The sequence below is a fragment of the Lissotriton vulgaris genome, chromosome 5 (genome assembly GCF_964263255.1).
Source record: "Lissotriton vulgaris chromosome 5, aLisVul1.2, whole genome shotgun sequence".
Taxonomy (NCBI): Eukaryota; Metazoa; Chordata; class Amphibia; order Caudata; family Salamandridae; genus Lissotriton; species Lissotriton vulgaris.
The window spans coordinates 77,501,722-77,790,079 of record NC_141693.1 but is presented as its reverse complement, the minus strand read 5'-3'; the positions used below and the strand labels follow the sequence as shown (position 1 = coordinate 77,790,079).

General features: G+C 47.3%; 1 protein-coding gene across 1 annotated transcript; it reads left to right on the top strand.

Annotated features, from left to right (window-relative positions):
* Positions 1 to 120,862: 120,862 nt before the first annotated feature.
* On the top strand, positions 120,863 to 285,771 carry LOC147710239 (E3 ubiquitin-protein ligase TRIM39-like). Its single transcript, XM_086920911.1, has 6 exons — positions 120,863 to 121,344; positions 140,055 to 140,150; positions 150,698 to 150,928; positions 214,703 to 214,725; positions 241,479 to 241,528; positions 284,733 to 285,771. The coding sequence occupies exons 1-6, from the start codon at positions 120,928 to 120,930 to the stop codon at positions 285,242 to 285,244; spliced, it is 1,329 nt and encodes a 442-aa protein (XP_086777037.1). The 5' UTR covers positions 120,863 to 120,927; the 3' UTR covers positions 285,245 to 285,771.
* Positions 285,772 to 288,358: the final 2,587 nt, after the last annotated feature.

Sequence of the window (288,358 nt, the reverse complement as noted above, 5' to 3'; positions counted from 1 at the left end):
GCTTCTGATCAGTGCGTCAGCTGGAGAGTTGGCTTACTTCGGCACTTGCTGTAGCGAGCTGCGTCGGGCAAGGAGGTAGTCAAACTGCACCGAACCATACCGTGCTTTGCCATAGCAAGTGACGGTATATTTATACCTTGAAGGTGTTTAGGAATGCTAGCATTGGCGTAAAGTCGGGCATATGAACATCATGAATGAACCCCTAAGGAATAGATATTCATGCATAATAAATGAGTTCTTGGAGAAATCAATATTCAAGCAAGGGGAAGTCCCTAACGGCTTAAGAGTCTGGTTTTCCAAGAAATCCTTGTGAGGTAGATGAACGGATGGAAGTAGCCATGCCTGTATTTGGGCAGCATGGGTTATGCCTAAATAAGGGCTGGATATCTATGTCTATATAAGGGCACCAGGAATTGTACCTATATAAGGGCATGAATTGGGAAATTCCTTCGGAATCTAAAATCGAACACAACAAGCCATTGCATTGCTCACCTTCACCTAACAGGTAGGTCGCCATCATCACAAGGAGGGCTGTTTGGGGCTGGGAGGCCTGCACTACAACTCCCACCAGCACCCCCGTCCCACCCCTGAGCAGGATGGAAGCCTTCATCCCACACACACAGAGATGTGTCACAAATCCAACATAAATGTGAAAACAGAACAGGTAAGTAGCCAGTACATGCACCCAGCTATTCCTCTCAAAAACCATGGTGCCATTTCACAGTACCAGACCTCTCATTACACAAAAATACACACAGATCCTATTGCCAATCACAGTGTGCAGACAGCTAAGCAAATGTAACAGTCACAGCAACCAAAGTGTGACACACCAATTCACATGTAGAAGAAAGTCTGTGCACAATCATGCACAGCACTGAATGCCATGTGTAAGTGCCATGTGGCCAGAGCATCAAGGTCCACCTGAAAGCAAAGAAAGCATGGATGGTGGTACAAATTTAGATTTGCACATGACAAAGGTATGCATGATATGACAATGGCCAGTCCAGGCTCAGAAGTAACGTCTGCCAGGCACAGTAATCAAATTCTTTGTTGCGCTAGTCGCTACATAGCAACATGTCCCTGTAATCATAAAATATGCATGTGGCACATGGTATGTTTCAACACGTCACACCATGGACAAGTAATGCATGTTCCTCAACATAATGTCAGGAGGCACAGTAGTGTGCATACAAACAATGTGATGATTAGTCAACTGTGTGGTGTACAAACAGTGAATATTACACATCTAACACAATGCTTGCGGGGTGCACTACAATGACTTGTTCCACAGGTGACCAAGAACTGACTGCAGAGGGCAACACCAGCAACCTGCAGAGCCAGTCCTCCCCCACCCCCCGGAACCTGGACTCTCTGATGTTGCCTCCCGGGATTCGGAGGGCGAGGAGGTTGAAGCTGGCCCATCTGGTGTGCCAGGGTGCAACAGTTCCCAAATCACTGTTAGCATGAGCTGAAGCCATTTTGGTTTTGGCAGCCATTTTAGTTAGCCACATGCTTGCCATGGGCTTCTCCCATCTTCACTGTTGCCTGCCCTTGTATTTTGTCATCAACATAGTTAACTCCTTCAGTACTGAGCCAGAGCCTTGCGCATGCTCAGAAAGGCTTGTAGCTGTTAGAATGCACCTGTCTTAAGTGTAACTGTCAGATTATTTAAACTGATGCAAGCAGTTTTGTTACTCCTCCCACTCTGTTGGCTAAGTATTTTCTACTTGTCCTTATTTGTGAATAACTATTCTTGTGTATACTTGTACCGCTTCTTTTTGAGTCTCCATGCTTACTCTGCAGTAAAAGGTGTACATAAGCACCTTGGTTTCTGTAGTCCATGTACTGCTTCATACATTGCCTGAGGGTTCTGTATCGATGTAGTCCCCACTCATGAGTGTTGATAAATAAAATATTTGTTTAATATTACAGCTTCTGTGCCAATCTCTATTTTGCTAGTCCAAGGACTTGAGGACAAAGAAGGGAGAACCCCTGCCCTGGTGGGCCCCTGAAAAGGCTCGCTCCCACACCATCATCCCCCCCACCACATCTGCAGCAACACCAAGCTATCGGCAGACCCCTGCTGTTACGGCCTGTGCGTCCTCTAACACCACCACCAGTGCTGCCTGCAACACTCCATGTCCCAGAGGATGACCAGCCCACTCCACCAACTGAGGAGGGCAGGGAGAGGATGCAGGGGCCCTCAGTGGTGAGGCAACAGGTCTGCGGCAGCAGGGTAGGTGGGAGGGCAAGGGACAGTCACAAACAACCAGACCCTGGGACTGAAGCCCTGGACGACATCAACTGAGTCCTTGGGGCCTATGAACGGGTCCAGGTATAAATGGGCCGGTCAGAAGAAGATTCTCATGAGCTCCTACTGCTGATGAGGTTATGGACACCTGCATGGGGCAAATTGTGGACCTCTTGGGCCAACTAGTGGTGGTATTGAGGGGCAGGCCTGCGCCACAACCAACACCTCCACCTCCCTCTGGTAGGCCACAGGATGACAGTGACACATGCTCCCCTGCGGCCACAGAGAGGGGGATGTCCTCAGACCCCACTGGCCCCACAGCTGAGCCCCCCACTGCCAAGTGACGAAGGGGCCGTCCCAAGAAATCCCTGGGAGTATCCCGTGGCAAAGCACCCGCCAAACATCAGTCGCGGAGCCAGCCATGAAGGCAACCCTCTTCACTACTTCATTGACATTTTGGACTGTCATTACCCACAATGCCTTGTGAATGGTATCTGTCTCTTGGACTGGGTCACCACATCAATATGGTGACTACTAGATTCTCTCATTTACCATACCTGTCAACTCACTGCTTCACTATTCACCTCATTGTGAATGATCACCCCGTCACATGTCACCATTGTAAATAAATACTCCTTACACACATGTCGTTGTTTCTGCTCCCTGTTTATTCCAGAATGTGCAGTCTTCACCATGATTACAATGTACCATGAGTATGGAATGTATGTAGGCAAGGAGAAGCTGAAGGGACCTAGGAAAACACAACAGAACAAGAATCACTAGTCAGGGTTTGGCATCACAGACATCACACAACACTTACCATCAAGCTTCTCTATCCTGCACACATCACAATGAGCAAAAGTGCCAACATGCACATCCTGTAGATGTGACAAAATACCCTGTTCCAGCAACATTGTTAGCCACCAGAGTCAACAACCGGCTGCTGTCACAAAGCTCACATACGCCTTGCCAACACCAGCAACGTCCTCGGACAATGGGCCCGTTGTACTCATCACTCACCTTCAAGTGAAGTAGTGGTTGATGAGCTGTTGACGCAGGTCGACACCTTCCTCCTTCCACTATCCTCATCACTGGGCACGGGTTGGTTTGCAGGCGGGGGCCTTGGCTGCTCATCAGCATTCAGGAGCAGGGGGGTCTCCTTGCGAATGGCCAGGTTGTGGAGCATGCAGCATGCAACTACAACCTGACACACCTTCCTGGGCGAACACCTCAGATCTTGTCCAGGCAGCGAAATCATGGCTTTAGGAGACCAAAAGTACACTCCACCCCACATTGTGTCCTCCCTTGGGCATCATTGTAGCAGACTTCACCCGGGGTCCCGGGATTCCGCAGTAGGCTCAGCAACCAAGGTCGGTTGGGTTATGCAGAGTCACCTAGGTATGAGAAACAGAGAAACCTTGTAATGTTACTGTGGCAAAGGGCAGCATGTCACACACAGCACGCAAAGTGACTGCATACTCACCCACAATCCATGCACGATCAGGTAGCAGATTAGCCATCAGCTGTGGTACAATGCTGTTACGCATGATGTATGAGTCATGGGCCGAGCCTGGAAATTTGGCACACATGTGCGAGATGATCATATCCGCCTGGCACACCACTTGCACATTTAAGGAGTGGAGATGTTTATGGTTCCTGTAGATGTGCTCACATGCATGTGGTGGAACCAGCCCAACATGTGTGCAATCAATGGCACCAACAACATGGGGGTGAGTCCAAGGGCATAAAAATCACCCTAAACACCCGCCAATTCACGCCCCCTGGGGAAATGGATATATCTGTCCTTGTAGATCATCATAGCGGACAGGAAATCAAGCAGCATCATGCTGAACATAGGTTGCGACATCCCATCTGCACTGGACACCCTGTACTGGAAAGATACAGAAGCAAACAAATGTTGGGCCGCCAATACCTTAGACGTTGGTGTGAAAGCACCCGGATATATCCTGTGAGGTTGCAGGTGGGGCTCCAACATAGCACATAGGTCTTTCAGGGTGTCTCTATCTAGACAGAATTTCCGTATGACATTCTCATCCTCCATGTCTGCCAGCACTGTGAAGGGACAATACATATTCGGGCTCCTCCTAGGTGAGATGAGAGAGGACACATGTCAATGCAAACCAACAGGAGATGTGTCTGACATCTTAAGTTTTGACTGACACAACAGCAACATTGACTAGCTTCACAGTTGAGCTCACAGCACACCTTACATGTAGGGACACCTTCAGCTACACTAGTTGTACATTTGTCCACCTTACACACAGTAAGCACCAACAAACAAAATCTGACTATGAAAATGCCCAAAGGGATATGGGCACATCTTGCATGAGCAGCCCTGGGAGTATCTCACACAGCATATGTGTGAAACAGCAACACAACTGTCTCAAACCTAGCTGCAGTACCTGTCACACCCTCAAGCATAAGTCAAACAGGGCACACATCAACAGCACAATGAGCACAGTCTGTGCGAGAAAAACAGGTATGTGCACGAGCCTGGAAAAGTAGACCCTCAAAGCAGCACATTTGTCAGTAAGACAAACATCAGTGTGAGTTGCTCAGCACTCACACACATTGCCATGTTTATCCATTGGAGGGTCCATCACAACACGGTTCTGGGGGCATGCCCAGAAATATCATAAGGGACATGTGAGGAAGTACATGCCAATGTCCCTGAGCATAAACAGAAACATGGCATGTGTAGTCAACAGTGAAGTAAATGTGACATTGGCATTGTGTGCACAATCATGTGCCATTTATCATGTGGCCACTGTGCACTGTTGAGAACTGCACATTGGCCTTTCACACGTGTCCATAGGTGCTGTCAAAGTGCTCCGCCACCCAAATCACGGTCATTCATGGCAATGTATGGCACCCATATTGTGGTAGCTACCGCCTGGCACTAGCGATGTGTCACCTCCAATGCCCAAGACACACTTGCGGTAGTGAGATGCATATACACATGGTCAAATGGCGGTTAGCATGCTCCGCCACCTAAATCACGGTCATTCATGGCAATGTATGTATCTTTTTACCTGATGGCCGACTGGTCGTGCGCTGTATCCAGGACCTCCGGGGCTAGGGATAGCAATTATTGCATTAATCCCAATTTAGCCTTGTGAAAGGAAGAAAAATCAAAGGAAAACAAAGCAGGGGTGACACGCTTACCGGCCGGAGCAGTTAGAGTCCATAGCGAGCACTGAGAGCGATTTGTAGTGAATTGCACAACGGAGGGCAGGAGATTACCATCTGACTCGAAGCGGGCAGAGAGTGGCTTTGTATCAGTAATCCAGTCCCCGAAGCTCTCAGCAGCGGCTGTGCACTGCTTCGTATAATAAGCGCCCTTGGTCTGGAACTAGGGAAACGGACTTGCCTTCACTGCCGCAACACCCCTGTCCCGTCTGAGGTCCGTGTTGTGGATCTGAATCTGTCTGGCGCCCCTGCAGTGAGGAGCTTTGGTCCGCGTGTGCACATAGAGCTGCCTGCCTCCAGACCTGCAGCTGTTCTAGATCTACGGGTGCAGCTTTGGTCCGCCTGTGCACATAGAGCTGCCTGCCTCTGGACCTGCAGCTGCTCTAGATCTACGGGTGCAGCTGAAAGGTGCTCGACGACCTGCTCCCTGACCCTGGATGCCTGCTTCCTGGATCCGGCCGAGACTGCCCCGGTCTGCTGTCTTCATGCCTGACTACTGATCGGTCGCCCCGATCAGCTATCTGCCCAGCTGCCATTGGGGGTGCCCGAGGATCCCTGGAGGAGCGCCGGCATGCAGGAGAAATTCCCCGGTGGTAGGGATATGACCTCAGCGTCTATAACAGCCAGCAGACACATGGGTCACCACGGCATGGACTCAGCCATACACAGGTACCGCCCCGCCCTTGACCAGCTGCTTAAGCCAAATCCTTCAATGCAAGCAGCAGGTCACGTTACTGCTCTGGATCAGCCCTGAGCTCCGCTTTATTTTTGGGGCTACTTTTTGCGAAGACTCGACTTAACCCGCAATGCATAGTTTGTAGCTCTCCCCACCTCCACCAGACCCTCGCTACCTCCTGCTTTTCCAGCCATGGCCTGAGAGTCCCTCCGTGTTTCACCCAGTGCTTGTGTAACTGACACCATTGTCTGCCGGTGTGCAGCGCGAAGCCTCCTATTTGTGTCCCTGCTTGAAAACTGCACAACATCCCCAAAATGGCTGGCACTGTTGAATACAGCACAACATCCCCCAAAATTGCTGACACATATAATCAAATAGATAAAGGACTACCTACCCCTAACCAACTATCAAGAGACAAGGCCTAGGATTCCACCCACATCCTCGGACAGCAACATAGGACTACACCCAGAGAGGTATGAGCATAGAAAGAGCAATAGGACTACTCCCTTGAGACAAAACACTACAACCTAAATCTATGGACAGTGACAAAGGACTACAACCGGAGAGATATGAATCATGGAAAGAGTAATAGAACTACTCCCTGGAATCATACTATCGCTGGATAAGCTAGCAGCCATCTTGGAATGGCTTTTTTCCCAGCTTTTTACAACATAACCCGCGCCTGACTTCATCCTACGATTATATAATCCACAAAGGCATTCGTAATAGCGCTACAAAACTGATTAACCCTATCCTATGTCCGTAAAGATATTTTTTTTCTGATGTTTATTTAGCTAATCCTAAGCTTCCGCTCACCTTATGGTCAATGGATTCTGGACCTCGTCACTAGAGGACCCGCTAATACAAACGGGGAGAATATCCACTGATCACTGGATAGCCAAATTCTATTCTGATTCATCATAATGGATGGTCTAATTTTATTCTGATTTAACTCCAATTTGCAACTATATATCTGCGGACCATTTAAGATGTGACACGTCACCATGGTGCCTTAACACATCCTCTGAGTGACCTATCGCATAGGACAGACGTATTGGGGTCTCTACCCTTTTATCTCACCAGCCTTAACAGACCTCCTGGACGGGGGTTCTCACCACTCCATCTATCATGGCAGGGCCCAGCCTGACCCCCACGGGGGACAACTACTACACCGTTGACTATCCTCCTAAGCTCTCCAAAACCGCCAAGAAATCTTTCAAACACTCAATCCTAAAATGTCACCCCGAGACCATGGTCTCCGACCTGCATTTCAGCGCGGACAAGGGCACAGTCATCAATGACCTCATCTTCTACTCCAGAAAAACGTACCTTTGGTGTAACACCTTCTCGAACCTCCTTAAGGTACATGAAGCCAGAAGCATTCCATACGGCAACAAACTCATGATCATTCCATCCGCAAACCTGCATGTTGACCTCACCATCACCCTCTACAAAAACGGCATCAAACTTATACAAGCTCCTCCCAGAGACCTCACTAAATTGGCAGACTTCTTCACCTGCCTTAAAAAATATGTGCACGACCCTCCTCTGCCCATGCCCCCCTGCAACACCCCTCGCCCAATTAGCCAGGGGTGCCTAGCCTTTCTCCAACCTCCCATGCAGGAGATCGCAACACGGGTCGACCTAGCCCCACTACCATGCAACCAGCGCATACTAACAACTGTGTGCCTATACCACTGTTCTCGGGCCTGCTAGCTCCCACCTCTCCTTTGGCTACTATAACGCCCCCTATGGCTCACGCCTCTAGCAGTCTTAACCCCACTACCATGCTACCAGTACATGCCAACAGAAACGTTCCCAACCCCATAACCTCCTGCCCGCAAAATTTTCCCCCCATTTGATTATTGAAACTCCTGCTAGGGATCACAACGCTGGTCGTCTTAGTCCCACCACTAGGCTACCAGCTCACCCCGTCAGAATCACTCCCATCCCATTAGCACCCTGCCCACATGTGCTTCCCTCTTAGAGGTATGTTGATACTCTGCAGCGCAGAGCCACCAAGCTAAGCCTGAGCATCCGCAAAGCCATTCTGGATCTAAAGAACCTTCTGCACCTCACCAAACTCTCTTGCTCGAATCTCAAGCTCTCGCAGAGCTCTATCCTCCCCCTTACTCCAATCCCCTCCTTCACCCAGTACCGCTATCCCTGAGACACCTGCGCCCCCGCAAGCAGCCCTGCCACCTATCGGAGGCCAAAGTTCTGTCCCTCCTCCTTTCCTACAATCCTATCCCTATCACGACAAGCCCTCTAGTCCTCACAGAGGATGAAGTTGCAGCCCTCATCTCTAGCTACGAATCTGCCCTGACTACCCCTTGTTCCTTAGACCTGAATGACAAACAACCTATCCGCACAGTTGCAGCCAACCCCAACAGACCCTCTAGCTAAGGCATCAGAGGAGTGGTCAATAGTAACCTAACGATAGTACCCATCTCTGCCCCTACCCACGACACACACTCTGACTCCCATCTATCCGGGTTCCTAATTAACTGCCATTATGCTGTAAAGCACACCTCGGATGTCGCTGTCTCATCCTGAGCCTTAAATCGGACTAAGCGATTTTGACTGAATCTTGGCTCACCAAATCCTCATCGCCCTGCCTAGACCTCTTAGTCCCATCCAATTACAACATTGCAAGACTAGACAGGCAATCAAAAAAAAGGATTTGGCATTGCCTGCATCTATCGCTCTTCCCTCCTTGTTACAGAACTTCTGGGTGATCCTACCGACTCCTTTGAATACCTTGCACTCTCCATATGCAACAACAATACCCAACTGTGCAGACTACATATCTTTTACCACCCCCCAGGCAAAAATGAAACCTTCACTGACCACCGTATGGAAATCCTCACTACCAAGGCTTCCCCTAACTCTAATGACATTTTCCTTGGTGATTTCAACTTGCACTGGACGACCCCAAAGACCCGCAGGTCAATGCAATCAGAGACTTCCAGGCCGACCAAGCCCTTACCCAAACCTGCACACTCCCTACTCACATGAAAGGCGCCACTCTAGACTGGATCATCGCCAAGGAATCAGCAGTCAAACTTATCTTTATAGACCCATGTGACTGCCCTCCCAGACATCACCCAGAAATCATGCCCATTGGTCCAGCTTCAAAGTCTATAGCGACCACTCTGTCTCGAAAATTCTTTCCTCCCTAAACCCGAACACTTCAATGATCCTCTCCCCTCTAACTGCCTAGCCGCTGCCTCTCAGGCTATCAGCCCCTCCTGGACTGCAATAATCATCGACTCCCCCTACAAGGATCGATGCCTGACTCTCTCAAAGCTGGCCAAGACGCCCCCATTTAAAAAAAACCTACGCTGGATCCTTCCTCCCTTGACAACTATAGACCTATATCCAACATCCCACTCCTAGCCAAAGTTCTGGAAAAATGTGTGCAACAGCAGCTGAGCCTACACATCACTAACTTCCACTTACTGGACTACTTCCAATCCGGGTTCAGACCTTGACACAGCACCGAAACCACCCTCCTCTACATTGTGGGTGATGCTCTTCAAGCCCTGGACCAACGCAATACCTGTCTCCTTATCCTCCTTTTTCTATTTCGGCCTTCGATACGGTCAACCACGAAACACTCCTTTAACGCCTCAAGCTCAGGATGGGTTTGGATGGCACAGTTCTTGAATGGTTTAGGTCCTTCCTCCAGAATTGCTCACAGAGAATCCTAATTAACGGCAACCTATCCACTCCCTCCCCGATCACGGTGGGAGTCCTTCAAGGCTCAACCCTCTCCCCTACCCTTTTCAATCTTTACCTGGAACCAGTCGCAGAGGTGCTACGCACCGCCAATATAGCCTACCACATGTATGCTGACGACACACAGATCTACATAAAAATCTCTTCTCCTAAGGACATTCTCTCCCTGAATGAGGCTTTGAAGCTGACTGTCCACTGAATCACCTCTAACCAGCAAAAACTTAACGCAAAAAAAACGAGTTTCTTCTTATCTCCCCACCCAAAACTAATCCAGACATCCAAGAATGGATCAAGGCCATCACAGCGCTAAACTGCTCTCCTACCATTGTGGACTCTGCTAAATCCCTGGGAATAACTCTAGACGGCAGCTTGAACATGCGTGGCCATATCAATTCAATGGCCAAAGCTGCCAGATTTCACCTGAGTTACCTAAGAACCTTGAAACCCTTCCTCGACCCTCCCGACCTAAAAATGGCAACCCAGGCACTAGTCATCTCTAGACAGAATACAGTTGCTCTACTCATGCAGGTCTACCTAAGAACTCTCCGGCCCCACTAAAAGCCTGCCTCAACGCCGCAGCCAGACTCCTAACGGCTTCAAGGAAATTCGACCACATCTGTCCCCACCTGAAAGCACTGAATTGGCTTCCTCTCGAGGCCAGAATCCAACTCAAGATGGCCTGCATTACTCACAAGTCTCTATACTCTAATTCCCCTGCATTCCTTGCCCAGAAACTTGAGATATCTGTAGGGGCCAGAAGCTCCCGGTCTGCCAGAGACCTTCTGCTCCAACCAGCTCGTTTCCGGAAAAAGAAAACCTACAATCGGGCCTTCTCTGGGGTGGCTCCAAGAATATGGAACTCTCTCCCGCCCACCATTAGAACACTGTCATCTTTTGCACGATTCAAAAAGGAGACCAACATTTTCCTTAGGGGCAAATTCCTTGCCTAACGACGGCATTACAATCTCCTTATCGACCTTGCACCACCCTCCATGACGGCTTTATCCTTGACTTTCCCGGATGATACCTCCCGGCCCTCTGGGCTTCCCACCCGGAAGCGGAGACTACCTACTCACTTGTATAATAACTCTACCTGTTTTTATCCCAAAATGTATACGGAACTTGAGACTGCCTGTTTTTCCTACATAATGTACATAACCCTTGTATCCCTTTGATATCCTCCCCTCCTATGCCCTATGTATACCACCCCCTCAATCCTGTAAAGCGCTCTGATACCCTCACGGGTCTGGTTCACGCTCTATAAAACCTTAAAATAATTAAATAAATAAATGTATGGCACCCATATTGCGGTATCTACCACCTGGCACCAGTTGTGTCACCGTAAACGCCCAAGACACACTTGCGGTACTGATAAGCATATACACATGGTCAAATGGTGGATGGCATGCTCCGCCACCCAAATCACTGTCATTCATGGCAATGTATGGCACCCATATCGCGGTAGCTACCGCCTGGCACCAGCGGTGGGTGTCAATGCAAATGCCCAAGACACACTTGCGGTAGTGATAGGCATATACACATGATCAAATGGCGATTGGCATGCTCCGCCACCCAAATCACTGTCATTCATGGCAATGGATGGCACCCAAATTGCGGTAGCTACCGCCTAGCAACAGCGGTGTGTCACCTCCATGGAACATCAATCAATCAATCAATCAATCAATCAAACATGCCCTTACAGCCAATGGGAACTGCAATCACGGTAGACTAATGCAATTTTGAAAGTCGCGGTAGGCGTGCCCCACCACCGCGGAGCCGGTCATTGGATGCATTTGAAAAAGGCTGACCTGGAACACCAATTGCAGCAGCTTCGAACCACTGAAACAACCACAGGGGGCTATATATGTGTGGTAAAGAGCCCCACATTTCCACATCTCACAGATCCTGCTGCCTGAAGACCCCTCACCACCACCTGCTGCTGCTTCTGCTCCTGTCTACAGAGCCTGCTGCCTGAAACCCCTCACCACCACCTGCTGCTGCTGCTGCACCTGTCTCCAGAGCCTGCTGCCTGAAGACCCCTCACCACCAACTGCTGCTGCTGCTGCTGTCTCCAGGGCCTGCTGCCTGACACCCCTCACCACTAACTGCTGCTTCTGCTGCTGTCTCCAGGGACTGTTGCCTGCCTTCCTCACCACCAACTGCTACTTCTGCTGCTGTCTCCAGGGCCTCCTGCCTGCCACCGCTCACCACCAACTGCTGCTGTCTCCAGGGCCTGCTGCCTGCCTTCCTCACCACCAACTGCTGCTGCTGCTGTCTCCTAGCCATAGTGATGTCGAGGACTGATAAAATCCATGCCCGTCCCTTCACCAGCGAGGAGCTGGAGGTGCTGGTGGACGAGGTGCTCACACAGTATCCGAGGCTATATGGTGCTCCAAAGGTCGTGGTAAGTCTTCCAGAGTGGGAGTGAGAGTGCAGTGAGGGGCACACATGAAGTTGATCTGCTGCAGTATGTGTCTGAGAGTGTGGGGTTGTGTCATGCAGTGCCTAGCATGCTGTGTCCTGGGGAAGGGGTATGTAGCCTATTTCACATGTCTTTCTCCCTGCACATCAAGATTGGAGGGACATGTATTGCCTTGTCAGCCATACAGTGACACAGCAATTTGGTAATGCAGGAGTCAGGGCAGTGCTTGCTTGTGTGTGGGTCCCTGATGTCCTTCACAGGCCCATCTGGGGCCTTAGCTGGGGTTTTCGTCCAGAGGGTAGTGATGGAATTGTGTAATGTAATTTAAAAATTACTTATAAAGTACGGCATTCACCGGACGGTTTCTTGGCGCTGTTCACTTTATTCGGTGAGAGGCAGAGGCGAGGAGAGGAAAGCTTATGTGTAAATGCTACGGAAGAGGTGAGTTTTTAGGAGAGACCTAAAGTGAAGATAGGAGGAAGAGAGTCTCAGTTCCAGCGGGAGAGAGTTCCAAAATGAGGGTGCCAAAAAGGAGAATCTGAGACCTCTGTGTTTTTTGCGCCCGAAACGAGGTGTCTGAAGGAGCGCAAGGTGAGAGGAACGGAGGTGCCTGGAGGGAGCATAAGGGTGCAGGAGAGAGGAGATAAAGGAGGGACCGATGCCGGCCAAAGATTTATGAGTCAGGCAGCCCAGTTTGAACTTGCAGCGCTCCGAAACGGGAAGCCAGTGAAGGGCCTTGAGGAGAGGACGGACGTGGTGATGTTTTGGTTGGTGGTAGATCAGGCGAGCTGCCTGATTCTGAATCAGCTGCAATCTGTTAATTTGGTATTGTGGGATGCCGGCGTACAGAGCGTTGGCGTAGTCGATCCGAGAGATGACTAATGCCAGCAGTGCCAAGGTGAGGGCTTCAGTGGTCAGAAAGTGGGCTATTTTCCGAATCTTCCGAAGCTGGAAAAAGCAGGAGGACACAGTAGCACTGACCTGGTGCTTCATTGAGAGGTCCTGGGAGATGTGTCTGGCTCCTAATTGTACATCATCTCCAGTTCAGCACTATGCTCAGGACTTCATTACCAGAGGGTGACATTATTGGTGGGCATTCACCTGTGACACAGCAGATTGCCATACTATTGTGCGCAGCACCCTCCATTTCCACCCGTATGTGTACTGACTGGCATGTGTTGGCACTGTTTCCACTCTCAATTTGTCCCTTCATGTGACATTTCTGATGCCTCACGTTGGACCTCAGTGTGAGCCCACCTGTCCTGCACAGTCACCGCCCAATCTGACAAGGACACATCACTGAATGTACAGAGTGTTACATGTGTGTATTTTGTGGGACTCTCCATCAATGAGCCATCTCAGCCCTGTAGACTGCACACGACAGGCCTTGTGAGAAGGGTGTGGGTTTGTAAGATCATGTCCCTCGAAGTGACATCCATGACACAGAGAGCCATTCACAGGGATAGGAAATTGAGAGCTGCGCAGTGTTGGACACAGTGAGTCAACCCCCAAACTTATATTGATATGTACTGTATGTCTTGCTCAACTAAAAAATGGATACTAGATGTGGGCAGCCTACACATAGCGATCTGTGCTGGCATTCTGCATGTTTATGAGATGGGCAGGTACTGTGTCCACCCTCATACCTGCATGCATTTATGTGTAATTCTCCCATGCTAATGCAATATGTGAGATGCTGTATTGTCTCTGTTAGACATATCTGTGAATTTGGGATGAGTTAGTATCATGCTCCTGTACTGAGAGATATTGGTACATAACACTGTGCCACTGAATTTTCCCCCCACTTGTCTCCCATGCCTGCAGCCGTGCCGTGTGGAGGGCCATTACATGCAAGGTGCGGGCTCTGGGTGTCTCCAACCGATGGCTCACCCACTGTCACAAGAGATGGGATGACATCTGTCAGCTGAGCAAGAATGTGGCGGAGATTATGCTGGGGCTGCTCCCTCGGACTGCAGGTTGGCGCGGCAGAGCGTGACACCACTAATGGCCCACATTTTGGCCGTGACACAGCCTGAGCTGGATGCACGTTTGAAGGAGCATCAGCAGCAAGCTGGGGGTGAGTATTCCTGGAAGGGTAAATTTGGCTGTGAGTGGCTGTCGCTCCTGAATATCGAATTCGATCTCTGGTACTGTAATAAGATACTGCCGCTGTAAGCGCATTGTGCATTTACCCCAATTGACTTTTAGGGATTTGTAATCGCCTTTGTATTTGTGGCTTTAATTCTCGCTCCACTTGCAGCCTGGTTTGCTCTCTCACCCGGAGGCCCAGAGGGGACGCGCTGTTGCTCCTTCAGCTGTGCTTGTATTTGTTTTGCATTGTGCTTCCCTAGGTTTCAATTTCACATCCACCCACCATCTTGTTGTCGTGTTGACCCCTGCCCCGCCTCCCCGCTACCGCCTCCCTGCTGACCCTCCCACACACGAATAGAGGGCTTTCCTCCTACCCAGCACCTCTGTGACCGCCTGGAACCCTTCCATACCGGTTGCTCCCTCAAGCTGCCTGGCGCCAGCCCGTGATTGCCCACAGCTGCTTCCAATCGCTCCTGAATATCGAATTCGATCTCTGGTACTGTAATAAGATACTGCCGCTGTAAGCGCATTGTGCATTTACCCCAATTGACTTTTAGGGATTTGTAATCGCCTTTGTATTTGTGGCTTTAATTCTCGCTCCACTTGCAGCCTGGTTTGCTCTCTCACCCGGAGGCTCAGAGGGGACGCGCTGTTGCTCCTTCAGCTGTGCTTGTATTTGTTTTGCATTGTGCTTCCCTAGGTTTCGATTTCACATCCACCCACCATCTTGTTGTCGTGTTGACCCCTGCCCCGCCTCCCCGCTACCGCCTCCCTGCTGACCCCCCCACGCTCCGCCCCCTCCACTCTCCATTTATGTCTGATGGTCCCACGCGCAGCGTCCACGCGCTACGGACACGCCGAAGGTGCGCCAAAGGTAAGCCCATCTACGCCCGTCCGCGCCTGGACCGCGCCCAGCGCCAGACCCCCTGCCCCTCGCGCTGCCCAGCCCTCCCGCATTACCTACGATGCCTCCACCCTCCTAGCCCTTAACCCCGGTCGCGCCCCCAACTGCGTCCAAGCCGCTCCCGGACACACCCATGGACCCTTCTCTTGCTACTCCTGCAAATTCATCGGCACCGACAACATCTCCGCTACGACCACAACACAGATTCCTGACCCCAACCACCTACAGTGCATCCTTCTCAACACTCGATCGGTCCACAGACACGCCATTGACCTATGGAATCTACTAGACACCATCTCTCCAGACGTCGCCTTCCTAACAGAAACTTGGATGAACGCTTCCTCCGCCCCAGACATCACCATTGCCATCCCTGAAGACTATAAGATCACACGCAAGGACCGTACCGGCCACACAGGAGGAGGAATCGCTATCGTCCATAAGAAATCAATCCGCATCTCAACCAGCTCTGACGCCAACCTCGCTAACTCCGAACACCTTCACTTCCAAATCCACATCGACCCCAAGACCACACTCAGAGGCACCCTCCTCTACAGACCACCAGGACCCCGCGCAAAATTCAGTGAAGACATCACGGACTTCATCACTCCTCACGCGCTCCCCTCCAAAGAGTACATCCTTCTGGGAGACCTCAACTTTCACCTTGAAAAGATCAACGACCGCAACACCACCACCCTCCTGGACAATCTCGCCAACCTCGAACTTAAACAACTGGTCACTTCCCCCACCCACATCGCAGGTCACACACTCGACCCCATCTTCACCTCCAGCAATCATGTCTCCTTCAGCCACACTACGGATCTCCTCTGGACTGACCACAGCTGCGTCCACTTCACCTACAACAAACCAAAACCCACCAACCACCTCCAACCAACTCTGCAAAGAAACTGGAACAAAATCACCACGGACCAGATCTCCGCATCGCTCCTTCTAAACACCCCAGCCCACTCTTCTAACGCAAACGAAGCCGCCGCCAACCTCACCCTATGGTTATCCAACACCGCCGACACCTTAGCACCACTGAAGAAACGTCAAAGCAAACCTGGCAGCAGAAAGGCCTCATGGTTCAACGATGATCTTAAGAAGTCCAAGAAACTCTGCCGCTCCCTTGAAAAGACCTGGAAAAAAGACCCAACCACTAGCACCAAGGACGCCTTCAAAAACGCCACCCGCACTCACCACCAACTAATCCGAAAGGCCAAGAAAACAGCATTCAAGGATCGACTTGACAACAACGCCCACAACAGCAAGGAACTTTTCAACATCGTCAAGGAATTTTCCAATCCCTCAGCCAACTCCAACGACATCACCCCCTCTCAAGCCCTCTGCGACTCCCTAGCCTCATTCTTCCACAACAAGATTGCAGACATCCACAACAGCTTCGACAACCAACCCGGAAACCAGCCCACCCTACCATTTGCTGAACATTCTCCCCCCACGAACACCCTTAACGACTGGAACCCAATCTCCACTGAGGACACAATCCGCCTGATAAATTCCATCCACTCAGGATCCTCCACAGACCCATGTCCTCACCACATCTTCAACAAAGCAGACTCCGTCATAGCACCGCACCTCCGAGAAGTCATCAACTGCTCCTTCAACTCCGCCACCTTCCCGGAAGACTGGAAACACGCTGAACTCACCGCCCTTCTGAAAAAACCCACAGCGGACCCCACCGAACTCAAAAATTACCGCCCCATCTCGCTCCTTCCATTCCCGGCCAAAGTCATCGAGAAAGCTGTCAACAACCAGCTCGCCGCCTTCCTCGAAGCCAACAAATCCCTCGACTCCTCACAATCTGGCTTCCGAGCAAAACACAGCACTGAGACCGCCCTCATCGCAGCAACAGACGACATTCGAACTCTACTGGACAATGGAGACACAGTCGCCCTCATCCTCCTCGACCTCTCTGCAGCATTCGATACAGTCTGCCACAGCACCCTTTTACAACGCCTCAATAACATCGGAATCCAAGGAAAAGCACTTGAATGGATCACCTCGTTCCTCACCGGAAGAACCCAGAGAGTCCGCCTCCCACCATTCAAGTCCGAGGCCACTGAAGTCATCTGTGGCGTACCACAAGGATCCTCTCTCAGCCCCACCCTGTTCAACGTATACATGAGCCCCCTCGCGGCCATCGCCCGCCAACACAACCTCAACATCATCTCTTACGCGGATGACACTCAACTAATCCTCTCTCTCACCAATGACCCCAGCACCGCCAAAACTAACCTACACGAAGGAATGAAAGAAGTTGCCGAATGGATGAAACAAAGCCGTCTGAAACTGAACTCAGACAAAACAGAAGTCCTCATCTTAGGTACATCCCCCTCTGCATGGGACGACTCCTGGTGGCCGGAAGCCCTCGGAAAAGCACCCATCCCGACAGACCACGCACGGAACCTAGGCGTCATCCTGGATTCTTCACTCTCAATGAACAGACAAGTCAGCGCCGTATCCTCTTCCTGCTTCAACATTCTTCGCATGCTCAGAAAAACATTTCGCTGGATCCCCACCGAAACAAGGAAAACAGTCACCCATGCTCTGGTCACGAGCCGACTGGACTACGGAAACACCCTCTACGCAGGCACTACCGCTAAACTCCAGAAGAAACTCCAACGAATCCAAAACGCTTCAGCCAGGATCATATTAGACATCCCACGCAACGAACACATCTCTGGTCACCTTAAAGACCTCCACTGGCTACCCGTCAATAAGAGGATCACTTTCCGACTGCTAATCCACGCACACAAATCACTCTACGACATCGGACCAGAATGCCTCAACTCACGACTGTCCTTCTACACCTCCTCCCGCCAACTACGTTCTTCCAGCCAAGCCCTCGCCACTGTACCTCGCATCAACAAGACCACCATGGGAGGCAGATCCTTCTCATACCTGGCTGCTAAAACATGGAACTCACTCCCCGCCTACCTTCGCCTTACCCAGAACCACCTAGCATTCAGAAAGCAACTTAAAACGTGGATATTTGACAAGTAATACTCCTCCCCTTTCTAAGCGCCTTGAGACCCTCTGGGTATGTAGTGCGCTATATAAATTCTCTGACTTGACTTGACTTGACGTATTGTGATGCAGGGTCTTGTAAGTGGCCTCTGTGTTGGGTGCAGCTGTCATGTGTTTGCCCTACCTGTACTCCTAATTTTATTTGAGTAATGGGCATTGACATTGCATTCATAGTCGTGGGCTTCAGGTATCGTCTGCACTGGGTTAGTCTGGGAAATCCCATGTAAGGGCACGGCAGTGTGCATAATCTGAGTGTGCTTTCATCAATGCTTGCATTGCCTAACTTCAGAATGGTGAGGCTTAGACATCTGACACCAATGTGCAACAGTAGTTGTGCCCCAAAGTACAACATGGTGGATGGCATAAGCTCATGTCCATTGTGGAATGTTATGTTGTAGTCTGTATCTGTTGTCCCCTTCTGCTCCATCCAGAAATGACAGCGTCAACATGTGGTGGGGTACATCTTTGCCCCCATCAGGGCCCTAGGTGTGCTCTGAGCTATTTGTACGTCTGATTGAACGCAGCCACCGGAAGGATATTGTGCTGTGTGGTCATCAGATGGCTGACCGTTAGCGGGTTAACAGGCAAAAATCAAGTTACAAATTGAGGTTGCACAATGTTATTGCACAGGGTGGTGTGCAAGCTGGAGATTTCATCATCTTTAGTGATGCTTTGCTTGATTATGTATGTAATGTTGATGCCAATGAACTGACCCTACATCTCTCTCGTGCAGCATCTCATCATCATCATCATCTTTATTTTGGCATCATGTGCCATAAAAGGTACAGATAACATTGAATATAAAACAGTAGATATTAAGATATATACAAGCATAAAAACATGTAAAAAGCATTAAACAAATATAGACATTCTCAGACTATCTGACTCAGGATTTTCCAATATAACAATTTTTCATAAGTCCCCGTTTAGAAGATGTCTCCTCTTATGCCAGACAGACCCCAAATATTTGGCTAAAGCAAATACAATATAACCAGATAGATCCGTCTTTAAAACCCTGTATGCTTGCAGGCAACGCGAAAAACCCAAGTTTTTACATAATGGGACAATCCATTTTCTCCGCGCCTGCACATACGCATTACAAAAAAACAATATGTGCAAATCAGTTTCTTGGTCGGATTTGCATCCGGGGCAATAGGACGGGGATGAGTCGGCCCATTTACTAGTGAGGGCGCGTAGCGGTAAACTACCATACCTCCATTGGAGATACAGTTTCCTGATTGATGTTGGAGCTATATTGTCTAGGACAATTTCAAAACTATATCTGTCCTTAATTAATCAAAAGGATGACGTTAGGGTGCCGGGGGAAGTTGTTTGCATATGGATAGCAAATTTACTTTCCTGGTACTGGGTAATAAGCTGCCTCTGTGTAACCCGGGACAAGATCTAAGCGGGTCAGACCATAGGGTAGGAATCCCCAATTTCATTAGTTCTTTCTTAATGAAGTTTAGCCATGGGATTTTCCCGATGTTTGTGAAAGTGAGAATTTCTTGCAGTTCCGCCCTATAGTTGGCTAGCTCAGGAACTGTCCAGATTCTACGCCAGAATAACAAGGGCCGCAGGCCCATGTCTTCGTCCAAAGGTCTCAGAGCCAGGTCAAGTCTAATAGGCAGCAAGGGTGTGCTAGAAGGAAGTGATAGGAGCTGTCTGATAAAATTGTTCTCGGTTACTACCAGATCACGGTTACACGTGTGGACCCACAGTTCACTACCATACATTGCCGCTCCACTGGCTTGTGCTCTGTAAATCTCGAGGGCGGGACCCACCGGCTTAAAAGTGGATTTATTCTTGGCGACTAATTTAGTAATTCCACCTGCTATTTGGGCCAACTTTAATTGCACTTTCTCCCGTTGGTGTGCCCAAGACATTATTTCGTTTAGGGTAATCCCTAAGTAATCAAAGGTTCGGACCCTCTCCAGCTAATTAGATCCAATACAAGGATTGGAGCGAACTCTAAATGGGGGATTGAAGACCATATATTTGGTCTTCAAAGCATTGATCTCCAGGCCATGATCTTTACAAAATGCCTCAAAGCCGTTGAGAACTCGCTGAATTCCCATTGGAGACTTGGAGAGCAGCAGGGTGTCATCCACAGACATGATTGCGGGCACCCTGCTCCCTCCGAGATTGGGAGCATCAGTATTCTCAACACCATTCAAGTGCGCTATTAACCCGTTGACAAGGAGGCAGAACAGGGTCGGTGCAAGCACACAGCCCTGCTTAACCCCCCTGTCAACGGGGAATTTGTTAGAGAGCGTCCCTTCCCAACCACATCTTACCTGGGCGTAATTATCAGTATGTAGTCTGACAATCATAGTTAATAGATATTGTGGGACCCCCAGACCAGAGAGCACGGACCAAAGTTTCATACGCGGTACTAGATCGAAGGCCGCTCTTAGGTCAACGAATACAGTGTAGAGGCTGCCACCCTCCAGCTGCACCGTTTTCCAAAATATCATGGAAAGTCGAAAGACTTGGTCTACAGTGGACACCTTATTCCTGAAACCCGCCTGGTATGGGCTCAGGACTGAGTGATCTTCGGCCCATTCTAGTAGACGGTCCAAGATCAGCCTAGCGAAGATCTTTTGGGGGACGTTTATTAGGCTAATAGGCCTGTAGTTGGCTGGGAGCAGAGAAGAGCCCTTCTTGAAGATGGGTACAATCTCTGCCCCCAGCCAAGTAACAGGGACCGGCATCCTCTCCAGGATTGCGTTAAATAGAACCTGAAGATATGGGGCCCAGATCGTGGATTCGCTTTTAAATAGGTCGCCAGGGAGTTTGTCCAACCGGGGGCTTTTTCAGTGGCAAGTCTAGCAATAGCTGCGCCTACCTCTGCCAGACTAATTCTATCCGTGTCCAGAAGTGGCGTAGTAGTCGAACCCGTCATCGGATTTACTTGAGCCTGATTAGGGTCCATGTCAGCCGCGGTGTATAGAGATCTGAAATGATCCTCTCACACACTGGCTGCGATGTTGGCCTCCACTGCCGGAGCGGGATCGGCCGAGCCGTTTTTGACAATCTGCCAAAATTTCCTGGCGTCTTGGTGTTTAAGCGCTTCGGTCAGGTCTGCCCAATTACCATAGTCCCATTCAGTCTTAGCATTGGCAATGAGGCATTTATACTCCCTTCTCTTAGTTCTTACCAGGGAGATATTGTGCTGCTGCTTCATCGCCGCTAATAGATCGGTTGTAGCCTTTCTACAGGCAGCATTAAACCATGGGGCACAAGTCCCCCTTCCTTTGCCTTTGCGTTGCTTCTGCTCCGGGTTCAGAACATCAGCTAAAGTGGTGCACATCTCTAAGTGGAGTACACCAAGTTCTTTATAAGTCTCCTCAGGCGAGAAAGGGTGGAACATAAGGTTATCAACTTTTTGCAAAACAGGAACAACCTTTGCGTATAGCCTCTGGATGTCCTGGGGATTTCCTGCAATTTTAGACCAGCGAACTCTACGCCGGTTTGTAGATAAGATCAATCTCGGGTCTGCACAATCACTACCACCCTGTTTTTGTGTGGTTACGCCGGGGTTAGAATTTTTAAAATCAGCGCATTGTGGTCGCTATCGGCTCGAGGTATTACATTAAAATCCACAATTCTGTCCCATTCCGAGATTTCCACAAATATATAATCCAATCTAGAGTTATGCCCCTGTTTGTTAAAAAGTTGGTTTAGGTGGAATATCGCCGCTCACCCGGCCATTGCAAGCCCTTAGAGAATTCGCTAGGGTTAAGCAGGTAATTTGCATTGCTAATGGCGACCAAGACTTCACAGATGGGCCAGCCAGTTTGGGGATCCCCCATCATCACATGGATGACCGTTAGCGGGTGAACAGGCAAAAATCAAGTTACAAATTGAGGTTGCACAATGTTATTGCACAGGGTGGTGTGCAAGCTGGAGATTTCATCATCTTTAGTGATGCTTTGCTTGATTATGAATGTAATGTTGATGCCAATGAACTGACCCTACATCTCTCTCTCTCGTGCAGCATCTCCCGTGGACACTGAAGGACAGGGGACGGACACCAGTGGTGAGGCATCAAGCACAACTGCTGCACACGAGCATGGTGACACATCTGACAATAGTGACCACACACCACAGACCTCAAGCGCAAGATACAGCACAAGCAGCACACTGCAGCAGCAGCCCAAGAGGTCCAGGGTGCAGACACCATCCCCACAGAAAACTAAAGCCACCCCAGAGCGCAAAGACAAAAGCCAGTCAGGCGACACCAAGGGCCACAAAGCCAAGAAGCAGGCCTCAGGCTCACATGCCTCAGAAGTATCCCCAGCCCGGGACTCTCTTTTGTCCCAAAAGCGTCTCGCAAAGACAAGCAGACAGTTTCCGTGCTCGCTGAGAAGGTGGTGCCTGCTAAGAGTACACATAAGAAGAGCTCCAAGGCAGACTCACCCACGACCTCAACTCCCATCCAAAGCCATGTGAAGCAGGGAAAGGAAGGCATTGTAAGGGGTACACCTTGTAAACAGGGGATGGAGGGGCAAAGGCAAGGCCTGGACAAGCATCCTGCTGGATCCAACATGTCCCCAGAGGGGGGGCCACCGTCTGCACCTGATGCAGCTTTGGTGGTGAGTGTGCCTGTTGTGTCCACACCACTTGCCATTGATCCCAAGACAGGGAAGCCATTTAGAGTGCCCAAGAACTGGAAAGGCACCCCCTCCACAATCTCCCACCCACACTGTTCCTCATGGCAGCATGACTCCACCTCCACGTGCCACTACACCACTTGGTCCAAGCAGCCCTCTGGCTTCCCAGGCCACTGATGCCTCTACCTCAGCTGGGACTCTCTCTCCCCGGTCCAGTCCTTCAACTGTCCCTGACACACAGCCACCTCTCAGTCAGACAGTCTGAGTGGAAGTCCCCCTCACACTCCTGTCTCGACCACAGTGGTGCCTGTACTGCCCATTGTTACCCCCTGACTGTGTTGCTGCACATGGCAGGGTACAGTCACACACATTTTCTGTGCAGCTTCTCATGTACTTACTCTGCACTTTGTGCTGCCCACTGGCCTTGTTATTCACTGCTGTTTGCCACTTGCCTGGGCAGGATTTCATGTAACTACTCTGCACCGTGTACTGGCCACTGGCCTTGTTGTTCACTGCTGTGTGCCCCTTGCCTGTGCAGGATCTGATGTACCTCAACTGCACTTTCTGCTGGCCACTGACTTTGTTGTTCCCTGCTGTTTGCCACTTGCCTGTGCAGGATCTCACGTTACTACTCTGCACATTGGACTGGCCACTGGCCTTGATGTGTGCCCCTTACCTGTGCAGCTTCTCATGGACATACTCTGCACTTTGTCCTGGCCACTGGCCTTGTTGTTCCCTCCTGTTTGTCACTTGCCTGTGCAGGATCTCACATAACTACTCTGCACATTGGACTGGCCACTGGCCTTGTTGTTCCCTGCTGTTTTGCACTTGCCTGTGCAGGATCTCATGTACCTCAACTGCACTTTGTCCTGGCCACTGGCCTTGTTGTTCCCTGCTGTTTGCCACTTGCCTGTGCTGGATCTTATGTACCATCTCTGCACTTTGTGCTGGCCACTGGCCTTGTTGTTCACTGCTGCTTGCCACTTGCCTGTGCAGGATCTCATGTAACTACTCAGAACATTGGACTGGCCACTGGCCTTTGCTGTTCACTGCTGTTTGCCACTTGCCTGTGCTGAATCTCATGTAACTACTATGCACTTTGTGCTGCCGGCTGGTCTTGTTGTTCCCTGCTGTTTGCCCCTCCCTTGTGCAGGATCTCATGTACCTCATCTGCCCTTTGCCCTGGCCACTGACCTTACTCTTGTCTACTTTTGGTGCCTATCTGGTAATATGTGAATAAAAACTGTTACTACTGCTGTCTGATTTGTCAGTGTCCTTGCTAAATAAAGCGTTTTCTGTGTGGGTATGGTTTACAGTGACACATGCTCTAAATATATGCCACTTCAACATTGCCAATGACTTGTTTCCTCTGATCATGTTTTATCCACTTTGGGGTCTCAGGCTTGTGCATCTGTGGGTTTTGGGTTAGCTGTATGTATGTTTGCTGAAGGACTGCTTAACTTCCTGGGTGTGGTATTGTCTGTGTGCTGTTTTGATTGTTGTTGTGTGTGTTCAAGGTGTGTCACTCATATTTGTGTGGAACTGTCCCATATTTGAGCTGTCTCTTGCCATTCTTGTGCATGTGCAGGCATGTGGTACACTATGACAACATGTTATGTGACTTGATGGGTGGTGTCGTATGTCTGTCTGTGTGCCATTGTATTCCCATTTCTCCCAGTTTTTGTCCATGATGGTTTTGTGATGATGCACTTTGTGTCTGTGTTGTGGTATGTTGCATTGTTCCTGACTGATGGGGTTATGTACTCCTGTTGTGTCTGTGTTCCCATTGCCTTTCCACAGTTTTGCTGCACGGGTCATGTCTGGTCTTGTTGTAGTTCTGTGGGTGTTTTTATTGCGTTATGTGTTTGGCTGTTGTTTTTGTGCAAACATTGGTTCAATCAATCAATCAATCAATCAATCATAACACTTGTATAGCGCGCTACTCGGATCTATGACAGAATTTTGACAGACAGAATTTCGACCTACACAAATATCGGCGTAATTATATCGATAGCAAAAATATCGACGCCCTATGTACAACATGGTAAGTACCAAAATATCGAAAAAATAATATCGATGTTAAAAATATCGTTGTCAAATATATCGATTTTTTTTAAATTTAAAATAACATAAAAAATACTGTAAATAATACTTATTAATTACTTAAACATATTTAAATATATGTAATAATGGTAAAAAAAATAATAATACATATTTAATTAAAAAAAAATAATTAAAAATCATATATAATATATACTTACTTAACAATAATTACTATTCCCACTCCAGTGGGTGCAACAGTAGGGAAAACTGACCCTGAACCCTAAAAATACCCCTTTACCCAAAAACCTAAAACTGACCCTGAACCCTAAAAATACCCCTTTACCCAAAAACTGAAAACTGACCCTGAACCCAAAAAATACCCCTTTACCCAAGAACTGAAAACTGACCCTGAACCCAAAAAATACCCCTTTACCCAAAAACTGAAAACGGACCCTGAACCCTAAAAATACCCCTTTACCCAAAAACTGAAAACTGACCCTGAACCCTAAAAATACCCCTTTACCCAAAAACTGAAAACTGACCCTGACCCCTATAAATACAGCTTTACCCAAAAACTGAAAACTGACCCTGAACCCTAAAAATACCCCTTTACCCAAAAACTAAAAACTGACCCTGAACCCTAAAAATACCCCTTTACCCAAAAACTGAAAACTGACCCTGAACCCAAAAAATACCCCTTCACCCAAAAACTGAAAACTGACCCTGAACCCTAAAAATACCCCTTTACCCAAAAACTGAAAACTGACCCTGAACCCTAAAAATACCCCTTTACCCAAAAACTGAAAACTGACCCTGAACCCTAAAAATACCCCTTTACCCAAAATTAATTAATATTACAATTAAATTACTTCCCACCCTATTCCCCTATAAACCCACAACCCGCTCCAGTAGTAAAACATATAATTTACTTAAAAATATACATAAATTATCAATTAATTAATCTATTAATCAATTAAAATAATTCATTGCCAATTAATATTTAATTGCAAAATAAATTAATCATTACAAAATAATTATTTAATTACAAATAAATTACTACCCACCCTATTCCCCTATAAACCCACAACCCGCTCCAGTAGTAAAACATATGATTTACTTAAAAATATACATAAATGATCAATTAATTAATCAATTAATGAATTAAAATAATTCATTGCCAATTAATATTTAATTGCAAAATAAATTAATCATTAAAAAATAATTATTTAATTACAAATAAATTACTTCCCACCCTATTCCCCTAAAAACCCACAACCCACTCTGGTAGTAAAACATAATATTTACTTTTATATATTTATTATTTATAAAAACATATTAAACACATATTATAACAATTAATTTAAATACTTAACTAAAATTTCTAACACATATTAGTAAATCGAAATTACTTACATCGATATATATGCTATCGATATAAGTAATTTCGATATTACTTACCTTAGGGTCGATATTCTGGCCATCGATATTCTGGACATCGATATTCTGTCCCATCGATATTAGCAACTCGATATTAGTGTAAGTTGAAATTAAAAATTCGATATTTTGACTGTTTACCGCGCTACTCACCCGGAAGGGTCCCAAGGCGCTTGGGGGAAGGGGGCCGCTACTGCTCGAACAGCCATGTCTTGAGTTGTCTCCTGAAGGCGAGGTGGTCCTGGGTCAGCCGAAGGTGGATGGGGAGGGAGTTCCATGTCTTGGCCGCCAGGTGGCTCTCCGGATGCGTGGTACGGCGGCGAGGGCGAGGCTAGCGGACCGTAGCTGGCGGGTGGGCGTGTGGAAGGTCAGGCGGTCGTTGAGGTACTTGGGGCCCAGGTTGCGGAGAGATTTGTGTGCGTGGGTGAGGAGCCTGAACGTGATCCTCTTGTTGATAGGGAGCCAGTGCAGGTTCCTCAGGTGGCCGGAGATGTGGCTACGTCGAGGGATGTCCAGGATGAGTCGGGCGGAGGCGTTCTGGATGCGTTGTAGTCTTTTCTGTAGCTTGGCTGTGGTTCCGGCGTAGAGGGTGTTTCCGTAGTCCAGCCGGCTGGTGACGAGGTCCTGGGTGACCGTCTTCCTGGTTTCGATCGGGATCCATCGGAAGATCTTGCGGAGCATGCAGAGGGTGTGAAAGCATGAAGAGGAGACGGCGTTGACTTGTCTGGTCATCGAGAGGGAGGAGTCCAGGATGAAGCCCAGGTTGCGTGCGTGGTCTGTCGGCTTGGGGGAGGTGCCCAGGGCAGGGGGCCACCAGGAGTCGTCCCAGGCGGAGGGTGATGGTCCAAGGATGAGGACTTCCGTCTTGTCTGAGTTCAGTTTCAAGTGGCTGTTCTTCATCCACTCTGCGACGTCTTTCATCCCTTCGTGGAGGCTGGTTCTGGCGGTGTTGGGGTCTCTGGTGAGGGAGAGGATCAGCTGGGTGTCGTCGGCGTAGGAGATGATGTTGAGGTTGTGTTGGCGTGCGATGGCTGCGAGAGGTCTCATGTAGACGTTGAAGAGGGTGGGGCTGAGTGATGATCCTTGTGGGACGCCGCAGATGACTTTGGTGGCCTTGGAACGAAACGGGGGAGGCGGACTCTCTGTGTTCTTCCAGTGAGGAACGAGATGATCCACTTCAATGCCTTCTCTTGGATGCCGGTGTTGCTGAGGCGTTGGACTAGGGTGCGGTGGCAGACAGTGTTGAACGTGGCGGAGAGGTCCAGGAGGATGAGTGCCGCTGTTTCCCCGTTGTCGAGAAGGGCTCGGATGTCGTCGGTGGCTGCGATGAGGGCGGTCTCGGTGCTGTGGTTGGCTCGGAAGCCGGACTGCGAGGGGTCGAGGGATCCATTCGTCTCGAGGAAGGCGGCAAGCTGTTTGTTGGCGATCTTCTCAATGACTTGGCAGGAAAAGGGAGGAGCAAGATGGGGCGGAAGTTTTTGAGGTCGGTGGGGTCCGCTGTTGGTTTCTTCAGTAGGGCGCTTAGCTCGGCATGCTTCCAGCTCTCCGGGAAGGTGGCGGTGTCGAATGTATGTATGTATGTAAATGTATTGCGATTTATATAGCGCACGTATCACCCGAAGGCATCAAGGCGCTTGCCTTGGGAACCCGTCCTGGTATTCACCTGTCAGATAACCCCAGCAGGGTATCCACAAGGTGAAAGCCAGGCATCCCGCCGCGAGGGGCCGTAGTGGAGATTAGGCAAGCTATTGCCCAGAGTCGCAGAGTGTGCACCCCTGAGTCGAGTAGGCACCGGAACGAGAATTATTGAGTCTGTGTAATTTTACAGCCCAAGACCCGCCGAGGCAGGGAATTGAACCCTGGTCCAGGACCGATCTCAGCTTCCGGGTCTGCCGCCTCTAACCCCTGAGCCACACTTCTCCACAGGAGGAGGAGGTGTTGATGACGTCTCGGAGTTGAGGTGCGATGGTGGAGTCGGCCTTGTTGAAGACGTGGTGGGGGCAGGGGTCAGTCGGAGATCCGGAGTGGATGGTGTTCATCGTGCGGGCTGTGTCTTCGGTGGGCACTGCGGTCCAGGCGTGGAGGGTGGCGGTGGGGTGCGTTGGTTCGGCGGTTGGGTGCGAGGAAGGTGCGCCGAAGCTGTTGTGGATGTCGGCAATCTTGCGGTGGAAGAATGAGGCGAGGGAGTCGCAGAGATCTTGTGACGGGGTGATGTTGTTGTTGCCGGTGCTGGGGCTGGAGAACTCCTTGACGATGCTGAAGAGTTCCTTGCTGTCGTGGGCGTTGTTGTCCAGTCGATCCTTCAGTGATTTCTTCTTGGTGGTGCGGATGAGCTGGTGGTGCTTGCGGGTCGCGTGTTTGAGGGCGGTCATGTTGTCAGTGGTCCGGTCGAAGAGCCAGGCTTTCTCGTGGGTGCGGCAGGTCTTCTTGGAGTCCTTGAGTTCGTCGGTGAACCAGGGGGCCTTCTTGCTTTCTTGCTCCTGGGTTTGCTGGGAGGGTTCTTCAGTGGTGCGAGGTCGTCGGCGCAGGCGGTCAGCCACTGCGTGAAGTTGCGGCTGCTTCGTTGGGGTCCGGTGTGCTGGCAGGTGGGTTCTGGCTGAGGGAGGTGGTGAGCTGGTCGGCGGGGATCTTGCTCCAGCTTCTGTGAGGAACCTGTTGCGGGTGGTGGAGGGTAGTGGTTTTTCTGAAGCTGAAGTGGACGCAGCTGTGGTTGGTCCAGTGAAGTCCGGTGGAGTGGCTGAAGGCGATGTGCTTGCTGGCTGAGAAGACGGGGTCAAGCGTGTGGCCGGCGTAGTGGGTGGGGGTGTTGACCAGTTGCTTGAGTCCGAGGTTGGCGAGGTTGTCCAGCAGGGTGACGGTGTTGCGGTCCTTGTTGTTCTCCAGGTGGAAGTTGAGGTCCCCTAGGAGGATGTAGTCGGCGGAGGGGAGGGCGTGTGGGCTGATGAAGTCCGTGATGTCTTCGCTAAATTGTGTGCGTGGTCCCGGGGGTCTGTAGATGAGGGTGCCTCTGAGGGTCGTCTTTGGGTTGGTGTGAATCTGGAAGTGGAGGTGTTCGGCGGCGGTGTAGGTGTCGTCGGCGTCGGTCGTGATGCGGATGGTGTTCTTGTGGACGATGGCGATGCCTACCCCAGTCTGGTTGACGCAGTCCCTCCTGATGAACTTGTAGCCATCCGGATGGCGATGGCCATGTCCATGTTATGTTATGTTATGTTATGTTTGGTTTTGTATAGCGCACTGATACTCAAAAAGAGTGTCCCAGCGCTTTTATTGAGACCTATAGCAAAATAACTCAACACAGTGATGTAAGAACAGATTAAAAGAAACAAAACAGAGGGGTGATGGCCTAAAGGGCAAAAAGCCAAGTTTTAGGGCCCTTCCTAAAGGCAAGCAAATTAGTGGCACCGCGTAGTGTCAGCGGCAGAGTGTTCCACAGCTGTGGCGCCAGAAACCCAAAGGAGCGGCCTCCAATACGGGCTCTTTTTACTCGCGGAACCACCGCAAGAAACAGAGATTCTGATCTTAGAGAGCGAGCCGGATGGTAAAAGGCAAGTCTCCTTTGGAGATACTTTGCTCCCACAGCATGAAGGGCTTTATAGGCCAAGGTCAAAGCCTTAAAGGCAATCCGCTTCCGGATAGGCAGCCAATGCAGCGACTGCAACAGGCCAGCAGCACTGGCTCGCCTATTTAGGCCATACATGGCCATCGCGGCAGCGTTCTGAACAACTTGCAGCCGCTGCAATAGATATTCTGACAAGCCCAGATAGAGGACGTTGGAATAATCCAGTCTTGAGCTGATCAGGGCCTGCACTGTTGTCTTCCTATACTCCTCTGAGAGAAGAGGCAAAAACTTCCGGAGCATCTTGAGGATACCAAAACATGTTCCCGTTAAACCAAGGATCTGGGATCTCAACGTCAGACCCTTGTCCCTCTTGACCCCCAGGTTCTTAGCGAGCTGGGACGAACAAGACGGGGGGAACATATTAATAGGCCACCATGCCTGCCAGTCCGGATCCGATGAACATCCGAAGAAGAGTACCTCAGACTTATCTGAGTTGCACTTGAGGCTGTTCAGCTGGAACCATTCAAAAACAGCCCCAAGGCAGTCCCGGATACTCTCTCCATCAAAGTCTCCTCCTTTCTTACATGAAAAGAGGAGCTGGGTGTCATCGGCATAGGATACGATCTGGACCCCGAAAGACTCTGCCAATGCCGCCAGAGGGGTCATAAAGATGTTAAAAAGAGTCGGGCTCAACACAGAGCCCTGCAGAACTCCGACTCCCAGAGGTGGCATCACTGCCGAGTTAGGAGAGGCCCAGACCGTTTGTCGACGGCCAGCTAAAAAAGATCTAAACCAGCTGAGCACCGTTCCCCTCAGACCGATCTCATAGAGTCTGGCGAGAAGACCCTCGTGGGGAACGGTGTCAAAGGCCGCCGACAGATCTAACATGACAAGCATGGCTTTGCCCCCGGAGTCAAGTTCCTCTTTAATGGCTTCAGACACCTCCAAAAGCGCCGTCTCGGTGCTTAAATTGGGGCGGAAGCCAGATTGAATGGCATGCAGTACATCATGAGTTTCCAAGAAATTAGAAAGCACCATATGTACATGCTTCTCTAAAATTTTCGTAAGAGCAGGGAGGAGAGAAATGGGCCTGTAGTTGGCCAGAACCTCCGAATCGAGGCCAGGCTTCTTCAGCAGAGGAATGACCATTGCCTGCTTCCAGGCCTGCGGAACCACTCCCTGGCTCAAAGAGAGATTCAAGAGTGGATTCGCCAGCGGATTAATAACTTCCGCCATTTTTGCCAAAAATTTGGCCGGGCAAGGGTCAAGAGGCGACCCAGATTTAAGATTGCCCATAAGTGCCAAAGAAGCAGGGGCTGAAATCGATGGAAAAGCGGCCAAAACTGAGCCCAAAGGGGCCAATAAAGCTGATCCGCCCTCGGGGCTGGCCGAAACAGCAGTCGCCACCAGAGGAAAAGAGTCTTGGATCAGTTTTATCTTGTTGGTGAAGAAATTTGAAAGATCGGAAGCCCAGGACTCCGAAGGGACAGCTTGGGTTGCGCTACATCGGGGGGCCGTGAATTCTCTGACAATAGTAAAAATCTCTTTACAGGAATTAGAAGCGGCATCTATCCTCCTCGCAAAATAGGCTTTTTTCTCTAGGCAGATGTCCCGATGATAGGCCTTAACCACTGTCCTATAGGCCAGCTTTGCCACAGGGTCATATTGTGAGCGCCAGGCTCTTTCAGCTACCTTACACTGCCGACGAGAGGCCGACAGCGCCTCAGTAAACCAGGGAGCAGCAACCCGCTTAGGTGTTTCAGTGAGGAACACGACGTCTGGTGATGTTGTGTCGAGCAGGTTCCAGAGTTCGACGGCGTGTCTGTGGACGGAGCGGGTGTTAAGCAGGATGCACTTGAGGTCGCTGCTGGGGTTTGGCTTGGCGGGCGCGGTGCATGTTCGGAGGCAGGTGAACTTGCAGGTTGTGCAGGTGAAGGGTCTGTGGAAGCGTTTCGGGGCGGCCCGGCCGCAGGCGGGGTTACGGCCGGAATTGAGTGCGTTGAGGGCGGCGGCGTCGTAGGTCTGTCGGGTCGTCTTGCGTCGGTGGGGGCCAGGGGTCCTGGCACTGGGCGCGGTCCAGGCGCGGAAGGGCGCAGACGGGCTTACCTTTGGTGCGCCTTCGGCGCACAATCGGCGCGCCCGCTGCGCGTGACCGCTGCGCATCCACGCGGTCGCCATTTATGGCGAAGTGGGAGGGAGGGAGGGGCAGCTGTGAGGCGGGAGCGGGGAGGGCACAGAAGGAAAAAGGGGGCATGGCCGCTGGCACGGCGGCGGGAAGCGGAGAGTGGGGCGGGCAGGCACAGGGGGCAGAGAGACAAGAATACAGCACAGGCAAAATCAAAATCACAGTTACAGCAAATGGGGAACAATTATAATGTACACAAGATGCGGGGAGACAAAAGGAATGAAATAAAAACGAACAGTGCACGCAAATACGGCGGGGGCGGTGAGGCAGGCTCAGCGAGGCTGCGGGCAGCAGCGGGGCGAGTCACGCACACAACAGCTGGTGGCCGTGCGGCGCGGGGGTGTCCTGGGAACAGGCATCGCTGTGTGTGTGATGTTTGTGGATACCCCCCAGGGTGTGTGATTGTTTGTCAGTGTATTGACTGGACATTATTGACACTCTTCTGTGTTTTTGACACTGGTGCTGTGTGCTGCAGGTGTGATGGAGGGTATGTGTGAAGGTTCATACTTGTGTTTGACAGTCATGGAGTGTCGCAATGGGCCCTGTGTGTTGTGTTGCTGACATACTCCTGTCATGTAGTTGGATGCAGATGTGTGGCTGATTACTGTTTGACTTCATACCCTTCCTTTCATCCTTGTGCCTATACGTGTGTTGCCTTGCTGTCTCCCTGAGTTGTTGCACTGAGGTGACTGTGGTTTGACTTCACTCACTGTGCCTGCCATGTGTGATTTGATGGGCTGAGGTTGTTGTCATATGTTCCTTCTCTTGCATGTGATGTACACATGCTTGGTGGTTAGCTCTCTGGCCTTCCATTTGTGAGCACGTCACTTTAGGTTTCCTATTTGTTGTCCTCGATTGCTGCTGGCATTTGGTCTGTGTATGTGGCTGTGTGTCAGTGTGGGGTATGTCTGTGTGACTTGACAGGCTGTGTGTCCAGTTGAGTGCTTGTTCATTATCTGTGGGTCGGTATATTTTGTGGTTGGACTCAGTTTCCTTGCCATGAGTTTGGTGGTGTTGTGGTGTGTGGGTTGCCCTGGCCCTGTGCTTCTGTGCTGGGTGTTCCTCTGCAGCCACACCTGCTGAGGTTGTCTCCATAGTTGTTTGGTGTGTGGTGCAGGGTGTGGGTTCACCTGGTTGGTTATAGTGCATAGGGGAGCACAGGATGGGCACATGGCATGTCCCTTCATGTTGGGTGGGTCTAGTGTGTGGAGTGTGGAGGTGTGGCCCAGTGAATTTTGTGCACTGCCCATGCCTGGCGCTGGCCCTACAACATTGTGTGCATGTTTTCACACGGCTTCACCGCTGGGATGACGTGACTGGGACATTACTTCAAGATCGCTGTAAATGGATGATCTGGATACGGAGGGGTGACTTGGTGGGAGGTAGGACATGTGTGGGTACACTTGTGGATGTGTTCCTTCTCCCCACCAGGGTGTCTGTTGTGCACAGCAATGCTGTATCTGTGCATGGCGTATGTGTTGTTGTTGTGTGCGGAGTAGTGTTATTGCTGGCACTTTTTTACTGCGGTTCGAGTCGCACCGTCGCGGACGGGAAATGGGCTATGTTTGACCATACTAATATGGCGGGCGTGAAGACCGCTGCTGGGGTGCAGAAAAAGCCATTTTCCGCCACCGCCAGCACTGCGGTGGTGCCTCCACCCGCCATCCTAATTGGCCCCTAAGACTTGTACTCAACGCTCCCCAAGTTCCTAAAGGATCTCAAGACCTGGCTCTTCGATGGAACTCAGTGAACCTCCAGCATCTGCGGAACATCCTTCCCTTCTCCCCTCTCCCTCAGCGCTTTGAGACCCGTTCCGGCTGAGTAGCCTTCACTATATAAACCCCTGATTGATTGATTTACTTAACGGCAGCCAGAAAATGGTAAGTAGCAGCGGGGATGAGAGGTAAGGGGGTGAAGAAAGCCTTGGCTATGTTGCTTTTGAAGATAGTTTAAAACAATTGTCTATTTTTTTTAAATTTCCATAAGTACTTTCACTAAAGAAGCGACATACTCTTTTCTTTAAAATTGTGTTATTGGGGAAAGGCAAAGGTGGCGTATTCCTCTTTTGTAGGTGAAAAGAGACTATTTTAAAGCCCCTTCTTTTTCATACTTTTAGCACACAGATTGCATTGTTTGCATGCACATTACATCAGTAACACAATGTAATATCTAGGGGTGTGTGGAATTTGCGTAGTCGCGCTACGCAAAGCTCCGTGAGTCCCGCGAACATGCGGAATTGCTTTTTAAATTTTTATTTTTAATTTTTCTATGTCCACATCAGCCTAGGTCCACAAAAGGAGTAAAGAAACGGAACTCCGAGGTCTCCCTGAACATAGCACCCTCCGGAGCCCTTTTGTGTTCAGACCTAAGATGGGTCACTCTATACCTTGCTTCTATTACTCCGACCATAGGAAGCCCATCAAACGACCAGACCCTCTCAAGGCCGCCACCGGGGTAGACAAGCAAACATGGTATAAAGGCCTAATCATAGGACAATAGTTGTTCACATATTACAAAAGGGTTATCCAATTTTCAAAGGGGAGCCAGAACTCATTAGGCCTGTGCGTTACCGCTCTGTCCATCTTAACTGTATACGTTACAGAAGCTAACCATTCTACTTTATTTGGGGACGTAGCTTTAATCCAATATTTACAGATTTCTCTGCAGGCAAGCAATATTAAGTAGAAAATTAATTTTCTTGTGTTTTGCAATATTGTTTTATAATTATCTGGAAGCCCAATAAAGACAAGAGAAATGCTTACCTGGATCAATTCTCCAAGTATTAAAAATATCGTGTTACTCACATCCTGCCAAAAAACTCGAGGTACCGGGCAATTCAAGAACATATGTTCATCGATACTTTTCTCTTCCCCACACTTAGGACATCTCGGCTTAGCGCCTTTTGCAAATTTTGCCAGCTTATATGGCGTACGATAGTCACTGTGGAGACAAAAAAGGTGGCTCTGCCTTAAATTTGCAGCACGTACTGTGGAGTATAGCATGTTACAAGATACTTGCCATAAGTCTATAGACTGCTCTCCCAGCAAACTCTTTTCCTACAGTGTTGCTGGCAGAATAGAGTCTCCATCCGAGCACTCCACTAAGCTCCAGTACCATCTTGACACCTCTTTTCTACGGGATCCTTCCGATTTTATTAAGGATTCTAGTATATTAGATTGTCCTGCACCTAACCCATCCGTGAGGCTCCAACTTTTAATTTTCAGGTATTTACATTTTGATAGTTGCCCAACCGCTATCTCTTGGGCCTCCTCCCAGGAGATCAGTACTCCATCCACCATCAATTGACCCCAGTTGTGTATCCCAGCTTCTTTCAAGGGACGAACCAGGAAGTCCTTTGACCATTCCGGGGAGCCCGGAGAGTCCCAAACAGGGCCAGACCACTGTAATAGCTTATATCTGAGTCCCTCCTGTTTTTATACCAAGTTAATGCAAAACTTTGCAAAGTCTTGAGCCTTACTTTTCTTAAATAGCGAGGATCATCATATTTATATATGAACTCTTGCCTGCCCCGTTGTACATCCAATAACATGGCATTAAACATTCTCCCAATATCCAGGCTATCTGGCATACTTAATAAGCATTTTCCTCCTTTAATAAAAGCACCCAGGCGTAATAACACAAATCCGGGAGTCTTAGCCTTCCTTTATCAAACTGCTGTCTACGGTTTTTTCCAGGCAATTCTTGTACCTTTCGACGCCCAGATGAAACTCGTTAATTTGGATTGGGATTTTTGGAGCCAAACTTCCTTAAAAGTCAATGGAATATTTTGAAACAAAAACGTAAACTTTGGAAGGATTGCCATTTTCACAAGGTTTACTCTGCCGTAAATAGTTAGAGGAAGGTGAGACCAGCTAAGTAAAAGCTTCCCTACTGCCTTATTGACCTTTTGAAAGTTCTTTTTGGGGATTTTGTTCTATTTTCTGCACAATTTGAATTCCTAGATATCTCATCTCTTCCTTTACACAGCTTAATTGCGAGTCCATATTCCACTTCATCCAACTGCCTTGTTTTCATTGCTTTCAGAACCCCAAATCCTCCGAAACTGGGCTGCCAGGTCATACATTATTGGCAGTGCTGTATTATGGTCTGAGGTATAAACTACTAGATCATCTGTGTAGAGCCCTACTTTTTTCTCCAACTCCTGAAATCTAAAAGGTTGCATTCTCTCATGGTGCCTTATCTCTTCGGCTAGAGGCTCGATGTACAAATAAAAAACTAGAGCAGACAATGGGCACCCCTGTCTGGTTCCCCTGTAGATGTTAAAACTATTAGAGATGTTACCATTAACCAAAACCCTGGCAGTCGGATTCTTATATAAAAGAGCTATTGAGGAGAGCACGCGACGCGGCGGATAAGATGGCCGCCCCTCCCTGAGCTCCGCGATTTCGGCGGCGCTTCATTCACAGAGGTCCCTCTTCTTGACAGCGTTTCTGGTCGGAAACGGCGGATTTCGATGTCGGAACTGCCCCCCAGCACATGGGTATGTTCCTGAATGCGACAATGCATCTTTGGTGTCCGAATTTTGCATAAATGTCGACGCCTCGGTTCCGGCTGCCATTTTGGTTTTTTTAATCTTTTCGTTTTTCCTCAAATATCCTTCCACTGCCTTTTCTGCTGCTTATGGCTTCTTAATGGACTTATGCCTTACTTTACTGTTCCAGGAGGCATTTGATTTTCTCTGAGGCGTCTTGTGGTATTCTGGCACTATTTTTGGCGTTTGCTTCCTGCCCTCATATCTACATTGAGCTTGCCTGCTTGGTGCTTCGCTACTTCATTTCTGCACGCTATTCTCTGCCACGAAGACGCATTGTTCTTTACTGGGGGTGTTCCTGCCTCCACTTCTGCAGTTCGCTTTGGCTTTCATTTACCCCCACTGCCTGGTAGGCTGCTTTGCTCGTTACCTCACGCTGCTTTCCCACCTCAGTTACCATGCAGCAGGCGCACAGCATTAAAGCCTCCACCGCAGCTTCATCGTCACGCAAGGATCCTGCAACAACAGGCAAGCGTCTCCTCCGTCCCCTTCTAAATCTCCGTCTCCAGTTACCCTTGAGGACCTCATGGAGGAACTTCGTCTAATTTGTCCCTTTATTGCGGATACTACTACTACCCTGCAGAGGTTAGACGACAAGTGGTCCAGCCTAGATCAAAGGGTCACCAATGTGGAACAAAAAATCAGCGACGCTCAAGATGTTGTCGCTAAGGTGGATATCCTCACCAAAGAAGTTCAGGTCCTCAAGAAAACGACCGAGGACTTGGAAAACAGGAATAGACGCAATAACCTGCGTATTTACGACGTTCCGGAGAATTCAGAGGGGTCCGACATCATCCTCTTTTTGAAGTCACAAGTCCTACCAATAGTCGGCTTGCCTAAACATGTGGACCTGAATATTCAAAGGGCGCACCGTCTTGGACCAAAAAATTCCTCTTCTTCTTCAAAACCTAGAGGTATTATTGCTTATTTTCTTCTATATTCTGACCTCATGTCTGTTTTGCATTCAGCCAAGCAACACAAGCAACTACTTTGGTCAGAACATAAACTTTTTTTCTCTCAGGATGTCTCCAAACAGACTGCGACGCGTCGAAAGGAATTTCTGGATATGCGGCCTACACTACGCTCCATGAATGCTAGATACAGACTTATTCATCCCTGTTTCTTCAAGGTCACATACAAAGAAAGGTCTTATAGCTTCGAGGACCCGGCAGATCTCCGCAGATTCATCCACTCCCGCAGAGAAGACTCCATGGAACAAGGCGACCTTTGATTTCCTCATGTCTTCTTCTTTGTACTTTGCCTATCGTCCATACTTGTGTTGTTTATTTGTTTTATTTCATATGATCTAATTGTTTTTTTGTCTTCCGTTGTCTTCTAGGTTCGTCGCTCTATGTTTTTGGTGGTAAGCTCCTCCATCGTTCTGTCCGGTCTTCGTCTCCAATATTCCAATTCGCTGTTGTCCTTGCCTAACTGTTCGGTAAGTCTCCTCCATTTGTTTATATTGTCGTGCTCGGTCTTGGGTTCTATTTCTTTTGTTCACTGTTCTTATTCTTGTCTCTCTCTTTCATGTTCCTCGAACCGGGTTTTTTGACATTTTCCCTTTTGTGCGGTCGTCTTTTCCTGTTGCTCCCGCTCTCACTTTATTGTCTTTTTTCTCCGTTAATTGTTCTGTATGGCTGGAACCTTTTTGGTTTCCCTTGCCATCCTTCTTCTTACTGTCTTTTTTCGGGCAGCGTTTAGCTCCCTCTTCCTTTTTCCTCACTATCCTCTCCTTTCCCTTTCTTTTCCTTTTTGGTTTCCTTCTCCTTTTTGGTCTCTCTCAGCATCCTTTACTTCACTCATCCTTCCCCTATTATTCTTCTTTCCTCTTCTCCGACGTAATGGTGTTTTTTCTACTCTACCTACCTTAATCTCCCTCTTCTTTCCTCCTTCCTTTTGGCACTATGTTATTACTCATTTCTTCTCTTTTTCCTCCATTTATATTTCTTAACTTCTCCTTATTTCACCTTCCTATGATGGCTTCACTCCTCTTTCTTTCGCTCTTTCTACTTGTGTTTCTTTACTACTTCCATTGTTCCTCTTTTTACTATATCTGGCTTGTTTCCACCTTTCCTTGCCAATCTTTCTATATATTCTCTCTTTTTACCTGTATTACTCTCTCTTTTTACTTTTCCTTTAATCTCCTCATATGAAAGGTTTCAGACTCATTTCCTGGAATGTTAAGGATCTTCGTAACCCTATCAAGAAACAACGTGTTTTATCTCATCTTGATCGTTTAAAAATGTCAAATTGCCTTTTTACAAGAAACACATCTTTCTACTCAAGAGTTATCGATGTTACGTAGACAATTGGTTGGGGATGTTTTTTGCTCTCCTGCTATTAATCACAAAAATGGTGTTGTTATTTTATTTCATAAAGCGTTGTCTGTTCAAATTCTAAATGAAACTATTGACACTAATGGCAGGTGGCTGCTCCTTGATTGCATTGTTAATGATGTTCATCTCTCTCTCTGTAATGTCTATGGTCCGAATGGCATTGATTCTTCCTTTTGGAATGATTTCTCCTCCCTTCTCTCTTCTAATGCAAATGAAGATTTAATTGTTGGGGGAGATTGTAATCAATTGATGGACCCTTTTTTGGACCGCAAATCACAAGCTCGCTACATTCCCAACAAAATGCAAAAGTCCTTCCACAAAGCCATCTCCTCCAGAGGCCTTATAGACTCATGGAGGTTGTCCCACCCTGACTCTCTGGAATTTTCCTTTTTTTCTCCTGTGCATAATTCCCTCTCCCATATTGATTATATTTTTCTCTCCCACCATGCTTTCCAATTTATGACCAACTCAGAAATAGGCTCTATCCTCATCTCAGATCATGCCCCAGTTATTTTAGATATGGACTACCACTCTCTCACGCCTCAGGCCCGCAGATGGCGCTTTAACAACTCCCTTTTACTTGATCCCACTTTCATTGAACACTTCACTCATTTCATGGATGACTTTTTCACTACTAATTTACGCTCCACCTCTGACTTTCACTTTCTTTGGGATGCTTTCAAGGCCACTGCTCGGGGTTGTATTATTGACTTTGTTTCACGTAAAAAAAAGAAAGCGCTATCCCAAGCTTCCTCATATTTAAAACGCATTAAAGAACTGGAGCATCTTTACTACACTTCCAACTCTCCTGACTCTCTTTCCTCTCTCATTTCCGCTAAACTGCAATTTAAAAAACATTCCTGGGAATCGGCCTCCAATCACCTTCTTCAGTTTAATGCAAATATATATGGTGGTCGCAATAAAGCTGGTAGGGCTCTGGCAAATTATCTCAAAATTAAAAAACAGAAATCGAAATAGTCTCGATTAAAGACTCACAAGGCTCGCTCCAGTCTTCTGATGCCAAAATTCTGGATTGCTTTGTTCAATTTTACTCCTCTCTTTATACTCCTGAGTCTTCCCCCTCTGCAGAGCAATTAGACTCTTTCTTTAATTCTGTCCCTAAATCTCCCAATTCTTCGTTGGATTTCTCTTCTCTTGATGCCCCGATCTCAGAAAAGGAAATTCTTGCTGCTCTCTCTCTTCTCCCCAAAGATAAGACACCTGGCCCTGATGGCTTTACTGTTTGTTTCTTTCTCCAATTTAAATCTATCTTGATTCCTCATTTTCTTCAGTTGATTAACCATTTTCTCTCCTCTGGTGAATCTAAAGGTTCTTTTTCGCAGGCTATGCTAGTTCTTCTCCCCAAGAAAGATAAGGACCCTTCCCTATGTAAAAATTACCGACCCATCTCCCTCATTAATACTGATTGTAAATTGTATGCAAAAATTCTGGCTTTACGGATTAATTCCATTGTCCCCGATTTGGTTAACATTCATCAATCCGGCTTTGTTAAGGGAAGATCCATTACAGACAATTCTAGAACCCTTCTTAATATCATTCATCTTTCTGCTAAAATGGACGATCCCTTGGCTGCCATTACTCCAGACGCCGAGAAGGCATTTGACCGGGTCAACTAGGATTTTATGTTTGGCGCCCTTCGCTGGCACGGTTTCAGTCCCACTTTTCTTAAATTTGTTCAGTTGCTTTATTCTGCTCCCTCCACTTCTATTTGGATTAATGGTATGCAATCTGATTATTTTCCCCTTCATAGAGGAACCAGACAAGGCTGTCCACTTTCCCCCCTTCTCTTTATTCTGGCACTCGAACCTTTCCTTGAGAAAATTCGACAATCCCCTTCCTATTCTGGCTTTCTTTATAAAGATGTTGAGATTAAGTTTACTGATTATGCAGACGATATTTTGCTTTACATTTCTAACCCTGTTGTTGCCCTTCCCGCTTTCTTTTCTTTATTACATGATTATTCCTCTGTTTCTGGATATAAATTAAATATTGATAAAACTGAAGTCCTTCCCCTCAATAAATGTTGTCTTCCTCACATGTTTCAGGGTTCTGGTTTCCAATGGAACTCTGGTTCTATCAAATGTCTTGGCGTTTTATATGCTAACACTATTAGAGAAACTATCAAAATTAATCACTCCGATATCCTTAAAAAGCTCTCTTCTCTTATAGAACGTTGGTCCCCTCTTTTTCTTTCCCGGTGGGGTCGTCTCTCCACTATTAAAATGATGCTCCTTCCTACTTGTTGGACAGGCCTCGTGAAGGGGCCGCTCCCTCCCCCGCATAATAAGGCCCGAGCACCGGCTCTCCCGGTGCCACCAGAAGAACCACCCCGGCAACCCACAGAAGCAACCCGCAACCCGTTCCCAACGGGACGCCTGCTCCCGAACACCCCGACATCGGCCGGCCCGGGCCGTCATCAACAGCATTGCCCCGGCCCAGCCGCCATCTTGGACACTGCACCACGAGGCCGCGCGGCCGCAGCTCGACCCCAACCCTGGGCCTGGCCAGGCCCCGACATCGAGGCACCACCATCCACCCAGGAGGTAAAGAGACCACTTGGCAGGTCAATGGGAGAGAGGAGTGTCGATGGCTCTCCCCCGCCAGGTGCCGATCGCCCCCAGCCTCCCCGGGCGCTGGCTCCACCCCCCGGCTGGGTGTCTCGACTCCCTCATCCCGGACCTCCCGACCTCCAAGTGCGAGGGTCCGGACATCAAAGGAGACCAGACCTATAACTGGGGCAGCTCCAGAGCAGGAAGGCAGTTGTATCCTGGAGTCGAGAGACACCTTGAAGAACTCATCCTTGACGGACTGCCGGCGCTGCCGCAGCCCTGCCTTGTGAATCATCGTTCCTGCCTGCTGGCGCTGCCGCGGCCCTCTGCAACTTACACCTTCGTCGGGACCTGCTGGCGCTGCCGCGGCCCATCCTTGTGAGACATTGTTCCTGCCTGCTGGCGCTGCCGCGGCCCTCTGCAACTTACACTTTCATCGGGACCTGCTGGCGCTGCCGCGGCCCATCCTTGTGAAACATCGTTCCTGCCTGCTGGCGCTGCCGGGGCCCTCTGCAACTTACATCTTCGTCGGGACCTGCTGGCGCTGCCGCGGCCCATCCTTGTGTGAACCATCGCCCTTGCCTGCTGGCGCTGCTGCGGCCCTTCTCAAGTGAGACTTATCATCCTAGCCTGCTGGCGCTGCCGCGGCCCGACCTTCCAGAACTCCAAGCTCGAGGATTGTGAGCTACCCATCTTGCCAACCCGTACCAGACCGGTACCAAGACTGTCCCGCTACCCTTTCCCCTTCAAGGACTAGAATTAAGAGGACCCTCGTGTCCTGACCACACTGTATCGCTGATAACCTTGCTTCAAGAATCATATAAAAGAGTGTCGACCTCAACCTTGTGTGGTGTCCATCTGTGGGGGGGGAAGTTACTTGTCTGTACGATCGCTGGAGACGGCCCTCACCGGAGGCCTCTCCCCCTGTCCTCGGCCGACCCTCCAGGTCCCCGTCTAACACTATTGTGAACGTCTGCCTCTCCATGCTTCCTATCTCTCTCCCCCATTTCTTTTTTAAGTCTATCAATAGTCTTTTTTCCAAATTCCTGTGGAATAAGCGTAAGGCTAGAGTCTCTCTCTTCCGTCTTCAACAACCTAAACATCTTGGTGGTGTTAACTTCCCCAATATCTCACGCTTTCATTCTGCTTTTACTCTCAAGCAAATTTGGGCTTTTCTTCTTGAGACCTCGTCTCCTCCTACTACGGCTTGGAGCTCTCTGGAATTGGCACAACTTCACCCCTTCTCCTTCCTTATTGCCTCTAATCTCACTCAACCTCGTCCTAAGCTACTTTCTCCTATTTTTAAACACTCCAAAGCTTTAACACTTGTCCTTTTTCGATCATTCTCTGTACCATCTACTCTTCATATGAATACCCCACTTTGGTATAATAAATCTCTTAAATTACGCAATTGTGCGCTCTTTTGGAAGGAATGGATTGACAAAGGGATTCTCACTTACCAACATCCTATTTCTGACAATTCCTTATTAACCTTTCCAGCACTTCGTGATTCCTTCGGTATCTCTAACAAATACTGCACACACTTTCATGAACTTCTGCCCAAACTATCCACTATTATCCTACACAATATTCCTTTATCCTCTTCAACTTCCCGTCCTTGCCTCTCCACCTAACTTTCAGGTTCCCCTTAAAGCTTCTGCTATTTATAAATTACTTTCTCCCTCACCTATTGACAGGCCTAAAACTAATCTTGAACTTATCTGGGAATCGGACCTCAATCAAACTTTCCCCTCACTTACCTGGGACTCTATTTGGGCCAAACTTCATTCCACCTCTCGTTCCGCTAGTACCACACAAACCCTTTATTTTTTTATAATACATTATTTTATACTACCTGTGATTTGTTTAAATTTAAATTGTTAGACACTAAGAAGTGTTGGTCCTGTTCATGCACTCCTGGTGACTTTGTTCACATGTTTTTTCTTTGTCCTAAGGTCCAACTTATGTGGTCCCACATTTGGTCTAATAAGATTTTATCTACTAATGTTCCCTTTGTTATTTCCTCTGTATTCCTGGGTGGTTTGGCTCCGGTTTGGGATGTCCCACTCCATACTCGTAGATTTATTGATCTTTGCATTGCTATCGCTTTTCAAATTATAACAACTAATTGGAAAGACACTACAAACGTGGTTTATAATGCTTGGTGGAATTTGCTCTGCCATTATCATAGACTAGATCGTGCATGTGCTTCTTCTATTCCCTTGTTGATAAAACGTGATTTACTTTGGTCCCCTTTAACAGACTTTTTATCTAAAAGTGCCTCTTGATCACATGTTATTGTTATATTTAGTATTACTGTTAATATTATTACTGTGAACTTCTCTGTATTTCATACCTCTTTATTTCTCTTACTATTAATTTTTCTATTATTGTTCCCCTTCTATCCCCCCTTTTTTTCCCCTCTCTTCCTTCTTTCTTTCTCTCTTCCCTCCCCACAAAATGAAAAGTTATAAAAGCATTTTTTCTTTGTATAGCACTCTCCCCTTTTGGGGCCTTTCTTGTTTATTGGCACATTATTCTCCACAATTATTTTAATTCCTATTGCTCTTTATTTGTGCTATTGTACTGATGTTTTACATTGTTTTCCTCAACTTAATAAAGCTTTTCAAACTTAAAAAAAGAGCTATTGCCCTGAAGAAATTTCACCCCAAATTAGAAAGCTGTAAAATGTCCAGCAGATAAGACCAGTTAACCTGATCAAATGCTTTAGTCGCATCTACCGTAATATCTGCTAGTGGTATTTTGAATGTAGTTGCTATGTCAGCAGCACCAATTAAGTTATAGGGTAATTCCTTGATGCCTCTGCCACTCACAAAGCCCTTCTGATCCTCATTTGGCAACTTGTCTACTACTCCACTCAGCCTATCTGCTAATAATTTCGTAAAGATATTGTAATCTGAGTTAAGCAGCGAAATAGGCCTGTAAGAGTCACAGCGGTTAGGTAGTTTATCTACCTTGAGGATCAGAGTGACAGTGGTGTCATTCCAAGATTCAGGGATCGCCTTACCCCCTTCAAAAATCTCAGTAAACAATCTAACCAATACTGGGACAAGAAATGTCTCCAGTTTTTTGTATATCTCTACCGGGATACCATCTGGTCCTGCTGCCTTATTCACTTTCCCGGCTTTAATGGCATTTCTAATCTCCAAGTCCAGAATTGACCTGTTCACCTCTTCCCTTTGGGATTCAAACAGCTTATGGGGAACTTCCTGACCCATCCACTCTGACACTTTCTCTCCCTGTGTAACTAGGTTTTCCGAGTACACTTTCCCAAAATGATTGATCAAAGCCTCTTCTATATCTTCCCTTGACCTAGCTAGGTCTGCTGACCCATCCAACTTCTTTAATCAAGTTTTTTACTTGATCATTTTTTATCTTCCAAGCGAGTAGCTTGCGACAACCTTCTCCATAGTTAAAGTGGGTCAATCTGCTCACTTGCCATCTCTCCTGTACCCTTCTTTCCGAAATGCCTGCTAACTCAACTTTAAGGACCTCAATAGCAGCAAACCCCGACTCCTGCATTATTTCTTTATCCTGAATCTTATGTTCTACCAGCTTGATCTGATCTTCAATGGTAAGAATTTCATTACTCCGTTGCTTATTTTTATGGGACTGGAGAGATGTTATCCTCCCTCTTAAAAAGGCCTTATAAGAATCCCATACTATGCCTAATGGGGCACTATACAAGTTCTGCTCAAAAAACCATTGAGATTCCACCCCCAATTTTTCCTTTGACGTCTCATTGGCCAACAAGGTTCGGTCAACGGTCTATCTTCTTTGGTGCACTGTGTTTTGGGGAGCCAAACATAGAGAGATGGCGGAGTGATCCGACAAATGAGATCCCACATGACTAATATCCTCAACATGGCCCTTTATAGCTTGATCAATCAAAAAATAATCTATTCATGATTGGTGACCATATTTTTTGTTGTTGAACGTAAAGCCTTTTAGGGACCCCTGCCTTTCCCGCCAGATGTCACACCAACCTAAATTCTTTATTGAATTTACAATTAGAGACTGTGATTATGAACGGTTGCCCTACTTTTAGTGGATCAATCAAACCTGTCATCTAGAACCACATTGAAATCACCTGCCATTATAATAGGGTCTGGAAAGTCTAGTAGTTCCAAGAGTAAATTACGAAACGAGGTAGGATTATCTACGTTTGGGCCGTAATAGCTTACCAACCTGTAGCTCTGATTATACCATCTCATTTTCGCTACTACCCATCTGCCTAGCTTATCTGTTCTACTATCCTTCCTCAATGATTATCTGCGAATTAGATTTTACAAAAATCACCACTCCTCTTGTAGTGAGTTGATGGTCCGTACATATTACTTTTGGCAGCCATCTTCTAGACTTAAAAATCTCCAATGTTTCTCCAATCGTTAAATGCGTCTCCCTTGGAGAAATATAATTTGGGCAGGGGCATCCCTTATATATTGCAAAATCTTTTCCCTCCTTTGCCTCACCCTAAGGCCATTAACGTTCCAAGATACAAAATCCATCTGGGCCTCCCTACTGATACTCATTTTTATTACTAGCTTGCTCCCAACCCTTGCAACCGGCGTTCCTAGACATTAAAAGAGGACAAATATTTTTGGGTATTATTTCCCCATGCTCCCTCGCCTGTGCCTTCACATGTGCCCTTCCCTCCCTATACCCTGGAAACCCTCCTTACTCTCCCTCATGGCCTAAGCCTAGCCTAAGCCTTAGGGAGACTTCCCGAGGTTGGAGAGCTACTGATACAATAACTAAACAAAAAAGTGAAAAAAGTGATCTCTTAATCGAAATTAAGTACAAAAAATTAGAGCAAAAAAATATGACAGAGTAGGACAGAAGGGATATACAGTACATAACATTCTATATATATAGGGATATAGGGATAATGACTTTGTAGGAGAAATCAGAAAGGAAAAACCTGAGAGAAACCATCATCAGCTTCCTACTTCACAGTGGTGCCAGATAAAGATCTGAGGAAATCTTCGGCTTCATCTACTCTCCGAAAGGTCTGCATTTATTATTATCCATCACCTTCAGACTAGCAGGGAATCTTAACTGAGCCGTCGCAGCCCATTTTCTGAAAGGTTCGATCAGGTTACCAAATTCCCATTGCTTGTTGGCTGTAATTTGGGAGACATCCGATCTAATATTAAAATTGATTCCGTATACCAATAGTTTTTTTTGTTTTAAAGCTCTTGATAATACCTCTTCCTTTATGTTGTAAGTCACAAAATTAACCAGGATTCTCCTGGGTTTTGGCTTCTTTGGATTTAACCGGAAGGGGTCCCTGTGAACCCTCTGCATATCCTTTACCAGATCTTCTTCAGAGCATTCAATATGCACTCCCAATTTAATCAACCGCGCCATAAAGGTCTTGATATCCTCCCCCTCTGATCCTTCTGGGATTTTTAGAATGCGGATATTGTTTCTCCTCCGATTATTCTCCATAGATTACAGCTTTTCCCTCAATATAACCTCATTCCCTTTTAGGTCCATGATCTCCTTTGAGTTGGCCTCGGTCTGTTTTTTTAGATTTCTAACTGAGCTTTCTAGCTGCGATGTCTTGACTGCGAGGTCATCCAGTTTTTTCTCCAGACTATCACAGGAAGCTCTAATCTCTTTTTGATTAGTTTCGGACATTTCAAATCTATTCCTAACTTCCATGGTTAGCAGATTAATAAGATCCAAAACAGACTGGGCTTGTGGCAGTTCTTGGGGCTTCTGCCGCGCCTGGGTATGGCAAGTGTCTAATGCCGGGCTCTCCCTCTCTGCAGCGTCCTGAGCCTCCGGTGGAGTTTTATCCTTCATTATTTCTGTATGGATAGCCCGTGCATCCATGTTGTCTGAAGGGGAAAGCAAACCTCCTTCTTCCAGCTCTGCTGGGATTTTTTTTGGGGGTGCTGAGCAGGGCAAATTTTCGGCCTTACAGGATTCTGCTAACACCTGATATTTGTTAGGGCACAAAATGCCTCAATGCCCGAAGCCAAGCTAGTGTTTTTTAGTTCCAGAGTCTTAGGTACCACTTTAAAAAAGGTTCTTAGTGAGGGGGTAATTTTCAGATTAGGAACCTGCATCTCCCTCTTTTTCCCTTTTGACCTTCGCCTTTTCGGGGTCACCCACTCACTTTCCTCTACTTTTAGAGATAAACCGGGCTCCGTCCTACAGATATTCTTGTGGGTTTTAAGCCAAGTGCTCTTCCCGTTTTTTCTAGCCTCCAAACTTCTTAAATTATAGCCACCAGCCAGACTAGTTTTTTCCGTTGACTCTCCTCCCTCAGCTACTCTAACGTTGCTCCTAGATTATAAGCTCAGATAGGCGCTTTTCTGATTTACCAGGAGAAGAGCCACTTCCCTGTCAACAGAACAATCACACGATTGCCCTTCCAAAACACCCCCGGCAGTACTCCCCTCAAGGGTTTTCCCAGGTTTTCTAGGTTTTCCCGGTTTTGCAGTTATTATTGATTTTAAGGAGGACTGCCCTACCTCCTGTTCTTCCTATTTTCACTAACATAACTGACATGGAAGTGGGAGATTCTTTGCCAATCCCATGGTCCGATCACCACATAATCCCGTTTCAGAACCCACACACAAACCCAAGAGTCAGCTTAACCAAAACATCAGTAACCCATAGGAGATTGGAGAAGTTTAATCCTGACTCGCTCACACAGGCGCAACGAAAAAATTTGCCGGAGCTGGATAAGGATATTAACTTAGCCAACAGACAAGTGGAATCATGGATAACTGAAGCTCTGAATGAAATCAATCAATCAATCAATCAATCAATCAATCAAAGACATTTGTAGAGCGCACTACCTACCCATAGGGTCTCGAGGCGCTTGGGGGGGGGGGGGTGCCGTTACTGCTCGAACAGCCAGGTCTTGAGCTTCTTCCTGAAGGAGAGGTGGTCTTGGGTCAGGCGCAGGTCAGCCGGGAGGGAGTTCCAGGTCTTGGCGGCCAGGTAGGAGAAGGACCTTCCTCCTGAGGTGGCTCTGCGGATGCGTGGGACGGCGGCGAGGGCGTGGCTGGCGGATCGGAGGTGGCGTTTGGGAGCGTAGAAGTTGATGCGGTTGTTGAGGTAGCTCGGGCCTTGGTCGTGGAGAGCTTTGTGTGCGTGGGTAAGGAGGCGGAAGGTGATTCTCTTGTTGACCGGGAGCCAGTGCAGGTCTCTTAGGTGTCCGGAGATGTGGCTGTGTCGTGGGATGTCGAGGATGAGTCTGGCTGAGGCGTTCTGGATGCGCTGGAGTCTCTTCTGGATCTTGGCGGTGGTTCCGGCGTAGCGTGCGTTGCCGTAGTCCAGTCGGCTGGTGACGAGGGCCTGGGTGACGGTCTTCATGGTCTCTGTGGGGATCCACCAGAAGATCTTCCGAAACATGCGCAGGATGTTGAAGCACGACGAGGAGACGGCGTTGACTTGCCTGGTCATGGAGAGGGAGGAGTCGAGGATGAAGCCCAGGTTGCGTGCGTGGTCCGTCGGTTTGGGTGCGGTGCCCAGGGCGGGGGGCCACCAGGAGTCGTCCCAGGCGGAGGGCGAGGAGCCCAGGATGAGGACTTCCGTCTTGTCTGAGTTCAGCTTCAGGCGGCTCGTCGTCATCCACTCGGCTACCTCTCTCATCCCTTCGTGCAGGTTGGCTCTGGCGGCGGCGGGGTCGTTGGTCAGGGATAGGATCAGCTGGGTGTCGTCGGCGTAGGAGATTATGTTGAGGTTGTGTTGGCTAGCGATGGCCGCGAGGGGGCTCATGTAGACGTTGAAGAGAGTCGGGCTCAGTGAGGATCCTTGAGGGACGCCGCAGCTGACTCTGGTGGCCTCTGATTTGTACGGTGGTAGGCGGACTCTTTGAGTTCTTCCGTCGAGAAAGGAGACGATCCATTCCAGCACCTTCCCCTGGATTCCGACGTTGCTGAGGCGTTGCACTAGGGTGCGGTGGCAGACCGTGTCGAAAGCCGCGGAGAGGTCTAGGAGGATGAGGGCCGCTGTTTCCCCGTTGTCCATCAGGGCTCGGATGTCGTCGGTGGCGGCGATGAGGGCGGTCTCTGTGCTGTGGTTGGCACGGAATCCGGACTGCGATGGGTCGAGGGATCCGTTCGTCTCGAGGAAGGCGGCCAGCTGTTTGTTGACGGTCTTCTCGATGACTTTGGCTGGAAACGGGAGTAGAGAGATGGGGCGGTAATTCTTGAGTTCGGTGGGGTCTGCTGTAGGTTTTTTCAGTAGAGCGCTGAGTTCGGCGTGCTTCCAGCTCTCGGGGAAGGTGGCGGTGTCGAATGAGGTGTTGATGATGTCCCGCAGATGGGGTGCAATGACAGCGTCGGCTTTGTTGAAGACGTGGTGAGGGCAGGGGTCGGTCGGAGATCCGGAGTGGATGGAGTTCATCGTGTGGACGGTGTCTTCGGTGTTGACCGGGGTCCTGGCGCGGAGGGTGGTGGTGGGTGGTGTTGCTGCGGTCGTGGCGTGCGTCGGTTGAGTGCTGAAGCTGTTGTGTATGTCCGCGATCTTGTTGTGGAAGTAGGAGGCGAGGGAGTTGCAGAGGTCTTGCGAAGGGGTGATGTCGTTGTTTCCGGCGTTGGGGTTGGAGAGCTCTTTCACGATGTTGAAGAGTTCCTTGCAGTTGTGTGCGTTGTTGTCCAGTCGGTTCTTGAAGGCCGTTTTCTTGGCGATGCGGATCAGTTGGTGGTGTTTCCGGGTGGCGAGCTTGAGGGTGGTCCTGTTGTTCGGCGTGGGTTCCTTTCTCCAGGCTTTCTCGAGGGCACGGCAATTCTTCTTGGAGCTCTTGAGTTCGTCGGTGAACCATGGGGCTCTCTTACTGCCGGGTCTGCTGGGCGGGGTCCTCAGTGGGGCGAGTTCGTCCGCGCATTTGCTGATCCACTTTGTGAGGTTGACGGCGGCCTGGCTGGGGTTCGCTGAGCTGGCCGGGGGGTGCTGGCTCAGGGATGCGGCGAGCTGGTCGGCTGTGATCTTGTTCCAGCTTCTTCGGGCAACCTGTTGCTGGTGGTGGTGGGTCGTCGTTCTTTGGAAGGTGAAGTGGATGCATCTGTGGTCCGTCCAGTGGAGTTCTGTGGCGTGGCTGAAGGCGATGTCTTTGCTGGATGAGAAGATGGCGTCGAGTGTGTGTCCGGCGAGGTGGGTGGGGGTGGACACCAGCTGCTTGAGTCCAAGGTTGGCGAGGTTGTCGAGCAGGGTGCCGGTGTTGCAGTCGTTGTTGTTCTCCAGGTGGAAGTTGAAGTCCCCCAGGAGGATGTAGTCAGCGGAGGGGAGGGCGTGCGGGCTGACGAAGTCGGCGATGTCCTCGCTGAATTGAGTGCGTGGTCCCGGAGGTCGGTAGATCAGGGTGCCTCTGAGGGTGGTCTTCGGGTCGGTGTGGATCTGGAAGTGCAGGTGTTCGGCGGAGGGTGGGGTGTTGTCGGTGCTGGTCGTGATGCGGATGGTGTTCTTGTGGATGATGGCGATGCCTCCTCCCACCTGGTTGGCGGTGCGGTCCCTCCGGGTGATCTTGTAGCCCTCTGGGATGGCGATGGCGATGTCGGGCGCTGAAGAGGCGTTCATCCAGGTCTCCGCGAGGAAGGCAACGTCAGGGGCTGTGGTGTCTAGGAGGTTCCAGAGTTCGATGGCGTGTCTGTGGACGGAGCGGGTGTTGAGAAGGATGCACTTGAGGTGGTTGCTGCTGGTGTTAGGCTTGGCAGGTGCTGGTGTCGGGCAGGTCCGGATGCAGGTGAACTTGCAGGTGTTGCAGCTGAAGGGTCCGTGGGAGCGTCGTGGGGTGGCTTGGTAGCATCCCGGGACTCGGCCGGTGTTGAGTGCGATGAGGTTGGCGGCGGTGTACGTCAGGCGGGTCGGTCGGGGTCCTCGAGGGCCAGGGGTCCTGGCACTGGGCGCGGTCCAGGCGCGGACGGGCGCAGACGGGCTTACCTTTGGCGCGCCTTCGGCGCACAATCGGCGCGCCCGCTGCGCGTGACCGCTGCGCGTTCGCACGGTCGCCATATAAGGCGAAGTGCGCGGGTGGGCGGGGCAGCTGGGAGGCGGGAGCGGGGAGGGATACAGAAGGCAAAAGGGGCGGGGCTTAGCGGCGGTGGCGGGAAGCGGGGAGGGAGAGCGGGGGTCGGCGAGGTAGGCGGGCAGACAGGAAGGAGAAAGCAAAAACACGGGCACAAGATTAAAATGAGAGACAGGCAAAAAGGAAATAAACACAAGATCAGGGGAAAAAAATGCACAAACAATTAGAGCAACCGGCAGGCAAGCACGGACCACGCCGCTCGGAGGAGGGGGCGTGGTCAGCGGCAGCGCGACAGGCAGCGAGGCAGCTAGGCAGGGCAGAGGGGCACACGCAGCAGCTGGTGGCCGTGCGGCGTGGGGGTGTCCCACAAGTGGGTCACACTCACCTGAGTCGCACGGTCGCCATATAAGGCCAAGTGCGCGGGTGGGCGGGGCAGCTGGGAGGCGGGAGCGGGGAGGGATACAGAAGGCAAAAGTGGCGGGGCTTAGCGGCGGTGGCGGGAAGCGGGGAGGGAGAGCGGGGGTCGGCGAGGTAGGCGGGCAGACAGGAAGGAGAAAGCAAAAACACGGGCACAAGATTAAAATGAGAGACAGGCAAAAAGGAAATAAACACAAGATCAGGGGAAAAAAATAGCGCCCTGGACGATCAAAAAGACAAGAAGGGGGAGCAACTCAGCTCCATGGTTCAATGACACCTTAATGAAGGCCAAACAAATGTACAAACAGTTGGAACGCAGGTGGCTTATGAACTACTGCGCAAACATTAAAGGTGAATATAAACAACAAGAAAAACATACTACGGTCTAAAAAAGAAAACGTGTTGTGAGTTCTACACTGGGAAATTTAAAATGGCCAAAAACTCCTCAAAAGAGATGTTTGCCATATTAAAATCCCTACAGTCAGCAGATAGACTAATAGAGCCCCCCTCCACATCGGAGGAATCCTGCAATAGAATTGCCGACTTCTTTGCAGAGAAAGTGACAAAGATCTATGACACCTTCCCTAGAGAAGCACCTCAGGCCACTAGCCCCAAAGACACTACAACCACAGCAGTCAAAGTTGCAACCCTAGAGGAAATTATAATGCCAGAGCCAGATGTAATAAGGAAACTAGCAAACAGAATAAAATTAGGTTCACCAAGGGACCCAGCCCATCCCGAAATCTTATTACAAGGAGCAAAGTGCATTGTACCTTTCATATCAGAACTTATCTCCCTCTCCTTCCAATTGGGAGAAGCTCCCTATGAATGGAAGCAAGCTATGGTCCGCCTGTTAAGGAAAAAACACAAATAGATTATGAGGTACTAGATAATCTACGCCCCATCTCGCTCCTACCTTTCTTTGCTAAAATCGCAGAAAAAATAGTTAACACGCAGATCACGGAACATATCAATAGTAATTACCTACTACACTGCTCACAATCACTGCTCCTGGCTACAGAAACTCTAAGACAACGGGCGGACGAAGGATCCTGTTGGGCCTCAGTGCAGCATTTGATGAGTCTCCCATGGCCTCAGCAAGTTAGAAGATAAAAGAAAAAAACATAAACCATGAACTACTCTAACCAACGAGGCAGCGGTAGTCATGGTGATATATTAACCAATCAGAGTCCATAACACATTGCATAAAGGAATCCCACGTCGGTAGTCCTTCCTCTTTCGCTGCTGCCGGTGGAAAGAAGTCCTCTACCCTTTAGTCCGTTTTCTGATCGGAGCCTAGGGAAGAAAGAAGATAATAATATCTCGTCCAGAACAATGCTGAAGCATCTAACACATTGCAATAGACAAAAGCAAAATAATTGCAATAAAAGCAGGAAATATGCAGTAAAACATATCAGTCAAATATACACATCAACATATATGAAAAAAGAAAAAATACTTCCCTCGAATGAAGAACAAAAGCTTGGATTGCATAGGTTCGGAAGGGAAGGCTGGATAAGCCAAGGTGGGAAAATCCTCGCCTCCGCGTCCTTAATAGAATTGAAACTTTCCTTTGTGTGAACTAGGAAATTTCTCATTCTATGTCAGGAAGCGGAGGCGAGGATTTTGCTTGTTTAAAGCTTACTCACCACCAAAGATGTCGCCTCATGGATTGGCTTAAAATAAAACTTTTTAAAAGTTGAATCTGAAGACCAATCGCTGCATTCATAATATCTTCCAATCTGCCCCCAACCTGGACAGCCTTGGAAGCCATAGCGCCTCTAGTGGAGTGAGCGCCAAAGTTTGAAATGTTAATACCAGCCGGTCTGAGCTGGATGAAATCCTTCCTGGCGGAAAGGGGTTTCCAGGTTACACAAGACACTTTCACTTCCAAGAGATCTCCCCTATTACAAGGAGTTCCCCAGGGGTCAATACTGAGCCCCACATTGTTCAACCTATATATGGACCCCTTGCTAATATAGTGGAAGGCCACAAAGTGTCCATTGTATCTTAGGCTGATGATACTCAGCTTATCGTCACACTATCGTAAAACCCAGAACATAATGCACATCAATTCTCCAAATGTATGGACGAAGTAACAGCATGGATGGCAGACCACTGCTTAAAACTTAATGGCAGTAAGACAGAAGTTATGGTAATGGGAAGAGCGCCTTCTATCTGGACATCAGCTTGGTGGCTGGAAGCACTTGGCCAGCTCCCAACCCCTAAAAACGAAGTCAAGTACTTAGGAGTTTGGCTTGACTCCAACCTGACATATGAAAATCAAATCCGAAAAATAACAGGCAAATGTTTCGGAATGCTAAAAACCCTATGGAAAGTCATTGACCTACTACCGGTTCAAGCCCGAAAAACTATAATACATGTAGTGGTCACCTCTCACATTGACTAAGACAGTGTTCTATACCTAGGTGTAGCAAACAAAAGGCTGATGGAGCTGCATCAGTCCAAAAACGCCGCTGCCCAGCTAGTGCTGAATCTACCTAGAAGATCGTCCAACACAAAGGCCCTGGCCAAATAGCATTGGTTGCCTGTGGGCAAGAGGATCCTGTTCAAAGCAAATAAAGGCCCAAGTTATCTGCAAGACATCCCCAATAGAAGCCTAAGATCTGAAGGAAAGTCATCGGTAATAGTACCCAGATTTAGGAAGGCCAGGCTAGTAGGCTGCTCTTCCAAATACCAAGTGATACAAAAGGGGATGATGGACGGAGCGTTTGAGCAAATCAAACACTCACCCCCAGTCAACTGATCTGGGTTTAATCCATCACCATTCTTTAGCTCACTCCGCCACCCCAGTTCAGACACGGCTATATGCAAATTAGTCTGACCCTGTGCCTCATGGGAACAGTCCATCCCGAACTGCCAAGCCATGTCTTCCCTGGACCGGAAACAAGCATCCTGGGACCGGTTTCGGGTTCATTACCCTCATCAGCCAGCCTATATTGAATCCAGTGGCAAAGTGAGCAAGGGACTCACGTCTGAGCATACCCTGCCAACTTAGGGCCAACAAAGCGATTCAAAAGGGGATGACGAACGGAGCGTTTGAGCAAATCAGACACTCACCCCCAGTGAACTGATCTGGGTTTAATCCATCACCATTCTTTAGCTCACTCCGCCGCCCCAGTTCAGACATGGCCATATGCAAATCAGTCGGACCCTGTGCCTCATGGGAACAGTCCAGCCGAATTGCCAAGCCATATCTTCCCTGGACTGGAAACAAGCATCCTGGGACCAGTTTAGAGTTCATAACCCTCATCAGCCAGGCTATCTTGAATCCAGTGGCAAAGTGAGCAAGGGGCTCACGTCTGAGCATACCCTGCCAACTTAGGGCGAACAAAGCGATACAAAAGGGGATGATGAATGGAGCGTTTGAGCAAATCAAACACTCACCCCCAGTCAACTGATCTGGGTTTAATCCATCACCATTCTTTAGCTCACCCCGCCACCCAGTTCAGACATGGCCATATGCAAATCAGTCTGACACTGTGACTCTTGGGAACAGTCCAGCCCGCACTGCCAAGCCATGTCTTCCCTGGACCGGAAACAAGCATCCAGGTAAATGTTTCGAGTTCATAACCCTCATCAGCCAGGCTATCTTGAATCCAGTGGCAAAGGGAGCAAGGGACTCACGTCTGAGCATACCCTGCCAATGTAAGGCTGAACAAAGCGATCCAAAAGGGGATGATGGACGGAGCGTTTGAGCAAATCAAACACTAACCCCCAGTCAACTGATCTGGGTTTAATCCATAACCACTCTTTCGCTCACTCCGCCACCCCAGTTCAGACATGGCCATATGCAAATCAGTCTGACCCCGTGCCTCATGGAAACAGTCCAGCCCGAACTGCCAAGCCATGTCTTCCCTGAACCGGAAACAAGCATCCTAGGACGTGTTTCGGTTTCATAACCCTCATCAGCCAGGCTATCTTGAATCCAGTGGCAAAGTGAGCAAACGATTCACGTCTGAGCATACCCTGCCAACTTAGGGCGAATAAAGTGATACAAAAGGGGATGACGGACGGAGCATTTGAGCAAATCAAACACTCACCCCTAGTCAACTGATCTGGGTTTAATCCATCACCGTTCTTTAGCTCACTCCGCCACCCCAGTTCAGACATGGCCATATGCACTTCAGTTGGACCCTGTGTCTCATGGGAACAGTCCAGCCCGAACTGCCAAGTCATGTCTTTCCTGGACTGGAAACAAGCATCCTGGGACACGTTTAGAGTTCATAACCCTCATCAGCCAGGCTATCTTGAATCCAGTGGCAAAGTGAGCAAGGGACTCACGTCTGAGCATACCCAGCCAACTTAGGGCCAACAAAGTGATACAAAAGGGGATGATGGACGGAGCGTTTGAGCAAATCAAACACTCACCCCTAGTCAACTGATCTGGGTTTAATCCATCACCGTTCTTTAGCTCACTCCGCCACCCCAGTTCTGACCTGGCCATATGCAAATCAGTCGGACCCTGTGCCTCATGGGAACAGTCCAGCCCGAACTGCCAAGCCATGTCTAAGCTGGACTGGAAACAAGCATCCTGGGACCAGTTTAGAGTTCATAACCCTCATAAGCCAGGCTATCTTGAATCCAGTGGCAAAGTGAGCAAGGGACTCACGTCTGAGCATACCTTGCCAACTTAGGGCGAACAAAGCGATACAAAAGGGGATGATGGACGGAGCGTTTGAGCAAATCAAACACTCACCCCCAGTCAACTGATTTGGGTTTAATCCATCACCATTCTTTAGCTCACTCCGCCACCCCAGTTCAGACATGGCCATATGCACTTCAGTGGGACCCTGTGTCTCATGGGAACAGTCCAGCCCGAACTGCCAAGTCATGTCTTTCCTGGACTGGAAACAAGCATCCTGGGACACGTTTAGAGTTCATAACCCTCATCAGCCAGGCTATCTTGAATCCAGTGGCAAAGTGAGCAAGGGACTCACGTCTGAGCATACCCTGCCAACTTAGGGCCAACAAAGTGATACAAAAGGGGATGATGGACGGAGCGTTTGAGCAAATAAAACACTCACCCCTACTCAACTGATCTGGGTTTAATCCATCACCGTTCTTTAGCTCACTCCGCCACCCCAGTTCTGACCTGGCCATATGCAAATCAGTCGGACCCTGTGCCTCATGGGAACAGTCCAGCCCGAACTGCCAAGCCATGTCTAAGCACACCCTCCAAAAGTCAAACCTATTGTACTGTAACCCAGACAAAACCATCTGGAAAAGCAAAGGAACAGGAAATAGTAATCCTTTTTTTCTACAGCATTCTTTTTTAAGATGAGCAATTACCCCCCAGTGCCTCCCGGCCACTCGCTGACTGATGTCAAATGTAAAACAGTGGGCGCATCCCTGTATAATAGGCACACTTGTGAGTGTTCAGGACGGCCTGACTCAAATATAAGTTCAAACGAAAGCAGTTCAAAAAAGATAGATTCAAAGTTTCATCGTAGTTTGTATTTGGTAGATTCACAAGAGTCTATGATCGAGCGTTACATCACGCTGTGTTCATTATGAATTAACAATAGTTTAACAAATGCCCCAATGCATTTCGGACTGGAATAGTCCTTTGTCAAGGAGCGCTGTGAAAGGATACAAAAAATGCAATCAGATCAACGATAACGGGTAAGGTAAAGAGAAAAGATATAGACATAGTGTCAGGGTCATGCTGGTGATTGGAGTTTAAGCATGCACTACGGAATTGTTAAGGAAATGGGGATGGGTAGTGAGGGTTATGGGTGTGGTGGGTAATTAATCGCAAAAACGGAGGTGAAAATACGTAGTGGCGAATTTGTGCGAGCTAAACCGGGAGTTTAGTGAACAAAAAATGCGGGGAAATCGAGTTGTTCTTACGCTTCACAGAGTTGAAGAAGTGCTCACATCGGTGCTGCAAGATAAAGGAATGAAAGGCTGTGAAATGTGTCAAACGGAAAAGCGTTCGTGAGAATAGTAAAGCACATGCAGTCAACGTACTTACTAGGAGTGATACAAAGGTTGGACCGAGTTTCACGAACTTCGCGGAGTTACTGCGGAGTTCCGGGGGAGTGAGAGGATGATAGAAATAGGTGAAGGACTACGGAGTTCCGGGAGAGTGAGAGGATAATAGAAATAGGTGAGGGACCCGTGGTATGTGACCGGGTGGAGGCGGCCATCTTGTAGTGGGTTTGAGTACCCAGAAAAAAGTAAGAGATACAGGTGAAATGCAGAACGAGGGAACGTGGTGTCACAACACGTTATCACAAAAAACAACTTAATTCAGTTCGATCATTGAGCCCGAAGGGCTTTAAAGATTGAAGTCTGTAGATCCATGACGTCTCCCTTTGTAGGAGAGTTTTGTTGTTGTCTTTTCCTTCTTTATGGGTAACCATCTCAAGCACAAGGTATTTGAGTTGAGCCACGCTGTGGTGGGCTTCATTGAAGTGTGTCGCCACATTCGATTTAGAGTTCTTAGTGCAATCTTTAAAGCCCTTCGGGCTCAATGATCGAACTGAATTAAGTTGTTTTTTGTGATAACGTGTTGTGACACCACGTTCCCTCGTTCTGCATTTCACCTGTATCTCTTACTTTTTTCTGGGTACTCAAACCCACTACAAGATGGCCGCCTCCACCCGGTCACATACCACGGGTCCCTCACCTATTTCTATTATCCTCTCACTCTCCCGGAACTCCGTAGTCCTTCACCTATTTCTATCATCCTCTCACTCCCCCGGAACTCCGCAGTAACTCCGCGAAGTTCGTGAAACTCGGTCCAACCTTTGTATCACTCCTAGTAAGTACGTTGACTGCATGTGCTTTACTATTCTCACGAACGCTTTTCCGTTTGACACATTTCACAGCCTTTCATTCCTTTATCTTGCAGCACCGATGTGAGCACTTCTTCAACTCTGTGAAGCGTAAGAACAACTCGATTTCCCCGCATTTTTTGTTCACTAAACTCCCGGTTTAGCTCGCACAAATTCGCCACTACGTATTTTTACCTCCGTTTTTGCGATTAATTACCCACCACACCCATAACCCTCACTACCCATCCCCATTTCCTTAACAATTCCGTAGTGCATGCTTAAACTCCAATCACCAGCATGACCCTGACACTATGTCTATATCTTTTCTCTTTACCTTACCCGTTATCGTTGATCTGATTGCATTTTTTGTATCCTTTCACAGCGCTCCTTGACAAAGGACTATTCCAGTCCGAAATGCATTGGGGCATTTGTTAAACTATTGTTAATTCATAATGAACACAGCGTGATGTAACGCTCGATCATAGACTCTTGTGAATCTACCAAATACAAACTACTATGAAACTTTGAATCTATCTTTTTTGAACTGCTTTCGTTTGAACTTATATTTGAGTCAGGCCGTCCTGAACACTCACAAGTGTGCCTATTATACAGGGATGCGCCCACGTACCCACGTAGCGCACTCAACTTCATTTGTTAGCCTAACGCACTTGGACAGTTGCGTCACCTGTTAGTGCACCTTCAACTTGACTAAACCTTCCACCCTAATTCCTCAACTTTCTCATCAACCTCTTGATGTGCGCCTGCGCCTATTCCTTCAACTGCATAAATGTAAAACAGTGACATCACAGAGTTGGTTTTGTCTGCTTTGATAGTATCAGCTTCTCTCATCCTGCCCAATTACAACACGCTGTGGAATGGAACCGGGATAGGGCTGTGTGAGATGACATTGGTGTTCTACAGTACCCGCTTTGGGTTCTTTCTTGGGGGGTTCACTACAGGAGGTTAATGTGAGGCCCCCTCTTATAGTTGTGACCCTCTTTAGTGCCTGGTATGACCCATATCATAGATTCAATGTACCCTCAAGTTTCCTCCCCCTTAGGTACAATATTCTCATAGTTGGCTGTCTGTAAATGCTTTACAGGCTCAGGGACCAAGGGTGGGATCTTCCTGGCTGTTTGCAGCTTGGGTGCCTTTTCAAGGAAGCTAGTGACATCAATAGAACACACTTGAGTTGTTATAATACATTTTCTGATTGTCTGTTATTTCTGATCAGATGCACACATGTGATAATTTCTTTGTGCCCTGCAGTCCCCATGTGCAGTCCCAGCCATAGGCACACACATTCCAGCCGTGGACAGCATCGCTTTCCAGTGGGGCCTGTGCCTCCATCGGTTGAATGGCGGATCTCTTCTTTTTAAAGCTTCTTCTTTTTATTGTTTTATGAGCTGAAAACAGCATACGACAAACCATACATGTGTAGCCAACATCGCAAAGCAGACAAATGCAACTCACATCAAACGGATACATAATTCCATCTTGTGTATCTCATTACAATGCAGCAGCCATCACCCTGGGAATACTACATGAAAATGGATCCACAACTTTCCCCAAACTTCTTTGTGTCTACCCAGGCACTCCCTGTTCTTGTAAGCCCTTCCTCTTCTGAGGCAGAGTGTTCCATACCCTGTATCCATTCTGCCTTTGTCGGTGGTGGACCACCACTGGTGGTTGCGCAACAGCGCTCAGAAATGTCTGTCTTTGCAACGCCACCAAATAACCAACATGCAGTAATATCTCATCACTTCCGGTACCAGCCCATGCAAATGATATCCCGGCACAGCACAGAGGGAGCCCGGATCAAGGTGGGTGAGTGTGAGAGATGGGGGCGTTGGAGACTTGCTCAATGCCCTCCTTAAGGTCAAGCTGGGGCTGTTATCTGGGGTGCTGGGCCCTGGTTCTTCTTGTGTGTTACTAAAACATGGGGTATGCTGGATCTACATTAGAAGAGACCCGTATCCCCCCTGTTTTTTTAAAGGTCGCAGTGAGCCCTAGTACTCGATCAGTAGCTGCAGAGGGTGACCAGGTCACCTTGGTGGTCTCATTAGTTCGTCCTGGTTTAGGAGACAGGAATTCAACTGAGACAATACAGGCCATGGTCTGACCACTACTTATTGCAATTCTCTATTACCACTCAGAGCCACCCAAAAAACTAAGCGCCCTCCGGGGGGTCAGCCAGGAAATGGAGATCCCTAAACCTCCAAGACTTCCTCTCCACCCTGACCAACTCCATCCCTACCCAGGGACCAGACATCAATTTGATGGACAAAGCGCACACCGAGTGGCTCCTCTCTGCATGCAACGAACATGCCCCCCTCACCAAGTTCTCCCGCGCCCGCCGTATGGACGCCCACAAATGGTTTTCCGCTGACCTAAAAAAGCAGAAACAAGAACTCCGCCAACTAGAGAGGAAGTGGAGACATGGCTACCACGCCACAGACAGAGCGCTATACAAGACAGCCCGCAAAAACTATAAGAACTCTATTTTATCCGCCAAAGCTACTTTTTTTTCAGATAAAATCTCCAACGCCAAAAACAAATCACGGGAAATCTTCAGAGTCGTAAACGACTTATGCAATGACTCCAGAACCTCTCCCTCTCAACCTGCATCACAAATGATGTGTAACCGACTTAACGATTTCTTCAAGGAGAAGATTGACACCATAAAAAACAGCATCCAGACCAACCATGCTGCAACAGACGTTCCGGACATCTGTAGAAATCCTAATACCCTTCAGGACATCCCCCCCATTGACCCACCCAAATTACTGGAACTAATGAACCGAGTAAAATCGGGCTCACCTAACGATCCTTGCCCCCCGCATATTCTGAAAGAAGTCTATGCCGCACTCCCTCAGGGCATACTTCCCACCTCCCTATCACGAGGAATAGTACCCGATTCCTTCAAAAATGCCACCCTGGTCCCTCTAATCAAGAAACCAGGTGCCGATCCCTCCAACCTCTCCAACTACCGCCCCATTTCCCTCCTCCCTTACTGTGCTAAGCTGCTGGAAGCCTATGTAACCATCTGCTTATCTAATTTCATCGAAACATCAGATTATCTGGAACCCAACCAAGCGGGATTCCGCCAGGCACACTCTACCGAAGCGGTGATCCTCGCCGTGCAGAACACTCTAAGGACCAACACCGACAATGGAATTCACCAAGCCCTCGTACTTCTTGACCTATCGGGCGCGTTCGACACGGTGGACCATACCATTCTATTACACCGTGTCGAACAAGCCGGCCCTAGCGGCGCGGCTCTCTCTTGGATCAAGTCCTTCTTGACGGACAGATCCCAGGCTGTAAAGCTGGAGAATTTCACAGCCCCCACACTCCCAACCACTTGCGGTGTCCCACAGGGCTCCTCACTGTCTCCCCTTCTTTTTAATTTATACCTTAAATCCCTACTGCACTCCCTGAAAAATAAGTCATTATATATAACTACGCAGACGATCTGCAGCTGGTATTCCCCCTCAACTCCCCGGACTCCGAGGAATTTCAAAAGACCATGCTGCACATTCAGAGTTGGATGGATCAGAACAACCTCAAGCTAAACCCAGGAAAGACTGAGTTGGTACTCCCTAGCAACAGCGCACTCAGTTGGGGCCCCACTTCTGGCCATCCTCAATGGGCACACCCCCTTCCCCCTCCCAGTCAGCTAAAAGCCTCGGGGTCACTCTCAGCGCCGATCTCTCACTGAAAACCCAGGCCGGAACAGTGATCTCCTCCTGTTTCTTTCAGCTAAGAAAGATTAAAAAAATCGCCCATCTGCTGACCCATTCTGCCCTCATCCAGGTAGTACTTGCACTGGTACTCTCGCGATTAGATTTCTCCAACTCTATCTACCTGGGCCTTCCCCTCACCATCGCTAAACGCCTGCAGATTGTTCAAAATCAAGCAGCCAGATTAATATTCAGGAGCAATCGCAGGAAGTCAGCCAAACCTTTGTTGGCCTCCCTCCATTGGCTCCCCATTACCCATCGGATCACCTTTAAGACAGGCTGCATAATCTTCAAGGCTCTCCACGGAAAAAGCCCCAGGTTCGTTAACCAACTCATAAACAAACATGAACCTACTCGCGAGCTCCGCTCTGCCCATCTGTCCCTCCTCACGGTGCCGACAGTCAAAAAGAAACGACTTGGCGGATCCAGCTTCGCATACCTCGCCCCAAAAACCTGGAACTCACTGCCCTTGCCTATCCGGAACTGCACCAAGCTGACAGAGTTCAGGCGAGCATTGAAGACCTGGCTATTCAAACAAGCGTACGGTTAGAGCACTATTCCATCTGCCCCTTCTCTTACCATCTACCATCTGTTTTCTTCAGCGCCATGAAACCCCTGGGTGACCGCGCGCTTAACAAATTCCGCATAAGATAAGATAAGATAAGATGGTCGGATTCACTGCTTCTGGGATTTGGCAAAATAAATGAAGGATGTGGCCACGGTTGAGAAGGTCGAAATGCCCCTTTGATTGATAGTCAGGATTATATTATGCCGTTTTTCTTTTTTTTAAATGTTTTTTATTGGTATTTACATGTTACAGAGTATAAGAAGTAACAGGGACATACGACAATTACATGTTTGTAGGCATTACCATAAAATAGACAAAGTAAAGAAATGCCCTTATTATTGTGCATTCAAAACACAGCAACGTGAAAGTAGAAAAGAAAAGGAAAAAATATATGAAAAACTGTATAATATAATACAGTATACAAACAGTGTGTAAATATGTTTTTGCAGCCTTGAGAAAGCCCAAGGGGGCGCAACGTACGCCGGCTGCTGCTGAAAACTATATGTAATGACAAGGAATAAACCAAACAAAAGGACCTGACACAACAATTGTGGTGGAATTCTTCTAAAGGACATTTACTGTGACTGGTTGATTCATAGTATTTTGAACTTGGATGATAGTACCAATCATTTGGTGTGCTTTGGTGTTTTTTGTTGGATACTGTTCTAGGCTGTCTCCAGTCCTAGTTGATGTATACCCTGGTGGGTGGGTATTATGACACCACAAGAGCACCCTAAAATATTGTAGCAACAAGGACACGGTTGAGACGAATTACTGTTGTACATAGATGTGTAGATCACAGAGCACACCCACAGTCTTTGGAAATAGGATACATTAGTTTTACGTGGCTGCTTGTTGCACTGGAAGATATGATCCCAGAGTCAGTGATGTTTGGTCCAGTGGTGCCCAGCTGCTGAGCCTCAAGTCTGAGAGGCGGTGCCCTAATTGCTGATGGATTTGTGAACCTGTCTACATTAGGTATGGGAGGATCTAGTTTGATGGTGTCCTGGGGTTCTGAGTTTACCGGGGTTGTGTAAGCCCTGTGTCATTTTGATGGTGCACAATATTGTTGCCTGGTCAGTGGCCAAAGTCAGCACTAGAGGGGTGCTTCCTTGTTCGTGACACGGCCTGTTGTAGGGGTATCCGTTGGATAAGGGGCACTGTTGGCTCGCTGGCCTGGGCGGGGCAGTCTTTCTGCCCTGTTTTTACATGTGCACCCATCTGAGGTGGTGACTGTCTGCTTCGGTCGCCACCTTTCAACGCTCACTGCGGTCTCCCATTCCCTCCCCCGTATAGTGATTTCGTGAGAAGTTGCAAAGTCTAAATTAGCTACTTGTGGTGCCATGTGGTCGGCGCAGCTTGTTTTTGTTTCTTGTTCCTGTGGTATACTTCTGTTGTGTGAGTTTGCAGTTTATAGTATTGCTGAAGCAGGGGCAGAAGCTCTTCCTCCCGCCTGCTTTCTCCATGTGTTTTCATGTTTTGTCCTCCGTGGGGCTCCTGATATTTGTCCGAGACAGACTGTGACTGTTGGCTCACGCCAAGGGAGTTGTATCTGGGTCCACGGATGGGCCCATCTGTGGGCAGGTGATGTGGTAAGGCTTCCACGGTTGTCGCTGCAGGAGGTGTTGTCCCTTTAGGCTTTGAAGGAGCCTGAGGCGCGTGGCCCTGGCAGATGCTGGACGTACCCTTTTTGTCATCCAGAGCCAAGTGCAGAGCGGGCACAATGAGACCCTTGGAGGCATGAAGTGTGGGAGTCGCTTGCTGGGGTTGCAGGCTTCGTGGCTTGCTTGAGGTCGCAGAGGAAGCCACCCCGGGTTGCAAAGAGTGTCTCCAGTTTGTCTATGATTGGGGGGCAGGTGCAGGGTCCTGCCGGCTCCATAACTTCAGCTGCTTTTTGAGCTTTGATTATGAGGCTATCAGGACTGTCAATCTTTGTATCAATCCCTGAGGTAAACACTGCCAGGGTGTTCAATAACTTGATCTGAGGATCCATTTTCATGGATTGGTAGTTGAGGGTGTCTGCTGTTAAGTGCAATGTTCTTGGCAAGATTGCCCACAGGTCTGCTGAGTAGTTTTGCTTTGCGGTCGAGCCAAGGTGATTAGGTTTGTGGGTATATGATCAATAGCTTTCGTTAATAAAAGAAGATGATCTGACACAGGCCATACTGAATCTTTTTCTGGTGAACCTTCCCTATTGGTACATGGCTTTCCATTCAGTTGAGGTGAACAAAGACGGATTTTGTAGAGGTTTTGTCTCCTGAGTTTCCAGATTAATGAGGCTGCCTGGATAAGCATAGTTATTGTGCATCACATTGCTGTGTTTCTCAGGATAAGGTTGCTTGCCTATTGCTTTGATGCTGTTATTACGCTGGGAGCCTCTTTCGCCGCAAGAGGTTTACCCCTGGGCCAGTGGTAGGGGAACTGCGGGGGTGAAGAATGGGTGCAGGGTCAATTCCCTTTGTCCCATTGCTTCAATTAGAAGAGAGAGGTCTCCGCAGTCCTTACTTTCAGATACATTCGGGAAAGCCTTGATCTTGTCTGCACGTAGGTGTACTTGCGCACAGAAGGTGAATACAGATAGAGGAGCGCATTTATGAGAGGCTTGCACCTGAGGGAGCATCACTTTATTTTTTAAATCTCTTGCGGTGCAAGCCTCTCAATATTATCTATGAGGTGACGCGTAGACCACTCTGCGTGGCTTCGCCTTTGCATGGCCTCATCGATATGAAGTAAGACAAAGCAGCACAAGTCGCCACCTTGCCTTACTCTGTGTCAAAGAGGCGGTCCATGGGATTTGTGGTGGATTTTTCCATGCAACACCCATGGATTTTGACCTACCCCAGATTTATTCATACAGGTAAACTGGGGATGTGCCAAAACATTATGCCTCCCCAGAGCAGGCATAACGAGGAGTAATATTTGTATTTCTCCTTGTTTTTTCCTCCTTCCATATGTCCTGCATTCTGCAGCCACATAGAAAGAGGAAAACAAATCTGAGGACTGTTTTTGTGCAGGAAGGTGCCCCTTCCCACTCAAAAACAATCCTTTCTGCAATGGAGGCAACCTTGCACCATGGTGCAAGGGTGCCTACATTCGAACTAGGCAGCACATTTTGCGCCAGTGCATGGAGAAAGGACAGGAATGTGCCATATTTCATAAATATGGTGCATTCCTGCCCTTTCACATTGGAGTAGGGCAGTGCATCAGGAAGACTTGTGGCGCTGCCCTATGCCAATTCCTCATAAATGAGGCCCTGAGTTTCTTACTCTCTACTTGCACAGGGTTTATCAGTGTTCATAGGTGTATTGCCCCGTACCTGCTGGAGGTGATTGCACCCTTCTCCTCTATGGCATTGGCTTTAGTGCTGGAAGGTGGAGTGAGGTCGAGACGGGGTCACGAAGTGCCGCAGACTCATTAATGATAGCGTTAGGTTTGGGAAGTGGAGCAGCTGGCCTGTCTGGAGTGCCATGTGAAAGACCGTATGAAGTGACTTGATTGATGACAGTCGGCTCCAAGAGGGATGATAGTCCAGGGATATTTGAATTAGAAGTAAAAATTGCCACTGTAGGGGCATGGCCAAGATGGCGGCGGAGTAAGACGCTCTTTCGAGTCCCTCCGGCGCCTGACCAGCTCAGCCTTGTACAGCATTGTCCACGGGGTGCTGACCGGCTTCCAGGGGCCAGCGGAGGTCACTGACATTGGGTGGTGCGGTCCGGCGCTGTCGGCGGGGCTGTGAGCAGCCTGAAACAGCCAGTGGAGGAGAGGCGACTTCCGGCCTTGTAAGCACCTGCCTTGCGTGAGGAAGAGGCTGGCTCTTGAGTGCGGCGGCGCCCGAACTCATCGGGGCGAAGTGCCGCGAAGCCTCGGTCTTCCCGATCTCCCCTGTTGCCTGCAGGTTCTGAGGCGCACCGTCGGTGGAGAGGCGGCTGTCCTGGCGCTCTATTGCGGCCGGAAGAAGGAAGCTGGTACGTCAGGCCGGCCGCAGGGGGAGTGTGGTTCGGGCTGCCGGCGGAGCGGAGAGGTGCTGGGAGCGGCCATTAAGGGAGTGCGCCGGAGGTGCTGAGAGCGGCCATTGGAGGAGGGAGCCGGACCTACCGCAGTAGAGTGCGGCTCGGTGCTGCCTGCGGATATGAACACCCGATTGGTACAGCTGGTGGCGGAGTGGCGGGCTCCGGCCTGGGGAGCACCAGCCTGACGCGGAGACGGAGCCGGACCTTGAGTCCGTAACACCGCGGAACCCAGCAGAGAGAGGGACACGGCGACCTCGGGGCCTTCTGGACAGGTTTGCTGCCTCCCGGAGCTAAGACGCGCCATCGGGTGCCCTGGGGAAGCCGGGAGACGGAAGCTGGTGGGTCTGGCGGCCAGGGACACACCGAGACCAACAGTAGCGGTACTGCCTACGCCGCCTCGTGGGCCGAGAAGCCGGTCTGGTCTATTCCTCCTGCTGAGGTTGTACCATAGCTCTCGGAGGGAGCGAGGAGGGGCATTGCGGGTACCGGGGGGTCTGGGCTGGTGGATCCCCGGTCTACAGTAACAGAGGACCCGGGACCAGGCTCTGCACGCTCTGCGGCCTTGAGCTGCCTGCTGCAGGTGGCGCAGTATTGACTATTGAAGAGGCGCCTCTTCGCGGGAAGCATCTGCGACGCCATCTTGGCTGGGCGGCCACTGACTGCAGCATTGATAAGCTGGGCCCGGCGGGTCCAGTCTGGCCTGTCCCACTCGTCTGTGGCCTGGGCTGGATATATGGGGAGGCCCTGCATTGCCCTTGAACCCTCTAATTTGACTTAGCATCGGGGCCCCACGGCGCTTGGTTCCCCCCCCCCTTCCTCCTGGTGTGGGGTGTGACTCGGAGGAGCCTTAGCGCGGGTGGCCTCCTGCAGAGAAGATTTTGGCGGGGCTCTCTGGTGGAGAGGGAGAGGCCATACCCCTGGTTGAACTGAATGGGAGGGGGTACTACACGAACTGTTGTCCCGGAGACCCCATAGCGGATTCCGCCCCTAGTTCCTGGACAGTGGGGGCCTGCATTGGCCTCACACCGCAACAGGAGCCCCAGGATGTCCAACCCGCTATGTAAGGGGAGACCGGGGAAGGATGGCGCCTCTAAATCTTCGCAGCAACCGGCCTCTCCCGGAGCCAGTGGGTCGTCCAAGCAGTCGGATGATGAGGCGCCCGCCACCAAGGCCTTTATGGCTGAGCTTTTCGCCTCTATTAAAGAGGATATCTCTGAACTCCGCGCTCAATTGGCATCGGATCTCCGGGAAGTGCGGAGAGATGTGGATGGAATTGGCGAACGTGTGGCGACGCTGGAGGATGATGACCTGAGTGTGGCGAACGACGTGCACCAGCTACAGCAAGACATCATCCGCCTCACTGAACAGAACTTGGACTTGCAGACCCACACTGAAGACTTAGAGAATCGTTCCCGAAGGAACAACATCCGCATTCGTGCGGTTCCATGGGACGGAGAGGCTGGGGACTTGCGTGGCTATGTCCAGGCCCTGTTCTTACAGATTTTGGACGAGGAGGATATGCAGGAAATAAGAATGGATAGGGTGCACAGAGTTGGTTTGCCCAGACGATGAGGGGGACCCCCTCCGGACATCCTCGTTTGTGTGCATGACTTCCAGGTGAAGGAACGCATCCTGCGGAAGGCCAGAGCCATCTCTTCCTTGCAATTTAGGGACCACCGTCCGCAGCTCTACCAAGATCTGGAGGCGTCAACACTTCAGAAGAGAAAGGAGTTGCGCCCCGTGACCTCCTTCCTGCCGGAACGCAACATCTCCTACTCATGGGGACACCCCTTCCGTATCATCTTTCGCTGGCAGAATCGACTGGCGCAGATTCGCTCTCTTCAGGTGGCAAAGGATCTTCTGGGCCTGGATGACGTCACTCCTTCCCAAGAGACACGTACCTCGCCATCAAGGAGACAACACCGTTCATCCTCCTGGCACAGAGTTGGTTCGTCCCCGGACCGGCGGCGGCCGGATCGCGCTGCTAGCTTGCAGAAAAGGGGTGAGGCGGTGGCATCGGTGGCCTCAGCTACATTAGCAGATTCTCAACAAAGCTCTGGAGCGGCATGATCCCCGATTCTTTGGAGGTTTGGTGCCGGAGGGACTCTGGCCCTAAGGTCCCAGGGGTACGATTGTACTTTTGGAGAAGACACCATGGACCGTGGCCCTGGGGGTCACTAAGTTGGTGCCCCTACCCCGATTCCAATCCAGAAGGGGCCTTACGAACTATGGTCTACTGGAATTGCTGAGTACATTGTTCAGGTTCAGTGTCTTGAGTTATTTCCTATTGTTCTTCTGTTTGCAGGGGGGGGGGTGGGGGGTTCTGGGTGCGGAGGGCACAGGGGGGGAGTTGGGGTCCGGGGCAGGGGGGGTGGAAGGGTGGTGGCGACCAAAAGATGTGTGTACGGTGCGTTGTTTGCTCTGGAGGTTTGCTGCCTTGGCCTCTACTGCTGGTGCCTTTCTTCGAGCGTGGTCACTGTCTTGAGCTCTGTTGAGGATTATACGCTCACTGTTGATTACTTGGATGTGGGGAGCTTGGAGTCCTGGGTTGGGATGTGTGCTGTTCCCTATGGAAGGGTGTTGGTCTGGTCATTGATATTGGTGTTTCTACTCAGATGTTGTCAATGTGATATGCTCTGCGGGTCGTCCTGTACGACTGGCTTTTGGGAGGCCTGGAGATGCGGGTCTGGTGGAGGGGGGGGAGGCCTGGGGGTTGGAGGTGGGTGCTTGGAGATGGGTCTGGCCCGGGGCATATGGAGTGGTGGTTGGCAATGGCCGGGGGTGGGCACTGATCGCCCTAATGGGCACACAGGGCGGAGACCCCAAACATCACTATGCCTGTTACTGTAGGTACCTGGAATGTGAAGGGTCTCAATTCCCCGCAGAAGCGCCAGAAGCTATGGAAGTACCTGTCGGATCATCATTTTGATGTAGTGGCCCTCCAGGAAACCCACTTAGCTGGGAAAGATGAACTTAGACTCCGACACAGACACTTCCCCCTCATTTATAGGGCATCAGCATCCACCAAGCATAGGGGGGTGGCTCTCCTGTTCCGGGCATCTCTTCACTTTCAGCCTCTGGGGGTGAGCAGTGATAAGGAGGGTCGTTGGTTAATGGTGAAGAGGTCGTTATATGGTCGACAGTGTACGTTTGTGGTTGTTTATGCCCCTAATGCTGGACAGAATAGTTTTTTGCAGGAATTGCTGGACAAGGTGGGGGACTTTGTGGAAGGGCACTTGTTCCTTCTGGGGGACTTCAACATGGTCTGGGACAGGGACATGGATAGTTCGGGGGCCCGCAGGGCAGACTCTGGGGTCTTTTCGGATGAAACGCAATGGCAAGTGGGCGCTCTGGGGTTTGTAGACAGCTGGCGTTTTTTGCACCCTCAAGCCAAGGATTACACATTTTTTTCTCATGTCCATCACTCTTACTCTCGTATAGATCATATTTTTGTTAGTCAGGCCCTTAGGGGGGATGTCCAAATATCCAGTGTTTTTCCACTCTCAGTATCTGACCATAGCCTGGTGGTTCTTGGATTGCATTGGTCCGTGGGGGGGGGACGGTTGGCGGAAGTGGTACTTCCCGGCAGCATAGGTGCGGGATGAGGTGTCCTGTAAGGAGCTGCGGAGGGCTATAGGAGATTTTATGGCTCTTAACCCACCTTCTGATACCTCAGTGTATACCATTTGGGATGCGTGCAAGGCCTCGCTGCGGGGCACATGCCTCGCCCTCAATGCAAACCTCAACAAGCTTTGGAGAAAGGAGAGGGAGGACCTGGAGGTGGAGCTCGCTATTTTGGAACAAGCACACAAGTCAAACCCATCTAGGGTGACCCTCCGACCACTGACGGCGGTGAGGGGGAAATTGAGAGCCCACTACAACAACCGGGCTGAATTCACCCTCCTGCACCTCCGACGCGTCTCCTACTCCCAGGGGAACAAGGTGGGGCAGCACTTGGCCCGGCAACTCCGAGATAAGCGCGAGAAGGATTATATTGGGGGTATACAGGATCACACGGGTTCTGTGCAGCACAGGGATGCGGACAAGTCAGTTCTTTTCGGCCGCTTTTACGCCGATCTCTATACAGGCGACGCCCTTGATCCGGAGGCCCAGTCCGCGTTCTTGAACGGTCTCCCTATACCACAGGTCTCCAGAGAATGGAATGACTTGCTGTCTTCCCCCATCACTAGGGAGGAGGTGTTAGACGCCATCAAGGCTCTGAAACTCCACCAAGCCCCGGGCCCTGATGGTTACACTGCCCTGTTTTACAAGACGTTTGCGTCGGACCTCTGCGATTACCTGGTCCCCCTCTTTAACGAGATGGCGTCTGAGGGAAGGACATCTGAGACTATGGCCGAGGCCCTGATTACCATCCTCCCCAAAGATCTTACCAAATGCGCGTCCTAACGCCCAATAGCGCTCCTCAACCTGGACGCTAAATTGTACTCTTCTATTATCGCTGGTAGGTTACAGGATTTGATGCCGGCCCTCATTCACCCGGACCAGTCCGGATTCATTAAAGGCCGGCAGAGTCATGACAACCTGAGGCGCGTGATCCATCTGATCGAGAAGGCTAATAGATTTCACATACCGGCGGTATTGGTGGGGCTCGACGCGGAGAAAGCTTTTGACCGCGTCGATTGGGGTTTTTTACATCGCACTCTGGAAGCCTTTGGGTTTTCACCCCACTTCATAAGAATGATTGAGGCTAACTACAGCAACCCCACCTCTAGGGTGATGATTAATGGCCATAGATCCGGGAGCTTCCATCATTCGCGCGGAATGCGTCAGGGGTGTCCACTCTCCCCACTTCTCTTCGCTTTAAGTATTGAGCCGTTGGCCCTTGCGATTCGGGAGAAGGAACAAATCTTGGGGCTTCCCTTCTCAGGTGAACAGCATAAGATTTCGCTCTTCGCTGATGATGTGTTGCTTTCGATCAGAGACCCGGCGCTATCGTTGCCCCATATCCATACGGTGCTCTCTGACTTTGAAGCAGCGGCGGGTTTCAGGGTCAACTTCTACAAATCGTATATTCTGAACCTGACTCTGCCTCCCGAGGAGGTGCACCGGGTTCGAGCGCTTACACCACTGTCGTGGTCGACTTCATCCTTGTTGTATCTGGGAGTACGATTGACCTCTACCCCCTTGTTGGGCGGGGGTTATGATTTATCTTGGTTGCGACAAAATTCGCATGTGGAGATGGACTGGCTGGCCTTCTTCTATGACTGTGCTCCTGGTTGGGGACACCCCCTTCCTTTGCAAAATTTGGATCCCCTGCTGAAGGGTTGGCGCTTCCTCAGTCGGTATTGATTGGCGAACAATGACACTGCCATTGGCATTTGACAGTAGTATATGCCATCTCCCTTTATATTTTTTTGGTTTTTCAAAGCAGTATTCTCCAGCACCCCCTGTGTGGGGATATGTGGCGGATTGTCGCCTGTTCCTTTATTCTTCTCTTCTCTCTTTTTCTTCACCTTCTTTGTTCTTCCCTCTCCCTTTCTACTCAAAATCTTGAATAAATAAAAATAAAAAAATAAAAAAAATTGCCACTGCTTCATCCTTGAGGTAGAAGAATTTACTGCAGATTTTAGGTTGACACTTTTTTGTGGATATATCCTTGTAAACAAAAGGGGAACCTTTTGCAACAGATTGGAACAATGGCATTGGTAATGGGGCTGTAGAGTTAGCTGCGTCTGAAGTTGAGGCCAAACGTGGGACCGCCAGGTTTCTGAAAGAGGTCGGCTCGGTGCGTGCTGCCTCACGGGGAAGCGTGATTTTCCTTTTGACTCGCATCACCGGAGGGCCTCTTGTTTTACCGGACTCCATATTGTGAGTTGGAGTGAACTGTGCCAAGCCTATCTGAAGCTGGGGCAGGTGGCAGGTATGTCTAGAGAGGAAGAAGCCAAACAGGTATTGCACCTTCCACACTGTAGCTCTGTATAATTAGCATTAATGCATGAAAATAGTATGCAAGTAAATTTCAGAATTTGATCTTCCACCAACTTCCCTTTCACAACGTAGAGTCTACGTTGTGAAAGGGAAGTTGGTGGAAGATCTACGTCGTAGACTATTTCATGCCCATGTTTATAATTGCACCTATTGCGAGTTAAGTTCAAATTGCATTTTTACACTTCAGTTTAATCCAATGGGAAATCAGTACAATAATGGACAGAAAAATAACTTGTGTATATTATTCAACAAAAAAGGCAACAAGGGTGATAAAGCACTACATATCAGACATTTCAACACAGTTTTACAGGCCACTTTAGTGCTAATCACTAAACAATGGATGTAGATATATTGTCTCACAGATGGGATCTTTTGTGATTTCTTCTGAATGATATAAAAGTGTAACATATACCATTTACAACTTTAGAAAATGAAGGTCATGGGGGGTGTCAATGTCAATGTCAGAAGTTCTTATATAGCGTAGCTTTTCACCGTGAGGTCTCAAGGGCTTGCCCCCAACGAAGATGGTGGCACGCTTTTAGCTTTCCGCACAGCGATGGGAGATATTTATCAAACAAAACAGAGGCGATTCTTCTTCACAACACCACCCATTAACTGATCCGTAGACAATGTAAGGCATGAAATCATTCCTGGGATAGGTTTCATGACTTCTCTAGGTTGTGTTAATCTATTTCTTCAAGACAACATGTTTCTCCTGCCTGCAGCGCACATCCGTCGGAGGAGGCGGCGGCAATGGTACATTGGTGAAAGGCTGGTTCCTGCATTAAACGTCTGATAAACTGAGCCCTCCTTTCCAGTTTTTTAAGTATTCTCTATAAGTGTTTCTTTCCACATCACCTCCTTTGGTGATTTATGTACTTGTAATCCAGGTAGCTGTAATTCTACTGATTTCAAACGCTGCAAAGGATTACTTCTAGGCAAATAACTCTGACCTTTTAGTGTAACCATTGTGGAGTTTTCATTCTGACACCGTACTGCGCTTCTCATTTTTGCCTCCTCTTTGGATTTCTCTCTCCACATTATCAGGGAAGAGTCACAGTTTACAACAACATTTTAAACTGGTCATTTAGCTCATAATTAAACCTGTAATGTGAAGCCCGTCGGAGATCAGTTGGTATTGTTCTGTGACCATAATAGAGGTCTATATTGGTCATTGCAGATGCTACTGTTCTTTCCTTCACCGGCGCTATACTAAGGTATTGCGCATTGCTCTATGAACAGGCTGAGAAAAGTTCGACATCACTTCAAAGGAGCATTAGGCTTCTCTAGACCACCTGTTGCTTCATAATCCTATTGGTCAGTGGAATATGTGATGAAGAACGCAAATGCCTTGACCTCTCAAAGTCCCCCCTCCTCTACAGCCTTATCACGCATTTTTCCATTACATGCAGCAGGAAAAGCCTCAACTAAACGATTGAAAAAAGAAGCTCCATTGACTATGAACCTTCTTCTTCAGTCTCTATGGATCTTCTCTTGGAAGAGTTAGGGCACTACCCCATGCATCGAGGAAATCAATACAAAACTCCAAAATGTAGATGACAAGTGGTCTAGATTAGAAGAGAGGCTGGTATCAGCAGAAAAGTGCATTTCAGACCTCACCAACTAAGGGCCATATTATCAAGAAAGGGCGATACATTATCGCCGCTTTTATCTGCAGGAAACTGTCGCAAAAGCGGCGATAATGGGCTTGATAATATGCAATGTGAATTCCCATAGAAGCGCAGGTTAACACCAGAACCTGGGCTTCTATGAGAATTCACAAGGGCATATTATCAAGCCCATTATCGCCGCTTTAGTGGCAGTTTCCTGCCAATAAAAGCGGCGATAATGTATCGCCCTTTCTTGATAATATGGCCCTCAGTTCTTGCAGTCCCACAGCTTCAATCTCTTTGCTTCAGAAACAGGTTGAAGATTTAGAAAACAAGAGTCGGTGGAATAATTTATGCATTTATGGCTTGACGGAGGGTCCTGACCCTGTCACATTTTTTCAAATCTTTCTTCCTAAATTACTTCAGATGCCAGAGACGTCTCCTTCTATCATTCAACATGCCCACAGATTTGGATACATATCTAATGCAGCATCTACATCCAAAAAGACTTGAGGGGTAATTCTATATTTTGTTGAATACACAGATCTGCTTAAAGTATGGTCAGCTGCTCGATCCAGGAAACAGGTGTTATGGTCCATTAACGCATTTCTTCCAGTATTACAGCAGACCGGCGCAAAGATTTACGCTCATTGAGCCCTGCACTTCTCTCCCCTGGTGCCCATTTTGGTCTGTTCCATCCATGCCTGTTCAAAGTCACCTATAACAACAAGACTTACAATTATAAAGACCCTGTCCACTTGCAAGCTTTTCTTCAAGAGCACAAAATGGAGTTCATGGACACCTCCCAACTGACCAAGACGTGAAATGTGTTTTGCTCTAATATTGTTATGGTATGTTCTCCCTCTTTGAGACATTCTTCGTATACTATTTGTACTTAATGTTACATTAGTCTTCTCACCTAGCTCAATACTCATTTATTGATTGTTCTAATAAACTAACCGTAGTATTCGCTTTACAGGTCTCCATTTCCAAACAATATTTTATGATCACCCAAGTCTGTTTCCTACATTATCCACCTCCCTTTATGTGGTCTTCCTGGAGCTCGGATGTGTCATCCTTTCTTGTGCTCTCAACACCTCCCTGTCTTCTTTGACGATATTTAGGTATGTTTTCTTTCGCTTGTGTTCTTCATTCTATTTTTACACTCCTCTGCCCTTCCTTATTCGTCAGCTTCACTCATATTTTTTTAATGTATTTTTATTGGTTTTAATGCATAGAACAACAAATAGAAAACATTCTACAAGTCTGTGCAACATGCAGCCTTTACAGCTATTATGCATCACCAATGTACAAGAGCAATCATGTATCAAATTAAATGTACAAAGCTCACATAACACCATTACAGTCAATACCAGCACAGGAATATATTGTAAATGCGATGGTGAAGAACCATCCCATCTAAACCCCAGTCGCCTGGGTGGGCCCATCCCCTCCAAAAACTGTTGAGGGGGGAGCGTTATCGCCTACATCATTCAATCCATAGGTACGCTCTACAACATCCCATATCTTATGGAATTTACGTGGGCACCCCCTACTATGATACATCACCTTTTCCGCCACCATATAAAGATCCATCCCACAATGCCATTCCTACAGGTTGGGGGGTCTACATTACACCCCAGTACATTGCAACATCTCTTTTGGCCACAACTAGGGCCAATGAGCTAAATAGCAGTTTAGCTCAGGGGAGATCTACATCACTGGGCCTCCCCACCGATACGCGGGCCGAAAGCGTATTAATGATGGTTCCATGCCCTTTCCAGAAACCCGTCTCTTGAGTGGGAATCAGATTCTTAGTGTTTGACCATTCAATTAAGTCTTCCAGTATTAAAGATGCATCATATTTAGCTCCCGGAATCAATGAGCGCTATTAACCTATAGTTTGTTGGGTTTGTTCGATCGCCTCCCTTAAAGATTGGGCTTAATATTGACCCCATCCAGCTATATGGAATCGTGCCCATAAATTCCCCCTCATTGAACAGTGCCGTTATCGGGTTGGCCCAGTATTTTGGATCCATCTTGTATATTGCTTGCGGTATGCCGTTCGGGCCTGGCGCACCGTCACTTCTACCAGCCTTGATTACTTTTTCCACTCTTTGTGGAACTCTGTTCTAAGAGAGTTGAGTTGACAATAAAGTGGTTGCACGAGCCAAACAAAGAATCATTGAGCTCCCTAGGGAACAAACATTGAAATCTAAGATCAAAAATAAAATAGGAACATGTCTACTGTACGCCTTATCACCAACTATAGCACTTTGTCCTCTAAAATATATAGGATACTAAATAAGTACTGGTTTCTTTCAACATCTGACCCTGGGCTACGCCCATATATTGCAAGCCATCCTTCTGTGACTTACCGCAAAGGAAAGTCAATTAAGAATATTCTAAGTCCTAGTTACCCTAGACAACACTCACGAGCTCTCAATTGGCTACAAATAAGGAGCATTGGATCATTCAGATGTGGAAATTGCAGTATGTGCAGTAGGATGGTACAGGGCATATGCTGCTTTAGTTACAATGGTTCGCAAAATTACAACATTACTACACGTATTGATTGTAATACTACCTATGTAGTGTATGCCGTGATCTGCAAATGTGAAATGATTTATATTGGAAGCACCATCAGGAGACTTAAGGATAGGATATCAGAACACTTCAGGGCTCTGAAGAGTCATGATACTAGATATCCTATTGCTGCTCATGCTGCTGAGTGTGGATCACATGGTGCCCACCCTACGTTCACATTCCACGGTATAGAGAATGTTCAGATAGATGTGCGGGGTGGAAACAGAGAGCTTAGATTGCGACAGAGGGAGGCTCACTGGATTTTGAATTTGCGTGCTGTAGATAAGGGCCTAAATTTTGATAACGAACTGCAATACTTTCTAGGATGAAAGATTTTATTGACATCAGACTGTATAGATTTCATTCTACATATTGTGGGTTTGGTTGTTTGTTCATGCTGTTATTTCTTCTGTTTTGTTTTTGGAAATGCACATGACCAGCCAATTGCCTATATAATGTATTACTCACAACTGTGGACTCATATTTAATCATCTGACTCTGTTTGTGTATACAATGAGGACTTGCCCTGTTATAAGACTACATGTTGATTGAAGAATTCGGACTAATATAGTGATTACTTTCTTTTACTTTAAAGTGGGTCCATGCACGTTCTAATACTTGCTCTATCTCACTTTATTAGTACTATGGATCTTCACATATATCATTTCTTCTTTTCTTTCTATTTTTGTGCACTGTTATTTGATTGTTGTGATTGTCGACTCAGTAAAATGAACGAGGTACCATATTTTGCTCACGGTTTTGAATTTGGTCATGGAATTGATTTTAGAATTGAGATGATGCACCTAATGGGCAATGTATTAAAACAGGTCCTGTGCTTTTAGATGCACATTTAGAGTGCTTAATAAAGTTTTTTTTATATGGGTTTTAAATAAACACGCAATTTTGGGTGCCATTTTGGAATGGTCTAAAACCGGGGAATAATTGGTCCCTGCTTAGTGTTTGAGACGTAGTATTTATGAACACTAAAAGATGGTGCGGGTGCTAGACGCCGTACTCGTGCTGCCACCGTTATTGAGAATAACAAACCTACACTGGTAAGAATATTGTAAAATTTTTACTTCTCTAAACCCTTAAATTGTAATTCGGTCAATTTACTTGTATTTAACGATGTTCGGCTAATGCCACGAGGGCTTGGAAATATGGGAGATCTTGTCTGAGAGGTTTTCCACAGAAATATTTTAACATGTCCTGACTCGAGGATGAAAAATTAGACTGAATAGGGCAAGTATAAAACTATTAATGATACTGACAGTTAGACATTGCAATGTACTATAGTGCCGGGGACTTAATATTAATATTTTGTTTTAGACGTGGAGACCGGACTTTGCCCTGACGAGGGTCTCGTTTATTTCTATAAATAGAGGTGCAACTTCTTCGCTGAATCGACTTGTTGACTTCGATTTTAGTGAGTATTGGAGTCAGTTTTTTTTATTTTCATTACGAAGTGAGATGAGACATATAAATGGGAGTGTTAATGTCACTCCGTGGTCAAGCTGCACTTCACACAGTATATTTATCCTGTGATTATTTTGTTGTACAGCTAAAACATTGCGCCACTTGGAACAGAAAGTCAGTGGTGTCGCCAGTCTCGTAAATATACATACTGGTGAGCTTTTATCTCAGGTTTATATTCCTTTATATTAACTGTAATTTATTAGGGTTTGGAGGTATCAGGATTTTCCTTTTTAACTTGCACTTAGCTGGACGTGTCCTTCTGATATTCTTTTCCTTTTCACTTTAAATAACTTTTAATTTTGGGTTTTTGTTCAGGTTCTTTTGAGTCTTTTTTTGCACTTCTCTCTTTTTCTTAAACAAAAGATGAATTTTCTGGTTACTTTTGGCTTATTTGAAAATGGTGTATTCACATTGGGTGTGTAGATTGAACCTATTACCTTGACACATAGGTGAAATCTCTATTTGGATGCTCCTGTCATTGGTGGTGACATGGATGTCACATGGTTGCGAATAAAACTTGTCTTCTCTGAACTGCTTTTTAAATATATTTTATTTGACATATTTAGCTTGTAATTATTGTTTCTGTTATACATTCTAGCCCTGATGAAGTCTAAATGCATAAACTGCTAAAAGTAGACGAAACACGTGTTGGCTAGCAATCAAAGGGATGTTGTAATGAACATTAAAGAAGAAGACTGACACCTATTTCGGAACATGATGCTTTATTTGATAGTTGTTTTGTACATAGTTTGATTCTGCTCGGGATATGTTGTATACAATTTTGTTAGTGTGGTTTTACTGCATTATTTATGACGATAGATAGACGTCATTATTATCCCTAGTAGCAGCCCTAATAAGTTCTAGCTAGTACTGTTGACAATAGAGCGCAAGCATATAACCTTCTATCTATTGCTTCTCATTCTGTTTTAAATATGGCTGGTAGAAGTTTGAAGGTTGTGAGCCTGAATGTTTGAGGCCTGAACATCCCAATCAAGCGCGCTGCTATCCTCTCACTTTTAGAGAATGCAGACAGTGGAGTGTGCTTGTTACAGGAGACGCACCTCCTCTCCAAAGATGCTAAGCGCTTGACAGATAAACGTTTCCCGCTGCATATTTGGTCCTCAGGACCGGCTAAGAAGCATGGGATGGCCATTCTCTTTAGCACGAGGGTGCGCTGCAAGGTTATCTCTCAGGTGGTGGATATCAAAAGCCGCTTTTTAGCTGTCCCGGTTCTGTGAGGAGAGATGCATCTCACGCTAGGATCCATCTATGCCCCGAACGAGCAACAAGAATCTTTCTTGCAGACGGCTCTCTTGCAGGTGTTGGCGTCACCAGATGCTCTGATCCTGGTGGGTGGCGATTTAAATATTGTAATGGGCGCAGGGTTGGACAGGTTTGAACAGCGGTCTTACCAAGCGGGGGCAATGTCGCAGGAAGGGAGGCAGTGGCTGCTTGATGGGGGACTACATGATGTGTGGCGTGTTCAGCATCCTCAGGAGCGTGATTATACTTATTACTCGGCGGCTCATAAAACGTACGCGCGCCTTGATCACTTCTTGGCCACGTCCTCTCTGTTGCCACATCTGTCCACTGCCGACATCACACCGCGCTCCCTGTCGGATCATGCACTCATTTCGGTGTTGCTCACGACCCATGGCGACAGGCCGCCCCGTCGGGCTGGCGACTCCGGGACTCTATGCTTCATTCGGATTCGGTGGTCCAGAGGGTCAGGGATACTATTACTAACTACCTTGCTGACAATGATGTAGAGGGGACACCCCTGGCATCAATCTGGGAGGCTTTGAAACTAGTAGTTAGGGGTGAGTTTATAGCGCTTGCGGCAACGTACTCTCGATTGCGTAAGGAGAAGCGTGCGGAGTTGGAGAAGGAGGTTTGTGACTTGGAGGTGATCCATATTGAGACTGGGGTCCTGAGGGTCTTGAGGGAGCTGGAGAAGAAACGACGTATGCTAAAGCATTTAGACCTTGACAGGGCTTCCCATGCCTTGCTGGGCTTGCGACATAAGTTCTATCTTAGTGGGGATAGGGGAGGGAGGATGCTTGCGCATAGACTGCGGACACGCATCCAACAGTTAGCTGTCCCTTCCATTAGGGACTCTCAGGCGCTGGACCAGACAACAGATGCGGCTATAGTAGACGCCTTTCGGCAGTTCTATCAGACTCTGTACAAGGGGGAGGGTGCGGACGGTGGGGAAGTGGCAGATTACTTGGCGTCTTGCGACATCACGCCTATTCTACCGGCTTCGGCGGAGGCCTTGGATTCCGCTATACGCGGCGAGGAGGTCATATCTGCGATCGCGCGCTTGAAAGTTGCCAAATCCCCAGGGCCAGACGACTTCTCGGCCTCATTTTATAAAACTTATTGTGTGGAGCTGGCTCCTCTTTCAGCCCGACTCTTTAACTCCTTCCTTGATGTTGGAGCGGTGACCCCATCCATAGTAGAGGCGGCTATAATGGTTATCCTCAAGCCTGGGAAGGACCCCAAGAATTGTGGTTCGTATTGGCCGATCTCGCTACTCAATATAGATGCCAAAGTGTTTGCGGGCATCCTAGCCGCGAGACTCAGTCCTTTGATGGATGGGATCATCGAGCCGGATCAAGCAGGATTCATCCCAACTCGTCAGGGGGGATAATTCCAAACGACTGCTGCACTTTTTGGACTTGGTTCATCGCTCTTGGGCTCAGGTTTTCTTTTTGTCCATTGACGCTGAGAAGGCCTTTGACCGGGTGGAATGGGACTACTTGTTCGCTGTGCTGCGGGTCTTCGGGGTGGGGGACAACTTCTTGCGGTGGGTTCAGTGTCTTTAGGCAGCCCCTCAGGGGGCTGTGCGGGTCAATGGCTGTAAATCAGCCCTCTTCCCCATCACCAGGAGAACACGGCAGGGGTACCCCCTCTCCCTGCTGCTTTTTGCGCTCTATATGGAGCCCTTTGCCCGGCGTGTACGGTCCAATGTAGGTATTTCAGGGATCAAGTTCGGCGCTGATACCCACAAGATTTGCTTATATGCGGATGATGTTATTCTTTCTTTGACCCAGCCTCTTTCTTCCCTGTGGTGTCTGTCTGCAGAACTCCTCGCTTTTCATAGGGCAGCGGGCTTTAAAGTCAACTTCTCCAAGTCGCAAATACTGAATGTCTCCGTCCCTAGTACGGATGTGCAGGACCTGCAGCAAGACTTCGACTTTCAGTGGGTACATTCCGACATTCCCTATCTAGGCATCCGATTGCCCACCTCTATCGCGAAGACAGCGTCTCTCAACTATAGTTTACTCGTTGAGCATACCACCAAGGCCCTTTCTGATTGGTCCCGTCTTAAATTGGCATGGTACGGGTGGTTGGCTGCAGTAAAGATGACAATCCTTCCTAGGGTCCTTTATCTGTTCCAACTGCTGCCTTTGTGCCCACCTCTGGGCACCCTGCGGAAGCTGCAGGGGCTCCTTAATAGATTTTTATGGAATTTTCAGCGTCCGCGGCTGGCGTTCTCTCTCGTTACTACACCGAAAGCGGCGGGTGGGTTGGGTTTCCCCCTCCTGACGGCTTACTACCAGACCTCCTGTCTCCGCTATATTGCAGAATGGAACAGGCCCCTGTCTAGTAAGCACTGGAACTTTATGGATCAAACGGTGGCGGGGTGCAACATATGGCGTGAGCTGTGGTTGCTGCGCAAGCACAGGGCTTGGGGGCTTTACTCTTCTCCGGTGACTTCCCCGACCCTGAAGGCGTGGGATCATCTAGTGCAGCGTAGAGGGTGGACCACTTTTCCCTCCCCTATGATACCCATTGTCGATAAACAGGACTTTCCGCCGGGATGTGCGTCCCCAGTCTTCCACCGCTGGCGGGAGGAGGGCTGCAAACGAGTAGGCTCGCTTTTTGATCTAGACGGTCTGGTTCCCTTTGCCCGCTTGAATAATGAATTCTTTCCACTGCCGGTGTCTGATGCTTTTTTATCACTGGCAGGTAGCACACTGGGTGACCCAACCAGGCAATATGGCCTCCATGTCTCGGCCCCTGACGAGATTTGAGAAATGGTTAGTTTGCAAGAGAGATGATCGTAAGCTCGTCTCAGAGTTATATGCCATGATTCTGCGTCACCCTAAGAAGCAACGTACGAAGGCGCAGGCTCGCTGGGAAACAGAGCTGGGGCGTCCTCTGACCAGTAAGGAGTGGGAGCACATTTTTTACCGCGTCCACCACACTGCTTCTAATCCCTCGGGTACTGAGTCTGCATACAAAGTGGCATCCTATTGGTATTTTACCCCGGCGCGCATCAAGGAGTAATGTAATGTAACTGTTTTTTATATAGCGCGGGGGTACACTCCAGGGAGCATCTTAGCGCTTCAGAGTGTAACGAAACGGGTGGCTATGTTCATGTGGCAGGTCGTGAAACAGGGGTGTTAAATCATGTTTTTACATTGTGTGTCGGATAAGGTGTAGATCCAAGTTTTAAGGGTCTTTCTGAAAGTGGTTTCTGTGGAGATTTGCCGGAAAGAGGATGGTAGTATATTCCAGGCTTTGGAGTGGGATGTGGCGAAGTCTGGTCTTTGCTGGCGGGGGTGTGGCCTTTCAGGGACCCTGATACACTTGTTATGACATTGTCCGAAGCTGGAGCGCTATTGGAAATCTTTGCTGGATGAGGGGGATGATGCGTTTCAGATTACACTCCCTCAGGCGCCGGAGCATGTTGTGCTGGGACTTCCCCACTTGAAGTCCTTTCCCTTGCGCTCGTTGAGGGGCAGGCAAATTGCTTTAGCTCTGTTGGCAGCGAGGCAGGTCCTCTTGGCGCAGTGGGGCACCCCAGCCCTGCCTGACACTAGAGACTGGATTCAACGGCTCTGGTACATCCTAGCCATGGAACGGCTCTCACTGGGCATAGACAGGGAAGGGTTCGGAATATGCGAAGCTCTGGGGTCAGTTCTTAAAACTCTTGGCTAAGGACCTCCGGGAGGTGACATGTCCGAAATATCTTCAGATCTTGCAACTTATTCCGTTGGAGCCCAAGGGGGCCACTGCAGAGAATCGAGAGGTGCCTGATGGCCTTAGGGGTACTTGGATGGTAAGGGTTGGTGGGGGTGCTGATGGGGAGCGGGGCAGGTCAGGAAGGGGTGGGAGGAGGGGGGGGTTCTTCTTTCAGTTTTTTTTGTGTTCGTTCCCAAATAAAATAAAAGTGGAGACTATTGCACGGGCGGGCTCGCTCTTGGGCGTGAAAATGACGCAGGATCGCCGTCCAGGGTGTAGGCCCGGACGCTGTGTTGAACCTGCGTGCTTGCGCCCTGCTGGCAAGTTGATGCAGGCAGCTGGCCTGTGTACTTCGATGCTTTCCACATAATAAAATGTTTGACTCTAAAAATAGTAGGCAGATGAAGCAACTGTGAGGTCGGCTGTGAGTAAACTTTACGCAGCCACTACACCAGCCTTAGCTCTGCTTCTTCTCAGAGAAATACATCGTAATGTTAATATTGGGAATTATATGTGGAGTTCTTATGACTGAGGTAAGGTGGGAAATGTCAAGTGTATATGCTTTGAAAACAACAATACAAACAAATTAAACAATTAAACACATACCAACACATCCGCCGCTGCTGCACCAGAGGACAGTCCTTCTCCCACCCTGCCGGGTCATGGAAGACCCTTCCCCTTCCCCTCCACCTCCAAACAGACCTTCATTGACCGACTTCAAGAAGGGACTCAAGACCTGGCTCTTCGACTGAAACATGCAGCCCAGCACCCGCATACCCTCACGGGTGATTAGTCGTGCTATACAAACACCACATGATTAATTGATTTCTTAGTTTCTATTAAATACCTCGTTTATCTCAGTCCAGCATGCACATGGGGTTGGCGTGAGAGATTTGTTTTGGAGGGTCACATCTAGCTGCTGTTCTTAAAGTTTCATAAGAAAATTGGCTTCTAACTCAGAAGACCTGTATACACAATATAACATCTGAACAAATGTGTAGACACAAGATAATCCTAATATGTCTGCGCAAACCGGAAATGTTTGTGTAGTCAAGAAAGCACTGCAGGAGACGGATACTGTGTGGTATTCGTGCTGGAATAGAACATGATTGCACATTGTTTACAGAGTCTGCCTATCTATGCACAATACACATTTCCTTACAATACAATAGTGTCTTACGAAGCAGGGCAGATGTTTCACAAGAAAACAACCTATGCATGGCGGTCTGTAATTGTGATGGAATCTTTACAGTGTAGGTACTCCAATTGTTTAAAAAAAAAAAGAGTTCTGTATTGTGATATATCTTCACTGGCCTTGTCATGCTCACGTTACAAAAACACTGTCCACAGAAAGAAGTTTTAAACCCTGGCAAAGAAATATCAGCCTAATTCACAGGTGATAGATCACAAAAGCATTAACATTTAAGGGAAAAAGGAGAAACAAATAGATACCTATTGGTTGCGGATTTGTACAAAGTGAAACCAGAAAACATGGATTAATTGTGGTTTTCCTGCTTAATCAAATTGTGTGTTCTTAGGTAAATATGTCATTTTACTGATCTTCCTTGTTCTTCACTATCGCATATGAAAGCACCTTTAACTCCCTGAGTTTAGATACCAGCGGTACAAAAACCTATTGCGTTTGATTTAATGGACTATACTGTTGATTTATCTAGAAGAACCTGGGCAGAGGCAGGTTTAGCGTTAGAGGTGCCTGATGTGACCATTGTTGTTGCCGCCCCTCCCCCCCATGACTGCCTTCTCTAAAGATTTCCTTAATCCCACCTTCCAACACAGGCACTCCTCTCTCAGGGGCGGTGGGTGACATTTGAAAGTGGTAGGGTGCAAAGTGATTTGCATACAGCACCGTAGCGAGCGCGCGCAGCGAGAGAGCCCGAACACCAAAAGAGGGGTTTGGGGAGGTTATCGTGCATTTTCAAGCAAATTTGAGAAAGCAGGAAGGTTAATAAAGCAATTGTGAAAGTGCAGTTATTACATTAATAGATGGCATAACATAGGTAGCTGCTTATTCAGTATAACCACGGTGTTTCATACATTCCGTCATATTACGCTCAGGTGCTGAATTCAGACTATAAGACTTTCATGAAAATCTCAGCTCTAAGAGTAGAAGAAGTTGCACAGCAGTTGAGAAACAGCCTTCACAAAGCATTGGGAACCACACTTTACCTTTACCAGCACATTCTTTGCAACGACAAAAAGTGTTTTCTTGAAATATATATTGGGGGGGAGACGGAGACACCGAGAGCAGCAAACTAGGTGCTTGCCGGCCAAAGCAAAAGGGAGGCCTGGCCCTACCCCCACTCACATCTATTACATTGTATCCCGACTACAGGTCCTAGAAGACATGAGTGCCCTGGAGTCTGCAAAACTATGGCTTCATGTGGGCAGAGCTGTAGCAGTCCATAGTTGTGGATTCTCATCTGTCGATCAAAAGCCCAGAGGCCCCCAAACATCTACTGAGCACCCCAACAAATACCACACTACATGTCTGGGTCGAGCTCAATCATAAACTAGCATAAACCACATATACCTTCCCTTATACACCCATCCATTTCAGCCAGTCCTTCACACCAGCATTTAGTCCTGGGCCCTTTGAGGCTTAGAGGAAGAGCGACTCTCTTATGGTGAGTGACCTATATAGTAATGGGAAATGTCAAGATGTGTAATAAATGCAAACAGAACTTTACCTTGCAGACACAGAAAGGTTCCACTATGCACAGCTTAGGCTTTGGGTATTGCCCTCAAATATCAAGGACGCGGTCTCCAGAGACCTGACATCTGTAGAGAAATGTATTAGGCAAGCTAAAGACCAACAGGGATTATCTCCCAACTATACCAGTTACTACTAGTAGAGACACTATCAAACTAATACCCATACACATATAGATGGAATGCATTGTTTGGGGAGGCGCCTACAGATCAACAATATTCTCAACTAAGGTGGGAGCAAACAAGGCACTCCACACTTTTCTGGCAAGGCACTCCACACTTTTCTGGCAAAGAAACACATTTTAAATTACTGTAGGACTGGTATATACATCTGGCGAAACTCCACAAATAATACCCTAGTGCTGGTGCGCATCGCTGCTCTGGCGAGATTCTGATAACATAGGCTATTGTGAAAACAGAAATTGTGATAACAGAAATTGTGATAACATAGGTGATCTACTTCATATGTTGTGGCCTTGTCCCAAAAATACGGCTCCCTCGTTGTGCTTGCTTTCCTGCCCCCTGTTCCCTCTTTGTGCTTGCTTTTCTGCCCCCCGTTCCCTCGTTGTGCTTGCTTTCCTGCCCCCTGTGTGTGGCTCTCTGTGTGTGTGTGTGGGTGGCTCTGTGTGTGTGTGGGTGGCTCTGTGTGTGTGTGGGTGGCTGTATGTGAAGGACTCTCTGTGTGGGTGCAAATGCAATATGTCTTGCATTTGCGAGCGATTAAGCTATTGGCATTGTAAATGACAATGCCATTTATTTATGTTTTGAAAACAAAAACATAAATAAAAATAATGTCATAAGCAATGCCAATAGCTCTAACTTTAACAATGCCGAGACCATTGCATTGTATATGCTTGTTGATGGTTGTTATTGTGCTTCAGATTTGTAGAACTCCAATAAAGAGATTTAAAAATATAATGTTATGCTAGGGACTGCCACGCAGCAAGGTCACAATTAGGATACTGTAGGCTGTGTCTGCGATGCCATGGCCTCGTGGTGATACTGTCTCTGTGCCAGCGCCTGCAGACAGAGCACAATATGTGACGTGGCAGTCCGGGGCCGGGGCAAAGATTCCAAGGCCTGGAAGAAAATGCAAGATATTGGCTCTCAGGCCAACATGCCAAGACCAGCCATTGATGTGAGGTTAGAATAGATTAGGGTAAGCCCGGGAACCACGACAGCCTTCACCATGTCTAGGATGCCATGGCCTTGAGGCAGGACACGATGCTATCCATGTGACCTATCTAACATGCCAGGGCTGGCCGCCTGGCACACTTTCGCTGTAGCCTCTCTGTTCCCAGACAAGCACTGTATGTGATTGTCAACAAAGGCCTGTTTGCTCCCCACACTAGATGTTTGCACAGGGGTGACCCCAGGGTCACGGGGATGCAAAGGATGGTGTTGAGTGTGAGAAGTTGGCCTGATATATGATGTTTCCAAATCTGGAACCACCTTGTATCAGTCCAAACAACCCTTATGGTGTCTGGTTGTATGTCAACCTTATTAGACAAGCTATCCTAGGGGTAGCATGGACTAAGCAGCCTTAAAGGCTTAACTCAAGAGGTCGTGTTAAGCGAGCTGTTTTAGCAATCACAATCCTGTAATATCAAATGAAAGGACACCACACAAGTATATATTATAAAAATATATGTATTTATTACTCAAAATAATCCCCAGTACTCTTTATGAGCAAAGGGGCACAAGCGTTTAAACAAAAGCACAGTATAACATATGAAAGTTGCACAATTATGGATGAGGCCGGGTGGCCACTCAAACCATATATTAAAAAAGTGGTATAAGAGATACCAATCGAACAGTGGTCAGGCCTAGGGCCTGGGGAATCGCTGGGACTGGTCGGGACTAGCGCTTAAAGCACACGCATGCACCAATGCAAAGTCAATGGTGCATAAAAGTTAGAAAGTTATAGTTTAAGGAGACTTCCGCTTAACCTACAAGGCAAGTGACCGGGCCAACGCGTTGAGCCAAAGAAAGCAGAAGGGCCCCACGCATCACTTGTCGAGTGTGGAGGGGTGAGCTTCAGTGCAAAAGTGGCTCAGGGCTGGGGCTTCTCAAACCCCGGTGTACAGTTTCGAGGGTCACTTGTGGGCTGCACGGTCAGCGTCTCGTGGTCTTTTCAAGATGGCGTGCCCACGCTTCCGGTCGCCTCCACGGGTCTCAGCTCTGCAGGGACTGTGGATCGGGCTGTAAGAAGGCAGGCAAGCTTGATCTCGTCGATCTTTGTCGCTCGAGTTCCGGCGGGAACTGCAACAAAGTAGACGTCGAGGTGCTGGATGGTGCCTGTTTGCACAGGGTGGTCACTCCTTGACCACAAGGGAGATTCTTCAGTCTTCTACGTCGAGTAGGATGTCGAAGGGTCCAGAGTTTCGTTTCTTATGTTTCATCAGGATAATCTGAGTGCTTTGGCACTGCTCCCATTCTTATACCAATCTAGGGGGCTGGATTACCTGCTAGGTCCCCTCCTATGGGTGGGACCCAGGAAGGGGGTGGATACACCCCTTTCCTTTGATCCAGGCCGCGCTGGGGCTGGTGTGCCCCAGAACCGGTTTGGCTGGATTATGCAAGGGGCAGCCTTGTGCTCCACAGGCAGTGTCTGGTTTCTTTGAAACCTCCCTGCTACAATCCACTATCTCCTGTCTGGGGTGGTGTGACACCTCCCTGTGACAGGAAATCCTTTGTCCAGGCCTCCTTGGCTGTGTTTCGGTCAGCTGCAGGAGGTCAGACTTGTGTCTTTGGCAGAAGCATCCATTTTGTGGATCTGAGGCTCTTTTAAAAATCAACCGCGTTTTAGTAAAGTAACATGTCTTACCCCTCTAGAGGGGTGGAATGCTATCCCCGTCGACAGGACTGTCGAGGGGATAGTATTCCAAATCGTATGACACCTTACACGACATGTTTTGATAAACCCAAACCAAAGTTAACATATAACCGCGAGGATTATAATGCACTTAATAGTATATGGTATGGCAATATCCTGGAACAGCTAGGGGAATTGGTCCCGACAGCTGCAGACAGGCTCAGCTCATGCTAGAGCACCATCTCACATAAAACCTAGCACTCTGCCTCCAGGATTGTTAAGGCCTGCCATAGGAGTGACTGATAGGTATATATGTGTCCAGTTAGGTTTAGATATAGGCATACTATATCTAAGCAAGGGGTGATTACCTTGCCCCAGCTAAGTGATTAGCCAGTTGTGTCGATTTTGGATAGCCAGCCAGGGGTGGCAAAAGATATGCTGCAGCCCCTGGTAGGCCTTGGATGCACCTATGCCCTGGGCACCTATAGTGCACTGTACAGGGGCTGATAAGGTGAGCCAAGCCAATTTAGTTATGCACCTAGGGTACATGGAATCCATTTTACAGAGAGAGCGGATAGCCTGGGGCCCTGATTAGCAGGGGACCAGGCCAACTAAGTCGAAAACCAGCTAAACACAAGGCAAAAAAATCTGGGGTAACCATAGTCAGGTAGCCACCTTCCTACATTGAGGACTTTTGAAAGACAAAGGCCTTTCTGGCTGCGCTGAGGGCCTGCGCTCACAAATGGACCGTCATTGTACCCGCTGCGTGTTTCTCAACCTCTGCCGGCATCTCAGGACTCCCCACGAGGGAAGACACTTGATGGCTCATCTAAAGTTATAATCAACGCAGACCTACAGGCTCTGACTCCCTGAGGCCCTCTCTATGCACACAAGACCACGAAAAACGTCACTCAGCCACACATGTAAGCCACACTGGTACATTATTAATAAAAAACAAATCATAGCTCCCAGTCCTCTCCTACTCTCGAATGCTGCGACGGAATAAAGCCTGCGCTGTGATTACAACGAAACATTGTGAAACTTACTGTGTTTAAAGCAACAGTTGTTGAGTTTTCAGCGTCGGTGATGTCCTGGTGTGGCGTCGTGTCAAGAAGAGCTGCCAAATGCTAGTTTGGTTGCAAAAAACACAGTTGATGGACAGAATGCAGAACAATGCATTACATTCACCCCAGTACAAAGATCTGGGCCTAAATCCATTGTTTTCTTTTTTTTTGGTAGTTTGGTGGCATTTAAGTAGCAAACTAGTTTGGGGGGAAAAGGGGCGTGTTTTTTAAATAACAAATGTTTCGCACTTGCCTTTAGTCTCACCAAGAAATGTAGGTGAGCGATAGATGCTTTGCTAATGTTTATCGTCTGCCAAGGAGGTGCGAACCTCACAGTTGAAGGGTGAAAGGGGGGGGGGGGGGGGGTTGAGGGGATGTTCCACTTGTGCAGATCGAGCACAGCAAGAGGCAAATAGAGGCCACAGAGGTAATTGTTGGAAGCTTCATACCGGAACAGCAAATACACTATGCCGCCCAGAAGAGAGAAGGGATGGTAATAGAAGAAAAACTACAGTAAATCGTACTGGCGAACCATGCTTGTAGGGAAGAGCTTGTCCTGAAGGTGGGGCCTGGGCCATCTCAAACAAGACTGAGACAGAGGATAACGGTGTCGTTCGAATTTTTGTTGCACAATGATACGGACACACATTTTTGTTTTTATCAGAGATGTTGAAGTTGTGGATATGCATACTCATTCACTTATCAAGCCATCAACGGAGAAGACAGAGCGCATCTCTTTATTTCGCCATGAATGTTATCTTGCACGTATGCATTGAATATACTGAAAATGATGAATAAAAACAGTTTTAAAAGCATCACGCTGGGACAAGGAAGACACAGTAACAGTAAGGGAATTGACACTAAAGGTTCTGACGTAATTATCGTTGGTAGATGAAAAACAGACTGGCTACAAGTAGCCTTCACTACACAGTATATAGGATGGCGGATTCATTCGGAAACTCTGACGTTAATAAATAGAGTGACAAGATCTAAATTGTTGCTTGAGTAAACAAGGCACTAAAACGTAATCTAGAGTTGCCCTATACTACTCTACCCTCCACTGAATGCGCCGATTCTTCACCTCACAGTCCTATGTAATCCGACAACAACTCTTATGTACGTAAAGGTCACTCTTTCACATTTGATTTAACTTGCTTTCTTGTAATTGTAATATTGTAAATGCAGTGTGGAAAAAGTAAATACTCTACGCACGCCTGGAATGGAGGGACATGAAAACTCCGCTCTAAATTCCTTCCTCTCAAACATCAGCCCTGCCCTGCCACTTGCATAGTAACTTCACCGTACCGCCGCCGTTCCTTAAAAATCTATTGTGTGGTCGCCTCGCTGTTCCCAAATCTCCTTAACTCACTTTACACAATCAATGTCATGTTCCACGCGCGTCCAGATTTTCACCTCACCTCATTGGTTTCCGATTTCTAGCGCCACCCCTAGACTCTCATGCTCGCCTGGGTCACTCGCCTCAGGGGCTCCCGCTCCCAGTCGAGCACAGAAAGAGGCAAAGCGATGCCACAGGGATAAGAAGGGGCTTCCCACTTCCCAGACGCACGCATCCTGGTGAAATGGCCAATCACTGCATGGCTTCACTGCGTGAAGCCATGCAGTGAATCCGTGATTGGCCATTAAGTTGTGGCTGAGGCAGTGTGTGCCACCCCCACGTGCGGCATCCAATGATGGATGCTGCGCGGTGGACCAGCCAATCCTGGCGCTGCATGCAGCGCCAGGATTGGCTAGGGGGGCACATTTGCTGCTCGCCCTGTCGCCCCTATAAACCCGGGCTACGGCAGGCTGAGAAGTACCCCTGGGTCCCGCTGGGGAACTCGCAGTGCGTATGCTTGGGAAAGTTGGAACCCAAATTGCACTTGCGCTGCTAGGTCTGTCTGCTGCAGCCTGAGTGTCACTCAAGCTGCAGCAGGCCACCCCCCCCCCTGCGCATTCCGAAATCGCCGGGTGTGTCCCGGCGGCGGACTCACAATCCTTACAATAAATTACTTGTCTGTACACTTGTGCAGAGTAATTTATTGTAAGGATTGCGGCCGCGATGCGGGTCCATGTGGCTGGTGGGGCTACGCCCCTATGCCCCAATGGATGCACCGCGGCTGTCCTCTCTACACAGCCCCGGTCTCAAACGCATGCCTTTTATTTTATAGCGCTACTCATGCCAAACCTAGGGTGTCAGAGCACTTTACATAAGAAACACTTTATACAGAGGCAATGAATCTTAATTGTGTAAATCAATCTGTAGGAAATGCTCCACAAACCAATGAGGATTACCATTCTGTGATCTGCATGTACATGTTCTTTGAAGCCGGCATATTAACCCTCTGTGCTACTTTATGAGTCAAAACTGTCACTAGACAAAACCTACATCTCTCTCCAGCAGAAACATTAATCACCTGCCTTATCTTGGCATTTTTACTGTTGCCTGAAACCTGCTGGACATACGAGAAAACAGCAGGTGCTTTTAAAATAAAAAGTTATTTCTGAACACAGCGCCTCTCCCAGGTCAACTCATGAGTGGCTGCACGAGTCTCACTGTCCTACTAAAGCTGCCTTGAATCTGGGTTACACAGAGGGTTCATGGGACAACTGTCTGGTCTCTTAGTTCACTAACAATAGCACTGCCACCAGGGTGGTGTAGAGAGCCATCCGGGCTCTCTAATACTTTGTTGCCGAACAGCACGCATCCCTACACCACTCGGGCGGGCTAGTCCCAAGGGTATAAATAAAGGGCCGGCGACCGCCAGGGGTCCTCCGGCCAAGAGAGCTAACCTAACGTCTCTTGTGTATTTTACTGCACTGCTGACTAGAGTGCCTAGGCCCCGCCGCGCTACACTGGCAACGAGGCCGGTCGCATCCCACGTGTGCCCGCCTAACTGCTGCTCTTCGGCTGGGAGCTCGCGGTTCCCACCCGCGTCTACCCTGCTCCTCGGCTGTCGCGTGGCGTCTATGGAGCCCACCCGCATCGCCCCTGGAGGCCTGACGTCTGCTGCCTGGAGGCCACGGTGCCCCGTGACCTCTGCCGAGTCAGCCTGCGGTAAATCCGATCCGGCCTGAGCCCGCCCACGCGTCTCCCTGCCCAACGGGAACGCGTTCACCTGGCGGCGCTGGGGTCGGCCTACAGCAGCTGGGGTGGGTGTTGCTGTGAGAGTGCTCGGCTGGCCTCGCTGCTGTTTGGTGCACCGCCTGCCCTCGCGAAGAGCTGCCTGGGAGTGAGCCTGCCCCCGCCTCCCCCATCGACACCTGTAGCGGAGTGAGCCTCCAGGTGGCCCCCGCCTGCCTGCTTTCCCACCTCATCTCACCGGGGGCCCTGCGCCTGGGCTGCCCCTTCTGCTGCCTGCCTCCCGTGTCCCAGCCCCTGGACTTGAGTGTGAGGCCTGGGTGTGGAGCGCCACATGGTGGTGGAAAAGGGGTGAAGAAGGAGGGGAAGCAAACAAAAATTGGCAGCTGCAAGCAAGTTAAGAGGGAGAGAGTGTGCAGTTTTCTCCACTGCCATGAGACAGCAACCTGAATCCGCAGGATCACGCCACTGGGACTCATTCTGATGGGGGTGAAGAAACGTGCCACCGGGCATCTGAGCCAGGGCAGCTCACACCCAACGTGCTCACGCTCATCAGACCACGTGGAGCTGCACCAAGAGCTACAGCGCCCCACCTGCATGCGCACAGGGTCACTGCACAGCCAGGCAACGTGCATGCAAGTGCTGAAGCGCACACCCCAGAGCCGCACGTCAGCATGCAAGCCGCGCCCGCGCACATCACCGCCTGACTGCAATGAGCAATAATCCGGCGGCAGGTGCTGCCGCCCAGCAAGATGGAGGGAGCAATCTTGTCGTTGGTGCCAAAACACCACCACTGGTACATTCCCACACGGCAGTAGCACCCCTAGTCCCCTTCAGTGAAACCTCAGACCCCACAAAGGCTGCGCCAAGATGGAAGGCCTGGGTCGGACGGCTCAACCAGTACTTCAAAGGGACCTGCTAAACCAATGGGACTGTTAAGCGGTCACTTCTCATCTATTATGGGGGTGCGGAGATCTATGACCTGTTCGAGATGCTCCCCAACACAGGAAATCAAGAAGACTATGAGGCGGTGGTCGCCGCGCTCAATAGACACTTTGACTCACAGCTCAACCACGATTTTGAAAAGTTCAAGCTCAAATGGGCGTGGCAGACCGATACAGAGTCCATCGGCACGTGCTACGCCGGCTGGCTAGCACATGCCCCATTACAGACCAGCAGGATGAAATCCGAGATCAGATCATCCTAGGCTGTTGCTCCAAGCTCCTGCGGAAGCTGATCCTCCGGCAACCTGGAATCTCGCTGGACGAGATCCTGGTTCTAGCCCGCTCCCACGAACTGTCAGACGCCCGGGCTGAAGAAATGGAAGCCGCCCTACATACACCGGTCGCCGCCTCACATGCGCCCAAGCACCAGCCAATCCAGAGACACCCCACGACGCCTCGCCAGGCACCACAGTACAAAATGAGCCCAGAAATAAAAGCAGGAGTTGCAGCAGAATTAAAACGTTTAGTTGAAACAGGCATTTTACAAGAAATAATGAGCAGTCCATGTAATTCGCCCATAATTGGAATATAGAAACAGAGTGGGAAATATAGAGTCGTACAAGACCTTCGAAAAATTTATAAAATTGTTGTCCCATGTTGTCCTGTGGTGCCAAACCCTGCTTTGATCCTGTATCAGATACCATGGGCAGCAGGTTGGTTCACTGTAATCGACTTGTGCCATGCATTCTTTTCTATACCTTTACATCCAGATAGCAAATATTTATTCTCAGTTGAATTCGACAACCATGTTTGCATCTGGAACCGTGTCCCTCAGGCGTACACAGAAAGTCCATACATTTTTAATCAGATTTTGAAAAAGTGCCTTGAATCTCTGGTGCTGCCTGGAAAATCTGCCCTAGTGCAGTACATAGATGACCTATTGGTGGCATCTTAAACTCGAAATGACTGTGTAGTAGATACTATTGCTTTGCTGAATCACTTGGGTGAGGGAGGACATAAAGTATCACCTGAAAAGTTACAGTTTTGCACCACATCAGTAAAATATCTGGGGCATCAGATAGAGAGAGGTGTCTTCAGGAAGAAACAGAATAATTAAAAACATGAATCTACCTCAAACCCAGAAAGAAATCGGAATGTTTCTCGGAGTTGTAGGTTACTGCAGGCAGTGGATTGGGGGATTTGCAGTCCTAGCAAAACCATTGATACAAATGACAAAGAAAAGAGCAAAAGACCCAGTTGAGTGGGATGATGAAAGCATGTCATCATTCCTGAAATTACGAGACTGTCTGTGTACAGTGGAGTGGTGCAGCTCACTGGTTAGAGGTGGTAGACCCGTAAGCAGAGAACGGCCCGGGACCAGGGTTCAATTCCTGACGCGGCAGGGTCGTGGACCAGGGTCAAAACGGACTCGATAATTCTCGCCTCAGTGCCTCCTCTAACCAGGGAACACACTCGGCAACTCTGGGCATTAAGCTTGCCTCATCTCTACAACGGCCCCCCACAGATGCCGAGGATGCCTGGTTTCACCTTGGAGATACCCAGAAAGGGACCATCTCACAGGGAAAACCAGGTCTGGTTCCCCAGCAGTCTTCAGCGCCAGGATACTCCATGGAGTCGCAGTGCGCTTTACAAGTACACCCACATTTTTACATTTTACATTTACATTTACAGCACCAGCATTGGGAATGCCTGATTATTCAAAAGATTTTTCATTGTTTTGTGATACACAAGACAATTGCGCACTTTCGGTACTGACCCAGACCCATGGTCTGATGAGACGTCCTGTGGCATATTTTTATTCCACATTGGATCCAGTGGCATCTGCATTGCCAGGGTGTCTGAAAGCAGTAGCTGCAACTTGCATGAGCCTCGACCAAAGTGAGTCCATTATTATGGGACATCCAGTGACTGTATATGTCCCACATGCAGTTGTGATTTTGTTGACCAGAGCCAAGACACATTATTTAACTCCTAGTCGGCTGACTAAAAATGAACGAATCCTTGTAGGTGCAGAAAATGTAACCATTGCTAGGTGTAATATTCTGAACCCAGAAACATTGCTGCCTGAATCACATTTTGCAGAAGTCAAAAATGAAGTCGAACATGATTGTATCGACCTCACAGAATACTGTACAAAACCACGTCCAGACATAAGGGAAGAACCGTTAATAGATTCAGAACATGAGCTATTCGTAGATGGTTCATGCATGCAACATGAGGAAGGAGGTTTGAGTGCTGCTTACGCCGTTTGTACCTTGTGGGGTCCAGTTGAAGCATCCTATTTACCTGGAGTCAAGTGTGCACAAGTGGCTGAATTAATCGCATTGGCAAGAGCTTGCAAAATTGGGGAAAAATTGAAAGTAACCATTTATACTGATAGCCAATATGGCTATGGAGTTGTGCGTGACTTTGGCCAACTTTGGATGCAAAGAGAGTTTCTGACTTCATCAGGTACTCCGATCAAAAATTGTATTTTTGTGAAAGATTTGCTAAGGGCAATCCAATTACCCGAAACAGTGGCTGTGGTCAAGTGTGCTGGTCACCAATCTGGAAACGACAAAGTGACAGCAGGTAATCAATATGCTGACCAATTAGCCCAACATTGTGCCAGACATAAAGTGGCAATAAACTGAAACATTGATACATGTGGAAACAGCTGCCAACTTATGGTGTTGCAAAGTGTGAGAACTTGGGAAGAAGTGAGAGAGTTGCAAAATGAAGCAGAACCAAAGGAAAGGGAAGAATGGAGAAAGATAGGTTGTCAGAAAAGGGCTGAAGATGGTGTCATTGTTTACCTTGATGGCAGACCTGTGTAACCAGATGGTATGCTTGCTCCTATGGCTAGGATGTACCATGGAGATTCACACTTAGGGCGAGATGCCATGTTCAGGTTATTCAGACAATCATGGTTTAATTCGAAATTCAGGAACATAGCAGAGGTGTTTGGTGTGACAACAAATGAATCCAGGGAAAAAGACTGTAGTTTGCCCTGGGAAGATTAGGAAAGCTGAAGGCCCATTCATAAGACTACAAATTGATTTCATTCAGTTACCCCCTTGCAGAGGAATGAAATATGTTCTTGTCATTGTTTGCCTATTTTCAAAATGGGTAGAGGCATACCCTACAAAGAGAAACGATACCATCACTGTAGCTAGACTCCTACTTAGAGAATTGATCCCTCATTTCGGTTTTCCAGTAACAATTGAATCAGAACGAGGGTCTCATTTTAACAATGAAATAATTGGTCTAATCTGTGAAGCATTCGAAATTGAGCAAAAGCTGCACTGTGCATATCGTCCAGAAGCGTCTGGAGTGGTAGAACAACTGAATGGCACAATCAAATCAAGATTGGGAAAGATATATGCATCTACAAAACTAGAATGGCCTAATGCCTTACCTCTTGTTCTGATGGGACTCCGAAGCATTCCAGACAGAAAAACAGGCTTGAATCCTCATGTAATCCTCATGGGAAGAGAAATGAGGCTGGCATGGGTGCCAGGACACAAGTTGATAAATATATCTGATGATTTAGTGCTAGAGTACTTCAAAGAACTGGCTGACCAAGTGCGTTCTATCTATCACCAGGTTGGGGAAGACTCTGTCGCCAGACAATCAATTTCAGCACATGATCTGATTCCAGGTGACTGGTTAGTAATAAAAGAACATACTTGAGATATTGGATATCCCTCCACCCCGCTCCTGCCTCCCAGCTGACCCTCCCTCGCTCCGCCCCCCCACTATCCACTTATGTCTGAACAGCTTTCGCTGAGCGTTCACGCGCTGCGGACGCGCACCAGTTTCGCCGAAGGTGCGCCAAAGGTAAGCCCGTCTGCGCCCGTCCGCGCCTGGCCCCCGCAACATCCACTCCACCCGCATTACGTACGATGCCACTACCCTCTCAGCACTCAACCCCGGTCGTCTTCTAGACTGCTACCAGGCCGCCCCAGGACACTCCCATGGACCCTTCACCTGCCACTCCTGCAAGTTTGACTGCATCAAGACCCAAACTAAATCCCCAATCCCCTAACAAAGCTCCGACACGAATCACCTGAAGTGCATCCTGCTCAACACCCGCTCGGTCCACAGTCACGCCATTGAACTCTGGAACTTACTCGACACTACATCGCCGGACATCGCCTTTCTCACAGAAACATGGATGAACGCCTCATCAACACCCGACATCGCAATAACCATCCCTGACGGCTACAAGATTATAGTACGGACCGCACCAACCAAACAGGAGGAGGCATCGCCATTGTACATAAGAACACCATCCACATCACAACCAGTTCCGATGAGCACCTAGCAGCAGCCGAACACCTGCACTTCCAGATCTACACCGACCCCAAGACCACACTCAGAGGCACCCTCATCTACAGGCCACCAGGACGACACACACAATTCAGCGTCATCACTGACTTCATCAGCCCACACGCCCTCCCCTCCGAGGATTACATCATCCTTGGGGACCTCAACTTCCACCTGGAAAAGAACAACGACAGCAACATCACCACCCTTTTGGACAACCTCGCAAATCTTGGACTCAAACAACTTGTTGACACCCCCACCCACCGTGCCGGGCACACGCTCGACCCAATCTTCACCTCCAGCAAGTACATCTCCTTCAATCACACCACAGCTCTCCACTGGACAGACCACAGCTGCGTTCACTTTAACTACAAAAAAGACTACAACCCATAACCACCCACAACCAATCCCCCGTAGAAAATGGAACAAAATTACCACCGACTAGCTCTTCACATCGCTTCACCAAAACCCTCCTGCAAAATCATCAGACCCAAACCTCGCAGCTACCAACCTCACACAATGGATCACCCACAGCGCTGACGAATTAGCACCCTTGAGAAAAAAATCAAATCAATCAAGGAAGCAAGAGAGCCCCCTGGTTCAACGATGAACTTAAGAAATCCAAGAAGATCTGCCGCACCCTCGAGAAAGCCTGGAGAAAAAACCCAACCACTGAAAACCTAGCCACCTTCAAGAACGCCACCCGCAAACACCACCAACTGATCGGATCCACCAAGAAAGCAGCATTCAAAGATCGACTCGACAACAATGCCCACAACAGCAAGGAACTATTCAACATCGTCAAGGAATTCACCAACCCCACCGCCGGCACCAACGACATCACTCCCTCCAAAGACCTCTGCAACTCCCTAGCCTCATTCTTTCACAACAAAATCGCGGACGTACACAACAGCTTCGAAAACCAGTCCACCCCACCCTCATCTGAAATAAAACACCCCCCCAACAACCTTTGCGCCTGGAACCCAGTCACCACTGAAGACACCATCCGCCTGATGAACTTCATCCACTCAGGTTCACCAACCGACCCATGTCCCCACCACATTTTCAACAAAGCAGACTTCATTATCGCACCCCATCTTCGAGATGTCATCAACTGCTCCCTCAATTCCGCTACCTTCCCGGAAAGCTGCAAACATGCTGAACTCAGCGCCCTCCTGAAGAAACTCACAGCAGACCCCACTGAACTTAAGAACTACCGCCCCATCTCGCTCCTCCCATTCCCCGCCAAAGTCATTGAGAAAGCCGTCAACAGTCAACTCGCCGCCTTCCTCGAATCCAACAAATGCCTCGACCCATCACAGTCCAGGTTCCGAGCCAAACACAGCACCAAGACTGCCCTCATTACAGCAACAGATGACATTCGAACACTACTGGACAACGGAGAAACAACTGCCCTCATCCTACTTGACCTCTCCGCAGCTTTCGACACAGTCTGTCATAGCACCCTTATACAACGTCTCAGCAACGTCGGAATACAAGGAAAAGCATTGGACTGGAACATCTCGTTCCTCAAAGGAAGAACGCAGAGAGTCCGTCTACCCCCTTTTAGATCAGAGGCCACCGAAGTCATCTGCGGCGTACTACAAGGTTCATCACTCAGTCCCAAGCTCTTCAACGTATACATGAGTCCCCTCGCCGCCATCGCGCGCCAACACAACCTCAACATCATCTCCTACGCAGACGATAGCCAGCTGATCCTCTCCCTCACCAAAGACCCAAACACCACCAAAACCAACCTACACGAAGGGATGAAAGAAGTAGCCGAGTGGATGAAGAACAGCCGTCTAAAACTGAACTCGGACAAAACTGAAGTCCTCATCTTAGGATCAATCCCCTCCGCTTGGGATGACTCATGGTGGCCACCGGCCCTGGGAAACGCACCCACACCTACGGACCACGCATGTAACCTGGGCTTCATCCTGGACTCCTCCCTCTCGATGACCAGACAAGTCAACGCCGTCTCATCATCATGCTTCAACATCCTATGTATGCTCAAAAAAATCTTCCGTTGGATCCCTACCGAAACAAGAAAGACGGTCACCCACGCACTGGTCACAAGCCGACTGGACTACGGAAACACCCTTTACGCCGGAACCACCGCCAAACTACAGAAAAAACTCCAACGCATCCAAACGCCTCAGCCAGACTCATACTAGACGTCCCCCGCCAAGCTCACATTTCCGGTCACCTCAAAGACCTCCACTGGCTCCCCGGCAACAAGAGAATAACGTTCTGTCTCCTCACCCACGCACACAAAGCACTCTACGACCTAGGACCCGAATGCCTCAACACGCGCCTGTCCTTTTACACCCCCACCCGCCAACTTCGATCGTCCAATCAAGCCCTCGCCGCAATTCCACGCATCCATAAATCCACCATGTGGGGAAGATCCTTCTCCTACTTAGCGGCCAAAACCTGGAATTCTCTCCCCACCCACCTCTGCCTCACTCTAAACCACCTCTCCTTCAGAAAACAACTAAAAACATGGATATTCGACATGTAATTACCCCCCTCCCCAAGGCGCATTGAGACACTCTGGGTGAGTAGTGCGCTATATAAATGCAGAACTTGAACTTGAACTTAGTCGACATACCTGAAAAGACCATAAGAACCAGAAGCCAAACCTATTAAAATAGACAGAGTAATAGTGAGGATGAGTAAGGAATAGATGAATGTACTCAGGTTACAGAAATCAAAGCCAATGGTAACCCTGAGGAGGATCAGATTAGGAGAGATTAATATACTCAGACAACCAACTCACCTGTCAGAGCTCCTGAGTCCGAGGAGGGACAGATAGGTATCAAGGCAAGAACTCAGGCAGATGAAAATCAAGAGATCAAAGAGCCTGAGAATGACCAGATAGAAATAGACAAATCTGTTCAGGAAGACGGTGAATCAAGCCAAAATCAAAGTCAAAACCAGCAAACACCTGAACAAGGCCAGATTAGCAACCAAGCAGAAGAAATAGAGTTAAGACCTGGTCAGATAGAGAGGAATTCAGAAGAAAGACAAGAACAAATTGTGCCACAACTGAATGAAAATAAGAGAAAGCTTGAAGAAGGACAAACCACAGTGCCAGCTAAAAGACTCAGAAAAGGAGATAGGTGGCCTGGATTTGCTAAAAGAGTGAAATTTTGCCTCAAAACAATAAATGAAGAACCGGAACAAGTAAATGAAATATCGAGCCAGGCTGAACCATCTACAGAGCAATCCAGAAGGAGAAGTCTGAGGTTAAAAAGACTGAATAACAAGTTTAAAGGCCCTGAATGGACTTACATCATCCTTGAAGACTTTGAAAACTTAGAGCTAAGTGACAAAAGGGATGACAAACTGATTAATGACCAATCTGACGAAGAAGTGAGACCAACCTGAGAAAATTCACAGGTTAAAAATCTGAAAAGAAAGTCACAAAGAGGGGCTAAGTCTTCCTGATCAGAAATGGCTGATTACACTGTTAATGGAAGAGCAAAAAGACATTGTCTAAAGACATGCTGTAGAATATTCACATGTAGTGTAGTGATAGTACTCATAGTATGGTTAGGACTGACAGTAGCTATTCCTTACATAATGATTAGAGACACATGGAATAACACTAGTACACATGAAAAGACAGATACACCTGATAAGTTAAATGCACACAAAAAAGTACATAGTCTTAGACAGCAAAAGGTAGATTTAGAAGCATCAGATGAGGAAGGATTACATTATGATAGAATTAAGAATAGAACTCATTTAAATGTGTTTGCTAACCTGTTAGTACACTATGTAGAAACAATGGAAATTAGAGATTGTGAAGTGAAGTAGTGTGAAGTGTGAAGTAGTGTGGCTCACTGTGAAGGACTGGGTTCTTTTGGACCCAGCGGTGCCAGGGCACAACACCTGAAACCTTCGTGGGTAACCTGCTCCGGCGTACAAGTCACAGAGACACGGGACACTTCCTTCGGCGTCAAAGAGTCAAGGTTTATTTACTGCAGGGAACACAGAAGTCACGACAAGCACACCACGTGCAACTTGGGGAGACTGCTTCAAATTGGTTTTGTGGATCGCTCCTTTTATACAGTTTTTACCCATAGGCTAACATTGAACACAAAGGTTTACAACTCAGTTCCCACATCTAGCTCCCAGAGGGGTCGCTTTGGTCGCTTTGAAACATACAAGGTCCGGAACATAAGTGCGGAAACATTTGGCGGTTCCCAACTGTAAAAACCCATCTTCCCACCATTAGCAAATTCCAATCAGCAGTAAAGTAGATTGAAACAGGAACGAAGACAGGTGCAGAGGAAGACGGAGACAGTGGGGAGATCGGAAAGGGTGTAAAAGGGGAGGTGCCGGGAAGCACGAGATACAGGCATCAAAGGGACGTGCCTAATGAGATGCACGGCTGAGACAATAAGTCCGTGCGGCAAGATGAGCCTCGAGCGGCGCCACCTGCCTTACAGTAGCAACCCCCTCGTCATAAAGACACTTTCAAAGGACATGTGTCTTCCGCAAATATCTTGGGAGTCCCAGGGTCGCGAAGCGGACAGCGTCCGTTCGCTGACTACTTGAGGGCAAGAGACAAAATGGATGCCGTATCTAAGATGGAACCCGTGGGTACAGATGAAAAGCCCACGTAACAAACGAACGGTTTAAGTTAGCACAGCGAAACTGCGCACACTTACTAAACTCGTCATTTGCGGTTCATAGATACTAGACTCGACCATATTCGTGCGAGTCGAAAACACCACTTACAATTGTCACGGAACCTCAGACGCTCCTTTTGCCCTCATGTAGGCAAGCACTAGTCGGAATCATACTCGATATTCATCAGACCATCAAGATGTCGTTGCAGCATAGATCTGTCCAACCGAGTCCCCTTGGTAACAGGTGGTTGTCTCATACACGTTGTAGCACAGAGGCCACATAAGGCAGGACCACACTGCACACAAAGGCAACACGTGAACAGGAACACTACCACAACCCCGATGATCATCAGAATCTTCCAACCCCAAGTCGACATCAGGCCCCAAAACCAACCGAGTAGCGTCCAATCCCCTACATCCACGTGTATGGATTCGGAGATCTTATGCAACTTCGAGATGGCTTGATAGACAGTAGGAGCATTATCAGGTATGAAAATGCAACAGCTCGAATGGATCACTTTACATACCCCACCGCGATCTGCCAAGACGACATCTAAAACCATACGGTTTTGCAACGTCATAAGTCTCTCCGCCTGAAGTTCTGTGGTGATATTACCAAGGGCACTGGCAGTAACATTAGCTGTCGATTCTACCACTCGAGTCAAATGTCTCAGGTTCCTACTATTAACCATAGGTCCCCAAAACGGGAGGAAACCCTTGAAAAAGTCTCCTGCCTCTTGACCGGCAGTATCCTCTTCGCTAATTACGCCTCGTACAACTCTAGTCTTATGGTAATCGGCATCTACAGTGAACGTCGGAGGCAACAGATTTGCAACAAAACATGAGCCCATGAAGTCTGAGGGCAACCATGTATATGCACGATCATGACAGATGAAGTACGTACCCTTGGCAGCCAGAAACACAGGGGTCGGGGACATTGGCAGAACGTAACTTTCAGTGCAAGCACTGGCTCCAAGTCGGGCTTGCGAACCACGACCCACGAGACAAAGATTACCAGTGTGGGGTACGACCCATATTGGAGGCGAGCTTTTAAGCTGTTTTTCATTAGTGAACATACTATATTCCCCTCTACTCGGGGCCCTATAGGCTTGTACCTCTTCCTTAGGGATGAGAAAAGCATCATGGATCTCATCTTCCAAATCCTGTATTGCCATCGATAACACCCATTGGTACGAGGTAGGACCAGGTTTGGGGGAACGTTGTTCTGGAGTGGGTTGGAAACCTAGTGCGCTTCGAAGCATTGTTTGGTATGCTCGAGCTGACCCTTGGGAACTATACGGTAACACCAGATATGGAATTCCCTTACCCGTAGTGTGTGGCATCAACCCACACACCCAACAATTAGTAGTATTAACCACTAACTGATGCTGGTGGAGGAGCTGGATAAAGGAATTGTTGCGGAATTCTACACGTCTAGCCTGTTCGTGTTCCGGTAAAATATGAAAGGAATGGGGAGAAGCAGTAGTAGCAGTAAGAGTAAGGTTAGGGTAAGGAGTAGGAGTAGGGGTAGGAAGTAAGAAGTGAGACATAGCATAATACACCCCACCCGCCAAGAATGCAGAAGCAGTTAAAAACAGTACAAACAATTGGAATACAACACATTTAGTACGACTAAGTTTCTGCAGTTTGACTCTATACGCCTGAGCTCCTTCCAAATCGTTCAGCTTCGAAAATGCCATTTCCCTACGACCGTCCGCAACGTTTCTTGACGCACTTCGTTCTGTGCAGCAATGGTCAATCCCCAGGAGTTCCTAGGAACCGACGGCCTTTAACCTAGCGTCAAGACCTACTGTTCAGAAGGAAGTACGCGCGCGGCCCTACGGCCCTCAATACACAATATGTATTTATTTAGCACAATAATTCAGCTGAGGAAGGAAAAAGATACAAGGAAGAAGCTTGATATATGCACAAAACAAGTTTCAATGATACGAAATGTTCAAAGTTGATCAGGGGAAACGAGGATATTGCAGTTATCAGTTTCAGCAAAGCAAGAAAACAATTTTTATTTGTCCTTAGTATGAGAACGCAAAGAATATCGATGTTTCCCGGGACGTGTCTGCTCGTCAAACAAAGGATCCGTTGAAGAGACAGCGTCCTGCTGATCAGTTTGTTGATTTGGTCTTGAGTCTTTTGCTGACAATGTTCCAACAGTGGCTTTCTGCTGCGCTGAGTGTTCACCAACAAGCTGTGCGTCGCTAAAAGGTACAAACGCCGGCAATGTCTCTGCTTCTGTCGACGCAATGCCTTTCCTCACCCACGGGTCTGCCGGCAAAGGAATAGGGACTCGTTTACAATGGGTAGCATGTACCCAATTCTTCCGCCCCTCAAGACGAACAGCAGTCCTCGTGGCCAGGAGCACCTGGTGAGGTCCAACAAAGCGGGGGTCCAGATTCTTCTTGCGCGAAAAATTACGGGTGACAACCCAATCACCGGGCTGGAGCTGGTGGCCTGGACCCTTCGTCTGCGTCGGCAAGGCGTCGTAAACCTGTTGGTGAATTAACCTCAGTTTAGCAGTCAAGTCATGTAAGTAGTCAATCAACATCGGATACTCAAGATCAACGAATATACCTGGCCTAGGAACCCCCCACACATTCGCAGGACGGCCGAACACTATTTCATAGGGACTAAGCCCTATTCGGGAGTGTACAGTCGCCCTAGTTGACAGTAATGCTAGAGGCAAAGCGTCAGGCCACGAAAGTCCAGTCGTAGCCTGAATCTTCGCTAGTTTTAGTTTAAGGGTACCATTGTAACCTTCAACCAATCCAGCTGACTGGGGATGATTGGCGCTATGGAATTTTTGATTAATTCCAAGGCCCTTACACACACTCTTCATCACACTTCCAACAAACTCACTTCCGTTATCTGACCACACGACTCTAGGCATTCCGTACCGAGGAAAGTATTCCTTCAGTAGGATTTTCGCAGTAGACAAAGCAGTATTATCTTTGAGGGGATAGGCCTCGATCCATCGGGAGAATGCGCAAACCACAACCAAAACATATTTCAGGTTATTGCATCGCTCCATATGGATGAAGTCCAATTGAATCACCTCAAAGGGATACGAAGGAGGAGCAAAACTGCCAGGGGGAGTTGGGGTTCCTTTGCCAGGATTGTACATTATACACACCATACAATTCTTCACCAGACGTTCAGCACACTTCGTAATACCATCATTCTTCCACACATCAGCCAACAACTTGCAAATACCTTTCGCGCTAATATGTGCTAGCCCATGTGCCATTGTCACAACGGCTAGTACATACGCATCCGGTAACATCCATCTTTTCTGATCCGACAAATCAATCCAGCAACCATTCGCATCCAACCTTCCCGTACTTTCTTTCCACTTCGTCTTTTCAGTGTCGGTGGCCTCATTCTGAATCGCTTTCACGCTCTCTATAGTATTCTCACACATACTCGACTCTGTAGGCCACCTAACCGAACTCGTCACATACATTCGAGTGCTAAGGTTCCGGGCAGTCTCCTTAGCAATCTCATCTGCAAACGCGTTACCACGACCAACATCATCCGTCACCTTACGATGCGCACTACACTTAACAATTGCAACCTGAGCAGGCAAAGTCAATGCATCCAAAAGATCATTCACGAGCTGGCCATGCTGTATTTTCGTGCCATGCGACGTGAAGAAACCACGCTCTCGCCACAACCGTCCAAAGCTATGCGCTACACCGAAAGCATACTGACTATCGGTGTACACATTCACACGTTTCCCTTTTGCTAATACACATGCTCTAGTAAGAGCAATCAGCTCTGCAGCCTGGGCAGAATTCTGATTCAATCTCGCAGTCTCAACAACAGTATTCAACGTTACAACAGCATAAGCAGTAGTTACATCACCATTCGGCAATTTAAAACATGACCCATCCACATACAGGGTGCCGTCAGGGTCTTCCAATGGGGTGTTTTTAAGGTCCACTCGACCTTTTGTTTCCTCCTCTGTACGCAAGTAGCAGTCATGTTCTGCTACTTCATCTGACTCTGCACTAATCGGTAACAAAGTTGCCGGATTTAGGACATTACAACGTTTTATCTGAATATGGCTTGCCAAGAGCGTCAATTCGTACCCAGACAACCTTGCACTCGTCAAGTGCTGAGTTTTCGTTCGATTCAAAAGAGTGTCGACTGCATGCGGAACCATCACCGTAAGCATATTGTCCATGACCAATCCTGCTGATTGTCGGATGGAGACCGCAGCTGCCGCAGTTGCTCTCAAACAACTTGGCAATGCTCTAGCTACTGGGTCTAAGGTCGAGGAAAAATATGCACATGGACGTTGCTTACCACCAAAAGGTTGCGTTAAGACACTCAACGCACAACCTTCCCTCTCGTGAACATATAACGTGAACGGCTTGCTGTAATCAGGGGTACCTAACACAGGAGCCGAACACAATGAATCACGTAATTCAGAAAAACTTTTCTGACATTCTTCCGTCCATGGTAAAGGAGTTGAAACATCCTTGCACGTAAGAGCCACCAATGGTTTCGCTAGCAATGAAAAATTTGGAATCCACTGCCTGCAGTACGACGTGATACCTAGAAAGGCACGCACATCTCTTTGGGTTGTTGGCACAGCCATTCGCGCAATCGCTGCAATTCTCTCTGGGGTCAATCTCCTTCCCTCCTTTGACAATAAGTGACCTAGATAGGTTACTTCTTGACAACAATATTGGAGTTTAGAAGGTGACACCTTGTGATTTAACTCACAGAGATGTTGCAGCAACGATACCGTAGCAATTTTGCAAATGTCCTGAGTATCAGCAGCCACCAATAAGTCGTCGACATATTGGATTAAAGCCGCACCAACCGGCAACCTAAACGCATCCAGTTGACCCTTCAAAGCTTGACTGTAAATCGATGGACTTTCACAGTAGCCCTGAGGAGCGCGTTTGAAGCGGAAGCTACGTCCACCAAGAGAGAAACCGAAAAGGTCCCTGCTCTCTTCGGCAATCGGGATGCTGAAAAACGCATTTTTCAAATCAATCACCGAAAACCATGAAGCAGTAGCTGGAATCAGAGTCAGTAGCGCCGTGATGTCAGGCACAACAGGGAATTGAGGAACCACAATTTTATTTACCTCCCGTAAATCGATAACAAAACGATAAACAGGCGGTTTGGTAGGATCAGTACGTTTAAGAATGGGCAGTACAGGGCTGTTGCACACGTTTCCCCGAGTCTCCTCAATAACATCTTTCTCGATCAAATCATAGATGATCGCTAACAAAGCTCGTTCACCATCAAGGGAGATACGGTACTGGGGAATACGTGGCAATCGCACATTCGATTTCAACTGAACAACATAAGGGGAGATATCAAGTAGGCCCACATCGTTTGGACCCGTCGCCCACAAAGACGCAGGAAGAGAATCCAATTCCGGTGGAAGCTTATCGAGGGACAAATACATGGGAGAGACTACTTTCTCTCCGAACGTAAGCTTTACACCCGCAGGAGAACAATACAAAGTTGCATACAAACGTTTAAGCAAATCCAGACCCAGAAGATTTTCACCACAACCAGTGGTTAAAATCAACGGAGCTTCGAGCTCACGAGGCCCAATTTTAAGGGGCAAAGGGCGTGAAACTGGATTGCTAACGGGGGCGCCAGAGAATCCAACGGATACATTTGTTAAGCCAGACAAAGGTGCGCCAGGGAGTTTCGAATGCATGATAGAACTTTTCGCTGCACCAGTGTCCAACAGAAAAGGCTCAACGACGCCCGATGTAGCAACTGCGACGTAAGGCCCTCTCTGATCAACCGGAACTGATACCACTCCCTCTCCTTGTCTTTGGCTGTCCTAGTAGTTACTGTCGTCAGTTCCCTGATCGACGTAATAATCGTCTACATTGTACTGCGCAGATCGTCCTTGCGATGATCCACGTTGATCGAAACAATTATTAGAATTTGATGAGTTGTCAGAGCGGTCGTTCTGAGCACCACGACCTCTACCACGTGATGCATTCTGTGAACCACCACGGCCTCCTCTAGACGAATTACCACTATTACGATCATTTAAAGCAGGACAATCAAATTTAATGTGTCCCTCCTGTCTACAATAAGCACATTGATTGTATCCTAATGAAGATCTGTTGAAAGAGGAATCATTACGCGACTGCGATCGATTCGATTGCGACTGTGATCTATTCTGCTGAGACGCATTCTGATTAGAACGCGGCGGATATGCTTGTTGTAACAACACTTTAGTTTTCAGCTCTTTTGTCTTTTTATCAGCGCGGTCAGATTCCTCTTTCTCTCTATTTTCGTAATATTGTGCCGTAGCCAGAATCTGAGCTGAGGTAGAAACGGCCCACGCACTTTCTGAATTCTTCAATTTATTGCACAAGTCGGGCAATAAGTTCGATACAAATTTATCAACAAACAGCCTTTGTCCACCCTCAGTACCCATATCCTGTCCACTATGATCAACGAATGTTTCCTCAAACCTCGTAAAGAAGTCTGAAACACTCTCATCTTTCTTTTGCTTACAGGCTGACAACTTATCCCAATTTACCTTCATAGCTGGCATGAGCGTTTTCATTAACGTAATGATTCGCTGGGGAAGAAGTTCAATCAACTGATCGGGTTTAGTAGCAGCCGCTTGTCCAGCGTCTGCCGCTGTAATGGCATTCCAATCACCACCTAATTCATTTGCGTGATCTTGGTGACGAATCTTGGCCCATACCGGTTGCGGTACGACATTGCCAAACAACATGTCGATATCGGCAAGATTCATTACCGTAGCATCTACGAGCTGCGACAATTCCTTATAATACCCAGCAGGATTTTTGCGAGGATCGGGCAAAGTTTGTTTCACCTGAAGCACTTCCGATCGTTTCCAAGGGAGATGTATCCACACTCTCTGGAAATGCGCCGCTATTGGGTTATTAACATCGGTATTATCAGCAGGTACCCAAACCGGCGGAACTTCACGCATAGGATATTGGCCAGACTCAGCTTGTTGGCGTTCAAGATCCTCTACAAACAGTGCGTGAGGAATAGGAGCTAGACGAAAAGACAGCAATTGCTCGATAGCACGTCGGACATTAGTATCGACTATCAGTCCAGTTGCGAACTGAAGCCGAAGATTAGACAGGGCGGTCAGCACCTCGTCAGGCGCAACGGCCGCTATCTGATCATGTAGGAGTTTACACATTTCGTCAAACACATATCTCTGAGTCGGTATGTTGAATTGACTAAATGTTTCAAGAACAACACGGGGAGGATTTCTCTGCGGATTGTCCATCCAACTCATCGCCATATTGTATAGCGCAGCGCGTTCCCTATTACCAGGAAGCTGACTACGCCTCTGCGGTGGACCATCAGAACCAGCGGACCCAAAAACAGGTCCGAGCGACTGAAAGAAGCTAGCCGCAATGGGAGAATTACGGTTACGAGTAGAAGGACAAGAATAAGACACAGGACTAACAAGAGAAGGAGTAGAAACATTAGCAACGACAGGGGTTAACAACACAGGAGCAGTAGCGTGAGCAGGAGTATGTGGAAGCGGAGGAGCAGTAGGAATAGACACAGGCACAGGAGCAGGAATAGTCGGAAGAGCGGGTGCAGGTTGAGGAATAGGCGGAGGAATAACAGGTGGAAGAACAGGTACGGCAGGGACCACAGGAGCTGCGGTACCCTGTACGTACGGAGGTGGCGACTTCATAAGATAGGACATTAAAGGATCCTCAACTGCCTCTTCCTTCTTATCCGACTCCGTAGGCAAAGCAGGATAGCATTTATCTATGGTCATACGTTGCAGCCTCTCAAACACTTCCTTATCCTTATCCTCCTTATCACGCTGAAACTGCTCAGCTTTCTTTACAATAGTAGCAACATTATCTCGCTCACTACGTTTATTCTGTCTGATCTCTTTCTGTCGGGCTTCTTTGCGCCACAACCGAAAGGCATCAAACATGGCCGGCCTAGATTTACGTTCGAACAACTTAATTTCCAAATTATCTAAGATCGACGCTTCGAAGCTACCGTGAGGTGGCCAACGAAGATCGCCGTCTTTCTTTGTATATTTTATCCAATAATCGTTAAAAGCAATCGGGCCTAGCCCATGTTTGCTATATAAGTCATAAGTAGGAGTTCCTACCGGAGGTATCGGGCACGAGTCCTCCAGCAGGGAATCCGCACCACAAGGTCTAAAGCAACTGAACAAAGTACTGCGACCAGGCATCTTGCACGCTAGCCGAGTTTCACAAACTTCAAGGGTTACGGGATTTACCAAGTCCCAGCAAGAACAAAACCCTCGGTCTTTGGCGGCTGCAGTCGTCAAACAAATACAACAACAAAGTTACGCTAGCAAAGTGTCACCGACAAAAACACTCACACAGCGTGTACAACAACAACAAACCACTAGTGTTTACAACAAAGACACTCGCTAAAGTGTCTACAACAAAGGATTCTGGGAGCGACCCACAAATACTTAACTCAAAGATCAATGGCGTCCTCAGGAAGGCCCGTCAATCGTCTCGCTATACCAAGGTCTACGCCAGGCGCCAAAACAGGTCTACAGTCAGGGCAGCAGTCCGTCGCAGCCGTTAGGAGGCGGGAATCTTCGCGGGAAAAGTCTTCGGGCCACTTATTTCGACAACAGGATCGATGAAGCGGGGTGCACCTTCCCTCGGAGATTTCACACGAAGTTCCTCACGATCGTCGGGCTTGGACCGGTACCACTGATGCAGCCCCACGTTGGGCGCCAACTGAAGGACTGGGTTCTTTTGGACCCAGCGGTGCCAGGGCACAACACCTGAAACCTTCGTGGGTAACCTGCTCCGGCGTACAAGTCACAGAGACACGGGACACTTCCTTCGGCGTCAAAGAGTCAAGGTTTATTTACTGCAGGGAACACAGAAGTCACGACAAGCACACCACGTGCAACTTGGGGAGACTGCTTCAAATTGGTTTTGTGGATCGCTCCTTTTATACAGTTTTTACCCATAGGCTAACATTGAACACAAAGGTTTACAACTCAGTTCCCACATCTAGCTCCCAGAGGGGTCGCTTTGGTCGCTTTGAAACATACAAGGTCCGGAACATAAGTGCGGAAACATTTGGCGGTTCCCAACTGTAAAAACCCATCTTCCCACCATTAGCAAATTCCAATCAGCAGTAAAGTAGATTGAAACAGGAACGAAGACAGGTGCAGAGGAAGACGGAGACAGTGGGGAGATCGGAAAGGGTGTAAAAGGGGAGGTGCCGGGAAGCACGAGATACAGGCATCAAAGGGACGTGCCTAATGAGATGCACGGCTGAGACAATAAGTCCGTGCGGCAAGATGAGCCTCGAGCGGCGCCACCTGCCTTACAGTAGCAACCCCCTCGTCATAAAGACACTTTCAAAGGACATGTGTCTTCCGCAAATATCTTGGGAGTCCCAGGGTCGCGAAGCGGACAGCGTCCGTTCGCTGACTACTTGAGGGCAAGAGACAAAATGGATGCCGTATCTAAGATGGAACCCGTGGGTACAGATGAAAAGCCCACGTAACAAACGAACGGTTTAAGTTAGCACAGCGAAACTGCGCACACTTACTAAACTCGTCATTTGCGGTTCATAGATACTAGACTCGACCATATTCGTGCGAGTCGAAAACACCACTTACAATTGTCACGGAACCTCAACTGGTTAGAGGCGGCAGACCCGAGAGCAGAGGACGGCCCGGGACCAGGGTTCGATTGCCGGCGCGGCAGGTTTCTGGACCAGGGTCAGCGGACTCGATAATTCTCTCGCCTCGGTGCCCACTCTGATCAGCGATCACACTCGGCAACTCTGGGCATTAGCTTGCCTCATCTTCACTAACGGCCCCACCAGACCGCCGGGGATGCCTGGTCTCACCCTGGAGATACCCATTAAGGGACCATCTCTCAGGGAAGCCAGGAAGGGTTTTGCAGCGGTCGAAGCGCCTTGGGACCCTACGGGTAAGTAGTGCGCTATATAAATGCCAATACATTTACATTTCCATTTACATTATGTTTGTATGAAATTGCCTACATCGGTGGCAGAAGGAGTCACCTACCATCATTTACCTTTGACATATGGCATTTCATGTAGTATTTTAGTTAGTTTGTTTTATAAGAAAGGACTGTTACAGTACTATTATTCTAACTCGGACGTAATATTTTCTGAACTTCCTATACATAGTAACCTGAATCATATACATACTAAAAGTGATGTAACATGTTATATTGGTGAACACTTGCTAACAATAGGTAGAATAAATATAGCTGAAGCACACAAGAATAATTTAACATGCTTACTACATGAGAAAGAACAAATATTTCTAAATATGGTTGAGAAAAGGAGAGAGGATTTCCAAAAAAAGGCCAAAGATAAGAATCATAAAATCCCTAAATGGGCTGAAAATATTGGGTTTACCTCAAATGGCAAAACTCACACTGCTATGTTGTTGGATTTTGAAAAGAAAGGGAAACTATGTCTCCATAGAGAAAGAACGAGTTATTATAACAATATATTCATTGGTTACAGTAAATGTGAAAATAATTATAAGGTAATTGTGGGTTGGGGATTCAAAGATGGAACTGAACCTGTGTTTCCAGGAATGTATTACATATGTGGAAACAGGGCATATTACAAACTGCCAGACCATTGGTTTGGGAGTTGCTATTTCAGAATAGAATTCCCAAAGATATATCATGTGAATAAAAACACTGGAAGCAATGAAGAAATTAATGGACTAATCCGTAGCAAAAGAGCTGGGATTTCTGAAATTGTAGGTGATATATTTAGTGCATTGATACCTTCAGTGGGAGTGGTTCTAAATACTCAAAGAATTTGCAAATTGTGAACAGTGGTGGATCGCTTATCGATTGACACTGCTGGAGGATTTTTGATGGCCAAAACCGAATTGGTTGCGATCAGATCAATGGTTTTACAAAATTGACTTGCTCTTGATACATTGTTAGCCAAAGAGGGCGGAGTCTGTAGAATGCTGAAAGCGCAACATTGTTGCACTTACATACCTGACAAAAGTTTGGAAATCAAAAGGTATATAAGAAATAGTACACATTTGGAAAAAGAGCTCAAATCACTGGAGGTTGATAGTGCATGGAAGAGACTGACAGATGGTCTCTCCTCTATAGGTAGTTGGTTTTCTAACGTAGGTAAAAGTATAGTAGTACTGATGCCAATATTGGGAGTAGCATTGCGGATTTTAGCAATTATGCTTTGGTGTAAATGCTGCAGAAACCAAAAGACATATACAGTAAATAAGAAAGAAAAGAAAAGGAATGTTGTAGAATTAGAACTTGAAGAGTTGAATGGGAATTTATACAAGAAAATTAAAAATGTTCACATGAATAATGAGAAAAAAAAATAGAAAGTTTGAAGAGATTGAGTTGACGAATTTGTGAAAAGTTGGCATCTGTTTCACTAATTGGTGATGATATAAAATATCATCAAAGAGGGGATTGATGGAGCAAGGATTCGCACGTAGAGCGACTTGCTCGGAATCATCCCTCTCGACATAACGTTAGCGTATTAATAAACATGTTTCGCGTACTAATAATTGCATTACATGACACAAATAGCATCTAGATGAAGCTAGCCTATGTGTTTTTTTCTAACTACAAACTGCTTGCGCCTAAAATGGCTGCTGCTACGCGGGATTTTCGACTGCGCATGCTTCAGTCATACTCACGTGACATGACGTCTTTCTCAAGCTGTTGGGAAACTTTTGCTTCTGCGCACTAGAACGAAGATGGCTGCTATGTGTTACAGCATGCATGAAGCTTGCACCGCTGCTTACGCTAAGCTGTTTGTTCTGCTTAACAATAACGCTTTAGTTAAATGTAAAATAATGGGAATAGAGTAGAGAAGTGGTATACAGTGTATTCATTTATTCTGTGTTCTCAAACTGTTTCTCTTCTATTTTTGCATGTATCGAGTGTGGGCCTGGGATATGTAATGAACTTCATTTTGAAAACCCACACTGCGCATGTCAAGACTTCACGAAAGGAATCAAGTCATTTGGCATTGAATTGAAGCCAACTTTCGTCTTGCTAGAAGATGCGCCTGGGAGAGTGACCATTTAACCCAACCAGAGGAAGCTGAACTGTACAAAACTGACAACAATGTTATTGATTAGTTACATTCAATGCTGGGTGGAGTAAAACATGCATGGGAAAATAAAATTGATGGGCGGGAACGTAAATTGAATATTAAATATGAAAAGTTTCATTTTAGTATGGTGTGATGACTTCTTCCCCTCCTCCTGTCCAATCAAAATTAGGGACCCTTACACTGGCAAAATTGGGGGGTGGTACATTGCCCTGGAAAATAGTATCACTAGAGTAGGCATAGCTAGTTAAATTGTCCGACTTGTTCGAATAGCTGACCTGTCACTGACCCAACGCACTCAATAGGTGATCGGGAGCAGAGGTGCTGCGGAGCACTCTGTCAGAAGATTCGATAACCCAATCGGGGTTCGGGAGCTAAGGTGCTGGAGAAGCACTTTGTCTATCAATCAATCAATCATCGTATTTATATAGCGCACTACACACCCAGAGGGTCTCAAGGCGCTGGGGGGGGGGGAGGGGGGTGGGGAAACTGCTACTGCTCGAAAGCCAGGTCTTGAGTTGCTTCCTGAAGGCGAGGTGGTCCTGGGTCAGGCGGAGGTGGGTGGGGAGGGAGTTCCATGTCTTGGGGGCGAGGTAGGAGAAGGACCGCCCTCCTGTGGTGGCTCTACGGATGCGGGGGACGGCGGCGAGGGCGTGGCTGGTCGATCGAAGCTGGCGTTTGGGAGCGTAGAAGTTGAGGTGGCTGTTGAGGTATCCTGGCCCTTAGCCTGTGTAGGGCTTTGTGTGCGTGGGTGAGGAGACGGAAGGTGATTCTCTTGTTGACCGGGAGCCAATGCAGATCTTTCAGGTGTCCGGAGATGTGGCTGCGACGGGGGATGTCCAGGATGGGTTGTGCTGAGGCGTTCTGGATCCGCTGGAGTCTCTTCTGGAGTTTGGCGGTGGTTCCGGTGTAGAGGGTGTTGCCGTAGTCCAGACGGCTGGTGACGAGGGCCTGGGTGACCGTCTTCCTGGTCTCGGTGGGGATCCACCGGAAGATCTTACGTAGCATGCGTAGGATGTTGAAGCATGACGAGGAGACGGCGTTGACTTGTCTGGTCATGGAGAGGGAGGAGTCCAGGATGAAGCCCAGGTTGCGTGCGTGGTCTGTTGGTTTGGGTGCGCTGCCTAGGGCGGGGGGCCACCAGGAGTCGTCCCAGGGGGCGGGTGAGGATCCCAGGATGAGGACTTCCGTCTTATCTGAGTTCAGTTTCAGGCAGCTGTTCTTCATCCATTCGGCTACCTCTTTCATCCCTTCGTGAAGGTTGGCTCTGGCGGTGGCGGGGTCGTTGGTGAGGGAGAGGATCAGCTGGGTGTCGTCGGCGTAGGAGATGATGTTGAGGTTGTGTTGGCGTGCGATGGCTGCGAGGGGGCTCATGTAGACGTTGAAGAGGGTTGGGCTGAGCGAGGAGCCTTGAGGAACGCCGCAGATGACTTCGGTGGCTTATGATCTGAACGGGGGGAGGCGGACTCTCTGTGTCCTTCCGGCAAGGAACGAGATGATCCGTTGCTGAGGCGCTGCACTAGGGTGCGATGGCAGACAGTGTCGAAGGCCGCGGAGAGGTCGAGGAGGATGAGGGCCGCTGTTTCTCCGTTGTCGAGCAGCGCTCGGATGCCATCGGTGACTGTGATCAGGGCGGTCTCGGTGCTGTGGTTGGCCCGGAAGCCAGACTGCGAGGGGTCGAGGGATCCGTTCGTCTCGAGGAAGGCGGCCAGCTGCTTGTTGACGGTCTTCTCGATGACTTTTGCAGGAAACGGGAGCAGCGAGATGGGTCGGTAGTTCTTGAGATCGGTGGGGTCAGCCGATGGCTTCTTGAGTAGAGCGCTGAGTTCGGCGTGCTTCCAGCTCTCCGGGAAGGTAGCGGTGTCGAAGGAGGTGTTGATGATGTCCCGCAGGTGGGGTGCGATGATAGCGTCGGCCTTGTTGAAGATGTGATGAGGGTAGGGGTCGGTCGGAGATCCGGAGTGGAAGGAGTTCATCGTGCGGATGGTGTCTTCGGTGCTGATCGGAGTCCAGGCGCGGAGGGTGGTGGTGGGGGGCGGTGGTTCGGTCGTGGTGTTCGTCGGTTGAGTGCTGAAGCTGTTGTGTATGTCCGCGATCTTGCTGTGGAAGTAGGAGGCGAGGGAGTTGCAGAGGTCTTGCGACGGGGTGATGTCGTTGTTTCCGGCGTTGGGGTTGGAGAGCTCTTTGACGACGTTGAAGAGTTCTTTGCTGCTGTGTGTGTTGTTGTCCAGTCGTTCCTTGAATGCGGTTTTCTTGGTGGCGCGGATGAGTTGGTGGTGTTTTCGGGTGGCGAGCTTGAGGGCAGTCATGTTGTCCGGTGTTGGGTCTCTGCGCCAGGTTCTCTCGAGGGCTCAGCAGTTCTTCTTGGAGCTCTTGAGTTCGTCGGTGAAACATGGGGCTTTCTTGCTGCCGGGTCTGCTGGGCGGGGTCCTCAGGGGGGCGAGCTCGTTTGCGCAGTCGCTGATCCACTTCGTGAGGTTGGTGGCCGCCTGGCTAGGGTTCGTTGTGCTGGTGGGAGGGTTCATGCTCAGGGAGGACGCGAGCTGGTCGGCTGTGGTCTTGCTCCAGTTCCTGCGTGCAGCCTGTTGCTGGTGGTGGTGGGCCGTGGTCCTTGCGAAGCTGAAGTGGACGCAGCTGTGGTCCATCCAGTGGAGTCCGGTGGCGTGGCTGAAGCCGATGTCCTTGCTGGATGAGAAGACGGGGTCGAGTGTGTGTCCGGCGCAGTGGGTTGGGGTGGTCACCAGTTGCTTGAGTCCCAGGTTGGCGAGGTTGTCCAGCAGGGTGGTGCTGCTGCGGTCGTTGTTGTTCTCCAGGTGGAAGTTGAGGTCCCCGAGGTCAGCGGAGCAGAGGGCGTGCGGGCTGATGAAGTCGGCGATGTCTTCGCTGAATTGTGTGCGTTGTCCGGGGGGTCTGTAGATGAGGGTGCCTCTGAGGGTGGTCTTGGGGTTGATGTGGACTTGGAAGTGCAGGTGCTCGGCGGTTGTGAGGGTGTCATCGGTGTTATTCGTGATGCGGATGGTGTTCCTGTGGACGATGGCGATGCCTCCTCCGGTGTGGTTGATGCGGTCCTTTCGGATGATCTTGTAGCCGTCTGGGATGGCGATGGCGATGTCAGGTGCAGAGGAGGCGTTCATCCAGGTTTCCGTGAAGAAGGCGACGTCTGGGGCTGTGCTGTCGAGCAGGTTCCAGATCTCGACAGCGTGTCTGTGGACGGAGCGGGTGTTGAGCAGGATGCACTTCAGGTGGCTGCTGCTGTTGCTCGTCGAGGTCTTGGGCACTGCTGGAGTGGTGCAGGTCCGGATGCAGGTGAACTTGCAGTAGTTGCAGCAGAAGGGTCCGTGGGTGCGTCTCGGGGTGGCTCGGTAGCAGCCCGGGACTCGGCCGGCGTTGAGTGCATTGAGGGTGGCGGCGTCGTACGACCGGCGGGTAGGCTGGGGTCTGCGGGGGCCAGGGGTCCTGGCACTGGGCGCGGTCCAGGCGCGGACGGGCGCAGACGGGCTTACCTTCGGCGCGCAGTCGGCGCGCCCGCTGCGCTTGCACGCTGCGCGTACGCGTGGACTCCGCCATAAATGGCGTAGTGGGGGGCGGAGCGAGGGCGGGGCAGCTGGGAGGCGGGAGCGGGGTGGGCCAATGGGCGGCCAAGCTAGCGAAGCTGGGCGGGGCCGCAGGGGAGCAGCGGCAGGGAGCGGGGAGGGGGACAAGCGGCGGTGAGGACACGAGGACGGCACAGGAGGCACAAAGGGGAGAGAAAAGCACAGGTGAAAGCAAACAGTTACCAAAACTCACAACAACGCTGTAAACGGGCGAAAATACCGCTAAGGCGCTCAGGGGCACCGGCAGGAGGTGAGCCGGTAGAGTGGCGGTCCCGGCTCACGTCTGTGCGAGGCAGCAGCGGGGGGGACGGGGGTCCCGGCACTCAGCGAGGGAGCTGCGCGGTGTGTGGAGCGACCAGCCCTGCAGGCAGGGGCAAAGGTCACAGCTCACCACCGCACGGCGACCACTTTAAATGGACCGTGGGAGGGCGGGGCCAGCTGGGAGGCGGGAGCGGGGTGGGCCAATGGGCGGCCAAGCTAGCGAAGCTGGGCGGGGCAGGATCTGATTTTATACTCGGGGTTCAAATGTTAGCTGCAGAGAGGTCCAACGCTGGCGTTTGTCCTTTAGCTGCGGGTGCCGGTTTTAGCCTGAGGTGGTCCCGTCCTGATCCAATTTGGTCCGTACCTGTCCTGATTCTTGGTCTGCACCTGTTCTATCCTTGCTGGCACCTGCATTCTTGGGATCCTGTCCTTTATCCCAGCCCATGGCTGGTTGATCTCCAAGTCAATGGTATAGGTCCTAATTGTATAAATTTGGTAGAGTACCAGGGGTAACCTCTTCAAGTGTAAATGTTTTAAAATTAGTATATGGGCCTAGGTGAGTATGGTTAAAACGAATATGCTCACCCCTCACGCTCTATCACTCTCCCGTCATGTGCTCTCTGCCTCTGCTCTCTGTCCTGTCTGACCTCCCCCTGTCTTCCGTGTCTGTTCTATCCTTGGGGTCTCTTCCACCTCTCCTCTCTGCCCTCAGCACTCTGACTCTACCCTTTTTACTCTTGGGGTTCACTGTGCACTGTCCCTTTGCGTGCTCTCTGCCTCCTGAACTTTCTGTTACATTCACCTTCACACTGCCCTAGGTTCTGCCTCCTTTCCTCCCTGCTCTCTGCCCCGACCCCTCTCCGGCACCAGTGGCACTTTGGGGCCCCGGCACATATTTTCCTCATCCTCAGAGTTTGACCCTCAGCAACAGCAAGAACAAGCATTTGCAAATCAATAGGTCTCGCATTTATGAGAATTTGAGCTATTGGCATTGCAAATGACAATGACTTTTATTTACGTTTTAAAAACGAAAACAAAAAAAAGGCATTGTTATTTGCAATGTCAATAGCTCAAACTCGAGTAAATGCGAGACCTATTGCATTGCAAATGCTTGTTTTTCCTTACTCAGGATTTGTCCGGCTGGAGCAGCAGCAGAGAACACAACCAGAACTACCGGCGAATTATAGGCGTATTCGAGAGAATGTGTTCACTTTTATAGTATCAAGCAAAAGCAACAGCAACCAGCAGACTGTCAAGCAATCCGAGCTTGCGCTACCCTCATCAGCAAACAACAGAAAAACACAATTAGGCTGCCAGCAAATCCGAGTATGCGCTGAGCTTTATCCATCAATCCAACCCAGCATATTTTCAAATTGAGTTTGGCTTGCCGCAAAGCAACCAATAGAAGCCTGCAGACTATCAACCAATCCACACTGATGGTCCCATCCGTAGCAACCAATCGGAGCCTACGAACTGTCAGCCAATCCCAGCCCTTGCACCTCGATGGCGCCCCAGACCCACTTTTCAAAAGCGAAACTACCCTTTATTTCTTGCATTTCTATTTTCTGCATCATGGCTGCAGCAGCTCAGCTCGGGAATCTCCAGGAAGAAGCCACGTGTTCCATCTGTTTGGAATATTTTACTGATCCGGTGATGATTATAGATTGTGGACACAACTTCTGCCGCTCCTGCATCACTGAGACCTGGGAGGGAAGAGATGGAAACTTCCCCTGTCCACAGTGCAGGGAAATATATTCTGGGGAAAACCTCCGGCCCAACAGGCAACTGGGGAACATGGTGGAAATGTTAAAACAGTTTCAACTGCCCCCCGTGAAGCCCCCGGAGGAGAATCTGTGTGAGAAACATGATGAGAAGCTGAGGCTATTCTGTGCAGAGGATCAAAGTTTGATATGCTGGGTCTGCCGGGAGTCCAAGGAGCATAAAACTCACTCGGCAAGTCCTATAGAGGAGGCTGCAGAGGAGCACAAGGTATGTGTGTGTGCTTTCAGGGATTACAGAGTCACACTGTGAGAGGAGTACAAGGTGTGTATGGGTTTTCTGTGTACATTCAAAGGTCACTTAGTCACTTGGTAAGGGTCAAGGGGCAGTTGGAGAACACAATTTTATTTATTTGTGTGATTTTTGTTTTATTTTTTATAGCTTGTATATTACCAGAGCTGTCAGAGTGCTTTACATTACAGCGAGGAGTGTTACATGAGAAGGTTTAGATTAACAAGGTAGCAGGGGACCAAATTTATGGATACTCCGGGTCAGAGTTACGTATTTACAAGATTACATATTGCAGGTAACATGTTTTAGCAGGTTAGACAGAGAAATAATACTTATTTACAGAGATAATACAAGTTGTTATACACCATAGTTTACAACTTAGATATGAGACGCCTTATGTTCCGTTTGTAGAATGATGGTTTATTCAATTGTCGTGAAACAGTCAGGGTCATGCCACAAGGCAGGGGCGTATAATTGGTGGGGAGCTTGAAGTGGACTGTACCTGAAAAAGGTATTTGGAAGAGAAGAGTTTTGAGGTCCGGTTTGAAGATGCGGAAGAGGTGTTGGTGAGCAGGATAGGAGGCAGCGACTTCCAAATTCTAGTCTCATTCCCTGAGAATGATTGCACCATAAATCTTTCGCCTTTAAAGGTTGGAGGTGCAAGCAGGAGCTTCTCAGCATTTCGAGAGTCTAGAGCCACCTGATAACTAGTTTGTTTGCTGAGTAGCGAGGGGTAGAGGTGTGAATGGCTTTATAGGTGAAGCAAGCAGTCTTAAAGAGGGTCCTGGCTTTAATATGAAGCCAGCAAAGAGTTGTCAACAAAGCAGCGACAGGCCCCATAGACAAAGCACGCAGCTGAGTGGAGGATGGATTTTAGAGGGGATAAGTGGGTCATAGGGGAGGCCTGTAAGAAGAGAATCTCAGGAATCCAGTTTGGAAAGTGCCAAAGATTGGACAAGAGTTTTCAGATCTTGTTCAGGAATGTAACGTCGAATACCCCACAGAAGTCGTAATTGGAAACGTGCATTCTTGACCATGTGTTGATTTGATGTTGTCTTTTGTCCAGGAGGACACCTGGGGATTTGGAACTGCCAACAATCAGTGGTAGAAGTGGGGAGGGGGGGGGGGGGGGATCGGTAGGCACGGCGTGGCCCTACTTCTAAAAAATTGTTCAGTCCGATCCCCTACTTCTTGCTTTCAAGAAAGAGTCCCTGGACGGCAAGAATAGTCCAACTTTAAAACTTTTTTCATTCGCTTCCAGGGGATGCTTGCACTTCTCTGTGAACTCCAGAGGCTGCAGCAGCCCCTCCCTGAACTCAAACAAACCGAGGAGGCCCATTGTCATTCCGATTGAGGCTGATTACCTCTTTCGAATGACAATGCGCTCCCTCTGCCTTTTAGCATATCAAGTGGCCCTGAGATTAGAGTTGATGATTAGAGATGAACTTTCCCCAAGCAGGGTACTGCGGGGAACTTGACACCTGTGGCTATCTTGTGACGAGTTGTGAGTGTGTGTGTGTGTGGTTAGTGGATGAAGGCAGCAAACTCAACCCCTGAATCCAGCCCCTGGCGCTGTTAATGTTCTACAGATAAGTGTGAATGCGTGGCTTGTTATCTTCACGATCTTTTTTTTATTTTTTATTTAATGCATTTTTATGTAGCGCAGACTTTATCCGAAGGTGATTGCAGAACAACATCCTCAGCACCGATCAGCCTCCCCAAGTGAGCTCCGTCGATATCTTGCAGACAGGATGCTGTGGCACAATTGTATCAGCAACTCCTGGCACATACTTTCAGGAGGGGGCGCACATGTGCGAATTTATTTACGTGTTACCACAGTGACTACATATCAGCCACTATGTCTGTTTTCCTTCTCTCACTTCATGGTGCTGCTGTACGCTAACATTTATTCTAGTCAGGATTTAATTTCACCAGTGAAATGGGTTTCAAAACTTAGAAACAGATGCACTGGTGAAGTGCCACCGCGTGGTGGGCGCAGCCTGCTGTTTCCTTTAGCAACCTGCGGAGGTGCATTAGAAGAGCCAGGAGTACAGCGAGAAATCTGTACACCATTATAAGAGAAGGGTTAGAATTGTCTGTATGACTGCAGAACGCCATGCAAACCTTTTTACTGTCTTTTTGTGCTTGGCTGAAAGTCAACATATGCAGGCCCTGGTGAGTTTAAAGTATTTGGCATTGCCCTGGCTGAAATGTTAAATGGCTGTGTGTGTGTTTTCAAATGACGTGATTTGAAAGTCTTTCTTCTCATCTTTGCAGAGCAAAAGAGCGAGAACTGCGTTAAACACATGAAGTGCAAAATAATGTTTCTTAGTGAATAATTTGAAAGAGCTAGCAATGACACGTTTTGACCTGTCAAGAGTATTGTGCTGGTAGACCCATAAGACGTATCGTAAAAGTACCCAGCACCAAGCTTTTTTAACTTTTTCTCTCTTGTTTAATAACACTGTTCATTTTACGCGACAGTATTGGTACCAGCCTTATCCTGTCCAGTCAACAATATACCATGCCTTCCTTCCTCTTTAGCTTATGCTTACTTATGTTTGCTCACTAATTGATATTTGGTGTCTTCAATTTACACCCCACCACTTTCAAACTTTACCAGCCAGCACTGCTGGACACCTTTGTCAATGTTGTACACAGAGTGAAGTGAGCTGGGCAGGAGCAGTGACCGGACAGAAGAGGCGACAGGAAAGGAGAGGTACTAGGGCAGGAGAGGTACCGGGGCAGGAGAGGTACCGGGGCAGGAGAGGTACCGGGGCAGGAGAGGTACCGGGGCAGGAGAGGTACCGGGGCAGGAGAGGTACCGGGGCAGGAGAGGTGACTGGGCAGGAGAGGTGACTGGGCAGGAGAGGTGACGGGCCATGAGCTAGAGCAGTAACCGGGTGTGAGCGGTGAAAGGGCAGGAGCAGTGAAGGGGGCAGGAGCAGTGAAGGGGGCAGGAGCAGTGATCTTCGCCTTACCCAAAACCACCTCTCCTTCAGAAAATAACTCAAAACTTGGATATTTGATAAGTAATCCCCCACCTCCCTCAAGCGCCTTGAGACCCTATGGGTGAATAGTGCGCTATATAAATGCCGAACTTGAACTTGAAGTGACGGGCCAGGAGAAGGGAGGGGGCGGGGGAATTGACGAAGCAGGAGTGTTGATCGAGCATGAGCAGGAGTACTGACTGGACAGGAGCAGTGAAAGGGCAGGAGCAGGCGTTTCCCAGGGCGACTGGAAGGGTGGGGGGACGGGTTTTGTACAAGTGCAGGAGTTTTAAAAACACTGCAAACTTATTTGTATATTCAGCAGGTTTCGGTCAACAATACAAGTGCCAAGATAACTTTGGTAATCAATGTACCTGCTGGAGAGAGATGGGACCATGTTTTGTCTAGTGGCTGTTTTACTCATCTAAGGTAGTGAAGAGGGGTAATATGCCTGCTGCAAAGAACATGTACCATGTATATCAAAGAGCAATATGTTATGTGTATAGTTCAGTGGGTACTGCTTTGTGTTCACTTCTCGAATGAAAGGACACTTGAATACATATGGCCTGGCAGTTCAGGCTGGACTTTTCACATTGGGCGCAGGATCAAGACTGATTTGCATATGGCTGGGTCCAAACTGGAATGGCATGGTGAGCAAAAAACAATGGATTTAAGCCCAGATCTCTGAACTGGGGTGAATGTATGACATTGTTCTGCATTCTGTCCATCAATTGTTCTTTTTGCATTTGTCACCCCGAGTGGGACAGGTATGATCAGACATGAGCCCCATGCTCTCCATGCCACTGGAATCAGGCTATCCTGGCTGATGAGGGCTGAAAGCTCGAAACCGGTTCTAAGATGCTTGTTTCCAGTCCAGGGAGGACCTGGCCTGGCAGTTCGGGCTAGACTGTTCTCATTGGGCGTAGGATCAAGACTGATTTGCATAAGGCTGGGTCCAAACTGGAATGGCGAGCAAATAAACAATGGATTTAGGCCCAGCTCTCTGCACTGGGGTGAATGTATGATATTGCTCTGCATTCTGCCCACCAGTTGTTCTTTTTGCTATATTATGATTGAGCAGATAGTTGGTTGACATGAATATGAAGGAGCCTTTGTGGGTTTCTGTGAGTCTAGATTCTCCCGAAGAGTCCCTTTCTCTTCTGAGCCCTGCTTAACACATTTGTATAGGAGGAGCCCTGCATTCATGACCTCAATGTTTGAGACAAAAAATAATCGTGGATTTCTGAACAGTGAGCGTAAAAGCATTAAGGTAACATGTTGTTCCTGCTTATATTTCACATGCTTTACATAAACCTGTATTCCCTATGAGTGTTTGCTTTTTCCTGAATTAAACCTCAAATAAACATATCCATTCTTTTAATTAAATAACGTAATCAGCTGTAACGGGTCAGTGAAATGCTAAACGTACTAAAAATTGGAATGTTTTGATATTTCTAGCCACACCCCTGACTCCGCCCACTGATTCAATCTTTGGTTATTCCCGCCCCCTGATTCTCCACCCACAGTTCACCTACTTTTTTTTTCCCCACTTTGACCACTGCCAACAATGGTGGGTTTGCGGTTTGAGGATGTTTAGTTTATTCATCCAAGATTGAATAAGAGGTGAAGAGTTTGAGTTGGAGAAAAGAAGGAATTCAGTTTGTCAGAATTCAGTCTGTACTCCGTCTCAGACCCTGTATGATGCTGGTACCTTCTTCTCTTGCTCGGTCTGTTTACTGTTGCAGATCCTGTACGAGTCTGGTACCTGTTCTCTCAATGTGTCTGTGTTCTGCTTTAAACCTTGAATGAGGCTGGTGCCTCCTCTCTTGCTGTACCTATCGGTTCTCTGTCTCAGACACTGTATGGAGATGGTACCTGTTCTCCTGCTCTCTGTGTTCTATGTCACAGATCATGCACACAGATGGTGCGCACTATATCAGTTTGATTGTCAGTTCTCTATTGCAGATCCAATATGGGACGGGTTCTACCTCTGCCTACCTGTTTTTTGTCACAGACCATGTATGACAATGGTTCCTGTTATAAGACTGTGGCGTAGCCACTCACCTGTAGTTCAGGTTGTCCGCAGAAGCGATTAACTGTCCCCTCTCCTCCTTGAACACCTCTCAGCACTACTGAACTTGCTTCAGGAGTCCTGGCAGGTGTCCCAAAAGGGAAGAGGGGTTTGGACCAAAAAAATCGAGAAACCACTGCTACGCCACACAGCCTGGTCCAGCCCGATACAATTGAGGGGATCTGTTTGCAGAGTAGGGTCGCCTTTTTGAGGACTTGTGTTTCTATATAAAATAAGAAATGAATCGGATGAATATAGAGACACTTCTGGGCTAGGGAGGCATACTCCTAATAAGCGAGTTATGTTAGTCACCTGGTTCTCAAGAGGAACTGAGATACTCTCTTAGCCTTTGTCTGTAGGTTGCAGGAGAATACAATCCACCTAGACATGTCTTTTCATTTGCACAAAACACCCATTAACAAATATTCACATCTAGGAACAGGCCCAAAGTCAATATGATGATCAAAGGGGAAACAGGATGAATCCATGCGCAAGGCGTGATATCAAGTTCACAATATTCGCATTAATGTCAAACTTCTATGCAAAACAGTGTAGAAACAAAACTTTCAGAAGTTGGAAATGAGTTTAAACATAAAATGACTCCAAGCGCTAAGCTGAATACAAATATGAAATTAATTCAAACATAAAACGACCCCAATCGCTAAGCGTAAATGCCATAATCTTGAATCAAGTCACTTGTTGCCACATACCAGATGGCCACTTTACATGGCAAATATGCAAGGACGAGCCTTCCGATACCAACAGAAAATGTCAGTCGCACATCCTTTCACTTCACACGCAGCCTTAAAGCGTTTTGCACTTAGCTGTCTGATTCTTGCGGCAGTCCTGGACCTGTGTGTGCTTCTGTCCAATGGTGAAGGAGGAATTCCTGAGGCGGTAACAGAGGCAGTCTCCAGCTGAAGCGGGAACTAGGAGATTAAGCCAAACACTGACAGGTGCAAGGCTTGGGCTTTTATAGCCAGTTCAGTGGCAGTTAACCACACATGGCTAGCCACACCCATAAGCATGCAAGGTGCCTCAACCACGCCCATAAGCATGACCGGTTTACATGTCCAATAATGTGATCCTGTTGCCAGCACCCAAAAACATGCAGTTGCAAAACCAGCACTGGCACCAACAAATACAGTAAAAAGAAACAAACATTGGCAGCTTAGTGGACATAAAAGTGAGCAAGCAGGGACCACTGAGGGTGCCGACATACCAGACAGGACGGGGAGCTCCTGACACCTGCTCTCTATCTGTGGCTACCTGTTTGTTCTCGGTTACACACCATGTACGGTGCTGGCACCAGATCTCTGACTCTCCGAAATATCTCCTGTTTAAGGCTAAGAGGGTTCCTTATTGGGCAAGGTCCTGATTTCATTTAACTGAAATTGGAATAGAAAATATAGGATCTGATCGTACCTCACAAGAAGGTTGAGAGGACATTTTTAATTGATCGGGGGGTATTGAATGTATCTTATTTAAGCCCAATATCGATATGTGTGATCAGAATTTACAGTCTGGATATCTGTTATTGGTACTTACAGTCTTGATGTATGTATGTATCTATCTATCTATCTATCTATCTATCTTCCAAAGCATCCCATCTTTCAGAGGCGCACTCCCAACCGGCTGCACCATCCGGTGATAAAACATGACACACTTGCACTGCTGCTCCCAGAATGTTTTCGCCGACCTGACGCGTTTCGAGGCGCACTGCCTCTTTCTCGAAGGTCATTAGCATATTGAGGCTCCCAGGGGGTTCTCATTACAGCATTTAATCACGCTAAGTGTGCGCAATGCATTGTAGGTTTTGTAGTCCTAGAGAATCATTGTAGTACCTATAGTAGGTCCTGTGAAGCTTTCAAAGTTTTAAAAGCAATTATTCACCCTCAGTGGGCTCCGGAGCAGCAAGCGAGGTAATTACGTCTCAGTCTGTTGTGCCGTAGCAGGGTCTCGACCAGTTCCGACCCATGGCCTTCCTTACTCTTTTTGCAGAATGTTGCTGCCCCTCACGGTTGGACTGACCGTGCACAATATCTTCCACCAAAGCATCCCAGCATCCAACCGTGAGGGGCAGCAACTTTCTGCAAAAAGAGTAAGGAAGGCCGTGGGTCGGAACTGGTCGAGACCCTGCTACGGCACAACAGACTGAGACTTAATTACCTCGCTTGCTGCTCCGGAGCCCACTGTGCCAGATCCTGGATGCATGAATTGAGAAGTCGTGCCTTTGGTTTTTTGTCTCCAGTCTGGTGATATCCATACTCCTGGTTTAACGTTGTTCCCTATACATGGCTAGTTTGTTTGCCAGTAAAGTTGCTGTCTTGTTGAGTGCTTTACATCTGATACAGTTGATCTTGAAGATACCCTGGGCTGGACGGAGGAGCCAGTGTAGGTCTCATAATGTGGAGGTGATATGATCAAATTAGTGCAAGACCTTGATGAGCTGAGCCACTTTGTGTGTGCTACCCTTAATAGGTGGCAGGGTGGTATTGGGGAGACAGTTGAGCAAAGATTTGCCTCCATCCAAATGGAAGAGGACTTGTACGGTTGTTCTGAAGTCATCTTCTAACTTCACATTCTTCAAGTTGGACTTGAAACACAGCTTTCTTGGTCCTGTTTGCAGTGTGTTCCTTGAATGAGCGGTCTGTGTCGAAGGTGGGGTTAAGCCTGGTTTAAGGTGGAGAGCCAATAATGAAAATGGGATTGTTTTGGGCTGAGTGAATATAGGAATAATTTGTTGGGTTTTACTTTAGTTGACAAGCAAGACTGTATAAGGACACGGTTTGATTCTCTATGTCTTTGGGTGAGGATATTTTTAGGTAGCGTTGAGTATCCTCTGCATGGATATTGATGCTGCTGTCTGTAAGAATGGATCTGAGAAATCCCATGTAGAGGTTAAAGATGATGGGAGAAAGGATGGAGCCCTGAGGTGAGGTACTCTGCAGGAGACGGGGAATTTCTGTGATCTTGTGGACCCTATTAGCATGAACTTGCACGAGTTGGTGAGGTAAGATGGGTACCATTTCAAGATATTGTCTGAAAATCCAATGTGCTTTAGTTCTCGCCAGAGGCAGCGCATGCGCTGCTCTGGCAAGACTTTTAGTCAGGGGCTTCAAAAGCTGACCATAGGCTTTTGCTTGTAACCTAAAGCTTGCTGTTACGTTCACAGGTGCCATCTGACTTTCCTCTCTCGCCATGAATCATTAAGTGCATTGCTCGCAGGCACCCTTACAGCTCGCGCACATCCCACACCACTCGCCAGACGTGCCTCGTTTTGAATGTTTCCTGGACATTTTAAACACACACAAAGCTAATCCTTGTTTTTCTTTTCCGATCGGCTTTATCTTTAGTAATGGAGGGCCGCACCTTTCTTCAGTTCTGCCTAGCTCTTCTTACTCAACGTTTCAAATAATCTATCTGCTTTCAGGTCGTCTCCATCACCGATCCAGGCTTGGATCACTCCGGACATCTTCACTGGTCGCCTGCCAGCAACTTCTTCTTTCAGGCTCCATAGACTTCAACGAGGATTCCCGACGTCTTTTGAACCCTATGCAGCCGCAGCCCCTGGGCTAGGTAACCTGAGCATTTCGGTGCTCCAACGTAGGTTCACTATCTAAGTGTCCAGATCCTTTTTCGTTTTCAGTCTATCTAGTCGGATTCGTCCGATAACAGTAACTTTACAAATACTAGCCTCCATAGACTTTGTCCCGCATCCCGCGTGAGAGTGCACACTCTGCATCCGATCTCCCTAGGCCTCCTGCTCCTAACCTTAGGGTTCAGTAGTGTAGTACTAGCGATCCTGAAGCCTCTGGATCTTGTTACTTACCTGCTAGTATTTCGCATTCCACTTTTAGTGTATATGGTTTTTCGTGCCCCTCTGGCATTTGTGTAAATTGTGCAACTTGAAGTATTTTCTTAAGAGTTTTGTTGTGTGCTTAGCTCCCTGACTCATAAAGAGTTCAGGGTAGACTTGTTATAAATAAATATCCTTTTATTTTCATAACAACTTGTGTGGTGTCCTTTCACTTGGTGTTCAAGGGGTATGTTCAGTGGAGAAGTGTGGCTCAATGCTTAGAGCGGCAGACCTTGATGCAGAGCGCTGGCCAGGGACCAGGGTTCGATTCCCGCCTCGGCGGGTTTCGGGCTTAAATTCCTTTGACCGGATATTCTGGCCTCAGTGCCGATTCTAAGCATGGGTCCCACGCTGCAACTCTGGGCAATAGCTTGCTTAGTCTCCACAAAGGCCCCCTGATACACAAGGGATGCCTGGTTTCACCATGGGATGCCCAGGAGTGGACACCCCACAAGGAAAAGCCAGGAGGGGTTCCCTTGTGGTAGGAGTACAAACGCCGGGATGCCTCCGGGTCACTGTTCGTGCTATACAAATACGCCACATTTACATTTACATATGTGATGGTATAATAGCTGGCTTAACACGCCCTCTAGAGTTTAGCCTAAAGACTGCTCTTGTCCATGCTACTAGGATAGCTGGTCTATAAGGTTGACTTGCAACCAATCATCAATAAGGGTCGTTTGGTATGATACACAGTGATCACTAGAATAGTGAGCACTATATATCAGGCCAACTTCTCACAATTTGCTTTTGAAAAAATGTCCGAGTATGTTTCACGTGCTTCCCATAAATGATGTGCAGGCCAATGAGAGAGCGAGCTGCAGTCTGCCTGGCCTCAGACAGATCCGTTCTTCCTAACTAGTCTAGTTATGATCATATTTTGAATTCCTTCAATAGTCAAAACTCATGCCTCAAGGTTTACAAAGCTGGTTTACACCAAGCAGCATTTTGCTTTTCACAGTAAACTTTCACCCCGCTGCACAGCACGTGTTTGAAGTCTAATCTGTGTGATTTCACAAGCTAGGAGCCGAGAAAGGACCCTTCCTCTGTAATGTTTAATTTAAAATGAGATCCCCCCATGGATTGTACTTGCTATCACAAGTAGTGCCTCTGTTCCAAAGCAAAGCTTTGGTGCGCTTTCATGCTCCTTACTGCAGCACTGAAGAGAAGAAGAATACTTTATAGTGCATGGTTATTTAAAACCTTTACACTATAAATCAAAAAGGATTCAATAAAACATAAGTCCAATTTAAGCGTGTTAAAACAGAGATTCCATCCTTAAGACAAGACACAAGAATCCATGGTGAGGTAGCAGCAGCAGAATTGAAAGAAGCTTAACATCATGTTAGACAGCCTATTTATCCTAAAGCAGAAAAATAAAAGGAAAAAAATTAAGGAATAGATTCTTCCTCCCTGCCTGCCCTAGGGAAGATAAAAAAAAAATGCCAAGGTGGACGAGAGAATAGTTAAATTATGATAACCGTTCAGGGGAGCCATATTACCAATCAGTACTAGACAGTGTAAGGGAGGGCAAAAGGTGTCACTCTGGAGGATGGGCTTCTGAGGTACCATTTAGCTCATCATTGGGGCCCTTTACGGTGCTACTTGAATTGTTTGTTCCTTCAAAATTTTGAAGCGGGCCTCAGCTGTTTCAAGAAATTTTACCATTCGGCAACTCGGTTGGTCATCTCCTTTGGAGCAGGCTAGCGCCGCTTGCCTGCAGGTCCGTATGTTACGGATGTTGAAAAGTGGTCGTAGGAGGACGCGGCGATCTTGGGTGAGCTTGGTGCAGGTAGTGATCAGATGAACTGCAGCACTCGTGTGAGGTGATAATACATATGAAGATGGTGCTGCATTGCCCTCTAAAAACAGCTAAAAATATTTACCTGGTCTGAGGCTCCGTACCTCACAGAACTAGGTGTTCATACTTGAAACAACTGCTATTGTTTCAAGATTCAATACTCTTTCAGGTAAAGTCAAAATGCACTGTTTGTTTTATAGTGTTATAGAATAGACATTATGTGAACAGCACAGACTCCAGTAAACCACGTGTCTCCCACAGCGACGTTTCTAGCCATAATGCACAGCTGTTTTTATTTTCAGCGCAGACCTCACAAATAACCAGCATTGGCATAGCCAATAGGTCTCGCCTTTGGGGCCTTATAAGTATTTAGTTATGCAGCACAATATCCTTGGTGCAGCAACATCAACTGTTGCATGGCTAAACACTTCTAAGGTCCCAAAGGCGAGACCTATTAGCTTTGCCAATGCTTGTTTTTCAGGATGTTGATCACAGCTGGATGGTTGCTTTTTGGTTTTTCATTTATTTTTAATTTTGTAATCTTCATTAATTTAAGGTTTAACATTTTAGAAGATACAATAATGTCACATGTGGCACGCAGTGCCGCCCTGTACGATACAGAATAAAGGGGAAGAAAACAAAGGGGAGAGGAGTTGGCCTCTCGGTTAGGGCGCTCGACCTCGGACCTGGGGAACCGGGTTCGAATCTCGGTAATGTCTCTAAACCTCTAGTGATTCTGGGCAAATCACTTAATCTCCCCGTGCCTAACAAAATGAATGTGTGTCCTCATGTAATGTGTGTCCTCACGTAACTGGTGCTATGTAAAGTGCTCTGATACCCGGTTCGGGTCAAGTTTGTGCTATATAAAATTCTGCCCCCCCCAAAAAAAAGAGGGCACATTAGTAATCAAAATGGGACTAACTTAGGGAAGATTGTACGTATGTGGTACAGGCTAAGTGCATATATGTCATCCTCCTATCATCGGTGAGGTGTGATCACGTCATCAGTGCGAGGGTTGTACCATACCCTCCTATGCAGGTGAGGGTGAGCACTGTTCGGCATAAGGGGTGGTGGGAAAAGGGATAGGGTGGTGAAAAGGAAGCCTACAGTGGCGCATACAGTGTCGGTGATCCATCAGGTGCCATCCGGTTCAGTATGCCTCTGGCTCCATTCATGGGTCAGTGTGTCTCAGGCTGGGGTTGCAGTATGGGCAGGAGATTCCAACACTGCAGTCATGAAAGGGCTCCAATCTGCCTCATAGATATGTACATGCCCATTCACAGTATAAGTGATTTTTCTTGTATCCCTATATGCAATAAAGTTCAAGGCGCCATTTGGTTTACAGGGAGAGGGAGGACTGACTCCAGTGACATAATATGTAGAGTTTGGTTGTTGCAAATGATGTGTCTAGTTATCTGCATTCGTGAGAGGTCATGCCAGGGAGGTCGGAAAAATCATGGATGTTAGAAATTGGGTTTCTGGTAGGCAGAGTTATGTACCCTGTCCAAGCAGTAACGCACTTTAAATTAGCCTGCGCTCGCCTTCTGGTAGCAGAGCAGTAAAAAAACAGGAAGTCAGAAGGCAAAAAGTCAGGCGAAACCACACCAAGAATGCCAGGTCTAACAATGAAGAAGACCAAGAGGAGGTGAAGGAGTAATCCAGGCGGTATTATACTGTTGAGGGTGCCCCCAAACCTGAGACCAGTATGGAGCAAGTCGGGGCGTTCTGTTCATTAAGGAGAAGGGCATTGTCAACTACGTTGGAGTGTGGCTATCTTAGTGTTGCAGTATGGCCTGAAGACAGATTGGGCGTCCTGAAGAAAACTATTCTTTCAGATGTGTGCCTGGAAGGTGGGTAATATGTCAGAGTTTGGTGAACTCGGATGGGTCCATAGATGGTGTCTTATAGCAGAGAGAAGATTTTTTTTAATTGGAAATATTTTTATTAAACAAGGTCATGCGATCACATACATTGGATTACGAGCGCATACAGTTAATCTTTCAGGTATATAGTTACACATATCATTGTCTCAAGGCCAGCACACCATTATTAGTACAGCCCAGCTCTGACAGGATGCCGCATAGTTAGCGTTGGCCCAATTAGACAGTCTGCTAGGCCCTGGATCATCTTTATTCACAAGTCTCGCCTGCGCCCTCTGACTCGCCTAGAGCTGATATCTTTCAGTCTCTGTATTTCTCTCAGGGGGACCATATTTTTCCACATTTTTTCTTGCGTCCCCTGTGTTAGTAGTGGGGGTCCTTATCCCTCACTCACCGCCGCCACCAAATGCTGGAGGCGGGAGTCCCCTACCCCTCGTTTCAACGTTAGGCTAAGTAAGGACACAGTCTTAGATAGCCCTTCTCACCCCCTTAGTAGCTTGGCACGAGCAGCCAGGCTCATCTACAAGGCACAAGTGTACAGTATGTGCAACCATACTCACAGCAACCCAATGATGTCACCACAAATAGACTCCACACAAGTTTTTATAAAATGAGTATAATCTTTATATAAGAAGTTATACAATATGACCACATGATACAAAACCGACATATAAGAATTCATAGTAGTCCTTCCGGTGGGTTGGTCGGTTCTAATCCCAACCACCGCTTCTAACCAACAGATAAGCTCACTCCTAACCAGTTCCAAAAGGTTAGACAAGTCGTATTGCTAGAATCGCACACGTTGCCAAAGAAAGAAATATTGCAATGCGTAACGATATTCTCTTGTACTGTGCAACAGAGAAACAATGCCCTACGTAGCGCCACAGTCATGTACTTTGCAATAGAAGGAACAATGCAATACGTGTCACTACCAGCATTCCCTGTACCAGGAAGAAACAAAGTAATGCATCACGCTACAATCGGGTACTGTGCGATAAAGAAATAATGCAATGCGCCACGTTACAATCATGTACTCTGCAATGGAAAAATAACGCAGAGCGTAGCGCACCAAGCAGGTCGTTCGACAGGCACAAATGAGGTCAGGCATCATCCGACAGTTTGATAGTTTGTTAGCAGCGATAATGCAAAGTGTAATACAACAGTTTAGGTACTCCGTTAACAGTGCCCCCAATCTGGATCAATGATGACACAAAAGTACTGCTTCTCACTCCGGCCCCAGTACTGCCCCTCCTTGGGCCAGCACTGGCCCATATCCAAGCCGAAGCAACAGGCTCGCGCAGCTGACAGAAGCGAGAGGCAGAGAGCGTGTCCCTCCGGGTCGGCACTCCCACCCCGGATGGTGATCCACGTTACCTGGGGGGGGGCGCGCCTCCACTTTCCTCTCCTACTTCAGCGACTTGGGCCTTGATCCAGAACTCCCTCATGGTGTACGACGAGCTTGGGCCGGCGGCTCGGCTCCTCTGGGGCTGCCGGTCCGTGCCGCTGCTGTTTCACTCCGAGGGCCGATGACTTGGCCCTCCTTCCAGCGGTCTCAGTGAACACGGAGATCCACCCTCAGCACTGTGGAGACTTACTTCGAATTCGGTGCGCACTCTACCCAGACACTCCTCATCAGCGCCTCCGGTTACACCTCGACACGCACTCTGCACGTCCGAGATTCGCCTCTTCTCTGGTGCTCACAATGACCCAGCACTCTTCACCAACGCCTCTGCTTGCACCTCGACACGCACCCTGTGCGTCCCAGTCTCTCCTCTTCTCCCGGTGCACATGATGTCCAGGCGCTCTTCACCAACTCCCTGGCTGCACCACGACACGCACCCTGTGCGTCCGACACTCCGCTTACTCCTGGGTGCCCACGATCACAAGGCACAACTTCTGAGGGCCTCAAGCTGCAAAAGCACATGCACACCGCGTTGCTTGGGACTTCTCCGGAAACTTTTATGTTCCTGTGTTTACAAACAGGGTGCCAGCTCACCTCTGGCTCTTTGGGTTACAAGACACCGCACAAAGCACAGTCTTCTTCAAGCATGTGGACCCAGCGCCTCCAAACACCGTCCCAACAGCCTCTCCCTTGGTTAGAACAGCAAACTGCAGACCAGCCCATGTCACGAGGCAAGGATTGGTCTTTCCACAGCAGTCTCTTCAGTTTCTCCTACTTCAGCAGAAGTTCCTCTTGACCACAGAATGGGTCCAAGCCTTTTCAGTCTCAATCCATCTCGGTTTCATTCCAACGTTCAAGGGTTTCAGCTCTCAAAGTTATACTCCGTAATGTCTTTGAAGTTCGTTTGTGTTCAGGGGTCCCTGACCTCTCCCTCGATCAGTTCTGGGTATCTCTCTCCCAGTGTCATCTTTCTCCCTTTTGATACCGGGGGTCTGGATCCTTAATCACTCAGCAGGAGATGGGTCAATTGGTTTATAGCACCAACCCAGGCCTTTTTACCTCCCGGGCTTCTCCTCCCCCCTACTCTCCAGATGCCAGGCAGCGTGGTGCCATCTCAACCCCTCCCTGGGTCAAGACCTCTCCCAGCTCCTCTCACCTTCCAGATCCAGACAGTCAATCCACATTTCAGCAGAGACATACAGAAATGCTTGGAGCACCAAACCCAACCACTTTCTAAAAGAGTAGTTTCTGAACACACAGTGACAAAACCACCTTCACTGAAAGATGTGTTATGACACTGTGAGTTCATACATACTAAACTTCACCTTTCCCTTATAAACGTACAGGAAACTAGGCTAACAAACGCAACACCCGGCCTCCCCCATTCTGTCCTAAGGGAAGGATGGCTTTTCAGCAGTGAAAAACTAAATGGAGTGTTTTTCACTGTCAGTACATAACACACACCTTAGGATATGTCCTGCCTTTTACCTACACTGCACCCTGCCCAGGGATTACCTAGGACCTACCACAGGGGTACCCAATGTGTATGCAAAAGGGAAAGTCAGGCCTGACAAGTGGTTGCACTTCAGGACAATATGCTAACTTAGCAAACTGCGCGCAGGCCTTACACTGCAGGCCTGAGTTCCCTTCTCCGTGCTCCTTTGCATTACTAGCCCTGGCACACACAGTGCACATCACTAGGGACTTTACTAGTAAGGCAAACATACCAATCATGGCCAACCAATTACCATTACATTTTACATAGGGAACACTTGTACTTTGACACTGATCAGCAGTGGCAAAGTACCCAAAGCATCTAAATTGGCAACTCTATGTCAGGAAAACGGTCAAGGGGGAAAGCAAAAAGTTTAGGGAACTTTGGCCAAAAAGGCCAAGTCCTACACCCTGCAAAAAAAAAATATATATATCTCCCACTCGGTCACAGTTTGGGGGGATGTGTGACCCCCCACCTACGTGCTATGTTACGCTTTGTCACTCTGGTGGCTAGGGCCGCCAGGTTCTTGTATGCCTAGGCCAATCTTCCTCTCCCTTAATCATCAGTAGGAGACCCTTGGCATCCAGAGGTATCTCTTCTCCCGTGACCCTGGACATTATCGCCATCACTCCCTGCTAGAAGCGAACGACTACTGTGCATTCCCATATTATATGGAAGAATGATCCCTCTACCTGGCAGCCTCTTATGCAGTGGGATGACTGTACTCTGCCCCATTTGTACAACAGTGTGCGGGGGTAGTATGAGCGATGCAGGATTCTGAGTTGTAGCAGTTTAAATCTAGACCTAACTGCTATCCCTCTCGTCACTTGCAGCGCATCGGTCCACTCTTCAGCCTTGAGGTTGCCTAAGTCGGTCACCCAGGCGCGCAGGGTGGTCAGGGGATCTGATGAATTGTATATTAATTTCTTATATATTGTAGAGGTTGCCTTGTCTGATATGGGGTCTTCCAGCAATCGGTCCTCTAGGGCTCAGAGTCACGGAGATACCAGATGTCTATCTTAAGGAAACCTGTTCTACTAGTCTTTAGTCCCATGAGAGTGATGCATGTAGGGGAGTGGTGTGAGATACCCCTAGCCAGGAGAAGTGGTTGTTCAAAACTCTCCACTTGGTCTTGCTGCATAGGCATGTAATCTATTCTAGGATATGACAAGTGGCGAGCTAAATAGTATCTGAATTGTTTGGTTTGTGGGTTATGTGCCCTCCATATATCTGCCAGCCCCATTGCCATGAGGAAATCCGGAAGAACCAATTCCCTGGTGTGTTCCTCTGCGCTGCTTAACCATCTAACTCTTGATCCATCACTGCAATTGCGTCTATCCCTATCAGGACGACTCCCGGTGGAAGCTCCAGCAACCGTGCACCTATTTTGGGAATCATGATCGAGTGTAACCTGGGCGGCACATATGCGGAGCAAAGGGTCCAGGGGCGCCCCTCCCAACTGCTCGCAAGTGCCACCCTGCGGTCTGCGTCATCGTGTATTATCTTATGAATTGTTAGGGACAGAGTTGCATACCAGGATACCTACCCCTCTAGAACCACCCGATTACCCAGAGTGGGGCGCTAGCTTATAGCCAAAGTGATCCATGGCTTTATATTGGCTACCTTGTAGGTGTGTCTCCTGAAGCATTACCACTTCTGGGGCATGACGTTTAATGTGTCGGAGAACCAAAGCCCGCTCGATCTTGTTCCCAAGGCCATTCGCGTTCCAGGACCACATACGAACTTAGCAGAGGAAACATTTGAGGAGTCTTAAGTGTCTGGGAGTTTTCCTTTGGCTGAGGGAGATGTTGACAATATGGTGGAAGGGTGGAAAGACCTCTCCTTTGAGCAGTGTGATGATGGATGAAGCGAGAGTTCTAGATATTGGAGAGATCCCCATACATGAATCTATTGAAGGAGGACCATTGGGTGGTGAGGAAATGGGGGGTGGTTGGTAGTGAGGGGGTGTGGAAGTAATAACATTGGATCTGAGTTTGTTGATCTTGGTGAAGAAGAGGCTGATGCCATTTAATTTGTCAACTGATGCAGGGACTGTGTTTCTGGGAGAGGGTTGGTTCAATGTGTCGCTGCCTTGAAGAGGGCTTTGCTTCTGATGCATACATCACTGATGGTAGTTTTCTAGTAAAAGGCTTTAGCTGCAATTCGAGTTAATATTTTAGTAGCTTGCGGCCAGCTGAGAGTTTGAACTTATCCTGTTCGCATTGTACGCCTGTTTTCATTAAGCTCGGACATTTGTGGTGGGTGGAAGTGTTCTGGAAAGTTCCTGATTTTTTTTTTCCACATGGATGGCTGATTAGATGGAAGGTTATTTTTCCTCTTTTCAGTTGTACTTGATGCTGAGGTGTATAACCTTCGATGGTGAAGGGGGTTGGCAAGGTGCTCGGTCCAGTTGGGGTCTGTAGGAATCTAGCGGCAGATATGAGAAGATGCTAATAGAATGAGTTCTAGTGTGTGGTCTTTAGAGGAGGGAGTGAACCAGGTTTCAATGATGGCGAGTGAACCAAGATTGTGATGGATGAAGACATCTGTAATATCTGAAGTGTGTGTAACGGCACAGTGTGCATTGAAGTGCATTAACCGCATATGAGTTTATGATACAAACACAGTATGAAAGGTTGTAATTACAAAATTCATGGATAGTGTACACTTTTTCATGCTTAGAGTCCCAAAATGTTCAGTTTATTATTGGTATTGGCCTCATACATGGTTAATGTAGTACTTTATACCAAAGTTTCCAACAATACATTTAACATACCAGACAATGAAACATGAGCGAATGTATCTATCGGCTGCTGTTAGTCTCCCATCTATGACACATTTCGGTGTGGCAACTTTTCGTTGTTCTCCCTCCAGGCAGGTGATGCGCTCCAACCATAGGTCCAGTTTGCCTCCAGCCTGGCTCAATTATAGTATTTGATAAGTTCATGCTCTAACCAGATCCTAACGTGGCAGCGGCTATCAGACACCTCAGTAAATGAGCTGCACGGTGTTGGTCCTGACGCGTTGGGGCTCAGCTACGTAAAGGTACCGCGTTGTAAAAACTTTGTGGTAAAGGATGTTTACCATGGCTGGTACCTACAGTCTGGGCATTTTTTGGTACTGTAATGAGATTTGTTGTAAGACTACACCAGACAGATCTACACTTATTTTTTGTACTCTACTCTCCACAGGTAAAACTTCAAGAGTGGCTACATATTCTGAAGAAAGAAGAGAAATATATTATGGAGTCCAAAGTTAAGGAAGAGGAACAATATAAAACCATGAGGGTGAGTTGCTGCAGTCAGTGCTGTGTGTCGGTATTTGTATTTGCCCAGAAACTTGTGTGCACCCCTTAAAGTTCAAGACACAGAAGCTGATGAGACACCCTACAGACTGGGTCGTGATACACACTTGGTAACCAGAGTCACTTATGTTGGGCATTAGTGCTGAAATCAAGGCTGTGTTGTAAATTAACAAAAACAAAAATTAATCTCCTCATCCTAAGGTAATAGTTACATAGTGTGTATTGTATATATTTACATATGTGGTATTTTATGGCAGTATATGCCTGTGTGTGTGTGTGTGCAGGCATGTTCGTGCTTGTGTTCAATCGATGGGTGGTTCTGGAGTTATCTTTGGAAGTGCATGCATGCCTGTGCATCTCTATAGTTGTGTAGTGTATTTTATGGGTATGGTTAAGTGTTTGTGTGTGTCTTTGTATGTATTTTGAGTCCTATAATATGCCACTATTCATGCACATTTGTGTGCATGTGTGTTTGAGTGATGTGTATGCTGTAATCTGAATGTATTGGTTTTGAGTTTGTAGTTCCCTATGTGAATGTCTGTCTGAGAGTTTGCACATCACACGGTCTGGTGGTATATTTGTAAGTGCAGGTGGTATATTTGTAAGTGCAAATACATGGTGCATCTTTAGGAGTGTGTTCCACACTGACTTTGTTGTATCTATGGTTCTGGATATTTACATCAGAGATTATATTCACTGAAAAAAAAGGTTACAAGGACGTTATAGTTAGTTTCAGATTTCACTCGTACAAAACCATTGAAATAAGATATATACTAAGCTACTGCATAAGTTAAATTACTATTCTTTTTGCAATACTGAGTGATATTGTTTCTTATATATGCCATCTGAGTGGCACTGTGACTGTATCAGTGTGGGCAGGGAAAGATGAAAATTCTGCTTCCAGCAAACAGGAACACTTTGACAGATCCCACTTGCTTTGTTGGCAGGAGCTGTTACCCCCAGCCAAGCAAAAGCAAACCGTTATGTCCCGGGGTGAGCACCATGGGTCGGCTCTAGGGAGGTGGCTCTCTCCGGGGAGGTATATGGCGGCCCCTCCCTATATTTTGTACAAATATTTGCCCGGGGGAGGTGGTGGTCCCGTGGGTCGTTGTGGACCCCCTCGATTTTAATTTATTTAGCCCCGGGAAGGTGGGGGCCACCGCGCCTTTAGAAAGCCCTAGGAGGGGCTCCATGCAGCCTCTCTCCTTTAAAAAATAAAAAATACAGCCGAAGGTAGGTGGCGGTTCCCAGTGCATGAGGACCCCCCCCTATATGTTTATCTTGCTTTGGAGAGGTGTTTATCCCTGAGGCACGGGTGTGGGGGGTCTACGCTGGGGATGCCCAGACGTGGGTCCCAGGCACTCCACACCACTGGAGTCAAGCTAGCCGGGCTGATGAGAGGTGTTACCTCGAAACCGGTCCGGTCCTCGGATGCTTGATTCCGTTCTGGGAAGGACATGGCTTTTGTAGTTCGGACTGGACTGTTCCCATGGGGCACAGGGTCAGAGCTGATTTGCATATTGCCATTGTCTAACCCAGGGTGGTGTGGAGTGCAAAAAAACAATGGATTTGGGCCCAGATCTTTGGACTGGGATGAATGTGTGACATTGATCCACATTCGGTCCATCACCTGTTTTGTTTGCAATTGCCGCCCTAAGTGCGCTGGGGATGCCCAGACGTGGGTCCCAGGCACTCCACACCACTGGAGTCAAGCTAGCCGGGCTGATGAGAGGTGTTACCTCGAAACCGGTCCGGTCCTCGGATGCTTGATTCCGTTCTGGGAAGGACATGGCTTTTGTAGTTCGGACTGGACTGTTCCCATGGGGCACAGGGTCAGAGCTGATTTGCATATCGCCATTGTCTAACCCAGGGTGGTGTGGAGTGCAAAAAAACGATGGATTTGGGCCCAGATCTTTGGACTGGGATGAATGTGTGACATTGATCCACATTCGGTCCATCACCTGTTTTGTTTGCCCCTAATTAACAATGGCATGAGCCTCGTGATTATGAAGCCCTTGAAAGGAGGCTCCTTGCGCACCCCTCCATTTAAAAAAATAATAATAAACTCTGCATGCCCCCTGGACTTTGCCCACCTGGAGGCTCGATTAAAAACGAGCACGGGAGACCACACGTTATTATTATTTTTTCCTTCAATTTTTGCCACAAATTTGCATCGCTTTTTTTGCCCTGGTTGGTTCCCTTAGGGACCCCAGGACCAAGGCTGCAGGGTAAGTTATTTATTTTTTTTTTTTTTGGACTCGGGTGAGAAGAGTCCCAAGATGGCTGCTAACACTGCTAAGTTGAAGTGTTTTCCCTATGCAATTTTCCATAGGAAACTTTAGCCGTGGCTCCCGCCCGATCTGCTGAACGGAATTACCCCAAAATTTGGCAAAGAGGTAGCCCTTGGTTCTGAAAGGTGCCTTTTTGTTAAATGGTATAAATCCGTTCAGTAGTTGCTGAGAAAATCTAATGTAAAAACACATATCTATGGCCGCGGAGGATCCGCGCAACCTCCCGATCATGAGCTGTATACTAATTGGCTGTCAACACTCCAAACCAGGAAGTGTTGGCAGCCATCTTGTGCCTCGGTAGAACCGAGGCACAAGAAAACAGAAAAAATACGCGCAAAAAGGGGGAAGGGAAGAAACAGCCTGACCCCCTAGTTCAGCCCACCAGGAACCTCCAGTATGTGCCAGGGGGCTGCGTTGCAGAGAGGTGTTCTGAGGCCACGCCCCTTTTTACACCTCTTTACAACGCAGCTCTGTGGCCCTTAATGGAGGTAGCTGGTGGGCTAGTTGCACCCCAGGGACCCTCGGGATTCAAGGGGAGTTAATCCCCCTACTTAAAATGGACCACGGGGCGCGTTTGCACAGTGGTGAAGGGAGTGGGCGGAGCCTGAGGTGACATGTGTGCAAACACGCCCTGTGGCGCGTTTTAAGTTGAGGAATTAATTCCTCTTCAATCTTGAGGGTCCCCGAGGTCCAACTAGCCCACCAGGTACCTCCAATAAGCGCCACGGAGAAATAGCTTAGTTCGATGTAGATGGTAAATGCGACACTTTACTCTTAAAGTACCTTGGATGCGTCATGCAAAACAAACAAAATGGTCACAGGGAAGGTGATTCGTCGGTTCCTTGCTTTGGGGGGATGTGATGCATTGGTTACTTACTGCAGCCCAGGGGAGGTTATGCGTTGGTTCCTTACCAGAGAGGGAGTGATGCGTTGGTTTCTTACTGTGATCCGGTGCGATGCAACAAGATCTCAGTCAGACCCATGCCCACACCACATCTTCAACAAAGCCAGCACACCATTGCACCCAATCTCTGGAAAGCCATTAACATCTCCTTGGAGACAGCAACCTTCCCGGAGAGCTGGAAGCCTGCCAAGATCAACCACCTACTCAAAAATCCCAAGGCTGACCCCAAGGACATCAAGAACTTCCGCCCCCATCTCCCTGCTCCTATTCCCGGCGAAGGTCATTGAGAAGACCGTCAACAGACCTCTGACGGGCTACCTTGAGGAGAACAGCATCCTGGACCCATCCCAGTCCGGGTTCCACAGCACCGAAACTGCCCTCCTCGCCGCCACCGATGACATTAGGGCCCTGCTGGACAACTGAGAAACCATGTCCCTCATCCTCCTGGACCTGTCAGCCACCTTCGACACCATCTACCATACGCACACGCCTCCACGACGCTGGGATCCGACACAAGGCTCTGGACTGGACCACCTTCTTCCTCTCCGGCAGAACCCAGAGCATCCGCCTCCTCATATCCGCTCCGAAGCCACCGAGATCTGCGGCGTACCCCAGGACTCGCCCCTCAGCGTGACGTTGTTCCATTCTGTAGTCCTGAAATTTATAATTATGCAGTCCCCGTCTATCTCCTTTTTATTTGGCCCTACCCTCTGTGTAGTTATAATCTCTTCCGCGCCTCGTATTGGGAACCCACAATTTTTCACCAACCAATACAAGGTCTTATTTTTCAAGGTTTCTTGATTTTCAAATTGGTTAGGCAACAGCTTGGGGACATTCGCGAGTATCGCTACAAATGGTCTGCAATCGGGTGGCAAATTAATAGTGGCTGGGATGACATTATTAATATGGCACCTCGGTACAGGTAGGCTCTTATAGGAGGTGGCAGGTTCATTGATGTTTCTTTGGCCCCCATCTACTTTTTGCCCATGTACTACCTTGGGAGTGATGGTTATGGTCCGCTGCCTTCCACTTGTAGAGGGTACCGGGTTTCCCTTCACAATGGGCACACTAGGAGTACGATTTACTGCACTTGGTTTACTATTACTCTGGTTCCCAGAATTTACATTAATTGAATGAAATCTGACTTGTGAACCCAGTTGTTCTAGTACATCCACGTCAGGATTTCTAGAGATTCCATCACTGGTGCGATGTAGGTTTTTACCATTTTCTCGAGACATTCTTTGACTGCATCGACATTGTTTAAAGTTTGCAATTCCAGTAATTTTATATCTTTTACATGTCTCCCTCCACTGTTCTGCTGTATCTCCCCTTCACTTTCATTGGTTTCAAGAGTTCATATGGCCCTCTTCTTCTTTTTTCTTCTATATGTTTTGGTCTGTTTATTTATTAATAACCTTTTTCGACTTTGGGGTAATTTCCTTTTAACGGGTACAGGCTCACAGTCAGTTTCGTTACTTAACAGACTGATATCACTGATTTGTACAGTTGGAATGACAGGATTAGTAGCACAGCCATCCAAATCCCCATTAGTTACAGGCACAACACTAGGTATTAGGGGCTGTGGTGTTATGCTGGCTGACAGGTCAGGTGTTATAGACAGTCTACTCTCCCTAGTACAAGGAACAGTGGGTCCTAAAAGCTGTGGTACATCAGATTGAATTAAGTCATACCTTTGGCAAACCTGCAAACGATTCCAATAGAAGTGAATCATGTGACATTGTTGTTTCATTTGGAACGCTAACATGTGTATTAATAGTTTGTGACGTTTGATTTATTAAACACATACACGCTGGTAATGATCTTCTTTCCGTACTTTCAATAGCGTTAACAACAACACCAATTGTTTGTTGCAGCATCCTATCAATTGCAGTTAGGGTGGGTAAAGGGGTTGGCGCCAAAGTTTGTTTTCTTGTAGTTGAGCGAGTGTGCATAGGTGTTTTTTTGACCGCCACCCTACTTTTGCTTTTGACCTCCATCAGGCCTGTTACCCACTATTTACTATATAAGTTCACAAAGAGGGGTTGAATACCTTAGGTAAGCAGGGAATGATGAATGTCAGGGGGGTAGCCCGGTCCGGTCTCCTGCGGTCTCTGAGGGCCCGCCCTTTGCCCGGGCTTAGCCCGGCGCGTCCCGCGCGCGTCCTCGCGGGACGAGGGAGTGGGTGGGTCTTTATGCGCCTCCTGGCGCTGTGCAGTGATGGTGGGGGAGGCGCCCTGGAGCAAGGGCTGATGGGGGCTGTAGTTTCCCCTCCCGACCGGCGGAGCCAAGCCCGGCCAGCCGGAAGTAGGCGATGATGGACGGCAGCGGAGCTAAGCCCGGCCGCCCCGTAGCCACAACCCACAGGCAGCGCGCCTCAGCGGAGCCCCAGAAGCAGAGGTAGGCTCGGCCGGCGCGTGCAGCTTCCAAACAGACCACCACCCGGTCCTCAGCAGTGGGTGGGTCTTTATGCGCCTCCTGGCGCTGTGCAGTGATGGTGGGGGAGGCGTCCTGGAGCAAGGGCTGATGGGGGCTGTAGTTGTTTCCCCTCCCGACAGGCGGAGCCAAGCCCGGCCAGCCGGAAGTAGGCGATGATGGAAGGCAGCGGAGCTAAGCCCGGCCGCCCCGTACCCACAACCCACAGGCAGCGCGCCTCAGCGGAGCCCCAGAAGCAGAGGTAGGCTCGGCCGGCGCGTGCAGCTTCCAAACAGACCACCCGACAATCATACCATCACAAATATCTGTACACTTCTATTAAGATACGGAGTCTAACAAACGTATGGATGAAATTAAATGAAATGAAAAGGGGATTTGTATTGCGCGGCTGCTGCCCGAGGGCATCCAAGCGCTGAGTAGAGGGCGTAGTACTCGGAAGGGAATGGGGGTGATTAGTTTCTAAAGAGGAAAGTTTTTAGCTCTTTGCGGAAGGACGAGAGGATCCGGTTGGATCTTAGGGAGGGGGGAAGGGAGTTCCAAAGTTTGGCGGCATTGAGCTCGAAGGACCTGCCTCCAGCCCTGGACCTTTTGATTCGGGGAATTGCGGCAAAGCAAGCATTCGATGATCGAAGTTGTTTTCCAGGGCAGTAGGGGGTAAGAAGAGTGGTTGATCTTGGGGCCGGCTCTATAAAAGGCTTGATGGGAAATACAGAGGGCCTTAAATGTTATTCTTTCCCTGACAGGGAGCCAGTGGAGAGATCGAATCCCTGCTTTAGCCGATTCTCTGCAAGGAATCTGGAGTAGGGTGCGGGCTGCACAGTTCTGGGTCCGCTGAAGCTTTTCCAATACGTATTCTGGGGCTCCCAAGTAGAGGGCATTGAAGTCAAGCCGGGACTGAATGAGGCCCTGAATGAGAACTTGTTTGGCTTCAAGGGGTAGGTTTGGAAGGATTTTTCTTAGCATCCAAATTAGCCCGAAGCAGATTGCTGATGTTTTTGTTGCCTGTGTGTTAAGGGTAAGCGATTTATCAAGCCAGACTCCTAGGCTTTTTATGTCCTCCTTCGGGGTTGGGGGTGGGCCCAAGCTGGAGGGCCATAACTGATTGATGGCGGTGGGGGATGGGGGGCCGAGAAGTATGATCTCGGTTTTATCACCATTCAGTTTTAAAGAGCATGCCGTCATGAATCTTTTTACCTCTTCCATACAGGCGGCCAGGTTGCCTTGCGGGTGCCCGCTGTTCTTCTGTGCCAGGGAGACCACGAGCTGGGTGTCGTCCGCATACGAGATGATCTTGATACCATATTGACGGACGACCCCAGCCAGCGGTCTCATGTACACATTGAACAGCGTGGGGCTTAAGGAGGAGCCCTGAGGTACTCCACAGCTCAGAGGTTTACTGGTGGAGCAGGAGTCGCCGTCGAAGACCTGGAAGGTCCTTCTGCTCAAAAAAGATCTTAGCCTGGCAAGAGCATCTCCAGAGACTCCCAGATCGGACAGTCGTTGCAACAGAGTTTTGTGGCAGACCGTGTCAAACGCGGCGCTGAGATCGAGGAGGACCACTGCCACTGATCCCCCTCGATCTAAGATCCTCCTGGATTCTTCCACCACGGCTAGAAGAGCCGTTTCCGTGCCATGCTTTGGGCGGCATCCTGTTTGGGTGGCATCCAGTTGAAGGTTTTCTTCGAGGTATTTTGTTAGGTGGAGATTTACATGTTTCGCCAGAATTTTGCTTGCCCAGGGTAACAAGGAAATGGGTCGGTAGTTCTTAGGGTCGTTCAGATTGAGATTGGGCTTTTTCAATAGTGCTTTCACCATCGCCTGTTTCCAGATGGGAGGTACGACTCCCTTTTGCAGGGAGCTGTTCAGTAGCTCTGTAAGGGTAGGGAGAATGGCTTGGCTGGCCATGGTCATCGTAAGGGGGGTGCTGGGTCGGAGGGAGAACCTGATTTTCTGTTGTACGAGGGGTTGAAGTGATTCTAGATCTAATGGTGGGAGGTTGCTCAAAGTTACTCGGCAGGGGAGTACTGTAGCTGTTGAATGCTGGGGCTCAATGATGCTTGGCTCTGGGGCGGAGGTCATGAAGGATGAGTATATTTTGTTGATTTTTTTGATAGAAGAAGTCGGCTAGATCGTTGCAGCGAGCCGTGGGGTTATCGGCTGGAACTGCAGGGGGGGAGATTTTGGAAAGGCTTTTGACGATTTGGTAAATTTCTCTAGGCTTGGATCTAGCGGACATGATTTTTTCTCTATAGTAGGAGGATTGGGCTGTAGTAATCCCAAGTTTGTATGCCCTTATGGCTTCCTTGTATCTTATTTTATCTGTGGTGGTGTATTTGAGGCGCCATTTCCTTTTAGACCGTCTGCACTGACGTTTTAGTTCCCTGAGCTCTTCTGAGTACCAAGGGGCAGTTTCTCGTGCTCTTTTTAATACGGTTTTCCTGATGGGGAGAATAGAGGCGAGAGTCCTCGATCCATTTGTTGAATTTCCCGCTATCGAGTAGGGGGTCCTGGGAGAATGAGGGTTTAGTGGCAGTTAGTAGGTTCTCCCACTGCTCTAGAGGGAGTTTTGACCCGTTTCTCCTTTTTCGTGGGGTGGGGGCACTTAGAGTGATTTTGTGGGTGGACCAAGTGAGGAGGATGAGAAAGTGATCAGTCCAGGGGAGGTGTGTGATGGAACCAACCGAAAGGTTGGGACAATTGCTAAAAACAGGGTTGAGCAGATGACCTTTATTGTGAGTAGGGGACTTAATTAGTTGCTCCAGTTGGATGGCGGCTAGGCTAGAGACTAGCTCATTAGTTGTGTTGTCAGAGCAGTTGTCAAAGTGCATGTTAAAATCGCCAAGTAGCGTGAAGTTGGAAGAGGACATGGCAGAATCGGCTGCTTGCGAAGGTAGTGAGGAGTGAAAGTGGTTCAGAGGGCCTGGGGGGGGGGGCGATACAGGAGTATCGCGGTTATGCTGTCGTTGGGGGTGAATTTAAGGCAGAAAGACCTGCTTTCACAGTCTGGGGTAGGATCCGGCGTACAGTGACACTGATATACGGACTTGTATATGACTGCAATACCTCCTCCTTTTCCCCGAGTGCGGTCCCTGCGAGCAAGTGTGCTATATGAAACATTCAAAAGGAGAACCAACAGAGCCACAAAATTGATATCCTTTCTAGCAGTCAAATGTAAATGTAGCTCCCTAAAAGAACTTGGAAGTCCAAATAAAAGTATTTAAGTAATCTTAATTAAATATAAATGAGCAGCACAGCAACAAAACTGTACAACTGTGAAGTACCAGAACAACTGATTTATCTTAAGCTTAACCTTCTTAAACAAGGTTCCAATGGAACCAGAACACTGGACGAATGAAAATACTTACAGAGCACCTCATTAGAAATACAACACTCGCACTTTCATGCATGGATGGTAATAAAGTATTATGACCTGCTCACTCCCGCTCCATATATGTCTCTTCCATTCCCAGCACATATAACCATATTTTCCTCTTTCTCTGAATGGGCACTATACCGGCCTTGGCAACCAGACCAGCATGGAAATACACTGGTCCGACAGTACGTAGACGTGGAAGAGGTGTGGCGCAGCGGTCAGGGTGCCTAACTCCAGACCACAGGGCTCACGGTTCGTTCCCCGGCTGCGGCGGCAGGTTAGCACAATAGCTTGCTTCTAATCTTCCGACGGCCCCCGGCGCCAGGACACCTCCTTCAGAGCAACGATAAGAAGAGGATCTGAGCCATCCATCTGCCCTCGCCTGCATACCCCCAGGTTACAATATTTAAAGAGCAGTTTCATTCGTACATGCAGGGAATCTACAATAGCATGTTTTAACCCTGCAGACCCACAGTTAAACTGCAGATTAGTCGGGTTTCTGGAAATAGCCTGTCAAAGAGGCCGGCGCCGGATAACTCTACTACATCAGTTGACTTTACAGCTATTGCAAAGAGAGGGGCACAGACTCCAGGCCTTTGAACTCGCCCTATGAATGTACTAGTCACATACTTCATCATGCATTTTGATAGAAAATTCCAAAATAACCTTCTTATAGTGATTGGAAATATGTAAGAGCCAAAATAAAAGGCTAGTTATTGTCAATTGGGCCTCCTTATATTTTTAAGTTGTGTTTATTATCCATCGTTCATCATCTGCTGAATTATGCACCTTAACCTCTATCTCATCATGTGTAGTGATAGGATGTACACAAACTATTCCTCTTATCGCTCACTAGCTGCTAGATTATGAGCGAACTCTTTACACGCTACAAACTGCATTTTATCATGTTCACCGGCAGGATTCACTCGCCTGGTGACCATCGTCCTTGCCCATCATCTATAGGAGTTTTTAAATTACCTGCAGAAACTGGTGCAATAATTGTGATAAATAGGAAATAATACATCTTGTAATTCTCCACAGCACAGTACTTGCATGTTTGGTTTAATTTTAAGTGTGAAATTACGCACCTCTTTACTCTAAATGAGAGACATAGTAGGTTAATGTCACAATGTCTTCTGCACTTTGTGTCCTGGCAACATGGAGTTATTCCCCAACCCTTAGATCTCCTGTCTTCCATCCCAAGTGCTGAAATGTCCAAACTTCCTGGCTCCCCCTCATTTACATTCTCTTCTGTTAGTCACACCTTAACTTCAGCCAGTTTCTCGACTCAGCCTGTCTCTGGGTCATTGACTGTCTTTGCCTGCGGTGGCTTTTCTGCAGCTTTACAAATTCTGATCTCTGTTGTTTGTGAGATGTCTGTGGGGAGAGGGCAGGCGTGTTGCGAAGGATGGTAGAAGGAATGTACTTGGAGAGACTGTCAAATAAGAAAAGCAAATTAGTGTTCTGAATTTTGGATGGCTCGTAGGAAGCTTCATAATATCTAACCAGCATTTCTTTGCTTCTGACAGGACAAGTTAAGAACTCGGAAGCAGAAAATTGAGTCTGAGTTTGGAAAACTGCGGCAGCTTCTAAAAAAGAATGAGCAAACACTACACAGGAGACTGGAGGAGATGGAGAAGAAAATCACCTTAGTAGAAAATGCAAATATCACCAAACTGTCTAATCAAATCACTTCTCTCAATGCCCTGATAACCGAGATAGAAAGAAAGTGTGAGGAGCCAGCGTGGGAGCTCCTGAAGGTGAGACACCGTTTGGTAAATACAAGGATGAGGAGAAATAGTCCTACTTTGTGTGCAGCGTTAAACATGTGAGGGACACACATAATCGCTTGACGGGGTCAATGCACAATGACCCCATGCACCATAGCCCCCAAAACATACAGAAAAGTTATTTAAAATGCCCCATTTTGTGCTCTGAGGACAGTTCAATATACAGACATTAGTTTAATGTGACTTCCTACTGTCACATACATGTCTGCAACCCATTGTCCTATTCACCTTCTATGTTTTATGGGTTACAACACACCTGGAACCTCGCTCTATTCCAGTGGTTTGTTCTGACTTTGTAACACTGAGGCTGAGATGACGATCTACATTTAGTTGGCACGCCGGCAGATGTTTCTGTCTAGTGGAATTCTATGGTAATACAATGACCTGGTTGAAGATGTGATGTAAGATTCCAGTGTCATTTATCAAATACATCTCAATATAAAGCCTAGTGATTTTTTAGGTCGAGCCTAGGCAGTGCGCAAGCGCTGGCTGGAAGACCTGCTGAAATCACTGTACGGAGTGTAATCTCGATTCTCCTATTAACATGACCAGAGAATCTGGATTTCATTAAAGACACGGAGGCTGACATTATGCATTATCCTTTAATAGCAACTCACACAGCCGCACTACATCATAAAGGATAAAGTTCTAGAGTTAACAGTGAACAAAGGATGTATCCAGGAGATGACCACCCTCTTTTAAAAGAATCGCAGCAGGAAAGAACTTCATAAACGGAGAGATCCAAGAAGAGCTTGACAAACATTGTGGAACAAACTTCAGTATCTCAATGGAAAGCTTCTCAATGGACAGCCGGTTAAACAGAATTGCCTGAAAGAAAGAAATGATTAATAATCAAGAGCGTAGAGAGCTATAAAACCTCATCGCAATCAGAAAGATAACAGAAGCATAGGCATAATAAAAGATTAACAACAATTGAAGCAATCAATAAGTTCAAAAAAGATATCATAAAGACATATCAAAAGTTGTAAAAGGGAGGAGGGAGGGATAATGTCAGCCTCCGTGTCTTTAATGAAATCCAGATTCTCTGGTCATGTTAATAGGAGAATCGCAATTTCATTACAAGACCGGAGGCTACATTATGCATGTTGGTAGCCCCGAAGGACAACATCAGACATATGCTCGATAGGCTTGCAATAATGACGAGCAAAGGGGTTAGCATTTGACCAGTCAGCAGCTTTCAGGATATCATCCAACTTACCACCTGACCAGAAGGATTTACTGGCCATAGCTCCTCTGATAGAATGTGCTTAAAACTTAGAGAGGTCGATACCAGCGAGACTCATGGAAGACTTAACCCATCTAGCTATGGAGGTGGAAGAAACAGGTTTAAAAGGTTTCACAAAAGAAACTAAAAGTTGATTTGCATCGTTTGGGCGTAGGAGAGACATCCTGGTGTCATATTCTTTCATACAAGCAACCACACAAAGTTTAGGGAAAGTGTCAAAACGAGGATAAAAGATAAAATCTGACATGGTTTTAGTTCTTCTTAGTAATTCAAACTTGACACCAAAAATATCATAACATCTATTAGAAATGTCTAAGCTTTTGATGTTAGATACTCTTCTACAGGAGACTAAACACAAGAGAGTGGCAAGTTTGAAGGAGAGAAATTTTCTATTAAGGGAAGAGTTATCTGGCCAAGAACAAAAAAGGTCTAAAATACACTTGACATCCCAAAGGGTCTGATACTTAGGTCTAGGAGGTCCCCTTAGTCTTATACTCTTGAGGACTCTACAAATAATAGGATTTTTACCTACTGATTTACCGTTGATAGGGGAATGGCCCGCGGAGATTGCGGATCTAAAACAATTAATAGAACAATAAGAAAGGCCTCTGTCAAATTGTTCAACCAGAAAATTTACGATATTGACGACAGGAGCCTCCACGGGATCCAGACTCCTTTCCAGGCACCAATGAAACCATTTTTTCCAAATGTTGTTATACCTAAGGTGTGTTCCGGGTGCCCAAGATTCTCCGAGAAGAGAGAGAGCTGTCGACGAAAGTCCAGACAATTCGTTAGATTGCCTGACACTTTCCAAGCAAGAAGGTTCAAATTCCCCTCGAGAATAAGATCTTCCCTGTCTGCGTTTGAGACCAGGCCTGGAGAGGCTGGGATCAGAAACGGAATGTCGCATGCTAGTTCCAGGGCTGTCGGGAACCAAGCTTGGGACGGCCAAAAAGGAGTAATTAGGATCAGAAGGCATTGTTCCAATCTGACTTTCTGGAGGACACTCTGAATCATGGCGAAAGGAGAGAAGGCATAACCCAGGAAGTGAGACCATGGTTGGAGAAAGGCGTTCACAGCAATAGCGCCCGGGTCTGGCATCCAACTGAAGTAGTTGGGAAGCTGGAAGGTAAGGCTGCTGGCAAATAAGTCCACGTCTATGGGACCCCAAAAGTGGAAGAGGGTATTGTAGACGTTCACATCGAGTTTCCAGTCTGAGAAGTCTAGAAGGAATCTTGAATTCCAGTCTGCAGAAATGTTCGATTTTCCTGGAAGATATTCCGCCCGTAGGGAAATTTTGTGTTCCAGACAGAGCATCCAAAGTTTCCAGGCAAGATTGGAGAGATCTGCAGATTTCGTTCCTACAAGACGATTGATATAGGCCACAGCAGAAATGTTGTCCATTTTCAGAACCGACCTCCCTTGAATGGAGTGTTTGAAGCTCATAAGAGCGTATAAACCAGCTGTCAATTCCAGAAAATGTATGTGTTGATAAGATTCCGTCAGGGTCCAAACCCCACCGGTGTTCTGGTCTTCCAAACGTGCACCCCAGCCATGAAGACTGGCGTCTGATTCTAGGACAAAATCGGGGGATGAGCCGTAGATAGCTTTGCCATTCCAGGCGTCTAAGTTCTCCAGCCACCAAAAGAGCTCTGCTCTGGCATCTGGGTCCAGGAAGACACGATCCCCATACCATAGACCTGAATTGAGCGCTTTTCTCTTTAATCTCTGAAGCGCACGGTAATTCAGAGGACCGGGGAAAATGGCCTGGATGGAAGAAGAAAGAAGCCCAAGAAGTCTGGCTAGTTCGCGGAGTGTTAGAGACTCTTGTTTCAAGACGGACCTGTTCTCTTTTCGGATCTTGGCAATCTTCTTGGCAGGAAGGAGGAAAAGACATTTCACGGTGTCTAGGGTGAAGCCAAGGAAATCTATGGTCTTTCATGGAGAGAGAATGGATTTTTCTCTGTTGATGATGAATCCTAGACTCTCTAAGTTCATGGAAGTTTTTAGATCTCTTAGGAGGTCTGAATGGGATTGGGACATGATAAGAATACCGTCCAGGTAGATGATGAGATGGATACCCTTTTCTCTTAGAATTGTAGCGATACACTTCATGATCTTGGTAAAACACCAAGGGGCAGAAGAGAGTCCGAAGGGAAGAGCTTGAAATTGGTAAAGGCGTTCTTTCCAAGCAAATTGAAGGAAAGCTTGATGCTCCTTGTACATGGGGATGGTGAAGTAGGCATCCTTCAGGTCTAACTTGACCAACCAATCTCCTTCGAGAAGGAGATCCCTTAGAAGGTGGATACCCTCCATTTTGAAATGACGATAAACCAGAAATTTGTTGACTTCTCGAAGGTTTATTACCGGTCTCCACCCTTTGTCCTTTTTCTGAACAAGAAAAAGTGTGCTTATGAATCTTGCATCGGACCAGGGAACCTCCACTATTGCACCCTTTTTGAGCATAGAAATAATTTCTTCCTCCACGATCTTTTCCTGATCCTGTGAAAGGACAAAGGGGTCGGGTAAGCGTGATTGGAAGGGGATCTGTAAAAAGTCTATCTTGAAGCCCATGACGGTTTCTAGAACCCATGGATCTTGGGTGATTGAATTCCAAACATGATAAAACTGTTTTAGTCTGCCCCCTACTATGTGAGGGAAAGAAGGAGTAGTACTTACTGGTAGAATTGGAGGTGTTGGGAGTACCACGACCTCTGGAACCACGGTTTCTTGGACCCCTTCCTCTTTGGGGAAAGAAGGGTTGTCTAGGGGGGTAGAAGCCCGTTCCAGTTCCTCTGAATGATGAGTAGGGTCGTTGATTGCCTCGGCCGGAAGAGCGACCCCTTCTGCCGGCCTGAACAAAAAGGTTGGTGTTAAACACTCGTCTTAGGTTGTTTGGAGCCCTGTCGAGAGCAGTGAAGGTAGAGACATATTTACCAATCTCCTTGATTATATCCTCCCCGAAAAGAAGGCCTTTAGGGTTTTGGGAGGGTTCCTTCTCTGCCATGTCTCCTAATTTTGTTTAAAATGGACCTCCTCCTTTCAACGTTTAAACTGGAATTAGCGTTGCCAAGGAGAACAAGGGCTCTTTGGCTCCATCCTCGAATGAGATCAACGTTCAAGGGGGTCGAGGAGAGGTGGGATTGTTCGGCCATGTCCAAGATTCTAACAAGTGGTCCTAAGACATCTAAAAGACGGTCTTGGCAGCCTTTAAGAGCTCTCCAGTCCTTTTCTAGGGTCTCGCCCTAATTTAAAAAGGAATTTGATAAGGTCTGGATCTAGGTTTGGAGTTTGACAGACCCTCTCCTCAATGGTAGGTCTGGGGGATTCAGATCTCATTGTGTTTCTAGTATTTCTATCTAAAAGGTTTCTCAACCAACGTGTGACAAACTGGGAAACATGTTCCTGTGGGAACCACTTTGAGCTATTAGGGTGAGAGATGTTTAGGGGAGAGAACATCTCTTCTCCGATAGGATTCAAAATAGTATTTTTAGAGCTCGGTTCAGGATCAGGTTGAGTATTGAAGTCATGTTGAACCTCATCTAGGTCAAAGACGAATTCGTCGGAGGGGTCTTTGGAGGAGTTGTCACCAAAGGAGGAGGAAGAGGAGTCAAAACCAGAATTCTTTTTTTGGTTAGCACTATTCCAAAGTGTGCCGCGAGGGACACCGTACATATTTGTGCCGCCATGGGCACCGATCAAGGGAGTGTCCAGAGGGACATCAGGTTCAAGTGGGGCGCAGTGGCCTCCCATCCAAATTGAGGTGCTAGGACCTCCCGTACAATGAGAGACGCTAGGGCCTGTAGTGCTTTTGCAATGTTTAGTCTTTTTGGGCCTCTTACCGTGTATAGGGGGGTGGGGGGATCTTGGGAATCACACAGTCTTTTAGAGAGCATGACTTCTTTGAGAGAGGACATCATACAGGATTTAATCTCCTGTTGAAGGAATTTCTTCAGTGAATTGCCGATAGGTGCAGGTGAGCTTGCAGTGGCGTAGTCTGAATCCATGTCAGACATGGTGTAGTAATGTTAAGAGATTTGAAAGGGGAATGAGATTTTTTTTTTTTTTAAATTAAGCTCAGAATCTAAAAACTACTTTTTTAAATCTTTTTTTATATATATTAAATATAAGGTAAGGGTGGGTAGAGAATCCTGTCAGTATTTAAGTAAGGGAAGTTGAGAGAATTAATATTCCTATCGGTTTTATGGGGAATTAATATCCTTATTTAAGTATCCTTGTTAAAATTATTGGGTAATTAAGTTATTTCGATGATAATAAATGCCTTTCTAATGTTATTGAAAGAATGGTGAAAAAAAACGCGATGGACTGAGTATCTCCGGCGGCTGAAGCAGAGCAACTGACAAATATCGAGGAGCGCTCGAGCCCAGCTGCCGGAGAAGAGGAAAGTCGCTTCGGAAAGGAGGCACGCAACGCGGGCGTTGCTGATGGCCGTTCCTTTAATGTCGAAGCGTACTTCAGAGCGACACGGAAGCCAGGAAAAAGCCAGAAAAGCAGAGGACATCGGCAAAGTTGCTGGGGGAAAAGGGAAGGTGATGATTAAGGTGACGGACAACCATGTTTAAGACGAGGGACAACCATAAATTGGAAGTCCATGGGAGGGTGGGGGGTGGAATCTGGAAACCAGTGCCACCGCGGGGAGTGGTTCGAGCCAGTGTGAAGGGCGCAAGTCAGAAGGCACAAGTCAGAGTGCGAAAGTGTGCAAGGTAGTAGATAAAGCAGCTAAAAAGACAGTGTTAAAGCGTCCAATCATGAAGAAGGAAGTATGAAAGCATAGCAAAGCATCAAGTTGGCATTTACACGTTTTAAAAATATCATAATATACGAAATATAAGGCAAAAGTTGTCTAAGGTAAAGGAGAAATAAGTAGTAGTGACTTATCTGCTGGCGAGCCGCTTTTCAGAGAGGCAGATAATCTCCTGGATACATCATTTGTTCACTGTTAACTCTAGAACTTTATCCTTTATGATGGTGTGCGGCTGTGTGAGTTGCTATTAAAGGATAATGCATAATGTAGCCTCCGGTCTTGTAATGAAATCCTGCCTGCAACTGCCATTGGTTCACTCCTGCGTTGCTATTTTTTCCTGGCTCCTTATAGGTTGATGCTCCCAATTCATCATTTCCATTTTTTATTCAGAGGAGCACCGGCCAACTGCAGTTTGCTTATGCTGTTTGTGGTTATGCGTTCCTTTGGGGACTACTTGTTTTATTTCCTGCTTCTGATACACCATGGCACCCGCTTCACGGGCCACAGCACACATACATTTTTTGTACATGGATGCTTCGTGTTATAGCACAGCGCCCATTTTTTATTTTTTTATTATTTGTTTAGTGCGTTTTACAAAGCATAGTCTGCAATAACTGTAGTGTAGTTCCTATTTTCCCAATAGGCCCTGCGCATTGGAATAACATAAACAGTAGTATCGACGTAGAAGTGCGGATCTTCCAGGCCTCCACTGACTATGCTAAACTTAATTGGGTTTGTTACCAACTAGCTCAGAGGTCACTGGAAACTTTCTTCTCTGAATAGGAAGTGATCAGCTTCCTTGGTACAGACAAGAAGGGATTCAGTTTTCCAACAACCGTGCAACATGACAACTTTGCTCCTCAGATCAGAGTCAGTCTCTAGGGTCGTGTGAAACAATAGACAGTAATTTTACTCAGTCAGTGGTTGTGCAGGTTACTTTCCCAATATGTAGGGAATAGAGAGACGGGCGTTATCAATAAAGGGTAACATTTATTGAACAGTCTTTCTTCTCGTACAAGAGAAATGAATTGCCACAATTGCAAGACTTGTTATTATAAAAAGTACGTACAGTAAGATGAGTATTGCGAAATAATACTGTAAAAGCATTGATATGGTTTCTTAGCCATACAATGGTTTAAAATAAATAAAACATATATACATTCATATATACATTAGGCTAAAATACTCAACTGGTGCTTCTAACTACGCCTACCCCAGTGTACCTGACCTAAGCCTAATACTTGGGAGGGGAGTAAGTAAGTAGCTTTAAGTTAAGTTGGTTTTGCCAAGGTTTGCTTCAAGAATTCTCTCTAAGGGTTTAGTCAACACCATACCTCTGGAATAGAATGATGGAGGTCTGGTATCTCCTTCAGGGGCTCGATATCCCAGTCACTCGCAAGAGTGGCTTGGAAACGCCGGAGCTGGATTGTTCTGCAGGAGAAAAGACCGCGTCTCTCTTAGCGCGTCGAGGAAGAGGAGGGGCAGCGTCCGCGGGCAGCTTGCATCTGCTGGGCTCTTGCAGGGGACGGCTGTTCAGCTCCTAAGTTCACCACACCATCGTTCGCTAGTTAGCAGCGATAGCAGTAGCGATAGCAGCTATGGTATCATCAGCATAACAGCAACTTCAGCAGCAGCGATGGCATTGAGGCAGCAACATCAGCGTTTGCTTAAGGCAACGTTGGTAATATTTATACGTGAAAGGTGCCTTGTTTGACGTAAGTTTTTGGACATAAGACGTCAATAAAGATGTCACTAGGAAGTGATCGTCTATCAGTGCTCATTAGAGTTCTATTACTAATCAAAACACAGCAAGCGGGGATTTCCAGGTTGCTGAGTTTTTATCTTGTTGAAGAACTCGGAGTGTTAATCTAAGAATCTTAGATAGTAACTTCTGCTATGTCATTGCACTAATTGGTTGCAAAGGAAGTGGCAGAGAAAGCGATTCTGAAATGTGGCTCTGTTCGTGTGAGGCCAGAGACGAGTTTCTGAATATTGCGCTTGAACGGTTATGCCAATATAGGCAATAAATGGATTTATAGCCGAATAGGGGCATAAGGTCACAGTATCGATCAGGGTCCTAGATTAGAATGCTACACCCACTCCACGAATTCATGTCCATCAAATTACTAAAACTAGAGCAATAAGATGCATGTGTAACATCGCCCACCCCAAAATACATATATGCATTTGAAATAGGCGTATTTGTAATATGTGAAAAATTAGGTACTGTACGTTTTTGAAGCATAGAAATCATTCAAAAATTATAGCATATGAAATCAATGAACGATTATGCAAAAAAGAATTACACATGAAATATCTCTGAATACAGAAAGGAAGGGCGAGATAGTTTCATCACATATAAATGCATTGCAGTAAAATGTGCTAGAGGCTTGTGAAAAGATATAATGTCTCTAGATGTATCTAAAAATAGAATTAGAAGCTACTGTTGTCTATGAATAGTTCTACTTTAAGCAAAGAATTTTTCGTGCCAGAAAAAAGGTAAATATTAAAAAGTGTTCAATTCAAAAGAATTATTGCTTGAACAGGGAAAATAGAGTTCCAACGCTTTTAGCAGTTTTTGTTGTTCAAAACTGAAGGCCGAATTCAGAGTTCATGGGAACGCTGTGTCGGAATGCTTCTCTAAAGTTATTGTTTCTATTCGGGTGAGATCATATCAGACAGGCTCTCAAAGAATTGGTCTACAAAATCAGGCGACAGTTCGACCAAATTTGATAGTGCTGTAACTTGGCAGGTGTGAGAATGATTGCTGTCATCAAAGGCTGGATCAGCAATGCTCACAGAAGGTCGTACCTGGGTGATGTTGCTTTTGTCACTCGCTCCACTGTTACCACCTAGTCGTAGCACAGGAGTCTCTACGAATGCCGTCATCAGGATTGGTAGCCGCTGGGGACAATACAATGCGTGAGCCGTTATCGGACTTAGCAAAGTATCGATATCCATTGGTACTGCTGATGGAAGTGAAAGACAGGTGTCCAACACGCACTCATCTCCGCATAGCATACATCGTAGTACAGGTAAGATGCAGTTTTGCCATATCGGTCTGAATGAAAGGAACCAGGTCATGTTTAGATCTCTCAGCCTGGCCAATCCAAGGACTCTAGTTATTCTGTCCCGGTAGCGCACTGCTAGGATTGTCTCTTCCATTCCCATAGGAGTCATGTCTGAGCTGTGGCTTGCCATAATGAAGCAGGAGGGTCAAAAATAAAATCCCTGCTACAAGTCCCAAAAATAGGGGTATGCCGCCAAAAACAGAGTGGACAAAATTTGGAACGATTCCCAGAATTGCTTGAAATGGTGTAAGAGGTCCCGTATAAATCGTCTTAAAGATACCATGGGTTGCCTGTGGCACTAGACATGTTAAGGAGTTGGCTCAACATTTCTACGAAATGCACGGGGCAATTTGTTGATAAAAGGTCATGAACCTCCGTAGCTGTCCTTGCAACTAGGAGATCATACGTCTCTTTTGATGACGTGATGGGCACTGTTGTCTGCAAAAGCACAGACTTCATTTTGCTTAAAGTACCAATTCGTATAGAAGAGAAATGCAGACGAGGCCAGATGGGAGTCTCTATGTCTCCAGGGCCGTTCGGGAACAATGCTTGCATACAGCATTTGACCATGGAAGTTACGCTTACGAGATACGCTTTTCCTGGCAAAAGGCCACAACATTTGTGATCAGTTCTTAGAATGTAACTCCCATTCGTGAGTTGCATAAAGAAGGGCTCTATCTGCGTTGCAGGTGTGACAAGCTGGTGGCATGAAAGGTTGTTAGAATTACCTTCACAGGCTCCATGTAAATTAATACCCTGGCACAAAAGTATACCGCTTAGTGAACGTTTACAGTTTTCACCACTAAGAAATACATTTTTGTCACTGTCACTGTAGCATGAATGTGTGTATGGTAATTTCCATGCTAACTTAACATATCCTTTACCCAATCGTTCATACTGGCCAGTAGGTATGTATTCAAGGCACTTTTTAAATCTGAAAGTTGTTATCGGAATAGTGATAATTCTGTGTATTATCCATTCAATGACAGGACTTTCTGACATTGTCAATGGTAATCTCTCAAGTTTTTCGATGCTCAGGATTGTATAGTCTGCTCCTTTCTGTGCCAAGCTGATTTATCAGTAAGGTTAAAAATGGAAAACAATGACGTTGTGTTGATTAAACACCAAGGCACATAGCCTGAACGAAGATTTTGCAGCGTCCAGCCTAATTGTACAATAGAACGTAATTGTGACTGGCCATGCTGTAACATTAGCAAGTCTGTCTATTATATCAAAGGCAGAGGATACAATATTGTCCAACAAATATATTCTGGAGGACAGTCATTAACCCATTGTCCACTACAGAAAGTGATTTTTCCAAATTAATACGATCAATTTCTCGTATTTTTTCTGCTGTTTCAATTTGTGTGACTTTCCAAGCCTCGTTGTATGCAGCATAGATACTGGTCGCTATGAAACGGTTTTGACGCTGTTTGCGTGGTCCCATAATAAAATCGCGCAAATCAGCACCATCTTTAAGTAAAGATAAGTGTTGCTTAATCTCAGCCAGTGTGGATGATCCTAGCCATTCGAGGCAGAGTTTCCCTACACTGTATGTTGTTACTATCCCTGGATGTTGTCTCTGGGAGTATCTAGGGTCTTGTCTGGTCATTTTTACCCCCTGTGTTTTATTCAGGAATCTATCTTGACAGTTGTTTGTGTCAGTAGGCCAGATTAACCACTTTTTCCAATCAGGATGTGTTCTGTTAAAATGTAACATTTTAGTTACGTCTATCTCAATATCTGTTGTTGCATTTTCAGGTATTGGTTTTGGAATAGACGGTTTGTTTAGGTCTTTGATCTTAGCTAGGCCAAGACAGGATGTTTGGAGAATTGTGTCATTTAAAAACATCATTTGTTCTGGTATCATGCAGGTTCTGAATAGTGCTTCTAGGCCTTGTACCTGCCAATCTTTCGTACCCCAAATGGTTTTTAGGTCTCGCCTGTCGATGCGCATGCGCATCGAGCTTGCGAGTCTATGGGGGCTTATCCACTCTTTATCCAACTTGCAAGGAATCGTGGCGATTCCTTGCAGTGCACGAGAAATTTAAGCTCAATGCGCATGTGCATTGAGCTTAAATGCGAGTGCACATGCCCCCAGCCGCCTGCCTTGCCTACTCTCTCTCTCACAGCCTCCCCCAGCTCCGCCCCCTCACTTCTTGATTGCACGGCCGCTAGGCCGTGCCTCCCCTACTCTCCTCCCCCCTCCTCCTCCTACTCTCCTCCCCTGCCTGCCTGCCGTGTCGCACCTCTCCGCCCCCTCCCCTGCCCGCCGTGCTCTCCCCTCCTCTCCTTTCCCACGCTCGCCTCCTGAAAGTCGTCTTCGTTTTGTCTCACCGCTCTCCGTTTACTTTCCTGCCTCCCCCTCTTTCACCCCTTTCTATTTTATATCCCCAATTTTTTCCTTTTTAGTTTTATTTATTCCAGTTCGTGTGTCGCCTCTTTCTTCCTTTGCCCATCCAACCTCCGTTTTTGTTCTTCCTTTGTCCCTGCTCAGCAGCCCCGCATGCCTTCCCCAGCAGCACCGCACACACGCCCCTCCCCCGCTGTCCCCGGAGCAGCGCGCAGACACCCGCCCCCTCCCCCGGTGACATGTCTCTCGCTGCCTCTGTTTGTGTTGGTGCAGCGAGAAATGTTCTGTCACAATCCCGTCCGTCAAATCCGGCTTCGTATCCTCACTCACAATGTCACGGGCACCGCGGCCTGTGCCTTCACACCTCCGACGACCACTCGGTGCAAATACGGACTCTCTCCCTCAGTACTGCGTCATCAGTGCCTCCCACGGCGACCCCCTCTTCCAACAGACCACCCTCCCAGACCAGCAGCCCTCCTCTCCCTTTCACCCCACAGAAACCGTGCCCGCACTCATGACGTACACGCCGTCCTTTCCTACCCACACACCTGCACTCACACTGCCTCTCATCTTCTGCATCCCACAGCGACAGTCTCTCCTATCCCAGGCGTCCCACGCTGAGTCTATTTCAACTCCGGCTTCCCACAATGACCGTTTCTCCCACCTCATTGACAGTCTCTCGTTTCCAGTGTCTCTATCTCCTGCATCCCACACTGACAGTCTCTCTCGTATCCTGCACGCCACACTGACAATCTCTCTCATTTGCTGCACCCTACATGACAGTCTCCCACGCCTCGTACACCCAGCAATTACAATATCTTACGTCCCCTGCACGCCACACAGACGGTCTCTCTCGCCTCCTGCACTCCATACTGACAAGTCTCTCTCTCATCCTGCACGCCACACTGACGGTCTCTCTCGCCTCCTGCACTCCACACTGACAAGTCTCTCTCGAATCCTGCAGGCCACACTGACGCTCTCTCTCATTCCTATACTCCACACTGACAGTCTCTCTCGAATACTGCACGCCACACTGACGCTCTCTCATTCCTATACTCCACACTGACAGTCTCTCTCGAATACTGCACGCCACACTGACGCTCTCTCTCATTCCTATACTCCACACTGACAGTCTCTCTCGAATCCTGCACTCCACACTGACGGTCTTTCTCGCCTCCTGGATCTTAGGCTGGCAGTCTCTCTCATCTCCAGCATTCTACAGTGACACTCCTCTTTCATCCTGCATGTCTCAGCTGCCTTTTAAATCATCTACGCTCCGCGCTCCACCAGACAAAGGCACCACGAAGCTTTGCTGAGCGGCTATAACTGTCAATGCCTAGAGCGTGGAAACAAATGTCTGGAGCTCGTGTTACAAACACCCTACAGTTGTAGCTAACATGTCATAGCCTCGGCCAACTAATGGTATAATATTGTGCTCTCCATAGCTACACAGTCCTGGACGGCTGCATTGCCCATTGTTGCTCCACCGGGTCAAGAGCTGTGCCACCCTTTGAAGATCCCCGCTGGCTTTGTAAATAAGCCCCGTCTGGGTTATATATATGCCATTTGGCTATCATTAACATCGAGCAGAAGACCTTTCTGTGCCTCCCCTACTCTCCTCCCCCCTCCTCCTCCTACTCTCCTCCCCTGCCTGCCGTGTCGCACCTCTCCCCTCTCCGCCCCTCCCCTGCCCGCCGTGCTCTCCCCTCCTCTCCTTTCCCACGCTCGCCTCCTGAAAGTCGTCTTCGTTTTGTCTCACCGATCTCAGTTGACTTTCCTGCCTCCCCCTCTTTCACCCCTTTCTATTTTATATCCCCAATTTTCTCCTTTTTAGTTTTATTTATTCCAGTTCGTGTGTCGCCTCTTTCTTCCTTTGCCCATCCAACCTCCGTTTTTGTTCTTCCTTTGTCCCTGCTCAGCAGCCCCGCATGCCTTCCCCAGCAGCACCGCACACACGCCCCTCCCCCGCTGTCCCCGGAGCAGCGCGCAGACACCCGCCCCCTCCCCCGGTGACATGTCTCTCGCTGCCTCTGTTTGTGTTGGTGCAGCGAGAAATGTTCTGTCACAATCCCGGGAAATATCACCACCTCCGGGGATTATTTATTAACAAGCGGGCTCCTGCCCCACCTCTCTCCTCATTCGATCTCTATTTCGGCTTCTTCTGCTGCTCTCCCCTCCTCTCCTTTCCCATGCTCGCCTGGGAGCCCTAATGAAATGTATTGACGCGGGGGCTTAAGTTTGAAGACTAGGGCTCTAGGGCCTATTCGCTTAGCCTGTGGCCAATGTTAAGCTCCAAACTCCTACGAAAGGTGATGTCACCCATCAAATACAGGTAGCCCCGCCCACACTCCACAAACACCCTCTGCCTAACAGCTGAACAAAGCCACACTTGCGTCGAAGTGGGAAGTCCCCGACGATCTCTGTTCGATCTTTAGTCTGCTTTGCTTTCACTTTCTTTTAAGACAGTAAAGTTAGCATTTCCAGGAAAGGAAGGACACCCACGCGCAGTACATGTGAATGCCCTCACCCTCACTCACCCTCAAACCCTCACTCACCCTCACTCACCCCCCCTCACCCTCACTCACCCTCACTCACCCTCAACCCCTCACCCTCAACCCCTCACCCTCACTCACCCTCAACCCCTCACCCTCACTCACCCTCAACCCCTCACCCTCAACCCCTCACCCTCACTCACCCTCAACCCCTCACCCTCACTCACCCCCTCACCCTCACTCACCCTCAACCCCTCTCTCACTCACCCTCAACCCCTCACTCTCACTCACCCTCAACCCCTCACTCTCACTCACCCTCACCCTCACTCACCCTCACTCACCCCCTCACCCTCACTCACCCTCACTCACCCCCTCACCCTCACTCACCCTCAACCGCTCACCCTCAACCGCTCACCCTCAACCCCTCACTCTCACTCACCCACCCTCACCCACCCTCACCCACCCTCACCCACCCTCACCCACCCTCACCCACCCTCACCCACCCTCACCCACCCTCACTCACCCTCACCCACCCTCACTCACCCTCACTCACCCTCACTCACCCTCACTCACCCTCACTCACCCTCACTCACCCTCACTCACCCTCACTCACCCTCACTCACCCTCACCCTCACTCAGCGCAACCACAGCATCTTCACTAAATATATTTAATAAACTTTAAGCTATTGGCAATATAAAATAAAATCCATTTTATTTACGTATTAATTATTAATTGTTTTTTAAAGCCATTGATTTTTTTAATATCAATACATATAAGTCCCGTTAATACAAAACATGTTGCTTTACAAATGCTAGAGGTGTCACATTTACAAAAATTATAACTATTGGCTTTGTAAAGAAGAAAGCTATTAATTTAGCCATTTAGAAAAAACAACACATAAATAAAAACAAAAAAATAAATAACACCTATAGCTCAAACTTTACTACTGCGAGACCTATTGCATTTCCAATGCTTGTTGTTTCAATGTTATTTTTCCAATAATCAAAACCAAATGTCATCATTTTTTCATAAAATGCTTCTGAATATATTAATTTAGTGTTTGTCAGCATTGTTTTCATTCCTGTTTTATCTGACAGTTTGTAATAAAACGTTTCTGCATCACTGGTGTTAAACCCTGAGAAGTACTTGAATTTCTCAAAGAATGTTTTAGAACTGCTTTTAGGTGGTGTAGCACAATGTTCCCATTGATTATACTTAAAAACATTTCTAGGCTGTGCAGATTTATGCAAATAATGATCGCCATAATGTGTATAACAGAACAACTGTTCATAACTAGACGAACCTTGTAAATAATCATGTTCTGTGAATCTAGCTGACATTACTAAATCAGACATCATGTCATTAATACTGTTAAAGTCCCAATCATCAGAGAATGTACTAGGTTTTACAAAGTCACTCAAGGAAACCTTCAGTTGATGAGGATACTTCAGGATCTCGACCGGACCATAGATCTCATAGTCAGTTTTCTCCCATACTACCCCACCGGGTATTGGAATGGCTGTGACATTTACTGTTGACAGTTCTCTTTTCTTCAGGTGGGATGATCTGTGTGGTTTGAGGACTAGGTTGATGTTCTGACTTGCTGTGTCCATTGTAATGTGCTTGAAACTTAGAGAGGTCGATACCAGCGAGACTCATGGAAGACTTAACCCATCTAGCTATGGAGGTAGAAGAAACAGGTTTAAAAGGTTTCACAAAAGAAACTAAAAGTTGATTTGCATCGTTTGGGCGTAGGAGAGACATCCTGGTGTCATATTCTTTCATACAAGCAACCACACAAAGTTTAGGGAAAGTGTCAAAACGAGGATAAAAGATAAAATCTGACATGGTTTTAGTTCTTCTTAGTAATTCAAACTTGACACCAAAAATATCATAACATCTATTAGAAATGTCTAAGCTTTTGATGTTAGATACTCTTCTACAGGAGACTAAACACAAGAGAGTGGCAAGTTTGAAGGAGAGAAATTTTCTATTAAGGGAAGAGTTATCTGGCCAAGAACAAAAAAGGTCTAAAATACACTTGACATCCCAAAGGGTCTGATACTTAGGTCTAGGAGGTCCCCTTAGTCTTATACTCTTGAGGACTCTACAAATAATAGGATTTTTACCTACTGATTTACCGTTGATAGGGGAATGGCCCGCGGAGATTGCGGATCTAAAACAATTAATAGAACAATAAGAAAGGCCCCTGTCAAATTGTTCAACCAGAAAATTTACGATATTGACGACAGGAGCCTCCACGGGATCCAGACTCCTTTCCAGGCACCAATGAAACCATTTTTTCCAAATGTTGTTATACCTAAGGTGTGTTCCGGGTGCCCAAGATTCTCCGAGAAGAGAGAGAGCTGTCGACGAAAATCCAGACAATTCGTTAGATTGCCTGACACTTTCCAAGCAAGAAGGTTCAAATTCCCCTCGAGAATAAGATCTTCCCTGTCTGCGTTTGAGACCAGGCCTGGAGAGGCTGGGATCAGAAACGGAATGTCGCATGCTAGTTCCAGGGCTGTCGGGAACCAAGCTTGGGACGGCCAAAAAGGAGTAATTAGGATCAGAAGGCATTGTTCCAATCTGACTTTCTGGAGGACACTCTGAATCATGGCGAAAGGAGAGAAGGCATAACCCAGGAAGTGAGACCATGGTTGGAGAAAGGCGTTCACAGCAATAGCGCCCGGGTCTGGCATCCAACTGAAGTAGTTGGGAAGCTGGAAGGTAAGGCTGCTGGCAAATAAGTCCACGTCTATGGGACCCCAAAAGTGGAAGAGGGTATTGTAGACGTTCACATCGAGTTTCCAGTCTGAGAAGTCTAGAAGGAATCTTGAATTCCAGTCTGCAGAAATGTTCGATTTTCCTGGAAGATATTCCGCCCGTAGGGAAATTTTGTGTTCCAGACAGAACATCCAAAGTTTCCAGGCAAGATTGGAGAGATCTGCAGATTTCGTTCCTACAAGACGATTGATATAGGCCACAGCAGAAATGTTGTCCATTTTCAGAACCGACCTCCCTTGAATGGAGTGTTTGAAGCTCATAAGAGCGTATAAACCAGCTGTCAATTCCAGAAAATGTATGTGTTGAGAAGATTCCGTCAGGGTCCAAACCCCACCGGTGTTCTGGTCTTCCAAACGTGCACCCCAGCCATGAAGACTGGCGTCTGATTCTAGGACAAAATCGGGGGATGAGCCGTAGATAGCTTTGCCATTCCAGGCGTCTAAGTTCTCCAGCCACCAAAAGAGCTCTGCTCTGGCATCTGGGTCCAGGAAGACACGATCCCCATACCATAGACCTGAATTGAGCGCTTTTCTCTTTAATCTCTGAAGCGCACGGTAATTCAGAGGACCGGGGAAAATGGCCTGGATGGAAGAAGAAAGAAGCCCAAGAAGTCTGGCTAGTTCGCGGAGTGTTAGAGACTCTTGTTTCAAGACGGACCTGTTCTCTTTTCGGATCTTGGCAATCTTCTTGGCAGGAAGGAGGAAAAGACATTTCACGGTGTCTAGGGTGAAGCCAAGGAAATCTATGGTCTTTCATGAGAGAGAATGGATTTTTCTCTGTTGATGATGAATCCTAGACTCTCTATTAAGTTCATGGAAGTTTTTAGATCTCTTAGGAGGTCTGAATGGGATTGGGACATGATAAGAATACCGTCCAGGTAGATGATGAGATGGATACCCTTTTCTCTTAGAATTGTAGCGATACACTTCATGATCTTGGTAAAACACCAAGGGGCAGAAGAGAGTCCGAAGGGAAGAGCTTGAAATTGGTAAAGGCGTTCTTTCCAAGCAAATTGAAGGAAAGCTTGATGCTCCTTGTACATGGGGATGGTGAAGTAGGCATCCTTCAGGTCTAACTTGACCAACCAATCTCCTTCGAGAAGGAGATCCCTTAGAAGGTGGATACCCTCCATTTTGAAATGACGATAAACCAGAAATTTGTTGACTTCTCGAAGGTTTATTACCGGTCTCCACCCTTTGTCCTTTTTCTGAACAAGAAAAAGTGTGCTTATGAATCTTGCATCGGACCAGGGAACCTCCACTATTGCACCCTTTTTGAGCATAGAAATAATTTCTTCCTCCACGATCTTTTCCTGATCCTGTGAAAGGACAAAGGGGTCGGGTAAGCGTGATTGGAAGGGGATCTGTAAAAAGTCTATCTTGAAGCCCATGACGGTTTCTAGAACCCATGGATCTTGGGTGATTGAATTCCAAACATGATAAAACTGTTTTAGTCTGCCCCCTACTATGTGAGGGAAAGAAGGAGTAGTACTTACTGGTAGAATTGGAGGTGTTGGGAGTACCACGACCTCTGGAACCACGGTTTCTTGGACCCCTTCCTCTTTGGGGAAAGAAGGGTTGTCTAGGGGGGTAGAAGCCCGTTCCAGTTCCTCTGAATGATGAGTAGGGTCGTTGATTGCCTCGGCCGGAAGAGCGACCCCTTCTGCCGGCCTGAACAAAAAGGTTGGTGTTAAACACTCGTCTTAGGTTGTTTGGAGCCCTGTCGAGAGCAGTGAAGGTAGAGACATATTTACCAATCTCCTTGATTATATCCTCCCCGAAAAGAAGGCCTTTAGGGTTTTGGGAGGGTTCCTTCTCTGCCATGTCTCCTAATTTTGTTTAAAATGGACCTCCTCCTTTCAACGTTTAAACTGGAATTAGCGTTGCCAAGGAGAACAAGGGCTCTTTGGCTCCATCCTCGAATGAGATCAACGTTCAAGGGGGTCGAGGAGAGGTGGGATTGTTCGGCCATGTCCAAGATTCTAACAAGTGGTCCTAAGACATCTAAAAGACGGTCTTGGCAGCCTTTAAGAGCTCTCCAGTCCTTTTCTAGGGTCTCGCCCTAATTTAAAAAGGAATTTGATAAGGTCTGGATCTAGGTTTGGAGTTTGACAGACCCTCTCCTCAATGGTAGGTCTGGGGGATTCAGATCTCATTGTGTTTCTAGTATTTCTATCTAAAAGGTTTCTCAACCAACGTGTGACAAACTGGGAAACATGTTCCTGTGGGAACCACTTTGAGCTATTAGGGTGAGAGATGTTTAGGGGAGAGAACATCTCTTCTCCGATAGGATTCAAAATAGTATTTTTAGAGCTCGGTTCAGGATCAGGTTGAGTATTGAAGTCATGTTGAACCTCATCTAGGACAAAGACGAATTCGTCGGAGGGGTCTTTGGAGGAGTTGTCACCAAAGGAGGAGGAAGAGGAGTCAAAACCAGAATTCTTTTTTTGGTTAGCACTATTCCAAAGTGTGCCGCGAGGGACACCGTACATATTTGTGCCGCCATGGGCACCGATCAAGGGAGTGTCCAGAGGGACATCCGGTTCAAGTGGGGCGCAGTGGCCTCCCATCCAAATTGAGGTGCTAGGACCTCCCGTACAATGAGAGACGCTAGGGCCTGTAGTGCTTTTGCAATGTTTAGTCTTTTTGGGTCTCTTACCGTGTATAGGGGGGGGGGGAATCTTGGGAATCACACAGTCTTTTAGAGAGCATGACTTCTTTGAGAGAGGACATCATACAGGATTTAATCTCCTGTTGAAGGAATTTCTTCAGTGAATTGCCGATAGGTGCAGGTGAGCTTGCAGTGGCGTAGTCTGAATCCATGTCAGACATGGTGTAGTAATGTTAAGAGATTTGAAAGGGGAATGAGATTTTTTTTTTTTTAAATTAAGCTCAGAATCTAAAAACTACTTTTTTAAATCTTTTTTTATATATATATTAAATATAAGGTAAGGGTGGGTAGAGAATCCTGTCAGTATTTAAGTAAGGGAAGTTGAGAGAATTAATATTCCTATCGGTTTTATGGGGAATTAATATCCTTATTTAAGTATCCTTGTTAAAATTATTGGGTAATTAAGTTATTTCGATGATAATAAATGCCTTTCTAATGTTATTGAAAGAATGGTGAAAAAAAACGCGATGGACTGAGTATCTCCGGCGGCTGAAGCAGAGCAACTGACAAATATCGAGGAGCGCTCGAGCCCAGCTGCCGGAGAAGAGGAAAGTCGCTTCGGAAAGGAGGCACGCAACGCGGGCGTTGCTGATGGCCGTTCCTTTAATGTCGAAGCGTACTTCAGAGCGACACGGAAGCCAGGAAAAAGCCAGAAAAGCAGAGGACATCGGCAAAGTTGCTGGGGGAAAAGGGAAGGTGATGATTAAGGTGACGGACAACCATGTTTAAGGCGAGGGACAACCATAAATTGGAAGTCCATGGGAGGGTGGGGGGTGGAATCTGGAAACCAGTGCCACCGCGGGGAGTGGTTCGAGCCAGTGTGAAGGGCGCAAGTCAGAAGGCACAAGTCAGAGTGCGAAAGTGTGCAAGGTAGTAGATAAAGCAGCTAAAAAGACAGCGTTAAAGCGTCCAATCATGAAGAAGGAAGTATGAAAGCATAGCAAAGCATCAAGTTGGCATTTACACGTTTTAAAAATATCATAATATACGAAATATAAGGCAAAAGTTGTCTAAGGTAAAGGAGAAATAAGTAGTAGTGACTTATCTGCTGGCGAGCCGCTTTTAAGAGAGGCAGATAATCTCCTGGATACATCATTTGTTCACTGTTAACTCTAGAACTTTATCCTTTATGATGGTGTGCGGCTGTGTGAGTTGCTATTAAAGGATAATGCATAATGTAGCCTCCGGTCTTGTAATGAAATCCTGCCTGCAACTGCCATTGGTTCACTCCTGCGTTGCTATTTTTTCCTGGCTCCTTATAGGTTGATGCTCCCAATTCATCATTTCCATTTTTTATTCAGAGGAGCACCGGCCAACTGCAGTTTGCTTATGCTGTTTGTGGTTATGCGTTCCTTTGGGGACTACTTGTTTTATTTCCTGCTTCTGATACACCATGGCACCCGCTTCACGGGCCACAGCACACATACATTTTTTGTACATGGATGCTTCGTGTTATAGCACAGCGCCCATTTTTTATTTTTTTATTATTTGTTTAGTGCGTTTTACAAAGCATAGTCTGCAATAACTGTAGTGTAGTTCCTATTTTCCCAATAGGCCCTGCGCATTGGAATAACATAAACAGTAGTATCAACGTAGAAGTGCGGATCTTCCAGGCCTCCACTGACTATGCTAAACTTAATTGGGTTTGTTACCAACTAGCTCAGAGGTCACTGGAAACTTTCTTCTCTGAATAGGAAGTGATCAGCTTCCTTGGTACAGACAAGAAGGGATTCAGTTTTCCAACAACCGTGCAACATGACAACTTTGCTCCTCAGATCAGAGTCAGTCTCTAGGGTCGTGTGAAACAATAGACAGTAATTTTACTCAGTCAGTGGTTGTGCAGGTTACTTTCCCAATATGTAGGGAATAGAGAGACGGGCGTTATCAATAAAGGGTAACATTTATTGAACAGTCTTTCTTCTCGTACAAGAGAAATGAATTGCCACAATTGCAAGACTTGTTATTATAAAAAGTACGTACAGTAAGATGAGTATTGCGAAATAATACTGTAAAAGCATTGATATGGTTTCTTAGCCATACAATGGTTTAAAATAAATAAAACATATATACATTCATATATACATTAGGCTAAAATACTCAACTGGTGCTTCTAACTACGCCTACCCCAGTGTACCTGACCTAAGCCTAATACTTGGGAGGGGAGTAAGTAAGTAGCTTTAAGTTAAGTTGGTTTTGCCAAGGTTTGCTTCAAGAATTCTCTCCAAGGGTTTAGTCAACACCATACCTCTGGAATAGAATGATGGAGGTCTGGTATCTCCTTCAGGGGCTCGATATCCCAGTCACTCGCAAGAGTGGCTTGGAAACGCCGGAGCTGGATTGTTCTGCAGGAGAAAAGACCGCGTCTCTCTTAGCGCGTCGAGGAAGAGGAGGGGCAGCGTCCGCGGGCAGCTTGCATCTGCTGGGCTCTTGCAGGGGACGGCTGTTCAGCTCCTAAGTTCACCACACCATCGTTCGCTAGTTAGCAGCGATAGCAGTAGCGATAGCAGCTATGGTATCATCAGCATAACAGCAACTTCAGCAGCAGCGATGGCATTGAGGCAGCAACATCAGCGTTTGCTTAAGGCAACGTTGGTAATATTTATACGTGAAAGGTGCCTTGTTTGACGTAAGTTTTTGGACATAAGACGTCAATAAAGATGTCACTAGGAAGTGATCGTCTATCAGTGCTCATTAGAGTTCTATTACTAATCAAAACACAGCAAGCGGGGATTTCCAGGTTGCTGAGTTTTTATCTTGTTGAAGAACTCGGAGTGTTAATCTAAGAATCTTAGATAGTAACTTCTGCTATGTCATTGCACTAATTGGTTGCAAAGGAAGTGGCAGAGAAAGCGATTCTGAAATGTGGCTCTGTTCGTGTGAGGCCAGAGACGAGTTTCTGAATATTGCGCTTGAACGGTTATGCCAATATAGGCAATAAATGGATTTATAGCCGAATAGGGGCATAAGGTCACAGTATCGATCAGGGTCCTAGATTAGAATGCTACACCCACTCCACGAATTCATGTCCATCAAATTACTAAAACTAGAGCAATAAGATGCATGTGTAACATCGCCCACCCCAAAATACATATATGCATTTGAAATAGGCGTATTTGTAATATGTGAAAAATTAGGTACTGTACGTTTTTGAAGCATAGAAATCATTCAAAAATTATAGCATATGAAATCAATGAACGATTATGCAAAAAAGAATTACACATGAAATATCTCTGAATACAGAAAGGAAGGGCGAGATAGTTTCATCACATATAAATGCATTGCAGTAAAATGTGCTAGAGGCTTGTGAAAAGATATAATGTCTCTAGATGTATCTAAAAATAGAATTAGAAGCTACTGTTGTCTATGAATAGTTCTACTTTAAGCAAAGAATTTTTCGTGCCAGAAAAAAGGTAAATATTAAAAAGTGTTCAATTCAAAAGAATTATTGCTTGAACAGGGAAAATAGAGTTCCAACGCTTTTAGCAGTTTTTGTTGTTCAAAACTGAAGGCCGAATTCAGAGTTCATGGGAACGCTGTGTGTCGGAATGCTTCTCTAAAGTTATTGTTTCTATTCGGGTGAGATCATATCAGACAGGCTCTCAAAGAATTGGTCTACAAAATCAGGCGACAGTTCGACCAAATTTGATAGTGCTGTAACTTGGCAGGTGTGAGAATGATTGCTGTCATCAAAGGCTGGATCAGCAATGCTCACAGAAGGTCGTACCTGGGTGATGTTGCTTTTGTCACTCGCTCCACTGTTACCACCTAGTCGTAGCACAGGAGTCTCAACGAATGCCGTCATCAGGATTGGTAGCCGCTGGGGACAATACAATGCGTGAGCCGTTATCGGACTTAGCAAAGTATCGATATCCATTGGTACTGCTGATGGAAGTGAAAGACAGGTGTCCAACACGCACTCATCTCCGCATAGCATACATCGTAGTACAGGTAAGATGCAGTTTTGCCATATCGGTCTGAATGAAAGGAACCAGGTCATGTTTAGATCTCTCAGCCTGGCCAATCCAAGGACTCTAGTTATTCTGTCCCGGTAGCGCACTGCTAGGATTGTCTCTTCCATTCCCATAGGAGTCATGTCTGAGCTGTGGCTTGCCATAATGAAGCAGGAGGGTCAAAAATAAAATCCCTGCTACAAGTCCCAAAAATAGGGGTATGCCGCCAAAAACAGAGTGGACAAAATTTGGAACGATTCCCAGAATTGCTTGAAATGGTGTAAGAGGTCCCGTATAAATCGTCTTAAAGATACCATGGGTTGCCTGTGGCACTAGACATGTTAAGGAGTTGGCTCAACATTTCTACGAAATGCACGGGGCAATTTGTTGATAAAAGGTCATGAACCTCCGTAGCTGTCCTTGCAACTAGGAGATCATACGTCTCTTTTGATGACGTGATGGGCACTGTTGTCTGCAAAAGCACAGACTTCATTTTGCTTAAAGTACCAATTCGTATAGAAGAGAAATGCAGACGAGGCCAGATGGGAGTCTCTATGTCTCCAGGGCCGTTCGGGAACAATGCTTGCATACAGCATTTGACCATGGAAGTTACGCTTACGAGATACGCTTTTCCTGGCAAAAGGCCACAACATTTGTGATCAGTTCTTAGAATGTAACTCCCATTCGTGAGTTGCATAAAGAAGGGCTCTATCTGCGTTGCAGGTGTGACAAGCTGGTGGCATGAAAGGTTGTTAGAATTACCTTCACAGGCTCCATGTAAATTAATACCCTGGCACAAAAGTATACCGCTTAGTGAACGTTTACAGTTTTCACCACTAAGAAATACATTTTTGTCACTGTCACTGTAGCATGAATGTGTGTATGGTAATTTCCATGCTAACTTAACATATCCTTTACCCAATCGTTCATACTGGCCAGTAGGTATGTATTCAAGGCACTTTTTAAATCTGAAAGTTGTTATCGGAATAGTGATAATTCTGTGTATTATCCATTCAATGACAGGACTTTCTGACATTGTCAATGGTAATCTCTCAAGTTTTTCGATGCTCAGGATTGTATAGTCTGCTCCTTTCTGTGCCAAGCTGATTTATCAGTAAGGTTAAAAATGGAAAACAATGACGTTGTGTTGATTAAACACCAAGGCACATAGCCTGAACGAAGATTTTGCAGCGTCCAGCCTAATTGTACAATAGAACGTAATTGTGACTGGCCATGCTGTAACATTAGCAAGTCTGTCTATTATATCAAAGGCAGAGGATACAATATTGTCCAACAAATATATTCTGGAGGACAGTCATTAACCCATTGTCCACTACAGAAAGTGATTTTTCCAAATTAATACGATCAATTTCTCGTATTTTTTCTGCTGTTTCAATTTGTGTGACTTTCCAAGCCTCGTTGTATGCAGCATAGATACTGGTCGCTATGAAACGGTTTTGACGCTGTTTGCGTGGTCCCATAATAAAATCGCGCAAATCAGCACCATCTTTAAGTAAAGATAAGTGTTGCTTAATCTCAGCCAGTGTGGATGATCCTAGCCATTCGAGGCAGAGTTTCCCTACACTGTATGTTGTTACTATCCCTGGATGTTGTCTCTGGGAGTATCTAGGGTCTTGTCTGGTCATTTTTACCCCCTGTGTTTTATTCAGGAATCTATCTTGACAGTTGTTTGTGTCAGTAGGCCAGATTAACCACTTTTTCCAATCAGGATGTGTTCTGTTAAAATGTAACATTTTAGTTACGTCTATCTCAATATCTGTTGTTGCATTTTCAGGTATTGGTTTTGGAATAGACGGTTTGTTTAGGTCTTTGATCTTAGCTAGGCCAAGACAGGATGTTTGGAGAATTGTGTCATTTAAAAACATCATTTGTTCTGGTATCATGCAGGTTCTGAATAGTGCTTCTAGGCCTTGTACCTGCCAATCTTTCGTACCCCAAATGGTTTTTAGGTCTCGCCTGTCGATGCGCATGCGCATCGAGCTTGCGAGTCTATGGGGGCTTATCCACTCTTTATCCAACTTGCAAGGAATCGTGGCGATTCCTTGCAGTGCACGAGAAATTTAAGCTCAATGCGCATGTGCATTGAGCTTAAATGCGAGTGCACATGCCCCCAGCCGCCTGCCTTGCCTACTCTCTCTCTCACAGCCTCCCCCAGCTCCGCCCCCTCACTTCTTGATTGCACGGCCGCTAGGCCGTGCCTCCCCTACTCTCCTCCCCCCTCCTCCTCCTACTCTCCTCCCCTGCCTGCCTGCCGTGTCGCACCTCTCCGCCCCCTCCCCTGCCCGCCGTGCTCTCCCCTCCTCTCCTTTCCCACGCTCGCCTCCTGAAAGTCGTCTTCGTTTTGTCTCACCGCTCTCCGTTTACTTTCCTGCCTCCCCCTCTTTCACCCCTTTCTATTTTATATCCCCAATTTTTTCCTTTTTAGTTTTATTTATTCCAGTTCGTGTGTCGCCTCTTTCTTCCTTTGCCCATCCAACCTCCGTTTTTGTTCTTCCTTTGTCCCTGCTCAGCAGCCCCGCATGCCTTCCCCAGCAGCACCGCACACACGCCCCTCCCCCGCTGTCCCCGGAGCAGCGCGCAGACACCCGCCCCCTCCCCCGGTGACATGTCTCTCGCTGCCTCTGTTTGTGTTGGTGCAGCGAGAAATGTTCTGTCACAATCCCGTCCGTCAAATCCGGCTTCGTATCCTCACTCACAATGTCACGGGCACCGCGGCCTGTGCCTTCACACCTCCGACGACCACTCGGTGCAAATACGGACTCTCTCCCTCAGTACTGCGTCATCAGTGCCTCCCACGGCGACCCCCTCTTCCAACAGACCACCCTCCCAGACCAGCAGCCCTCCTCTCCCTTTCACCCCACAGAAACCGTGCCCGCACTCATGACGTACACGCCGTCCTTTCCTACCCACACACCTGCACTCACACTGCCTCTCATCTTCTGCATCCCACAGCGACAGTCTCTCCTATCCCAGGCGTCCCACGCTGAGTCTATTTCAACTCCGGCTTCCCACAATGACCGTTTCTCCCACCTCATTGACAGTCTCTCGTTTCCAGTGTCTCTATCTCCTGCATCCCACACTGACAGTCTCTCTCGTATCCTGCACGCCACACTGACAATCTCTCTCATTTGCTGCACCCTACATGACAGTCTCCCACGCCTCGTACACCCAGCAATTACAATATCTTACGTCCCCTGCACGCCACACAGACGGTCTCTCTCGCCTCCTGCACTCCATACTGACAAGTCTCTCTCTCATCCTGCACGCCACACTGACGGTCTCTCTCGCCTCCTGCACTCCACACTGACAAGTCTCTCTCGAATCCTGCACGCCACACTGACGCTCTCTCTCATTCCTATACTCCACACTGACAGTCTCTCTCGAATACTGCACGCCACACTGACGCTCTCTCATTCCTATACTCCACACTGACAGTCTCTCTCGAATACTGCACGCCACACTGACGCTCTCTCATTCCTATACTCCACACTGACAGTCTCTCTCGAATCCTGCACTCCACACTGACGGTCTTTCTCGCCTCCTGGATCTTAGGCTGGCAGTCTCTCTCATCTCCAGCATTCTACAGTGACACTCCTCTTTCATCCTGCATGTCTCAGCTGCCTTTTAAATCATCTACGCTCCGCGCTCCACCAGACAAAGGCACCACGAAGCTTTGCTGAGCGGCTATAACTGTCAATGCCTAGAGCGTGGAAACAAATGTCTGGAGCTCGTGTTACAAACACCCTACAGTTGTAGCTAACATGTCATAGCCTCGGCCAACTAATGGTATAATATTGTGCTCTCCATAGCTACACAGTCCTGGACGGCTGCATTGCCCATTGTTGCTCCACCGGGTCAAGAGCTGTGCCACCCTTTGAAGATCCCCGCTGGCTTTGTAAATAAGCCCCGTCTGGGTTATATATATGCCATTTGGCTATCATTAACATCGAGCAGAAGACCTTTCTGTGCCTCCCCTACTCTCCTCCCCCCTCCTCCTCCTACTCTCCTCCCCTGCCTGCCGTGTCGCACCTCTCCCCTCTCCGCCCCTCCCCTGCCCGCCGTGCTCTCCCCTCCTCTCCTTTCCCACGCTCGCCTCCTGAAAGTCGTCTTCGTTTTGTCTCACCGATCTCAGTTGACTTTCCTGCCTCCCCCTCTTTCACCCCTTTCTATTTTATATCCCCAATTTTCTCCTTTTTAGTTTTATTTATTCCAGTTCGTGTGTCGCCTCTTTCTTCCTTTGCCCATCCAACCTCCGTTTTTGTTCTTCCTTTGTCCCTGCTCAGCAGCCCCGCATGCCTTCCCCAGCAGCACCGCACACACGCCCCTCCCCCGCTGTCCCCGGAGCAGCGCGCAGACACCCGCCCCCTCCCCCGGTGACATGTCTCTCGCTGCCTCTGTTTGTGTTGGTGCAGCGAGAAATGTTCTGTCACAATCCCGGGAAATATCACCACCTCCGGGGATTATTTATTAACAAGCGGGCTCCTGCCCCACCTCTCTCCTCATTCGATCTCTATTTCGGCTTCTTCTGCTGCTCTCCCCTCCTCTCCTTTCCCATGCTCGCCTGGGAGCCCTAATGAAATGTATTGACGCGGGGGCTTAAGTTTGAAGACTAGGGCTCTAGGGCCTATTCGCTTAGCCTGTGGCCAATGTTAAGCTCCAAACTCCTACGAAAGGTGATGTCACCCATCAAATACAGGTAGCCCCGCCCACACTCCACAAACACCTCGTGCCTAACAGCTGAACAAAGCCACACTTGCGTCGAAGTGGGAAGTCCCCGACGATCTCTGTTCGATCTTTAGTCTGCTTTGCTTTCACTTTCTTTTAAGACAGTAAAGTTAGCATTTCCAGGAAAGGAAGGACACCCACGCGCAGTACATGTGAATGCCCTCACCCTCACTCACCCTCAAACCCTCACTCACCCTCACTCACCCTCACCCTCACTCACCCTCAACCCCTCACCCTCACTCACCCTCACTCACCCTCACCCTCACTCACCCTCAACCCCTCACCCTCACTCACCCTCAACCCCTCACCCTCACTCACCCTCAACCCCTCACCCTCAACCCCTCACCCTCACTCACCCTCAACCCCTCACCCTCACTCACCCCCTCACCCTCACTCACCCTCAACCGCTCACCCTCAACCCCTCACTCTCACTCACCCTCACCCTCACTCACCCTCACTCACCCTCACTCACCCCCTCACCCTCACTCACCCCCTCACCCTCACTCACCCTCAACCCCTCACCCTCACTCACCCTCACTCACCCTCACTCACCCTCACTCACCCCTCACCCTCACTCACCCTCACTCACCCTCACTCACCCTCACTCACCCTCACTCACTCACCCTCACTCACCCTCACTCACCCTCACTCACCCTCACTCACCCTCACTCACCCTCACTCACTCACCCTCACTCACCCTCACTCACCCTCACTCACTCACCCTCACTCACCCTCACTCACCCTCCCTCACCCTCCCTCACCCTCAACACCTCATCCTCACTCACCCTCACTCACTCACCCTCACTCACCCTCACTCACTCACCCTCACTCACTCACCCTCAACACCTCATCCTCACTCACCCTCACTCACTCCCTCACTCACCCTCACTCACTCACCCTCACTCACTCACCCTCACCCTCACCCCTCACCTCACCCTCACCTCACCCACCCTCACTCACCCTCACCCACCACTCACTCACCCTCACCCACTCACCCTCACTCACCCTCACTCACCCTCACCCTCACCCACCCTCACTCACCCTCACTCCACCCACCCTCACCCACCCTCACTCACCCTCACTCACTCACCCTCACTCACTCACCCTCACTCACTCACCCTCACTCACTCACCCTCACTCACTCACCCTCACTCACCCTCACTCACTCACCCTCACTCACCCTCACTCACCCTCACTCACCCTCACTCACCCTCACTCACCCTCACTCTCCCTCACTCACCCTTCACTCACCCTCACTCACCCTCACTCACCCTCACTCACCCTCACCCCCTCACTCACCCTCACTCACCCTCACTCACCCTCACCCTCACTCCCCCTCAACCCCCACCCTCACTCACCCTCACCCTCACCCTCTCTCACCCTCAACCCCTCACCCTCACCCCTCACCCTCACTCACCCTCACCCCCTCACCCTCACTCACCCCCTCACCCTCACTCACCCTCAACCGCTCACCCTCAACCCTCACTCTCACTCACCCTCACCCTCACTCACCCTCACTCACCCTCCCCACCACCCTCACTCACCCCTCACCCTCACTCCCTCACGCCCTCACCCTCACTCACCCTCACTCACCCTCACTCACCCTCACTCACCCTCACTCACCCTCACTCACTCACTCCACTCACCTCACTCACTCTCACACTCACTCACCCTCACTCACCCTCACTCACCCTCACTCACCCTCACTCTCCCCACTCACTCACCCTCACTCACCCTCACTCACTCACCCTCACTCACCCTCACTCACCACTCACTCACTCACTCACCCTCACTCAATAAAAAAAGAAAATACTCACCCTCACTCACCCTCACTCACCCTCCTCCCTCACCCTCAACACCTCATCCTCACTCACCCTCACTCACTCACCCTCACTCACCCTCACTCACTCACCCTCAACACCTCATCCTCACTCACCCTCACTCACCCTCACTCACTCACCCTCACTCACCCTCACTCACTCACCCTCACTCACTCACCCTCACTCACCCTCACTCACCCTCACCCTCACTCACCCTCACTCACCCTCACTCACCCTCACCCTCACCCACCCTCACCCACCCTCACCCACCCTCACCCACCCTCACCCACCCTCACCCACCCTCACCCACCCTCACCCACCCTCACCCACCCTCACCCACCCTCACCCACCCTCACCCACCCTCACCCACCCTCACCCACCCTCACCCACCCTCACCCACCCTCACCCACCCTCACCCACCCTCACCCACCCTCACTCACCCTCACTCACTCACCCTCACTCACTCACCCTCACTCACTCACCCTCACTCACCCTCACTCACCCTCACTCACTCACCCTCACTCACCCTCACTCACCCTCACTCACCCTCACTCACCCTCACTCACCCTCACTCACCCTCACTCACCCTCACTCACCCTCACTCACCCTCACTCACCCTCACTCACCCTCACTCACCCTCACTCACCCTCACTCACCCTCACTCACCCTCACTCACCCTCACTCACCCTCACTCACCCTCACTCACCCTCACTCACCCTCACTCACCCTCACTCACCCTCATCCACCCTCATCCACCCTCATCCACCCTCATCCACCCTCATCCACCCTCATCCACCCTCATCCACCCTCATCCACCCTCATCCACCCTCATCCACCCTCATCCACCCTCATCCACCCTCATCCACCCTCATCCACCCTCACTCACCCTCACTCACCCTCACTCACCCTCACTCACCCTCACTCACTCATCCACCCTCATCCACCCTCACCCACCCTCACCCTCACCCTCACTCACCCTCACTCACCCTCACTCAGCGCAACCACAGCATCTTCACTAAATATATTTAATAAACTTTAAGCTATTGGCAATATAAAATAAAATCCATTTTATTTACGTATTAATTATTAATTGTTTTTTAAAGCCATTGATTTTTTTAATATCAATACATATAAGTTCCGTTAATACAAAACATGTTGCTTTACAAATGCTAGAGGTGTCACATTTACAAAAATTATAACTATTGGCTTTGTAAAGAAGAAAGCTATTAATTTAGCCATTTAGAAAAAACAACACATAAATAAAAACAAAAAAATAAATAACACCTATAGCTCAAACTTTACTACTGCGAGACCTATTGCATTTCCAATGCTTGTTGTTTCAATGTTATTTTTCCAATAATCAAAACCAAATGTCATCATTTTTTCATAAAATGCTTCTGAATATATTAATTTAGTGTTTGTCAGCATTGTTTTCATTCCTGTTTTATCTGACAGTTTGTAATAAAACGTTTCTGCATCACTGGTGTTAAACCCTGAGAAGTACTTGAATTTCTCAAAGAATGTTTTAGAACTGCTTTTAGGTGGTGTAGCACAATGTTCCCATTGATTATACTTAAAAACATTTCTAGGCTGTGCAGATTTATGCAAATAATGATCGCCATAATGTGTATAACAGAACAACTGTTCATAACTAGACGAACCTTGTAAATAATCATGTTCTGTGAATCTAGCTGACATTACTAAATCAGACATCATGTCATTAATACTGTTAAAGTCCCAATCATCAGAGAATGTACTAGGTTTTACAAAGTCACTCAAGGAAACCTTCAGTTGATGAGGATACTTCAGGATCTCGACCGGACCATAGATCTCATAGTCAGTTTTCTCCCATACTACCCCACCGGGTATTGGAATGGCTGTGACATTTACTGTTGACAGTTCTCTTTTCTTCAGGTGGGATGATCTGTGTGGTTTGAGGACTAGGTTGATGTTCTGACTTGCTGTGTCCATTGTACTATATTTTCCCTCAATGAATTTTCCCAAACAAAGTACTATGATGAGCCAAAGTAGGAGGAAAAATACACCTAGACCGAACCAGAACTCTAACCAAGGGGAAATTAGGTAGATTTCCTTCAGTTGATGAAAGAGTTCCGTTGCTTTTTCTTTAAAAGTCATTTTTGTTTCTGGCATCACTTCGGAGTTACTTTGATCCTCGGAAAAGTTGTCGAAGTCGATGAAATAACCAGAGGCAGTTCTGTCAATTGTTGGGATTGTTCTTTCAATTTGTCTTTCGGTAGCACTCTCTGATGCCACATTGTTGTAGACTGGTGTTTCTTGACGAACTGTTTCAATCTGTGTCTCAAGAGGCGCGAGTTCCATGGCATTATTGCATAGTCCTTCTCTGTGCACTGCAGGCTGATCGAATGTGATTAGTCTTTCAGTTTGAACCTCTTGGATTGTTGCAAGTTTGTGTATTCTGTTGTTTCTCGGGAGTCCACTGGGCCTACTGTTGATTATAGGCCACATGCTTGTGGTTTTACCAGGTCGATAGATACAACTCTGTTCTCCCTTTTACCAGCAAGGGGCGGTAGTACAACTGATCTTGTTCCGGTGACTGCCAAGACAGGTACTGCTTTTCTGTAAGAAGGCCCAAATTCCTTCTTCACCGCTATTTTTTCTCTGACTAGATCCCCAATCTTTGGAATCCAGACTGGCCTTGCTGGGGCTGTTGCTTGTGGTGCCTCGTCAGTTGTATCTGGCTGTTGCTTTAACTTTATGTTGCTTAAGGATTTTCTTGTTTCATTCAAGTCCTGAAAAACAGCCAAACTATCTTTTATATCAAAGTCTGTTGTTTTCTTATCTTGTACCACTGATATCTGACTATCGAGGTCCTGAACTCTCATTCTAATTCCGAACAATAGTTCGTATGGGCTGAAACCTTTTAGAGAATTTCTTGGCAAGGTATTAAGACTCGTTTGGACACTTATTAAATGTTTGACCCACCCAGCGCCTGAACCTAATACCTTTGCTGTTATAGATCGCTTTGTCCCGGTTTTTTCTTTCTACCACACTATTCCCTTCGGGGTGTGCCGGACAAGAATACCGCAACCCAACTCCCATGCTGGCCATGGCCTCCTTATAAGCTCGAGAGCTAAAAGCAGGACCCTGGTCAGAATGGAACATGGCAATTGCGTATGTGCTGATAAAGACTAGCAGATCTTTTATAACCGTTCTGGCCTCAGCCGAGCGCTGGGGCCACATCCATATGAACCTCGTACAGGAATCCACTGCTACCATGATATATTTATAGTTGCCGTCCCTTTGTAGGGGACCACAGTGGTCCAGGTAAACACATGCAAATGGTTTATCCGAGATGAGAAGGGGTGTCTGCGCTGGTCGTTTTACTGTTGATACATTTATCCTTTGGCATATTTCGCATTCTAATACATACTTTTTAGTTTGTATTCTCATGCGAGGCCACCAATATCTCTGTTTTAATAGTGATATTGTTGCGGAAACGCCAGCGTGTGCAGAGGCAAGCCCTTCGTGTGCCGCTTTGATTAGTCCTAACCTGTGTTCCATGTTTGGAATTACCCTATCCCCCACTCCAGGGATTCGAGCAAAAGGAACGGAGTTTGCATCGATTACGTATGCATAATTGAGTGGATAGTTCACGGGTAGTGCTGCACAGTCGCCTTTTACGGTCGTTTTTACTGCCAGCATGGTTTCCCCGTCTATGTATTTTTCTGCACGCTTTTTTGTGGCTACGGAAGCCTTTTTAGTTGCTTCCGCTACGGCTGTATTAGCCAATGAATTCCCTGCAACGTGAACGCCATCACGTTGAAGACTCTGTGCGTGTATCACGTGAGTCTTTTGTAGTTCTTTCTGTAAAAGAGCTACCTGTTTCCAGAGCAATTTATGCTTTATTGTGGCACATGTGTCATCCTTGTAATCGTTTTCAATCCAGCACTGCAGTTTATTATTGTAAGAGTTGGCGCAAAAATGAGAATCACACACGATAAGTGTCGGGAATTCACGTTCTGCATTTTCGAGCGCCATCTTTAAAGATCTGATTTCAGCTCTCTGAGCTGAACAGTACTTCACTGATTCAGTTTTTGTTATTTTCGGTCTGAATTTACCGGACAGCCAACGACCTTTAACAATCGTGTAGGCTGCATCGTAGGATTTGTTCTCTACGTTGAAATGCTGTACAAATCTATCTGTATAGATTATACAGGCGTACTGTGGGAGAGGTAGAAGTTCGATTGGCAGAGGATATTCTTCTTCATATTCTAAATCATTCAGTTTTTTGAATTGCGGGGCGAAATAGTATTTCACATCATCCGCTCCAAGAGAATCTACACACTGTATCCATTTCGGATCCAGTGACACTGTAGGCAGGTTTACTGGGCTGATTCCGCTGTGAGGATATTAATCCGTTTACCATGTGCTAATTCTCGTTCATTTGCTAATGCAATTTGCACTGCTTTCACAGTTCTTTCTGTGTGACTGAATGTATTTTCTACTTGTGTGTACAAGTGAGATTTAATTGAAATTGGTACCTTTTCTCCCTCATTAGAGGTCAGGTACGTGAATCCGCATCCTCCTGTGATGACTCGGATTACAAGATCGCGTGTGTTGTCACGTGTATCTAATTTTGTTTTTGCTAACATGTCTGTTTGCAGTGACCTCAATTTCTGTGTTTTTGAGTCCAATTGATTTGTTTAAAATCAGGTTTAATTAGTTCGTACAGAGGTTTAACCTTCTCTGCGTAATTTAGAATGTATGTTCTTCCGAAATTCAGAAAACCTAGTATGGATTGTAAATTCTTCAGCGTTTTTGGAGCTTGGAGTACAGCGCACTTCTCTAAGAAGTTGTCCGCTAGGCTTTTCCCTTCACTTGATAATTCGTATCCTAAAAATAATACTGTCAGATGGGCAATTCGGGACTTTTTAAAGTTGAATTTGTAACCCTCTGCTGCGAACCCAAGTATAATAGTGTTCACTCTTTTCAAGTGAGTATCCAAGTCGTCGTCTGTGAGATAGATATCATCTACGAAAGATAATGCCTCATCATCATATATTTGTAGTAACTCTGTTACTCTAGCTGAGAATAGTCCTCGGCTGTTCTTGAACCCCTGTGGGAGCCTACAGAAACTTTTCTGAGACCCCATTACGGAGAAAGCGGTCAAATACCTGCTTTCTGGTGCAATGTTTTGACAAAAGAAACCATTAGATATGTCGAATGTCGTTTTATATTTTTTCCTAACTATGTTGTTCATTAGGGCTGCACTATGCGAGTTTTGTACTGTACAAGTTTTGCAACCTGCATTAAGGTGTCTGTAGTCCAAAACTAGACGATATGAATTGTCTGGCTTGGAGACAGGAAACAAAGGATTGTTCATTTGAGAGGTGCATGTTTCAATCACCCCCTAGTATTCAAGTTGATCTAAGATCTCCCTGACTTGTTTTTTAGCTTCTTGCTTAATGGGATACTGCCGTTGGGCAGTTGGTTCACTTTTTAATTGGATTTTGTGAGGAGGTGAGTCCTCATCCCATCCTACATGATTTTTATATAATGCCGGTGCCTGGGCCACTGCCCATTTCCTTGCATAAGTATATTTTTTGTGGGGCACTCCCTGACAAACTCTGGGGGCCAATCTTTTTCAGCTAACAGAATATCATAGCCTTTTGAGAGTTTGTCCCAAAATAGACCCTTTATTTTCCTAGTCTTATCACCCTCTATACGCAATGTCATTTTGTATATTTTATGGGGTTCGCTAAGTCTGGTGTCGGCAGTTTCAACCCGAATGTATTCATTCGTGTCCACTGTCTCCAGATGACTCATCAAGATCTTGCGGGCTATACTGATTTCTGCTGCACTGTCTAACATTGTCTGTGCCCACTCCCCGTTTTTCAACTGTGTCCTCCGTATTCTCGGCATGGTTGATTACTCTAATACTGGCTACCTTCTTTTTTGGAAATTGAGATTTTTTACTCTGAGCAGGTTCCTTGTCTTTGGACTTGGTGTGCTCTCCTGCGTCTGACCGTCCTCTTCTTTCCGATTTCTGCGAAAAAGATCGAGAGGGACGTGTATCAATACTTTGATATCTATCAGGTTTTTTCAAATTATCCCTATTTCTAAGGTTATATCTTTTCTCAGAGGGCTCCCTCTGGGGAGACTGGTGTTCTCGAGTCGGAGTTCTTTCCCTCCGTCAAGACCTTCCTCTGGACTTGGAAACTTTTACCTTGGGAGTGGATTGTTAATTTCCATCCTAGCTTTTTTTAGGAGTGTTTGAATTATTTTTAATTAATAATTTTTCAGGATTTTCGAGCAGTTGGGGCTTAACCGGTTTTCCACCCAAGCTGTCTCTACCCAATTTTTCATAGCATTTCTCTATGATTCTGGCAAGCTCAATTGGCTGATCTGTTATATCTGTTTCCTTCAACTTCTGGCGGATCGCCACAGATGCTGCTTCTCCCTTTATGTTGGCTAGTAATATAGCCGAGACCTGCTTGAAGTCTTTCAGTAATTTCATACCAAGAGTTAAAGCAGGTTCAGGACCGTATTCATTTTGAATCTGTCGTAGTACATCTGGTATTACCGCCATAGACGGAACACCATGTGTTTTTGTGTAAATGGAAGCAAAGACTGTACCCCAAGTGTCACAGTCCTCCACATGTGGTGCGATTCCCATAGGAAGGCAGATGGTCAAGATTCTGTGTTTCTCGATAGGGGTAGTATCCGGAAATACTGCCTCTATTTGAGTGATTTTTTGTGCTAACCAGAAAGGAATTTGTTCCCGTTTTATGGGTGTTTTACCAAGACATGATTGTATGTTCTGTGGTGTAATTTTATTAGTGTTCCCCTGATGAGGGGTCAGCTGTGGTACATTAACAGCTGGTTGGACTGTTGCAGTCCGCATTACATATTGGACTAATTGCCTATGTATTTTAATTAATGTTTTTAGCTGTACTAACAGCTCTTCCTTGGACATTTTTGCAATGTCCGGATGTGGTGTGTAGCTGGCTAGAACCGGCCACGTTGCTCCTGGTCTACCTAGTGGACCGAGCCTGGTAATATGATCATTATGTTTTAGGGCGCCATTAAACCAGAGCAGGTGCTCTTGGAATTTTAGTGGGATTTCAGTCTCCTCGAAAGGAGCGTACTCATCCGGTGGATCCTCTACTGTATAGTAGTGGAACTCGTGTGTTGCGGCTGGAAATGTTATCCATGAATAGAATACCTCTGTCTGCCGATATTCATGTGCCTCTATCACGAAGACGACTGTGCCACCTTGTGTGGTCAGTCCATTTTCTATAAGTTTTAACGTTATAGATTTTCTTAAATGTGCTGGGATGATTATTGCACCCGGTTCAGTAGTAGTGTCGGGACCCTGCTGAGTCGCATCTGCTGCGGCCCCAGTGGTTCCGTTTTCTCCTGGCATTGTATAAATGCAAGGTTTGCAGAGCAGGTCTCCAAGGAGACAAAGATTAGGGGCACAATATTTTGGAACACTGTATCCTTCAACGTTGAATAAACCAGAGCTTTACATAGGAATCTCTTCCTACTGAGTTCGGGCGGATTTTAACCTTTCACCCACTCCAGACGTCGATTGGAGTATTTACGGGAGAAAGGGGTCTGTGTGAAATATGCACGACTGAGTTACTCTAACGTCTTGCGTTAGTTTATCGCCTTACCAAACGTTGGGCGCCATGTAGTGTAGTTCCTATTTTCCCAATAGGCCCTGCGCATTGGAATAACAAACAGTAGTATCGACGTAGAAGTGCGGATCTTCCAGGCCTCCACTGACTATGCTAAACTTAATTGGGTTTGTTACCAACTAGCTCAGAGGTCATGAGGTGCCGGGTTTTTAGGAACCCGGTGGTGCCAGGGGTAACACCCGGGGACCTCTGAGTTCTCCCTGTTCCGGACCACAGAAACACAGAGTCTTCTAGGTGAGGTCAGAGATCGAGTTTTATTGGCTGCAACCAAGTAACAAGCGTCCTAGAATTACAACAGCACGGGCTGTAAGTTCTCAGGAGACTGTTCGTTTTTACAGAACCAGCCTTCTCCTTTTATACAAAATATTGCACTTTAGGCAAGCATTCTTGAGTTTACGATATGGTCATAGACCTATTTACACAATAAAGCAAAGAGCGAAGTCACGACGGCCAACCTATATTTTAGATGTCCAGTTTGTGATAGATGTTACAAAAAGGGGGGTTGAACCCATGCAGTCACGGGGACCTGGGCGCTATGTGATACATATAAAAGGGGGTCCCCGTAGGAAGGAATTGTGTGTTACATACACTGAAATTATTCAAAGATCACTAAAGCAAAAATTAAAGCAATTATCAGATTGGCATATATTATTTAATGACCAATACTTCGTGATTGTCAATTGCAGTACAAAAATCATATAAATTGCAGGCCCCAAGGGGGGAGAAAAAGAAAGGAAGGAAGGAAGGGTAGTGCTCATGGAGGTGTAGAAGGGTAATGACACAGTATAAAGAGGTAGCAATACAAATTGACGACGATAATCAAAAATTGATCAAAATACAAAAAGTCCCAATTCAGGACGACCAACTATGGAACATATGTAAAAGTTACAATTCAACGGTCACATCTAATTATTAGAGCATTAAGGGGTGTGCCGGAAAGACAAAATGAAGAGAACAGTCGACGTTTCGACCCCTATCTATAGGCCAATTGAAGTCCTTTCACGAGGTCTTCATCAGGACGTCATACAAGGGGTGGAAGGTGGGGCCATTCTGTATAAAAGAATTTATAAGGAATCGATTAACTATAATTCACAGTGAGGATGAAGAACATAATCCTATCTACAAGTTAGACACAAATTATTTTAATTTAATTATATCTGATTTACCATGGTTGAAGACCCAAAAGGGTTCAGTACATGAACAGAGGAACCACGCTTGACGTCGTGGTCAGTCTGATGGAGTGGACGACTCAACTAAAGAGGAGAACAGACATTCAGTAAGATTTAGAAAGAAATTACTTGTTGTATTCTACAGTTAACTTCAAAGAGGATGACAGCAGTTAAACTGAAAATACACCATGTCAGTGGTCCTATAGACCGAGACAACTTGAATATTAAAACACGTATTCAGAATGACTACATCAAATCCGGGCTACATGGAGAATTTATGATTTAAAACAGTACCTATAGGTCGCTGTGATTCAGACCATCAGGGGGTGGTGTATGTAAAATCGGCTTCTACGCTAGATGTACCTTGGTTAATCAAAAAGAATGGATAATAATGACCAATTACGTGGGTATAAAATAAATTCAATAAATGACCATTTGATTGCAATGGTAGCAGGTAAATATGTACTCTCAATTTAAGGTGCGCAATTCCACCGTCTATAATGGGGCAGAGATTGTGCGAAGTGTGGTTCCAAAATACCAATCACGACAGGATAAGATATTGTATTTCATCCTGGTGAACAAGGGATGTTTTTTACAACCAAGCGTAGGATTATAAATTACAATCGATCTCAGTGGAATCACAGTCTTACTCACAAGGAAACCGAATCATCTAGGCTCAAACGCTCAGAGCGGCGGTTATGTGGATGCGGCGCCTGTCCGTGTAATCAGGAAGGCAAAGTACAGCGTCGGCAAACTCGAGTCGGTTTCGTGTCATAGGTCAGGTTTTACATCTACGGAAAAATGAGGATAGTTTACCTAAAAGCGGGACTCGAATGTTGAAGAGTTAAAGGCTCAGTTAACTTGCTAAGTACTTACAAATTAAGGCACCGGTACCGGCAACGACTTGGGTCCTGAACGCGAACTCCGCAGTGTGTACTCCGCGGAGTTTGGGGCGGAGCTACATGAAAGCTCCGTAAGGACAACATAGAAGAGTTACTTGCAAGAGCCTCTAAGCTTCATCCAATATGGATACAGAGTATTGGCGGCTATAATTGGAATTGGCAGAATAACATAGCTATTGAAAGCCACTGTGATATGTCGATGGTTATATGTAGGCAAATTAGTGCAGCTCTCGTGCAAGAGGCTGAAGACCATTTTCCCAAAACATTGCTGCAAAATTTGTTTATTAAGTATTGTGCTGACAAAATATAGCGGGATGTAAATTACAGTAGTTGAAGGTAATCTGTGTGTAACAGACCTACGTTGGTTTGTCATTGAGAAAGTATCCTTGGGCAGAAGAGGGGGCAACCTCCCCACAGTATTAAACACACGAGAGTCCAAATGGATGTCCCTTCTGGACTCCATTAAGAATGGTTTGAACGAGCAAGACAGTAGTTTAGCTCAATTGGCGGCACTCGGCTAGCATAAACTATTGTACTAAACTCTGATGAATGTCTCAAGTCAGACTCGTTACACCCTCATGTTGGAAAAGTGCACGAGCTCTCGCTATTTTTTCAATGTTGACTGATTATGAAATGTTGATCAGGTTAAGTTTGGGTAACGTTCACACAGATTACCTTCAACTACTGCAATTTACATCCCGCTATATTTGTGAATTATGTCCTTATACAACAATGTTTTTTCCATTCACGACCTTTTGCGATAAGAGTCGCATGGAACCATGATATTTTGTCAGCACAATACTTAATAAACAAATTTTGCAGCAATGTTTTGGGAAAATGGTCTTCAGCCTCTTGCACGAGAGCTGCACTAATTTGCCTACATATAACCATCGACATATCATAGTGGCTTTCAATAGCTATGTTATTCTGCCAATTCCAATTATAGCCGCCAATACTCTGTATCCATATTGGATGAAGCTTAGAGGCTCTTGCAAGTAACTCTTCTATGCTGTCCTTACGGAGCTTTCATGTAGCTCCGCCCCAAACTCCGCGGAGTACACACTGCGGAGTTCGCGTTCAGGACTAAAGTCGTTGCCGGTACCGTTGCCTTAATTTGTAAGTACTTTGCAAGTTAACTGAGCCTTTAACTCTTCAACATACGAGTCCCGCTTTTAGGTAAACTATCCTCATTTTTCCGTAGATGTAAAACCTGACCTATGACACGAAACCGACTCGAGTTTGCCGACGCTGTACTTTGCCTTCCTGATTACACGGACAGGCGCCGCATCCACATAACCGCCGCTCTGAGCGTTTGAGCCTAGATGATTCGGTTTCCTTGTGAGTAAGACTGTGATTCCACTGAGATCGATTGTAATTTATAATCCTACGCTTGGTTGTAAAAAACATCCCTTGTTCACCAGGATGAAATACAATATCTTATCCTGTCGTGATTGGTATTTTGGAACCACACTTCGCACAATCTCTGCCCCATTATAGACGGTGGAATTGCGCACCTTAAATTGTGAGTACATATTTACCTGCTACCATTGCAATCAAATGGTCATTTATTGAATTTTTTATACCCACGTAATTGGTCATTATTATCCATTCTTTTTGATTAACCAAGGTACATCTAGCGTAGAAGCCGATTTTACATACACCACCCCCTGATGGTCTGAATCACATTGACCAATAGGTACTGTTTTAAATCATAAATTCTCCATGTAGCCCGGATTTGATGTAGTCATTCTGAATACGTGTTTTAATATTCAAGTTGTCTCGGTCTATAGGACCACTGACATGGTGTATTTTCAGTTTAACTGCTGTCATCCTCTTTGAAGTTAACTGTAGAATACTACAAGTAATTTCTTTCTAAATCTTACTGAATGTCTGTTCTCCTCTTTAGTTGAGTCGTCCACTCCATCAGACTGACCACGACGTCAAGCGTGGTTCCTCTGTTCATGTACTGAACCCTTTTGGGTCTTCAACCATGGTAAATCAGATATAATTAAAATCATTTGTGTCTAACTTGTAGATAGGATGATGTTCTTCATCCTCACTGTGAATTATAGTTAATCGATTCCTTATAAATTCTTTTATACAGAATGGCCCCACCTTCCTCCCCTTGTATGACGTCCTGATGAAGACCCCGTGAAAGGACTTCAATTGGCCTATAGATAGGGGTCGAAACGTCGACTGTTCTCTTCATTTTGTCTTTCCGGCACACCCCTTAATGCTCTAATTAATAATTAGATGTGACCGTTGAATTGTAACTTTTACATATGTTCCATAGTTTGTCGTCCTGAATTGGGACTTTTTGTATTTTGATCAATTTTTGATTGTCGTCAATTTGTATTGCTACCTCTTTATACTGTGTCATTACCCTTCTACACCTCCATGAGCACTACCCTTCCTTCCTTTCTTTTTCTCCCCCCTTGGGGCCTGCAATTTATATGATTTTTGTACTGAATTTGACAATCACGAAGTATTGGTCATTAAATAATATATGCCAATCTGATAATTGCTTTAATTTTTGCTTTAGTGATCTTTGAATAATTTCAGTGTATGTAACACACAATACACAATTCCTTCCTACGGGGACCCCCTTTTATATGTATCACAGTTTGTGATAGATGACCCAGCCCAGCCCGGAATTACAATCAGATATCAATGAAACCTCAATAAAACAGGGCACCTCCTTGTCATAAAACTGGCCATAAACAAGAAAATGGACAGGTGTATGTGTGTAGAAAACATGGTCTGTAGGTGGTGAATGGTTTATGGCATGTTATGTATTGATGCTATCTCATTCGGCCACTGGGCGAGGGGCTGCCCGAACAGGTTTGGCTGGAGGCAGTGGAGTCAGTTTGGCCAGGTCATGGGGAAGTCAGCTAAGGAGGACGTGTCCTTTCAGATCAAGCTCGGTCTTAATCAATTGACTATATGAGGGCAAGTCATAAGATGGATGCCGTTCACAAAATGGAGTCCGAGGGTTCGGAGCGGAAACCATGATTTAAGGGTGTTAGCATTGCTTAATCATGACGCAAATGCACAGGGATAATGTCCTAATCATTACCGGTCTGCCGATACCAAATTCGTCATGGTACGACGATATTTTGTGACACGAGTGTTGGACCTTAATACCGGTATTACAGCAGGGTCCAGAATTTCAGAACCACAGACACTGGAAACTTTCTTCTCTGAATAGGAAGTGATCAGCTTCCTTGGTACAGACAAGAAGGGATTCAGTTTTCCAATAACCGTGCAACATGACCACTTTGCTCCTCAGATCAGAGTCAGTCTCTAGGGTCGTGTGAAACAATAGACAGTTATTTTACTCAGTCAGTGGTTGTGCAGTTTACTTTCACTATATGTAGAGAATAGAGAGACGGGCGTTATCAATAAAGGGTAACATTTATTGAACAGTCTTTCTTCTCGTACAAGAGAAATGAATTGCCACAATTGCAAGACTTGTTATTATAAAAAGTATGTACAGTAAGATGAGTATTGCGAAATAATACTGTAAAAGCATTGATATGGTTTCTTAGCCATACAATGGTTTAAAATGAATAAAACATATATACATTAGGCTAACATACTCAACTGGTGCTTCTAACTACGCCTACCCCAGTGTACCTGACCTAAGCCTAATACTTGGGAGGGGAGTAAGTAAGTAGCTTTAAGTTAAGTTGGTTTTGCCAAGGTTTGCTTCAAGAATTCTCTCTAAGGCTTTAGTCAACACCATACCTCTGGAATAGAATGATGGAGGTCTGGTATCTCCTTCAGGGGGTCGATATCCCAGTCACTCGCAAGAGTGGCTTGGAAACGCCGGAGCTGGATTTCTCTGCAGGAGAAAAGACAGCGTCTCTCTCAGCGCGTCGAGGAAGAGGAGGGGCAGCGTCCGCGGGCAGCTTGCATCTGCTGGGCTCTTGCAGGGGACGGCTGTTCAGCTCCTAAGTTCACCACACCATCGTTCGCTAGTTAGCAGCGATAGCAGTAGCGATAGCAGCTATGATATCATCAGCATAACAGCAACTTCAGCAGCAGTGATGGCATTGAGGCAGCAACATCAGCAGCAACATCAGCGTTTGCTTAAGGCAACGTTGGTAATATTTATACCTGAAAGGTGCCTTGTTTGACGTAAGTTTTTGGACATAAGACGTCAATAAAGATGTCACTAGGAAGTGATCGTCTATCAGTGCTCTATTACTAATCAAAACACAGCAAGCGGGGATTTTCAGGTTGCTGAGTTTTTATCTTGTTGAAGAACTCGGAGTGTTAATCTAGGAATCTTAGATAGTAACTTCTGCTATGTCATTGCACTAATTGGTTGCAAAGGAAGTGGCAGAGAAAGCGATTCTGAAATGTGGCTCTGTTCGTGTGAGGCCAGAGACGAGTTTCTGAATATTGCACTTGAACGGTTATGCCAATATAGGGAATAAATGGATTTATAGCCGAATAGGGGCATAAGGTCACAGTATCGATCAGGGTCCTAGATTAGAACGCTACATAACACAGCAAGTATTCCATTATAACTGACATACAAGAAATATAAAATGAAGTCCTATACAAAAAACTAACTGGGCGTATCAAACCCCTCCTTCATATTTGGACATGTTACTACATCACCTAGTCGTAGGTTGCTTACACCATCTATATCAAGTACAGTGCATATTACATTGGTTTGTGTGTGAACAGTTCATAATTAAAAAAAAAAAACATTTATTTATTGATTTTCGTTAGTTATCATACAGTACAGACGTTAAAGTTGATGGTTACATATAAATGCAAAAAAAGAAATACATGTTCATCTTTCTGGTCTTGCACCTACTGCAGTTACAGAGTTACGGCGTGTGATGTTGATATTGTAATAACTCATAACATATCCTTCCTTTATCGACATATTCACATAGCACTTGAGACATTACCTAAACTTCTTGAAGGAGTCAGTTACAGCTTAGTGTACAGATCTTGCACCCTTCATAGACTGAAGTAGTAGAGAGTGGTATTTATAAGAGTGACGACAGAAAGGATTACATCGTGATTTCGAAGCCCTTCACTTCAAAGTATAGTTGAGTTTATTATGTAGGATGAGGAGGTATGGGGACATTGACAATGTCAAATTTTCCGTAACCGAGGGAGTGTCAGACGAAGCCTCCGCAGCTCTCATCAAGAGATACTGCTGGAGAAGATCACATATGTTTTTGGGCCGAGAAGTGCGTGGGAGTGTTTAAGCATATATAGTGAATTGTTCCTGGCAGTAGATTAGATCATCAAGCCATTCCTTACATTTGGGAGCTCGCCCCCTACCTCATCTACATGCTACTCTTGACTTGGCTAACAGCAATGATATAGTAATATATCATCAGTATAGCTTTAGTGTGATAGATGCCTTCATCGCTAGGGCCTTAAAGACCTTCGTCCAGTATTCCAACAATCGTGGACATTCCCATGCTAGGTGTAAAAACCCAGCTCCCGGACTATTGCATCTGTTGCAGTAATCTCTTTCCCTTAATTTAAACCGAAACAGTATGGACGAGGTGTAGTAGAAGCGCTGTAAGAACTTATAGTGAATGATGCGCAGTCTGCAGCTAGCGGAAATGTGTGCAGTTGGCAGGCAACAGTACTTCCACTGTTCGTCTGTTACTTCAATTCCCAGTTCTGTGTTCCAGTGTATGAAAGATGTGTTTGAGGACTCTGGTTGTTGTATGCAGATATTATGATAGAGTGTGGATACCAGGTGCCCCGGACTCGTAGCCCCCAGCATATGATGGAGCGGTGCCAAATTTGCAGGCTCCTGAGGGAATTCCGGGATGATGGAACATATTCCCTGACGCAGTCGAACATTATAAGAAGAGATTTAGGGGAGTGGGCTGTGTCCCATGGAAAAACTGATAAGAGGAGCAAAATGTACCATTGTGGAAAAGATTCCCCCCATTTAGTAACTTTCGTGCGCTCACATACTTTGCGAAAGACCTTCTCTTGGAGTAAGGGCCTAGGGGGGGTGATAGGACAGGGGCAACAATGATGAGTATTGTATCAGAGCTTCAAGGAGGCCTACTATGCCATGCATCTACCATACCCGTAATAGTAGTTGGTGCTATGTCTCGGCTGGGGGAGGGCGTGTATCATCCCAACTAGAGGGATAGGGTCAGCTAATCAGTGTTCCGCCGCCACCTGTGGCATGTATCTCGAGGGGTTGACCCAAAAGTAGGCATAATGAGCCTGCTTACATGTGAAGTACAGCTCAAAATCCAGAATGTCAAATCCTCCCTGCTCATAGGGTCTTGTGAGTATCGACCATTGTATCCGTGGTTGTTTGCCCCCTCCTTACCCCCTCAGAAGAGCCGTATTATTTCTGAGCGGAGTGTTTTGAGAAAATAACGTCCGGGGTTATAAGGTATATTCATGAAGAGGTATAAGAACTGTGGGAGCACTACCATTTTTATCAAAGATGCTCTGCCGGCTAGCGAGAGGGGCAAAGAGATCCACTGTGTGACATTGCTGGTGAGGCGGTCTCTGGCAGTTCTTCCCTGTCCCCGTAAATTTGGATCACTTGGTATCTTAAGTCTGTGTTGCACCACTCCAGCTGCTAATCTAGGGGAAATCCTGTGACTGCGGGCGTTAAGGGGAATATTTACGACTTCCCCCAGTTGATGTGGACTCCAGAAAGTTTTCCAAAAACTATGAATTCTGGTAGCAGAGGATTAATATTATTCTGAGGGTCTCTTATATAAAGTGTGAGATCATCTGCATAAAGGGAAATTAGGATTTGTCGCAGTTTGCATTGTAGTGCCTTCTCCTCATGGTATGGCGCAGGTGCATGCCAGGGGCTCGATCACGAGGGCAAATAGTAGGGGGGATAACGGGCAACCTTGCCTGGTGCCTCTCGAGATGGGGAGTGCTGCTACCAAGTGGCCATTTACAAGCACCTTAGCTGTGGGGTGCCGATACAATAACTGTATCCAGGACACGAAAAGAGGGGGAACAACCCATGCGTTGTAATATTCCTAGGAGGTAGTCCCACTCCACAGAATCGAATGCCTTAGGGGCATTTAAAAAACACTGCAGCCAGAGAAAGTTCTGGTGCTATGTTCTGAAGAGTGGAGAATAAAGTGAGGAGGTTGTGTTGTTGCAAGCAATCTGCTCCTATACAGAACTGTGCACAGAGAACCAGGACCTCAGTGAATTGTGGTGTACCAAAAACTCACCTTAGTACCTAGAAAACCCCAACCAGCTAGCATCTGTGTCACATTAGCTCTTCGTGCTGTAGCAAAGTAACCAATAATTAGACAACCTAGAACATGCGACTTAGGATATACTCAGGAATGGTGGGAAATGAAAACACTCTTTCGTTATACTCTCATACCAGTCCACAACAGGAGTAAATAGAGACACTGTAAAAGGTAAAATATTTATTTTAACGGCGTGCTCTCCGATGCAGTATCTTTGCTAACATAAGCAGACATACGATTAGAAATAATATGGTCAGCATTGTTACAACTCCATAAAACACAAAAGGAGAATTCATATTACAATGATGGTGAAAACAGGTCCTATAGAGCCTAGTTATATCACCCTCCCTTTCTAGGAACTATGTTTTATTAAAATATAGAAGGTCTCTTAGGCTTGCATAGGGGACCCCATACCTCCAAGATCAGCAGGAGTAAATCCCATCAGGATCTGCAGAAGCGCTCTGTCTTTCTGGAAACGGAAATCTTCCAAGTGTGTGAAATCATGGCTGTCGTGTAATAATAAAGGCACCAGAATTTCAGTTGAATTCTCAGCTGCCCTGTGTTGTGTCTAACTAAGTGAGCCGATCAGTTCGAACAACAGCAATCATGTTATGATAACCTTGGTGGCTCGGGCACTCATTGTGCAGACTAGGGTCACGTTGTAAGTCTAACGATGTTGAAAACAAGTGTGTCTAATGTGAAGACATTCGCACAGCTTAACTTACAAAAACAGCTATAGGCAGTGTTGTGTGCAAAAGCAGCAAAAGGTAAAATGGCGTTTAAACTTCTAATAAGCCATGCTAACATAGCAATGTGTGCAAACCAGGCCTCGGTAACACTACAGTGTGTGGTGGCTCAGCCGGGGACGAACCCTGACTGATCACGGAGCACAAGTTTTTCCATCAAGACGATTAATCGTTTAGCGATGACCTTGGCTAATATTTTCGTGTCGCAGTTTGAGTGACAGCGTCCTGTATGAATCGCAGGAGTTGGGGGATTTGCCTGGCTTCAGTAGGGATGTGATCAGTGCCTCTCATCGATGGAGGAAGTGTGCCACATTCTAAGGATTCTTGATATATCTCCTTCAGTATGGGGGCCATAACATCTATATATGTTTTATAAAATTCAGCGGGAAGGCCGTCCAAGCCCAGCACCTTGCCAGACTTCAGCTGCATTACCGCTTCGCGAATTTCTGACAGTTCAATAGGAGCACATAAAAACTCCCTCTGTGTGTCTCCTACCCATCCTAGTGCTTAATCCCAGAGGAAGCTGTCCAGCTCGAAATCATCGTGTCGCGATGAGGTATATAGTGTGGAGTAATGTGTGGTGAATGTTGCTAATATGTCCGATGTATCTCAGTGTACCTCTACCCCAGGCCCTATGATTTCTATGACATAGTTGGAAAAACGTGGTCGCTTTGTCATTTCTGCTATTGCTTTCCCCGGATGCTCGCCCTCCCCATATTTCCGGGCAACCCAGTATTTCCCCTGAAACTTTGACTCCCATGCGGCAGTGTCTACATACTCCGATAGTTTCTCACGAAAGTACATTTGCATCTGTCTCCCCTTTCCCCCCCCCCATCTGTGTCTCTAGAGTCCTAAGTTCTTTCTCAAGTTTCTTCAATGTACCCTATATATCTGAGTACTCCAAAGCTTTTTGAGATGCAGAACCCTCTAATCGTAACTTTGAAGTCTTCCCAAATGATTTCCACCCTGTCCACAGAACCCCTATTCCTCTGAAAGAAGTCTTTGATTTCCACTTTCAACTCGCCACGAAACACTGCATCTAATAATGCTGTTTGCAGCTGCCTACAACTACATATGGGCAAATCGTTACCTGGTGATGTAATTGTGAGCTTCACAGGTGAATGATCGGAAAAAGTCCTAGCCATATTTGTGACGTCTTTTATAGATGGTCCTAGGCCCCTCGAAATTATGCAGTAATCTGTTTGAGCCCAAGTTGCAGCCCATGACGTTCAGTGTGTACCTTCTCGAGTAGTGGGGTGAATACGGCGCCAGGTATCAATTAAGCTCCCTTTCTCTAAAATCCCCTGAAGAGTTGCCTGAGCTTTAGTATAATGATGTGGTGCTGTATTAGATCTGTCTGATGCCTAATTAAGCGCTACGTTAAAATCCCCCTCCCCTGATTATATGGATGGAGCCTATGTCCTCGATTTTTCCCTCATAAGTTGGTAAAGAAGTCGGGAGCGTCAACATTCGGGCCGTAGCAACACACTAGTGTAACCGAATCTGAGCCCAACCGTCCCCACGTAAGTATGTATCTCCATTTACTAGCAAATGTGGTGTGCTGTTGTGGATTGATGTGGGTTTCCTGTAGCATAGCTATATTTATCTGGTGACAATCCAAGTATGCTAAGAGAAGTGTGGCTCAGGGGTTAGAGGCGGCAGACCCGGAAGCTAGGATCGGCCCTGGACCAGGGTTCAATTCCCCGCCTCGGCGGGTCTTGGGCTAAAAAAAAAAAAAATTCCACGGACTCTGTTGGACAGGCCACATGAAGGGCCGCTCTCCCCCGGCCCAACCCGGTCCGAGCCCGGTCACACAGGTACCACACACCACCATTGCACGTCCTCCGTCCCCTCAGGGACCCCTGTCTTCAAGCATATCGACCTCGTGGACCCGATCCACTGCTGGCCCGCGCGCCCATCCTGGGCGCCATCTTGGACACTCCACCACGAGGCCGCCTGGCCCCCGATCGACCTCAACCCTGGGCCTGGCCAGGCCTCAGACATCCCGGCACCACCATCCACCCAGGAGGTGAGCGGGCTACTTGGCAAGTCAATGGGAGAAAGAGGTGTCGATGGCTCTCCCCGCCAAGTGCCGCTCGCCCATCGCCTCCCCGGGCGCTGGCCCCACCCCCCTGCTGGGTGTCTGGACGCCCCCATCCCGGACCTCCCGACCTCCGAGTGCGAGGGTCCGGACATCAAAGAACACCAGCCCTATAACTGGGGCAGCTCCAGAGCAGGAAGGGAGTTGTATCTTGGAGTCGAGAGACGTAAAGAAGAACTCATCCTTGACGGACTACTGGCGCTGCCGTAGCTCTGCCTTGTGCACCATCGCTCTGCCTGCTGGTGCTGCCGCAACCTTCGTAACCTTCGTAAGCCTTCATCGTCGTCGGGACCTGCTGGCGTGGCCGCGGACCGTTTGCAACCATCATCTTCTTCGGGACCTGCTGGCTCCGCCGCGGACCGTCGTTCCTTCGTCCATCTCGGGACCTGCTGGCTCCGCCGCGGCCCGATCATCTAGAACGCCGAGCTCGAGGATTGAGAGCTATTTCCATCTTTTGGTAACCAAGACTGTCCCGCTACCCTTTCCCCCAAACCAGAGACCAGAATCGAGGGGACCCCTGAGTCCAGACCTCCTTGTACCATTTTATCGTACTTAAAGAATCGCCTATAAAATCTCGTTGAACCTTACCCTTGTGTGGTGTCCGTCTGTGGGGGGGAAGTTACTTGTCTGTACGGTCACTGGAGTCGGCTCTCCCTGGAGACCGCTCCCCTTATCCTCGGCCGACCCTCCCGGTCCGTCTAACATTGGTGGCAGCGGTGGGATCCGAATCACCGCATAATCGTACAGACAGTAGCTCACCCCACGACGAAATCAAGATGACAACTAAAGAAAGCGGATCCACCGAGAAATTCCAGATGGAGAAATTGGACGAGTACAACCATCGTGAACTAAAACAATTCTGCATCGAACTAGGTATCGCTACCACCGGACTAAGTACCAAAGACGATTTCAAGCATGCCCTAGAGTCTTGGGCAGAGACCGGGGTCGCCGGAACCCCCGATCGAAGCATCGCAGCAAAAACCACCGTGGCTCCTGAAGAGCAAAGAACGGGTCTCTCGCAAGACGAGATCCAGGAACGAGAAAAAACCCGACTACACGAGCTAGAAATGGCTCGGCTCAAAATGGACGTTGAACTTAAATTGGCCGAACAGAAAATAAACTTAGAGCACCTGCGTCTCCGAGAAGAAAGAGAGGAGAAACAGAGACAAAGGGAGCTCGAGGAAAAGAAACTGACATATGAACACGAGCGACGATTAGCTGAGATTGATTTGCGCAAGCAGAATAAAGAAATAGGGGCGTTCGAGCAACCCCACACCCCAGGGACAACGGAGAAAAAGGTACACATCCCCAAGGATGTCGTTCGAGAATACTTCCGAGAGGACGACATCCAGCAATGGTTTAAAGCCTACGAAATCGCTATGACTGCACACCGGATCGATAGAAACGACTGGGGAGCCGGCCTATGGGGGAGATTCCTCAATGAGGGCCGCGACACCCTGCTACAGCTTCCGGACCACCAGATGACCTCCTATGACCATATGAAAGCTGCCCTCCTCACCCGCTATGGCCTCACACCCGAAATGTACCGTCAGAGGTTCCGAGACTGCACCCGCATCCCGGGTACACCTTGGGTGGACTATGTAACCTATTTTAGCCGAGCCTTCGAGGGCTGGATCAAAGGAAGCAAGGTTACAACCTACGAACAACTGTTCAATCTCATGGTATGGGAGCACCTATCGAACAATTGCTTTATTGAACTCCGCCAGCACCTCCTCGACAGCAAGTTAACCGATCCCCGGCAGCTCTCAGCCGAAGCTGACCGATGGGAAATCACCAGAGTGGGCCGGAATGGGTCCTACGAACAGAACCGGAACAACAATGGTCAGCACCGTCCCCGAGGAGGAGGAGGAGGAGGCCAAGGACGCGGAAGAGACAACGCTCCGGTCGCCCCCGCGGTCAGCACCACCCCCCCGGCCAACCGGGGCAGCGCCCCGGCGCGACCGGGATACCGAGCAAATGTCACGTGCCATCGATGCCAACGAGTCGGCCACTATGCCAACGATCCAAATTGCCCACAGTACCAGAGCTCAAGACCCCGCCAGGTGGCTGCTGCTGCCCTGGGGGAAGAACAGATCTCCGAGGAGCAAGAAGAATATGAGCAAGAGCATCAGGAATGGGAGCCAGCCGCCATGGCTCTAGCCTGCTTAGGGGGGAAAGACATGGTCCCGCGGGTCCCCCTACCCGCTAACACCCAGAAGTACAGCCAATGGGTGAGCATCAATGGACGCCGGGCTGAAGCCCTTCGTGACACTGGGGCCAGTGTAACAGCCGTCCGCTGTCACCTGGTGACCCCGGAACAGTATCTACCGAACATTCTCTGCCCTGTACGTTCAGCCGATAACTCGGAAAGTCTGTGTCGGATGGCCTGCGTCCCTTTCGAATGGGGGGGGGTCTCCGGCATGTTGAAAGTCACGGTCCGAGACGATGCCCCCGTAGACTGCCTCCTGGGGAATGACCTTGAAAGCTCCCCGTGGGCCGCCGTAGAACGAAGAGAACACCTGGGGATGTTAGGCGTCCCGGACTGGGCGTGCGTCACCACCCGGTCCATGGCCGCCCGTGCCAGCCCCCGCCCAGAGGAACCCGAATGGCCGGTGCCACCGCCTCCGGTCGCCCCAGCTGAAACCACCGACCGTGACGTCCCCCCAGAACAAGCTCAACCTCCAGACCTCACTAACCTCGACCAGTGGCCTCGAGGGGGGGCCCACGCAAGAACAATTTCGCCAAGAACAGAAAACCTGTCCCTCCCTCGAGGGACTCCGCCAGCAAGCGCTTGCCCAAGGCGCAGGGGATACCTCCGGCACTCACTGGGTCTACTGGGACAATGACCTGCTGTACAGTGAGCAAAGAATCGCGGAGCTGGGGGCCAGCCGGGTACTGGTGGTGCCCCTCCGTTTTAGAGACTTTCTGCTAAACCTGGCCCACGATGTCCCCCTGGCGGGACACCTGGGCCAAGATAAAACCTACAGTCGTCTGGTGACCCACTTCTTCTGGCCCAAAATGAGGAACGATGTACACCAGCATTGCCGATCTTGCCCCACGTGCCAAGCAAGTGGAAAGAGCGGCCGCAAACTAAAAGCCCCCCTGCAACCTTTTCCCGTGGTCACCACCCCGTTCGAGAGGGTCGGGATCGACATCGTGGGGCCCCTGGACCCGCGCACAAAACAAGGTCATCGGTTCATCCTGGTGCTAGTGGACCACGCCACCCGCTACCCCGAGGCTGTTCCCCTGCGAACTGTGACAGCCCCGGTAGTCGGCCGGGCTCTAATGGGGATCTTCTCCCGTGTGGGCTTCCCCCGAGAAGTCGTCAGTGACAGAGGCACGAACTTTATTTCTAAATATATGAAGTCCCTCTGGCAACAGTGCGGGGTTACCTACCGATTCACGACCCCCTATCACCCTCAAGGAAACGGACTCGTTGAGCGGTTCAACCGCACGCTCAAAGGGATGATCGGGGGGTTGGAAGAATCCCTCCGTCGCCAGTGGGATGTACTGCTACCGTGCCTCCTCTTCGCATATCGAGAGGTTCCCCAGAAGTCCCTGGGCTTCAGCCCGTTTGAACTGCTATATGGACATCCAGTGCGGGGACCGCTCAGCCTAGTCAAAGAGGGCTGGGAGATGCCCCCTCTAAAGAACCCACCAGATGTCTTCCGGTACCTCCTAACACTCCGCAACCAGACCCGGCGGTTCAGAGAGCTGGCAAAAGCCAACCTAGAGGCCAGTCAAGAGGACATGAAAAAGTGGTATGACCGGAATGCCTCCTCCATCGAATTTGAACCTGGGCAACAAGTATGGGTGATGTCCCCCACCGAACCCTGCGCCCTGCAAGACAAGTGGACGGGGCCCTTCAAAGTAGTCGAGCACAAGGGTCCTGCCACCTATCTCATCGACATGGAATCTTCCCGGAACCCCCTCCGGGTCCTCCACGCTAACAGACTGAAACCCCACTTTGTGCGCTCCGAACTCGGCCTCCTGATGGCCACCGACAATGGGGTTGAAGAGGACTCCGAGCCCCTCCCTGACCTCCTACGGACTCAGGAGAAAGACGGCTCCGTGGATGGGGTCCGACTCTCGGAGGCCCTCACCCGAGAGCAACACCAGGAGTGTCGAGTCCTCCTGTCACAGTTCGCCAACCTGTTCTCCCTCACCCCAGGGGTCACTTCCTGGTGTGTGCACGATGTGGACACGGGGGACAGCCCCCCTATCCACCACCGGGCCTACCGCGTGCCAGATCGGGTACGGGCCTGCATCCAGGAAGAGGTAGCCAAAATGCTCACACTCGGGGTCATCGAGCCCTCAGACAGCCCCTGGGCCAGTCCTGTAGTACTGGTCCCCAAAGCGGCCGCCCCTGGCACCCCACCGGAACTCCGGTTCTGCGTCGACTACCGGGGCTTGAATGCGGTCACCAGAACAGACGCACATCCCATCCCCCGGGCGGATGAACTAATCGACCGCATGGGAGCTGCCCGCTACCTCAGCATTTTCGACCTGACGGCGGGCTACTGGCAAATCGGCCTCACACCCCGGGCCCAAGAACGTTCTGCCTTTTCCACCCCCGATGGGCATTACCATTTCAAGGTCATGCCCTTCGGCATGAAAAATGCCCCAGCAACATTTCAGCGGCTCGTCAATCAGGTCCTGGCGGGGCTCGAAGGGTTCAGTGCCGCCTACCTAGACGACATCGCTGTATACAGCCACCATTGGTCCGAGCACCTCCACCACCTCCGAGCAGTACTACAAGCCCTCCAGCGAGCTGGCCTCACGATCAAGGCCAGCAAATGTCAAATTGGGCAAGGATCTGTGACCTACCTCGGGCACCAGGTGGGAAGCGGCCTGGTGGCCCCTCTGCAGCTCAAAATTGCCGCCATCCAGTCCTGGCAGCCACCCATCACCCAGACCGAGGTACGAGCCTTCCTGGGCCTCACGGGCTATTACCGAAGGTTCGTGAAGGACTATGGTACTATCGTGGGGCCCCTCACAGAACTCACGTCAAAAAATCAACCCAAAAAAGTCAACTGGACCCCGGAGTGCCAAACAGCATTCGAACAATTGAAAGCCGCCATGTGTACCGCCCCGGTGCTCCAGGCCCCCGACTACAACCGGGAGTTCGTCGTCCAGACGGATGCCTCCGACCATGGCATTGGGGCAGTCCTGTCTCAAGTGAACACCGAAGGCCTTGATCAGCCAGTGGCCTTCATCAGCAGGCGCCTCCTACCACGGGAACAACGCTGGAGCACCATAGAGAGGGAGGCCTTCGCTGTGGTATGGGCCCTCAAGAAGCTCCGGCCCTACCTCTTTGGCACACACTTTCGGGTGCAGACCGATCACCGACCCCTGCAGTGGCTGATGCAGATGCGGGGGGAAAACCCGAAGTTACTACGTTGGTCCATCTCCCTACAAGGGATGGACTTCACAGTTGAACACCGACCTGGGCCGGATCACGCCAACGCAGATGGCCTGTCCCGGTTCTTCCGCCTCGACGAGGAGAGTCCCCAAGAGGATGGGTAACTCTCCCCGCCTTCAGCTGGGGGGGACGCATGTTGGACAGGCCACATGAAGGGCCGCTCTCCCCCGGCCCAACCCGGTCCGAGCCCGGTCACACAGGTACCACACACCACCATTGCACGTCCTCCGTCCCCTCAGGGACCCCTGTCTTCAAGCATATCGACCTCGTGGACCCGATCCACTGCTGGCCCGCGCGCCCATCCTGGGCGCCATCTTGGACACTCCACCACGAGGCCGCCTGGCCCCCGATCGACCTCAACCCTGGGCCTGGCCAGGCCTCAGACATCCCGGCACCACCATCCACCCAGGAGGTGAGCGGGCTACTTGGCAAGTCAATGGGAGAAAGAGGTGTCGATGGCTCTCCCCGCCAAGTGCCGCTCGCCCATCGCCTCCCCGGGCGCTGGCCCCACCCCCCTGCTGGGTGTCTGGACGCCCCCATCCCGGACCTCCCGACCTCCGAGTGCGAGGGTCCGGACATCAAAGAACACCAGCCCTATAACTGGGGCAGCTCCAGAGCAGGAAGGGAGTTGTATCTTGGAGTCGAGAGACGTAAAGAAGAACTCATCCTTGACGGACTACTGGCGCTGCCGTAGCTCTGCCTTGTGCACCATCGCTCTGCCTGCTGGTGCTGCCGCAACCTTCGTAACCTTCGTAAGCCTTCATCGTCGTCGGGACCTGCTGGCGTGGCCGCGGACCGTTTGCAACCATCATCTTCTTCGGGACCTGCTGGCTCCGCCGCGGACCGTCGTTCCTTCGTCCATCTCGGGACCTGCTGGCTCCGCCGCGGCCCGATCATCTAGAACGCCGAGCTCGAGGATTGAGAGCTATTTCCATCTTTTGGTAACCAAGACTGTCCCGCTACCCTTTCCCCCAAACCAGAGACCAGAATCGAGGGGACCCCTGAGTCCAGACCTCCTTGTACCATTTTATCGTACTTAAAGAATCGCCTATAAAATCTCGTTGAACCTTACCCTTGTGTGGTGTCCGTCTGTGGGGGGGAAGTTACTTGTCTGTACGGTCACTGGAGTCGGCTCTCCCTGGAGACCGCTCCCCTTATCCTCGGCCGACCCTCCCGGTCCGTCTAACAGACTCGATAATTCTCGCTCCGGTGCCTTCTCGACTCACGGGTTCACACTCTGCGACTCTGGGCAATAGCTTGCTTAATCTCCACAACGGCCCCTCGCGGCGGGATGCCTGGCTTTCACCTTGAGTATACCCTGCCGGGGTTATCTCACAGGGGAATACCAGGACGGGTTCCCTAAGCAAGCGCCGGGAAACCCACTGCGGGTAGCTGTGCGCTATATAAGCTCAAATACAAGATCTGTCTGCGCTTTCTTGGGTTCCCCAGCCCATGGACATTCCATGACCATATCCTCAGATGTTTAATCGGTGATTCAGCCGTACTCCCCGTGTGTGTCGTGACAGTCCTTTTCCATGTAGGTGCATATCACATTAAGAGCATGAATATTTTCAAAATTCTGTCTGTTTTGCTGTATATTATTCTGAATGACCATCTTCATAACAAACCCCCCAACCTCCCCCCCCACCCACTGAAGCATCCCAATCATGCCAGAGATTCCTGCCCCTCCCTTCACCCGTAAATTCCAACCACAATAACTGGTTGAACACAACTAATCAAGTTTATTCAACTTATAGTAAACTGCAATGAGGATACCCCGTAAGTGGAACTTAGCTAGGTGGCACACAGGTAACCATCACTCTGTCGGGGTATCGAGATATTTCTGTCTACTCCCTCCAGGATATGAGGGTGCCTGGTGGTGATTGTCCCTTTTTACCCGTCCTATGGCTAGTTTTGTTGAAATTTTCACTTGTCTCACAGCAGGGGTCAGTCAGTCCAGATCTGGTGAGCCTGGCCTCGGCGTGTCGTCTGGAGTATGTGAAGCTGCTTTCTGTAGTTTAAGGTGTTTCAGAAACTCTTCGGCTTGTTGGGGTTTCGTATAAAAAGTTTGTTTGCCTTGATAAGTGATCCGAAGGCGGGCTGGGTACATCAGAGCATAATCTATTTAAGCTTGTCGTAATTTCTGCTTCACGGGTAGGAATTACGCCGCTCTTCTTGCACTAATGCTGTGAAATTGGGATATATTGTGAATGGCACTCCCTCAAAGTTCAGCTGTTTCTTCTCCCTTGCCACACGGAGGGTGACATCTCTGTCCCTGTAATTGAGGAGACGTGCAATTATGGGACTTGGCATGCTTCCAGGAGAGGGTCTCTGGCCTAATGTGCGGTGTGCTCGTTCGACTATGAAGTAGGGGAGAGGGATTCCGCCCCACCACTGCCAGTAGTAGTTTTTCTATGTAGACCTCCATTTTGCCTGTATTTGTGCTTTCTGGTATTCCTAGGACTCTAATGTTGTTCTTGCGACTTCTTGCTTCAATGTCCTCGTTCTTTGCAGCTATTATTTTCAGTAGCTTGTCCATTTGCGTTACAGTGCCTTTTACGTGAGAAGTCTCATCCTCTGCATCCAATATGCGGCGCTCCGTTTCCTTTATGCGCTCTTCGTGGCCATCTATTTTGTGGACAATAGTGTCCGTGCGCGTAGTCATGGCATCCACTTTGTCAGCGATGGTAGCGAGGGCTTGTCTAACCTCAAGGAGGATTGCTTTCATGTCCTCTCCCTGCGATGAATGGGGTTCTTGCAGTTTCACTTCAGCGCTATTTTCTTCTTCAGACTGGTGTAGGCGGGTACTTTTTTTACTTTTGAAGTTGTGGCTGCTTTGCGTCAGGTTTTCCCATTATTGAGATCCGCCTGTGTATGCTATTTGTCGCCTTGATGGGGAGTATTTAAGCGCTTTTCACTGTGAGACAGTCTGGGAATCAGCTAGTCCTCTGTGCTGATCCTCACCTAAACGTGTCTATAGCGGTGTAAATCCGAGACAGTTCTTGGGCCCCCAAATAACACTGCACTTTCAGTCCCCAATGTCACCTACAGAGTGCTGCCTACGTCTTCTTGTATTGGTGCCCAGGGATTCATTCTCGATTTTAAATAGGCGAAATCTCACGCTCTGCCATGCTCCTGTAGTATGATTACACGCCTCACTTTTCATGCTCTGCCTCTTGGGGTCTGCTAGTTTAAATAGATCTGAGTGTTTATCGTTGCAGTCGCCTCAGTCACTTGTCACCGCACAACAAGGCTCCACTCCTAACTGCTTGCTCATGCCTTCTGCCCGCGTACAGTATATAATATTGGAGCAAGTTTTCAGGCCTTACTTTGAGGGCAGCGCCGCTTATGGCCGATTCCCCCACCCGCGCGGTGCGCGTTTGTAATTACGGGGCTACTGCACGAGAGCTAAACGATGTAGCTGCCTTTTGGGGTGAAGTAGCTGCCTCCCAACGCCTCAGCAGACTTTACAACGGCCCCTCGCGGTGGGATGCCTGGCTTTCACCTTGTGGATACCCTGCCAGGGTTATCTCACAGGGGAATACCAGGACGGGTTCCCTAAGCAAGCGCTGAGATGCCCCAGGGTAAGTCGTGCGCTATATAAGTTTCATTCATTTCATTTAATTTCACTATGCGTTATGTAGCGTTGCGGCTATTTGGCACTTACCACACCTATGTGTTCGCTTCCTCCGGAGGACGGGGGCCTGCACACCACGTGAGAACCACGGCTCGGTCGTAGCGGTCCGTGCCGCACACCAATCCCGAGCCGCTCTGGGGTTTCACATCGGCAAAGTCAGAAGCTGGCGTTCCCTGCTCGGATTATCGGCAGAATAACACCGGCTGGTCCTCGATGCTTGGACAACTCAGGTCAGCAGTTTGCGTGCTGTTGTGACCATCTGGGCAGGATCTGTTACAGGATTTCGGCACCAGGCTGTAGAAGCCTCACTTCAGGCCGGCCATTCCGCTAGTGCGCCCCCCCCATCCCCCACAGTTAGTAAATTAAATGAGCAGAACCCACAGATCTCAAGGGATTTAAGGCCTTAATAGATAATATTTGTTGCATTATAAACGACTAAGGAACGTAGCAGTTATGCGATTTTCTTTAAATGTCCAGTTCAGTTCAGGTGCTTCCTCATTCCGGCTCCCCTGCCTCTTTTTCGATCAGATATTGCTGGTATAATCCCCAAAAGCCCTTGGGGCGACACTGTGGTGAAAGTAGCTCACTATATGTGTCAGATTGTCTGTTACAGTAAAGCATTTCATTCCATGATGAGATATTGAACCCTTCACCCAACACATAGTAGCGCATGCTTGGCTAGCAACAATCCCATCGCTACCGGGTTCCTACAACCAGCCATTATCTCCCTGTCATAACCCGACAGTGCGACCAGTGGGTTGGCCACAAAGTACTGTCCAGTGTTTACGCTCAGTACCACAAAGACCTTCTCCCAAAATGCCAAGACACTAGGACACAGCCATGCCACAAGGAAGAACCCAGCATCTTACTCCCTACACCTGTCACATTTTGCAGTGTCTCAACTCGTATAGATGGAATCTGTTAGGAATGTAGTACACCCTGATAATATATTTAAAATGTATTAAACTAAGTCTGCCATTCAGTGACACTGGCCTTGTCGCCTCGCAGCAGTATGACCAGCACTTATTGTCTAGTAGCATGTTACGGTCCCTCTGCTTTCTTGTCTGGCCCTAAGTTGTTGTGCTTTCCGCGCAAATAAGTTGTGTCAGCGCAGGGAATGTAATGGGTTCCTGCATGTCATCTCCAAGTAATTCCTGCCATGCATGTTGGGCCCTGAGATATTGAAACCGATCCAATGGTGAAAGTCCCGGTGTTCCCTCGGTCAGGTCCCCAACTACGCGTTGCCCCATCTTAAAACAAGCATTGGCAAAGCCAATAGGTCTTGCCTTTTGGACCTGTTGCCTTTGACAATTGCATTTGACAGGACTGTACAGCATCAGGAGACCCACTCGGCAGCATCTTTGAAATGAAAAAAGGCACTGACAAAGATACTAGTTTTAGCATATGCAAGACCTATTGGCTTTGCCAATATTTGCTGTAAAAATTGAGCCTGACCCTTATAGTATTGCCCTAGAATGGTGAAAATACTGCTGGACCTGCCATATTTAAAGCAATGTCTTGTAGTTTGCGTGCCGAATAGGCAACAGATGAATTTACCCACTGAGTTATCCTACAGCTGCACTCCCTTTAGAAAATAAATACACGTGTGCTTCTTAGCTGATCAGTCCGGGCTTGGCTGTGTTCTACAGTGACCCAAGTGTGACTCATAAAAAGCATGTGACCCGTCGCTGCCACCAGTAGTTGTTTCTTGTCAACAAGTAAACACAACCCTCTCTAGGAACATGAACACGGTCATCAATAGAATGGGCAGTGTTGCATGCTTATGGTATCTGCCAAGAAGCATCTCCAAATGCTGATTCCACACTCCAGAAAGATTGCTAGTGAGCAGATGTCTGAGGAACCAGCTACGAGCGAAAGACACACTGAAATAAAAGCATCTAATAAATATTACCACAATCCTAATTTTGTTAAAAGAAGGAATGGTTTGAAATGAAAAAATCTACAAAAACAAGAACTTAGTAGGTGTTATTTTTCAGACTAGGATACAGTAAATGATGACAAGTTGAAGTCGTGATTTAGTGCCCCAAGCTTGGAAACAAGCTGCAGACGTACCAAGCCTCTGCCCCTACCCAACTTGGAATGTAACCAATCAGAGACCAAATGGGGATTCACCCTATCCAGAGGGACATGCGGGCCACATTCCTGCGAATTAACAACCTGAATAATAAAAGCAGCCATATTGACTCAACACAGTGTCGGGTAAGCAGCGTACACCAGAACAGGAGGTCCGTGCCTTGGCACCAAGTGCCTGGGCACACCTGGCACCTCTGAAATAGCACTGGAGAGGCATTCATGGTCTGTCCGCGCCCTGGCATCGCCCACCCGGTATAATTAATGTGCACGAGGGATGCCCCGGAAATCTGACGCAGTTACAAGTTGTGTGTGGTCTATGCCACTGGGATTCACTGCTCCACGAGAGGGCACCATCTGCCGAAGGAGGTGCATGTTGTTATAACACAGTTGTGCCAGCACTGTGAACACGCATCTGCGACACCTTTGTAGCGCTACCCACTCTCTTGGAAATATGCACTGTTAGGATCTTCAACATGACGCATTTTCGGGTGCCCACAGCTGGGTATCGAGATGCAGGCCGAGTGAGGCTTAAAAACATCAAACAGCCCTGACTCGGTGAACGTGTCTGTGCTGAGATTGGAGTGGAGCAGATTCCCAGGGGCCAGACAGTTCTAAACACTAATGACAACAAATCGCGGGACTTCAAAGGCCAGTGCGGATTTAAAGCGGTGATGGGGGAGGGGGTCATTTGTGGATGGAGCAAGCATAGACCGGAGGGAGGAGGTGGCGAAAAGGTTTTAAACACGCACACATGCTATCTTGGCCTTTTCCAAAGTAAATAAATATTTCAATATAAATTAGAAGTACAATATCTTTTTAGTCTGGAAAACATTAAACCGCTCACTCTGAAAGTGTCTGCACAGAGACTCTGAACAGATCACGGGGGCATGTAAGTTCAAAACACTGATGACAATGAATTCCAGGACATCAAAGGCCAAAGGGGGTTTAAAGCAGTGATGGGGAGGGAATGATTTATGGATGGAGCAAGCGTTGTCGAGAGGGTGAAGGTCGAGTAAAAGCTTTTAAACGTGCACACTCGCTAGCTTGCCCTTTTCCTATGTAAATAAATATTCAAATATAAAGGAGAAGCATAATGTCTTTTAGCTGCTACAAAAACTAAAGAGAAAACACGCTGCTGTTCAAATGCCAACTAAGCACGAGGAACAAAAATAAAAATAAATGAAGCTTGCATAAACACAAGCCGGAAAATAATTTCCCCCAAAAACGAACACATGAGCTACAAAGTGCAGCAATATCAGTAATTAGGCCGTGCTACGTGGGAGGAAACCAAGCACAACAAGCAAAAGTGAAAGCACGCCGCGTTGTGTGTAACCTGACCCACCAGGAATGCAGCTGCCACCACGCGCGCCGCAGCTCCCTCCCGAGAGCAAAACCCTGTGGGAGTGACACATTGGGAAGAAGGTGGGACATGCACCCGCCTTTGGCCATTTGTGTGCTTTCATTATTGAAAGACACACACAAAGGCCATACGAATGTGTGGGAGGAGTAAGACCCACACGGAGAAGTTTTGAGTGCTCACAAGAAGCCTCCCATTGGGCAGCGCATGCGCGCTGTGCTAGGCTTGACCTAAAAAGTTGCCCAGTGTGAGTATGCCTACGTGCGTCCAGAAAATTTATCCTGTCAGGGTTGCAATACATTGTAAACCGTACATCATATATATTCTCATCCAGATAGTTCACATATTGATTCAAACTATCTCTGGTACCAGTCCAAATAATCAAGACCTCATCGATGAAGCGCCCTCAGAAATATATGTAATCTATCCAACTCCTTCAGACTGGGCCCAGGCATGCACCCTCTCAAGCCAACCCATAAAAAGGATGGCATCTTCGTGGTAAACCTGGATCCAATCGCAGTTCCCTCAATCTGGTGATACCAATCTCTGTCAAACAGGAAATATTCGTCACAATAAGTTTGCCATCTGCGCGAGCATTTTAGAGCGCTCCACTAAACTAGCACTCCTACTGGACAAAAAAAATCACCAAGAGATCGCAGGCCAAACTCTTTATGTATACAGGTGTAAAATCTCACCACGTTTAAGGACACAAACATCATGCTAGAGTCCCAGGTCACATCCTTCTGTTTGTTAAGCACATCCATAGTATACCAGACAGTAAATTTACTCCGACATATGTTTGGTAAGACTTCCTAGACTCGAAATATTCGGCCTTCCTGGAAGAGAGCTCCTTCATTCACACTCACTCACATTCACTCTACCTCTTACTCACTTGTACTTTGACTCATGTGCACTCATTCTTACTGTCACTCATTCTGACTCACTCGTACTCACTAATACTCCATCTCATTTATTCTCACTCACTACCTTTTACTGGCTCTTACTCACTACCTGCCACTCACTCACCTACAAGCACTCACACGACACACATTTAAAAAAAACTTTTTTACTCCCAACATCTGCCATTGAAGTTCTTGTTCTATATCCTGGTCCTCCATGTTTACATTACACTAATAGTGAATAATAAACTATTATTCACTGTTAGTGTAATATAAAATTGGCAGAAAACTAGGATGGAGCACAACTCCCATAAGGGCGAGCTGCCTCCGTCTTCTTGGCACTGATTTTGCTACCTCTGAAGCCAGGGTCACACTCTCACAAGCAGTACCAGGGGTTACAAGGGGCAAGTCAGCAGTCGCAGCTGTGGCAATTCCTAAATGATGCCTATCCAGAGAACGTCATACAATGTGTTGAGTGACCCAATTTCTGCTATGTCAGTTGACCTCATTCAGAATATCACTTTCTGTGTTTGCCACAACTTTAACATCTCCTGTGGAAACTGGTTTCACTTTGTTATTTTTTCTCTGTTTTGCAGGCTGCCGGAAGCACTCTGACCAGGTGAGTCTGGTTTATTCTTCTCCTCTCAGTGTGTAAGAAGCAGGTCTTGCTGTTGCAGTGTGTAAATGCCACTACTGAGCTCACACAGTGTTACAAAACTTTCAGATCCTCATAAAATCACTTTGCAATCTAAAAATAAAAACGAAAGTCCTCAGAAAATACCTTTGATTCCCCTGAAAACTTGAGTCCTCGGAAAACTCCCCTGTGTCATCAAGAAACTTTCATAAATCTCTGAGTCATCAAAATACTCATTTGAGTCCTTAAATAATTGCTACAGAATTGAGCTGCTGTCCTCAGAAAACATATTTGTATCTTTAAAACATAGCTGAAGTCCTAAGAAAAGTACCCTGAACATACAGAAGACTGAAGCACATTCTGGAAACTTCCTCTCATGTTTTCCTCAATTGAGACTTCTGCAAAAACTCATTCAAAGTTTCCTAATTATGAGAACAGTCTTCAAAACATCCCTTCAGTGGCTCCAAACATCAGTGAAATTTAATTAAAGCCATATTCAGGCCTAATTTTTTTGTAAATTCCCTCCAATTTGAAGAGGTCTTGTCCAGGTCTCATAACCCTCACTGTAATCCTCAGATCTGCTCCTAGTCCTAAGGAATCTCTCTCCAGTCTGCAATGACCTCCTCCAGTCCGTGGCATCCTCTTGAGGCTTTAGAAGCCTCATTTCAACCCTCAAACCTGCCCAGTTCCCTGATCACTCATTCCAGGCACCAAATCCTTCTTATAGTCCTCCAAGACTTCCTTGTGTGTGTTATGAAGCCTCATTTCAGTTTTTAGGTCTCGGCTAAAGACGCGCGGGAGCGCGTCTCCGCCGAGATCTTATGTCACCGAGCGTGCTTCCCAGGAGACACTCCTGGCCGCGCGCAGGCGAATCTAAACTGGCACGCGCATTAGTACGAGCGCTGCGCGAGGCTCCCACACAACACACGCATACATAGAAACAGAAGCGCTCACGCACGCACATACATACAGAACCCCCCCATTCATACACACACACACACACACACACACACACACACACACGCGCGCGCACCGGCCCCCCCTCTCCCCTTTAACTTACTGTGGCAATCTGGGGGACTCCGCTCTCTGCACCGGCAGGGAGAGTTGACGCTGCGGCTCCTATCCCGGGACTCCCTCTTGGTCAAGGGAGCCCCGCAACACGCGTGCAACGTCCTGTTGTCGGCCCCGGGGCTCTCCACGCTCGCAGGAGCCCCGGGCCGCTCCACGCATTTCCTCCGCCTGCCTCCTTTTCCGGTCCGGACGCGGCTCCGCCCCCGTCACAGGCGACCTTGCCTGACTTCCGGTGCGGCCGCGGCGGAATTCCGGGGGCAGTAAGAGTTATTGTATATTTGGCTGCTAAATGAAAGCGTGTCCATCTGCCACTGACATTTCTTGCTAAGTCCAAGTGTCTTCGCTTTTGATGCTCTGAGAGTGTTCTTAATTTCTCTGAAACAGATCTCCAGCATTTGTTTTCGGTAATGAAATATGTTTGATAATTCGATACATTATTGTAAAAAGGCATATGGAGTCTATGGTTGTCATCCCCATTAGAGTTTCTGCGCAACCTACATTATTTACGTTCCCTGGACTTTAAACTGTATTATGCTGTAGAAAGATTTTCTAGTTAAGCATCTTTTTATGTGTTTTCTTTTCAATTCTTGTGTAAATTCTATGTTCGTGGTCTGTCCAAGCGCATGGGGCACGTGGTAAAGATTTCATCTAGGTGATGGTAGGGAAAGGGAGGTTTTTAGTAGAGCCTGATTTTATTGTAGATAAATATATTGTATTAGCATCTTTGCAACTGAACACATTTGCTCCTGTATATCTTTAATTGTGTAAGATCCCTAAATGAAATCTGGTCATTTACTCTTCCTCTCACAGATGTTCAGATGTTACAACTTTATCAGTTCGTGATTTTCTTTTGCACATCTTTAGTTCCCATTTACTTTAAAATACATCTTACTTTTGATAATAGTTAATTTAATTATAGTTATTCTTGGTGTAGTCTTTGGGTTATTGCAGTAATAACTCTTTGCTTTCGGTTTCCATTATTCAACAGTATTAAAAAAGAGGAGTTGAGAGGGGTGGGCAACTTGAAGATGAGGAAAAGGACAGAGGTAGTCTATTGTGAATATTTTAAATTTTCTGTTTTGTCAAAAAATATTAGGTGCTAAGTGAACACTAATGCAAAAGTAAAGTGAAGAAACATTGTGAGTGATTTCTTTTAGTGTTACTGTTACTTTTTGGATTACAATTAGTTTATCATTCCACTTCCCAAACTATTTCCTAATGAGATCCCATTATTAAAATACTGCAATGTTTGATTTATTTTTTTACTCCAAAATACTGTTTCTCTTGTTAAGTACTGTACTATTAAAGCCAACTAATAATACCAATCCAAAATAATCTCGTAGTACACTATAGTATAGCATTGGTTATAATAACGTACATGAGAAAATAAATTCATTTAAATTTACTAAAAATATGTGAATATGCCCTAAATCCAAATGTAAATTTAATTTAGCTAAAAACTATTATTATTTTAAGTGAAATTAATGTTTTCATGTAAATCAGAACCCATGCTGAACAGTTTGTTTCGGCATTACTGTTTGCATGTCATATTTTTATCTTTTTGAAGGAAATGTACTACTTTTGAGTAGAGAAGTAGTCTAAAGCGTGATTTAACACATGCTGCTCGAAATGTGAACTTGGCGTGGTACAGACAGCTTCAGTGTGTTTCCTTGTTTTCTCTGTTTTGACATTATGCACTAGTTCTAGCTGTGGAAGGAAGCTGTAGTGAGTGTAGAGTAGTGAGTGTAGAGTAGTGAGTGTAGAGTAGTGAGTGTAGAGTAGTGAGTGCAGAGTAGTGAGTGCAGAGTAGTGAGTGCAGAGTAGTGAGTGCAGAGTAGTGAGTGCAGAGTAGTGAGTGCAGAGTAGTGAGTGCAGAGTAGTGAGTGCAGAGTAGTGAGTGCAGAGTGCAGAGTAGTGAGTGCAGAGTAGTGAGTGCAGAGTGCAGAGTGCAGAGTAGTGAGTGCAGAGTGCAGAGTAGTGAGTGCAGAGTGCAGAGTGCAGAGTGCAGAGTGCAGAGTGCAGAGTGCAGAGTGCAGAGTAGTGAGTGCAGAGTAGTGAGTGCAGAGTAGTGAGTGCAGAGTAGTGAGTGCAGAGTAGTGAGTGCAGAGTAGTGAGTGCAGAGTAGTGAGTGCAGAGTGCAGAGTGCAGAGTGCAGAGTGCAGAGTAGTGAGTGCAGAGTGCAGAGTGCAGAGTAGTGAGTGCAGAGTGCAGAGTAGTGAGTGCAGAGTGCAGAGTAGTGAGTGCAGAGTAGTGAGTGCAGAGTGCAGAGTAGTGAGTGCAGAGTAGTGAGTGCAGAGTGCAGAGTAGTGAGTGCAGAGTAGTGAGTGCAGAGTGCAGAGTAGTGAGTGCAGAGTAGTGAGTGCAGAGTAGTGAGTGCAGAGTGCAGAGTAGTGAGTGCAGAGTAGTGAGTGCAGAGTAGTGAGTGCAGAGTGCAGAGTAGTGAGTGCAGAGTAGTGAGTGCAGAGTGCAGAGTAGTGAGTGCAGAGTAGTGAGTGCAGAGTGCAGAGTAGTGAGTGCAGAGTAGTGAGTGCAGAGTGCAGAGTAGTGAGTGCAGAGTAGTGAGTGCAGAGTAGTGAGTGCAGAGTAGTGAGTGCAGAGTAGTGAGTGCAGAGTAGTGAGTGCAGAGTAGTGAGTGCAGAGTAGTGAGTGCAGAGTAGTGAGTGCAGAGTAGTGAGTGCAGAGTAGTGAGTGCAGAGTAGTGAGTGCAGAGTAGTGAGTGCAGAGTAGTGAGTGCAGAGTAGTGAGTGCAGAGTGCAGAGTGCAGAGTAGTGAGTGCAGAGTGCAGAGTAGTGAGTGCAGAGTGCAGAGTGCAGAGTAGTGAGTGCAGAGTAGTGAGTGCAGAGTAGTGAGTGCAGAGTGCAGAGTAGTGAGTGCAGAGTGCAGAGTAGTGAGTGCAGAGTGCAGAGTAGTGAGTGCAGAGTAGTGAGTGCAGAGTGCAGAGTAGTGAGTGCAGAGTAGTGAGTGCAGAGTGCAGAGTAGTGAGTGCAGAGTAGTGAGTGCAGAGTGCAGAGTAGTGAGTGCAGAGTAGTGAGTGCAGAGTGCAGAGTAGTGAGTGCAGAGTAGTGAGTGCAGAGTAGTGAGTGCAGAGTAGTGAGTGCAGAGTAGTGAGTGCAGAGTAGTGAGTGCAGAGTAGTGAGTGCAGAGTAGTGAGTGCAGAGTAGTGAGTGCAGAGTAGTGAGTGCAGAGTAGTGAGTGCAGAGTGGTGAGTGCAGAGTAGTGAGTGCAGAGTGCAGAGTAGTGAGTGCAGAGTGCAGAGTAGTGAGTGCAGAGTGCAGAGTAGTGTGTGCAGAGTGCAGAGTAGTGTGTATTGGCAATGTAAATGACAATGCCATTTATTTATGATTTAAAGAAAAAAAAGAAATGTCATGAGCAATGCCAATTGCTCTACCTTTAATGATGCCGAGACCATTGCATTGCAAATGCTTGTTTTTTTTTTTAAAGGTCTTTATCATTTTTTGGTAACTACAGTTTCAAACAATAAACACCAGTGGTTAAGCGTAATCATTTGCATGCAGTATATCATTGAAAACAGGGAGTATGGTTCAGGGGCATCTGATAATTGTCACTTTTCAATTCTGAATTAAGATAATGAGACATTTAATTACAACTATTGCCCATAGTCACACCGTTGGCCGTGGTGTCTGTCAAACACATCTCCATTCATGTGTGCCATGAGGGAGGGGCTGCCTCCAGCCCTGTCAGCCACCTTCCTTCACCCTCACCTGCATAGACTTCCCCCACATCTCAGTCTCCTGTGCAGTGTCTCCATTCCTGAGGGATCCTTCCACAGGCCTCATAGCATGCAACTGACTTATACATGTGTGCTGCTTGTTTACTGGCTGGTCTTGCTAACTCATAAACAGAGCTTAATGAGAAATCGTCATTTTCAATGATGTATTCTGTTGTGTAGGTAACACTGCAATCTCCACAAAGCCTGAACGGATACACGCCTTCTGGATTACTTCACAAAATAATCCAAGATGGCGCTGGACCACCTAAAATTATTGCACATGGTTTCAACACTGATTGGAGAACTGATAATTTAAGGCTCCAGTCATTTTCACAAGGAAAATAAATGTGGAGCACCAGGGCTGAATGAGCGCAGGACCAAAGGCCACCTGGCTGTTTGGCTGTTGAGACCCGAAAAGGTGCAGGATAAAGGAGCGTGTGAGGGGTAAAAAACTGTGTACTTCTGGCCAACATCAATCTGTGAGCAAGCTTTAAAATATGGAATGTGTGTGCGTCCTAGAGATTTGAATAGTGAAGTGAGATTCCTGAGTGCAAGTGCAACTGCACAGCCGCATGGCCCACTATTCTCAGCGTAGGGATGCCTGTATTACTTGTAACTTGGAAGTGGTTTTGGCGCACAACTGGTTTACCACTTCGGAGAGGCGCGCAGTTTGTGCTGAGCTCTGGAGAATAGTCAGTGGGTATTGTTGTGTTGCATCGTGGTGCTTAAATGTAACATACTCACTGTGCATCTCACATGCTAAAACACATTTTGCAGGCTTTGAGCAGTTTTTACTTTATTGATGTCACCCCGGACTGAACAATTAAACCCATTCCAAAGGTGACCACAGACGTCTAAAATGGCCTGAACCATGGTACTGCGCATGCACATTAGCACCATCAATATTCGATTCCTCCAAAACTTTGTCAACAAACAATAACACAAGTCCAGTGTAGGCTGGCTATAGTTTCAAACAGTCTCTTGCTCGTGGTCTTTATAGCGCTGAGAGAGTGGGTTAGGATTCACCCGGAAAGGGTGCCTGTGGTCATCAGATCGCATCTAAGAGGCACCCATATTACTGTTCAGGTCCATTTCACTCACTTCTACACTGGTCCCAGCTGCCTCGGGCATCCATGGCGGTCACAATCTCTTCCAGGGACATTGGAAGGAGACATGATCAATCCATCACCATCATGTCCTACTCCTCCGTATCCAAAGCACATGCCTCTGCTTCACTGGTTGCCAGCGTGGCTGTCTCGACTGATAATCTGCAAAGTAGTTGGATCCTGGTGGATAGAATACTGAGATCCTCCTCCTGTAGCTGGTGGATCCACTATTCCAGCCTGGGCGGAGGCTGACCCCTGAAACATTGGCGCAAGAGGCTTATAGTCCGTGTAGACGGCGAATGTCTGCATTCCCAATGGATGGCGATGGCCTCCCTCTGAGATTAGCATTGTTTCATGTCTGTCAAAGCTCTGCTGGCACAGACCACCGGAGCCCACACGCCACATTCTTGTTTGTGTGAAAGTACAACCCTTAGGCAGGTGGACCGAGCATCGATGGCAGCTCTGAGTCTTTGGGAGGGCAGAACTAGGACATCATTGCTTCAGCCGATAGGGCATCTGTGGTCTGTTGAACCAATACCTACTCTCTATGACCATTGCGTAACATCTGTCTTTGTAAGCATCTGGACTAGATCGGAAAGGCTGTCAAGTTCTTTATGAACTTACCACAATATGTGACCACACCTAAGAAAATTTCACTTGTACAAAACCATTGAAATTCCCCCGTTATAGTTATTTCAGCTAACTATAACTCGTGCGGCCGCAATGCACTGGTGATGACGTCACTTATTATTACATCACATCACATCACTCATGACTTATGACATCTCAAATGGCATCACTCATGACATCCAGTGAATGTGTGTTTTTCTGAAAATTAAATGTTTTATATATGTATATCTCAAGGTCGACGGAAGAATGGATGATTTTGGGGGGGAAAATTGATTGTATAACTAAGTGTATCTTAGTGAATACATGTGTTAGTGAGTAATGTTTAAATATATCAATTTCGTTATCAGTCTCTCACTTTGTGTATAAGTGGCCGCATGGGTTGGTGAGTAGCTACATGAGTGTCTATATATTGGTTATTAGTTGGTTTTTTGAGTATCAGTATGAGTGTCTGTATGGTTCAGTGGGGGGTATTACGTAGTGCATAGATGTATGAATGAGTGACTCACTGTATGTGTTGAAGACAGCATGTGTGCAGGACTGTATGGGTGAATGAGTGTGTGTGGGTGTGTTAGTGAGTGAATGACTGTCTCAATAGTCTATGAGTAACTACATATGTTTTAAACTAGTGTATGTGAGTATTGGTGTATATAAGTGAGTATATGTGAGAGTGAGAGATTGGAAGAGTTCCTGTATGAATAATTATGTGTTTCTGTATGTGATTGTTCAAAAGCGTAAGTATGTGCACGTTTCTGTAGAAGTAAGTGTGGTGCTGTGTGTATAACTGTATATGCAAGTGAATGGATATTTGATTCTTTATTAGCATGAGTGAATATGTGTGTGAGTAACTCTATGGATGAGTTTCAGTGTGTAACAGGATATATAGGTGTATGAGTACATATGAGTGAGTACATGTATGAGTGACTATAGGACTGTTGGTGAATGAGTGGATGTGTGTGTGTAGATCTTGGAATTACTAAATAGGTGTGTTGTAAGTGGTACTGGTATGTCCATTGTTTTGAAATTGTTAGATGCTATTTTTGAGTGTGTATCAAAGGTTATATTAGGGTGAGAGGAGGTCTGCCACTCTATCACACGGATGATGTCATCAGTGATGTCACTGACCATGTCATGAATGATGTAATATGTGACATCAGCAGTGGAGTACAACTAACTATAACGGAGGAATTTCAATGGTTTTGTATGAGTGAAATGTCCAACTAACTAGAACACCCCTGAAACATGTTTTTTTCAGTGACTTTCTAAGGTTTTTTAAATGATAATTCTCAACTATAACCTGCCTGAAACCTATGTTTTTTTCAGTGTGTATATATGTATATATATGTGTGTGTGTGTGTGTGTGTGTATATATATATATATATATATATATATATATATATATATATATATGTGTGTGTGTGTGTGTATATATATATATATGTGTTATGTTATGTTATGTTAACTGCATTTATATTGCGCACAGCTGCTCCAGCGAAGGAGCGTCCTGGCGCATGGAAAAGGTGAACATAACACAACGCGGAAAAAAGGTGAGAGTCAACATAAGAAGATTAAAACAAGTAGGTTTTCACGGCCCTGCGAAATGCTAGAAGATCCTCTAAAAGGCGGATTTCCAAAGGAAGCGAATTCCAGAGAGCCGCAGCTCTCACACGGAAGGAGCGGCCGCCCATCCGGCAAAGCCTGAAACGCGGGGTAACCGCAAGGGATTGCCCTAGGGATCTGAGGGAGCGAGTCGGGACATAAGGGGATATAAGGTTATTGAGGATCTCAGGTGCCGATCCTTTTAAAATTTTAAAAGCAAGGCTGAGTACCTTAAAATGGATTCGGCTTTTCACTGGTAACCAGTGTAAGGACCTCAGAGTGTTGGACGTGGGACATGACCTCGGCAGGCCCACCACTGCTCTCGCAGCCGCGTTCTGTGTGTGTATATATATAGATAGATAGATAGATAGAAGGAAAGATAGACAGATCGATAGAAAGATTTATTTCAATGAAATCATTTCTTGATAAAACTGATTGTTTTGGCTAGGAATTTCTGTATTGTAATCATTTATGAAAAAAGATTACTTGTCCTAACCAAAAGCAGCAAGTCTGCCTATTACAATACTGTGAATTGATTGAGGGAATGCCTTAACCACAAGGAGGTAAGCCCTGTTTAACAGCTGCCAGTATGTCCTTGTTAGTATAGTGGTCAGTATCCCCGACTGTCACACGGGAGACCAGGGTTCAGTTCCCCGACAGGGAGGCAAGCCCTTTTATTCATACAAATAAATAAAATTATGAACTTCATTTTCTAACAATTTAAAATAGATCTGTCATTATCCTTACCTATTACGATTGAGAAAAAAGTTTGAATTCAGTGATGGCCAAAATGCTTACAGATGTGTTAACTGAAACTCCGAATATGCTCTGAATATTTCAATCTGCACAGGCGAACCATCAAAAACAATCTCCATCTACAATCTCTTGGAAAATGCAATGAAGCAGTGGTGAATCTTAGGCTGCTGCTCAACTCGATGGGCTAGATTTATAAGTAGAGTGACTGCTTTTGGTTAGTAGTGACCCTTGGTGGCTAATAGTTATAAGCGGCAAATGGTAAAGTGAGCTGATTATTTATTTATTTATTTATTTATTTATTTATTTATTTTTTATATATATATATATATATATATATAATATATATTCACTGAAAAAAACATAGGTTTCAGGCAGGTTATAGTTCGGAATTATGATTTAAAAAACCTTCAATATTCCCTATAAAAACCATAGGTTTCAGGGGTGTTATAGTTAGCTGGACATTTCACTCATACAAAACCATTGAAATTCCTCTGTTCTAGTTAGTTGTACGAACTGTAACTCTCGCGCCCGTAATCCACTGGTGATGATGCCACATATTACATCATTCATGACATGGTCAGTGACATCACTGATGGCATCACTGATGACTGTGGTTTGGTTTGTTATTTAAATATGTATTATATATTTAGAAATCTGCATTTAAGAATCAGTGGATATATACCCATCATGAGGGATGATTTAGCAGCAGTGTGATTGACTGTTTACTTGACTAATTTATAGTGTCTCCCTAAATATATTGGATAGTGACTAAACTGTATGAATATCCGTATTACTTTGTCAGATGTTGTGTAAACTGCTGCACCAGTTAGTTACTAGCTATGTGAAAGTCTATATTAGTTATTAATTAGTTAACTGACTATTTGTATGGGAGAGTGAATGTGTGTGTAGTTCGGTGGGTGATCTGTGACTGCCCGAAGGTATGTGAATAGTTAATTCAGTAAGTATGTGACGTTAAGACTACGTGTTATAATAGTTGTTTGGGTGAGTGAATATCTTTATGGGTGTGGTGATGAGCAAACATATTTCTCAATGGTACATGTCCAACAAAGTAGAAAAAATAAAAGGCAGTGTATGTGACCGTTGTATATAAATAAGTATACATAAGACTCATTGATTGCATGAGTGACTGTATACATAACTGTATACTTGTAATAGTGATTTCATGAAACACTAAGTATGGGTTATTATCTATATGAATAAATGAAGTGCTATTTGTATAAGTGTGTAGATGAGTAAATGTAAGTATGATGCTTTGTTTGCAAAAGTGAATAGGATGAGTGCATAACTGAATAGGATGTGTGCTGGTGTGTAATGTCAATATAGGTGTATAAGTATATTTGATAGTATTCTATTGATCATTGACAGCATGTATGAGTTAATCTATAGGTAATTGTTTAGAGGTGTGTGTAGATCTAGCGATCACTGAGTGGGTTTTTAGATACTTGTATTGCTGTGTCAATGGATTCAAATATGGTACTCTGTATTTTACAGTGAGTGATGAAAGGTTATACTAGTGTATGATGAGGTGTATCAGATTGTCACGTGGATGATGTCATCAGTGATGTCATTTGAGATGTCATCAGTGATGTCAGTCAGTCAAAGATACTTTATTCGGTTCATAACAAAAACCATAAAAGTATACTAAACATTTTAAGTCAAAACCAAAGTTATTAACAACAACAAAAACAGTAAAAATACAATACAAAAGTGCAAACTGAAAATGTATACAGTACCTATTATCATTTCATTTAAAAACATCCTTTAAAACCAAGTAAACGTTAAAAAGGAATATCCTCAGCCACAATTCATTTCATCAGAATCATCACATTAACTAATCCCATTTAATTTTCTTCTTTAATCTTACAGCCACAATAAGGAAATTGGCAATATTAAAAATCTCCCATACATTAGAAAGTAGCTGCAAGTAATGGAGGGCTGGTTTAACTTGCATAAAACCGTTATCTTTTAAAAGAGGGATAATAAAACGCTTACGAATAGAAAGAAAGTGCTCACAAAAGAAGATAACGTGCATTGTGTCTTTAGTGGAGAAGCCATCACAAGAGCAAATCCCCAAATCTTCCTCCCTTTTCCACACCGATGATCCAGCAAGGAAGAGATGAAATTGATTCAACCTGAATCTAGTTAATAAAAAATGATGGTTAGAATTATTTACAATATTCAGTTATGGTTCAGTAGCACATGATGTTTTTAACAATTGGTGAGCCCTTACAGTCGGTTTAACCAGCTCTCTTTCCTCTCTGGCCAAGCAAGCCATTAACTTGTAGGAGTCCTTAACCCACTTGGTGTCCCCTTTCACCAACTTATCAGGCGAGTTAAACAGTTCTGGTCGTCCCAATTTAACAGATAACTTATGGACATAACTCAGACAGGGGAAACGGTAACCAAAATAAAGTGCTAGGCAATCTCTGAGGATCTCCTGATTCAGTTCTAGCTCAGGGTTTAGCCAGATAGAGATCCATTTTATAAGTGGGGCGATGGCTATGCGATCTTCCAAAAAAACGACTCCACACTCCTGGTGGACAATATAACCAGATGTGGATTGAGGAACAGATAAAATAGTTTTCAAGAACGTATCCTCCGCCACTTGAACGGCCTTCACATTCTTGAAACCCCAGAGGTCTGCCCCGTACATTGCAAGGGAAACACATTTAGCATCATATATCTTTAATAGTGCTTGAAATGGTTTAACACCCAATTTGCGTGCAAAGCCCAAAACAGCTAAGATGGATCTAGCCAATACATTTTGTTTAGCTATTATTTGGGGAGACCATGTGCCCTTGTCATAAAAAATAACGCCTAGGTATGGAAAAGTAGATACCCTAGACAGCACATTCCCTTCACAATGCAAGGTTTTTACCCCTTTCACTTTAGTGCCAACCATCATGACGTGTGATTTAGAGAAGTTGACACTGAGGTCTATAGATTTCATAAAAGCAGAAAACTAATTTAAAAGGCTTTGCAACCCTACCGCTGTACGTGCTAAAAGGGCGGCATCGTCCGCATACAACAATGCCGGAATTAATTGTTTGCCTACCCTCTGTATATCCTTGCAAGCCACGGACAAAACAGAACCTAAATCCTTAATGTACAGGGTAAAGAGCAGGGGAGCCAAAATGCACCCCTGCCTAACACCATTAACAATGCAAATCTTCCCTGTACAGTTCCCCCTGCGATCATATCTCACTGTGGCAGAGAAGTCCCTATGCAGGTCAGCAAGGAAGTACACAATGTTTTTGTCCACGCCCAATTGAAGGAGCATCACCCATAATTTGGACCTATTCACACGATCAAAGGCCGAGGAAAGGTCCATAAAAGCGAAGTATAGGGAGCCCTTTTTGGCGATTGTGTACTTTCCAATTAGTAGTTGTAGGTTGAGACTTTGATCGATTGTGCCCCGACCTTTCCTAAAACCAAATTGCAGGCCCGAGAGGGTATTAGTTTCTGCCAACCACCCTGTAAGCTTGCTTAAAACCACCCGACCCAGCACCTTAACAGCAGAATCAATAAGGGAAATGGGTCGGTAACAACTGGGGTTCCCTCTATTTCCCTTTTTAAAAATAGGTACTATTACCGATTCAAACCAAGTACCCGGCAATCCTGATTTGCACATCTTATTAAAAACATTACACAGAACCTTTGACCATGACCTGACATCCGATTTAAAAAGGTCGGCTGGGACACCATCTGGTCCGGGAGCCTTATTACATGTCATCTGACTGATGGCCTCTGCCACCTCTAACTCAGTGACCGATAAGGTATAAGAGTCATGCATGGGTAAGGATTTAACCACCCCTCCCGGGTCTGCTCCTTCATATACTGATTTAAAATGGCAGCACCAAACTTGTTCCTGGATACCACAATCTAATTGGCTATTACAGGAATCTTGAAAAAAAGGTTTATTGACCACTGCCCAAAATTTTGAGCTATTTTTAAGAACATCAATAGATGTTGGCTCATCCCATGCCTCGCCTCTGATTCTCATCTTCTATTCTCCAGGGCTACTTTATAGTCTTTCCTTAGTGCTGGCACAATAGACTTATCCACCGGATTTTGTTTCAGAGCCACCAACAATTTCCGATGAGCTAACGAGCAGTTATGATCAAACCACCCCTCCCCGGCTATATCTTGCGCCCTACCCGGCCGTTTAAGATCACTAGCAACCTGTGAACAGATTTTGATGTAAGCCTCTAAAACCTCCTTGTCCCCTGCGTGTTCGTTCATGCAGATGCCCATTTCGGCTCCAACCTTAGTTAATAGGTTGGTATGAAAATCCTCAGGTACTACTCGACACCACCTAATTCTGCGGGCCTGATCTGTGGGCCGGATATCTAGTTTAACTATCTTCCTGTTACATATATCAGATTTCTTGACCACATCCACCATGGTCAAAACCACCGGATTGTGGTCACTGAATGTGGACCAAAATGCAGTATATCCACATACCTTAACGCCCAAAAAGGAACTAATGAAAATGTAATCAATAGTTGATGATGTGCTATTCCCTTTAAAAGTAGGTGATGTCATCAGTGATGTCACTGACCATGTCATGAATTATGTAATATGTGACATCATCACCAGTGGATTGCGGGTGCGAGAGTTACAGTTAGTACAACTAACTATAACGGAGGAATTTCAATGGTTTTGTCTGAGTGAAATGTCCAGCTAACTATAACAGCCCTGAAACTATGGTTTTTTCAGTGAATTTCAAAGTTTTTTTTATGATAATTCCTAATTATTAAGTTTATTAAGCATATCTGTTTTTTAATCATCCCGTTCTTAACGTAGTAGAAACTGCAAATATTTCCACTCTTCAATGTATTCCTTTCTCCAAGAAAATCGCTACAAACCAGAACCACAACTAACGTTATTAATGTAGAAACTAGGTGTTCTCGTAGAAAAAAAACAAAAAAAACACCACTTCCCATACTTTCAACAACAAACCAAATCTACAATGCTACCTAAAAAGACAGGCGATAGTTCAACTAACAAATTAATATCAACGTTTAACTAGTGTAAGGACGTAGACTATGTACTGTGTAAATTACATCCAACTCACACCCATATCTAAAGACAAATATGTAATGGAGGTACTAATCGTACACTTCCAACACCCAACAAAATCGCAACATCTAGTGCCACTACAACCACCCCTACTGACCCCTTCCCCTCAACTACGTCAGAGGCAGCGAAATAGAGTACAACGGACCTTCCCAAAATAATGTCCCCCCAGCAGCACACCAGCTCAATGTTCAGAGATGTGGCAATCGGCTATGTATTAGGGAAGGAATTCGCACATCAACAATAATGTACACAATGCTAACACTACCGATGACCTGCTATACAAAACTCACTATACAAACCAAAAACTTTTCTGTGTAAATATTCTTTTAATACGTGTAATGTACTGCACAGTGGACGCAACCATATTATCTCAGAGTCTGGAGAATATCTCGGTCATGTAGCTGTGTTCTCTCCCCCCCACCCCTGAAGCGAAGTGGGCTGGTCCAACCTGCGCAACTGCAGCGTAAGAGTATAAATAATTAGCCTACGCCTTGGGCGTGGTTCACTTCTGCAAAGAGAAAAGACTCCGCCACAGCGAAGGTCTTCACCCTGCCACGTGGCTGCCGCCATGACCAAGTGACTCCTCGATACTGGCCCATTGCGAACTCTGCGCCACAGCACCGCAGACTTATGGCAGTATCGACTACAGCCTTCGATCTACACTGCGGACAGCAGGGTTCACAACTTGAATTCAGCTTTGGATCTACACTACGGACAGCATTGAAGTTAGCCTTGATTTATGTAAGGCTGAGACAATTGTGCTCTATCTCCTGAGACTTGGTTAAAATAAGTGACAAAAATTCTTCGTCGATATCTGTGCTTACTACTGCCTTCGATCTACAGTGATTGCAGACAGCAGGGTTCACAACTTGAATTCAGCTTTGGATCTACACTACGGACAGCATGAAATTCAGCCTTGATTTATTTAAGACCGAGACAATTGTACTCTAAGTCGTCGGATTTTCTTAAAGGATGCGACAAAAAACATTCCTCAATGTCTGTACTGACTACTGCCTTTGATCTACACTGCGGTCAGCAGAGTTTACAACTTGATACCAGTTTCGCATCAGCCCTACAGACAACTCTATTTATTTAAGGTAGAGACAATTGTACTCTGTCCTCAGATTTTGTTAAAGTATGTGACAAAAAGCATTCCTCTGTGTTTGTGTCGTCTACTGCCTTCGATCTACACTGCGGACAGCAGGGTTCACAACTTTAATTTAGCTTTGCATCTACACTACGGACAGTAGGGATTTCAGCCTTGATTTATTTAATGCAGAGACAATTGTACTATATGTGTTCGGATTTTGTTAAAATAAGTGACAAAAATCATTCGTCGATATCTGTGCTGACTACTGCCTTCCATCTACAGTGCGGACAGCATAGTTCACAACTTGAATTCAGCTTTCGATCTACACTACGAACAGCATGAAATTCAGCCTTGATTTATTTAAGGCAGAGATAATTGTACTCTATGTCACGCTCATTGCCAAATGGACTACTAACTCAGTGCACCATAAGTCATCGCCACGTGACCGTATTGAGTCAGATGTCTTATTTGGAAGAAAACCTATCATAGTTTTTGGAGATCTACTGCAACATACTCCCGTAAAAGGACAACAAGTATTTATTAGAGAACTTGATTTTAAAGACTTTGCTACCAGTGCGTCCTTCTCGGACCACGCATCATCGCAGGCTCCACAGAACCTTGTTGTTTCAGGTGCCACTAACTCAGTGCACCACTTATCATCAGTGGCTGCTCACACGCTAAATTACCAATACTGTGCAGCTCTACTCAACGCCACATGGCCGTGGGCTCTTGCTAACCGCTGCCTCCTGCCTACACTGCGGTCATGAGAGCTCACAATTAAATAGACTGATTCATTATTTGCAGAGTAAAATACCAAAATAAGTATAACATCTATCAAACCCTATACAATATCCCTTTAGTATGCTTCCTTCAAAAACTTCTTTTATATCAGTTGTAGCTTTAGTTGAATAATAAAAGTTGTGCTGCAAGTGCAAAGGCACACTCAATGGTACTCTACACTGCGGACAGCATAGGTCACAATTTGAACTGTAATGTCCCTGAAACATACATATTTTGACAATATATTCCATACATGTTTCATCTTTTATTTCAGTTGTGATTACAGATGATGCAGTCCAGCCTAAAATCTGCACTGCGGACAGCAGGGTTTAAAACTTGAATGCAGCTTTGCATCTACACTACAGACAGTATGGAATTCAGCCTTGATTTACTTAATGCAGAGACAATTATACTGTATGTATTCAGATTTTGTTAAAATAAGTGAAAAAAAAGCATTCTTCTATAACTGTGCTGACTACTGCCTTCGATGTACACTGCGAACAGTTGGGTTCACAACTTGAATTCAGCTTTAGATCTACACTACATACAGCATTGAATTCAGCCTTAATTTATTTAAGGCAGAGACAAAAAATACTCCTGTGGCACTGCAAGTATGCACAAGCACCTTTAATCCCTGCATCCTGTGAACTATGCTTACAAAGAATGTAGAAGACTGCGCCAAAATGTACCTCCACCACCGGCAATACCAAGTACCTCTGGGGCATCACCTTCAACATCGCCACCAGACATACGTCCCCATTTTGAGAAAGTTAGAATGCACTGCGTGAAGTGCAATCGTTTAATTTGTTATAGGGAGCAATCAGTAGACCTAGTTTGCAGAGCAATTGATAACCATCAATGGTAGTTTTTTTTTCCCCCCTCAAAGTTCATGCAGTTCATTATGCAACAGGCAATGCTTTGAGTGCAGCCCGTTCAGACCTCGCATCATCGCAGGGTGAGCACACACTAAGCACCAGACGTACCACTAACTCAGTACACCATAAATAATCGCCACATGGCCTTATTAAGGCAAAAATCATTAGTCAAAAGACATTCTTACCAGTGCGGTCTCCCTGAACCACGCAACATCGCAGGCTCCACACAAACCGCCCCTACCTCAGTGCACCACAACTCATGAACCCTTTACGATAGAATCGTCTGTGTAGTATTTCACATATAGTGCTCCTACCTTTGTACAGCAGAAGTCATAAACCGTTTACGATTGAATATCTGTGTATGATATCAGGATTACTATTCTACTTGTTACCAACAGCAACGTAATAAAATGGAGTCGAGCACACGTGCCCGTACCCACTTTAACTATCTATCTGTGTCTGTGTATTTATTATGTTTGCAAAATGCTGGTCCTGCGCCCTACCACACAATACTGTGCCATAAATAGCGTATGCAACCGTCTTACCTCTGCCAGTAACAAAAAATTAGATTATATAACTTGCTCTCGCTCATTCTACAAATACGAACGTACAAAGTGGATCATTAGAATACTGCAAACAAAGTGTATAGTAAATTTAGAAATGTGTGCTATTGCTAGTTTTTTTGGTTGTTTTTTTTATAGCATATTTATATAGCGCGAAGTCGACCCAAAACTATATCAGCAATTTACATGAGCACTGTATTTACAGTACATTTTCAGGCACGCGTAGATTACGTCATTTCTCTACAGTAACAGGATGTGGACGCGACTCCGAGCCTCGAACACTGACTTCCAGCACCAAGTTCGACAGTATACCCGATTGACCATATATATATGTATGTATGTATGTATGTATGTATGTATATGTATTAGCTGTCCTTCATGTGCCAAAAACTGCATCCAAAAGCTTTCATATCCCTGTTATGCTACAGCTACAGCATTTCACTGAATTTACAACAAACATTCATATCATCTTTTATGTTTGCAACTATGGATGAATATAGGGTCAGTGATACAGCAAAACACACAAGATGATGGACGGAATTATGCACAATGGCAAAACATTCACCCCCAGTCACTGATCTGGGTTTAGTCCATCGTTATTTTGCTCACCAAGACACCCCAGTTCAGACAAGGCCATATGCAAATCAGTCTTGACCCTGTGCCTCATGGGAACAGTCTAGCCCGAACTGCCAAGCCATGTCTTCCCTGGCCCGGAATCAAGCATCTTAGGACCGGTTTCTGGCTATCAGCCGTCTTCAGCCAGGATAGCTTGACTCAGTGGCTAAGTGAGCACGGGACCCACGTCTGGGCATACCCTTCCCACATAGGGTGAACAGCAAAACACACAAGATGATGGACGGAATGTTGCACAGTGGCAATAGTGATACCCCGTACCTTCAATGTTGGCCATGTTGTGGGACTTTACAGACATAATGTCACGTTTGCGTTTAAGATCCGGGTGAAGGCAGCACTACAACACAGACACCCATTTCAGTTGATTTCTCATATAGCTCACTACGGAACCACACCCATAGCTCTGGAGTCATCGTTCACAGCCTCGCGCAGCACTGGCATACGTCAGTCTAACCCACTCCGCTTACGCTTCCAGGAAAACACAACAATGCTACATGGCCCAGATTTTCATTGTAGTGATTTCTTAGTTCCAGGTCTAGTTGTCAGAATAGCACACACACACTCCCTCATGGCTGGTATACATCCACACCACACCCATCCAGCACATGCATCACAACACCTGTGACCCTACCAATAAAAAAAGACGTGCTCTATGCCATTTTAGAGTTTCTCCCATCGCAAGCGCTGTGATGGCCCTTCCTGATGGTTCGGACGACGCATGTAGGCCCGAACTACCGAACAGGGGGCCCACCACCGCGTGCCTGGCCTCTTTGGTCACTGAGTTAGTGGTACCGCAAGGACTGAGCGGGTGAGGAACCTGCCATGAAGATGGGTGCATAAGTATGTCCTGTGCCATAGCGATAGCAAGACTCAGCAACAAATGTGAGACTTATTGGTGGCAGAGCGGGACTGCATGATGTAGAACATGCCCTGCCCGCGAAAAGGTGAGCAGTGAGGCCTGGGTGCGCAGCGGAGGTAGTCGATGGGGTGCAGCAGACTGGATACAAAAAGGCGACGCAGAGATTTAGGCGTACGCAGTCCTATATACCGTATCTTATTGCATTTGCATTTTTTTTTACCTATAGCAGGAAAGTTTTTATAGTCGGTCAAAAGTCCGTTGCTCGTGATGATGAAACCACGTGTATTCACTGCGCACCACTTGTTTTCTATAACCGGATGGAAAACATTGCTACTATACTAATTCTTCATAAATCGAAGCCTATTAAATATGTTGGAACTGTACAAATAGTTGTATTTTTAATGTGAGAGGGAAGGTGTGTGAAAGGGCGATGTTATTCTACTCCACATTAAGATAGTGGCAATTACCAATCATAACATCTTTCTTTTACCATCTTTTAGATGTGGAGCTTTAGGGTGCAGTACGTCCCGGCACGTGGTGGAAGACACACCGGTGACAGAAAGGTGAGCTGCGAATATTCTTTTCAGTCACTCTCTCACTTCCTCTTTCCTTTGATAAACAAATGACGCACAATCTTCCTTTTTATCAAACCGGTTGTGTTTCACAAATTGGCATTCCCCCATCCCTCTCCCCCAACACCTCCAAAGCTCATCGTTTGAGGATTCTGCGATGATGCGTGGCCATCGTAGCAATGCATAAGATGGCTGCTTCGACGTGTGGTAGACCCTCTTTGAATCACGCCAATGGCACAAGGTGAGCAAAGAAGCTTGTTGGAGAAGCAACGAGAAGTCACCTGTTGGTGGGGAGAGTGGATACTGTGTAGCAACTTGAGTGCGTAGGAATGTACAATCACCTCCTGGCAGTGGGAGTGAATAGGTTACAACAGTTTGGGTCCGCAGGAAAGGGCACTCTCCCCCGGACACTGGGAGTCAATGGGGTGCAACAGTCTGTGTACGCAGTAATGAGAACTCATCGTTATGCAGTGGAAGTGCATGGGTATAGTACTCTGGGAGAAAAAGAGCGCACAGACAACTCCTTGCAGTGGAAGTTGATGTAATATAGTATTCTGAGTGTCCAAAGGCATAACGCAGAAATATACGTGTGCAGTTCTATGTACTCTGCTATAACTAACCCTATATTATCTTTCAGTTCACTAAACTTGTGGGGTCACTATGAACCGGCACATGCTTGGACACACACCAGAGGCAAAAAGGTGAGCTGCGAAGATTTTCTCCAGTATCAACAATACCTCTCCTGCTCCATCTATTACTTTCTTTCTCTCACACTTTCAATGTTTTTTCTCTCTCTCCCCCACATTATTTCTCTTTCTCTTTTCAAGTTATGAACTCTGCTGTCCACTCTGCAGACAAATAAATCAAGGCTGAATTTAATACAGTCTGCAGTATAGAAGCGAAGTATACTTCAAGTTGTGAGCTCTGCTGAAAACAGTGTTTCCAAAAGGTAAGCAGAGCGGCCTAGATGCACAATGCCTCCAATTAAACGCGTTGCAAATAAACGATATTGTCCTGCATAATGACGTGATCTCTCACCGAATTCGGTCTCATCTCTGAATCATTTTAAAGACCTGTTGGACCATACTATAATCTAACCCAGCAGGCACTTCCCTACAGACACCTCTTCAGCGCTGGCCTATGAGAGGGGTGGGATGTATCAGGCACACTACACATGTGAGAATAAGCAATATTGCCAAGTGTTATGTTAATTTGTGATCTTTGACCTTAATCAGTCACATCTCTGTCTCATTTAAAATACCATCTATACCATAAGATAGGCCTAAACCTAAGACCACCGCTGCCCTACAGACTCCTGTTGAGGGTGATTCTACGGGAGGGGTGTGCTGCACTACCCTGAGTATGCATGTGAGAAAAAAAGATCTTGCCTTTCGTAATAATGTAATCTCTCACCTCATTCAATCACATCAATCTAATTTTAAGGACTTATGTTTCATTTTTGTTTTGCAGGTTACCTACGCTACTACCACTGCAGTCCATCTTACGTTTTATTTATTCTACTGTTATTAAAGTTACGTTTTTATTTATTTCTGTTTCAATAAAAGTTATATTTATTTATTTTGGTTTTAATAAAAGTTAATTTAAAAAAAAACTGAGTGTACATGTGTTCTTTTTCTGACATTTCACTATTATTTAGTGTGATAATCATATGCTTAGAGAAGATTTAAAAATAAAAAGTAGAAATTATGTTTATAACTAAAAGTATAATACTAACGCTAACTCTTTACCAGCTCTTTACCAGAGTCTGTAGCTGCGATTAACAGTTCCTATGGAACATTTTAAAAAGTCCAGAACACTTGCTGTCTGGATTAGCAACATTGTGTGGTGAACTTGTGACCTGTGGGTTCAGTTAAGTGTTCCATGAACTGTTACTATGGTAACAGGCAGTAAGCAGTTTGGGGGTAGGGTTGAAAGGTACTGGCTGTCCAGAAACCGTTATATTTACCCAGGATCCTCTACATGACAGAGGGGAAAAGAAAATTGAGTAGACAGAACACTATGTACATTACGAACAAAAGAAGTACACAACTCTTCGAAATAACCTCAAGAGAGGGCTCGAGGAATAGCCACTGACGTTACAAAACCCCATGTACAATTTGCCTACTATACTCCACAATGGGCAATTCTTTATCGATCACAATCAGACACTGTTGCTTCACGATTCACAGTGTGCACTTCACTAAATATTTTGTGCCTATTTAAATGGGAGACGGGATAGTCGACATTCCAAAACTTAGGGGCATATTTACAAGGACTGCGTTAAAATTATCGCTGCTTTAACGGCAGCAAACTACAGCTAAAACGGCGATAATGGACTTCAAAATCCTTTGAAGTCTTACCAGAAGATTTTTTCAACACTGCTGTTTCCTATGGCAGGGTGAGAACCGAGGCTCCCGCCCTGCCATAGCATACTTGGTTTGCATTTAGAAAGAGAGAACACGAAAACCTACTCTCTCTCTTTTAAAATGCAAAGCAAAATGCTTTTCCCCACGGGGAGCTGCATATTAGCAGGTCCCCGTGTGGAAAAGTAATGGTGGCTTCCGAAAGACGCACGGAGCGGACTGGCACCGTAGGGACATTGGGCCTCCACCCACAGTCCCCAGCATTGAATATACGCCCATGAGATGGAATCCCGAGGAAGAGTAAAAATTAGTAGGAGGTAATATTTTTTTACGGTAAAATTAGGAGTCTGTAATGGGCATATTTACAAGAACAGCGTTAAAATGTTCTGGTGTAAACCTGGGCTTCTATTGGAATTCACACAAATTCTCAAAAGCCTATTAAGCCCACTATGGCCGCTTTAACAGCACTTTCCTAACGCTAAATCAACTATAATTTTAACACTGTCCTTGTAAATATGCCCCCAATATTGTGAGAAATACAGCGAAAATTCATGTTCGCAAGTGAAAAGCTTGTTAATATAAGACTGTAGACTTAACATATCAATCCACCTCGCATATTAAACATGCTTAAGTCCACTTCAGAACAGATGTTAGGATCTGACATAAACCGCAATTACCAAGAGTTTTGCTATCGGTCCTCAAATCCAGGGCCGCCTTGTAAATACAAAGCTGTTGTCATACCTCCCTCTTCCATGTTATATTGTCATAGGAACACCTACCTTGCCCCTAGGAACGCCTACATTGCAACTCATTCGAGGTGCGAGGCGAGCCGTTAGCAAACCGGTTGTTAACATGCATTTTAGCATCGCCTAGTAAATAGGGCGATATAATTTTCACTGCATTTTTGGCTTTTTAAAAAAAAATTGTGGCGAAATGGCACTTGTTAATATGCCCTCAAGTTTTCTATGGCAGAGCGGGAACCTCGACTCCCGCCCTGCCATAGCCAACAGCAGTGTCCCGGGGGTAGGCACCCCAAGACTCATCAAGAGCTGCTCCTGTGGGGTGGTGTTCCTCAAGGCTTTCGACTGCTCCAGAATAGAGACCACGCGGCCCCCCTCCCAAAATATAAGAAGACCCGTAGGCTGGTAATCCCCGTGTCTTAGACGGAACTTTGAGCTCCCTCACCCATTTATTTTTTAGCACCGAGGAATGGTGGTCCCCCGGGCTACAGGACCCCTCTGAACCCCCATCAAATTTAATATTTTAGACCCCTGGATTCGGACCTCCCAGGTAGCGAATTTTTAAACAATCACAGGAACCCGCGCTTCGTTTTTATCTTTTTTACGGCGAATCCATGCACCCAGTGCACATTTCTCAGTTTTTTCAAAAAAAGAAGACATTTTATTTTGGGGCCCTAGAGGTCCTTGTAGGACCCCCTAAGCAGGTCTAGAGGGTCAAAATATTTCTACCCTGACCTCTTATACGTTTTGAACACTTGTTCCACTAATTTCTACATGCTTGCTCCTACCGAGGCACAAAATGGCTGCCAACACTTCCTGGTTTCGAATGTTGACAACTACTTGACCGCCAATTAGCATTCAGTGCGTGATCGGGACCGCTCGCTTAGGGTGCGCTCAGGATGCGCGGATCCACCGAGGCCATAGATATATATGTACTTTTTAATTGTGATTTTCTCATGAACTACTTAGCGGATTTACACCATTTAAGCAAAAGGCACAAGTCTGAACTAAGGACTACCTCTTTGCCAAATTTGGTGTAATTCCGTTCAGCAGTTCGGGCTGTAGCCGCGATGAACGGTTCCTATGGAAAATTGCAAGGGGAAAACACGTTTTGGGACCCCCCCCCTTTTTTCTCAGCCCCGGCTTCACGAATCACCCCAAGACTTTCAAGATCGGAGCAGACCGGAGCGCCTCACTAGTTTTGAAAAGTTTGCGAAGATACGTCAACCGGCGCCAAAGTTATTCTAAATAGAATGTTGCAGATTTCCTATGGAAAATAGGTCCTAACTACAACTACCTACTGGCGACGCTGATGTGCGGTGCCTCACTTGTAGGGCATCACCACCCCCTTTTGTACCGCTTTGTTCGCCATAAGTTGACAGGGTATGCTCAGACGTGAGTCCCTTGCTCACTTTGCCACTGGATTCAAGCAAGCCGGGCTGAAGACGGCTGAAATGCCAGAAACCGGTCCTCGGCAGCTTGTTTCCGGTCCAGGGAAGGCATGGCTTGGCAGTTCGGGCTGGACTGTTCCCATGAGGCACAGGGTCAGACTGATTTGCATATGGCCATGTCTGAACTGGGGTGGCAGAGTGGGCTAAAGAACGGTGATGGATTAAACCCAGATCTGTTGACTGGGTGTGAGTGTTTGATTGGTTCAGACGCTCTGTCCATCATCACCCCCTTTTGTATCACTTGTAGGGCAGCGTCAAATGGAATATGTAGCGGCCTGGGTCGCGAGGCGCCCGGCCATGGAAGAGCAGCTCCTGCACGCCATCAAGATTACAGAGGCGTCAAATGGAACAGCGTGACCGTTCTCAAGGTTAACACTGGCCAGGACATCGTCATCTACACTGTCCGCTAACCTACTATAGGTTTTTAAGATTGGAAGCATGGAGGCATACTACTTCAGTTTGCAACTACGACGACCAGAATGCTGCATGACCACGCCCACTTGGGCGAGAACTCATTACAAAAGCGCTACAAACATGGCGCAAAATCATGCAGCCTTCTATCCGACAGAATCCAGTGACCAAGGGCTGAGGCAGCCCGAAACACGTATGGACCCTTGACTGTAGCTGCTTTGAGATGCTGTTGTCCCTTTGCCACCCGCGTGAAATAAAAGGTTGTGAAACGCTGATGTGTGGCGCCTTACTTGTAGGGCAGCATCAAATGGAAGATATATATACTTGAAGTAAAGTGAATAAAGTCACGTGACCTGACCCTATTAAAAGCAGGCCAGAACACACCTGAGTGCTTATTACTTCCATCTGTGAACAAGGCTAGGATGCCGAAAAGTCGGAATATGGAAGCAGGCGCTGCCAGTCTTTGGAAATAAAAACCTCTGTTGCAGTATTGGTCCTCTCTACTTGTGTGTTTACTGTGGTGAAATGATAGGCTGCACCGTGCCTATCGTTTTGGGATATCCTGTAACACGTTGATTTATGCCTGCTTGCTTTACAAAATTTATGCCGTAAGGTGTAAAACAAAAAGCACAACAGAAAAGACAAACGCGAGTTCGTCCCGTCTTTCTCCCAGTCGGGAGATGTGGTCTTGGATGGATATATATATATAATATATATATATATATATATATATCTATCTATCCATCTCAAAGCTCCCTTGGTTTACACCTACTTCGTGCACTCAAAGGAACAGGTGCTTTCGCGGGCGGTGCCTCCCGCAGTAAATAGAAGCTCAGACTCGCCTCGTATTTTTCGAAGAAAAGAAAAAGCACTCACAGGAGCGGGTTCAAAGTTTATTTCCAAACCCACAGCTGTGGGTTTGGAAATAAACTTTGAACCCGCTCCTGAGAGTGCTTTCTCTTTTCTTCGAAAAATACGAGGCGAGTCTGAGCTTCTATCTATATATATATATATATATATATATGTAATCTCTTTCTGATTTCGTGCAGGGCGTCCAGTATATTTGCTTGTGTCTTATCTCATATTTGCTGCTTGTTTATTAATCAGTATTATTCATGTATTTAGGTTATTATTGCTTGCATATAAACATATATATCTCTTTGTGTATTTGAATGTTGTGCATTTGGTATCTGGGAAAGCCTTTCTGTTAGAGAGCATTGTGTAAAATAAAACCCCAAACCTCATTCTAAGAGAGAGAGCCCCTGCATTTTGTAAAATAAAACCCTTTTCTAAAGTTGCTGTTAGTTTTGTGTTAAAGGCTTTGCTGCACCGGGTGTTGACCCATCGTGTGAGAGCTGTATTATCTGATAGACTGAAGCAAGACATCTAAAATTACAATCATTACAATACGACATGTAAAAGTAAACCTACGTCCTACTTTTTTAATACAATTCACCCTGCCTTTATAAGTATTAAGAAGGAAGGTTTTGGCACGGCAAAAGGTTTATTATTCCAAGTCAAAATGTTAGTTTAAAACTGCAGTGGCAGACCGGTGACTAGGCTACTTTAGTGGATGGCATAACTGGTGCTGCTGCCCACTAGTAGCATTTAATTTACAGGTCCTCACTTCAGGTAGCACCATTTACTAGGGTCTTATAAGTAAATTAAATGTACCAATCCGGTGTAAACCAATGTTACCATATTTTTAAGGGAGAATCAGTGAGAGCTGGGAGGCTCTGACTGCACATCCATGGAAATAAAATCCCAATGGATTGCATCCCACTTTTTACCCATTAAAGTTAATCCGATGGATCCATTTTAAGTGTAACCTATCCCCAGCCTGGTATTGAGTAAATGGCTCTGGATGCACATCCTCATGCACACAGTGTGCACTGTGGTTCCATTCCACACATTTCTTTTTATTTTTTATAGTCCTTACCCCATCCAAAGTTCTTGAGTAGTGATAAAGCAGTTTGCAGCAACATAGCTTGTGTGCTAATCCTTCCAAGGTTGTAGAGGAGTAGTGGCAATGTTTACACTGGCATCGATTGGGTGTGGTACTGTTATGTTGTGGGTGCTGGCAGGAATGCATGTGGACCTCCGTTAAGAAAGTATTAAATATATACTGGAGACCTCCAACAGGAGTGGATGTAACCTGTTAGTTAGCCTCACTGCGGTTGCAGCTGCTCCTAGAAGACCCATGATGGCATAAGATATTACAATAATTTTGGGATATTGCTAGAGCTTTGACTGTTGTGTATGAACAGTAGCTCACACTGAGCACTAGTTCACAGGTGCTGCTGTTAATACTGAACCTTATTTCAAATACAGGTCTTATGGGATGTTCATTCTTTGTTCCTGTAGCTGTCATTGCTCTTTAATACAAAAATGATGTGTTTGTTATTACAGGTGTAATAATGTGAAGATTCAGTGCTCCGAGGTGGTGAAGTGTTATAAAGGTAAACATTGTGTTGATTAGCTTTGTATGTTCATGAAAAAGGTATGACATGTTATGGGATGAGATGGTTTGATGTATGGTATTGTGGTATGTAATGGTATGGAATGTTTGGTGGGATATATGGTATGGTGGTATAGTATGGTAAGGTAAGGTATGGTAGGGTAGGGTAGGGTATGGTATGGTGGCATAGTATAGTATGGTATGAGATGGTGGCCTGGGATGGTATGGTGGTATAGTCAGTAGTATATGGTATTCAATGCTTATGTGCACTCGAGTCAGGGTACAATTACTCGATTTGTGCCTGCAGCCATAGGTCCATCTAATATGTGAGGGCGCACATGCACAGGGCCTTCCTCCAGTGCGCGCACACACTTACAATGCGTGCATGTCACCAAGAGCCCATTCCTCAACCACTTGCTTAAAGACATGGTGATGAACGGCGGTAATACTATCACTCTCTTGGTGAAGTGTTATTGCGCCCGAGCAACAACGCACCATCAAACCACTTTCAAATCCGGTACTTTCCCAGACGACTGGAAATGCGCAGAAGTCAAGTCCCTCCTCAAGAGACCCGACAGACCTGAAGAACTACGACCCATCTCTCTTCTTCCTTTCGCAGCCAAAGTCACCGATCAGATCATCAGTGCCCAGCTGACTAACTTCATCGAAGAGAACTCCATCCTCGACCCTTACCAATCCAGATTCCACTGCAACCACAGCACCAAGACCGCTCTCCTCGCCACCACTGACGACATCAGCACGCTCATCGACCCAGGCCTCACCGTAGTCCTCATCCTACTCGACCTCTCCACAGCCTTCGGCAGCGTCTCCCACCCAGACACCACAACGCCGGAATACAGGGAACCACCCTCGACTGGCTCTGCTCCTTCCTAACCGGCAGAACCCAAAGGATCAGACTTCCGCCTTTCGTCTCCAAACACACATAGATCAATTGCAGAGTACCACAAGGATCTTCTCTCAGTCCCACGCTCTTATTTATTATTATTTATTATTTATTTATTTATTTATTTAAAACACTTGTAGAGCGCAACTGTCACCTGACAGGTATCCTGGCGCTGAAAACTTACTCCTAAGATGGAAAGAGACGGGAGGCTAATTAGGGAATTAGAAGTGAATGGGATTGGGGAAGAGCCAAGGTTTGATTCGCTTTCTGAATGGCAGGAGTTGTGGAATTTGGCGAATGTCGACCGGCAGACTGTTCCAAAGTTTAGCGGCGGCCACTCTGAAGGATCTTCCCCCGGTCCTTACCTTGGTAAATCTGGGTACCAACACAAGGCAGGCTGAGGTGGATCGGAGAGTTCTGGTGGGGGTGTACCAGGAAAACATTTTTTGTAGGGATCTGGGGCCCGTTCTGTGTAGTGCCTTGAAGACAAGGCAGAGTGCTTTAAAAGCTATTCGCTGCTTCAAAGGGAGCCAATGTAGCTCGGCTAAGGCTGCTGTGGCCGAGGATCTCCGGGTCCAACCAGGGGCCAGTTTGGCTGCAGCCGACTGGACTCTTTGGAGTCTGTCCAGTAGAACAGCTGGGGACTCGAGCAAAAGAGCATTACAATAGTCAAGGCGACTAAGGATAGTGCACCTGACTATTAGTGCTTGGGCCTGGGCGGGGAGTAGTGGCATGATTTTACGTAAAGAACGCAGTAGGGCTGAGCAGGCAGAGACTGTTTTGGTTACCTGCGTTTCCATGCTGAGGTTGTTGTTTAGCATAGCACCCAGATTGCGGACACTAGTGACCGGCTGTGGTTTTTCTGGGTTTTTCGGGGGCCAGAATTCTGTAGGAAATAGGCGAGGAATCCGGCTCCCAGAGCAGAACAGGACCTCGGTCTTGGAGGAATTGAATTGCAGGGAATTCATGTGCAGCCAGCCGGCTGTGTCTCTTAAGCAGTCATGGAACGATTCCATGGGGATTGAGTCTTCCCCCTCCCAGGAGAGGATGAGCTGGGTGTCGTCCGCGTAGTTTACAGTTTTCAATCTGTGGGATTTGATTAAAGTGACCAGTGGTTTTAGATAAACGTTAAAAAGGATCGGGCTAATGGACGAGCCCTGGGGTACACCGTGAGGTACTGGGGAAAAAGCGATTGAAAAGGGGGGAGGGACACAGCCTGTTTCCTATCTCTCAGGTATGAATGGAACCAGAGCAGGGCGGTGCCGTCGACCCCTGCCTCTCTGAGCCTCTTTAGCAGAATCACATGGTTAACCGTATCGAATGCGGCAGACAGGTCCAATAAGATCAAGGCCACTGCGTGGCCCCTGTCTGCACGCATCCGAAGTTCTTCCATGGCTGTAAGCACAGCCGTTTCGGTGCCATGGGCTGGGCGAAAACCGAATTGGAAGCCGTCCAGGATGTGATTCTGCTCAAGATGTGTCGAGAGACAGGAGCTAACCCAGCGTTCCACCACTTTCGCTGGAAAGGGTAGAAGCGATATAGGTCGAAAGTTGGATAGACACTCGGGGTTCAAGGAGGGTTTTTTCAGCAGCGGGGTGATGAGTGCTTGCTTCCAGGGGGTGGGGACAAATCCACAGCACAGAGATTGGTTACGATCTTCTCTCAGTCCCACGCTCTTCAACATCTACTTGGCCCCCCTCGCTGCCATCGTCAGACAGCATGGACTAAGCATTGAATCCTACACCGTTGACACCCAGCTCATCCTCTCCCTCACAAAGGACCCCAAAACCACCAGACTCTGCTTCCAAGAAGCAATAAAAAAAGTATCTGCTTGGATGAGCAGCAGCTGTCTTAAACTCAACAGAAGTCCTAGTCCTTGGACCCTCCACCTCTGCGTAGGACAATTCCTGGTGGCCCTTGGCACCCCGCCCACCCCCATGGACCATGACCGAAACCTCTGCATCGTACTCGACTCTTCCCTCACAATGACCCAGCAGATCAACGCCGTTGCTTCCACACGCTCCAAACCCTCCGCAAGACCTTTAAGGGGATCCCCCCAAGCCAGAAAGACAGTCACCCACGCACTCCTAACGAGCAGACTGGACTACGGAAATACCCTCTACGCTGGAATCAACAAATCCCTGCTCCGCAACCTCAAGACCATCCAGAACACCGCGGCCAGACTCGTCCTTAGCATCCCTCGGCATGAGCTTATATTATCCAACACCTGCAAGACCTCCACTGGCTCCCCATCAAGAAGAGAGTAACCTTTAATCTACTCACCCACGCCTGCAAATCCCTCCACAACAGCGTACCCAAATACCTCAACGAAAGAGTTCCCTTCCACATACCCTAAAGCAACCTCCGTTCTGCCAACCTCGCCCTAGCAGAAACCCTGCACATCCGCAGAATGAGAGCGGGTGGAAGAGCCTTCTCCTACATCGCAGCCAAAGCCTGGAATGGGCTCCCAGACATCAGACGCTCCCCCACTCTGCACACCTTCATGAAGAGCCTCAAAGCCTGGCTCTTCTGCTAAGCCAGAGCTGCACCGCACTTTGAGACCCTCACAGGTAAGTAGCGCGCTTTAAACCCCCTCATTGATTGATTAAGTGCGAGGAGCAGTGTTGGGCTTTTAAAAGGCCAGATGGAGGAGCAGCTATTACGGGCACGGTAGATATGCTGAACGTTTCAGAGATTGCAGCTTGTACTGTTGCAGCTTCCTTTGTTTATTTCAGGGAGCTGCTAAGATTTGTAGAGAGTGCAGTGGGCCCTGGTTCTCTGATCTCCCACCGTTACAATGCCAACACCCTCCTTGCCCTTATCACATGACGCCACTTGCCACCTCGCATCACCGAAAGACACCAAAGGACATTTCTCCTGCATAAAAACTGCAGCTACACCTTTGCCCACCTCCACACACCAGCTCCTCTCGCCACCCAGCCGACCAACATTGCACCCTGCTCAGCTGCGTCCTCAACACGTGCTCCCTCTATTAACGGGCCCCCTAAATCTAGGATCTCCTCAACGCTGCCTCTCCCGACATCGCCTTCTTCACGGAAACCTGGACTAACCCCAGCTCTGGCCTGGACTTCGCCAGCGCCATCCCAGACGGCTACAAAATCACCCGCAAGGACCGCGCCGGCCGACCATGGAGGAGGCATCGCCATCATGCACAGTTGCACCTTCCGCCTGGTCACTCATTCGTATGAAACGACAACCATGGAACACCTCCACTTCCAGAACCAGTACCTTGAGACCCTTACAGGTGAGTAGTTGTGCTTAACAAACGCCTGATTGATTGACAAACCCCAACACCCCCTCCACGGCATCCGTGTCTACAGGCCTCCCTACTACTGCCCGCCCTTCACCGACACCATTATCGTCCTCATCGCACCCCAGGCTTTCGCACAGAGGTTTATATAGAACGAACTTGACCCGAATCTGGTATCTGAGTACTTTACATAGCAGCAGTTGCATTACACGAGGACACATTCATTTTTATTTTTGTTAGGCACGGGGAGATTGTGTTTTGCCCACAATCACAGGATGTTCAGCGTCCTTGCCGAGACTCAAACCCAGTTCCTCAGATTCGAGGTCGACCGCCCTAGCCGTTGACCAACTGCTCTCACCTGGACAACCCCAGTGACCAGAACACCAAATCCCTTCTGGGGAACCTTTTTAACATCTGACTCAAGCAGCTAGTCACCGCTCCAACCCACTCAACGGGACACAAGCTCAATCCCATCTTCTCCGCCAGCTGAAACATCATCTGCAGCCACACCACTGAACTCCTCTGGCTCGACCACCACTGCGTACACTTCGCTTTTACCACACCCACTGTACACCACTACCCCCCTTCTCCTCCATCATGGCTGGAACAAGGTCAACAAAGAGCATCTCATCGCCCTCCTCAGCACTACCATACCTCCGACATCAGCAGACACAAACACCTCTGCACGCAACCTCAAACAATGGATCTCCAACTGTGCCAACACGCTGGCACCACAGAGGAAGGCACCCGGCAAGCAACACTCCAAGAAAGCCAGCTTGTTCACTCCCGCCCTCCACGAGTCCAGACCCACTTGTAGACGACTTGAGCAGAGATGGAGGAACAACAAACCCCGGAAACACACGCAGCCTTCAAACCCGCCATCAGCACACACCACCACCACCTCCTGAAAACCACAAACAAAACGGCCCTCCAAGACAGAATCCACATTAACTCACAACAGCAAAGCACTATTTTCCATTGTCAAGGAGTTCGCCAGGCCCAACTGCGAGACCACAGATGTCCCACCCTCCCAAGACTTCTGCAACAAACTCTTCACCTTCTTTCACCTCAAGATCAGGCACGTCTACGAAATCTCCGACACCCACGACCCTCCCACCACGCCCGACATTACGCCACGCAACCACGCCACACCCCAACAGATCCTGCTCAACTGGACTCTGCTCATCACAGACAACACTCTCAAGACCATGAAGTGCATCCACTCCGGAGCACCCTCGGACCCGTATCACATCTTCCATAGAGCCGCCACCTCCATCGCCCCAGAGTTTAGCCGTACCATCAACTGCTCCATTGAGACCACCCCCTTCCCCGACGACTGGGAACATGCTGAGATCAACCCCCTGCTAAGGAAGCCATCCGCCAACCCGACAGATGTCAAGAACTTCAGACCCATCTACCTGCTGCCATTCCCAGCCAAGGTCATCCAGAAAGCCGTCAAAGGCCAACTCTCCAAGATCATCGAAGAAAACCAAGTCCTGGACATTTCCCAAGCCAGCTTCCGAAGCAACCACAGCCCAGAGACCGCACTACTCGCCCAACAACATCCACTCCCTCCTCGATCAAGTCAAAACCACAGCCCTCGTCCTACTGGACCTCTCGGCCGCCTTCGAAACAGTCTCCCATTGCACCTTAATCACACTCCATGACTCCGGCAACCGCGACAAGGCTCTAGACTGGATCCACTCTTTCCTTACCAGCTGAACACATAGAGTTTGACTACATCCGTTCCTCTTAGAACCTACAGATCTCAGCTGTGAAGTGCCCCAGGACTCCTCTCTAAGCCCCACTCTCTTCAACTTCTACATGGCCCCCTCACTGCCATTGTCCGGAACCACAGAGTCTACATAGTCTCGGATGACACCCAGCTGATCCTCTCCTTCACCAACGAACCCACAGTCCCCAGAATCAACTTCCACAGCAGGATGAAGGCCGTTGCCACCTGGATGAAAGATATCTGCCTCAAGCTCAAATCGGACAAGAACAAAGTACTCATCCTGGGACACACCGCCTAGCTTGGGATGTCTCATGGTGGCCCGCCGCACTGGGAACCCTCCCCACAGCCCCAACGGACCACGCACGTAACCTCGGCATCATACTGTACTCCTCACTCCCAAAGAACCGCCAGGTCAATGCTTCGAAAGACATTCAAATGGATCCCCACAAAATCCAGAAACACAGTCACTCGCGCACTCCTCACTGGCAGACTCTGTTAGGGCAACTCCCTCTACGCCGGCATCACTGAGAACCGCCTCTACATATGACAGAACCTTCAAAACACTGCAGCCAGACTGGTCCTCAACATCCCCTGCCTCAGCCACATCACCGAACACCTTCGAGAACTCCACTGGCTCCCAGTCAACAAAAGAATCACCTTCAAGCTCCTCACACATGCCTACAAAGCTCTCCATAAGACACACAATTTATGTACGGAATGCAGAACAAATCAAAACATTCACCCCCAGTCAAGGGATCTGGGTTAAATCCATCACGTACCGGTGTGAATGTATGACATTGTTCTGGATTCTGTCCATCAACTGTTTGTTCAAAGCTTTCCATGACGCAGGACCAGCATATCTAAATCACCGCCTCTCATTCCACGTACTGGTCAGACACCTTTGCTCCATGCAACTGTCCCTGGCCACCGTCTCATGGATCCTCAAGACCAAAACCGGAGGAAAGAGCCTTCTCCCACCTCGCTGCCAAGACCTGGAATACCCTGCCTCTCCACCTCAGGCAATTTTTTTTTGTGCTCGCCCCCAGAAAAGCTTCTGAAATGCCCTTATAATAAAGGCAGTGGTAGCCTCCAAGGGAAAATGTTGGAGAAGTGTGGATTTTCAACATACTGTGACTCTGGGCAAATCACTTCATCTCCCCAGTAACAATTTGGGGCTCAACGCAGGAATTAATGTATTGTACACAACATTTATTTATTTATTGCAGCGGAACTGGCCTGCATTTCATCCATAGTACGTGTAACTGCTCTTGTTATGCAATAGACCAGGGTTCTTCAAACTGTGGGGCGTGCCCCCCTGGGGGGGCGCGGCACCATCCCAGGGGGGGGCGCGTGCTCCACTCCGATCTTTCCTTTGTGCCAGTTCCTTTGTCCCTGTGGCAGCGCGATGTAGAGACACTCTGTGAGGGCAGGCGATTTCAGAGTGGGGCTTCAGGGGCCTAAGAGCTGAACAAAGCTCATTAGCATGCGAATGGTCTCTTAAAGAGGTGTGAAGTGCTCGGGTGCGGCTGGCTGGCTGAGTGTGTGTGTGCGCCCAGAAGCTGTGTCAGCCCGGGCACACACAGGCATGGTGAGATGAAGAGGGAGCGGGAGGGAGGGAGGAAGGAGACAGAGACAGATAGACAGAGGGAGAGCGAGGGAGGGAGACAGGCAGACAGAGGGGGAGCAAGGGAGGGAAACAGAGGCTGACAGAGCGAGGGAGGCAGCGCGAGGGAGAGCGAGGGAGAGTGAGGGAGGGAGACATGCAGACAGAGGGAGAGCGAGGGAGGGAGGCAGACAGATGGAGAGCGAGGGAGGGAGACAGGCAGACAGATGGAGAGCGAGGGAGGGAGACAGGCAGACAGAGGGAGAGCGAGGGAGGCAGAGTGAGGGAGAGCGAGAGAGGCAGAGTGAGGGAGAGCGAGGGAGACGGAGGGAGAGCGAGGGAGACGGAGGGAGAGCGAGGGAGACAGGGGAAGAGCGAGGGAGGCAGAGTGAGAGAACGAGGGAGACAGAGGGAGAGTGAGGGAGGCATGGCGAGGGAGACATAGGGAGAGCGAGGGAGACAGAGGCAGCTAGAGGGAGAGCGAGGGAGGGAGACAGGCAGACAGAGGGAGAGCGAGGGAGGGAGGGAGACAGGCAGACAGAGGGAGAGCGAGGGAGGGAGACAGGCAGACAGAGGGAGAGCGAGGGAGTGAGACAGAGGCAGACAGAGGGAGAGCGAGGGAGGCAGAGTAAGGGATAGCGAGGGAGACAGAGGGAGAGCGAGCAAGACAGAGGGAGAGCGAGGGAGGCATAGCGAGGGAGACATAAGGAGAGCGAGGGAGACCGAGGCAGCTAGAGGGAGAGCGAAGGATGTCGGGTGGAGCCGGCCACCAGACGTCCGTTATGTTGCCATGTGGGTGAATAGATGTATGGGTGGAGTGGTGGATGTATGGGTGGAGTGATGGGTGGAATGGTGGATGTGTGGGTGACATGGTGGATGTATGGGTGGGGGGGTGGATGGATGAGTGAGGGGATGGATGGATGGGTGAAGGGGTGGATGGATGGGTGAAGGGGTGGATGGATGGGTGAAGGGGTGGATGGATGGGTGAAGGGGTGGATGGATGGGTGAAGGGGTGGATGGATGGTGGGAGAGAGGATGGATGCTCGAGTGGAGGGATGGATGGGAATGGATGGATGTGTGTATGGTTGGAAGTGTGTATGGTTGGAAGGGTAGATGGATGGGTGGAGGGATGGATGGATCAGTGAAATGGTGGATGGATCGATGGGGGGTAGATGGTGGACGAGTCGGTGGGTGGATGGATGAGAGAGGTGATGGATGGATGGATGGATGGATGTATGGATGTATTGATGTATTGATGTATTGATGGGTGAAGGGGTGAATGAATGGATGGATGGATGAGTGAAGGGGTGGATGTGGGGATGGATGGGTGATTGAGGAGGGTGGATGGACGGGGGGATGGATGGAGGAGTGAAGGGGTGGGTGAGAGGTCAATGGATGGATTTATGAGTGGATGAGTGGATGGATGGGTGGATGGATGGATGGATGAGTGGGTGGCTGGGTGAAGGGTGGATGGAGGGATGGGTGGCTGGGTGAGGGGGGGAATGGAGAGAGAGGGGGAGGATGGATAGATGGAGGAGTGAGGACATGGATGAATGATTGGCAGAGTGGATGGGCAGGTGTGTGCATAGATGGGTGAGGAGAGGAGCATGGAAATGGATGGGTCAGAGAGTGCATGCATGAGTGGGGGGAGGGGGATGGGTGGATGGATGAGTGACTGGGTGGATGGATGAGTGGGTGGGGGGATGGCTGGATGGGTGAGAGGGTGGGTGGTTGGATGGATGGATGAGTGAGTGGATGGATGGGTGGAGGAGTGGATGGATGGGTGGAGGAGTGGATGGATGGGTGGAGGAGTGGATGGATGGGTGGAAGAGTGGATGGATGAATGGAGGAGTGGATGGATGAATGGAGGAGTGGATGGATGAGTGGGAGGATAGCTTGGGTGAAGGGGTGAGTGGTTGGATGGATGAGTGGGTGGATGGATGGATGGGTGGAAGAGTGGATGATTGGTGAGGGGATGGATTGGGTGAAGGGATGGATGGATGATGGATGGATGGATGGGTGAGGGGGTGGATGGAGGGATGGATGGGTGAGATGATGGATGGAGGGATGGATGGATGGTGGATGGGTTTGCAAGTGGTTGAAGGGATTTGGATGTGGATGGGGCACAGATGGAGGGAAGGAATGAATGGTGGGGGAGTTGGTGGATGACAAGGTGTACATGATGGATGGGGAGGGTTGTGATGACTTCCTTTGCCTTGGAGGATTGTGTTTTGAGCTGTGTGGTACGCCTCTGTCGTTTCGCCACACCCACTCACAGGCCTGCAGTTTGCTAGGCACTCTTGTTGTGTTGAGCATTGTTTGCCGGATATGGCCCGTGGTGTGCGCGTTGCAGTCGATCATGTGGTGTGCCGGATTCCCGAGGTTTCGGTCGGGTGGTGGGGGGCCCAACATCTGGGGGAATTCAGCTGGGGGGCTCAACCTGGAAAAGTTTGAATACCTCTGCAATAGACTGTTTCTCAGTTCATGTTTTTGACCACTTACTTTTAATACTTGCTGAGTTCTATGCTTCTTCCATTTCCCCTTGATGAGAGAAATGCAAAGAAACAGCCTTTCCATGCTGCTGTCCTGAACCAAAGCAGATGCCATATTAAAAGAAAAACACACTACTGAGTTCCCCAGTGGTTAGCGCATGTGGTGAACTTCAAAAATGTCATATTGTAGTAATTCGTCCACACAGCCACAGTATGCAGTGTTCCCTCCAGGTAATGTCATTAACGGGAAAAGTTCTCCTTGATTATCAGAAGTTCACAGTCTTGAATTATGTAATTATTCTCTGTAGTAGTTAAGGTTTGAGAAAAGAACACCACTGAATACACTGCACTTGTCACTGGAATGTGTTATGAAGAGATCACCCTTAAGGGAGCAAGGATGCATCGGTTTCAGCCGAAGAGCAGGCCTACATCTGGATTGTTCAAACTGGGTAGACCAGACCTATTTCTCGATTTTTAGTGAAAGCCTCATCTTGCATCACGTCCCATTTGAAGGGTTCCCCTTTACTGTACAACATTTTTTCATATGTAACCGTATCATATTCTAACATGTTTGTTGAATGTTTTACATTCCAAGTATTTTCAAGGCTCAGCTCGTACGAATAAGAGTGCAACCCTTTCTAAGTCATACCATTTATATATGGTGCTTTTAAAACTTGGGGAATTTGGGCAATGAATGGCTCTCTTAGGCTGCCAACAACTTTACCTGCCAGTCGGGAGAAAGCCGTGCCACAATACATCGCCTAAACAGCTGGGGACTACTACGATTTCCATCATCCTCAAGGTCCCTCTTACACGCGACCCAGACCCGCGGTGTGGTAGCCACCAACTGTACCTGCTAGGGGGAAAAAGCTGTGCCGCAATACATCGCCTGCATCTCTGGGGAATACTTCCATTTCCGTCATCCTGCAGGACCCTCTTAAGCACTCACAAGCACGACCCGGACCCGTGGCGTGGGATGTGCGTGTGGGCGAGCCGAGGCCAGGGTGGGCCCGTCCATGCCTGCAGGGCCCCCCTCTAACGCTGCTGGTCCAAAAGACTACATCGGACCACCACCATGAACAACAAGAAGCAGCCAGAATCAGGTGGGGAACTAATTTGTACTTTGGATTCCTTTCTTGTAAAAATATCTAATGCCCTAACAAAGGAAACCGGGATAACAGAGCTGAGACTTTCCATGGGAGGGGTTGACGGACCTATCTGTTGCATATCAGATCTTATTACACCTCTAGAAGACTCTGTGCTTGATAAGCTTAACACTTTTCAGTCCTCAAGCGCATCTTCTGCACCATCGTCTAAAGATCCAATGGGCAAAAGGAAAAGAGGCCAGCTGAGAGAGCCATCTTCTACGCAAGCTAAATGATCCAAGAAAGCTCCCCTGACGAGCACTCTGTTGAACTCCAAAACCCAATCCCATATGCAGGAACCACCCCTTCCGAATGGGGGAAATCTTTTTGAAAAACTCAAGTCTTTTCCAAACTATGGTACAGCCCCTTTTATCATGGCTGGAAAACATAGAACAGAGAGTAATCCAGCTATTTGAAAGGGATGGGCATTTAAGCCGCTACCCCCCCACCCCCCAAACCTACCAGGTTACCCTCAAATTCTATGTGCGCCTCAACTATAACTTCAGATTTATGTAACCCCCCTGTAGAGAAGAAAGATAAGACTGGGGTTGGGGTAGGAGACCGGAGGAGAAGTTCGCTTTAAACTCCTTCTGTACCAGCTATGGTCAAGAGACGATCAGATAGGGTACAAACAGGCAGGCCGTAGATGAACATCTACTGATGCCCAAGTAATGAGTTCTCACTTAAACCAAGTTCGCCCAACCAAAGATTCAATCAGGCCAATAACAAGGGGGTAGAGTGATGTAGGAAACATCCCGTTGGCAAACGGAGACAGTAAATCACAATATTTAAGCCTCCCACCAGCATCGTACCCATACATACTGGTCAACGTTCCGGAATTAAAACCATCCCCGTCGGAGACAACAGAACAACTAATGTCCAAAGTACGGCATTGGTTGACTAAATATTGGAGCATAGGTCTATATATTCAGGGGCACCTTTTTATGGCAGAAGAACCAAGTGGGGGGGGGGTTGCGCCTAAAAAGATCAAGGAAGATTGCATAGTAGTTCAAATGGATAGCATTGGATTAGTTGGGCAGCGATTAAGAAATTGCCCACAGCACCAACAGCGAGGACCACTATCTTTGCCCTACCTCTAGGTTATTTCTATAAGCTACAAGACCTTGCGAGGTACCAGTAGGGCAAGGAAACGTCAAAGGGCATTTACCCTAGTAATTCCTGCACTAAACCGCTTTCATCTAGTGACCCCCGTGACCTAAGAGGCATTTCCACCTCGAACCAATTTGCTCCATCGAACAGTTTAGAGGACTGTGATTGACTCCACAGAAAAAGGGTCCAGAATCACACTTGGAGGTTAAGCCCCCAATCACTGAGTAGGGAGGAGACTAAAACACCAGAGGGGACCACTAAGCTAAGGTTGATAATACTGAATATTGCAGGGTATAGTGGTAAGACAAGTAATACTGAATGATTAAGTGAGATTAGCAAATACAATATCCTCTGTTTTCAGGAAACATGGGAGGAGGGGCCTATCTCCCTGAATGGATATTGTTCGTTCCAAACCTCGGCATTGCATTCTAGAATGGGTAGAGCAAAGGAGGCTTACAAACACTATTAGCCAATACTGTTAGGGTGAAAATTATAAAAAACTTTAAAAGTCTTCTTTTTCCATTATGGGGTTTGTGAGGGAGAGGGGGACTGGGGTCTGGTTATTATACATTTCTACAATAATCACTTTTGAAATTTAGACCTTGTCGTGGAAGAAGTTGAAGGGGAGATTAATGAATTAAGCACCTCCCACTGCAAGCCACTGAACATATTATGGCTTGGAGACTTTAATATCAAGAGTTACCCATTAGTTGATAAGCCTGGTTGTGGTGTACCAGATTCAGAGTGGGACCCAAGTATTCGCTTCATTCATACTGTATATGGGAACCCCCTAAATAGAAATTTAATTACTTGGAACTTAGTGATAGGCATTGAGGTACACCAGGATACCGGATGTTTGGACAGAACATTTGAAAGGGCAGGTAAAGGTTCAACAATAAACTACATCATTATCTTGGATAACCTGAGAACTCGTATAAAGAATGTTAAGGTCCTATCCTTAGATCTAAGCGATCATGCCCCCTTAATCTGCGAACTAGCTTCGAGGGGTGATATTGCCAGTTTATCCAGGAAAGTCCCCAAACCCAGCCATATCAGGAAAAATGGCTATATTTTAAAGTGGGACAAAGTAAAAGCGTCAAAACTGGTTACCTCAGTTTTGAGATCCAACATATGTGATGGTATCTATTTGGATGACCAGGGTACCCCATGATGGGTGATGGGCGCATATTAAGACATCCTGAGTGGCATTAACTACCATCTAACCCACCCCCTATCAGCAAACAAGTGCCCACAGTTAAGCTGGTTTGATATTGCCTGCTCTTAGGCTCTATCACAACTGTACATAGCCTTGAGATAGGTGCCTAGAAACACTTGGCTGATACGGTCCTTGCGGGCAAGGTATAAACTAGCAAAACAGGAAAGATCGAAAAATCTGAGAGAGGAAGCTTGGCAAAACCTACTCCAAGCCTCTGAACGAAAAGATAACATAGGGTCCTGGAAAACAGTAAATGCTCCCTTTTTTGAAGATCCAGAGGATCCGTCCCTAAAGGTACATATCAAGGAAGAGGGGAGGGTTAACAATTTCCAAAAAACCTTTCATAACTATGAAGGGTCCAGCAACCGAGTACATTACCATTAATTGGTTCGTACCTCCAGTATGATGTATGAGGTAACAGTAGTAGATCTGCAGTTAAAAGCCTTAAAGGCCCGGGTCCTGATGGGGTCCCTGTTGATATTTTTCTAACTAATACCTCATTATGGGGCCCCCTATTAACACATTTTTTAAATTCAATATCTAAAGCCCGGCCTCCAAATTCTTGGAAGCATTCAGTAATAATCCCAATCTTTAAGAAGGGGGATAATAAAAATCCTAAGAATTATAGGCCTATTTCCATAATTGACCTCATGGCTAAAATTATGAGACGTCTTTTTATTAAATAGGCTAGAAAACTGTGTAGGAGAAAAGAAGATCCTCTCCAAGGTGCAATACAGCTTTAGGAAAGGTAAAGGCACTGCAGACCAGTGCCTGAATCTAGTGTTGGTGGCAGTTAAATACACTTTAGCAAAACAACGAGAACTCTGTATGGCTTTTATGGACCTCTCAGCAGCTTTCGACTGCGTGGTCCGTAGCAAGTTGTGCGTTATTATGGAGAATATGGGTGTTGAGGCCCCGATTATCACTTTTATTAGAAAGCTATATGGGGGAGCTATAGCCAGTGTGTGGTACGGGAAACCAGGGGAGTACACAAAAAGCTCTAATATTGAAAGGGGTGTAAGGCAGGACTGTGTCCTCTCCCACTTTCTATTCGCTCTCTGTACGAATAACCTTGAAGCTGTATTAGTGGTACGCAAAGGATGTTCCTTATGTGGAGCCGACCCCCCTGCCAATACTCCTCTATGGTGACGACTCTGTGCTTATGGCGAAACCCACTGTGACCTAGCAGAGACTCATAGAGGAGTACACGTTTCATGGATAGCCTGGACTTGCAAGTTAACAAGTCAAAAACATTTGTCCTTATTACTGGGGCTGGCTCGAAAAAACCCTCAAGATATTTTTTAGGGGCAAGTAGAATAGAAATGGTTGATAATCTTAATTATTTGGGTGTCCTCTGACTGTAAATTAAATTGGAAGGATATGGTTACAAAAAGAGCCAACCTTATGGAAAGAATCATTGCTGCGATTTTTTTTTTTGATTTTCAAAAAAACTAGGCTCTAAACCAATTCTGGAAATTTTGAAGATTTATTTAGCAAAGGCAAAAGCTATTGCCACATATGGGACTGCACTGTGGAATACTGTGAATATAGAAGAGCTACAACACAGGGAGCACGCTTTCTGTAAAAGTTCATTAGCCGCGCCCAGCGCCTGCTCGAACTCTTATCCGCCACGCTGAATTATGCTCAACTTTTATTAGCGACATGATTAAATTGGCCCCTTTATTAATGTGGTACTCGATATGGACAAGGGATAGCGTAATACTTAACCAATCAGTGGTAAGACTCATTTAAAAAATAGACCATGCATCTAGAATTCCAGACTTCTTTGGCATCACTGGGTTTACTCAAATTGTATGATTCCCCATCTCTCTGTTACATGCAAGCGGGGTAAAATTAAATAACTCTTTTGAAATAAAATGGTTAGTGATAAAGCGGCCACAAAGGGGGATCAAATTAGTCACTTTATATCACTCACTACCCTTTGCAAATCATAAAACATTTTTTATTTGGGTAAGGTACATAATTTACAACATCGGTTCATCTTGACACGATTTTGCTTAAACCATATCCCACTTAGAATAGGTTTTCCTGCAAATATATTTATTCATTAAATCAGCTCCCGCCTTGTAAATGTGATAGTATGTCCATACAATCTAATATGCACTTTTTATTTTAGTTGTTCTCTATATAGCCAAGAAAGGAAAAAATAGATTATCCCACTTTTGCGCCAAAATAGCCTCAGACACCGTGTTCAAGCGCTATATTATATTCAGAATCTAGGTGACTTTTATGTCTGTTTTAGCCTTGCATCCTTACTTTGGGCAGTTATGAAATGCTGCCGTTCCTTTTAATTATGCAGATTTAGCATTTGGCCCTCCGCTCACATTATTATCGCCTTTAGATGCAGAACTTGATATATTACAAGTCTTTTGCTGTGGTTGGCTTGGACACATATGTAAATTGTGTATTTTATATAATCTGTTTTTGTCTTTTTTAAAGTTTTATTGAATGTTTTAATGCCAAATTGTATTTTTATGGATCACTTTATTGCATTTGCCAATTCATGAATCGTTTATACAACTTATGTTTAAGGCACTGGAAATAGACATTTGATATACATTCATCTCAATGGTGGATGGATATGGATTGTACCTAAACCACTTGAGTATATTTTTATAAGCTATTTATTTGCTGTATTTTACTTTTATGCATTATAATTGATGCGAAAATAAAGTTGCTTGACTGACTGTCTCTGATAGGCTTTTAGCTAAGTCTCGCAGAGTTTTCCACACTCCGCGTTACACGTAGCTCACGGAGTTTTAAAAAACCCTCTCTCGTCAACATCAAGTTGGTGCAAGTGAGGAAAATCCACCTCCCGGTGAGATTTTTCCTCATTTGCGATAGTCAACGTGAAGTTGGCGAATGCAAGCGTGAAAAATCAACCTCCCTGCGAGATTTCTCAAATTGGGTGGTCAGATTTCTCATTGCGAGTGGTCATGTATGCTCGTGACCGCTCGCTTTGAGAAACCGTCCATTCGCTTTGCAAAAGCTGCAGCTCGAGTAAAAAATCTACTCAAGCGGCAGAAAGGAAGCAGCTCCCGCAAGCTCTGTGCATGGTGTAGTTTGCGATGATTGCACAGTGTGGACAAACACTCGGAGCTGAAAATCACAGCAAATAGCATTCATCCAACGCACTCCGTCGTGTGCTGAGCTCGGCGGAGTTTATTTTGCACCAACTCTGCCCTGGATTACTTTTAGCCTTCGGGTGCTGATCTTAGAAAAACATGCATTTTTTGCCAATTTACCATGAACCCACTTCAAAGACCTCATAGATGTGCCAACCCATAAATTGGTGGTCAAGGCTTGACAACAGAAAAGGGGTGCAGTGACGAGAAACTGAGTCATGAAAATCAGTCTGGATGTCAATGTATACCTTTACTTTTTCCAAACTCTGCAGCAAAGTAATTGGCAAAAAGTACAAATCTGACAGTGAATCTGTTCTGGCTTAACTGATCACAAAGGCTGCATTTAAAAATATCTTCTGGTGCAGAGATCTTTGTGTGCCCAGAATACCCTAGTGGATAATTGTTACGGTAGGATAGCTTAGGTGGGTAATGCAGTTGCTGGTGAGATCTGTGTTTGGTCTAGTTACAGTTTTGATGCATAGAGGGCTAATACATCTCCTGTAAAGCACACTCTGTATCATGCAAATCACACATATTAATTGTAGTTGAGTAAGTGGGTTTTTGCTTTTGAACACATATCCTATGTTACTTGCAGTTCATAAATTGCAACCCATATAATCTAGCACAGTAAGCTATGAACCAGCATAAACAAGCGGTTTGCAAACTGCAAGGCATGGGTTTGGAACCTTAGTGTTTTCTTTCACAATTTGTCTTAAAGTTATAAAGCTACTGAAAAGGGTTCCATTACATAGTAATAAAGTCAAATAAATACCAACACAGTATTAGGCTCCAGGTGACTACCAGCCAGACTCATTCTTAACTAAAATTAGGGCTGATGGTCCTTTAAATGAGGCCTTTGTTTTGGCCCAAGTTAAATTGTAAATAAGAAAGCCCCTTCACAGTCTACATATTCTTGTTCGTAACAATAAAGCAGACACCCTCCAGGCGCTGCTCAATGTACCCTGGTGTCAGCAAATTACACTGGGAGAAATATCAGAATATTTCACTGGGCCCAGCATGGCTCTCCGTTCAAGCTCAATATTAGCTGCCTCCTTCTAACTGCTTGCATCAACCCTGCTGTTCAGTAACATCTTATAATGGTGCAACCTTCCATGTCCTGTCCTTTTCTAAATCTAGGGTGTAGGTGCTAGGGGAGTAAACAATTCATGCCACAAAGATATGCATCTATGTTGCAAAACTGTCTCAACATCTAATTACATAGAGCTATATATGTGTAATGCACTTGTTGCCGCTCTCGTTTGGAGTTGTAATTGCCACAGATAAACATTCTCTTCTCATAGCTCCGGTCAATGCAGCTCTAAGGACAAGGCTAAGGGCTTCCCGCTAAAGTCCACCAAAGCTACAGCCACTCCCCCTTGCACCTCCTCTCCTAAGGTTCCAACTGGCCCGACTCTACCCATGGTGTTCCCCACGCAAAACGACACTCTGAGTAGCATCTCCCCCATATTTTCTAGTGAACCTCCCTCCACTCCCCTCCAACCTCCATCATCTCAGTCGCCGCCCACTTCTAACCCTCGCTCCTCTCCTACACTTATAGTGACTAACACACTAGCCACTCACAGTGAAGCGGACACCCGCCCCAATAGCCCTGTGACCACCTTGCTGAGCACGCATTGCCCTTCGCACACCTCTCCTCACAGAAACCAAGACGCAGGGTGGTCGAGCTCCACTACCAGACTACCGGACCATGCCAGCAGAGCAAGTACTGACCCACTGGTCTCCTTCCCACAACTTCAACCTTCACTTATGGACCTTCAAACTCTGAACCTCAGAGCAGCCAACATAGCTCCAGCATCCATAACTCCGTCTTGAACTGAAAAGCATCCTTAACCTCACAGAACAATATATCTTGAATAGTAAGCTCTCCCAGAACTCAGCTCTTCCCCCACTCTCCAAGTCCTTCCTTCAACTTTTGCCGCTAGCCTTTAGACACCTTCGCCCTTGCAAGCATTCCAACTACCTCTTGGAGGAAGAAATTCAAGCCCTCCTCTTATCCAATAAGCCCTCTCTTAATTCACACGGTTGCAATCCGCTCTAATAGACCATCAACTCTCTGTAACGGAGTAGTAAACAGCAACAACTTAGCGCAAATACCCTTATCATCTCTAACTCACAAGACATGCCCGACCCTCCTCTGTCTGGCCTCCTAATTAACTGCCGATCGGCAGCAAAACATGCCTCCGACATCGCTGCTCTCATCCTGAGCCAAAAATCTGACGTAGCAATCCTTACTGAATCATGGCTCAATGAATCATCTTCACCTTACCTAGATTTATTGGTCCCTTCAAATTATAGCACCGTGAGGCTTGACAGGCAGATAAAAAAGGGGAGGCATTGCTTGCATTTACCGCTCAGACCTCCTCATCACTGAACTTCACTCTGACCCCACGACTCCTGCGAATGTCTTGCACTCTCCATATGTAACAACGCTACCCAGTTGTGAAACTGCACATCTTCTACCACCCGGAGGCAAGAACGATACCTTCATCGACCACCTCATGAAAATCCTTCCAGCTAAGGTTTCCCCCACTCCAATGACATTTTCCTCTGAGAGTTTAATCTGCACTGGAATTACCTCAATGACCCTCAGGTTAACACTCTCAAAGACTTCCTTGCTGATCAATCACTTACTCAAGCCTGCACATTACCAACTCACACAAAAGGTGTCACGCTGGATTTGATCATTGCTAAGGCAACAGCGGGCAGGCTTAACTCAATAGATCCATGCGACTGGTCTGACCACGCTATTACCTTCCTATTGCCTGGCACCCAAAAGACCAGGCCAGCGCAACCTGTGAAACTGAATCTCTGACTCAGGGACACAAAGAGCCTAGATCTTGAGGAGCTGGCTGAACATTGCAAGAATGACCTCCTCCCCTCCCCTCCAACCCAAATCTCTCAAAGGTTAATGACCTTACAGAACACTACAACTCGACTATGTCTGACATAATTGATGATCCTGCCCCGCTAAAGCTAAAAAGATCCTGAGTCAAAGATAAAAACCCCATGCTCAACGGATCCCTCAACAATAAAAGGAGAACCCTCCAGCTAACAGAAAGAACCTGCAGACAGCACCTCTCAACCTGCCAACTAAAACTTCTCCGACAGACCAGAAATTCTCACAACAGTAACATCCTCAAATCTAAAAAGAGTACTTTATATCGGAACTGGGAAACGCTAAGAGCAGACCTTGCAAGCTCTTTGAAAAGGTCAAACACCTATCTAACAAACTGTCTAACACTTCCAAACAAACCTCAAAATCCCTAATAACCTGTGAGGAGTTTTCTTCCTTCTTTCAGCCAAAATTACCTCCCTAGGAAACTAACTTAATTCCGCCACCAATATCCGACCTCTTCCTGCCGGGTTCTATCTCTCCTCTCTTCCCCCCCAGACAACACCCAAGAACCAAACGCACTTGTCCAACTTCAAGTTATGACGACCATTCTATCTCGAAAATTCTATCCTCCTTAAATACGAATAACCACTTTAATGACCCACTCCCCTCCAGCTGCGTAGCCGCGATCTCCCAATTCATCATTCCCATTTGGACTACAATAATCAATGCTTCCCTACCAAAAGGCTCCATACCTGACTCTCTAAAAGCCGGTCACGTTGTCCCCATCTTTAAAAAAACCCACCTTGAATCCTGCTACTACAGACCATTTCAGACCAATATCCAATATCCCACTTCAACCGAAAGTTCTGGAGAAATGTGTAGGGGTGGGTGTAATTTGCGTATTTGCGCTACGCAAAGCTCTGCGAAATAGTAAAAAATGTCCACGAGCACGCAGAGTTCTGCAAGCACGCGGAATTGCTTGTTCCGCCCATTCGTGATGCTTATTTTCCTGTTCGCGAAGGCTGTTTGCCTGCTGGAGGGATAATATCTCGCAAAGACGCATTTTGAAAGCGCGAACAAGGAAAAGATTCCGCAAAGTCGCGGATCGCGGAATTTATGGCAATTCCTCGTTCTCCGCTGAACACGAATTTACCCAAATTCTGCAAGTGGAACGGAATTTACTGCCCAGGCCTAGAAATGTGTGCAGCTTCAACTGAGCCAACATTCTGCTAGACAAATTCCAATCTGGGTTCAGGCCTGGGAACAACACGGAAACTACTATTCTCCATATTGTGGATAATGCTCTTCAAGCCCTTGACCAAGGGAAAACATATCTCCTAATTCTATTGGATTTATCCTCTGCATTCGACGTAGTCAACCACGAGAAACGACTTGAACACCTCGAATTCGGGATGGGAGTAAGGGGAACCGTTCTCAAATGGTTTAGATCCTTCCTCTGGAACTGCTCCCAGAGATTCTTAGTCAACAGCAATATATCTGCTGATAACGATTGGAGTCCCCCAAGGATCAACTCTTCTCCCAACCCTCTTCCATCTCTACCTTAAACAGTTAGCTGAATTACTACGTACCGCCAACATCTCTTCCACATGTATGCCAATGATAACCAGATCTACATCAGAATCTCATGCCTAGAAGAGATCTACTCTTTGAATGTGGCCCTAAAGCTGACTGTTCAATGGCTTGCCTGCAACCAGCTCAAACTAAATGCAAAAAACTGACTTCCTTCCAATGGCATCTGACTCAAACTGGCATATATCACCCATAAAGCGCTACACACGAAATCCCCTGCATATCTCGCCCAAAAAATCATGGGCACTGGAGGAGCTAGAAACTCCCGGTCCGCCATTTGTGCTCCAGCCACCCCGCCTCCGAACGGAAAAAACCTACAATCATGCTTTGTCTGGGGCCACACTTGGAATCTGGAACTTGCTGATGTCTTTCATCAGAAGAATTCCCTCTGTCAGTATTTAAAAAGGAAGCCAAAACATTCCTAATCAATCAATCAGGACATTTGTTAAGCGTGTTGCATACCAGTGAGGGTCTCAAGGCGCTTAGGGGGGGTGCTGCTACTGATCGAAGAGCCAGGTCTTGAGAAGTCTTCTGAAGGACATTAGATCTTGGGGCTGCCGTAGTTTGGTGGGGAGGGTGTTCCAGGTCTTGGCGGCGAGGTGGGAGAAGGATCTGCCACCGGCGGTCGTTCTTCGGATGCGGGGGACTGTGGCGAGGCTGGGGGAGCAGAGCTTGCGGGCAGGGGTGTAGAAGCGGAGTCATCTGTTGTGGTACGCTGCGCCAGCGTTGTGGAGGGCCTTGTGTGCGTGGATGAGGAGCTTGAAGGTTATCCTCTTATTGACGGGGAGCCAGTGTAGGTCTCAGGTGGGGTGTTATGTGGCTGCGGCGGGGGATGTCGAGGATCAGTCGTGCGGAGGCGTTCTGGATGCGTTGCAGCCGTCTCACGAGCTTGGTTGATGATCCTGCGTAGAGGGCGTTTCCGTAGTCCAGCCTTCTGGTGACGAGGGCCTGGGTGACTGTTCTTCTTGTTTCGGTGGGGATCCACTTGAAGATCCTGCGGAGCATTCGGAAGGTATTGAAGCAGGATGAGGAGACGGCGTGCTTGGACATGGAGAGGGTGGAGTTGAGGATGATCGCCAGGTTGCGTGCGTGGTCGGTGGGTGTCAGGGCTGTTCCCAGTGATGTCGGGCACCAGGAGTCGCCCCAGGCTGAAGGGGTAGAGCGGAAGATGAGGACCTCCGTCTTGTCCGAGTTCAGCTTCAGCTTCAGGCGGCTGTTCTTCATCCATTCGGAGACGGCCTTCATTCCTTCGTGGAGGTTGGTTTTGGCAGTGTGAGTGTCTTTTGTGAGGGAGATGATCAGCTGGGTTTTCGTCAGTGTAGGAGATGATGTTGAGGTCGTGCTGTCGGGCGACGTGGGCGAGGGGTGCCATGTAGATGTTGAACAGCATTAGGCTTAGGTAAGAGCCCTGGGGTACGCCGCAGATCTCGGTTGCGGTGGAGCGGAAGGGTGGGAGGCGGACGCTCTGAGTTCTGCCAGAGAGGAAGGATGTGGTCCAGTCCAGGGCCTTCTCTAGGATCCCGGCGCCTTGTAGGCGTATTCGTAGTGTGTGGTGGCAGACCGCGTCAAAGGCGGCTGACAGGTCCAAGAGGATGAGGGCTGCATTTTCTCCATTGTCAAGCAGGGTCCTGATGTCGGTGGCGGCCATGAGGGCGGTTTCGGTGCTGTGGTTGCTGCGGAAACCAGACCAGACTGGGATGGGTCCAGGATGTTGTTGTCCTCGAGGTAGCAGGTCAGTTGTTTGTTGACTATTTTCTCTGTGACCTTCGCCGGGAACGGTGGCAGGGAGATGGGGTGGAAGTTCTTGAGTTCCTTGGGGTCCGCCTTGGGCTTCTTGAATAAGGGGTTGATCTCGGCATGCTTCCAGGTCTCCGGGAATGTTGCTGTCTCGATAGCATTCCGGAGATGGGGAGCGATGATTGTGCTGGCTTTGTTGAAGACGTGGTATGTGCATGGGTCAGACATGGATCCGGAATGGACGGAGTTCATGGTCTTGATGGTGTACTCGTCGTTGATGTTGGACCAGGCGGCTGGTGGTCGCGGGGTGGAGGTCTTGGTGGTTGGTGGAACAGTCGTGGCGTTGAAGCTGTCGTGGATGTCAGCGATCTTGCCGTGGAAGAATGTGGCCAGTGAGTCGCACAGGTGCTGCGAAGGGTCGATGTCAGAGTTTGGGTTGGAGAGTTCTTTCACGATGCTGAAGAGCTCTTTGCTGTTGTGTGCGTTGTTATCCAGGCGGTCCTTGAAAGCGGTTCTCTTGGTGGTTCTGATGAGATGATGGTGTCTGCGGGTGGCGTTCTTGAGGGCCGTGTAGTTATCTGGTGATCGTTCGCGGAGCCAGTTCTTCTCCAATTTCCGGCAAGTGCGCTTGGAGGCCTGGAGGTCTTCAGTGAACCTGGTGGCTTTCTTGCTGTTGTGGCTGTTGAAGGATATCTTGAGTGGAGTGAGAGTGTTGGCGGAGGTTCAGGGCGGTGGTGTTGGGTTCGGTGGGGTCGGCTGGTGGGCTCTGGGCGAGGATGGTGGCTAGCTGCTCTTCGGTGACTTTGCCCCAGCAGCGACGAGCCATCTGTTGGGTGCGGTGGTGTGTGGTGATCTTCATGAAGGTGAAATGGACGCAGTGGTGGTCGGTCCAGTGGGGTTCGTGGTGTGGCTGAAAGAGACATGGGGGCTTGCGGAGAAGATGGGGTCGAGCGTGTGACCGGCGGCGTGGGTGGGTGGGTGCAGACACAAGCTGTCGGAGTCCGAGGTTGTCGATCAGAATGGAGGAGTTGACGTCGCTGTTGTTCTCGAGGTGGAAGTTCAGGTCCCCAAGGAGGATGTAGTCTGTGGAGGAGAGGGCGTGGATGCTGTTGAGGTCGACGATGGAGTCGCTGAACTGTGGTCTGGGTCCAGGGGGTCTGTAGATGAGGGTTCCTCTGAGGGTGGTGTTGGGTTCGGTGTGGATCTGGAAGTGCACCTTTTTCTAGAATTTCCCTTCTCTCCATTCTCTATGGGTGCTGCTGCGTTTCCTGGATTTAAACCATTCTTCCCCCTTGGACATTCATGCTAAGTTTATCGGAAATTCAGATGCTGTAATTTCAAACCTGAATTTAATGATACTGCTAGGATTAACAACTGCAGGCAACTTGGTTATTGCAGTATTCTGAGATTTTCTGAAATTAGTATTTGCTGCATAACATGTTCAACATTCTCTAGTCCATCTACCCTGTCCTAGCACATGCATCTACACTGACTGAGCGTATGCACACAGTTACCAAGATTGCCTTTTTTGCTAATGTTCACCCAACCTAAGCATGGGCGAATTTTGCGAATCTCGCGTTCGCGAATTTTGCGGATTTGCGAACTCGCAATCCGCAAAATCCGCGAATTCTCGCGAATTTGCGGATTTTTTTTTTGTGTGTTTGCGCGGGTTTCTGCCAGTTCGCGAGGGTTTTGTACAATGTCGCAAATTGCGAACTTACCTGTCGGGTCGCAAGTTTCGCGAACTTGTTGTTTCTACGTGTCCAGCCTGTTTGGGACACTCTTCTTCATCACTGCCACTCTCTGTCACCACTGCCACTCTCTGACTACTCATGCCACCCTCTGGCCCACCCATGCCACCCTCTGTTTCATCACAGCACCCTCTGGTTGTCCACTCAGTGTACATTATTGTGGCAACGCAAGCACACCTTCCCTGCCTCAAGTGACCTGAATTAATTTGGGGCTGATTAATGTGTCACAGAATATTTTTTTAGCTGGCACCTGCTTCCTTAGTGCTTCCTGATTAGTGAACTTTTGCACTTGCTAAGTGCTTTCATTGTTGCAAAATTAGTTACAACACCTGCCCTGCCCCAACTGACAATAATGAATTAGGGGCTGATTAATGGATTTGAACTGCCAGCCTGGCTCCTGCTTGTCTCCCTTAGCTGTAATTCAGGACCTTTGTGGCATATGTGTAACTATTCTGAGGCTCAGAGCAGGGTCACATAATAGTTGCAACTGGCAACTGAACTCTGGAGGGGCCCCTCAGCAAGCACTACAGGAAATGGCTACTAATGATGAGCCTGAACTTTTGAACCTGGTAAGTAGTTACTTTCAGTTTGCTAAAATCGTATTTCTGCAATTTTGCACTTATTCGCGGGGCGCGAACTCACGCGAACAGTGCGAGCAGTGCGAGCAAAATCCGCTGCTCGCGGATTTGCGGATTTTGCGGGAGATTCGCGAATCTCGCGGATTGCGAATTTCCCGAAAATCCGCAAAATCTGCGAGCGAAACGGATTTTCCGCCCATGCTTAACCCAACCACACCGCACACATCTACACTCACCTCTCTCTCTTTCTCTGTCTCTCTTCTCTCTTTTCTCCCTTTTCTCTCTTCTCTCTCTTCTCTCTCCCTTCTCTCCCTTCGTCCCTCCATTCACTTTTTTGGTACAAATTTCTCAAGGGCTGATCTGATGAAATTTGTGCCTTGTTAGATTTGATGCAGTCATCCTGCATGTGGTAATACCGTGACACGAAAAATAAAGATTCACACAGAAAATGCTATCGACAACTAAATCAGTGTTCACACCTAATTGGGAATAGGGAGTATTGTGATGTGGCATGAGAGTTCAGTAAGATATTCTGGCTCAGTGTTTCTGCTGGTCTCGTGAACCTCAAACTCTTCCTAAATGAGCACTCAATAAATGTTGCTCTTGCTTCAGTATGCACAAATATCGGTTTGGTAAAGGCATGCGTGGGAAAGGCACAAATACTTGTGTGGTAAAGGCATGTGTGCTAAAGGCACCAATACCGGTGTGGTAAAGGCACCAGTACCATTGTGGTAAATCCATGTGTCGTAAAAGCACAAATACCGGTATGGTAAAGTCTGTGTGGTGAAAGGCACAAATAACTGAGTGGGAAAGGCTTGCATGGTAAAGTTTACATGCTAAAGGCATTGTGTGGTAAAGACTTTGGGGCATTTTTATGAGAGCTTTGCGTCATGCTCGCACCATGCAGCATGATACATGCACAACGCAAAGCTCCAGGTCATATTTATGAGGCTTTGAATGGCTTAAAAAGCAATGGATTAATGCAACGCAGCGCGAATCGTTGCGTTGTGTTATTCTGCACAAGCCAGACATCCCATGTGCGTTGTGGTGGGTGTTCCCACACAAATTCCATGGTTCTTGATGCATTCCCAGATTTACCAAAAAGATCTACCCCCCTAGGTGATGCTTAACGAGGAGAAACATCTTTATTGTTTAACCTCTTTCTATGCATTCTGTAGCACACATAGAAAGAGGAAAACACCTTTATGGATTGTTTTTGTGCTGGAAGCTGCCCCTTCCTGCACAAAACAATCCTGCCTACAGCACAGGCATCCTTGCACCATGGTGGAAGGGTGCCTGCATGGTACTAGGCTGCCGAAACGGTGCCAGCACAGGGGGAAAGTACAAGAAGCCTCTGTATTGGATTAATATGGTGCCTTCCTGGCCTTTCCTTCTGACAGACGGCAGTGCTGCACGGTAACATGCTGCAAGGTAAGATGCTGCGACGTTACGTGCTGCTCTGCCCTGCACCACTATTCTCGTAAATGTGCCCCGTTGTTTTTGTAAAGGTTGTTTCCCACTGCCTGATGTAGTGTTCTGTATTGTGTGTTGTACAGTGAGGTGTGCTGTCTAGCGCACTATGCCCTCCAGGGCAGCCTAGTACAGTGTACCCAATGTACTAGATAGCATGTCTAATATGATATGCTTTGTAGCACAGTTAACTTCCTACTACAGACTTCTGGCGTGTGAGCTGTGCTGTCTAGCTCACTCCACCATCAGTGGGCATTTTAGTACAGTTTGCTGTTACTGCATTGTGCAGTTTAATACAGTATGCTATGCAGTATAGTGTATAGGCTAGAACAGTGTACTACCTAGTACAGTATTCTGTCTCGTGCAGTGTGTCAACTAGTGCACTGTGTGTTCTAGTGCTGAGTATCATCTAGTACTGTGTGCTCCCTGCCTAGTACAGTATACCATCAGGTTCTGTAGGGTCACTAGTGCAGTATACTGTCTACTAGTGTGCTGTGCGTTTCAGTGTGGCTTCTAGTACGATGTGTTGTCTAGTACATTATTGTGTTTGATGCACTGTTCTGCCTAGAGCAATGTCCCATCTAGTACAATGCACCCTCTAGTACACTGTGCTCTCTTGTGCAGCGTGCGGTCTAGTGCACAGTGCTTTTTAGTATAGTAAGCTATCTAGTACAGTGTGCTTTCTGGTACAGTATGCTGTACTAACTTCCTAGCACTTAATACTGTCTAGTGCAGTTTGCTGTCTAGTACTAACATCTAGACTAGACCATTCTTCTGTTACGTGCAGCGTGTTGTCTAGCACTGTAAGCTATCCATTAGCTTCAGCGGCTTTCGACACAGTCTCCCCCTTTTCCTCTCACACCCTACACCTACCACCTGCGGAGTCCCCCAGGGGTCCTCCCTCATCCCTACGCTCTTCATCGTCTACATGGCTCCACTCTCCCCCTAGTCCGAACCTACAGACTCAACATTGTGTCATACGCAGACGACACCCAACTCATCCTCTCCCTATCCAACAAACCCAACACCGCCAGACACAACTTTTGAGAAGGCATGGAAGCAGTCGCCAAATGGATGAAAAACAGCTGCCTACAACTAAACACAAACAAAACAGAAGTACTCATCATGAACTCAAACCCAGACGCCTCGAACGACACCTGGTGGCCCCCCGCCCTCAGGGGGGCCTCCTACGTAAGACCTTCAAATGGATCTCCCTCGAACACAGAAAGACCATCACTCACGCCCTGGTCACCAGCAGGCTCGACTACGGCAACGCACTCTATGCCGGAATAAACAAAAACCTCACCTGCAAGCTACAGAACATCCAAAACGCCGCCGTAAGACTGGTCTTCAACCTGCCAAGCCACTGCCACATCTCCCAGTACCTGCGTACACTCCACTACCTCCCCATCAAAGCTAGAGTAACCTTGAAGATGCTAACCCACGCTCACAAGACCCTCCACGGCACCAGACCAGCATACCTGAACAGCCGACTCAAATTCCACGCACCCCAAAGGACCCTATGATCAGCCCAGCTCTCCTACGCCGTGGTCCCCCACACCAGAAAGACCAGATCGGGAGGCTGCTACTTCTCCTTCCGCGCGGCCAGTGCCTGGAAGGACCTTCTGCTCCACCTCAGACAGATAACATTGCTCCCCATCTTCGCAAGAAACCTCAAAACCTGGCTCTTCGACAGACCCCCTCCTTAATAGACTGGAACCTGCGCACCCCCACCCACCTCACCCCACACACGCCCATTGCCTTGAGATACTTACGGGTGAGTGGTCGCCATTAACATACACCTGATTTGATTTGTGTGCGGTCGGGTGTACTTTGCTACGGTATGCAGTGAACTGTTTAGTGAAATGTGCTGCTTAGTGCAGTGTAATATAGCATGTACTATACTGTGCTTTCTAGTGAAGCATGACATATAGTATAGTGTACAGACTAGGACATTGTCCTGTCTGGTGTAGACCGCTATATAGTAAGGTGTACCGCCTAGTACAGTACAGTGTGCTTGTGCTGTGTAGTGTAGCATGTAGTTTCGTAATGGGAGATACATAATACAGTGTGCTGACTAGAACAGTGTACCTTTTAGTAGCTGTCGGCTACACTGCACCATCTAGTACAGTGTGCTGTATATTGCTAGTGAAGTTACTATCCCTGAGTATCTTTTTACTCTATTATAAATAGTTCTACTCTCTAAAAAGTGCTGCTGCTTTTCCGTTCACATTAAAGAAGTGCTGGTGCTGTTCCTTTTAGATTACAAAAATGCAGGCACTCCGTGCATGACAGTAGAGGCCCGTTTAAAGCTCTAGTTAATTTGAGTACAGTGTGCTATCTAGCACTATCTGATATTTAATACAGTGTACTCTCTAGTGAAGTGTATAGTACACTGTTTCAGAAAATGTGCTATCGAGCTCTGTGTATGGCTAATGCACACAGTGTGTGGTCATGTGCAATGTTCCGCATAATACAGTGTGCATTCTGTAACTGTGTTGTGTCTGGTGTAGCATACTCTCTAGTGTAGTGTGTGTTGTAGTGAAGTGTACTCTTTAATGTAGTGTTTCATAGTTTAGCATCCCCTGTAGTGTATAGTGCTGTTAAAGCCATGTACTACCTGCAGTTCTGTGCTCTGTACAGCATTGTGCTGTCTAGTGGGCTGTGGTGACTAGTATAGTATTATTTATAGTACAGTTTACATTATAGGACATAATTGTATAATGTAGTGTACTCACCTGGGTAGTGCATTGTCTAGTAATGTGTACTATTTTGTGCCATGTTCTAGCCGGTTCAGTGAACTGTTTACATCGAGGACAACAACATCCTAGACCCTTCCCAATCCGGATTCAGACGCAACCACAGCACCGAGACTGCTCTCATCGCCGTCATAGACCACATCAGGCGCCAGCTAGACAACGCTGAAACTTCAGCTCTCATCCTCCTGGACCTGTCAGCCGCTTTTGACATGGTCTGCCACCTCCCACTAAGAACACACCTCCAAGAAGCCGGAATCCAGAAGAAGGCCCTGGACTGGACCACGTCCCTCCTCTCCGGCAGAACCCAGAGAGTCCGCCTCCCGCCCTTCCGATCCAAAGCCACCAACATAATATGCGGCGTACCCCAGGGCTCATCCCTCAGCCCGACCCTGTTCAACGTCTGCATGGCCCCCCTCGCACATGTGTCCCGCAAGCACGAACTGAACATCATCTCCTACGCCGACACCCAGCTCATCCTCTCCCTCACCAAAGACCCGCACACCGCCAAAACCAACCTCCACGAGGGAATGAAGGCCGTCGCCGAGTGGATGAGGAACAGCTGTCTGAAACTGAACTCGGGCAAGACGGAGGTCCTGATCCTAGGCCCCACCCCCTCTGTGTGGGACGACTCCTGGTGGCCGACCACACTGGGAACAGCCCCAACACCCACGGACCACGCACACAACCTAGGATTCATCCTCGACTCCTCCCTCTCCATGTCTAAGCAGGTCAACGCCATCTCCTCCTCCTGCTACAACACCCTCCGCATGCTTCTCAGGATCTACAAGTGGATCCCGACCGAAACCAGAAGAACAGTGACCCAAGCCCTCGTCAGCAGCAGGCTGGACTATGGCAACGCACTCTATGCAGGAATCCCGGCCAAACACCTGCGACGACTACAACGCGTCCAAAACACCTCAGCACGTTTGATCCTCAACGTCTCCCGCCACAGCCACGTCACCTCCCACCTAAGAAACCTGCACTGGCTCCCCGTAAACAAGAGGATCACCTTCAAGCTCCTCACCCACGCACACAAAGCACTCCAACACCGGACCAGCCTACCTGAACAACTGACTCAACATTTACACCTCCGCTCCGCCAGCCTCGCCCTTGCCGCCAACGAACAACCTCTGGCGGCAGATCCTTCTCCTTCCTCGCAGCTAAGACCTGGAACACCCTCCCCACCCATCTGCGGCAGACCCAAGACCGGCTCACCTTCAGAAGGCTCCTCAAGAACTGGCTCTTCGAGCAGTAGCAGCTACCCCACCCGCCCCCGCCCCCCGCCCCCCTGCCCCCCCTACCCCCCTCCCCCCTGCCCCCCACTCCCCTCAGCGCCTTGAGACCTTCACAGGTAAGTAGCGTGCTTTACAAGTTCTCTGATTGATTGATTGATCTAGTACAGTTTATGGTGTAGTGCAGTGTCCTGTGACGCTGTATACAACATGCGTGGTTTAGTGTCGTTTGTTTCATATGTTGTGTAGTGTAATATGCTTCTTGTTTGGTAGTGTAGTATGCCTCGTGTGGTAATGGTATGTAGTGTAGCATGCTTCTTGTAGTAGTGTGATGTAGTGTAGTATGCTTTGTGTTGTAGTGCAGTGCTGTGTAGTATGCCTCGTGTGGTAGTGCTTCATGTATGGTAGTGGGATATAGTGTAGTATGTGTCATGTGTGATAGTGTGGTGTAATGTAGCATACACCATGTGTGGTAGAGTTGTGTAGTGTAGTTTCCCCTATGTATAGTGTAGTATGCGTCATGTGTAGTAGTGTGATGTAGTATAGTATGCGCCATGTGTGGTTCATGGACGATAGTGTAATCTAGTGTATTGTGCTTCATGTGTGGTTTTGCGGTGTGGTGTATTTTGGGTCATGTTCAGTGTAGTATGCATCGTGAGTCGTAGTATGTTTCATGTGTTGTATGCGTCGTGTGGTAGTATGGTGTAGTATGCTTCATATGTGATAGTGTGGTGTAGTGCAGTGTGCATCATGTGTGATGCAGTGTAGTTTGGGTATGGACGATTAAGTATGTTTCATGTATGATAGCTAGGTGTAGTGCAGTATTCCTCGTTTGGCAGTGTAATACCCTGCATGGTGCAGAGTAGTGTGTAGTAGGATGTCCTGTCTATGTAGCGCAGTTTGCTGTTTGGTGAAGTGTGCGCTATAGATGAATGTGCACTTTAGTGTAGTGAGTAATCTAGTGCCAGGCGCGCTCTAGCACAGCGTGCTCCTTCCAGATATGGTATAATTTAATCTTGGCTAAAGCAGAAAGCCTTAATTGCAGTCGGCGCCTGAAGGAAGTGACCCGATTAGGGCCACCCGGGTCACTTTAGACCACCTCTTAGCCTTCCTTACCAAATGAAGAGTCGGTCAAACAGTAGAGAATACAAACCAATTATTGTTTATTCATGTATACTCAGAACAAAGCCCAGTCTTCCCAGTCGCTAGGAGTGCTGCAGAGGGACTGAAATCAATAAGCATAGAGATACATATTTTACATTTCGTAACTGGATTAAAACACTCCCACAGTAGAATTTTCCACGCAGATGCAGTTTAACAGTGAAATACAAACAAGATAAGTTTCAATCCCCCTATCTTACATTACCTAATGCGGCTCAAGGCCGTTTCACCCTGCACCCGCCACCAGACAAGTGGGAGAGAGCCTCTATCTAATGAGAAGGTATGCAGCAGATGAACAGTGTATTCATTAACAAGACAAAGTTTCAACATTCACTGAAACAAAACCTAAGCAAGGCCTTTTCTCGGAAACTGGGAAAGTTCAGTCTCACTCATGTACTTAAAATAGCGTCTAAAACAGAAAATGGTGCAGCAAATGCTAACTCACATAGGACACTGCGTAAGCGATTTTTGAATCTATTCTGACAGACCTTCCTTTCGGCATGAGCTAAACATTTTCGAACAGCAATAAAAAGCAAGCAAGCAGTCATAAATCATATTAATAATGAATTGTTATGAGCACTCCATGTTATCAGCACCAGGACAGGGGGCAGTCAGGAGGAAAGAAGTTTCAAAAATGCATATCAATATTCATAATGTCATCAATTTCTGTCTGCACCATAAATGCAGCATTTGTATCATGAATTGAATTTTTCAGTTTAGAGGTGAGAATATAGGTACAATTGGAGCAACAAAAAGAAAGCCACTGAATAAGGGCACTGCAGAGCACCAACACCACAATTAGTTAAACCACTTGTTCAAGAATCCAGCCCCAGCTACCAAAAAGAGACCAATCCCAATTCCCGCTTTCCATTCCCTTGACATTCTCAAGGATGTCTAGAATATGCTGGGTAATAATCTTTTCCATATTCTTGATCCCGACTACACACTTATGCCCTACTACAGCGCGTACATCACCAGACTTAGCCAGAATAAAATCAACTGTGTATCTAGTCTGCTCTGAACATATACGCATACGCTCTGAGTGGTGATGTTGTGTAAAGCTGCCACAGTAGTGTTGGTTGAAATCTTCAATTTACACCCAAAATATTCTCTGGCTTTCTCACCACTAGCCATGGAGGTACCACCTAAAATGACAATTGACAACAGAATATACTCAAAGGTGATCCCATTGCTATAAATATTGACGTCCCAAGTCAGTTACTCCCTCACAGAAATTCTTTGGTTAGAGTCCTTTTCACCCAACGAGTATTAGGCTTAGCATATTTACAGGGCACACACAAACGCAACACCATCCCAAGAGCCACATCATTTGTACCATTATGGACATTAGAGTATGTACCATTAGACAAAAAGTAAAACCCAGGATGGGCATAGATCGGAACTTCATAATCTACTGCAGCATATCTAGAATTCATTCCAATTGTACTTGGATCTTTATCATTTGCTAAAAAGATCGTAGTTTTGTACAACACTATTCCTGAGCAATTGACATATAAGGAGGTCTCTGAACTATTCACAATGGGACGACAAGCAGGATAATAACCAGCCTCCCACGTGACTACTAATTCCTTGTAGTGCCGACCCATCTAAGTGATATTCTGTTCTTCCATATAGACATTGTCGCAATATGTATCGGTATCATAACCTGGTTAAACCGTTCCTTCTGGTTTCCTGTATTATAAACAAGGTCTTGGATAGGCTAAACCAAATTCTCCATTCACTTCGGTAAATTGCGGTGGGCGATTATATGTATAATTTAGAGGTGACAATGGATATGCAGTCCATAAACTCGTAACCGAGTCAGTTGGGTAGCAAGCTGTTCCTTCTCCAAAGAATCTTTTGTGGGTGTCTAAATATATATTACTAGCAACCCGTCCCGACGTTGTCCGGGTATGAATTGCTGCCAGCCAGCAGTATATTGTTTTGTAGGATTTCGTTTTGATAGCATTTCTTATCTGTGACAGGCCTGTGAAACGCTCCGATTCACAGTGCACTGCTGATGCACTTAAGAGTGCGTGTTCAGTAGTGTGTGAACTCGAGTTTCCCTACTTTATTTTTCCTTGCAATATTATATAGCGCGAACGCGACAACATGGCATGAGCACAATTTACATTGCAGAAGAACACATTCATTTGTGGTAGGCACGGGGAGACAAAGCGATTAGCCTGGAATCACAGGATTTTGAGCTGATGCCGAGATTGGAACGTAGCTCTAAAGTTCGCAATTCTAGAACTTGTGGCGGGAGTTGTGTCTAAAAGTGTATGTCGGTGCTGGCCATCAATGAGCGAGACCTGTGCATTTTTCAAATGGGTGGTGAAAAAAAAAGAGTATGTTGCTGGAGGTGTGGGCCACCGTGTCACCAATTTACTTACCGGGGGAGGGTAAACACCCATTATTCCGCAACTTTCTTTCTGCATACCATCACTCCGCATACTTTCATTATGAAAGTACCATGACTCCGCAATGCCATTAAACGCATGGCATTACATTTTATATGCTTTTACCACGCATACATTTACAACGAAATTCGTTGTAAAAGCATGAATGGTAAAAGCATGTTTTTTTTAAAAATGTTTGGATAAGGTAAGTATGGGTATAGGGGTATATGTTTTGGGGTACTGAGGTATATGTTTTGGGGCGTTTGGGTATTTTAAGGGTTCAGATATAGTATTGGGTTATGGGGTACAGGGGTGGTTTTAGGGTTTAGGGATAAGTATGGGTTTTGGGGTACAGGGGTATTTTTAGGGTTCAGGACTAGATTTGGGTTTTGGGGTATAGGGGTATTTTTAGGGTTATGGGGTAGGTTTGGGTTTTGGGGTACAGGGGTATTAAGGGTTCAGGGCTAGGTTTGGGTTTTGGGGTACAGGTGTATTAAGGGTTCAGGGCTAGGTTTGGGCTACAGGGGTATTTTTAGGGTTCAGGGCTAGGTTTGGGTTTTGGGGTACAGGGGTATTAAGGATTCAGGGCTAGGTTTGGGGTACAGGGGTATTTTTAGGGTTCAGGGCTAGATTTGGGTTTTGGGGTATAGGGGTATTTTTAGGGTTATGGGGTAGGTTTGGGTTTTGGGGTACAGGGGTATTAAGGGTTCAGGGCTAGGTTTGGGTTTTGGGGTACAGGGGTATTATGTTTCAGGGCTAGGTTTGGGTTTTGGGGTACAGGTGTATTAAGGGTTCAGGGCTAGGTTTGGGCTACAGGGGTATTTTTAGGGTTCAGGGCTAGGTTTGGGTTTTGGGGTACAAGGGTATTTTAGGGTTCAGGGGTAGGTTTCGGTTTTGGGGTACAGGGTTATTTTTAGGGTTCAGGGCTAGGTTTGGGTTTTGGGGTACAATGGTATTTTTAGGGTTCAGGGGTAGGTTTGGGTTTTGGGGTACAAGGGTATTTTCAGGGGTAGGTTTCGGTTTTGGGGTACAGGGGTATTTTAAGGGTTCAGGGGTAGGTTTGGGTTTTGGGGTACAAGGGTATTTTAGGGTTCAGGGGTAGGTTTCGGTTTTGGGGTACAGGGTTATTTTTAGGGTTCAGGGCTAGGTTTGGGTTTTGGGGTACAATGGTATTTTTAGGGTTCAGGGGTAGGTTTGGGTTTTGGGGTACAAGGGTATTTTCAGGGGTAGGTTTCGGTTTTGGGGTACAGGGGTATTTTAAGGGTTCAGGGGTAGGTTTGGGTTTTGGGGTACAGGGGTATTTTAGGGTACAGGGGTAGGTTCGGGTTTTGGGGTACAGTGGTATTTTTAGGGTTCAGGGGTAGGTTTGGGTTTTGGGGTACAGTGGTATTTTTAGGGTTCAGGGGCAGGTTTGGGTTTTGAGGTACAGGGGTATTTATAGGGTTCAGGGCTAGGTTTGGGTTTTGGAGTACAGGGGTATTTTTAAGGTTTATGGATAGGTTTGGGTTTTGGGGTACAGGGTATATTTATAGGGTTAAGATGGGTTAGTGTTTGGGTATTTTAAGGAGTAAGGGTGGGTTATGATTATGAGGTGCAGGGGTATTTAAAGGGAGCAGGGTGGGATTAGCACACGATATGAGACATGGCATGAAGGGCGGAACGTACCACATGCCCCCAGCGTTTGTCATGCCCCCAGCACACGCCCACAGCACAACTCAGACTCGCCCACAAGGGACTACTTTGCTGGCACGATTCTTTTACCTTTTAAATGTATATGGTGGGCATCTGCATAGCCTATGTCCTTCTGCTGCAACTGCCCCTTCCAACGCTGTATTGGGTGTTGTGATTGGTGCTGTGGTTCCTGAGATTACCCGCCTCAAAGGTTTGGGCTCTCTCTTTATTATATTAGTATGGACTAGGAATTGTTCTTTTGTTTCTAGTCCTGGGAATAACTTCACTTTTACTTGGCAAAGCCACATCCTGATCGTTTTCCAAAACCCATGACACTCGACATAATATTATGAGCAATAAAACCACAAAGGCAACACATATTATTTTCTTTTTGGGGGTCCACATCAAATTTGGCGAAAAACAACAAAAATCACTGGCTGCTCCTCCTCAGCAACCTGACTACCAAAGGGATGCATAACGAGTGATAAAAAGAGCCAAATTGCAAATATGTAAGTTCCCAATGTCCGTCAGAGCCTAACTGTTACAGGCTCCTATTGTCCATCAATACGTTGGCGCTGTTCAGCACCGGCGGGGGAGCTTGCTCTGTCCTAAGCTCTTGATGTATCCTACGTCGGTCCATATGGCATACCTGCAGGGTATACTTCAGTCTCTCCTAACTAATGTTCAAACAACTACTCTAAAGCAAAACAGAAATCCTTCCCTAACTTCTTCAGATAATCTCGTTGTTACTTTGACTCTGTACACCCTACCTTATGCAGTCCATCCCTAGTCTCTTTTTTTCCTTAGACTTCGTGTCCCTCAGCCGAGGGCGCAAATTATACCTTATAACCCTCGGCACTGTGGGGTCGCTGAACAGACAACTGGTGGGACAGCCTCGTTCAGAAAATCATTGTTTTCCTTGTCAGTTTGCGTCCATGTGAGCTGGGCGTCACTAAAAGGGACAAATCGAGGCACCTGCTCACACTCCTCATCAGGCACTCCTTCCTTGACCCACTGGTCATAGGGTAGTGGCAGAGGGACCCTACAACAATGGCTAGCATGGGTCCATTTCTTACGGCCAGCAACTTTCACAGCGGTGTGGGTCACCAATAGGACCAGGTACTTCCCCTTCCAGCGGGGTCCCAAACTTTTCTTCCTCTGAAAATTGCAAGTTAACACATCATCTCTGGGCTTGATATCATGGCCTGGACCCTCAGGTAGATCAGATAGGGACTCATGCGCCAGTTGGTGAATAGAACATAAAGTCTCTGTTAACTGCCCAAGGTAATCAATTAACACAGGGTAGTCAATATCTGAGAATCGACGAGGATGCAGGACACCCCAGACATTTGCGGTACACCCAAACACGACCTCATAGAGAGGCAATCCTGTCCTAGAATGTGCTGCTGTTCTTGTTGAAAAATGTGCTAATGGTAAAGCATCTGGCCACTGCAACCCCGTGCTCTCCTGTATTTTTGCAAGTTTTAGTTTGAGAGTACCGTTGTACTCCACCAAACCCCCTGACTGTGGATGATTAGCAGCGTTAAACTTTTGTTTAACATGAAGACCCTCAAAAATCAATTGAATCACCTTTGCATTAAAATGACTTCCATTGTCACTCTAAATAACTCTAAGCAAGCCGAAACGAGGAAAGAACTCCTTCTGAAGTACCTTTGCAGTTGTAATGGCTGTAGTATCCTTAGTGGGGTAAGCCTCAATCCATTTACTAAATGCACACACAACCACCAAGACCTACTTCAAATTGTTGCATCTCTCTAATTCTATATAGTCCATTTAAAGGACTTAAGAAGGAAAAGTTGGTGGTGTGAAATTACCAGGTGGTGTAGGGGTGCCTTTCCCTGAATTATGCATCATGCAAACCATGCATTATTTAACTAATTGTGCCGATGGTTTAGCAATATTGTCATTCTGCCATACAGGGGCTAACAATTTACAAATGCCTTTTGTACTAATATAAGCTGGACCATGTGACATCGTAACCAAAGGAAAAACATACACATTTGGCAGCATCCATCTGTTTCCCTGCTTTATCAATCCAACATCCTTCCTCATCCAACTGAGCTGTACTTGCTTGCCATGCCGCTAATTCTTTCATAGTGGCTTCACTTTGTATCTCCTTTACACTCAAGAGTATTCTCGAACATAGCAACTACAGGAACCCACCTAGCTAGCCCTGCTAAACATGTTTCAGCTTTGTTCGAGCCGTTTCCTTAGCTGTCTGATCTGCAAAAGCATTTCCTCTACCTACATCATTAGTAACCTTCCCATGCGCACTACATTTGACAATAGCCAATTTCTTAGTGAGTGTTAAAGCGGACAAAAGCCAATATGAGGTGTCCATGCTGAATTTTAGTTCCATGGGAGGTAAGAAACCCGCTCTCTGCCCAGAGTCGCCAAAAATTGTGCGCGACCCTGAAAGCATACTGGCTGTCAGTATAGACATTGACAACCAGTCCCTCACTCGATTTGCAGGCACGAATAAGCTCAGCAGCCTGAGCTGACTGATAGGGGACCCTTGACGTCTCCACCACCGTGCGCAATGTGGTGGCAGCATAGGCTGCTGTCTTAGTGCCATCTGGTAGCTTAAAACAAGAGCTGTTGACATATAGTTCCCCATGGGGGCCAGATAGGGGAACATCAATCAGGTCTACCGTCCTTTCGTCTCTTCTTCTGTGCGGAAGATACATTCATGCTTATTGACTGCATCATTCTCAGAAGGGAGGAATAGTAACGAGGCTGGATTCAGAGTGGCACATCTTTTGATTGTAATATGCTTAGCAAAGAGTGTCAATTCATAACCAGTAAGACGTGCACTGGTGAGGTGCTGTCTTTGTCTTATTCAGAAGTGCTTCCATAGCTGGGGGTAACAAAATTGTGAGGTCCGTATCAAACACAAGTCCAGCCGATTGCCTGATTGAAGTGGCCACAGCCGTGACCGCTCTCAGACAAATCGGGAATGCCCTTGCGACAGGGTCAAGCACAGCAGAAAAATAAGCACACGGCCTCTGCTTATCCCCAAACATTTGTGTTAGTACAGAAAGCGTGCAGTCAGTCATCTCATGAACATAAAGCTCAAACGACTTGCTATAGTTTGGTGTACCAAGCACTAGAGCCGAACAAAGTGCAGCTTTCAATTGCTCAAAAGACTGCTGACATTCAGGCGTCCAAGGTAAAGGCTTATGTACATCCTTCGTTGTTAGTGCAAGCAAAGGCTTAATTAGTAGGGAATAATTAGGTATCCACCGTCGACAATACGAAGTGATACCTATAAAAGCACGTACATCTTTTTGAGTGTGTGGAACGGGCATTTGAGCAATGGTGCTGATGCACTCAGGGGTCAATCTCCTACCCCCCTTTGACAGGAGGTGGCTTAAATAGGTGACCTACGGTCGACAATGCTGAAATTTAGAAATGGAAACTTTGACCATGATGAGCCAAATGTCGGGGTCCGGTAGAGGTAGTACGAGGTGTACAAGTGGGCTGCGAGTGCTGAGGGCGATGTGCCAGGGACACTCCAACCCCCCTCCTGAGACCCATGGTGCAGATAGCGCCAATCTTTAAAGTGCCGAGACACTCCAAAACTAGGAGTGATTTTTTGGAATGAGCATTTGCTCTTCCTATTTTTATGCACTTTAAACACCTTTTTTACTATTTTTCACTTTCACGCCCCCAGGTCAGGGTGGACGATTAGAGAGTCCATACCGCCGGGGTTTATCATTGTCCTGACGAATGCCTAGGTAAAATAAAACCAACACTAAGGCTGAAACATGTTGACATATTAAATCTGAATTAAACCAACCATTACCTTTGGCTTTACAATTCAGACACATAGAACTCTTGTATTCGTGTCCTAGGGATCATTAATAAACTTTTTTTAGATACCCTTTAGACACTTTTAAGCTTAATTTATCCTCACAACACACCCTTTACACAATACCAGCTCCGCAGTCTTCTGGCGTCGCAGCACACCGAAGAGGCATTAGGTCTCTTCGGTGGGGCCCGATGATGAAGCATGACACTGACTAGGTCGGTGTGTGAGGGCTTTCTTTCAAACCCAAATAGGGTGCGAATATCTTGAATCTTTTTGCTCCATCTAAGTGGCTTATAAGAGACATTAACCTCTCTTCTTTTGTTTACTAGTACGCGGAAGCTGTCCGGGAGGACCACCTTGTCCTCTAACTCTTCCCCTGAACACTTGCTGCATCAACTCCTTCGTCTTCAAATCCTTATGCTTCTTATCTGACCTATCCTTTTCCTCCTGATCTCGATGTTTATAATACTGAGCCATATTTGAAATAACAGAAGGGGAGGAAGTGGACCAAGAACTCTGACGCCTGCCGACGAGCAGCAACTGCAGGGAGAAGATTAGCTACAAATCTGTCAACAAACAAGCGCACTTTCCCTTCAATAGACATATCCTGCCCACTATAATCCAAAAACGTATCTTTAAACAGAGTGAAAAAATCAGACATACTTTCATCCTTCTTTTGTTTACAAGCCGACATTTTGTCCCAACGTACTTTCTTGGGTAGAATAAGAGAATACATATATGTAATATCATCACATGGCAAAGCCAGTATCTCAGCTCAAGGTTTATCATCCGGCTTCCTTTCCTGATCCCATCCTTTAATCGCATCCCAAGTGCCACCCAACTCTGCGACATGGTCCGGATTATGAACCTGTCTCCAAACATCAACCGAACAAGATGACCAAAAAACATTTAAATATAAGCAAGGGTCATAACAGTAGAAGAGGCAGCCTCCATCAACTCCTTATAATAGGCCGCGGGATTCTTCCTAGGATCAGGCAAATGAGCCTTAAGAGCTAAAACCTCTTTTCTTTTACACGGAGTGTAGACCTATTGCTCCTGGAAACAGACCGCTACAGCTCGTCTAGTGACAACACCATGCTGATCTGTTAACTCCGGGATTTCCTGGTGATAAATCGGGTGGATCTCACACATAGGAAACTGAGTTTCTTGAATAGGGCTCCTCTCATAGAGTCTACCCCTTTAGGCAACTAGAGTTGTAACATTCCCAAATACCTGACTGTGCTCCAGGTCAGTAACATATGCACGATCCTTAATATCAAATAATATTTGATTTGCTTCTGTCCCAATGCATTGATGCCAAAGACTAATCAGTTTAACAGACATATGCTTAAGGGCATGTTGCTGTATAAAGGGTTCAAAATCTGACATAACTTGCCAAATCTCCTCCACGCTATGAATCGCATTACGAACCCATTGTGCAGCCTGATTAGCTACCACTTCTTTCTCCTCATTTCCTATTCCAGATCGGACTAGCTGGACAAGTCTGTTTTTAATTTTCGCCCAATCTTTATCTCCGAACCCACTCACTGGCGTCTCAACATTTAGGGGTGCAGGATGATCAAGAGTCATGGATGAAGTAACAGCAGAGGCAACAGGTACAATTGTTGCTGGTGCCTCAACCGGAGGGGAAAGAGTAGGAGGTACAGGAGTAGAAGCAACAAACACTAGGAGTCATAGTAATCAAAGGGTCAAAGACAAAATAGGATCACGAGGTTCTGAAGAAGAAGCCATTGAAACAACAGCTGTAGATACAGGAGCAGCCGACACAGACAGAACAGGCTGCTCAGACTGTAAGGGAACAATGGCTTATATCCTCTGCGGGGCATAATGAGGCGGGGGTCTTTTATCTAACAATTTCTCTACAAAAGTATCATCATCCTCTCTCGCCCCATAAGATTTGTCAACATTCAACTGAAATTTCATATCTGACATTCCACAGCCGCCTCATGCTTCTCTCTATCGTACGCAACAGCTTTCTGAGAAAAGACTGCATCCTTCCCTTTCGCGTATCTTTCTCCACTTTCCACCGCCTTTGCTTAGCCTCTTTCTGCCAAGTTCGAAGAGCATCAAACATCGACTGTCTACTTGGGTTTTTACTGGAACAATTGTTTAAAAAACAAATTTTTTGTTCATCAAAAGTACATGGTCAAAGGCCACTGCAACTCAGCATGGTCCCTCGTATATTTGTGCCATAAAGTTCTAAACATAATAGGGCCTAGGCCATGTTTTACATACATATCAGAATTAGGACAGTTCTCATGGGGCACTGGTTGAGCTTCCTCCAACCGAGCTTCTGCAGAACAACAACGACAACACAAAGTCACTATTTTACTAAGGCCAGGCATTTTCCAAACAGAACACAATTATTATTTTCCCTGGCAAAAGCTTGCAAACTCACTTTATCAAAACATACCGTAGACCATATCAAACTTGAACCCAAAATAGTGCCTTATCCAAAAAGAACCAAAACAAACTCACCTGATATCAGTTTCACAAACTAATCGATTCTTCACTGCCGACTCCTCGTACCAAACCGTCAGATCAAGGGTTTTGCTGTTCAGGACTCCAGTCAGGATGACCACTGGGCGAGGCACCGTCTAGCGGGACAGAAGGGCCAGCTGCGAGTATCAGAAACTCTTGGTGCAGGGATCCCTGGTCTGTCAGTCCAACCCAACTGTGTCTCCGTCCTCCCCCTCTGCCAGCGGCCAAGGGGATGGGCTACTCACCTAAAGGAGTCCCTGTTCAGGTGAAAACTAAAGGAAGTGACCCGATTAGGGCCACCCGGGTCCCTTTAGACCACCTCTCAGCCTTCCTTACCAAATGAAGATTAGGTCAGGCAGTAGAGAATACAAACCAATTATTGTTTATTCATGTATACTCAGAGCGGAGCCCAGTCTGCCCAGTCGCTAGGAGTGCTGCAGAGGGACTAAAATCTTATAGAGATACATATTATACATTTTGTAACTGGATTAAAACACGCCCATAGTGGAATTTTCCAAGCAGATGTAGCTTAACAGTAAAATACAAAAGAAAATAGGTTTTGATCCCCCTATCTTACGTTACCTAATGCGGCTCAAGGCTGATTCACCCTGCACCCGCCACCAGACAAGTGGGAGAGAGCCTCTATCTAATGAGAGGGTATGCAGTAGTGGAACAGTGAGTCATTAACAAGACAGTTTCAACATTCACTGAAACGAAACCTAAGCAAGGCCTTTTCTCGCAAATGGGGAACGGTCAGTTTGACTCATGTACTTAAAATGGCGTCTAATTAGTAAATGGTGCCACAAATGCTAACTTACATAGGACACTGCATAAGCGATTCTCTAATCTATACTAACAGGCCCATGCAGGTAAGAGCGGTGGGGTGAGGTAGGTGGATTTAATATTTATTTAATTTTCCCTCGTCATCGTCTGTCGAAATCCCCCCTCCTGGCCCCACCACTCTTACTTGCACGGGCCGAGGCTGATTAATTGCAGTATTTATGTGTGTCATTAAATCTCTAATTCTGAATCTCTTCTCTGCAGTGATGGTGACTCTGGATCCTGACACAGCTCATCCTAACCTCCTCCTGTCTGAGGGTCAGAGACGTGTGAGAGACACAGACACAGAAAAACCCCTGCCGGACACCCCCAAGAGATTCACCTTCTTCTACTGTGTGGCGGGGAGCGAGGGGTTCACCTCCGGCAGACATTACTGGGAGGTGCAGCTGCTGCAGGAGGGACGAGCGTGGCAGGTGGGGGTCGCAGCAGAGTCTGTCGATAGGAAGGAAGACTTCTTATGGTGCCCTGAGATGGGAATCTGGGCTGTGGAGTGGGGTGATGGTCGGTACTCGGCTCTCACCTCCCGTCACACCCCTCTGTCCCCTCGTGAGAAGCCCCGGAAGCTGGGGGTGTATCTGGACTATGAAGGGGCGCGGCTGTCCCTGTACAATGCTGACTCCATGGAGCTTCTCTACACCTTCCAGCAGGCCTCCTTCACAGAGAGGCTCTTCCCGTTCTTCCATCTCTGGTTAGGTGCGGAGCTGAGGCTTGTGTGAGAGCTGCCGGGAGCTTCAGCTCCTCATCCCTCCCTTCCACCCCCTTCTGTAGGGATAACGATGTAACCAGGAGCACAAGCAAATACGCTCTTTGCTCCTTTTGGGGATGAGTCCTTGGGAGGGGTCAGTTATTAGGATGTTTATTTCAGATGTAAAGGGCTCCTTTGCCCCTGCAGTCTACACAGTGCCCCCCTTCAGGATTGTTCTCATGGTGACAGAGATCCCAGTAAACAGGCAGCCTGTGAATTATCAATATTATTAAATCATTGTCCCAGTATTACCGCACTGACTCGTGTCCCACAGTTCTGAGCTCATGCGCTCTGCCGCTGTCCCTCAGGGTCTCTGTTTCACAATAGGGCTCTGCTTACCGTGTGCTGGGTCAGATTCAGGACGGCTTTAGGGCGGTGCGACTGGTGCAACTGACCTGGGAGAGGTGCTGTGTTCAGAAATAACTTTGGTTTTAAAAAGCACCTGCTGTTTCTTTGTATGTCCAGCAGTATTTTGTCCACAATAAAAATTTAAACAACGCATGTGATTAATGTTTCTGCTGCTGGAGAGATGAACGTTTTGTCTGGTGGAAGTTTTGACTCATCATAAAGAGCAGAGGATTAATGCCTGCTGCAAAGAATGTGTACATGCAGATCACTGAACAGTAATCCTCATTGGTTTGTGTAACATTTCCTTTAGACTGATTTACACACGTAAGCAGGTGTGGCTGGTAGATTTTAAATGTGGTGGGGCCTAATGAAAATGTGCGAGCGAGCCAAACGAATATAGAGGTGTGTGGGGATATTCTCCCCACAAGAGCATTTTGAAACGAAACAGCTTGAAATGGTGGATTTTACAGCACACTGTCAGTCTTGGAAAACTTTGCATTTCAGGGTAACACATAGAGCAGCAGCACAGTGTGCAGGACTTTAACCCAGATAGAACCCCAAACAGATACAAGCATGCACTGCCTTCAGAATAATTAAGATCTCAGTAGAAAACATGTATTTGTGTAGGATACCACTTCTCAGCAGTTGTTTTTTTACGGTCGTATTATCTGTTTCAGCCTTTGGCAACTTAAGAGACAGAGGTCAAAAGCAGACAAGCAAGCTTCCCTCATACTAAGCGCGCACCCCAGTAATAAAGGCCCCTTACACCCACGTAGTAGACTCTTGCTGTTTTGTACCATTTATTCTAACCATTTACCACAGTGATCCTCCATGCATGATGAGATTTGCAGTAGAAGTGCCATGCTTTGTTGTGTCTTCAGAAGCCCCCGGGGCACCGCCTGCAGTTGTGACCTTTCTTAATTCATGGAGGTGATGAGGCCTAATGGCCAACCCATGCAACTCTGCTCTGTTATGTTATGTTATAAGGTCTCTTCTATAGCGCACGGCTACTCCATGGAGTGTCTCGGCGCTTTGGCAAAGAGAACTGGAAAAAAGTACACAACACAGCAACTCGCAGAGGGCCGAAAGAATATTATTGGGAGAAGAGCCAAGTCTTCAACTCCTTTCTGAAAGAGAACAGGCTGTTGATTTTTCTTAGGGAAATGTCCTTGCTCCACTGTCCAACCTTACTCATATGCAGCCCTTATCTCTTTCCTTTGTGTTTCTCTGGCCCGTCACCTCTCTCCCACTGTTGTTTTGTCCCTCATCTTCATTCTGTCCACTCTTCGACCCTTCTGTCCATGCCCTGCTCCCTCTCCTCTCCACCTCAACTCTTTACTGTCTCTACTGTAGTCTTTATCAGCTCTTTTCTCTCTACCCATTTTCAGCTCTTTTGTTTATCTCCATGCCTGCTTTCATCCCCCGAATGTCCCATTTCTCTCTCTCTCCCCTTCACACCAGGACCACATTACACATTAAGGGTATATTCATTGTTTGTGCCAGGCGCACCTTTAAAAAGGTGCGCCCAGCGTAAATGAAATGCCCTCTATTACGATGAATGCACTGCCTCAGGGCAGCCCCGAACTCGTGCTGCCCCCAGGGCAGCGCCTTCAGGTGAAAAAGGGAGCAGCCGCTCTGTGTTTTCACAGTGCAGGCGGGAACCCGCCTGCAAGGGGGTGTCTAGGGGGTCCATGGGACCCCCTTTTCTCCCGCAAGAGGGCTGCCATCAGGGGAAGCACTGTCAGTGCTTCTTTGCCTCTGTGGCAACATTAGTAAACGGCAGGGACGCCGAAGGAAAGGGACTCCCTCATTTGCATGTGGCACGCCCCCATGCAAATGAGGGAATGCCCCCTTGAAGATAGCGCTGGCTCTTTATGTGCGCTAGCGCTATTGGTATTACAGAAGGGGCCTCGCCAGCCTCTGTGGCTCAGTCTGTAACACCAAAGTTCCCCAGGGGTACGCAGAGCGGGAGAAAATGCCTGTTGCTCCCCCAGGGCACTTTATGTAATGAGACCCCTGATCTGCCTTCTCTCTCCTGCTGTATTTAGGGGGGCTGTCCTCTCCATTTTGCCCTACTCTCTTTCCCCCACCTGTCAGGGGGTATCTTCGATGTGGGGGAGAGGTTCGTGTTTACACCCCTAATTAATGTAATATTTAGTAAACAGTTGGATACAGGAGCTTTCAGTCCGGTATGGTATGGTGTCTGTCGGATTTTTAAATATCCACTGAAACAAAACACACATACACTTCTGTTTTCAAGTTCCTCAAACATGGGTATTTTACAAAATACTGTAATTTGAGTGCCCCCACTCATTTCCCTTTCCATTGGTCTTTAAGCCCCCCTCATGTGCTGTTTCTCATGTAATAATCATCATGATATCACAGCGTGACAGTCGGAATTTCTGAAGCTCTAAGAAGTCTTACTGGCCAAGCTGTGGGAAATTAGGAAAAGTGATGTACATAAGCAGTGTTCATTTGCCCTTTCCCATTCCCTTCCCTGAACGTCAACCACACCACTCCGCCAGTAAAAGCCCGTGCCCACATATACCTGATAGCCATTTTAAGCACCATGGCCTCTTTGCCCGCTCATCGGAATCCCCGGCTTCCCCCCTGCGCGTATTTGAACCCCCCCCCCCCTCACATGTATAGATCATGAAACCCTCTCCCTCCGCGCGACCCTGCTACGAAAAGCGACCCTCCTGCTTGACCCACGCAAAGTCCCCCATTCCTTCTTGAA

Coding starts and splice junctions, on each gene's coding strand:
- LOC147710239 (XM_086920911.1), top strand. CDS start 120,928: ATGGCTGCAGCAGCTCAGCTCGGGAATCTCCAGGAAGAAGCCACGTGT. Junction 140,151..150,697: donor AACAATATAAAACCATGAGG/GTGAGTTGCTGC, acceptor TGCTTCTGACAG/GACAAGTTAAGAACTCGGAA. Junction 241,529..284,732: donor GGTGGTGAAGTGTTATAAAG/GTAAACATTGTG, acceptor TCTTCTCTGCAG/TGATGGTGACTCTGGATCCT.